General features: G+C 34.0%; 21 protein-coding genes and 1 non-coding gene across 23 annotated transcripts; 12 read left to right on the top strand and 10 right to left on the bottom strand.

The window, feature by feature from the left end:
* Positions 1 to 33,211: 33,211 nt before the first annotated feature.
* Ost48 (dolichyl-diphosphooligosaccharide--protein glycosyltransferase non-catalytic subunit Ost48) lies at positions 33,212 to 38,004 on the bottom strand. Its single transcript, XM_068773450.1, has 7 exons — positions 37,823 to 38,004; positions 37,448 to 37,686; positions 36,207 to 36,449; positions 35,661 to 35,804; positions 34,702 to 34,863; positions 33,844 to 34,074; positions 33,212 to 33,491 (listed from the first exon to the last, which is right to left on the bottom strand). Exons 1-7 carry the CDS (start codon positions 37,950 to 37,952, stop codon positions 33,333 to 33,335), a joined length of 1,308 nt encoding a protein of 435 aa, XP_068629551.1. The 5' UTR covers positions 37,953 to 38,004; the 3' UTR covers positions 33,212 to 33,332.
* Positions 38,005 to 38,576: 572 nt separating this feature from the next.
* Positions 38,577 to 52,373, top strand: Git (ARF GTPase-activating protein GIT1). Its single transcript, XM_068773622.1, has 12 exons — positions 38,577 to 38,720; positions 38,813 to 38,946; positions 39,041 to 39,153; positions 41,002 to 41,182; positions 42,843 to 42,973; positions 44,757 to 44,946; positions 45,823 to 45,895; positions 46,269 to 46,463; positions 47,769 to 47,905; positions 48,584 to 49,081; positions 50,652 to 50,900; positions 51,845 to 52,373. The coding sequence occupies exons 1-12, from the start codon at positions 38,660 to 38,662 to the stop codon at positions 52,010 to 52,012; spliced, it is 2,130 nt and encodes a 709-aa protein (XP_068629723.1). The 5' UTR covers positions 38,577 to 38,659; the 3' UTR covers positions 52,013 to 52,373.
* A 10,579-nt stretch (positions 52,374 to 62,952) lies between these two features.
* On the bottom strand, positions 62,953 to 66,898 carry LOC137930621 (dynein axonemal light chain 4). The gene is made up of 2 exons (XM_068773919.1): positions 66,784 to 66,898; positions 62,953 to 63,337 (listed from the first exon to the last, which is right to left on the bottom strand). Exons 1-2 carry the CDS (start codon positions 66,856 to 66,858, stop codon positions 63,089 to 63,091), a joined length of 324 nt encoding a protein of 107 aa, XP_068630020.1. The 5' UTR covers positions 66,859 to 66,898; the 3' UTR covers positions 62,953 to 63,088.
* A 1,112-nt stretch (positions 66,899 to 68,010) lies between these two features.
* On the top strand, positions 68,011 to 78,424 carry LOC137930524 (probable cytosolic Fe-S cluster assembly factor GL21135). Its single transcript, XM_068773801.1, has 8 exons — positions 68,011 to 68,172; positions 68,409 to 68,623; positions 71,355 to 71,500; positions 72,629 to 72,787; positions 73,370 to 73,618; positions 74,252 to 74,459; positions 75,541 to 75,698; positions 76,642 to 78,424. The coding sequence occupies exons 1-8, from the start codon at positions 68,107 to 68,109 to the stop codon at positions 76,881 to 76,883; spliced, it is 1,443 nt and encodes a 480-aa protein (XP_068629902.1). The 5' UTR covers positions 68,011 to 68,106; the 3' UTR covers positions 76,884 to 78,424.
* A 2,539-nt stretch (positions 78,425 to 80,963) lies between these two features.
* Positions 80,964 to 87,988, top strand: LOC137930578 (apolipoprotein D-like). The gene is made up of 4 exons (XM_068773870.1): positions 80,964 to 81,148; positions 84,593 to 84,723; positions 86,535 to 86,737; positions 87,834 to 87,988. Exons 1-4 carry the CDS (start codon positions 81,026 to 81,028, stop codon positions 87,986 to 87,988), a joined length of 612 nt encoding a protein of 203 aa, XP_068629971.1. The 5' UTR covers positions 80,964 to 81,025.
* A 4,890-nt stretch (positions 87,989 to 92,878) lies between these two features.
* Josd (Josephin domain containing) lies at positions 92,879 to 96,657 on the bottom strand. Its single transcript, XM_068773852.1, has 4 exons — positions 96,433 to 96,657; positions 95,683 to 95,855; positions 94,509 to 94,689; positions 92,879 to 93,365 (listed from the first exon to the last, which is right to left on the bottom strand). Exons 1-4 carry the CDS (start codon positions 96,520 to 96,522, stop codon positions 93,069 to 93,071), a joined length of 741 nt encoding a protein of 246 aa, XP_068629953.1. The 5' UTR covers positions 96,523 to 96,657; the 3' UTR covers positions 92,879 to 93,068.
* Positions 96,658 to 97,142: 485 nt separating this feature from the next.
* Positions 97,143 to 104,636, top strand: Fign (Fidgetin). The gene is made up of 10 exons (XM_068773699.1): positions 97,143 to 97,296; positions 97,369 to 97,527; positions 97,995 to 98,558; positions 99,310 to 99,425; positions 99,802 to 99,957; positions 100,608 to 100,741; positions 101,834 to 101,948; positions 103,561 to 103,673; positions 104,120 to 104,311; positions 104,517 to 104,636. Exons 1-10 carry the CDS (start codon positions 97,211 to 97,213, stop codon positions 104,634 to 104,636), a joined length of 1,755 nt encoding a protein of 584 aa, XP_068629800.1. The 5' UTR covers positions 97,143 to 97,210.
* Positions 104,637 to 104,845: 209 nt separating this feature from the next.
* On the top strand, positions 104,846 to 113,504 carry PolH (DNA polymerase eta). Its single transcript, XM_068773659.1, has 8 exons — positions 104,846 to 105,028; positions 105,624 to 105,758; positions 106,645 to 106,747; positions 107,660 to 107,876; positions 108,597 to 108,714; positions 109,626 to 109,766; positions 110,237 to 110,601; positions 112,326 to 113,504. The coding sequence occupies exons 1-8, from the start codon at positions 104,895 to 104,897 to the stop codon at positions 113,453 to 113,455; spliced, it is 2,343 nt and encodes a 780-aa protein (XP_068629760.1). The 5' UTR covers positions 104,846 to 104,894; the 3' UTR covers positions 113,456 to 113,504.
* Positions 113,505 to 114,519: 1,015 nt separating this feature from the next.
* Positions 114,520 to 117,856, bottom strand: RpL10 (ribosomal protein L10). The gene is made up of 5 exons (XM_068774030.1): positions 117,801 to 117,856; positions 117,652 to 117,680; positions 117,263 to 117,568; positions 115,253 to 115,415; positions 114,520 to 114,725 (listed from the first exon to the last, which is right to left on the bottom strand). Exons 2-5 carry the CDS (start codon positions 117,672 to 117,674, stop codon positions 114,558 to 114,560), a joined length of 660 nt encoding a protein of 219 aa, XP_068630131.1. The 5' UTR covers positions 117,675 to 117,680; positions 117,801 to 117,856; the 3' UTR covers positions 114,520 to 114,557.
* Positions 117,857 to 118,395: 539 nt separating this feature from the next.
* Positions 118,396 to 131,836, top strand: Mrgn1 (Mahogunin ring finger 1). Of its 2 annotated transcripts, XM_068773489.1 has the most exons (14): positions 118,396 to 118,598; positions 119,463 to 119,581; positions 120,404 to 120,675; positions 121,844 to 122,031; positions 122,683 to 122,837; positions 123,222 to 123,467; positions 124,526 to 124,663; positions 125,455 to 125,583; positions 125,924 to 126,046; positions 127,192 to 127,380; positions 128,154 to 128,250; positions 129,977 to 130,100; positions 130,441 to 130,499; positions 131,381 to 131,836. In XM_068773489.1, exons 1-14 carry the CDS (start codon positions 118,511 to 118,513, stop codon positions 131,488 to 131,490), a joined length of 2,037 nt encoding a protein of 678 aa, XP_068629590.1. In that variant the 5' UTR covers positions 118,396 to 118,510; the 3' UTR covers positions 131,491 to 131,836. The 2 variants fall into 2 exon arrangements, with proteins under 2 accessions (XP_068629590.1, XP_068629589.1); XM_068773488.1 differs by lacking the exons at positions 129,977 to 130,100; positions 131,381 to 131,836 and having other exon boundaries at positions 118,397 to 118,598; positions 130,430 to 130,502.
* A 5,111-nt stretch (positions 131,837 to 136,947) lies between these two features.
* On the bottom strand, positions 136,948 to 138,115 carry LOC137930544 (zinc finger protein 821-like). Its single transcript, XM_068773836.1, has 2 exons — positions 137,970 to 138,115; positions 136,948 to 137,876 (listed from the first exon to the last, which is right to left on the bottom strand). The coding sequence occupies exon 2, from the start codon at positions 137,820 to 137,822 to the stop codon at positions 137,214 to 137,216; it is 609 nt and encodes a 202-aa protein (XP_068629937.1). The 5' UTR covers positions 137,823 to 137,876; positions 137,970 to 138,115; the 3' UTR covers positions 136,948 to 137,213.
* A 375-nt stretch (positions 138,116 to 138,490) lies between these two features.
* On the top strand, positions 138,491 to 153,194 carry GTPBP1 (GTP-binding protein 1). The gene is made up of 14 exons (XM_068773500.1): positions 138,491 to 138,596; positions 138,738 to 138,929; positions 140,933 to 141,044; positions 141,604 to 141,778; positions 142,794 to 142,972; positions 143,436 to 143,599; positions 145,084 to 145,206; positions 145,697 to 145,812; positions 147,965 to 148,109; positions 148,222 to 148,404; positions 148,643 to 148,778; positions 149,710 to 149,843; positions 150,612 to 150,764; positions 151,729 to 153,194. Exons 2-14 carry the CDS (start codon positions 138,843 to 138,845, stop codon positions 151,873 to 151,875), a joined length of 1,854 nt encoding a protein of 617 aa, XP_068629601.1. The 5' UTR covers positions 138,491 to 138,596; positions 138,738 to 138,842; the 3' UTR covers positions 151,876 to 153,194.
* A 338-nt stretch (positions 153,195 to 153,532) lies between these two features.
* MED9 (mediator complex subunit 9) lies at positions 153,533 to 154,780 on the bottom strand. The gene is made up of 3 exons (XM_068773501.1): positions 154,632 to 154,780; positions 154,445 to 154,550; positions 153,533 to 153,773 (listed from the first exon to the last, which is right to left on the bottom strand). Exons 1-3 carry the CDS (start codon positions 154,733 to 154,735, stop codon positions 153,633 to 153,635), a joined length of 351 nt encoding a protein of 116 aa, XP_068629602.1. The 5' UTR covers positions 154,736 to 154,780; the 3' UTR covers positions 153,533 to 153,632.
* A 531-nt stretch (positions 154,781 to 155,311) lies between these two features.
* Positions 155,312 to 167,048, top strand: pea (ATP-dependent RNA helicase pea). Its single transcript, XM_068773464.1, has 13 exons — positions 155,312 to 155,444; positions 157,019 to 157,848; positions 158,252 to 158,413; positions 159,372 to 159,476; positions 160,172 to 160,318; positions 160,677 to 161,189; positions 161,513 to 161,760; positions 162,429 to 163,095; positions 163,917 to 164,057; positions 164,821 to 164,973; positions 165,560 to 165,885; positions 166,256 to 166,435; positions 166,764 to 167,048. The coding sequence occupies exons 1-13, from the start codon at positions 155,351 to 155,353 to the stop codon at positions 166,984 to 166,986; spliced, it is 3,789 nt and encodes a 1,262-aa protein (XP_068629565.1). The 5' UTR covers positions 155,312 to 155,350; the 3' UTR covers positions 166,987 to 167,048.
* A 1,637-nt stretch (positions 167,049 to 168,685) lies between these two features.
* Mul1 (Mitochondrial E3 ubiquitin protein ligase 1) lies at positions 168,686 to 175,592 on the top strand. The gene is made up of 6 exons (XM_068773763.1): positions 168,686 to 168,918; positions 169,527 to 169,684; positions 170,462 to 170,619; positions 171,898 to 172,171; positions 174,041 to 174,248; positions 175,243 to 175,592. The coding sequence occupies exons 1-6, from the start codon at positions 168,802 to 168,804 to the stop codon at positions 175,360 to 175,362; spliced, it is 1,035 nt and encodes a 344-aa protein (XP_068629864.1). The 5' UTR covers positions 168,686 to 168,801; the 3' UTR covers positions 175,363 to 175,592.
* A 517-nt stretch (positions 175,593 to 176,109) lies between these two features.
* On the bottom strand, positions 176,110 to 179,224 carry Ctu1 (Cytosolic thiouridylase subunit 1). The gene is made up of 4 exons (XM_068773728.1): positions 179,087 to 179,224; positions 178,473 to 179,012; positions 177,612 to 177,816; positions 176,110 to 176,874 (listed from the first exon to the last, which is right to left on the bottom strand). Exons 1-4 carry the CDS (start codon positions 179,132 to 179,134, stop codon positions 176,261 to 176,263), a joined length of 1,407 nt encoding a protein of 468 aa, XP_068629829.1. The 5' UTR covers positions 179,135 to 179,224; the 3' UTR covers positions 176,110 to 176,260.
* A 499-nt stretch (positions 179,225 to 179,723) lies between these two features.
* melt (melted) lies at positions 179,724 to 193,777 on the top strand. The gene is made up of 13 exons (XM_068773370.1): positions 179,724 to 180,057; positions 180,954 to 181,208; positions 183,169 to 183,373; positions 183,908 to 184,014; positions 184,751 to 184,903; positions 186,120 to 186,266; positions 187,126 to 187,283; positions 187,902 to 188,203; positions 188,994 to 189,083; positions 190,010 to 190,140; positions 190,769 to 191,228; positions 192,291 to 192,805; positions 193,410 to 193,777. The coding sequence occupies exons 1-13, from the start codon at positions 179,953 to 179,955 to the stop codon at positions 193,656 to 193,658; spliced, it is 2,877 nt and encodes a 958-aa protein (XP_068629471.1). The 5' UTR covers positions 179,724 to 179,952; the 3' UTR covers positions 193,659 to 193,777.
* A 7,786-nt stretch (positions 193,778 to 201,563) lies between these two features.
* On the bottom strand, positions 201,564 to 202,208 carry Mkp (MAP kinase-specific phosphatase). Its single transcript, XM_068773758.1, has one exon. The coding sequence runs from the start codon at positions 202,206 to 202,208 to the stop codon at positions 201,636 to 201,638; it is 573 nt and encodes a 190-aa protein (XP_068629859.1). The 3' UTR covers positions 201,564 to 201,635.
* Positions 202,209 to 202,225: 17 nt separating this feature from the next.
* LOC137930494 (tRNA pseudouridine synthase-like 1) lies at positions 202,226 to 205,823 on the bottom strand. Its single transcript, XM_068773759.1, has 6 exons — positions 205,716 to 205,823; positions 205,515 to 205,643; positions 204,367 to 204,576; positions 203,347 to 203,442; positions 202,614 to 202,854; positions 202,226 to 202,447 (listed from the first exon to the last, which is right to left on the bottom strand). The coding sequence occupies exons 1-6, from the start codon at positions 205,763 to 205,765 to the stop codon at positions 202,226 to 202,228; spliced, it is 948 nt and encodes a 315-aa protein (XP_068629860.1). The 5' UTR covers positions 205,766 to 205,823.
* A 578-nt stretch (positions 205,824 to 206,401) lies between these two features.
* On the top strand, positions 206,402 to 209,544 carry loj (logjam). The gene is made up of 4 exons (XM_068773752.1): positions 206,402 to 206,651; positions 206,769 to 207,032; positions 207,573 to 207,691; positions 208,982 to 209,544. Exons 1-4 carry the CDS (start codon positions 206,439 to 206,441, stop codon positions 209,088 to 209,090), a joined length of 705 nt encoding a protein of 234 aa, XP_068629853.1. The 5' UTR covers positions 206,402 to 206,438; the 3' UTR covers positions 209,091 to 209,544.
* Positions 209,545 to 212,154: 2,610 nt separating this feature from the next.
* Positions 212,155 to 254,122, bottom strand: LOC137930386 (rho guanine nucleotide exchange factor 15-like). Its single transcript, XM_068773627.1, has 17 exons — positions 253,593 to 254,122; positions 252,800 to 253,021; positions 244,311 to 244,552; positions 242,903 to 243,053; positions 241,885 to 242,371; positions 240,786 to 241,018; positions 235,378 to 235,498; positions 224,441 to 224,585; positions 219,667 to 219,820; positions 218,654 to 218,836; positions 217,842 to 218,046; positions 216,679 to 216,847; positions 215,977 to 216,116; positions 215,174 to 215,323; positions 214,794 to 214,932; positions 213,639 to 213,840; positions 212,155 to 212,805 (listed from the first exon to the last, which is right to left on the bottom strand). The coding sequence occupies exons 1-17, from the start codon at positions 253,672 to 253,674 to the stop codon at positions 212,639 to 212,641; spliced, it is 3,192 nt and encodes a 1,063-aa protein (XP_068629728.1). The 5' UTR covers positions 253,675 to 254,122; the 3' UTR covers positions 212,155 to 212,638.
* TRNAE-CUC (transfer RNA glutamic acid (anticodon CUC)) lies at positions 242,773 to 242,844 on the top strand. Its single transcript has one exon. It is a non-coding gene; the product is annotated as a tRNA-Glu (tRNA).
* Positions 254,123 to 270,234: the final 16,112 nt, after the last annotated feature.

The raw sequence follows: 270,234 nt of genomic DNA, 5'->3' as shown, positions 1-270,234 counted from the left end.
GAAAAGTAATAATGAATACATAATGATGGAACTATGGACACAAACAAAATGTTGAGCTCTAACTTATAGATGAACGCTACTTAATAATGATGTCTTCATAATATTTGTTCAACACTTACCCCTTGGGGTGCGAGACGATGTAAAGGTTGTGGCGTGAACTAAATGATGCCCGGAGAATGAATAGGACCAAGGCGTGAATTCATAACGTAAATTCTAATTGGCCCCGGCGCGTATGAAGACACATAGCTGGTGAACGCAACCGACACAAAGAGTGTGCGTCGGTGCGTGAGACGACACCTAGCTAGTGAACGCGACCGAGGCCTGGATCCTTCTCCCGAGCACTGGTGTAAACTCTGTGTGCTGGTGCGCGGGCGCCTTGGAATTTTTGTTATAAAAACAAAGATCCGTTAAACCAATAGCATGCTCCCACGACCCCACGCCACTTGAGACGTACCGTTACCCGCTAAGGGTTGAACAATTTTTTGCTGTATTGCGATTTATGAGACGTTTCTCGTGATAATATTTTTTTGGTTAAAATTTTAACTAAGATTTATGGGACGTTACCTTGCAACGTTACAGAAGATGGGCGGCAGCGTCCTATGCGTACCATATGCGATCGCTCATTCACTTGCCAAGCGTGGCGATTATGGTATATCCCCTCAAAAATATCTTGGGGGATCTATATTGAGCGTCTTTAAGCTGAAACGACGCAGGGAGGCCTATCGCAGAAAATATCCAACGGCAGGAATGATATTTTCGGAATAAAAATTCCAAAAATTTGGTGAATTATAACTGTACACGTTTAACCTTATTAAAGTAATTAACATTAAAGTAGCTAATGGCACTTGAAAGCGGCTAACGAGGCGCCATTATCAGGGGGTCCCCCGCGACCCGCGCGCTGTGACGTCATTCTTAACGATTGATAAGTTCAATGTCGACCTCTTCGTTCGTGGTGTTGATTTGATAATTATATTATTTATTAATATTACTACCTTATTCTTTTTAAAAGCAAATAAATACTACCGGAAAGAGTCGCCTGCAGGCACTAAAAATCTTAAAAAAAATTAACTATTCATTCAATTTTATTGACATTTTTTTACTGAAACCCAAAATACGTAAAATCCTATTTACAAACATGATCGGTAGGGCTATGTTAGGATTCAAAAATTAAGGCTACCGGAAAGTAAAATCGCTCTCTTAAGTTAAATTCACACGACTACATTTTTAATAAGTTTTTATTTCTAATGAACAATATATTCACCTTCGTTATCAACAACCTTTTGCCATCTAGTACACAACGTCTACCAAGTACGTAATGACCTACCAAATGACAATCAAATATCAACGTGTGCAGAAACATTACTTTCCGATCCCCCTATTATTTGTGGCGAGGTATATACCATGTTTTGCTTTTAAAACCTTTTTGACATACTTTCCGACCCGCGTGTCATTGACCTCGCGTCGTGTGCAACAACAAAGGTGCAAGGCCGTCACGGCCAGCGGGGTGGGCACAATGGTGACCGCTGGACCCGCACCAGACAGTTACACCACGCGGTACTGTTATTTACAACTGACGCTTTTCTTCGCAAATGAAAATTGCAAATTGGACGATAATACAGAGAACTTTAACACTAATATCTCCGTAAAAAAAGGACCAATATTTAGCCACTTCCGCACATGCAGTGGTAGTCGTGCAACAAAGTGCACCGCCCGCCAGCCCGCTGACAAATGCGCATGCGGCAAACAATGCGAATTACACAACTGCCACCGTTAAATCACTCAACACGTGTTTCAACCCTCTCTCCCTCTCGCCCCGTGGAGGGGTGAAACACGTGTTGAGTGATTAGTTAGAGAGTGATAACTTAGAATGGACTTCCGCAAGGTAACGCCTGATTCCATTAAATACTAATATCTCCATTCTCCAGGAACTCAAACTCAAGCAACGCTGTTCCGCAATTGATCACTTTAAAATTCTAAAACACTTTGGCCACTATTTATTATCTGTTGATGTTGTCGCTGTTAAACGAAGGCTTTTACAGCTTCATCTGAGTTGAGTTCACGGAGTGGAAGGGTCCGTGAACTTCAAAATAAACCAAGCTGGTTGCACGCGTACCAGTCGCATGAAGACTTTGCATGTAGTAAAGCGCTCTACCCGAGTGGAGCATGGTTCCACAGACTTATTAAGACTAGGGGCCACTCGGGCAAATCATGAACTGATGGCGGGCCGGCCGCCAGAAGTATAGTTAATTAAAGACAGTAAAGAATTGATACTAATTAGAATTCAATATTTTTCGAATGTACGAGAGTATTATTTTTGCTGTCGGCGGGCCATCAGTATTCGACCGGCGGGCCACGGTCTGTGCATCCATGGTGTAGAGTGTATGCGGCTTGGGACGGCAGCGTGGATCATAGACGATCCAAGAAGAGATCCGGATCCAACCTCGGTTCGCCCACGCAGTTAGGGCGGCTTTGGCAACATGAGAAAGAAAGACGCTATGCAGAGAAATAATTTTTATTTTATATAGCTTACTAGTTTGCCTTTGACCACCAACCAGCCTATTGGAAAGCGACGATTCAAAATATCTTTACCTAAGTAAGCATTTGCATGTAGTAGTAAGAGAAGAGCTGGAAAGTCAACAGTTTCTTTTTTTATGTGCACAATATAATATTAACCATATAAATGATTTATCAAACCATGTTCCACGCATTTAATTAACACTTGGATACTGTAATAACATTTACTTAATAATATACTTTTAATTTTATATTTAAAACTAAAAAACGGAAGGTCTAAGTAAGACAACTCATGAAACTATTACATATTCCATACCCATACTCTTGAGGGATTTGTTACCTTTTTGAAGACATAAGGCGTTACGTTCTTATTTTTAATTCTTGTGTTGTATGCTGTCTGTTACAATTTATATATAAGATTTTAAATTCAAATAACTTTAGAATTTATTTTAAATATTTTGAAACCCTAATCAGCAAAAAACGCAGTTTAGTAAACAGATAAAAAAACAGTTCAGTAGGACAATAATCGAAAACCATTAAAAAAAAAAAACAACCGGCGTAAACTGCGAATTATAGCAGCGGTCGGTAACACAAAACAATCTTTTTTTTTATGGCACCACAATTAGTTGGGATCAGGGTCTTTGTTTTCACTCACTGTCATTCTTCTCAATTTCTTTTATTCTTATCTTATTTCCATCACATTATCATCTTTCATTCCTTCTTGCTTTCATCGCCTTCCTTCCATCATCTTATTACTCTTAGGTGGCTAGATACATTTTTTTAAATTCTTTATTTTATTATTTACTAATTCTTTTTTTATCACAGTTTTCTTACACAAAACAATCTTGCGGGTCATATCTCTAGTCGATATGTTTTTTTATTATCTACTCACAGTGAAGTATTAGTGCAGAACGCACCGACACTGGCTGTCAACGAGGTGATGAAAAAAAAATCACGGTCGCGGCGACGAGAGCGCGGGAAAAAAGCCGCGGCCGCCCGCTGCCGCCGCGCGTAAGGCAATCGCGGACGATTAACTGTCCACCGTCGAACGGGATCGAGATGCGCACGCGACTTGTACGTAAATATCGTGACATTTGCACCGCAGCTGGCGCCCGCGCCGCACGCACACACGTGACGCTCGGGTAGCCATTTTATTTAAAAAAAAAACACACCAGCACTCAATACTGCAATTAATAATATATTGTACGAGATAGATCATATTGAGATCCTAATAATATAAATTTCGGCAAACGGTCGTTAAGACCTTTCAGCTTTTCTTCCAGGCGCATCCTCAGAATCTTTCCATTGCTTTCTGTCTACATATATACTTATATGTTAATAAATTATGGAGGCGGATTCTATATAAGTCATTGTACACTTTTATTCTTAAGAAGGGAGAAAGACATGTCAAGCCGTTCTTTTCGTCTCGTGTGCGTTTTGTTAATGGCACCTTCCCTATTTCCCCCCTCAAAAACTTAAGGTAGCGACCAGCTCTTCCACCAACAGTATAGTTAACTTATATGTCCAATTAAGACATTATGGAGGTGGCTTCAATGAGTTACTAATAATCAAAATAATAAAAGGAACAACTTTCAGAGTTCGTCATCTCACTCGTAAAAGGAGGTAATATTTATCATACCCAGATATTTTCAACACAAAGTGGTTTCCATAACTTGAAGTTTAGATAAATGTACACCACATATTTAATCTCTTATTGTCTTCAGTGGTCGAAATATATAAGGTTGTTGACTAAAAACAACAATAAAGTTGTTTATTAACATGTCATCAGGATTACGGATTTTAAAATAGTTTTCCGGAAACTCAAATTTATTTAGCGGTGATCGTATTTCAGAGAGCATATTAACTTACTGTCTTCTCAGGCGAGTAAGTGTTTTGATTGATCTTAAACACTTTGTGACTCTGGAATTCCAAAATAGAATTGACAGGTAATTCCTTGTTTATTTTTAAAATCGAATATGAGACACCTACAGGAGCTTGATATAATTCGAAATTTGCAAATAATAGCTAAAATATTAACAAATAAAAAACATTTTCAAACAGTACTGGTTTACTAACTTGAACATCACGGTTACAATATTTTTTTATATAAAACCTCTTGAAATCCTCTTTCATCACTCCGAAGGGACTTTAAAACTTTTACAATTATGGTTCGAAATTTTCATTATAATATTTACTAGATTCAATACTACTTTAATTATATGTAAATCTAAAACTATACTGATAAAAAATTTAAAATTATAATTAAATTATCTTGAGATTACTCTTGTAGATCTGGTGTAGTTTATTCCCTTGTATACAGTCATAGATGTAATACAATACCCGGCGATAAATATTGCACATCGACCTTTGGATAGAGACAATCGGCTAATTTCGGCTTAGTATAGCACTATCTCTGTCCCACACTACCTATGTGACGTTTTGTCAGTCTTCCGACAGAGATAACGCTTTACGGAGCCGAAATTAGCCGATTGTCTCTTTCCAAATATCCATGTGCAATATTTATCGCCAGATATTGTAGTGTTTATGGTATTATTCAAGTACTGTGTTGAGCAGACATCATGAAAGTTGGCAATACATTTTTTCCTTTTGGTAAAACCAAATGGATTCTAACAATTTGAATCTAAGCCGAATAACAGAGAAGGATGTATTTAATTAAAAATAATGGCAGACGGGGTATGCGAGCGTAATGGCGAACCTACGCGGAGATACGCTTTCGTAATTAGCGAGGTGAACACAACGTATGAACTAGATACGCCTGGCGCGCATCATAATCGCACGCGTAACCATTACACGTACGATTATGAGAATAATTAAACCAATTGTAAATCGATAACATGAAAACAAGTCCATACGTTTGAAAAAAAAAACTTCTTTTGTTCACTATTTAATGGAATCAGGCGTTACCTTGCGGAAGTCCATCCTAAGTAAGAAAAGGACCAATATTTAGCCACCTCCGCACATGTAGTAGTAGTCGTGCAACAAAGTGCACTGCCCGCCAGCCCGCTGATAAATGCGTATGCGGCAAACAATGCGAGTGAACGATGGAGTTATGTTACACCGATTAGTGCCAAACACAGAGTCAACTTTGGCACTAATCGGTGTAACATAACTCCTGAAGATGCCCCGTGGTGGGGTGAAACACATGTTGAGTAATTTAGCGGTGGCGGTGCACTTTGTTGCACGACTACTACTGCATGTGCGGGAGTGGCTAAATATTGGTCCTTTTCTTACTTCTTTTGTTTACACCTCAAAAGGTACTGTAAGGACATGTTTGCTCACAAATTATTCTCTTCGTTACTGGGATTAAAAGTTTCTTTAATTAGATATGACAGGGCGCTGAAACTGTTTATATACAACAGATGGGGAGGTAGCCCGCACTCCGAATGCTCTACGGAATGGGCACGGATACGTTGTGTGATTTGAGCGTACCCCAAAGGTCCAAACCTCGGCTCAATAGAACTAACGTTACCGCCATTTCGAAAAATTCTAGCGCTGGAGAAAACTGGGGAATACTATTAGGGAAATTACCAACCAAGATCCTTTATAATGGTGAGAGATTGTATTTATCAGGCTTATGACACCATTTTATGTTTAGGAAGTAAAATGGTGTATACATGGAGTTTTACAAAATAAAATGCTCCAAAAACAGATTTTGTCTGTCACTTCTGACATAGATATAGGGTCTGAAGTTGTAACAAAGCATTACATTATTAAACCGTTTAGAGTAACATTTCTATATGTTTATTTTAGGGTGATAATCATAAGATTGATACGTCGTCAGGAATGTTAGAGTACCTTTGTCTCAAGACGATGCAGGGTTTAAACATTCCAGGTGTGATTGTTTTTTTAGATAGCATCATATAAAACCAGTCAAAACGATGGTATTGAACAACATACATGATTTATGTATTATTTTTGCATATATCACAGCTATAATGAACATAAACAGATACGGACATAATTAGTTAAAATTTCCCTTTAAATACGACTTAGTAATAGCATATCTTGTTTACCGTTAGGTAGATTTGAAATTCTACAATTAAAGTTATAGATATACTTTTCGTTTACTATAAATTCAATATAATTCATTTATACTACACGGTTACTAAAACTGATTATTAAATATTACAAATATTCCAGACATAAAATATTTTTTTTTAAAAAATCTTTCTTATTGAAAAAATAAATACAAATACTCCGAAACTAGCGAGCCTTTGGTGACGAAAGATATTTAAGTAGCTACCACGAGCTGGTAGACGCGGCGTGGGTAGACCCCCCCCCCCCCATTACATCGTTTACGCATACACAATACTGGTCGCAAATAATAAATAATTAATAAAATTACAATCCCTATTTTGGCACTTACGACGTTTCACTATCCTGAGATATTAAGATCCATTTATTAGCACAGTTAAGTTCAAGTTATGAAAGCAAACAAAAATACACAAGACTATATGTATTTTCTGTAAATCATCTTCTATATTCTGATCTGCATCTAATGCATCACGCTTACTAAAGCATATTCTAACGTTATAGTATGTTTTCAAATGCCAACGTTCAGGTGGTATTCAGAGATATAGGTTAACAGCCTGACGGGTTGCATTGCAGATGCGACTTGTCGTTTGCATATTTAATTGAATATTTTAAAAAACATTAGCTGTGTTGTCAGCAATAATAAAAATAGGTAAAACAAATTACGAGAAATAATGTGAAAAATAATGTCATATACAGATTGACTGTTTAGGTGTAATAAAGTTCACTTGTTAGCCAAAAAAATTAAGATTTTCACATCTATATATATACCAAACATCCTATGTAAAGTGATCACAGTGAAATATGTTACATTAATTTATTTTTTCACTTGGGATAAAAACTTTTAAAATTACAAATTCAGCAGAGACAGGTAGTATCATACAGTAATACCCCGCTTTACGCGAGGGATACGTTCCAAAAAAAATCGCGTTAACTGAAATTCGCGTATAACGAGGTTTATGATTAAACATAGTCAAAAATTATTACAAAAAAATACAAATCATTTTAATCAATCACTTTAATTCTAGGAACACTTTATGCAATACATACTCTTATTTTTTTACCGAAAAATACATCTATTGTCTTTTGGGTAACGTTTTATTTACGATCTTGTAAAATACGTTCATAACACCCAACACTGTTGGGGATTGGGATCCCGCGACCTTAGAGAAGTTGATGACTACATTATATTTATACGCACTCTTTCGCGTAATTCGAGGCATTTGGGCGCAAAATTTGCAATTCGCGTTATAGTGAAACCGCGTATAACGGGGTATTACTGTACTATATTATCATTAATTTATTTATTCTGAAATCAAATATTTTTTGTAAAGTGTTAAGTCATCACATGTGTAATGAAGGCTACGATATATTTAAGTCAGTTTTCATCAGTTACTTCAACAAATTAATGCATGAGATGCACTCGAAGTAAAAACTTTAAGTGTCTCAGCAGGATTCTTTATGGCAATCCGCGTAACGGGAGCTGGGTGCTCCGGCGGGCCCACTTGAGCCATCCGTTGAAAATTTAACGCGCGCATGACTCACTGCTAGGGCGACTATAATCACCGATAATATTTTAGGACAAATTTTATTTTAGTTTTAGGTTATCTTCGTTATTCAACTTTTGCAGTCGTCGTCATATTTTCAGTCGTTTACTGCTAGACTTCTTTACGTGCAGTATCATAAACTTTAACAATTTCTGCATTATAATAATGGCGCTTTTTTGGGGGCCTCTCGCTCTCCCCAGCCATGGTAAACCAGGGACTTTTTATACAATTATCTTTTCTCGTCCTTCTTAATATTTTCCATTAATTTCTTTTTTTTTCTTTACAGTATCTTGCATTCCTAATATAACCGTTTCTTTCTTACATCGCCTCACTCCCACGGCTTCTTCTTTGCAAGATCTTACATTTACATTTTTATATTACTTGGTTTTTCTATTTCCTTATCGCACATCACATTCAATCGACTTTTAAAATTATCACAGTTAATAATCACTTATTTTTCAATTATTTCAAATATAACCTTTACTTGGTCTTATTGTAGGTCATATGACCTTCCTACAGAAGTCTTGAAAGTTCTGGCGACTTTCCTTATTGCTTTCTAGTAAGGCACGGGTAACCTCCTCTAGTTTAACTATTCACTTAGAAAGGGACTAATATATAGCTACTTCCGCTATGCAGCAGTAGTCGTGCAATGAAGTGCACCACCGATAATCTATAATCTATTCCATACGTGTTTCACCCCTCCACAGGGCAACAGCAGATATAGGTCTAACATCGGCGGTGCATTTCATTGCACGACTACTGCTGCATAGCGGAAGTAACTATACATTAGTCCCTTTCTTCGTTAGGATGGACTTCCGCAAGGTAACGCCTGATCCTATTAGATACTTAACTATTCCAACAACTTTAGCCTAATATATGCGTTCGCTATTTAATACACTGCATTACATATTAACATTACATGACTCGACACTATTAGAACAGGAGTATTTTCTAAGACATAAGGCACGATGACGTCATAGGCGACATAGGTGTCATGGCTGAATGGTGCATGCTTCACAGCTTTCATTTGCGGAAATTCATAAGATTGTTTTAAGGAAACAGCTCGGCCATTACTGATAACTGCTACTGCCGGCTGACACATGTTTCAAGTGTGAAATGTTTTTCGTAACCATGGAGGAAAATCCTTAAACTATAAAACTCGTGGAGTTCCTACACCCAAATAGAGTCTTGTGCCCTCCAACAAAGCAACACGACGGCCATTATAGACGGCATTTATGCGACACACGGGAACTGGTTCCGTGTGATCGCGACAGCGAGAGAAATCTGCAGCTTTCCATTCGAGACTTCCCCGTATTGAGACGGCTTGATTTCGACATGAGCGGCCGAGCCTTGATATCGAAAATTGTGTATTGGTTACATTGTAACTTTGATAATGTACTATGCTTCAGGCCAGTATTTTTCAACGTTTTATGTGCCATGCCGCGCCAAAGCCTTATTAAATTCCCTCCCAAAGGGGGCCTTGTAACATATATATTTTTTATATTAAAGCGAAAGGACACATCTACACGAGCAGAACTGTTCCCTACGTGACATCATGCTACTAGAATGAGAGTGCCCAGTATAATTTATATTAATTACTTCACGGACCCTTCTGTTTCGTGAACTCAGTACAGATGAAGCTATAAAAGCCCCCGGGCCAGCTATAAAAGCCCACAGCATCTTCTTCAACAGAAACAAAGTTAGTATATAAACACATCGAACTTCGTTTTCATATTACCTCCAAAACCTATCAGCCCCAAGAAGTTCCACAATCCTTAATGTGTTGATTACCCCGAGGTCCATCTCGAAGACTCTTGCAACCAGTAGGATTCTCTACAACACTGCTCTTTTAGGCAGGCAATTCACGGAATGTAACGTGTAAAGCAGTTCTTCCTAACGTGGGCCCCCACGCCCCACTGGGAGACAATTCGATTGTTAAGGGTAGCAATTTGAAAGTGGATTCGACTCGAGTATAACCATTTCGCTTTAATATAAAAAATATAAATCTTACATAGAAGGACATAAGAATTTTAGAAAGGCCAAAATGGGGCATGGCATACTGAAAAATACTGATGTAAAAGGTTTAAAACTTTTACAACTATAGGGTTTATAACTTATACAACCTGTAGGGGAGTCCAAAATTGTAAATCAAGATACCTAGAATGTAGTAATTGAGGATGGATGTATGACGAATAGAACTGAAGAAACGGACTGAGAAAATTATGGAATGAAAGAAGAGAAAGATAATAAAACAAAGAGCGTGAACAATAAAGCAAGTGAATGACCCTGTCTTTTCCAAAGATAGAGGTACGAAAGATCCCCAATAGCGGGGACTATAAAATAGAAAAAAATAGGGAGATTTCAATGCTACTCAGCAAGCCAATAGTGGCGAAGAGTCGCACTAAGTCTCCGTCATATGAATACCTCGCCGTCAAGTTATTATATATGGGTCATAATGAAATTGAACCACAATTTTTAGTAATTACGTCACCGGGGTGATATTCACTATATACCCGCAGAAAGACCGGTAGCTGTCCATGCTTCGCGGAAGTGAGAGTGGACCAAAACAACTTGATCCACTTGATTGTACGAGGCGCTCGAAAATCGAGTGGATACTTGAAACGATAATGACGGCCAAGGCACACGCAGGCAAGGCGCGAACAAAGAAAACGAAATCATCTTGTGTAAGATTTTCGATTATTGCGTAACCCGTGCGCAAACTTCCGGCACGCGCTCGCTCAACAGCAAATTGTAGCACAAATTATGTGCAAAACTAATGACAGCAAATTATATTTCTTTCGCATTCGAAATAACGTTAAAATCAATGCTTAAAAAAACCATACTATCTCGCACAGACCACCTCGTAGAGTGAATTAAATTTGAAATCATACTGAACATTGGCATATCGACTAATAAAAGTTTAGAGATAAAAATAAATTTTAATTTTGGAAATAAGACCAATTTAACACTTCTTCTTTGATGGTATTTTTAGTGACGTAATAGTTAACTGGTTGAATTTGTTTAATTTTTTCTTACTTGTTACATAAATAGGGTTTCATAAAGAGATCGAAGCGTCGATATATAAACTAAATTGCGTTCATTATATTTCATCGACAATTTGTATTATCATTTCATCTGTAAGTCTTCTGCTGCCTTTCACAGCGTGCTGTCTTATAGACCTCCAAAAAGACCAGATGAAAGGCCTGTTCACAGAAAACCTTAAGGCACAGGTGATCATTTGTTCTACACGCTTACCTGCCCAGTGTCGCTCCGACTTGCCAGTCTGCTAAGCTATATTAGTTACTTTCATTCGTCTATGGATGTTCTTGTTTCTAACTCAATCTCGTAAAGGAATCTCTAGCATAGCTTTCGTGTCACCCGTGCCATGCCATGTGTCCGTTTCGCTCAGAGACTTTTCTTCTGTACTTTAGCATTTGTTTCAAGACGACCAACAATATGAGTTATACATCTACTCATACTGTTGTTCAATTTGTATCATCTATACCATGGTTGCACAGACTTATTAAGACTAGGGGCCACTCGGACAAATCATGAACTGATGGCGGGCCGGCCACCAGAAGTATAGGTAATTAAATTTTTTTTGTTTTATTCTGGGATAGAATTCAATATTTTTCGAATGTACGAGAGTATTATTTTTCAGCGGGCCACTAGTATTCAACCGGCGGGCCGCGGTCTGTGCATCCATGATCTATACTGATCACCTGTGTATGTCAATAGAAGAAAGTCATATGAGTCAAATTTGATGGAACTAGTATGTTGTACTCTTCAATTAGCATTCAGCGCTAGGTCGGTCAGGGTCGGACCGCGTCGCAAACTTACACTACTTTCACAACACTATACACCTACATTGATATAGTCCTATGTGCTTGGTTTCGGTTGTAGTTGATGCCGTTAGCCCGGAAGCTTTTAAAGCTTCATCGGATCTGAGTTCACTTAAAACTTAAGTAAGAAAAGGACCAGAGGAGCAGTGGTAGTCATGCAACAAAATGCACCGCCCGCCAGCCCGCTGATAAATGCGTATGCGGCAAACAATGGGAATTACACAACTACCACCGCTAAATCACTTAACACGTGTTTCACCCCTCCACAAGGCATCTTCAGGAGTTATGTTACATCGATTAGTGCCAAACACAGAGTGCCTAAAACGTCTTTCGTGCAAAGGTCTTTGATGTAACTGGATTACAATCGCCCAGAGTAACTCATAGCTCGCGGACCTCTTGTTTTCCGCAAACTTAATTTCTATAAAGCTTCACCACAGCCAAAATTGCATCGTAGCTTCAAACATATCACATACTCTTCCACGAACCTAAAATAAATCTTCATAATTTCTATCGTTCGTTTTTTATTTTTACATAAAACGTCTTTAAAAGAGTACAAAATCTAATTTCATATTTAAGCTATATAAATATTGCGTCCAGTTGTACATATCAACTTTCAACAATGGAATTCTTTACTTTTAGCAACTTTGATTGTAAAACAAAACTTATTCATCGTGAACTGTGTTATTCATTAGCTGAGAAAACCGTCAGTTATAAATAACTGCAGCAAGTCATTCCCAAACTATTTTGTCACATAAAAAATACTTCATACCGCAGGTGTAGCGTTCACGCTTAATACAAGAGTATTGTTGTACAGCTGTGGCCACTACAGCTGCAATATTTTTGTATTTAATCATGCGTTTTGCGAATTCAATTTCGAACGCCGCGGTGATGTAGCGGTTGAAATTGCTTTCGGGTCGAAATTGTAAAGTCTATGAATACGTGTAAATATACACAACTTGTCTTTCTCACTATTATGGAGTAAGAAATATTTGGTCTGATGGTAAGTCACAACCCACTGAACCTATATATATATATATATATATATATATATATATATACATTGTTATCATACGTATTTCGATGAACTTACGAGTTTTGGACGTACGTGACAGACGATAGATCTGGCGGAGTCCTCATCGCTGCTGCTGGCAAGGCAATCGGAGATGGAGGGAGACCGACGCGACGGCCACTTCGGAAGCTTCTCCGACGTAGGGGTGACGGTGGGCGTGACGAGCGGCGGCGGCAGCTTAGAACCCGGGCCGCGCCACCACGACACCAACGCCGGCGCCACGCCCACCACCATCGCCAGACCCAAACGCACCATCATGCCACGCTATCCACACTACTGCATACTAACGCATCACAAATGTATAACAATGTCCGCACTTTGACTCGAGCACGTGTCAAGTTGATTAACTATCACGCCGTCGAACCGAACGGTGGTCGGCAGGCAGACGAGACGCAGCTGCACGGCCGCACGGGACTGTCTCCTGCGCTCGTAGACTGGCGAATGGCGGTCGTTGACGCGGCCTCCCCCGGCGGCCGCCCCACCATCCCGCCCGCCCAAACCCACCCCCCTTCATTCCGTACGCGAAATGCACTTTCAGCGCACACACCGAACTATAACTTTATTTTTGTACTCGATCAATTTAACGCATAGTTCCTTTACCGTAAACCATTAACTTCACAATGAACGTTCGCTAACTATTTATTAATACCAACACGTAAGTAACCATTGCAAAGACCGCAAGTGGGATCCTGGATGTCTTTAAATAGCGTCGCCCACGTCACGTATCCTGGAACGTGCTTGATCTATAACTCGTAAACCGTATGTCGTACAAATTCCTTTAACCCTTAAATGCATAATGATGTAAAACTGCAATACACCATTTAAACGTAAAATGAGTACTACACTTAAGAGTAAATGCACAGTGTTGTATATCTGCAACATAGGTTTTTTTTTAAAGTAAATGTAAAAAATATTATATAGATATTTTTTTTCCATTTTCCTTGCGTTTTAGTGTACTTATCTGCAAAATAAATATTTTTTTTTAAAGTATAAATAAAAGTCATGCATTTAAGGGTTAATTATTGTATTTTAAGTTACGTACTTGTCGTTTCTTTACACTTAATTTTTGAAGACAATTCTTATCACTATGAATTTCTATCTAATATTATGTGCTTAACGTTGAGTAATGAGCCTTGTCGTACTGCTGTAGGTCCCAGGTTCGATTCTCGAATGATAGCTTACTTTGCATTACGATACAACAATGATTCTACTCCCAAACAGAAAAAATATAGAATATGCGATGGATTGTTATTAAAAAAAAAAACTAGTCAAAAATGATCACTAAAATTGGAATTGATTTAAGTTAAACAACATACTTTACTACCCAATGATTCAAAGAAATGATATTGTAATATTTACAAACAAACTTGAAAAAAAAAACAAACGGGTTTAAAAATAGTTAATATTATTTCATATATAGTATAATGTCCCATTTTAAATAACTATATATATATTTTATGACAACAAATTCTTTAAAACCAAATCCAACATATAATTTAATAAAGATAATTTATATCAGCCATGAGTATCGAAGTCATATAAGTATATATTTGTAGATTATATATATTTCAGAAAGAATTAACATTTGTGTATTTTAATAATTCAAATCAATATCGTGCAAAGATAAACTTCTGTTTTAACTAAGCATTTTGTATCATAACGAAAAAAAAAAAAACTAGTAACAGATTATAGAAAATATAAAACTTTATACAATAAGCTAAATTGAATCAAATATACTGCAGCGTGCGGCGAGGACACAAGGCTTCATTTTGAACAGTTGTTAGACATTTGGATGACATATTCTATGAATAATAAAACCCGCATATATATTCTATCATTTAATTGTTTTATTAAAACCATGTTTCAAATATTAAATTTTATTTTTAAATTTGAAAATATAAATCTACCACCAGACACCCTGTATATATGTCCCGTACGAAATGATCTTTTTTTTATTATTAAATAAAACGAAACGAATTTATCTTGTGGTTCAGTTAAAAATCAAGACAATAACGCCGTTTAAGGCACCTGAGAGTTTTGTACAACGTAACCAAAACGAAAATATCCATTAAAAGACCGAGAACACCGTGCCGAAAATAGTTCGGATAGTGAGTATGCTTTCCAAGATTAAAACTGGATCATTAGGTTAAGTGGGGTAAGATGTTCATGTTATGAATTTATAGGAAAAAATTGATTTATGTGTAATAAGTCTCGAGTTACGTTATTTACTGTTATAATTAATGGTTTAACTCAGTGATTTCCAAAGTGGTCTATATCGACCCCTTGGGGTCTATGACAACTTGCAAGGGGTCTACGTCAGCGAAAAAAAATTTGGGGGTCCATGAAATGAAAATGGGGGTCCACGATAGCGGATCTTAACACATACACTGATAGTACCTATCTACTTACATCATACTATCTTATAATATCGAAACATTTACATTATTTATAAAAGTACCTATGAAGTAAAAAAAATATTATAAATGTTTATAAAATTGTGTAAGTTGTAGGATGTTGGTATGGTATGTTGGTATTCGCTTTTTGGACGCAATACATTTTGAACTTGTAAAATTAAAAATAAGTTAAATTCAATTAATAAATGTATAAATTAACATGTGTTTTTACTTTAAGTTTTTAACACAAACTTCACTACAGTTAGAAATTTACAGGAAATCAATATCAGATAAGTAGGGGGTCTACCCAACACGGAAAAACATGGCAAGGGGTCTACGACACAAAAAAGTTTGGGGAACTTTTTTTTTTGTTTCGGTGGGGGAAATCTTCCGGTATTCAAGATGCCCTGCCTCTGGGGGGAGGACAGGGGTATGTGGGATTCCTACCCACTAACCCCCCTCCCCCCCGGTGGTCGCCCTCTGCGCTAAACGGGAGACCGCAGTATCTCCCGGTCAGGAATCGCCACGCGGTCTTCCCTCGCGCCGTGCTATTTTTTCGATAGCCCGGTATGCGTGGATACGTTACCCCCGAAACCCTCGTGGTGCTATCACGATGGTTCGAGACCACGTCGAACCATCGTCTGCCTCAGAGTCGCAGTTTGGGGAACTCTGGTTTAACTTGTCATCATTCATTCCTATGTCCATAGGATGGGGTAGAGCGCGTCTACAGTACGTCGCCATCCCGAGCATTCTAGAGCTTCGCGCTTTACTTCACTCCACGTCATTCCAACTGCCTTCACTTCTGCAGTGATCGTCCGCCGCCAAATTTGCTTTGGGCGGCCACTTGAGGATTCCATTCTAAGGCTTGCCTCGGTATATGATCAGGGTCGCTCCGGAGCGTGTGGCCTATCCAGTTCCACTTGCGGCGTTTGATCTGCTGGTCGATCGGCATCTCACCACAGCGTTTCCAGAGATCTACGTTGGAGACTTTCTCAGGCAAGTATATACCGAGAATACGTCGAAGACACTTGTTAACGAAGACTTGGGGCCGAAGCGAGATATCTTTAACCTTCCACGTCTCGCATCCATATAGCAACACAGTTTTCACATTGGACCGGAATATTTTATTTATTTCGCGACCTACCATCGCAAGTTTCAGTCCACTTCCGCTAGGCTACCCACTGCTCATGAAGATTATTATTTAAAGATATTCAAAAATGAAATTTAAAATATCGTAACGATGAAATTATATCAATTAGCAATTTCATTTCAGTCGTATTAGATCCACAGCTGAACAAATGCCTATTCCACAATAGTAATGCCTAAATACATCATTCGTACATGTTCTACATTGTTTATTTATATTGCACAATATTTACATGTATTCTAATACTATACGGAATTTTTTTAAATTAATCAGAGACCTTAAAAATATTCATACAAATTGCATTAAGAGTCACGCGAGAACAGTCTCGGAGGAGGTAGACTACCTCCCTTCCCTTAATAAAAGGGGTGGGGGTGAGAGATCCGACGCCGGGTTGCATCAGCCTGTGGGCGGCGCCAGACCGATCAATGATATTCTGACGTCAAAGCCTAGACCTACGCACGGTGCCTGCCTTACTGAGTATATATTACATTTAACACAATTACATCTACTAAGACAAAAAACAGAAAAAATACAAAAGTTAGTTGTAAAATGATTGTTTAAAGGTGTAAAATTTTAAAAGAGTTATTGTATAGTTCGTTTGTCAACAAGAAGCTTTCCAATCGCCCCGTATAAAATGACCACTGGGCAATTTTTTTTATTATAATGCAACAGACCAAGAATTTCTAACAGTACAAATTTTGTAAGGACAGATAATAAATTTTAGTTAATTTTAATACGTAACAAGTCGAGTTTTGAAAACTATTTCTCCTAATTTATTATCATTTCGTTTTTATTTCTGAATCCATTGTTTTTTAAATAGGGTATACCTTACTTTAATGGACAATAGATGAGATGTGCACTTATAATCTAGCACCAAGAAGTAAATAGTAATAAAAATAAAGAATATAAATGTAGAAATTCGAAAAAAATTAAAAGAAAAGAATCGAAGAAAGGAAAGGAACGAACTCCAACCGATGCGAACGTAAAATATCAATTCATAATACGACAGAATGTTGTATATTCTTTATATATATATATATATATATATATACACATACATATATATATATATATATATATATATATATATATATATATATGTATACATGTATATATATATATATATATACGCACAGGGAAACCATATATACACGAAGATCTGCATTACGTAAACTGCAATAGATTGTCATAATTAAGATATTACGTAATTCTGGATTATTCCTCTCGGGATTCTTTACGGGGTCGAATCAGAAGTACGAAGATCCGTGAATGAAAGTTACCGATAAAACCCAAAGGATTGGCAACTTCGAGTGGCAGTGGGCGAGCTAAAGAGATGGCCGCTGGCTCTAGTGGAAACGTCGTGATTGTAACTATGGTTGTTAAAGCCGCTATGCTCGGGATTTCTTTACAAGGTCGAATCGGGAGTCAGGAGATACGTGACTGACAGTTACCGATATAGCCCAGCGTATTCACAACGTTGCATACATGGCCTCGATCATACTAGATAAAAGCGTTGCTAGAATTTATTGTGACACTTCTTCTCCAAGCGCTAATTCTTTGCAAAATGGTAGTAGTGAGTGGCCAGACAACTGCAATCGATCAAGCCGAGGTTCGGAACTCTCGGGCGCCATTGTCGGAATGCTAAGCGGGAATTATCGACGACAGCCAAAGCCGATGTCCACTCGTGGGGACCCTTCAGACTAGTTACACCATGGAATGTTCAGCGAAGCGATCTTAGAGCACTGCAGTTTTCTAATCTGGTAAAATAAGCTCGATATTTGCTACTTTAAAATAGGTCTTGGTATAGGTGCCCTGCCATCTCATACCAGCAGAATATGCAAATGCCATTTGGACAGCGGTGAGAGTGCAGTCAAATGACGCACGGAAAAAGATGATCGCTGAGTATCGTCGAGACAACGTTGTTGTAATTGTTGGTCATTAGTAAAAGCAGGATACTCGTTTCCTAATGGCGCTATTGGAAATCTATAAGGAAGATCTTTGCCCAGCGGTGGGTGTCTCGTTTCCTAATGGTGCTATTGGAAATCTATAAGGAAGATCTTTGCCCAGCAGTGGGTGTCTCGTTTCCTAATGGTGCTATTGGAAATCTATATGGAAGATATTTGCCCAGCGGTGGGTGTCTCGTTTCCTAATGGTGCTATTGGAAATCTATAAGGAAGATCTTTGCCCAGCGGTGGGTGTCTCGTTTCCTAATGGTGCTAATGGAAATCTATAAGGAAGATCTTTGCCCAGCAGTGGGTGTCTCGTTTCCTAATGGTGCTATTGGAAATCTATAAGGAAGATCTTTGTCCAGCGGTGGGTGTCTCGACTGGAACGATGATCAATGATGACTTATGTACTTACATCATAAATAAATCATTACTTGCAACTCGTCTTCGATGCGGAGTATAAACAAATAGATTATATTTTCTTATAAACATTTAGATAATGACCTTCACTTAGTTTAAGTGAAATATTAGAAATGCATCTTGATTTCTTTAGAAAAACCAGACTCAACAACGCAATTGTCCACACAGAGATAAGAATCTCAAAGTACAGATACATAAAGAGGGAAATCCCCGCGTTATATTTGAAACGGTTGTTATAGAGGGGGGAAATGAAATCGCGTGATTATCGTATACATAAAGTAGAATCGATTTAAAGAAAATTGAGCTGGTACGACTGAAAAGTGAAGAGGAAAAAAGATTTCAGCATACAGCCTTGCATAACGTAAAAAGGCTTTGCGTAAGATTAGTATATACGCATCCATGATATAGTTCAGGACGTTGACTCCGGGCTCGCGGAATTGGGTCACAGGATCGATAGGACGTTGTTCCCGATCCCATTCCGCTTGTTGGTTACATCATTTTTTTTTAAAATACCTTCAATTATTTTTTATTTTAACTATTTATTGTACATATATACAAAATTTTTACAAATAGCCGTATTATCGCAAATGGAAATTTCTTCAAGATAGACAAGGAAATGATTTTTTTTATTATTATTAATTCTAATTTGTATCGCTAGTGTTTTATTTTACAATATTTATTTTTCGCTTAAACTAAACGCAGACAGTTGGGAGAGAGTTGCCGCTATTTGATACGGAATGACAAGGAAATTACTATATTTAAAAAATACAGTCGTCCAAAGTAGAATAAAGAAGTTTGATATTAAACGTTCATAGATATTAAAATAGAGTATTTGTGGTACATATTTCATAAAAATAACAACACACTATATTTAAAATACATGTATATAAATATAAACGAAAGTATAGCTTCATGCTTACAATGTTTATTTTCATGTAGTTTCAAATCTAGCGAAACCATTTCGTTGTTCTAGCATTGGAACGGTAACACATGTAGTATTTCCACACAAGACTAAAGAAACGACCAGTAACAGTCAAAGCCGATGTCCCCTATTTTAGTTTCGTCACTCCATGGAGCGACTAAGCTCAAAAAGATCTGCTGAGCGATCTGCCTCCTGCCACCTCGTACGCGCAGAATCAGAAAATACCATCTTGGCAGCATTGAAGGTTCATTAAAAAAAATTGAGTTCAAACGGAACGCATTGTGTTTTAAAATTTAACAGATGTGGAACTCTAATGTTTAAGGAACAGAAATGGGTGTCGTTAGGGGTGTAAATAAAGAGAGACTTCTACCAGCATTCGTTTGGAAGTCTGACTTGGCGTACCGTGAGCATGAACAAAATATAAAGCGCCAGTTTCTTAGTACAATTGCAGTACATTTTAAAAAGCATTGCGGTACATTATAAGGCTTTTATGATGACGGATGGCCACTATTATCGACAATTAATTCCGTAAGTTTTTTTTTAAATAGCCCCCGCTATTGGAGGCTTTTCGTACCCATATCTTATTTATGGGACAGGGATGTTTTTATCTTTTAATGATTTACTTTATTTTCATGCTCTTCTGTCATACTTCGGATGATCTATCTTTTCTTCTACTCGCATTCTACAATTCCTATCTTTCTTTTACTTACTTTCCACTGTTCATTGATTGCCTCACTTCCTTCGCCTCGTTCCTTACTAGCACAACTTTTAGTTATCTGGTTATTTTTGCTTTATCTTATCTTTTATTTTAGATTTTATAATTTTGTTATTTTACATTTTATCACAGATTACATAGTTTTTGTTTTATTTACTTTATAATTATTTCTAATCGTTTTTAGCTAATACCTGTATTAGTTTTATTTACATTTATTACATGTTTTGCTACTTTTTTGCAATTGTCATGGAACACTGGCCTGTCGGGTTTTTCTTTCTATTAATGAGGTGATGGTGTCCTAACTTATTTTTTTACTTAACATGCTTTCGAAATCGTACCCAAATCCTCCGAACGCGGGACAGTGGGCTACAAGGTGGACCACGATCTGGTCCACACTCGGTTCACAGAAGCACGAGAGGTTCTTCTTGAGCTTGAACCGGTGAAGGTACTCGGAGAACCCCCCGTGCCCCGTGAAGAACTGGACCAAGACCGCGTCCACCTCGATACTGCGGAGCACGCGGTAGGTTGCAACGGCGTCTGAGAAGAATTTGCACCTTGTTCCGTAAGTTTTTTTTTATGGCCCCCGCTATTGGGGGCCTCTCGTTCCCCTAACTTATTGGGATCAGGGACTTTATTATTCAATATTTTTTTCAGTATTTTCTTTATTAATCACTCTCTTTCACGCGTCACAATATCTTCTCTTGCTCTGCTCTTTTATACCGTTCTGTAAGTTTGGGAGCCTCGACTACGGCTGATACAATACAATAAGTGATTTAAATTATATTTAGAACATTTATTGTAAACTTTTGAAGGTGATATCGTTATACATTGTATATTGTTAAATAAATAAAATAGAATTGTGCACTTGAGGGAAGATCTACCTTGGCGGCGGTCGTTCCGAGTCAATTGAGACCGTCACGGGTATAGATTACAAAGTATATTGCACGTATCCTATTCATATAAACATCTACACATATAAATAAATATAGATATTCTACCGAAGGACATTTGGTCGACAGACAGTTGGCCCACAAAAAAAGACCAAGTAACAAGTGATTACAAAGTATATCGTACGTATCCTATTCATATAAACATCTACACATATAAATTAATATAGATATTCTACCGAAGGACATTTGGTCGACAAACATTTGGCCTACAAAAAAAACCAAGCCACAAGCTATCGACTTTACAAGTGTTTATCTTTCTAACATTACCGAAAATCGCGAATATAAATACGCAATCTGACCACAAATACAATCTATTTATACATCATTAGCTACACTTACCCCCAGTATCTAAATCTATAAACAGGCAACACAGGAATTTTTAATCACATTATATTTCAACTAACACTGTACCTGTCTCACTGTCTTACTACAGCCGTTTGTAGTAAGGTAGATAAAGGTATCAAAGTAATTAAAAATAAACGTTACAATAATTAATTAAACGATCACATCAACAGTTAACCCTCACGCTGCTGGCTGTGAATAAATAATGTTGCTGTGTGTTAATTACTACTCCATAGCAGTACTTTACATACATTTCATTCATTCATTTACATCAGAGTTTCCCAAATTTTTTTGTGTCGTAGACCCCTTGCCATGTTATTCCGTGTTGGGTAGACCCCCTACTTACCTGATATTGATTTCCTGTAAATTTCTAACTGTAGTGAAGTTAAGTGTTAAAAACTTGAAGTAAAAACACATGTTAATTTAATAATCCTACAACTTACACAATTTTATAAACATATACAATAGATTTTTTACTTCATAAGTACTTTTATAAATAATGTTTTGATATTATAAGAGAGTATGATGTAAGTAAATAGGTACTATCAGTGTATGTGTTGAGATCCACTATCGTGGACCCCTATTTTCATTTCATAGACCCCCATTTTTTTTTGCTGACGTAGACCCCTTGCGGGTTGTCAACGACCCCTAGGGGTCGATATAGACCACTTTGGGAGTCACTGATTTACATCAAACGATAAACGCCCATACAACGTACACAAGCCTCCCCCAAAAATTGCCCCTGTGACCTCCTGCGACCTTGATTATATTGCAGGTCAGTCTATTCTACCCACGCAACGTCAACTGGCTCATCACTCTAGACCCTTTCAAGCTTAACAGCCGCCGGATGTATCTGCGATATGACCAACCATCTGACACTGACAGACTACCATTTTTTCGCAACATTTTTCCAATATGGAAGCCAAATTATCTGGCATCCCTAGCGAGGGTTGAATCTTTAATGCGTTCTAAATGACGTACGGGAAGCGAGTGTGTCTTACAACTCCATGACCTGTCTGGAGAATCGGATAGTGCGTTCACGCATTGGATACTCACCTCAAAGAGTACTGCTGTTAGAGACGGTGGAGACACGACTTATTCTAAATAGATCAGGACAGGTGTACTGTACCTATTGGTATAACCTGACGGTTGGGTAACGATGTGGCGAATTCGGCAACCGACATTCAAATCCTGATACACGTGTTTTAATTACTCCGTTAGACCTTTGTATCCCGTGAATTGTACCCTGGACCGAAGCGACAGGAATTGTGACGCATGTACCTGATTGAAACTTAGTTCTTGCAAATATTTCTTACAGTATTTACATAAGTTTTTTGTTGTTCATTATGAAAATATAAAATGCAACTCTTCATTTTCCGCTACAAATATTCATCACTATATATAGGTGATTGATTATAGGTATGAAAGCTTCTAAGAGACGAATAAACAGCTCGTTTGTACTTAAAAAGCTATAAAACTTTTACACCTTTTTTCAATTAGCCTATACAAATTGATCACTCTGAAATATGTTACATTAATATTTTTTTTCTTTTGGAATGCGAAACTGTACAAAGTCTACAAGGACAGATGGTGAACAATAAATAATTTTTATATGTAATAATTCGAATTATAAAAACGCTTTTTCTAATTGTATTATCATTACGCTATTTATTATCTCTGAAACTATTGACTTTTTGATTACGAATCATGCTGTATATAGACAAAGCAACAGATTTTACCCGTCAGCAAACTCAAAGGGACCTGCGGCACTGATCTGAGTACACTGTTTCCAAATTTCTCAACGGTTAGATTTTTTTAAAATTATTACGAGGATCTATGTTCCACAGAAATTAGTAGTAAATTAGTCCCAGCCTTTGTTTTACATTTACGTTTATTTGCCGATTTTTTTTGCTCACGTTTTAGCATGTTTCAGTGTTTGAGTAAATAATTACGTATTTTAATCTATTTCAAACGACACCCAAACACTTCCAACTACACCATATTGCCATCGTCAGGTTGTATGCCAGGATTTGTGCGACGGTTGCCTTATTTTGCATATTTCGTATTTTTGCTGCGTTTGCAGCGAAAGGGTTAATGTTAGATAATAAACCGGTCCGCTGCTTAAATGGGCACAAAAGTTTAATTACAAATAAATTGCTGACGAAAATCATCGAAAGGATACTAAGTCAACATCAAAAATAACCCACTTACAAAACTCTTACAACTTGATGTTACTACATTCAGTTCGTAAGGCGCTTTATTCACGACAAGTTTTACTATTATTGCAAACTTGTACATATCACAAACAGGTTAATTTGACCATTTTTTTATTGTTAATGTGTTTTTAAGTGTCAATAAAAAATTATGGATCATCGTCTTAGTGCAGTCACATTATCTCATCGCAGATGATGTGACTGCACTAAGACAGACAGACCTTTGATGAATGTGCTTCGAGAATCCCTTCCTCCCAAAAACTGATCAGTCACTTTGGGGATATTCCGTGACCATCGACATCACAAAAAGAGAATTTACAATAGTAATTCCCGAACTCTTGTGAATTTAAATGAAAATATACGTCGAGAAATCACCTCAATTAACGTTTAATAGAACCTATGGCGCATATATAAGGCTCCGTTTTAAACAGTGTGTACAACTCGACGGAAGACAAAAGCCATATACTTTTAATATCCGAATCTGTAATCTATCTTTGAATGCTTTTATTAAAACTGTATCAATTATAAGATTTTCAGTTTAAAAACAGAAAACGTAAAGATATCTGAAAAAGGCGCGGCGTTCGATCTTATACGGATTTTCTCGTCTCTGATTCAATCTCGTGGAGAAATATTGAGCCTTCTTCATGGCCTGTTGATTCAAGGTAAAATTCTGGCTACTGTTATTCATGAGTAAGAATCATAAGTAGTTTTTCGCTGGTATTTATACATCTGCTGATGACGCCATTTCTTGTATTTATTCTCGTGATTTTTTATCTATCCCGTGCTATCTCTCCAAAATTCCTCAACGTACACGGTATTACTAAAAATCTCGTCACGAAGACACCGTTTCGTTGTTGTTGTCTATTTCGGAAACACCAATTACGAGGGAGTTTAAATTTTCATCTGTCAACTTTACTCGTAACGGCGGGGAAGAGAGCGATCGACAAGACGCACACGAGATATTCGAGACAGACAGCTTGTCGAATGGCTACTTTCCGTCCTGCCGTTCTTCTATTTTTATTTTTACATCTATCTCGTCTTCCTAAACGCATAATTCCTGACTAGTGGAGGGTTTCTATTGAGAGGTGAAATTTAACAATTACGACGTGAATAGTAGAAAAACATTTTCTTGAAGCTTAAATCGCGCATCTATGTTTATTTTTTTATTTACCGAAATAAAAAGATAAATATAATTGTATTCCAGGAATCGAAGGCGCTACAGGTGCGTTACCGCTGCTCTCTACGTATACTAGTAATCAATATAAACTATTTAAAAGGAATAATAATATGAATAAATAAGGTCTACATTATTCGCCTACATCGCTCTACCAAATAAAACACGATGATGCATTTACACGAAAGCTTTTTAATCGTCAATTATTTTATCATTTCAAAAATTTGTATAGCTAATCCGTGAGTTAGCTACTTTTTGAAATATAATATGCTGAGAATAATCGGCCAGTAACACAACAGTTGCTATTTTTAAATTAAATTTAACAGTGTTTAAATGCTAAAAGCCGAATAGCATCTGTCAGTGACAAAAAGTAGCATTCTAAAAAAAAATTCGAATTTCAATTTAGAGTCGAATTTATAACCTTAAATAATAATTAAAGAGCGCTTCGAACGTGACATTCCAATTTTAAAAAAACACACAACGATCTATGTGTATTAAATACGGATAAGAGTGAAGTCTCCGCCTGAATTGTATTGGAATAGTTAAATGTTTTGAATTGAGTATATTAATTGTGATAAGGAATATATGAGAATTTCTACCACTTCTGAAAGTTTTACCTCTCAAAAATAAACAGTACAGTTGTTTCAGCCCATAGAACGCACACTACATGGCATAAACGACCTTAAAAAAATATCCTATGGCGGAATACACCATACTCGTCAGGCCTGGCAGGCGGGTTCGCGATCACAGTCTGGTATCATGTTACGCAGAGGACGCGTACGATTTTAATTTTATTTATTTTTTGAAACATTAATTCCTACTGTTTATTTTAATTATTGGATGGGGGCAAACAAAAAGGATTTTTTTATATTTAATAATCTAAATATTATAATTATATATTTTTAAATTTTTTTTAAGAATGGATTATTTTTATTATATTTATCTATGATTTTAGCTTTTTTAGTAAAAATGCCTGTATTTTTTCAGAGGATGGGCAGTATCAGAAAACTTGTTTGTGGGCAGTGGCAATCCTTTATAATTAATACATACGTGTGAATTATATGTAATTGTATCCACAAATTCGAACCCGTGACCTAAGATCGAAAGTCTCAGTCCTCTACTGCTCGCACCACTACTTGTAGTATAATAATCCGCCAATAAGAAGGTCCTTTTATACCTCCTCTTCATATTTCTTGATCATCATTTTAGCAGATCCACTACTGGTCATGGACTTCCTCAGAGATTTCTAATGGGGTCAGTTAGAACCAGTCGCTATTAAGCATCTGAATTTACTAACATTAATTTTATATTCTGAGTTATATAATAATTTGTATAACCTCCATATAATATTAATTTTTTTTCATAACAAACTTTACACAATTTCAAACCCCCGTTTAATGAGAAAAGTTAAACATGTATCTTTTATACATAGCGCGTTATACGGGAGTACTCGTACAACGCGTTTTCCACCCGAACCTAATCAACCATGACACATTACTGTAATATATTTGAAATGTTAAAGTAAAATAAAAAAATCTATGTAATTTAAGTGCAGAAACTTCTCAGCCAACCATAGTGGCCTCTTAAATGTAACAAATAAATATCTTATCACTCAGATAAGACATACAGACATTATCAGTACAAAGAATAAATTAACACAAATGCACACCATTTGTTAAAAAGACGATTGTCATACAGCACTAATGAGTGCTGAATGGCAAGTACACACTTAGTTTTCATTGCTGTGTTTAAAGGAGGCATACAGGTAATATGATCTTTCAGTATATGTTTACAGTATATTCCTCATAATAATACACATAATAGTGCCTCACAAACATTTTTAAATGATTTCTACATAAGATAAATATTTCATTTACTCCTGCATTTTAAAAATAAAACACTTTAATATTAACTACAGTACCTATCTTCAAAAATCATAATTATTTATTAGGGGGACCGGAAAGTAATGTCGTTTCTGTCGGCATATTTTACAGAAAATTTGTATACTAGATGGCAAAAGGTTGTTGATAACGAAAGTGAATATATAGTTGATTAGAAAAAAAACTTGTTAAAAATGTAGTCTTGTGAATTTAACTTAAGAAAGCGACATTACTTTCCGTTTCCCTAATATTTACTTCAATAAGGAATAATACTATAAACTGACCATAGAAAAAATTTATTCTATTATAGTATTGCAAAAATAACATTTATCTTTAAATTTAATTCATAAATCTCATTTTTCTTTACTATATGTTTTAATAGAACCTTAAAAATGCAGTAAAATTTATTTAGACCAGTATTTCCCCTTTTATGCCATGCCCCACTTTAGCCTTTCTAAAATTCTTACACCCCCTATATAATTAAAATATTTTTTTCTACATTAAAGCGAAATGCTTAAACTTATGTAGAGTCCACTTTCTAATTATTCCCCTTAACAGTCAAATTGCCACCCTATGGGGTGTGCGCCCCACGTTGGAAGACCCTGATCTGACAGTCACAATACTGTATGATTCTACAACCTAAGGTTATGTATAGAAAAAATTCTTTATTGCTGCACATTTTGAAAAAATCTGCCAAAAATCAATTTACCGATCAAAGAAGGTGTTACCAACCCCTAGTTCAATATACTATAATGTATTATGAAACATCTCATCACTATAATGAAACATCTCTATTATCATACAAAAAAAAATGTATCAGTTTTAACTATGTATTGTAACATAAATAAACATTAGTAATTAAATATTAGATTTCCATAAATAACTATTCCAATAAGATTTGAATATTCTTTCTTCATAAGAGTGAGGTAGTCGATAAAAAGTTGAGACAGTATGTCATATAAGAATATAACACACAGTTATTTGAAAAAATAGGTTTGTACTCACCTCTCTCGCAATCTGGTCCAGGGCCTGCTCCTCTGCCGTCGCCTTAGTCTGGGTGCGCTGCCGCCGCGACGGATCCATCTTGACTGTCACTGCGCTGCCTGGTAGTAAAAAATAATCAATATCAGACTCTAACAACTTAACAGCTGGACATAGCCCTCTGCCGTGAATTTCCTATAGGACTGCTTGCATGCAGTCTGCATATAGTGTGTTCCGATGACCCTAACAATTACCATAAGCACATAATTATTGTGATAATCAATTTCATCTGTCAGTAAAACTAAAATTAAATCAAATTATTATTAAATTAATTATTTGTACTTCCCCTACATTCCTCCTCTAAACCGCCTATTATTACTTCGGTCTCACACATCACCATATCAATACACTCGGAAACTATTTGTTGATATAACAACTCTTATATAAGATGTATCAGCTTAATTAAAATCAAATACCACTAATTACATTACAACATTTGTTATAAAAACATTCTATTGTTTTTCTACAAATACATTCCAGACATCTGCTTTACAAATTAATCCATAAATACCACATCCATTACATTCTCATTGAAATAGTTTACAAAACAAATGAAAGGCCAAGGAATTCAAGTGTTACTATCATCTCATTACATTTAAATGACATTTACAACAAAATATGCAAGAATTAAAACCCTTGCTACATGCGTAATCAGACCTATGCACTGTACATAGGCTATCTCTCTACAACATTGATCCAGAATTGATCCAGTACCTCGCTCTGTATATTCTATAGTTTAAATTCTTTTATCAATTTTTTTAATATACAATTCAATGTGCCTTCAAGGTGGTAGATTGCTGAAGTCTCATGGCAAAACTTCTTTGAAGAAACTAAATATGGAGGCCCCATTTAGGTGCCACAATTTACAGAAGTTATATTAATTAATTCCACCAGATTGTGGTAAATTACTCTGACACTAATTATTTCATGTTGTAATAACATTTAATTCCATTTCATTAAATTACGTTCATTGTGTAATAACTGGTTTAATGAGATTTCATATTGGAGCAAAAATAAGCATAGCGGAACATTAACATAAAATTTTGTTTTTTAAGAGCCTGTGTAACATTGCATTTTTAAATGTAGCTTATATCACTTACAGCTTGGTAAATGTCTTGAATCATGTCACTATATATCATAATATACTTATTAATATTTTTTTCTTTTGCAATAAACTATACTAAATAAATTTCAATGTCTTTTAGTATTTAGGTAAAACCAAACGCAATTTTTTTTAATGTAACACAACCTCATCACAATGTTGTCTTACTGATTAAAATATGGCTTCATTTACTCAAGGCAAAGACTGAGTAGGGCCTCTTGAACAGGAAGTAAAGTATTGACTGCAAAAAAGGCATAAACCACATGTTGCAATTGCATACATATAAGTTAAGACTGCACTCGTAAAGTGAACAGGCCTTAAAGAAAATAGTAATGTGCTAAATTTAATTTATAACTCTACACATTTGTCTTTGCATTGTGTATAATTTAAAAATATATGGCTATGTTAAATCTACACAAGTAATTCACAAACTATGTTGTTTAATTGACCCTTTTTCATAGTTAATATTTGCACAAAAACCTCAGTTAAAATCTTAATTACATTGTAAAGAAATTACACACAAGAACAAAAACTGTTAGAGAAGTATTTATTGTATCGCCTATTGATGGCATTCTTGAAAATCATTATCAGATATCCCCGGAATCCCTCAACAATGCTGAGTAGTACCCTTGGTAACCATTTTGGAGACCATTAGAGGAAAGACTTCTTAGATAATAAGGGTAACACTATGCATCTAACAAAGTTTAATTTAGTATGAACTTTAATCTCTTCAAAACACAAAACATTTGTCTTAATTATCACAATTATAAAAGCACAGCTTAGTTTGTTTAATTGATTTGTTCTTGCTAGACATATCAAATGTCAATGGTTATTAATTAGAGGACGTCACATACATAAATAGCACCGATAGCAATTAGCTAATGTTGAGGAAATATTTAGATATTTGTTCACAGAGTTATTTATTATTTATAATGTAATATAGCAACATATACATTATTGAAAAGTATTACATATAAAAAACATATCAGCTATACAAGGTTGTAGATGTAAAAGTTTTAAATGGGATAAATGTTGATGTTAATATAGAACAGCTATGAGGAAGTGGTCAACTGAAGCATAGTTTTAAAAATTGTACATTATTAAGGTATAATTAAAATAGATTAATATTAATAGACTTATTAAACATTAACATGGAAAAATGTGAGCAAAAATTTTTTTTTCAAAAATATTTCACATAAATGTAAAAAACCTTTAGGACCCTTATATCTGTGTATTATCGTAATAATAAAAAATGGGTTAAATTTATAGCTTTAAATACCAATTACTGAATAAATTAACAAAATATTGTACAATTTTTTTTTAAAAAAACAAAAATCTTTCACCATGCATTAAAAATTCCTGGATTAATATGTCCTCTAGCTTATGGTCCTTCTATTTTTATCATATTATCCACTAAGGACCATTAAAGGAGATCATGTCATGAGAATGCCACATCACACCCAATTTATTAAAAACCAGAATCAAATTGAGGTCCCCTATAATCACATACTTCAACTTAAAGCTATAAGAATTTCAAGAATGCCTAAGTCATCTGTCAAGCATTATCAAATATACAGGGTGAATAAAAAAGTATGTAAGTGTAAAAGGTAAAAAGTGGGGCATGTAACTTATTTATCAACATAAAGATTTTTTTATGGCCCCATTTTTGAGGACTCTCATACCTCCCCTGCCATGGGTGGACAGGGACAATATTGTCTTTATAATTTATTTATGCAATAATATTAATTTCTCACTATTTTATCTGTCTCAATATCTTTCACAAGGTTTTCTTTTTTTCCATTACATTCTCTTTTATTCCTTTCTCTATGTTGTTACTTTTCATACTTAACCTCCTTACTCTCATCCATTCCTGCTGGACACTGCTATTTTACAATTTTTATTTTGTTTTGCTGTGCATTAACAATTTGGTAATACCAATTTTCCTACATTATAATGGTTTGTTTTATGCTTTTCTAATATCATTTTAAAATCAGTGACCTATTGGAAATATATTGCATTAATTATTTTTCTCTATTGCTGTAGTCTAATATTTACTGACAGGATAAATTCTGCAGAAATAAATAGTAAACAATTTATTTAAATGTGTAGTTAATTATTTTTGATTTACATATATTATCATTATATTGTTGTGTCCGAAAACATTTATTTTTTATACAGTATGTCATATGCATATATACATATATATATAAATATATATATATATATATATATATATATATATATATATATATATATATATATATATATATATATAAATAAACTTAAACATTATACCCTTTTATAGCTTTTAAACCCATAACCAACATCACCTTGTATTTAATACGGGCTGTAATTACAAACCTATGTTGTAATTTCACATAATGTACAAAGAAATAAAACTTATTCACTTAGTGTAATATTCTTTAATGGATTATTTTTGTTTGGGTTAATATGGGTTTAAGTGTTTTTACTGTGGAGTCTTGTTTCATTAAATAAAAAAGAATCCTATTAGAACCAACTGTTATTTTCTTATTAGTGTGTTATGGATATACAAACTATTTTAAAATGTATAAAATTGTGTGACTCACGAAAATTATCTGGAGCTAATTGTGTAATTCATTATTATTACATTAATGGGATATAATAAGAATTAAAAGAATTATTCGTTATCATTACACAGCTGAGTTTTGTTTGTAATGATAACAAATATTTACTATGGCATATCTATAGCAACTATAATTTTTGTTAGTTTATAAAGGCTTTATAATATTGTTACTATACAAGCATTACCTTACCTGATTTATAATTGTATTTTAAAATATCAGTACATCCTATTTGGAAATTATGAATATATTCCATTAATTTTCATGACGTAAATAGTAGCAAAAATTATAAACTATAACCTAGATTGTTAATTTCACTAATTCCGCGTGTTTCTACAAAACAATATTCGAAAAATAACATTAGTAGGTAAACGGGTGGGCACAAAGCCAACATATTTTTAATGGCAGTCATACTAAATGACATCATACTCACGGGGACAGTTTAGAGATGTAAACACATCACTATGACATTCACCACCTCAATCTTATAACCACCGGCACAGTCAAGAGTTTTCTTTTTATCTATCTAGCTTTATCACTGAACGAAAAACATTAGAATTTAGCAAATATTAAATGATAGAGAACACTAAATCACAGTCTCGGCATATCACTTAAATTTTATCATAAATTTACAACCATAACAACTCCTGACATTCAGTTGGCACTATAAACAATTTTTTATATTATCAATAACAATACTTTTATCAAAAACCAACTATTAAAGCGTTTAATCTAAAAATTACAGTAAATGACATGCATGCCATTTTTTTCTTGCGAGTCAAAACCGTTGCGTTCAAGTGTGCACATTGAATTGTCAACTACGTTTCAGATGGATGCGTTCAATAAAAAAATTCAACAAGTTGTTTCGGTAAATTAAATTGTCGTTTTTACGGTATTAAGAGTAGTCCGATATTTTTGAAGAAAAATTTTAGAACTAAATTGTGACTATTAAGGATTATAAAAAAAGCTTTGCGTAAAATTTCTTCAATATTTGCGTTTGCATAATCAATACATTCATCTCTATTTTAAGAAAACGAAATAAATTAGACGAGAAAATTAGAAATTAAGAAAACGAATTTAACTATCACTACTTTATAGAATTTTGAGCATATGGATTTCCCTTATTGATTGGATGCTAGTATTAAGATTTTTTACCTACAATTCTGATGGGATATTTCGTTACAACCGATAATATCGACAACACAAAGGACACAAAATATTTTAAATATAATATATTCAAGCTTCATCACTGCCAATTCATTAAATAGCAATATCAATATACGAAAATAGTAGTTCGAAAAGGAATGCATTAAAATAAACAGAAAAAATTAATGTAATTCAATTAATTTATTCACATTCATACAGGAAATGATTAAAAAAACTTCACACAGATGTGTTTACAAAAATTTGAGGCATTTTATAACTATTAATAATTACAATAAACAAATAATCAACTTCTTTATTCACTCTTGCTCTTTGGAGGATCTTCCTTGTAGTATAGGAACACAAATGAGAATAGAAACACTCCAATCATCATGGAGAATGCACTGACATAATATGGATAAGCACTAGGAATGAAGCGCTCATATTGTGTGTGTTGTAATGGTCGTACTGACACCTGGAATAAAAAAATAGTTTTAGCAATATTTAACATGGCATTATTTCCAAATTTATTTAGCATGTCATTGTGGGATACACAAACAACTAAACCATAGATTGTATTATTTGACATTGATCTTATAGGAAATCAAATTGGGAGGCCTCCAGCGCCCCATGTTGCGTCTACAGTCGCCAGACCGAGACCTTTCGGCCGCAACAGTGGTCGGCTGCACAAGCTTTGTCTGTGACTTTGGTTCATCAGGGGATTCCCACATTTCTGAATTGATCTTGCAGCGAAGCTCTTAGTATAGCACTCTCCATTGCCCTTATTTACCATATTTGTTATAAAAATATTCTTTAATACAACTAACCTGTGTTGTATGGTAAAGTCTAGTATAGCCGATTCTGTCATAATCCACCTTGAACTGATACACGCCCCACACATCAGGCACTTTGAAAACAGCTTCATATACTCCATTAGGTTTCTTTTGCAGGGTTGTACGAATGAAAGGATCAATGCGGACAAACTCAAGCTGTACATCATTAGCTTCAAATGGCTGCCATTTCCCATTCTTGAGCTCTTCTATTTCAATTCTGTAAACCTGCAACATAACAAAAACATTAAGCTTATTTACACTTTTTTTTGCTTACTAGAATAAAGAATGTTTTGCTTACTAATGCAATTACACATATTACAATTTTAAATTATCTTTGAATGAAAATTTTGTATTAACTATAAATAAACTTGGTAACTTGCTCTAAACATATTTACTCTCAGCTGTTTCATAATTTGCAACAGTGAAATGATTAGAAAATAAATGAGAAATAAGTATACATATGTTTGACTATCAGTGTAAAAACTTTGAGAAGGAATAGCTCATTTGATGCAAATTAACATATGATACACATTAAAAAAAAAAACTAACATAATGATAATATAGTAAAAAAGGCATTATCAAACTTGGGATTACTATATATTAAAATTCCTTATTATTAACTGCAATCTATAGTCTTAGTACCGCCAAAGTAACTGGCTTGGCACATTTCAACACAAAAAATAAATATTATTTATATTACACAAAGTAATTGGAAATAGATATGAAATCTTTAAAGCAATTTGCTGACAAATGAGCTTTTAATGCTTTTACATCTATAAGTAATCAGTGTATACACAACTTAGTGGGGTTATATCCACCTCATGCATGTTTTGTTCGCAACAAGATACTTACAACTGTGTCAGTGATGGTATATGTGTTAGACGACATACTTTCTCCCTGTCTGTGGTGGTGCACACGTCTAACGCGAAGACGGCCGCGTTCACCAAAGGCCCATTCGCTCAAGTGCGCTGCAAGGGCTTTATTGCCAGAAAGATCAGACTTCACCTTATCACCCTAAAATAAACATATAGAAATGTTACTCTAACCGGTTTAATAATGTAACACTCGTACAACTTCAGACCCTATTTTTATGTCAGAAGTGACAGACAAAATCTTTTTAGGATCATTTTATTTTGCAAAACTCCATGTATACACCATTTTACTTCCTAAACATAAAATGGTGTCATAAGACTGATAAATACAATCTCTCACCATTATTAAGGATCATGGTACATTTACAGCTACATTTACAAGTGTAATAACACAGTAGGGCCTTAAAGTCCCCCAGCATATGACAGTGTGTTCCAGTGCAATATGGAGGCTATTGAAAACATTAACTAAAATAATGATATAGTCCAATTGATGTATAATAAAATGTATATAGCTTTCAAATTGCACATATATTTACGACATTTAATCACACATGCAAACAGTAAAAATGTTTTTGTGGTAAAAAATTTTAAATGTGTTTATTTTGCAATGGCATTGTACACTCCCAAAACATGAAATGGTTTTATTAGCCTGATAATTACATTGTGGCACAATTATAAGGAACATGACAATGTTTACACTGTACAGGTATAAAAATAGTGACAAAATAATGATTTAAAGTCCTAAAGTTATGTAAGCTGCAGTTCTAAATGCAATATGATGGCAAACATGATGATACCACACAATTTTGATTATCTTTTCTTTTGGTGACATAGTGAATATAACATGTAGTATATATTAGGGGGACTGGAAAGTAATGTCCTTTTCAATAACTTCTATTATATTATAAAGAAAATATGTCATGTTAATAAAAACCTTACATGCACTTTAGCCACAGGCGAGTTGAAGGCTTCATCGGAGAAGAAGAACAGAGATCCACTGAAGACAATCCTGGCGTTGTTCCTTGATTGCAGTGCAGCAATCAAAACAGTTTTACGACCAACCGCATGAGGATACTCCTTAACCTAATATAAATAATCTTAGTGTTAATTAAATTGAAATTGATATAACATTAGTTGGAATAAAATCATTAAAACAGGTTTTCAAAGAATTATTTGATATTCCTTATTTTGTTTTGTTAATATCACATCTTAATTCCATCCTAGCCACTTCTACAATATGAATTGTAATTTTGTAAAAAAATAAAATTTCATTGCCTTATCACACATATACACTCCTGTATATATATGTGTGTATATATTCGTTCAATTTTGGATAATCCTAATATAATAACAAAATCATTGACATTCACATTAACATGTTTTTGTGACAGCACATCCAACATGGTACCTTCTTTAAATTCACTATGTAGCTAGACATTGAGGTCACATTAAGACGTAAATTGTTATAAAATTACATTCAATTACCTGACTCTTTGGGTTATAGCTGTAAGCTGTACTATCAGCAGTCAGTATTGGTAGCACCAAACTGTTATCCTTGTCTAAAATAAGCCCTGTGCCCTCAAACAATAGCGGTTGATTGTTCTGAGTGCCAACAATGGTTGGTGCACTAATTAGGTTCTTTGGCGAGACAACAATCCGAGTGTGGTCACCATCATCTAACATGTCGTAATTGAAGTGATCTATCACAGATGCTGATTCCTCGTCCATCTAAAAGTAAATACGAAAATGTTGATTTTTGTTTAACAAAACTAAAATCGGTAAAGAATAAACACACCAAATAAAATCAAAATTTAAGTAAAAAACAAACTTTAAATGTTCGTTAACATAGGGTTCAGTGAAGAGAGACTCGCAAACCACAATTGTTGCATGGAAAAATTGAGTGATATATACACAAAATATTCAGTACAAGTAAAAAATTCTACCATTTTGAAATTAATAGCTACAAACTTTGCATTTTGTATTGTTTACATTAGGCTCTTTTGGGTAAAGACAGTGGCGTAGCTAGGGGGTGGCGAGCGGGGCGGCCGCACCAGGCACCACAAGCAGGGGGGGCACCAAAGTTGAAAATAATTTTTTTGGATTTTTTTTTGAATGATGAATAATGAAATGTTAAAAGAAAAATGAAAACCTAAAATTTAAAGTAAATAACATAAAAAGAATATCGAATTTTACTATTTTTGTGCTAAAAAAGTTGTTAAATAATATAAACATTAAAAAAAAGTAAACGGTTACAAATTATAATATACAGTGTTTAAGCCTTTCATTCGCAAAACACAAAGTGTTTTTTAAAAGGGCCCTAAATCACAAAACACATATCTGTGTTCATGAGATGTACAAGAAGATATATATGTGTTCAACATTTAAGGACATGAATATATAAACCAGAAAGATGGGTTCATAAAGGGTTAAAAAATTCTGGAAACACATTTTTGTTTTATACATAAAGGGTGAGGATCATGTCCCTTTAAGAAAAAAAATATATTATGATTTCTTTAATATTTTAAAGAAAAAAACAAAATTGAGCTTCGGATTTTTCACTATTTTATGGGCAAAAAATAAAAAACCGTACCAAATTGTGAAAAATAAATAAATATAGAATTTACTCTTTTCACCAAGCCCCAATCTGCCCCAGGCCCCAAATACCATAGCTACGCCACTGGGTAAAGACCTTGATTAGTACTACATAAAGATTCTTTCTCACTCACCTCAAATCCACATTCAGTAGCAATTTCTCTATAAACGTCTCCTGCAGCCGCATTACCGGCGACCAAGACATTGCCTCCATCATCGATGAACTTAGTGATGGCCTCCGTATCGATTTGCCCACCAAACTCGACCACAGATGGGGAGAAAATTATAAGATTTTTGTACAAATATTCGCCATACTTCGACAGAAGTAGATTAGAGTCGTCTGCTAACTTAAAGGTAAGGGTATAGCCACGATCTGCAAAACAAAATAAATAACTGATTTATAAAACAGATATTATTTTGACAAAACAGTACTTCAATATTCATTAATACATTATTTGTAGAATATTGTACCAGAATGCCGGCGTGTAGCCGAAATCTAGAAATTTTACCTTGCAAAGATTTGAAGAATTGTGAATGTGTCTCCCTAATATTTAAATTATCAACTAAAACTAATGTTTCTTGATCAGCAAATGCTATGGAAAAGCAAGCTGTTATTCCTAATATTAATAAAAACTTCATTTTGTCTACTAGATATTATACTAATTCGTAAGACGTGTCCTTTCCTACTCTGTTTATGTATTGCCGTTACGAAATATAATAATTAAATTTTTACTTTAGTCAGTAACCTATTTTTAATATACCCAAATATTTACTATTTAGTTTTATTTAAATATAAAAATTACAAAAACAAATAAATAAATGATTATGCTAATTAGATTTTCATAAATTTCATCAGTTATAAAATATAGAAAAAAAATATTTAATACATATTTGAGAAGTGGTTTGCGCTATTTTAATTTCTGTACCAATAATTTTAAATCATTTATTGCACCAGTAATAATTTTTTACACTTTAAATAATTTTGAGGGGACAAAATAATAATGAACAAACGCAAATGGTCAATACAAACGAGCGATTGTACTGACCGTTTAACATTTCCGTCAGTAAATAATAATTATTTTAAAATACATTTATTGGACTTTGTTCATTGAATAAAACCTTTAAATAACTTAGTTAATGTAAAATATTTGAAAATGGGCAATATACGTTTTGTAAATATATTGCAGGTTGTTTCATATTATTCTGATGTTATCTGCTCAAAGCATTTTGATTGACGTTTAGTTAAAATGTTTTATTTTTGTATCGAAGCTAGTGCTCTAAGAACTAATTTATTTAAATAAACAATTTTAGTCTTCTTGTCGTCTTCCAATTATTTTAAAATAAAAATGATACCGCGGTCTAAACACCGCTCGACAGTTGAGGTTTGCTCGGATTGCGGCGCATCAGGTCAGCAATTGATCTAGTTTCCTTAAGTGTTGTAAATTAATTTTATGTTAATAGTTTAATGAGTTTGGTAACCCGTCTCCTTGGGACTTCAGATCCTACGTGGGCGTCGATCAACCGCGGCTTGTTGCTTTGTGCCGAATGCTGTAGTGTTCACCGGAGTATGGGAAGACACATTTCTCACGTGAAATCATTACGACAGGGCTCTTGGCCGCCTTCACTCTTGGCGGTAGGTACTTTAAAACTATATGATATTAGAAAATAGTTTCTTTCAAACAAGCAGGGTCATTATTATTGGATTATAAACATCAAATTAATTGTAGATGGTGCAGTCACTCACAGCACAAAATGTAAATAGTATATGGGAACATTCCTTACTGGATACATCGGCACCAAAACACTTGCGTAAGAAACCGCAACCTAAGGATCCATTACAGTGAGTTGGTATTATATTACAATATTTATAAATGAAATGATTTATGAAGAGATTTTTATAAACCTCATATTCCTTGGTTTAAATAAATTACTTAGACAAAGAAAATTAATTTAAACAGGGTTCTATGTGCATGAGGGTACTGATGTTTTTAATACATGTACCTGCCATATGCAAAGTAAATGTTATTGATAGTGAAGTCTAAATAATTCATATTAGAGTTACATACAGTTAGACAAGAGCTATTATTTTTGTGATAAGAATATAGAGTAAATAAACACTGCTGATAATATAAGCTATGTAATGGCTTAAGAGATCTTTTGATTGCCAACCATTATGCTTTAAACTATGCAGAATTGTTTTCAAATTCCTTTGATGTTTTAGTTCATGTACAGAAAATTATGAGCTTTGAATTAGGAAAAGCATTGAAGTTTTTTTTGCTCTGTTAGGGGGGTTCTGTAGGTAGACACAGATATTTTCAATCACAATAATTTTTTCACATTACAATTTTAAACACACTTCTTTTGTGTGTCTGTCTCTTGCCAATAATGTTTTGAAAAATTAACAATTATCAAATATGCTTTTAAATATACTTTTAATATACTTATATATTTGAATTATTAATATATGAATTAATATCTATGAATGTTTGTATATGTCTTTGTAGTCTTGTATATAATTTGTTTATTATATTCTAAAACTATATTTTATAATGCCAATTACCTACAATTTGCCCTTCTTCTGTCTCCAAATGATGGTGTATGTCAGAATCTGCCTCAAGTGATAATAGTATGTTATTGTTTTTTTTGTTTTTCCATGTCTACATTTTTCAAACTGATGCTCTGTGTACACACCTTATATATATAAAAATGAATTTGTCTATCTGTCATCTTTTTTCGATAAATTCAAAAGCCATGCATTCTATTGCCACGAAAATTTGGTAAATTGTTAGGTATATTCCTGGGAAGGTATTAGTTTTTTTTTATCAGTTTATATTTGAGGTATCAAAACTTCCAGTTCATATTTTTTCACAGCAACATGTGAATGGGTAGGGTATAAGTGGTATTAAAAAATAAAAGCTAAATAACTTCAGAAATATTTATTAATCAATATTGTTAAAAAAAAAATATTTTAGCAGAGGTGGTCTAGTAATTAACGTAGCCACAACTTTGCAGGTACATATTTTTAACCAAACAAAAAGGATCTTTCTGGAGGGTTGTGCCTATTTGATATGTCCCTCAAAAGAGGGACTGTATATCTTATTTTGTTAATGTTAATTTTGACTAGGCTTTTTTTTTAAATACATGCTCACCCTATAAAGACATAAAATTTTCTTCTCTGAAATTACAACCTACACGGTTATACCGTCAAAAAAATTACCATCATTACTGGTTGTAACTTCTAATAACTGCAAGAAATAATTTCTTTTAACAAATTTGGGTTCTTAATTTAACTATTAATTATAATTATTGAAATGGATGTACTCTAGCTAAATATCATATGATATGTAATTTTATTTATTTTGTACATTTAATAATTTATTCTTACCACTTAAAAATAGAAACATGTGTATGGAATAACACAGTTTTATAATTATTTTAATTAAATTATGAGAAATTTCTTCTTATTTACAAATATTAATAATATAAATTTGTTTAGTATTTATTAATGGGAAGTCCAGGATATAGGCAGCAAAAGACCGTTATTGTTTCAATGTTTGGGGGAGGCCTATATTTCACAATGGGTGTCAACCAGTTCTTGTAATGTCAATAAGGAAAGAGTGCCAAGTAATCTTCCTACTATATTTTCCAATAAAATACTCGTAAAACTAAATGTATATATAATTTCCAGCCCAATAAAATCTGAATTCATCCTCGCAAAGCACCTGCGCTTGGCATATGTATTACGAGCACGCCGTGACGAACCACCGAGTGAGCTGGGGAGGCAGCTGCACAGTGCCGTCAGGAGTTCCTCGCTGGACACCGCCATGAGATTGCTGGCACAAGGAGCTGATCCTAATTATTACAATCAGGTATGTCAGTTGATAGGCACTAATTTAACCAACAACATAGTTAAGTTCGCGGGGAGTAGCTGGATGTGGGGCAGTGCTTGACTGGTATTCAAAGCGATCTCTGATGATGTTGGTTAGTGACAAAATGATCATCTAAATATTTTAATAGACATATGATTTACACTTATTGACTTGATTAGTCCCTTCAAGCTAAATAAACTGAAATGGAGTATTTCTAAAATTAATTAAATTTACGATAATGAAGATGGTGCAATAATTCCTTCTTTTTCTGCTAGACGGAAAGAATCTTGTGCATAATTTTTAAAGTTGGAAAAGAAGAGAGATATACTATTAAGTATATAGCTTAACCATATCATAGAATAACCTTAAGGGTAATGTAGGTTTTTCATAGTTAAAGAAAGACACCCACTGCAAGGCATAGGGCTCCTGCAAAGATCTCAACAATGACTTGTCTTGTGGTGCTCGCATCCAGCAACTTCCCGCAATATTGACGATCTTGTGGGTTCACTTAGTTGTGGGCTCGCCCAGGATTATTTTAGAGGGTAATAAAAATTTATGTGTAAATTATAATTGCACAGATCAATTTTTAGTCGAGTATCAATTTCACTTTCACAATGTTTGTTCTTAAACTCTCTGATTTGTTCAAACTAAAAAGACGAGATCAGCGGTGGCCAATAACCTGCCTGCTAAACTTGGCGATTATGGTATCTCCATAGATATCTTTGGGGGAGGCCAATGCCGTATAGAGGCTGTTGATAGGATAGTGTTGCCTGTTTGACATTATTTTCTCCATTGAACATTTATGATGCCACAAGGTTGATTTTGAAATAAGAACCTAAGATTTTACAACCATATGCATGAAACTCAATAAGCATATTAATTATTTACAATTTGGACTGAACAATTACATACACAAATAATACAACATACACAAATACCTCGCTTTGCGTCGTTTCGCTTTGCGTTTTTTTCGAAGTTGCGTCGCTGCTTAGTTAGTACAAATTTTCACTCTGCGTAGTTAGATTTTCGAGTTTGCGTTGTTTTGGGTTCGAGTCTTTAATTTTTTTTTCTTAAAGATGACAACTCTTTTGTTTCTAATTGCGCCATGCTATTAAAACTTGGGGATTCCCTTTCTAACTAAAAATCAGCGCAATTTGAATATAGTTTTATTTTCATTTTGTTTTGCTAATTTTAGAGTTCAGTTTCAATTATGTAGTGTGTTGTAATGTAGTGTGTTGTGCCTTTTTTTAAAAGAAAATAATAAATCTAGATTATTTTTTTTTTTTGTGTTGTTTCTGGTTACAAAAAAGGTAAATATTTTTCCTATTCATTTATTAACAGAGTTAAATTATTTTTGTTTTATAAATGTTTATTTTGTTTAATAAACGTTTATTTTGTTCTATTTTCTTTTTAATAAGTAGTATTTTCGTAACCCTGGAACCTATCTTCGATCTTTACATGGTTTGCTATAGAAAATCTTAATTCACTTTGCGGCGTTTCAATTTGCGTCGTGTTTTTTTGGTACGTAACCACGACGCAAAGTGAGGTATTGGTGTATATCGCTTTTTATTATTGGATCACTATGAATAACCCAATTTTGTCAAAAACAAAGACTACAATGAGTTAGAGAATTTCTAGTGTATATTTATTCAATTTGCAGGAAAAGGGTACAGCTTGTCTTCACGTAGCATGCCGTGCAGGACAGCCTGCTCAAGCTGAGCTGCTAGTGGCATGGGGCGCAGACCCAAACACGAGGGACAGCACTGGCAACACTCCCGCTGATTGTGCCAGGTGCGTGGGTAATGTATTACTCTGCCATATGTCAGATAACTGAGAAATTATGCCTTTATACAAGAGTCATCAGTACACCAATACCTCTCTTTGCGTCGTGGTTACGTTCCACAAAAAAACGACGCTTATTGAAATGCCGCATAGTTAGCCGATAATAAAAAAAGAGAGATCGAGAACGCGTTTTCGCTGCAGGGATCCGAAAGTTTACCTCGGACAACAGTTCCGAACAGTTAACATTTTTTTTTTTATGGCCCCCGCTATTGGGGTCCTCTCGTACCCCTATCTAGTTGTGGGACAGGGACTTTATCTTTAATTTATTTTTTTCACATTATTTTTTATTTCCATTATCTTCTTTCATTCTTCTTATTATCTTTTATTCTTTTCTGTCTTTCATGTTATAATTCTTTTCTTTTATGCCCTTTTATTCTACTCTTCTTTCTTTCATCCTCTTATTTTGTTTTATAAATCTTATTTACTAGGTATATCACATTTATTTGCTTATATTTATTATTTATTTTGCTTCAGTCTTTTGTTTTCTTATGCCTAGGTTTGGTTTTTTTGTATTGCTTTTTTTACTATTATTTTGCAATACCCTATGAAATCTTTCCTAATTGTATTATCGCTTATCAGGGAGGCTATTGTCTCCTCCCTGATTTGAACCCCAGACCGGCACTCGAAGCCGAACCGGAGTCCCCCGAATGCGGGACACCGGGCCACAAGGTGGATCACGGTCTGGTCCACGCCCGGTTCACAGAAGCACGAGGGGTCCTCCTTGAGCTTAAACCTATGAAGGTACTCAGAGAACCCCCCGTGCCCCGTGAAGAGCTGGGCCGAGACCGCGTCCACCTCGATGCTGCGGAGCACGCGGTAGGCTGAGACGGCGTCCGGGAAAAACATCCTCGTTACCGAAGCCGTCGTTCCTTCCACATACCTCCTGTTCCATTCGTCGAGCGACTCCAGTCTCAGTTGCCGCTTGACGAATGAAACAGGGCATCTCTCGTACTCTGGTCGTCTTTTACTCTTCAGGGCCGCCTCCTTGGCCAGCTGGTCCGCCCTCTCGTTCCCCTCCATCCCCGCGTGCGCTTTCACCCAGAACAACCTTACATCCTTCCCTTTTTCTCTTGCTTTCATTACATTCTCCTTCACTCTTAACGCTAAGGGATGGAGGGTGTCCTTATCTTGCGGACAGTTTCGAGAGCGGACCGCGAGTCGCTCAGTACGATGCAGACTTGCGCCGACTCGCCGGCGAACAGTTAACATTGCCACCACAAATATTTTTAAATGAATAATAAGAAGAAACCCACCACTAGATAGCATATTACATACAACATATTTAGGATTGCAGGAAATAGTATACAAAGTTATTGTGCTTTAGAGTGGGGTTTTATACCTATACTAGATGATCCCGCAAACGTTGTTTTGCAAAAAAAGTTTTTAATTAACAAATAAAAAATAAGGGTTGATCGTAGAGGGGTGAAAATTTAGGGTTGTATGTATTTTTGTATGCTGTATCATAATAAAATGAAAACCAAAAAAATTGTCTAAAAAATAAGTAAAAAAAATTTAGGGGTGGACCACGTTTATCACTTAGGGGTATGGAAAATAGATAGTAACCGATTCTCAGACATACTGAATACGCATGTAAAATTTGGTAAAAATCGGTCGAGCCGTTTCAGAGAAGTTCAAGTTCGAACACCGTGACACGAGAATTTTATATATTAGATAATATCTGTTTAGTGTTGATGTGATATGTATTATATTTGTGTGTGTGTATGACCCACAGGCAAGGTGGTCACGCGGAGCTAGCGGAGCGAGTGACGGAGCTGGTGTACGAGGCTACGGACCGCATGATCGTGTTCCTGACGGGCGAGCGTCCCCCGCACGCCGCCGGCCGACACTACCTGGTGCCGCGAGCGCACGACACGCACGAGATGACCGACGTCGCAAAGGCGGCGCGCGGCAAACTGCAACTCGTACGTGACTCACCGCGCCTTATATACCACGCCAGCACACTCACACGCATACGTACATGTAGCGTACGCACACACACACACACACACATATGTACACACACGCCTACTCATCAAAACTTAAATACATATGGGATGGTTGATTATAAGTGTAAAAGTTAAGGATGAATTTATAGCTCATTTGATGTCAATATATATTGTACACTCTTTACAAAAATCTATAGCATAAGAAATAATAAACAACATAATGATAATATGTTAAGAAAAACAATTTCAAAATTTAGGTTACAACGTACTAAAATTAATAATTGAGTATTTACTACATGTCCCTGTAGAATTTGTACTGCCAGAAGTTATTGGTCTGCCGCATTCCAATTCCAGAATAAATTAATGTAACATATTTCAGAGTGATCGCTTTATACAGGATGTTGAGAAATAGGTGTAAAAAAATTATTTTCTTTTTGCTAACAAGTAAACCATATTACATTTAAACATCCCCTGTATATAAAACACAATCATTCCACATTACTTCTCGTACTTTGTTCTACCTATTTCGATCATTGCTGACAACACTACTAACAATTTTAAGGATATTCAATAAAATTGCATATGTCCATGACTATGTATATAATATATTATTATATGCAGGGTGATTGGGAAAACAGATAATAAATAGTATTTTTATTCTTTGAAATAGAAATATGTTAAGAAGTAGGATGTGTGATCTGATACATAGTATATTTCTTTTGGTGCTGTTAAAATCACAACATTTAAAATCTTTAACAAAATATTAATAATCTTTCAATTCAAAAACATTTGTATATATATCCAATTTTTCTATTGTACTGAAATAAATATCAATTTAATTGTTCTTTCCAGTTACCAAATCATCTGTTCGAGGAGCTGGTGATGGATATATATGATGAAATTGACCGCAGGGAGACAGAAGCCAGTAAGTGTAGTGTGGACTTGACTTAATATATTCTTAAGTCGTTATCGTTTCATAGCCTCCCTCTGCAAGGGATAAGCCTCCCCTAAAGATATCTATGGGGGAATATTCCATAATCACCACAATTGGTAGCCAGGTTAGTGATCGCAGTGTTGTATTATAGTATAAAGAGAACGCTGCTGTCCATCCCTTGGAAACTTGTTTGGGAGCAGTGACAATCCTATATAATTATTGCACAAATTGTGAATTACCTACTCAGTCTCAGTCCTCTACCAATGGGCTACCACTAACCAAACTTTAATTAGTTAATTATAATTGTTATAATAGCTGGATACGATTATAATTGGTATGTGGGTTGAGCGTGTGGTGTTGTCAGTTTGGCAGACGCAGGCGTCGGGGCTGGAGCGCTGTGGTGTGGCGTTCCTACCGGTGAACCCCGCGCTGTCGGCTCCTCGCAACCAGGGCCGCCAGAAGCTGGCGCGTCTATCCGCACCTGAACTGGCTGCGCTGCTGCGAGACGTGCTGCTCGATGCCACGCGTCGACAGCGCCTCGCCTCCCTCCAGCCCAGGGGTACAGCTACCGCACTTTCTATATCACTCTAGAATACGATATCATAGATGATGGAAGGTGCATCACCTTTTTAGCCGCAAATAGTGTAATACCGTATAACGAGGTAAGGATGTGTTTACACGGGCGTCTTGGATATCTTACGAATAGTCGTGAGTTAACTATATACGTGATAAATCTATAGGAAAAAAAAACTTATTCACTCATTCATGTCAGCTGGTGGATGCCCACTGCAAAGCGTGGCCCCCACCAGCGACTTCCCGAGACTTTGATTACGTCGTCAATCTACCTATTGGGGTTCTACCCTCGCGTCTACCGGCACCGTGGTAGACATTCAATAACAGCCGTCGTCTGCACGAGCGATGTGATCGTCCACTGCCACTTCAGACTATAATGTTATGACATATATAAAAATGATGATTTTATTTATTTATGTATCGTCTCAAAAATGTATAGTGATTTCTATAGAAAACAATTCAATTTTCTAATCCTAATATTTTTTATTCTCCTCAACCATTGATAACTAGTTTCAATTGTTTTAATTTACTCTATGGTTTGTATGACAAATATTTTTTTTTTCTTTTTTCTCTGCCATTTTTTTTAGTTTTCTCCATAAGAACCTTAGTTGAACACATTCAAAGCGATTATTTTATTTTTTTATTTTATATTACATAAATAGGTATGAGAATATTATATATGTAAAAAAGTTATATTTTGAACCTGTAGTCACACCATATTTGAGAATATCCTTTGTAAGTCGGCCTTTAAATGTATGTTCATTGGTTATCGATGTGAAAACACGGAGCTTAAAGCTGTTAAATGAGATAATTAACAGCTTTAAGCCTTATTTAATTCCAATGAGCTTGTATAAAGTGATTACTTTAAATATTTTATATTAATATATTTTTTTCTATTGAAATGAGACTGGCCAGTAAATAATAATCAATTTTAATGTATAGTACAGTACCCGACTAAAAATATTGCATATCGGCCTTTGGATAGAGACAATCGGCTAATTTTGGCTTCGTAGAGCACTATCCTTGTTTCACACTTCCTTTGTGACATTTTGTCAGTCATTTTATTTCGTGCGACAGAGATAACGCTCTACGAATTCGAAATTAGCCGATTGTCTCTTTCCTAATGTCGATGTGCAATATTTATCGCCGAGTACTATATAGTAATCTTGATTTTGAAAACTATTTTTTTACTATACTATCATTACATTATTTATTATTTATGAAACCATTGCTTTTTGACACTAATCGACTTAAATCTTTCACACCTGTAACCAATCGTCCTGTACAACAGCACTAGGAGGTGCCTTCAACCCGCTGCTGTCTGCAAGCCATCTGAAGCACATGTCGCAGATGTCCGACGACGAGCCGCTGTATGACTCCGTGGCCTCCGACGATGACTACGCGGCCCTCGCACCCGTAGACCTCGAAGTAAGTGACCTCAGTTTCACCTCCAGTATTCACTGATGATTTATTTATTATTATTTAGGTACACCAGTAGTAAAACTTAATTAGGTAACAAAACATTTAAAATTTACTATCTATATAAATTAATAAAATTGAAGTGTATGTTTGACATATATAACCGCATACTATACACATATATATCGTGCATATACGAAAATTACATTTTTTTAAATTTCTGTCCGTTCGCTCCGGGTAATTTCGTAAATGGCTGGATCAATTTTGACAGTACTTATACTGGCAGGTAGCTGATTTTATAAGGAATAACTTATGCTACTTTTATTTTAGAAAATTTTTAAAAAGCAATTTTTTTCTTAAATTTCACGTGGCTGAAGTCGCGGGTACATCTAATGTACAATATTTAAAAAAAAAACATCAAATGAAGAATAAATGCGATGGCGCGTAAGAGGAAACATCTGGCCTTCCCGTGACTTTGAATATATCGTCGGTCCAGCTCGTGGTTTGTCACTTGAGAACCTATCGTCCTCTTCGCCGTTTGCTGCACGAGCGGAGTTAAAATTTTTTTTGGCAAGATCTATTTTTGTGATTTCTTTAATTAAAGCAAGTCTGTGATCTGGAGAACTCTTTGCTCCGTTTTATTGTCTTTGAATATATGGCTGGTATTAATAATACCATTGGTTACAGATGACAAGCGTAGTCCCACGGACGGCCGAAGCCGTCTCCTCCGCCTACAACCCCTCACTACCCGCCGACCATTCACTCTCAGATACAAAGCGAAACCAATCACCCACTACGTCCGGCCACAACGCACCGGAACAGCACAACGAAATCGAAACTCTGCGGAAGGAGCTTGATAACAGAGACTCGACCATCACCGAACTCAAAAACCAGCTGAGGAACCTTCAAACAATTGTCGAACAGCTCACGAAAGAGAACAGCGTTCTCAAGACCACGAGCAGCATCGACGACGACCAGAGCATCACGTCGCAGACCTCCATGAGCGACAGCACCAACGTACTTGACGGCAAGTTCCCGGAGAGGGGCCGGAGCCTCGAGACGGATCAGCTGACGCTGGCCGAGGACGTGGACGTGAGACAGTCGCTGAAGAGCGCGCAGAGACCGGTCAGTATGTATGAGACTAGAGAGGGCCCAAAGAATAACTGGCAGGTTACTAAACACCAGGTACTAATCTTCATTAATTATACTAATTTCTTTAGACTAGTTTAACTCGCTGTTTGCTGAAAGAAGTAAACAAAATATTTATTAATAAATACATCTTCTTTCTTCAAACAAGTGGTATTTAGAGGAATTAGTGTTATATATATAATACCGTGATAAAAAGTATGGTAAATTTGTTTATAAAATGTAAATTCTTTATTTATTCTTCCAAATTTATTTCATCCCCTTCAAAATAATACCCATCTGATAAAACGCAATTTTGCCAAAGCTTTCTCCAGCTTTCGAAACAGTCTGGATTGTCTTTTTCCTGTACAGTCTTCAAGACCTACCATTCGGTTTTTATCTCCACAATCATGTCAAATGACATCCCTAAATTTTCCTTTTGAGTTTACTGAAAAGTAAAAAATATTGTGGTTGTGGAATGTTGTCAGTAGAGTTTTGTTAAAAAAAAGTCCCAAAGAACCGATGCAGTATGACATTGTCCAATCTAGACCTGATGCATTTGAGATGCAAAACATCAAATTGATTTAGGTTGAGCCAAATGATATTCCAACACTATCAGCGAGGTTTGCAATTATGCATCAATGATTTTCAAGCACCAAATTTTCGATTTTTTGAACATGGTCTTTGTCAGTTTTAAATCAAAATTTCACCATACTTTTTGATCACAGTTGTAGTATATAGTTTTTACCTTTAATTACTTACATTGGATTAACTTGTAGAAGTAGAAAGGTTTTGAAGGTATAATAATATTGAATTAAATATATAATCAAACCTTGGTGCCGTACCATTACTGTGTACCACTAGAGTTATTCGTAACTATTACTGGGTTAATGAAACCATCATAAATATTGATTCGACCAGTGAGCTCAAGCGTTGTTAAATATGTATTCTTAGGCATTGAACTAAATGCCAAAAAATTACAAATAGTATAGATAATGTATTTAAAAAAGTTAATACCACAGTGAAATTACTGTGAAATGTATATAAAATCTAGTAATATGCTATTAAAATTACTCTGTTACTGTAGTTTATTTAACAGGACAGTCATGGTCCTTTATCATAGAGAGCAAGTGAATGTAACATTTGATTGTAGTGAACGCCAACAGTTGTAAAAAAAATAAGGATGTGTTTACACGTGGCTAGTTAAAAAGTATCAAATGTTTCTATATATCCATTCAAAAATTCTTGTTTTTGCATGCATCGATTTCACTTAATTGATAAAATTTTTAAGGCATTATTTCCATTTTACTGTTCGCGACCATTTTTTTTCTACAACTAGTGTATGTATACGTAGTAAGTAGTGGATAAATTGGAAAGATTTACATGAAAAGCAGATTCATGTAAATGCATCCTAATCTCGTTGATTCAGATTTAATCTACAGTCGTTGTGTGTTCTCCAGAAGACACAGTTGTAAATGATTGCTATAGTAAAACCCGTGTGAGTGGCATTCGGACTATATATTTCAAGTTGTGATTTCTACAAGATTTATAGCGAACTCTACTGCAACTGTAGCCATATGAAAGATGTCAATTCCAGTTTAATTCTTAATAAGTTATTACTATTGCACAGTTGACCACCCTGCCGGGATTAGAGCGTTCGCTGACGCAGAGTGCACTGGACGGTGAGGAAGCGAGCGGTGTTGCAGCGACGGCGACGGGTGAGGGGGGTGGGGACGAAGTCCTGCAACGCCGTGCCGAGGCCGTCACGCGCGCTATACAGGAGCTGTGGGCGGCCGCCCGCCTGCAGCAGCCCCACCTCACCGAGCGCGCCCAGCACATCCGACGAGCAGTACGCGCACTGCTCGGCCTCTTCCCACAGGTGAAAACATAACCTGAATATACGGGGTGATACACACACACGCACACACATACATACACGCGCGCGCACGCACACACGCACACACACACGCACGCACACACTTACGCACACGCACACACTTTAGTATGGGATGGACCAATTTTTATGAGTTAAAACTCACGATCTGCCTACATTTATGGATTTTTTTATAGATACTCCTTATATGCCTTTCTCTAGTGTAAAGAAATGCGATAGTACAGATTAATCTACGAATATATATATAATACGAAACTCGACGAATACACGACGGAATATAGCTGCCTAAAAGAGATATTTGTAACCACTAAATTTTACCAAAGATAGTCGCATCACTAATTAATTATAAGGTGAGATTGCAGCCATGCAAAATCGTATAATCTAAAAAATATTTTTTTTACCTGCCAAAATTTGTAATTTAAGGAAATATTATTGAGAAATAAAATACTGGCGACACAGTGTCCAGAACTGATAACTGCAGGGGCTTCTAAAGTGGAGACCACGAACCAGCAACAATACAATGTCCACCTATAAGGTGGAAAGACGAGGCCTTATTAATGTCGTCGGAAGACAGTATGCTAGCCGTCTTCAATAGATCCTAGCGGTTGTCTTTTGGGAGAGGACTATATCCAGAAATGGTAGTTCTATGGCTTAAATGAGGATAATAAGGTGCACCATCTCATTTCTGTTGATAGGGATTCATGCATTATAAATTTTTACCTACCAGAAGTTGAAACAGCTTCAACTTTTACATCATATTTCTAGCAAAAAACTAAATTCTCTCTAGAACTTAATAACTAAGTCGTAGATTCTACTCTTTGGGGCCGATGTCCAGCAGTGGGCATCTTACTTCTTATATAAAGAAAAAAAAATCTAATAGTTATTTATAAATTTAGTTTGTTAATAGATCTTTTTTTGTCTATGTAAAGAATTGTCCGGACCCAACATTGCAAGAACTTGTGTACACTCTTCGCGCTGCAAGCGATGAGGTCCAGATGGCGTGCACTCCGCCCGCGTCTGTGGACCGAGTCAGAGCCGCTGCGTATGAGCTGGCACGGGCCACCAAGCTGCTCGTGACCCGCGCACACCCATCCTAGCGCTCGCCAACAGCGCGCCTGCACGCTACCTTCTAGTGCTTGCGGAGCGCCTGCGCAACCTATTTGGACGTACAATGTTCGCTCTACAGTGTTGTGTCAACAAATACACAGACTTGCGAATAATGTTTGTGAAGTGATTTTTAGTTTATTATAAGTGTCCAGTGTGGGAAGGGGGAGGCCTAGATGCCTGTCAATTGTGAGGCGGCTCCTTGTGATGGACAATACAACCTTTATAGTAAGTGTCTAGTGTTTTTAAATACAACTGCAATGCCTGTCACCAATAATGATTTGTAAATGAAACCTGAAGTCGGAGTCATATTCAACAGGTATATAATAAATTTCGATATTCCTCAAAGATCAAATATAAGGATTTATTAGTGACTATACAAAGCAGTGCATAATTATCAAATCATTTATTTTGCATGATACTGTTAATATTGGTTGAAGAATTAAAATTCTCACATAAATCTTTCCAAAGTTGCTATAAATTCCTAAGGTTGACGTTTATTGATTTGCCAACAAGCACTAAACTACTACAATTGGAATACAAATCTCTAGACACTGCCCGAGGTATGAAAGCCTTCTATTGTTGACTTGATGTTTGTCTGCTCATTAATGTACATGTCGTCAATCACATTCTATTTTCAAACATACCACGAATGGTGAATAGCGCTTTTGTTTACCTTATAATTGATCTTTAATATAACAGAAGATTGACAACAAATTTTAACTTAGCAGTCAAAATTAAATGAATTTTTAGAACTATAAAGCCATGTGCCATATGAAACGACAAATTCACACAGAGAATATTCTAGAAATAAGCACAATAACTATAAAATATCAAAACAAAATTAACCACGGTTATTATTGCAGAATTTAAATTGTACAGTATATTATTTCAATCTTACAGTTTCTGCTTCATAAATTAAATTTTCTCCAGTATTCTATACATTAGTTAGGTTATAAATTGCTTGCATAAGTATTGGGGGTTGGTGTATAAAGTGATCGAACATGAAAGCATAGGATAAAGCAACTAAGTATTGATTAGGATTTCAAGGTATATGTGTTCATTAAGTGCTATTTGATGTTATTTGCTAATACAGAGATGAATATATATATGTTGTTAAGTATTAGTTGTAAGTATCACCCACTGTGACTTTGATTTAAATGAGATATTGTGCTACTGGACAAATTCACAATGACTATTTAAAATATTAAACCGAAAATTCTTAGGTATGCTATGACATTGTCTAGTAGTTTTTTTGTTTAAAATTACAAATGAATAATTTTCTTTATGGAAAAATGTTTTGGAATATAAATTATTTTTGTGGTATGGAATATTAAATTTAATTAAACTACAATATCGAACTTTAAGCGAATTTCAAAATAATAACACATGTTTACTTTATTGGCAGAGTCAATGTAGAAATATAAAGATGCTATTACACATTCCTACTTTATTAAAAATGTATGTAACTAATTATATATTAAAATTTTGGTTTATGATGTGATGGAATAAAATAGAAGAGTTAAATAGTAGTTATTTAAATAATACATTCAAAATTCTACATTTAACTCATTGTAATTTTATTTTAATTTTTTATTGTTCAAAAAGCCGAGAAAGTCGGATTAAACAGGAATTTAATAAGAAAAAAGTAAAATAATGCACTTGCATCATGCAAACAACATAAGGATGTAAACGCGTCCTTACCTTTTTCTGACTAATGCCAATATTTGTGTATTTCTAGTCTGTCTCATGAATACAGTATAATATAATAACAGATGGTGGATTGACGAATTTGACCATTAGCATAATACATTTAATGTATAGTAATATAATTGCTTTAAATGTCAGGTTGTTTATTGAATATTGTATAAGCTTGTAGTTGTGGGTGCTTCATGGTGGTGTTCAATTTATCATTCTGTAAATATGACGAACAAGCAAACTTGTGATGAAAACATTGATATACCTTGCACCTAATAAGATTTGTCATATTGAAAATAATGCTACCCAGTTATGGAAGACCAGAAGTTGGTACTTGACATTCTAAATATAATAAATAAACATAAACAATTCAAAATTGCAGTTTGCTCAACGAGATTATTGTTATGGCAACACTATAATTAATTTTCCTTGCATGCAATAAATTTGAAATGGTCACAGACAAAAATCCACATGTGGATCACATAACATATGTTGATCAGACTCTGGGCTAATTTTACTACTATTATTAATATTAGCCGTGTAACAATATCTATTGATACACACAGGCATTAAAAAAAACTAAGTTATATATATCAAAAAGATATCTCATTAGCCTGAGAAAAACACCCAATGTCCAGTAGTTAGGTTATCTGTCTAAAAGTGAAAATTTGTAATAGTGACATGCGAACATTTTTTGCAGTTGAAACTTAGGCATCTGATTTTTTACACAAAGTCCTAAACCAATGCATGAATTTATGTATTATATAAATATATTTATATAATATATTTTAGTAAAATAATTTGAACTACAAAACCAGATATGAAAATAGATGGATCTATGGTTTTTTTAGGGCTAAGAAATATGGAGGCAGTTTCAATGAAAACGGTACCTATATTTAAAGTCACTTATTTGCATATGAGCCTGTCGAAGTTGAAGTTTTTTTTCTATACAAAAGCTCTTTTCATGTTAAGCTAACATGTCAACTAATATTTATTTACTAAAAAAATGTTTTATGATACCTGATTAATTAAACCAAAAAACAATAAATTCTGAAATTTTTATTAATAGTTTAATAAATTTTATCAGGACATAGTGGGATATTATTTATATTTACTGTTCCACTACTGTAAAATAATTGCTATGTACATGTAATTAAAGTACCCGGCGATAAATGTTGCATATCAACCTTTAGAAAGAGACAATCGGCTAATTACAGCTTCGTAGAGCGTTATCTCTGTCGCACAAAATACAACGAATGACTAAAAGTCAAATAGGTAGTGTGGGACAGAGATAGTGCTCTATGAAGCTGAAATTAGTCGATTGTCTCTTTTCAAAGGTTGATGTACAATAGTTATCACCGGCTACTGTTATCTGAATGTCAGAATTTTAATTGTACATATGAATTTTTTTGAACTCAAAAAAAATATGTGTTTAATGATACAGTTTTGATAAATTTATAAAGCACTCATTGAAATTATGTCATATATTTCTTAGATAATAAATGTTTCTAAAATTTTACAATTAATATTGGTTCAATAGAATCCTGGACTTCCTGAAATTAGTAATAACTGTAAAGGATATTTTACCTTCAAATCTCCTTTTAGATGGTAAATGTTAAATTTTAAAATACTTTTTCTATTATATTACATTTTTATGGGATTTCATAGGAAAATAATGTGACTATGTAAAGTATTTTGATTGTCTTGCATTTAATTTGCCTTGTTCAAATTTTTTAAAATCAAATCATTTGAAAAATTATCAAAAAGTTCCTGCAATGTTTCAGTGCACTTAGTTTCATATTTTGAGTGTCTTTAACACTTTATATCAAAAGTAAATAATGATTCAATTAAAAATAATTTTAGTATGAATTGAAATTGTACACTGTGTACATTGAAAACCATCACCATTATTATGCAGAATTTTTTTTTATGTGTGCGTTGGTATTGGTTCCATTTTGTGTTCTTATGTCCAAAGAGTAATATGTTTATAAATTTACAACATCCTTAAAAAAAGTAACACTTAAAAGCAATTCTTTTGTAATTATTTGTTTCTGTACTTTTACAATAGATATTTTTGACCAGAATTTTAATATATATTAGTAATGTTTATTTTGACCTTCTAAACTGAGGTACTATATAATTATTCCAATGGATTTATCACGGACAGACATTTCATGATCACCACATCACATTTTTGTGATGGACAATAGGTTGACTAGCTTCTTTACCGAAAATATTTATACTAAATGATTCACTTGTTCTTACGTGAATGAAACTAATGATTTTTTTTTAAAGTAGCAACATAATTAAAAATTTATTCGGTAAAAAGGTTATCGGACTTTTGTTTCAAAATGTAACTCCTATAATCTGTCTGACCATAAATTTCTATGGATATTGTGTCCAGACATGAAATATATTGGGCATATGAGATGTTAAGTTTTTTATATAACTTGCATTTTTAGGAATTGGTCATTTTTCAGATTATCTGCGAAACATTATCTGCGATTCAATAAAATCTTAATGTAGTGTACCTGAGGTTGTTAATAATTTAGGTATTTATTTTCAATGGTGTATTTACTATTCAGATGTAAATGGGAGTGTGTACAAAGAATAATTATCTAATTCAAATATTCTTAATACACATATTAATTTTACTGTTCATATACAAATAAATTGCACTGGTTGAAGTATAGGTCTTTTTTAACGTATTTATACAAGTTTTATTATCTGTGCTTGTATACATGTGTAAATATTTGTAATTATTTTTAAATTGTTTACATACTTCTTTTTATATTTCATCTCTTTAAATAAAATATCTTCTCAGGTTTAATATTTAAAAATAGTTAGTGTTCCATTGAATTGTCTAATTGAAAAGTAACTGGTAAATGTGTTCCATAAGAAAAAACAATTGTTATTATGATAATTGAACGTGTAAAGCAGGGCTGTCAAACTCAAAAGCTAACTTGAGTTATATTAACAATTCTTAACAATAGGCGGGCTACTGAAAAATCAATGTTCATGGAAATAAATATTTTCATTATGACAAGTACACTATAATAAATATATGTAAAGTTATATTATTATTCACGTTTTTATACCTCTCTTTGTTTTAGAAGAAATTTCTTATTTGGATAGATTGGACTGGGTTGAAAAAATGTGTATCTTGAGCCGAGAGTTTGACACCGCTGGTGTAGAGAATTGGCAATTTGTTGATTGTAGGTGCTTATGAAGTTCCCTAGTAGCAGCGCACGTCGAATTTGATATAAAACGTGCCTCAAACTAATAGTATATTCATACATTTGTTAGACGCGTAGCTAGGACCGACGTATTTACAATATTATGTCACATTAGATTTTTATATGAGCGTTCCTCAATGTTCTGTACGTTGATAAATGTATATACATACGGAGTTGATACGATGTGAATTTTAATATAGTTATCCATTACGTATTCATATAATCCGCAAAGGAAATTCGCTCTAATCGTTTGAAAATAGAATTTGTGATTTTTTTTTTTCTAAATTTATACTAACCACCTTGCTGAACAGAGATATAGAGCTCTTTCAACAGAATTTAGTAAATGAACGGAACAGATGGTCATTGTATTTCACAAATTGTTAAAATTAAGATGCGTTTACATTCAGCTACATTTTATATGCCCATAATTTCGTATATTTTTAATGTTTTTTATCTTAATTCACGCCTGGGCACAGATAGCACGAACCAAAACACGGACACGCGTTATCAAAGTATAAATCAGGATTATTAAATAAGAACAATTCATATAAGATCAAGTGTGTCTGCACCGTGCAACAAAAGATTTCGACTGATATTTTGGCTGCATGTAAACGCATCACTGCGTCATTATGAGTAATAGAAAAAGTTTTGTTTTCTGGTATTAAAAATATAGTTCCTCTGTCCGGCGAATAGTGTTGGGTGGTTGGAAGTAAAAATTATTAATATTTCTTGTGTACTGTAAAACAACTTTTGAATAGAGCGAATTTAATTTGCATAATTAAGTATTTCGAACGCTTTTATAAGGAATGTATTAGTAAATAATTTATGTTAATTATATTTAAAAAATGAGTATTAAATGATCACTTTAATGTGCCAATGTTTTTGTAGAAGATGTATGAGAGGCTGGTATGGTGCTTTGACGCCAAGGGTCAGGTCAAACTCATCGATTGCACCGCCAGCATTATTCCATATTTATAAACATTTTACGAATACCACATAAAGACCATAGACAATTAAAAATGCCTGGTGAAAAATGAAATATATAAAATTGAGTTTATTTTCAAAGTAGTATTAGGCCATTTTAATAAATGTGATATCACGTAATTTGTGATTGATTTAGTGTTAACATTTAGATTATAAAGTATTTTCTATGAACAGCAGAATGGTTTTACACTGTTTTTAAAATAGACTCATTTTTTCAAGATCTGTGTGACTTCGTAAAATGTTACAGTATGATTTATGAAAGCAATACAATAATTTATAGTTCATTGATATAATTATAATAACCTTGAAGACATTTGACAGGATTTAATACGGGATTGAATAAAATTTATAAAATTTCAAAACATTAAATTTATTATTAATTTTGACATTGACAGTTGTTTTATTTTTTTAAATGTTGCATTAGAACATTTTCAGCGTCGGGAGGTGGCAAGTCGAAGCAATTTTTGCGAATGTGTGCAACTTATTGACACAATAATTTAGGAACCTTAAATAGCAGTACATTATTTCAATCGCTTAGAAGTAACCTAATTAACGTTTTAAAATAATTTAGGTACTGTGTCTTAATATAGACGGTCATTTGCCGGGAGAAAAGGCCGATTTAAAGTTGGAACAGCGTTTTAAAACCTTTTTTGCAGCATGCCCATCTAAGCCTTTTTAAAATCCTTACGAAAGGTTAAACACATGTGTCAATATTCGAATTGATCGCCTTAACTATCAAGTTAACCCTCAGTGGGGCATAAGTCCACGTTGGGAAACACTGCTTAAGAACGAAGTTATATTTATTCGTTTTATAAATAATGATTTTCTCACATTAATCATGTTCGCGTCAAGAACGATAATACTAAATAAAAGCCTTTGATTTTTACGACTCCAAAAATTGTGGGGCGCCTTCCTAGATGGCAGCACCATATATTTAATTTATATACCGTTAGCTTTACTATGAGTAACATTCAAAATGCGAAATTTTATGTCCAATCCGATGTATGTACAGAATATGATGTCAAATTTCCGCCCATTTTTAATAACAACTACGAAAAAGCGCGTACATACGATAAGCGGGCGGAGGTAAGTTACCCCAGCACGTTGGCGAGAAAGATGGGAGTCAGGAGGGGTCGTAGAAGGTACTATTTAAATATGTACAAAGAAAATTTATAATTTACACTACCATCCAACCGCAGCGACTACATAACTGATGGCGTCCGAATTCAAATTCGAACGCGCACGAATGGTTTTACAAGTACGTTACGTTACGAAAGGTGGACGCTACAAGCGTGTTTTAGACTGATAACTATATTTATTGATTTAATGTATTGATAACAAATGATTTCTTGCAAAAGTATAACAAAATGTATTTCGTATATTACAAGGCTTTTATTACATTTATTTTAATTGTATTGCTTTGTTTTATTTTTAATTCTTTACATTCAAAACAAAGATTGATAGACGTCAACTGTTTGACAGCTAATGATTGAATAGATTTTTTATATATTCTGTGGTTTTATGTAGGATGTTTATCTGTTTTTACTAATTTCTTCCCAAATTTTCAATAAGAGCCTTGTTCATGCCTTACGGAAATAAAAAGAATTATTTAACACATTTGGTGATTAGTTTTAATTTATCCAATTTTGCAACGTCAGGCTTCTTCGTCCTTTAAGCCAATAGACGCATGCTGTAAGGTATAGGTCTCCCCAAAGATCGCCAGGGCGACCAGTTTTGTTCATCCAGTCGCCATTCGAGAATCTTTTAGCCTCACGGCCATCAGTTGCACCGGTGATGTACCCCACTGCCAATTTAGACGAGCAATTCTTCAAGCTATGTCGGTGGCTTGATTTTCCTGCGGGTCTCTTCATTTCTGATTCGACCTTCATTACTCTCTGGGTGACCTTGAACGTTCTTATAAAGTCATATATTTATCATTGTTTATCTTCCTCGCATCGATTTACTTATTTAGGGTAATTTCACGCGTTCGATCTTTAATGTGACTTCTATAATATCACTACTACGCGCAAACGATGAAGGAAAACAATTAAACCATCCAACCATTACATTCTAGAATGAAAAATATATACTTGGCTCCTTTTATGAAATACCCCGATTATCTTATCTCCACAGTGGGAACAAACAAGACTACTAAGTATAATTACTTTGAATTTCAATATAGTGATACATTATTACACAAATAATGTGAATACGTAGAAGTTAGTTTACGAACGATAATGTATTGAATAAGATCCAACCTTGACGACTTCGTGGTTAATTACCACAAAACGTGTTGAAACAACGAAATATACCAACAAAATAACCTCGTTAAACAATAACGTGTTATATTTTGCAGTTAAGGTTGAACGACATGCGACAATAATAATTTGGCTCATTGAATATTGACATTTGCACATAGCGTTCATAATTATGATAGGTTTTTTTTTTTGAACACGTAGCTGTTTGTTTGTATAATGACTTCAAAGATTTAGGCCAGTGGTCTGCAACGTTATTAGCTAAAAATCCAAATATTAATATTACAATAATTAAAAAAAAAGTTAAGCGTCAAATCCGTTTGTTTTTTTTTTTTAATTCTAATTTGTGTGCCTAGGGTGTTTTGTTTACAATTTTTTCCCGTTTACCGAACGCAGAGAATTGAGAGAGGATTTGCCGCTATTTGATCCGGATCTTTCTTCTCCCAGCTGCAAGTCACGACAGCGTTTTATTATTATTTAAAATTTTTCCTATAGGTAAATACAGCTAAAACTTATATTTATAAACAATACAATCTAGAAGTTGTACTCTATTATACATTAATTGATGCATTATTTGATTTCAAGTCGCTGCCCAAGCGCTACAGACCGTTAAAAATTACGTTTATTTAATAAACTTTTATTAAACTTAATATGTATTATACTAATTAATACTAAATTTTATATTTATTAAAGCGAACAATGTGTTGTATCTCTTTGGAAAGTTTGAGTTAGTCAGGTTTGTATGTTGTTTATAATTTTAGGCACGTTTCCAAGTTTTCATCAATAAGACAACTTTCTCAGTTTAGTCTTGATGATGTTCTCGAAAAAGATTGTTCGCATATGTAGAATCGAAAAGGAAAAAAACAGCAAACGCGAACTTTTTCGGCTGATCGTAAATTTTTAACTTTTTTTAGCAAGTTTTTTTAATGAAAATAATTTCGCGCCATGGATTATTGCGCCAGAGCCGCACTTAAGGAGCCAAAGAGCCACATGCGCCTCTGGAGCTGTACTATGCTGGCCACAGATTTGGCGAATATTATTCAAGAAAATAATCAGTATCATTTAAAAAAAAATACTTTGCCCAACCGTAAATGTTTTATGTATGGAATGATGGTGACGAATATAGTAAGACTAATATTTCTTAGATATTTGAGATGTAACTTGGATCCACTTGAAAATGATTCAACCCGAGACACCCAGACGTAAATTTGATTTTACGGTATTGTTATATACATTAAAAGGTGCATAGCTTGTGAACGGGCTGAATGCGAATTTGACGACCCTACATACAGGTTGCGAAAGGGGACGTAATAAAATCAATAAGTAGTCTGTAGCAATCTTTATTTGTTAAAACTATATTCCATAAATAATTCGAGTGTGAAAACTAAATTCTAACAAACTCACTCCAAAATCATCGTTTTTATGTTAAAAAAATATTACGCATAAAACAAATTAAACATAGAACTTAGAATAGATGATTTACACAAATTGTATAAGTATACAATTTATATAAAAACAAATTTCAAATAAATTATAAACACTGACAATACCTAATTTAAGACGTAATTATCAACATGGAGGGTCACAGAATATATAATAAATGAAACGGCATGTTGTAGTAAACTGTGTTAAATATTAGCACCGTGCTAAATTTTGTATAAACGTTGTTTATTTAAATTGCTTATTTATTTTCGAATAAATTATGAAATTTTAACATTGTTGAGCTATGAATTTTTACCCGCAAAATGTACAAAAAATAAATTTACACATTGCACAATGCATTTAAATGATATCAATTCTTCTCGAAAGTAATATTATTTGAAAAAAAAAATAACTTAATCACGTTATTATATTAATATACAATAGTATGCAAAATATATTACGAATATTTTATATTTATCTTTCTATTATTAATAATCTCTGATAACCTCTTGATTATTTTACATTATTAATACGAAATAAATATTAAAAAATCATGGGTACATTAGACTAATAAATGAAGCATTATAAGAGTTTAGAAATCTTACAGATTCGCAGCTGCGGCCATCTTTAAAACATGAATTACGGAAGTAAAACTTTATACAAAATAAATCTAAAAGACACCCAGGTTGTTTTTTTAAATATTTTTAGATAGATGAAGTTGTGCAAATGATCTGAAGATGGCGTTGTTTTGTTTTTAAGGTAAAAATTACTAAAAATCTATTAAGTAGGTATTTCTGTTTTTATTATTGATTGTACAATAATATTTTTAAAATCAATATCTATACTCATATAATGTCGTTCTTTAAGAAGCATTAAACAATCAAAACCGTGAAAGTAAGCAACAACAAATATTGTAATGGTTATTGCTACGTAGTATTGCTTTATAACCCTACCTGCCGGGAAGTCACACAGTTGACGGAAGTCACAACTGCCACTCAAATATACCGCGAAATTAATGTATGTCGCGTGAACGAAATATTTCTTGGAATTGATAGCAACGTTCATTTTTAACACATATTTCAAGTATAATTTAGGAAGCACTTCATGTTTTAAAATCTATCATTAATTATCAATAACCTTAACATCTGTCATTTATTTCATAACTTTAGAAAGCGTTCTGATTTTTTAAAACGTCTAAAATATAAAGAAAAAAAAGCTCTGTCAAAATCTTTTCGAATTAACCTATTAGTTTTTATTATATTTTCACCAAAATTATCTTACATACAAAAATAAATTAATATGGAATTTGTTTCGTTATGAGCTCATTAATAGATTAAATTTGTTAATCTGTATTTTATATTATATATAGGTGTTTCGTACACATGAATATTTGTGTATGTCACAAAGCATTTATTAAACGCACCTTAGTTACTATTATTTTCATATCACACACACTATATTAATAAAACATATTTTAAGAGCACTTCCAGATGCAGATGGCCTGGTTTCCGCCGAAGTACATGTAGCAGATGGTCGTGCACTCGTATGTGATCTCGAAGCCGTAGCTCTCCCCTACCACGACGTGGAAGGCTGGTCCGAATTTCTTGTCCATGGATTCCTTGACCATGCGAGCCGCCAGTTCGTTGTTTTGGGCGAACTTCTCACAAGCGGTTACTGACAGCTCCACCGCCTCTATACGCATCTCCTCCGACATATCCGTGTGCTGGAAACAAATTTAGCGTTATCATCTAGATCTTTCTAGATTAATCTAGCATGATCGCTTTATTAAGTAACCGTTCAGTTCAGAAATAGATGATCAAAGTTAAACTTGTAAAAATAATCTAAGACTTATTGGTCATAGCACCTACCGCAGTAAGTGCAGCGGTAATAGGTGCTTTCCTTAATAAAGTAAAGCATCTATTACCGCGGTTAGTAATATCGGCATTAAATATCGATGTAATAGATGTTTTGTGAACAAAAATGTCTGTATCCTTAGTTATTGTAGAAATCTAGGCCCTGTATCATTGTTTTCCAGCCTTTTTGTGGCATGCCTCATCTAAACATTTCTAAAATACTTACGCGCCCTATGTAATATAGATAAAATTTTACATATAAGCGAAAGGGTTAAAACGTGTCGAGTCTATTTTCGAATTACCCTCGTTAACAATTAAATTGCACCTCTGCGGGGCATGAGCCCCAGGTTAGTTAACACTGCCCTAGAATTAACGCCTTTAGCGCTTTTCCACTTTAAACTCCGTGAGACTTTAAATGTTAACATTTACGGGCTTCCAATATTTGTAAATGACAAACAGTATTTTTATTTTTACTTCAGATGTATATAGATTCACTAAAAAAAGTTCCATCTTGCGCCGTCTTATATTGAACCAACAAGATGTAATAAATATAGCAAATATTAAAATCTAAACGGATCCGCTGTAACGTTCGTATAACGTGGGTACAGCGGACAATAGTGAAATAGTTACAATATATAAATAAAGAATGTATAAATTGTAACGGTAAAAAACGGTAATTTTAATCAAGATAAGCTTTGGCTTTAAATAGTTTAGAAAGTCCCGGCAGCATGTCACCGCACTAGTGAGATGCTGCACGATCTGACAGTAACACTGTTTGAAGAAAAAACTAATATTCGATTTCCGTAATGTTGACGTTTATGCTCATTCATAAAATATGGCTACCAAAATCTAATTTTCAATATCTTTATTCAAATAGATATTTACTGGGACGTACAAATGGTCAAAATTTCTGTAAAGACAATAATAAAACCGCCAAAACGGCTTTTCGTTCAGATTGAGCAACGCAGTTAACCGTCTATTCGTATTTTTTCGGGCTAAAATATATATTTATAGCCAATTAGTATTTTTGTTTATCCAAAGCTCTGGATATCGAAAGATCTCACTAACGCTCGCCGAGTGACGGCTGACGTATAGGTCGACGTCCATCTTTTAGGAACACCTGTAAAAACATAACGCACGGACTAAACAGCGCGCGCTTAAAACTTTTTTGTTTTGGTTCATCTGTATACAGGATCGGACATAAGTGGAAAAATAATAAAGGGTCAATGTGTAACCCTTTACTTTCAATAATGTACACATCCTATCCATGGTATTATAATGGTTTCATAAATAATAAACAACATAATGATAATATAATAAAAAAAACCGTTTTCAAAATCCTGATTACTAAATTTTAAAATTAATTATTGTATATTATCTATATTTGTAGATTTTGTAGTATAAGAAGTTATTGTCCCGCCGCATTTCAATAAAAAAGTAAATTAATGTTTCGGAAATGAATGCATGAAATGAATGAATGATCGGTTTATTATTTTGCGCGTTTGAATATTTACGTACATATATATGTCTAAAAGCTTTAAAGCCTTTTACTCGTAAATGATATACACTTTCATTTCTTTAAAGTCAATCTGTAGTCAAGTCCCTGTCGATTTTTTAATGTAAAATCTCGAAATGGATTAGTATACGTAATTGTTTATTGTAGTATTTATTAAATTCGTCATTACTTTTATATATATTATTTTCCATTTAGGATTATGCATCTTAATCACACGTGTAAATCAAGAATATCATAAAAGCCTATAATGATTAAAGCGAAAAACAAATTGAGTTGTTCTATAATGATATTGTTCAATTTGAAATAAAGCTACTGACGGTTTGAAACGCTTCCTGACTTAAAAACCATAAAAAAATCATAGAATAAGGCGAAGATTGTCACAGTTTGGTAATTATTGCACGAGAGGTAACTATGATTTAAAAAAAAACGAAAATCACACTATACAAGACCATTACTATTAAAGTTTTTAAACTTTATTACATAAATACAGTTATATCAAAAATATTTCTCCATTTTTTTCTCGTTATTTATGTAGCGAATGGTAATAAATATAATAATGTAAATTTTAATTTTGAATCTATATTACCCTATTTTGGCACGTGTGACATTTAGGACAGCGCCTAAGATAACTAGGTCTACAAATGAGGCTCAAGGTTAAATACGAGAGATGTTATCCAATTTTGTTCTTCTGCCAATAAGTAGCAATTCTTTACATTTTTAATTCTGTATATCTGCAGCATTGCTGGTACAATCCCGAAGAAAATAAAGAATTATTTTTGGTAAACGAAATATCCAAATACAACAAACAAATATAATGGCCTGAATATAAACAAACTCTGTTGTGTTAAAATAAAAAATATTGCTTAAGAATTGGTATCTGGAAAGAAAAATATTGTAAATTAAGGAGGGTCAAGATTAAAAGAGAATGAAACCAAGTGTCACAAAGAGTTGTAGCACCTTCGGAAAACGAAGAAGACGATACATAGTTTGTTTATTTATTTCATATTTCACGTCTTCAAAACTTTAAGATACGTACACTGCGTGTATATCATCGGGCGTTACGCATTATTTTGTAAAAAAAATATTAAATTTATTAACGACTATTAATCATCTGAAAAAGGAAACAATTTTCGTCAAAACCAAGGTTGAGTTTGTTATTTATACTCAAATTTATTTGCTACAGTTGGTTTCGTTATTATAAAGCCGTGAACGAAACTATATGCAGAATTTGTATGAAACATAAATAAGCTGAAAAGAAATAATCATTAAAACTTATAACCGAAATAAAAAGTAAAACTATAATTTCTCTGATTTTATGAAAACAAAATAAATTTTAAATGTTTTAAAATTAATTTTAGAATTTAAAATTTGCTTTCCTCCACCACTGTTAAACGTCTTATATATTTTTTTATATAAAACCTTTTTGAACAGCTATCTAAGTTTCTACTTTTTAACGAGGAAATTCCAACGCGGGCAAAGGTAACCGAAGACGTCACGGTGACCGGTGGTCGTTGATGCGCAAGAGTGGAGCTTCGCTCGGGGCCTCTACACCTTGATTTGGCCTAAATACTTTATAACAAATTTGTCTTCAATTCTAAAAGTAACAATTACGAATATCAGTTATTAACAATGATTACTTTTTAAAATATTAATATAGCGATATTTAGACAAAAAAAACTTTTGTCGTGGTTAAAATATTGTTGTATTTTCTTTTAGAAAAACAATTTAGAATTATTTATGTTTAACAGTTGTCTTATCAATTTTACAAATTTTTATTTTAAATGAAACGTTTAAATTTACCCTAATAAGTGGATATGTGTGAATAACTTTCTCTTCAGCTGCCGTCGTCACAGCACCAGCTGCTTCCTCGGCCATCGTCCATCAATATTCGACAAAACAGTAATAATTATTTTAATAAAACGTTCACAACAAATCGGAATCAAAGCGACAAAGAGCGACACTTGACGCGACGTCTCCCCACTGTTTACTGGTCGCCTTGGAAACCGGCAGAGGCGACTCGACGGATGCGATTGATTTTTCTCATGTGAGCATGAATCTAGTATGTACGCTAGGCATAGATTATTAGTGTATAGCATACCTAATAATAACAAAAAAAAATCCAATCTTCAAAATTATATTAGTAGTTTTATCATGTAAAAAATAATTATATGCATGTATATGTAACTAACCGATTAAATTTTCATTATATTTTAGTAGAAATGGTCGATAAGCGAACGTGTTTTTCACTACCGTTCACAAAACAACCAAAACATTTAATAACAACATTCCCAGCTTATTCAATAAGTATAATTTCTTATATCTAAAAAACGTAAGTCGTATCCGTACTCCAGGTAACATTTGATTCTACAAAAGGATTTTACATAATTTGGAGTACGTTTATTCCTAAAAAATGATTTTATTCATTCTTTTATTTAATTGGTTACATACATTTTAATCAAGTTATTAATTGCAAGAAATGGCATTGTGCTGTTTTATCTGAAGTTAATATCAGACAATGCATACATCTTATTTATAATAACGTGTAAAATAATAAGGTTGTGTTTACATGGCAGGAGCGAATGCGTTTTTGGTTCCTTGTTTGGTTGTCTTACAAATTACTTGTTTTTATACTAATTTATATTAAACTAGGAATAGAAACTTGTTGTTGTGTTTTCGGAACCGTAAATAAATACCATATTACATTAAAGTTATGAATAACAAATTTGTTATAAAAAAATGTATTATTAATGATAGAAACCAAGAATTTAGCATTTAATCAGAGAATGTCAAATTTTCAAAAGTGTTTATGTAAACGTATCTTTGACAAAGCATACTCCCTCTGTGTCAAGAAAGTAAATATTTTGAAGGATACATAAAACAAATCATAAATTATGAGTATCTTAATATGCTTTATATTAAAACTAAGAAGTTTAAACACACAAAAATTGTGTTTAGTTGAAATAACAATGTTATGAAAACACAAAAGGAACGTCAAACTTATTGTCATTTGTCAATGTCAGCTGAGTTTGTTTGTAAAAGTGTAGATATAAATTTTAACTTTAAAAAAGCATTTTTTATGTAATTTATTATATTTACTGCTTTATAGATTATTAAGGACAAATAATGGCTTCTCGGTTTAGCGGAGCTTTGCAGTTAACAGACCTCGACGACTTCATAACACCGTCACAGGTTATTAAAATAACCTTGTTTTTTACGCATCATAGTTTTATGAATTAGATACATGACAAATATATATTTATAAACGTTTAAGATTTAATTAAAAAAAATGACAAGAATTTATATTATCGTATTTGCTATTTACTATTTTAAAGTAATGTTAATGAAAAAGTAATGTAAATTTTCTATTAAATGTTTCTTATTTACTTGCCTAAGTAGACGAAAGCAATAAAATTATTTCATAACAGGAATGTATAAAGCCGGTGAAGATAGAGAAGACAAAGAGTAAAACTGGCGCGAAAATAAAAATAGGCGATGACGGTTATTTCGACGTCTCCAACGGTCAAGAACAAAAACTTCAAAAAGTGGAGATTACCTTAGCTGATTGCCTTGCGTGTAGTGGTTGCATCACATCTGCGGAGAGTGTGCTGGTCACTCGGCAGAGTCAGGAGGAATTACTAAGGTAACAAATCACAATACTGAATTATTTATTTAGCTAATTTTATAATCAATTAATTAGATCAACATCATTTGTTATTTACCACTATATGCAGTTTGGTCTTTGGTATTTACAGTCCTACTGAGATTGATATAGCAAATTGCTGAAGGCACTTATCTGATTTTTTTTATGGAAATTAAGCTTGGGAGTTCTGGCCCAGATTGAAGGCTATTGAGGCTAACCATAATTATAAAGTTATTTAAATGAACTCTATGAAGAGGTAGGGTGCTCTGGTCTTGTGCTAGCTGGTTCGAACAATCAATTAATCATATTTAGAAACTATTTATAACAAATATGATAAGGATTATATATCTAATTTAAAGATTAATACATAACACACAATAAGACCCAGATTTCACTTAACAAATCATTACTATGCTGTGATCTAATCTCTCAGATATTCTAAAGTAACAATAGAATAAAAAAAAAGATTCATTGATATGCAAAACTGGCAACCGCCCCAGAGATATGGGCATACAACCTGAAGATGGCCATATGGAATGGGGACAATAAAGTGATCACATAAACTGTAATGTTAAAAACTGGATATTAATATCCAAACAATATAAAAATAAAAATCCGACGACGTCTTGCTCATTACACACCACATTCGCGCTGAAGACCTCCAAGATTTAACCAACTCTGCGCTTGGTAAAATTAGTGAGTGGGGTGAAAGTGTTAAACTGACCTTCGGCCCCGAAAAAACACAAGTTATTGCATTCACACACACAGCCAAAAAATGCTCAATAAGAATGGGCCAATACTGCCTTCCGTTTATACACGAGTTCAAACTTCTGGGAGTCATCATTGACGAGAAATTACTCTTTAATAAACATGTTCAGCACACTATCAAAAAAGCCTCGCGCATATTTAATAGACTTAGTCTTTTCTGTAGACCAACATGGGGGGCACATCCCGAGAACATCCGGACAATCTACATCAGTATCATTGAGCCAATTATGACATATGCTGCTGGTATATGGGGGCAAGCGGCTCTAAAAAAAGGGATAATAAGGCGGTTGTTAAGTATGCAACGAGGCTTTGCCATCAGGATCACACGGGCGTTCAAGACCATATCCACCACAGCCGCTCTAGCACTTGCAGAACTCACCCCACTCGACCTCAAAGTTCGGGAGGTACAGGCACTGGAACTCACAAAACTCACCGGCGCCTCTCATCTTTTACCTTCTGATACAGCTCTAGAACGCCCTACACCACCACACAAATTATTGCACCCCGCTACCAGAGTATCCATTTCTGTCCTTTCCCCCTCTAGAGGTCGTAATTACACAGCACCCTATCCCCATGCTTTGAATATTTACACTGATGGGAGCAAGCTGGAGGACTCCTCCGTAGGAGCGGCATTCGTTGCTTTCATGGAAGGCCGCCAGACTGCTTCCAAAAAATACAAACTTCACTCGTTTTGCTCGGTCTTTCAAGCTGAGCTTCTCGCCATTTCGAAAGCCTGCTCGTGGGCCTGTTCAACATACCCGAACACATACACAATTATTCACACGGACTCACAATCTTCCATCGCCGCGCTGCAGAATAGAAGCAACACCCACCCCATCGTCACACAAATTCACAATCAGATACACGCACGCGCGCCAGCTACATTACACTTTACATGGGTCAAAAGCCACACAGGCGTCGTCGGTAACGAGGAAGCCGACTTGGCAGCAAAGAGTGCTGCCGCAATGCACTCTCCACCGGCTTATGTCTACTTCCCAATGAATTTCGTGAAGAGCGCAATCCGTGCGGAACACAACCGCATTTGGCAGGCTAGATACGAGAGCTCGGCACAGGGTCGACATACCATAGGACTCCTTTCGAAACTCACCGACATAAACAAACTGCGAAAACTCATCAAGACATCCTTCTATCTGACACAACTACTAAGCGGGCACGGGTACTGCAAGCAGTACCTGCACCGTTTTAAAATAATCGATAATGAGACTTGCCCATGTGACGACTCCACAGTACAGACTTTTGATCACTTACTCAGACACTGCTCCCGATTCGCATCCAAAAGACATATCCACGTGACCTTATGTGAAAACCTTAATATATCTCCGTTCAGCTTACCGGACCTTCTCAAGAAAAAATCTACAGCAGAATCTTTTGATGAGTTGGCCCGGCACATTGTCCTAAATCTCAAGGCATTTAACGGTCTGTAGCGCTTGGGCAGCGACTTAAATAAAATAATGTAGCAACTAATATATAATTGTGTATTCCAAATTGTATTGTTAATATGTATAAATTTTAGCTGTATTTACCCATAAGTGAAAATTGTGTAAAAAAAAAAAATTGTAATAATAATATAAAACGCTGTCGTGCCTCGCAGCTGGGAGAAGAAAGATCCGTATCAAATAGCGGCAACCCTCTCCCAACTGTCTGCGTTTAGTTAAAGCGAAAGATAAATACTGTAAAAAAAAAACACCAGCGATACAAATTAGAATTAATAAAAAAAAAAAAAAATCAAGACTGCTAAATGTATTGATAAATGCTAATATTTGCAGGATATAGATTGAATAATAATAGTAGGAAATGTCTGAAGTACATAGTTTATGATGCTATCAACCGCAGTTAATTATATAATACTAAGAGTTCTTCATAAACTGTATGTTGGTTGGCAATTACTTGTTTTTTTGTAGTGTTAAGTATGTGTCTACTAGTAATAATAAATTTTATACAGGGTGCTTTCTGAGCGCAAGTATACAGATTCCAGAGGAACAACACATGATGTTAATCTTGTGGTGGTGTCAATGTCTCCACAACCTGTGCTGTCACTTGCTGTGAGATACAAGCTGCATCCCGATGAAGCTACAAAGAGATTAGCAGGTACATTGTTCTCTATTTGCTCAGGAATATGTTCTGGATTTTTCTACAAGAGTCAGAAGTAATGAGATTCATAGATGAAAGAAAGTAACAGATGTAATCCAAAAGATTGGTGAAAGTGGCCATGTGTGACTAGTAGAGTGTAAACGGAATTATATCCAAAGAGAGAGGGCTTGGAGGCTTTAGGATGTCTATGCTCAAAGTTAGTTTGTTTCTAACCATATTATCACAATCCTCCACTGAGACTGCCAGGCTGGCCTATATAGCCATAGTCTCCCAGCAGTGAACTTTGAAATTTCTGAGAAGGGAAGTTTATGATCCTATGGAGTAGGCATGTCTTTAAACATAAAAATCGTATCAAAATTAAAAAGTTAATGAGACAGGGAGGAGACCACATAACACACCGAACAGAAAGCTGGTGGGGATTTTAGGTGGGGATGAAGACGAAGACAACCTTGTTAAAGTTGTTGAATGATGTAGGATGCAGGCTCCTTCCCACTGGTCTCTATGGAAATGAATGGGGGACCTATGTCCAGCTGAGGACATTCAATGGCTGAAATGATGACAAAGATTGTATTTCATACTTCATTTTTCATATTCTTCATAGTCTTTCTCTCCTAGTATATTTGGTGAATGATCCTAGGTATTGAGATCACACTTTCTTACATTTGTACATGGCCAAAACACTTATAAATAATCTTATATATTATTTTCTTACCAGATGTTTGCTCCTGGTAGAGGAGTTGTGGTTATGGAATTGGTTCCTTAGCATTTCTCACAGCTCCTAACCATCCTTCCCTCACCAAGGCACTCCAGCAAGTCTAGGCGTGATTCTGTGAGAGCTCTCACTTAATCAATTGCTCAACCTTGGATGAATAGTCTCCATATCATTTCTGTTTTGCGTAATGTGGCCGTATTTTAAAATTAGAGACTATTGTTGCCAGTAGCATTAATTATTAAAAAATAAAACAATTAAAGATTACATACAGAAATTTCTATTTAAGAAGAGAGAGAGAGAGAGATAATTCTGCTCTCTTACACAATTCTCTCTTTTCAAATAGTCTCTTAATCTTTAAATGTTTATATTAAAAAAATGGCTTTTGTCAATATTTCTTGGAAACTCGATTGCAGGTTACTTCAAGAGTATTGGTGTAGACCTAGTGCTGGACATGACGGTGGCGCAAGACTTATGCCTGCTGGAGGCTCAACAGGAGTTTCTGCAGCGGTATCGGGAGCAGCAGACTGATCCTGCATCTAAACACCTGCCCATGCTGTCCAGTTCTTGTCCTGGTAAATATTTTCGTAATATAAATATAATGACATACAAAACCTAAATGATCAATGCACAAAGTGTGAATTATATAAGTTTGTATCCTGGGAATCAAATCTGCGACCTACAATCATCAGTCTTAGTCCTTTACTACTGGGTTATTAATAAAGATAAATACACAATAATTTGAGAAAATATTCCTTCTCTTTTTGAAAATCTGTCTAATAGTAATGTCTCATTTCCAATGACAGTGTCTGTTAATATTTGTCTCACCTTTTGTCTCTATCACTCTTTTTACAAACATAGCAAGAAAATTTTCCAGTAGAGTCTGGAAAAAGATTTAAATTTAGATAGCGTCAATCCTTTGTAAACTTGTTACAATAAATATCAGTTGCAATTCTATACTGTCATGTAAGTTGTAGCCAGAACCTGCCAAATTCTTTAAATTCACCAGTGGATATAACTTAGCAAAGATTCTTCCAAGAGTGCTAGATCACGACTTGATTTTAGGTCATTATTTATTTATGGAACTAATTTATTCACAAGCGTGTTTACAAGCCGCTTACTTAAAAACAATGAATTTATTATCCCCATCTCTACAGGCTGGGTATGTTACGCGGAGAAAACTCATGGTAATTTCATTCTACCATACATCTCGAGTACGAAGTCTCCTCAGCAAATAATGGGGGCGCTGGTGAAGCGTGAGGTGGCAAGGCGCAAGCAGGTGGCGGCTGCGTCGCTGTACCACGTGACGTTGATGCCCTGCTACGACAAAAAGCTGGAGGCGTCCAGGGAGGACTTCTACAGCGACCTGCTCTCGTGTCATGACGTCGACTGTGTCGTTACTGCCAGTCAGTATGCCGATAGTTTCTTTTTGTTATAAATTTAAAATAAAATGTAATTTATTCACAGTTTGCTACGTAGAACGTAGTACGCTTGGACAATATTGAATGGAGAACCTTTTTTAAAAATTTTACGCCTTCCTATAAAATACATAATTTTTATATTAATGCGTGAGGATTAGACATTTGTCAAGGCCATTTTCTAATTGCCCGCTTTCGCAATCAAATTGCCCCTTGTAGGGAGTGGGCCCCACGTAGGGAAACACTGATGTAGAAGGTAAGAAGATTGGAGTATGGTCACCAAGACGCCGGACTGAAACAGTTAAAGCGTGCAACACCACAGTATGGCTCCATAAAGGTTTCAGAAAAGAATATTCTGGAAAAAAATGGTAGCGGTGAGGAGACAATCTAGAAACATAGTATTATTGATTTGATCTTTAATTCTGCCATGATCTCTTATCACTAGCTTCTACCGTGTCATACTACAAAAGTGCGTATATATATTTACATATTATTTTCATAACATTATTTTCATTACAATGTGAAAGATCTCCCAAAGTATCTTTATTATTCAAATCTTTCTTTAATTTATTATTCCCTCTTACATTCTTCTCATGAAGAATTTATAATTCCTATTGATAGTCGAGTTGGAACAAATGCTGGAGAATAGCGGCAAGTCGCTGGGTGAGGTGGACAGCTCGGAACTGGACGTGGTGTGGGAAGATACTGGGGAGCAACTGCGCGGGCACGCTGGCTCGGGCTCCGGAGGCTACGCTCATCATATCTTCCTCCACGCCGCTGAAGAACTCTTCGGTCAGAGCGACCCGCCATTGATTTACAAGGAGTTAAGGTAAGATAATGTCCTCCATGTCTTTCTATCAAGGGAATGCTCTTAGAACATTTCACAATAGTTTTGTATTTTTCAGGTTCTTGTTATAAGTGACAATTGCAACTGACCAAGATACGATATGTCTCTCTCGGGCACTCTCGAATCCTAATGCTAAACTCAAGAGACTGAGTGACTAAAGGTTCTGTTTTGAAGACTCTATCTCTAAGTCACAATTTGGAAGCCTCCCAATCCGATGAAGAAGTAAATTCGCATATTATTAGACTATGAAGTTAGTATTACACTTTTTGATGCGGTCCCTTTCCACCGAACAGAAACATGTTTGAGTGTATTCAATTAAATCGATATGTAAATAATGAGGGAGGCGGAACATTCCCGTAACCGATGAATATTCAAGAAGAGTGACCGCGATTTAAAACAATCGTTGCCTCCGACACGCCCGCGACCCGCTGCCTCTTCCCCTCCCCCTCACCCCTACCACATCGCCGCGTCACCGCCCGACTATGTCGCAAACTTGCGCGTGCGCATTCCACGCGTTACATTGAAATACACTGAAAAATCATTATCATTAATTAGATGTGAGGTTTTGTTACATGCTCCCTTATTTAAATGTTCCGATATTTATATTGAATCTTTAAAAAAATACTAAATTGCTATTTTTTTAAACAAAAAGTCCGCAAATCGCTTAGAGAAGCTTGGAATTACTTTCTACTAAATGTTTTTCCTAAGACTATATGAAAGTAGTTTCGCTCACAAGCTGGACAGGCGAATTTAAAAGGTCGTTGAAAAACGCTGGTCCAATTGGGAAACCATGGGCCTACGTCCAGCCGTGGACTTCTTATGGCTGTAATAATGAAACTAATGACTCTGATCACCTTTCATTCTTTTCCAATATATCTTACCCTTTAACAAAAAAGACTGCATCTGTTTCAATTCCAATCCTAATTCTGTAGGCGTTTAATTCATAATGTAATTTGAATTATAATTCTTCATGTGAAAAGTTTACATATAAATCACTTGTCCCAAATATTCCAAAACGTTCCATTTGCGAGACATTTGAATGACTTCTTCACCGGCTTCGTAGAAACCCGGACTTCAAGGAGCTGACGCTGGAGAAGGACGGTCAGGTCGTGCTGAGGTTCGCAATCGCCAACGGCTTCCGTAACATCCAGAACTTGGTGACGAAACTCAAACGCGGCAAGTCGCCCTATCACTACGTGGAGGTGATGGCCTGCCCTTCCGGTAAGTGATTAACAAAGAGATATGAAATTTTTTATTTCATAAATTGAAAATCATGTATATAATTTTACTTTTTTCTTAATTCAAATCTCTGTTTTCGTGACTGATGACTATTGTTCAATGGCGCTAAGAAAATAGTGACCCACGCCACGCCCCTTGGCCAATGACGTCTTAGTAAATTAGAGAGACGTCTTCACATTGACCAGTAGAACTAAACCATTTAAAAAATTCATACATATTTTTTCTCAATTTTAAGAATAATTCCTTCATACTATTGATGGTCCTGTCTAATAGATTTAATATTTAGATCTATTTATTTGCAAGTGCCTTATGTATGATTTTTAAAGACACCATATAAATTCGTAATTCAAAGAGTTGGCATATAGCAGATATTTTTTTTGGCCCCCGCTATTGGGGACCTTTCGTTCCAACCCCTATTTTGTTGGAAACGGGGATTTACTTTCTTTATTAATTTGTCACTTCCTTTTTTATTATTTTCATATTATTCTTACATTCTTCACAGTCTCTATCATTCTATTCTTTCATTCCATAATTCTGTCTATTTTTCTCCTTCGCTCTAATATGTTATCATCCATCTTCAATTACTGCAGTTTAGTTTATTTATACAATTTATATATGTGATATATATAGTATAGTTTTTTTAGTTGATTTTACGTCTTATACCTATATACCATAGTTCTCATATTGCCAATATTGGTTTTTACATATTTGATAGCAAATATTGTTATTGAATGGTCCTAACGTTCTCCTTCCATTCCGAGCAGTTTCACTACCTTTGGGGGAGGGGGGGTAAGAGCCATGATGCCATGATGCCAATATGGATCCAGGCCGCTTCCACCCGGTCCATTATTATCAGATATTGGCTTAATTAGGACGATAACTAAATCAAATGTTTGGTGATGCCGAGGCGTGGGTTTGTGTGCAGGGTGCCTGAACGGCGGGGCGCAGGCTCGACCTACGCTTGGCGGCAATGCTCGAGAGCTTGTCTCGCAGCTGGAGGCGCTGTACGGCCAGCTGCCACGCTCTCAGCCCGCTCGCAGCGCCGCCGCGCGCGCCCTCTACGCGGACTGGCTCAACGGCCGGCACTCGGACGAAGCTAGCGCCCTCTTGCACACAGCCTACCACGCCGTCGAGAAGTCCGACATCGCGTTGAACATTAAATGGTGATGATCACGTGTCTCTTTACTAAACAATCGATCCTTAATGTTTATGTTCAACGGATCGTAATTTTTATTAAAAAGTGATCGATTCAAAATTAATCGATATTTAGTGATTTTATTATCTATGTTTTGACAGATTATATCTTAATCTTGCTCGCCATCTGTCACCTTCGTGAAGTCCGTCATCACTTAGTTAGTGACGCTTACGTCTATCTCTTTACTAAAAAAGTTGAAACGAAACTGACAGACAATATATTTTTTTTAAATGGCACCTAATTTCGTATTGAACAAAAGGCTCCCCCATTGAATATTAATACTTGTTTACCAATATGAGGTGATCACAAACTTTATTCCACTGTAAATATTTTTTGATATACATATAGATTTTACAACTCAGTAATGCTTATAAATATTGATGTGCACATAATATTAAAATAAGATATAGATAGTAAATTTGTTTTGATATATTATAACTATGTATATGTTCATTTAAACTGTGTCTGGAATGTAGCAAAATTTATATATTATGTATGTAGAACCGGTGTTTTTTTTATAAACAATGATTAGTAAAGAGAGCAGTGGTAACTTAGCGGTAGATGGGTTTGATTCCCGTGATTATATTATATTGCATTGCTAGTACTCACAAACAAGTTTTAAGAGGATGGGGGTAGTATAGTCCTCTGTGTACCATAATACCACACTGCGACCGCGAAACGTGGCGGTTAAGGTATATTCCCCCGTAAATATCTTTATTGTCAAATAGTATGTGTAGTGCTACCGAAACTGCTACACAACGTTTTAGTAAAGAGGGGGAAAGTGGGGGCCGAGAAAAAGGAGTTTAAATGCCGCTACATCTTCTTCCATAGATATCTTTGGAGCAGGCCTATGCATGGCAATGGTCCGCATTCGCCAACTTCAAAGCAATGTTTATTATTATTTACTATATTTTGTATATGAATCTTATGGTATTTTCGTTAAAAGAACTATTAAAATTTATTGCATGGTTACTAAATTACAATTGTTTACATTCCAGACACGTCCTTTTTTTTTAAGCTTATTTAAGATGTAAGATTAATATATTTTGTATATAACTAATCAATTTTTTTTTATTAATATAAAATTGTTGTACTTATGTTAATAATTGATAGTGAATGGTCGAGGTAAACCTTAAGTATACAGTTGGCGGAACATTAAAGGGTTTAGAACAATAACGTTTGTATATTAATGTCACTCCTTTAATAAAATTAATAATTATATATTTTGTCTCATTACCGTCAATAACAGTTTTTGAATAAACCTGAATCTATGGACTACATTTAAAATACTTTAAATTCAAACCTATATAAAATTTATCACAAGAATCGCTATTTAATGATAAAAGGAATTTCATTGCGGCAAGGTTGCTATTAAAAGTTCAAAACATTTACAATTATATGAACAAACACAGTACACACAGTACAGTACAGTAGTAAATTATAGGAAAACACTGAACTATATGCACCTGTAAACTTGTTGGTTGAACTAAAATATTTATCTATTTACATTAGTTTGAGGAAAAAAGTTTTTTTTACTAATAGTTCGTATAAACTTATAATAAAATCTTTTTGGATGTAGTGTACATTAAAAAAATAACTAAAATTTTGTATCGATGTGTTTCATTTGTTTATTATGTCAAAATTAATGAATCGAAGAAATACTACCAATAGCTACATCAAACAAATCTTTAGCCACAAAACATTAAGTGCTTGGAAGAGCGCTAGGCATCCCTTGAAGGTATGTAGCCCTGGCCTTGTATAGGTGATCACCTGCGTAAGTCAGTAGATGGACCTTTCATCTCGTCGCTGCATCCAGGCCTCGAAGACTGGCAGGATCGATCCGACAACGCGTCCTTACATAAAATTATAAGAATATTTGACAATAAAAAAAAACATTGTTCATAGACAATCACATGAATAAATTAGCTAATAAATTTACTGTTGTAAGACATTAAACTATTATGAAGGTTGAGGTGTTATTGTTATTAAAAAATAGTTTTGTGTATCTTAAAAATTGTTTATTTCAGTTGAAAAAAATGTTGTAAATATTTGACGATGTAAATTAAACTTTAAGACCACATGTTTAGTTTCATTTTCGCCTGTGCGAATGACTGGTTAATATTTAACGCTTTCTTGTTGGTAGTGAGGTGGCGTTGTGATGACTTGCGCAACGTCACACCGCTTCGGGTGTATTTTAAATAAAATTTTATGTAGATTTATATACAATACATTGGTGACTTTTATACGTAACGTTGTGCTCACGGATACGAGACGGCGACGGGTGCTATGATACCGCCACGTACTAAACGGAATTTTACCGGTTGTGTTTTTGAATAAAAACAAGTAAAAATCTAACTACAATGTTAAGCACTTCTTATGTAATATAAAAACTTGAGAACGATACTCTCTAACTACGAAGTTGTAGTCCAGCGGTAAAAAAACTGAGACTTGACATCGTAGGTCGCGGGTTCCAATCCCGTGGTACAATTTTATGTAATTCATACTTTATGCAATAATTATTTAAGACTCGCCGCCCTTGTTTATAAGTTTTCAAAGGATGGGCAGCAGCGTCACGATCGCTAACCTGCATTCCAAGCGTGGCGATTATGGTGTATTCTACTATAGATATCTTTGGGGTAGGCCTGTGACATTTCATTAATATTTAATGGAATCAGGCGTTACCTTGCGGAAGTCCATCCTAAGTAAGAAAAAGACCGATATTTAACCATTTCCGCACATGCAGTGGTAGTCGTGCAACAAAATGCACCACTATGAAGGAGTGAACCCTTTCTTAGGAAAGACAGGGACTCCATTTTTCATTTTAATATATTTTTAGTTATTTCTTTTGTTCAATTCTCCTCTTCCATGAATCACATTTTCTTCCGCTCTTTTCTCTGTCTTAAATCACAATTTCTTTTGTACTTTTTTAATTTTTTACATCCATCCATACCTCACCTCGCTCTCTTATCCACAGTATCGCAGTTAAAATTTTTCTGAAAAATTTATTTGGTCTACTTTGTATTTTAGACATATATACATACATTTTACATTTTTTTCTATAATTTATTTTTGGTTTACTGTGTTATACTATTATATTCTTTTGGATTATTTTCTGACTAGTTTTAGTTCTTACCCAACCTAGCTTTTTCCTATTCAAAAATATCACTGCAAAATCTGAGAAATGAGGGGCGGCGTTTCTCTTCGTTCATGAGGCGATGTTGCTTTCTATCTTTCTCTCTCTTTCGATTTAGAGATCTTTCCCGAGTCTTTCAAATGCAAGACCAGGTGACCAGGTGCACCTCAGTCTGGTCCATCCCCAGATCACAGAAGCACGAGGGACTTTCCTTCAGCTAGAACCGATGAAGGTACTCCGAGATAACCCGTTCCCCGTGAATATCTGGACAAGGACCGTGTCGAACTGCACTTGGCTATGCGTGTGATTGTCCTGCATGACGCTTTTTACAATTTCCGAAGGTAGATATGCGTCGTGAAGAAACGACAACAACTCGACACTTGCTATTTTCAAAAAGCCTAGAGCTTTACAATATGTATTATAAATCGTAAGCAGATGGAGGCGGTGCCTTTAATCTCAAAGAATCTCTGTCATTCAAATACATTTACACTATTTACGAAAATATCCATATTAGTTAAGAACTGTTTTGATATTAACGCCCAATTCTATAGACACTACAGTTTCATCACGAAAGACAATACAGTGTAATCTAATTGTCGGAAAACTTTTCTGGTTTTGGGTTAAATGTATGTGGTAGAGTTGAATAGAGAATCATTTTATTGTTTGTGTTATAGTCTTACACGAAATTACCACTGAAAAACCTGCTCTATCTGCTCTTATCTCAGGCGGTGGACTATCCTCTTGCTAAAAGATTTGTGTTCCAACAATAGGAACATTATAAGGAAAATTGTATGTACTAGTGTATCAAAAACATAGGTAGCAGTTTCTGACGTATTAATCGTTGAGTATAAAACAATCGGAATGTAAATGAGTCCGCGAGTGACGCCCCGTGACCAGGGCCAGTGCTTAGTGAGCCGGGCCGCCGCACTGTTTGCGTCGCGACTGTTTACAAAATACGCGGTCCTTATCGAAGGAACTGCAATGGGCGACTTCCGCCTTTGGGGCTCCATCCTATACTCACTCCTCGCCTTGAGACATGTGTTCGCCACCGGACTCGGGAAATGTCCCGTGTACCCACGATTGCCCGACTTTGATATTCAAAAGGTGAGTTTACTGGAATGTTCTTTATCGTATACCAGTAATATAAACATCATCATGTCACCCGATTCACGTCCACTGCAAGGCATAATACATATTATGATACAAAAGATGATTGCTCCGATAGTCCAATTTGACAGTAACTATTTCTATAAAATTTATTTGCTCAGCGATACATTGATTCAGCATAAATAAATTAAATTTAAAGTGTATTGTTCTAGATTGCACTTTTGTTTTTAATATTTATATTAAATTTATTCTATCTTTCTAATAATAAAACATCGCATTACACTATTTTTCTTTCAAATTCAAATTTCTTATTTACAATGGACATTTGTCATCATTACACAGATTAAATAAATAAATAATATTCTAAAAGTAAAATATGCATAGATAATTAATGAAAGTAAATTACTGGTGACATTCAACAAAAAAAATGTTAAACAATATAGGAAATAACTGTGATTTCTTCTAAACAACCCAACTGTTATATACCTACGTACATGTATTAATTAATCTGTAATTTATTTGTAAGTTAAAAGTTCCCTTATGTTTTCCATGTCACTTTGTTGATAACAAAGTCTGAATGTGTATGAATTCTTCGCAAGTCATACGCTATAACAAACTTCTGTCAATAACAAAAAACATAAATATTTTAGTACAATAGAATAATTTACATTTTAAACTTTAATTATTAGCTTTAATTACGATTATTAAATCGATATTTCTTTTGAAATAACATAATTATAATGCTTAAATTCAAATATTATGAATTTCATTTGTTTTGTGTTTACCTTATGACACTTCTGTTGGCGGACTTGTGAAAACTTTGATGTGATAACAAAAAAGGCATTCTGAGTTTTAAGCAAAAACATTCGCCGTTCAATTAGTTGTTGGTTAAATTGAATGTTAAAATTGTATTTGTTATTTTAATGAATTTATTCATTTGTTCACATTATTTTACATTTTGAATCGATTATATTGAACTGTAGTGTTGTGTGTTGTATACATTAAGAGAAGAGAGAGTATCAGTAGAGCCATTTTTGATAGAAACTAGTAATAATTTGAGCTCCTCCATCCACCTCCAGGAACATCAACTGGAAAGGAAGCAACTAAGGTTCCAAAAGCAATCTAATCCGTTAAAAAAATTACTTTTACAAACTTTCTCAACATACATCTCAATCATACTAGACAGAAACGTCATTGAAGTATCTTCTGTCATTTTTTTAATTCCATCCGACCAAATTAAGGTTCAACCTTTTCAGGCGCCCTTTTGTCGCAATGCTAAACATGTGGGTATTGTCAACAAGTAACATCCTAAGGGGAGATTCCCCCATGGGGTCTGTAGGCCTGGTCATGCCACGTCCGCCGAAGATCTAAGAGATCAGCGACCTTCCAATCCAGTGAAACAGTAAAGAAAAAATAAATCATTTATTGAACATTGGAACTTTTAACAGAACTCATATTGATTGTCAACTTATTATTTATTGTTAGAAGATAGAAAAGTGTTGTCTTTACAATTGTTACGGGTTCGAGATTGGAGGGAGATCTAGTCGTATATTAATATTTCAGAAAATATGAATTTAAAAAAAAATAAAAAGGAAAAATTCATTTATCATTGGAACTTCTAACAGAACTCTTATTGATCGACGACTTATTTCTTAATTCTCTGCTTCGCAAGGTATTATAATTGTGGAGAAGAAGCAGGAAGAAACTTCACAGCAACATAAAGTTTAACTATACAGAGACATAGATATACACACTTTCAGACATAGCCTAAATGAAATATCACTGCCAAGGATTCTTGTCATTTAAATATTCGTTTATTGAAATATAAGCCTATTCCGTCAATTTACTTTTAAAATGCGTTTTTAATTTATTTGTAGTATGTCGCGCGGACCCAGTCTTGGTTCTCCCGGGACTCGTCTGGCTTCGTTACCTTAAAGGTCTTAGGGTAGGCAGCCTGTGCGGTCTGTCGCCTCAAGCTCATGGAAGCCACAAATGCTATTTATGTAGTAAAAAGTGTCCGGTCTAAACGGAATACAATAGATAAAATCATTACTGTGCTTTATAATCTCTTAAAAATTGTTTATATGGGGGCGGGGAATAATGTCGTTTCTGAGCATGTCGATATTTGATTATCATTTGGTAGGTCATTACGTACTTGGAAGACGTTGTATACTAGATGGCAAAAGGTTGTTCATAACGAAAGTGAATATATTGTTGATTAGATATAAAAACTTGTATAAAATGTAGTCGTATGACTTAACCCTTTCCACTGTTATGTAGCATCGATAAAATTTAATTGAATTATAGTATCTTGCGATTCTAGAATATCTTTCATTCATTCGTGATTCAAACATATTAGTAACAAAAATCTTTCCTGTTTTAAAATTTTCCGCAAAAAGAAGTATTACACCATGTCGAGCATCACTCGACAGTTGAGCTTGTGGAACAAAATCAGTGTCGAGTGACACTCGACATTGGAGTGGAAAGGGTTAAGAAAGCTATACTACTTTCCGGTCCCCCTAATATATTGGTTATGCACTAGTTTCAACGTTTATTGTATTATAAGTCAAAGCCATTGTTAGCGAGTTTGTTGTTTAAATATTACTTATTTTTATAGTGTATTTATAAATTTAAATCGTAAGGGAACATCGCGGACGATTAACAAACAAAATACAATTCACCTTCACCTTGATTGCAGCTGGACTGGGTGAACTATGCATCTAATTAACATCTGTTATGTGTATTAAACTTGTGCGTGGCGGCTCAGTGGTTGGTTAGGCTTGCGATCATAGGCCGCGAATTCTATTCTCAAACGGTCCATCTCATATGCACTTATCTCAGTGATGTCCACTAGATAATATAACAATGGAAATAGTATGTAATAAAACGGAATAAGAAGAACCGTGAAATGTTACATAAAAAACTAGAAAAATAGAAAAACTATATATATAAAAAAATATTGAAGAAAAGTACATAAAAATGTCAATTATAATAATTATTGGAAATATGAATAATAAAAATCTCTAAGAGATGTGGCGAAGGATGGAAGGATGGATGGGGATGTGTAAATGAATGCTGTGAGAATGAAACAAAATATTAAGGATGAAAGAGAGAGCGTAAAAATAAAAATAGTTAATAAAAAAAATTATTGTTATTAATAGCTTTGTACCTATAATAAACCTTTCAGCTCCAGCGGCAATCGGTTGCATGAGCAATGTGCCCCGCCTGCTATCACTTATGATAAGCAATTCTTCGATCTACTTCATGATCTTGATTCTTCTGAGGATCTCCTCAACACCTTAATGCCCCTACCGACACACATATATATATATACATATTCCTTAAACCATAGAGTTCCTATAGCACCCCTCATCTGGTAGCCTAAATATGACTATGCCTCCTACACCTTGGAGTATTAATATTCAATATCCATGACGTCAGATGCTGGGCACGTGGTACGAGGTGGAGCGGTCTTTTTATCTGATGGAGATGGCCGCGAGCTGCACGCAGCTGAATGTGGAGCTCAATGAGCGAGGACACCTCCTCATCACAATCGACACCACCAACAGATGGTACGTAACTTTCTCTCCAATATACTCTAAACGAATACAATGTTGAATATTTACTAACTTCGCTTAAAAAATAATGATACATAATTGTAATTACGCATATATAAATTGGAAAGCCGTGTTCACATTGATTGATATAAGCCCTTCATAACATACGGACGCGTTGCTGCCAGCTGCCATTTGAATATTCTTATTTTATCGGCAGCTCCAGTTCCAAAGGTCGCAAAAATAATTGTGTTATTGAAAGACAAATATCGAGAATCGGTTGAAATCCAACATGAAGATGTCATATGCGCCGCGCGGCTGGAAGAACGTTCCATGACATTTTGTCGCAGGTGTATAAATAATCATTTAACTTTGAAAAATACAATCATTCCGTCATGGCGTTCCATGTGGAATTGTCATGAGGTTCACTTCTGATGGAGCTACATTACGTCATCGTCGCATCGAAAAGGGGAATTCCACAGAAATATAATTCTTTACAATAATTCTCGACTTGTGATTGGCTGACGATTCTTTCTGGTCGACCATTGTTTGTTATGGTATTAAATCGGTATAAATAAGGGCTTATTTTACACACACAAATGTGAAGAAAAACTTTGGACTTCGTGTTGTTATTACTTCCAAGGCCTACCGGTCCTAGAAATAATTCTATATATAAAACACACCTGTCTTTCATTTCATTTAGGATAGGATACCTCTATTCACGCCTAAGATTCTCTATTATTAAAGTATCTAAGCTAAGTGTATGCGATGTTTCCTGAAGGCGCTCCTTCAACAGAAAAAAAACAGTGTCTTATCAAGGAACCTTGTTAATGTCGTCTCTGTTGGGACACAGATCGCATATCAGCGTAATTCAAAAACGAAATCCAATCTGAAAACCTGATGCAAATTGATAACATATTTTTGCTGTTTTTAATCTATACGTCATTCTTTCAACCTGAAGTTCTCTGTAAGACAAGGACCAATATTTAGCCACTTCCGTACATGCAGTGGTAGTAGTGCAACAAAGTGCACCGCCCGCCAGCCCGCTGATAAATGTGCATGCGGCAAACAATTCGAATTACACAACTGCCACCGTTAAATCACTCAACACGTGTTTCACTCCTCCACGGGGCATCTTCAGGAGTTATATTACACCGATTAGTGCCGAACACAGAGTCTGTGTTATTAATCAGCGGGCTGGCAGGCGGTGCACTTTATTGCACGACTACCACTGCATGTGCGGAAGTGGCTAAACATTGGTCCTTTTCTTACTTAGGATAGACTTCTGCAAAATAACGCCTGATTCCATTAAATACTGAAGTTCTCTGCTGGACGTGGTTCTCCCAAATAGATGTATAAGCCCGCCTCCAGCGTCTTCCAACTACCTTTATTTTTTTATTTATTTCTCGTACCCCTATTTATGGTGAGACAGGGACTTTATTTGCAATTTAATTTTTCACATGATTTTTTATATTCTCTCTCTTCTTTCATATTTTACTCTCTTTTTCGGTCTATTATCTATCTTTCATGCTACATTTCTACTTTCTTACTCTTTTGCTCTTTTCATCTATCATTCTTTCCTCTTTTCTTATTACATTTTTATTTTACATTTTTAATTATTTTCTATAATACATTATATATCACATTTGAGTTTTATTTTATCACATTTCTTAACTACTACTACCTTTATAAGGTCGTCTAAGCGTGGTTCTCTTAAGACATCAGCGGCCATGATATGGCCACTGCCACTATAACTTACCAATCTGCTAGGCTATGTCAGTTACATGTTCAATGTATGTTTTAAATTGTAAATAAACTTGTGAGCACAGGACGGGGAGTGCGACGCGGACGCGTGGCGTGGGCGTGCTGAGCCACGCGGGTGCATCGACTTTCCGATACCGCGTGAACAGCCGCGTGCCTTACATGATCGGGAGACTGTTGCCGGGCGCCGGCCAGTACGTCGTGCTCGACACCGACTACGACCAGTTCGCGCTGCTGTGGTCTTGCACCAGCCTTACCGTGGCCCACTCCGGTCAGTACATCATATTTTCTTAGTTATACGTATATCAGTGTTTTTCAACGTGGAGCCTACGCCCCATAGGTGAACAATTCGAATGTTGACTCAACACGAGTTCAAACCTTTTGCTTTAATATAAAAAATACATATTTTAAATATGGAAGCATGACAGTTTCAGAACGACTACGAAGGCATGGCACATAAAAAATTGAAAAATACTATTCTTTATGTTGTGTAAGTGCTAAAATGCGTCTTCGTTCGTCAACGGCGCATCGAACGGGGGAATCCCACGCCAGAACGCTCTACAATACTACTCGCCTTGTGATTAGCTGACGGTTTTTATTGGTTGATTATTGTTTTCATAGTCTTTATAATCGGTATAAATATGGGCCAAGTTTTATCTATATACATCCACCGTCCGTTACGTAAACGGCTTCGGCCTCCCGACGCCGCCGAACAGCGATCCGAGGTAGGATCAGTATCCTTCCTTAGATCGCCGAGTGGTCCACTCTACCTTCCATACTTTCACTCCACACTCAGTACACGAACAACAACACTGACTCGCCCAGGAAAACCTCGCCTCTACTGCCTCAGCCTCCCAGTGTCTAATGCAGGTTCGGAAACCCGAATGCTTCAGTTTAGTATAGATCACGGACCCTTCCGTTCCGTGAACTCTTTACCGATGAAGCTGTAAAAGCCTGAAGGCTAACTGCAAAAACTTTACAGATACAATACAATATTATAAATATACACGCTTCTACTTTGGACTTGTTATTGTCATTACCTGCAAAATAGTAGGTTATTACTGTGTAAGAAAAGGACCAATATTTTGCCACTTCCGCACATGCAGTGGTAGTCGTGCAACAAAGTGCACCGCCTGCCAGCCCGCTGATAAATGCGTATGCGGCAAACAATGCGAATCACACAACCGCCACCGCCAAACCACTCAACACGTGTTTCACCCCTCCACGGGGCATCTTCAGGAGTTATGTTACAGCGATTTTGTTTGTTTTGCACTACATGGTTATTACTATGCTCACGTATACCTCTTAATATCTAGTGGGATTACAAGCCTTAATATATATTGATTAAAATAAATGCGTGTTGGCAGACCGCATGTGGGTGCTGGGGCGAAGGCGCGAGCTCGGCGTGCGTCTGCGAGCCCGCGTGTACGGCGCGCTGCTGGACCGCGGCCTGGACCCCGACCGCCTCATCCTCTCCAAGAACAACCACTGCATCGATTACAACACCACCTCTTTTAACTAGACTGACACGTTGCCTTTTATTTTAATCACCCCTACGTAATTTCATCACCATCAGCCGCTTATTTATTAACGTACACTATTTATTTATTTACTTTATTGGAGATAGACAGTAACAAAAGGCAGTAAGAAAGTACAAACTTAGAAGCTTAGAAATATAAAATTAGTTACAGTTGTTACCTTATAACTATCCTTATAACTACACTAGCAGTACATATAACCTAAAAAAATTGGTTAGGCATGAAGATCTGCGAGGAGTTAATGACCTCGCTAATACGAAAAGAAACCAATATTTCCTCGAACTTTGCAGAAAAATTGCACAAAAAGCAATTACTAGAAATAAAAGTCAAAAATAATAAATCAAATAAAGCAAAATGAAATGTATATAGAACAGAACGTATAAAATAAAATAAATAAAGGTAAAACTTAGGAATGAGGCGAGGAATGAATGATATCGAATGAAAGAGAACGGCAGAAGAAATGTGAAAAGAAAGATAGAGATAATAAGAAGAATGCAAGAATAGCGCGCAAATACAAAGTACTGTAAAAAAATTATTAATGTAAATAAAACGACACACACAGCGAGGGCCATAAAAAACCCTGATTTAATGCCATGTAAATAATGGTTCTTGTCGCCGCTTTACATATTACACTGTATAATACACAACACTAAAACTCTACTGTCATAAATAGTGTAATCTACAATCAATCTGCTTCGCATTTCAACTTAAAAAAGTAAAATAACATAGGGACAATACATTGTCAGGGTGCCAAAAGAGTTTTAATACATTTAATTGCACTAACCACGCGTCCGAAAAAATCGCGTATTTCGCGACAGTTGTTATGTGTTCCTTTATAAGTTACACAATAAAAAAATACTATATACAACATCGTAGAAAGAAAGATCAGACCGCATCAAATATAAAAAAAACTAAAGAGAAATTAATCGCAATTAAGAGGAAACATCTGACTTACGACTTTAGACACCTAAAGTGCTCGCGATTTAAAAGTTTCTTCCCCTGCGCGCAATCTTATAAAAGGCTGTATGCTTAAAAAAACTCATCTCTCAATCTCATACAGAGATAGTGCTCTACGAAGCCGAAATTAGCCGCCTGTCTCTTTCCAAAGGTCGATATGCAATATTTATCGCTGGGTATTGTACGTATGTACAACATTGATTCAAAAACTATACCAGTCTATTTTTTTAAGTATTTTTTGCATATCAATATATTTTGAAGACTTATTCCAATCTGTTTAGTTAATTATGATAAATACGGACGCATATGTATTAATAAGGTGATAATTGAATAAATAAAAAACATAATCGAGCACACTTTGTATTTTTTGAAAAAATAGTGTCGTCTATTTACAACAAAAAAAATATACACCGACAGGTTTAGTAAACGATACAGAGAAATATATTAGTTCGAAAATACAATAAAGTCAGATTTAAATCTATACACACAAGTCTTACACTTTAAATTTTTATACATTGAATCGTTTTATACAGTGATACAAGTTAACTAGACGTTTTTAAACATTGTTTATGGTACAACTTTCTAATATACCATAGATTATAATAATATAGTTTTTATCTGGGATATGCATGTTCTTAGTGGTCCAAGTGGAACCCAGAAGGTCTACGGGAGACTCGAAGAACAACAAAACGTCACCAAAAAATGAGGTTAAAAAATTCGTAAGAGGAGCTCCATCTAAATTCATCTGCTTTCAATAATCAAGAACTAATATGATAGCTTGACTTCAACTTTCAATGTTTGTATAAACTTGCACAATATATATACTATATGTATCAAGATTAATTAAAAAAATAAAAACTTTCATACAATATCCGGCGATAAATATTGCACATCGACCTTTGGAAAGAGACAACACTACTTATGTGACGTTTTGTAGTCGTGCGACAGAGATAATGCTCTACGAAGTCGAAATTAGCCGATTGCCTCTTTCCAAAGATCGATAAGCAATATTTATCGTATACCAATATACCAGAGTTATGACTGCAAAAAAATTCATTTGTAATAAATGGAATCAGATTGTTTAATAAAATTTATAATAAAAATTGACTACCATTTATAAAATTAAAACGCATATTAAAAGTAAATTGAGAGAAAAAGCTCATTTAATGAACGTATATTTAAATGACAAGAATCCTTGTCAATGATTTTGCCAAGTTTGTTTTCAGATTAGCTATATCTGATAGTGTATATGCACAAATCTGTATTGTTAAACTTTAAAAAAAAAATTGTTGTGAAATTTCTTCCTGCTTTTTCTCCACAACAAGTTTAATGTTCCAATATTACATAAATAAATTTTATCTTTAATTAATTACGCAGTCTGTACATTTTTGGCCGTGTTTTAGAAATACGGGAGTAATGTATCTACACGGATCCACCGGAACCAGCTAAATATTGAAAGAGATCTATGAGAAAAAGGTACAGGAATCTCTGACATAGATTCAAATGTAATATCAATATATATTTGAATATCATACAACGATCTCCAATTATTGATTACAAAGCTTACCAATGCCATCTATCATCAGAACTGTAAACTTTATCCAAAGTTATTGCACCCATAAGTTATATTCATTATGCGTAATGCCTCTTTAAAATAAATTACAAATTACATTTTTTTATAAAAAGTTCAAAATGAGCAAGTCATTCAACTGGTAAGCTGATAGCTGCCATTTATAATTAACAAATATACTAATATAGAAAACACTTTTGAATAGAAAAAACCATGCGATTTAAACAAAAAATAAACTCTGAAAATAAAAAGACACTTCTGCAATGAAGCCAACTCTATAATTTCTTAGATATAATTGCTTGTAAAATAATTCACAATTATATCCAATCTCTGATAATAACCCAGGGTTTTTAAAATAATTTTATTTCAAATAAAATTGCGCCTAACATATTGATATCACCGAATCACCTTAAAATTTCACAAGCATGCATTCTCATAAATAAATTTTACATATATAATGGTTTTAATGTTTAAATACCTCCATTTTCATAAAATCAACACCGAAAAAAGTATGAAAGATCTAAATAAATTAAATCCAACAGATTTATTAAATTTACCAATTTAAAAACTAATAAAATATTTAAACACAACCTTTACTGAAATTGTGTTAACAAATTAATATAAAATTGCAAATTCTATATGTAACAAAAAAAAAACATGCATTTATACTTATTCTTTTATGGCATAAAAAGTATATACTGACCGATATAACTTTAAATTACAATTAATCTAACTATGGAAGGCTTTAAATAAAAATATATTGTTTCATAAAATTATTTCTATCTATGGCTCATTTTAATCTATCTGAAGTTTGGTGTTTGTATTTGGCATTACATATACCCATGTAAAAACAAGCACCTTTAAGATAATACTGAAACCAAATTCTATATTAATTGAGGCATACTGCTTTTTGTTATGGCAACACTGTTTATTCAGTTGGCATAATGATAAAATAGATTCTAGACCGAATTTATTTTTCATTTACTTATACATACCTGTATAGTAATCTCTAGAAAAATAAAATTATGTCCTCAGTTTAAAACCTAAATTTTGTAAAAATAATTTATAAACTAATTAAATAAATAAATGCAATTGCAAGTTTTTCTTAATGTATCAATACAACAGAATATTAATGAACGGAGATTGGAAATTCGGGTGTAAATTTAGGGATGTGTTAATATAGAAAAGGCTTTTATAAAAAAAATCCAGAAACTGTTAACTGTAGCTTGTGCGAGTGAGACAATAAACAACACCTGCAAATGTGCAGATACTCAGAAATTATTTCTATGTTATATATTGCTGCCATCTCCATTCTCTGCATCCTAATATCCAATCTGTTATATGTTTATTTTTAAAATATTTGTAAATAAAACATTTGCGATAAATTATATGGTCAAATTATTGTCTCTACATACAAGAGATCAAGATCTAATAGAATTCTAACAGTCTTATCACTTATAGTCATAGCGATCCAGTTAAATAGGGTACAATCCACTACACTAATTTTAGGCCAACGAGCACACACAATTAAATATACTCCCCACGAATAACTCCCGTAAGATAAAGAATCGAATGATTACAAGATACATTTACAATTATATATAAATGGATTCTTTATAGGATATATCACAAATATAATTCACATTAATTTGTGACAAGAACCAATACATATGTTTCACATTACAAATATTTCTTTATAAACCGATATTATGAAAAAACATGTGTATAGATTCAATAATACAAACAAACGAAACTATAAAAAAAAAAACGAAAATAAATTTGTGATAAATATGTGATGAAAATTACTTAAGTACTCGATATTGTATGAATTTCTCAAGTTAATAACTGTTATTCCACTGTATGGATTTTAAATGTTATATCATCATCTTTTCAGCTGTTGAATGTCCACTGATAGACAATGTCCTTCCCCATAGATTTTTAACTAGATAAGTTGTAAGCGGTTAGAATCCAGCGTCTTCAGATGACTTTAAAAAGGTCATCTTCTTACACGAGACTTGATGATCTGTAGTCTCCACTCTAGAATCTTAAGCACCCAGGGGACATACCATCTGCGCGCTGTGATCTCCCTTCTGCCTCTTCAACTTTTCATTGTTTGCTTTTTAAAATAATTTTGGAAGTGTAATTATTTATTATAAAATCTTTTATATCAATTATATAATTCATAACAATAAAACATTGTTAAAGAATGATTTATTTCTAAAAAGGTTTGTTATAGCAAACTATAAAAAATACCCAAATTAAAATATATTAGTTATCTGTGCAAATAATTAATGGCCATTTGAATATATATTTAATCAACTGTATAGTTTCAACTTGAGAAAGTTCATGCAGTTAATAAAAATATTTATGTACACAATAATTACCTTACATTTGTGTAAAAATAAATAACACTTTACAGAATTTGACATTACAACTTAAATTAATATATAAAGATTATGTAAATATCTCTTCAGATAACGGAAAAAAATGTAAAAAAAAAAAAATATATGTATTGAAAGTTCATTACAAGATTGCACTTACGATAAATCAATTACATTGTTTTCTTTACTGGCAACATAGTTAGTCACTTCATTAAGTTTTACACTCTCTCCGTCACGGCTTCTACAATCATTGGAGGATATACTGTCCGGTGTAATGTCACAGTGGTTTTGATGAACAGTATTAGTGTGTCCATAATCCTGTAGACGGTGGTTTTGCAGAGCGTACTGATGCATCCAAAGCTGCTTCTCCTCAACTTCCTTACTCACAACCACAAACAGTTCCTTCTCCTTACATTCCAACTGTTCTTTAAGATAACTTATTAAATCCGAGCTCTGAAACAAATTTATGAAGTCTACATAAAATAACTGACATATCACTAAGTCAATGGAAAGAGACTCAGCGTTATAATCAGTTATATGGATGCATATATTTTTCTTAAGTTTTTTGGGACATCTTATTTACTCTTTCAAGTGGAATAGGGACTAGTAAGGCTTAATAATTTTTACATATATAATATTTGCTTTATGTTCTTCTTTCATAGTTCACAATTTTTTTATTTATCGTTTTCCTTTCGTCTCGGTATCTGTTAGGTTTATGGATACATAGGTATGCCAGATTTTGACCACTTCAAATCAGTTCTACACCAAAACCTCATTTTGCGTCGTGGTTACGTTCCAAAAAAACACGACGCAAATTGAAACGCCAAAAAGTGAATTAAGACTTTCTATAGCAAACCATGTAAAGATCGAAGATAGGTTCCAAAGTAAACATTTAAAAAACCAAAATAATGTAACTCTGCCAATAAATAAATTAAAAAAATATTTACCTTTTCGTAGCCAGAAACAACACGAAAAAAATTATTATTCTCTTTTAAAAAAAAGCACAACACACTACGTAACTGAAACTGAACTAACTCTAAATTTAGCAAAACAAAGTGAAAATAAAACTATTCAAATTGCGTTGATTTTTAGAAAGGGAATTCCCGAGTTTTGAAGGCAATTAGAAACAAGTGTTGCCATCTTTTAGAAAAAGAAAATTTAAAAAAAATTAGACTCAAACCCAAAACAAGGCAACCTCGAAAATCTAACGAAATCTACTGAAAATTAGTACTAATTAAGCAGCGACGCAACTTCGAAAAAAACGCAAAACGAAACGACGCAAAGCGAGTTATTGGTGTATTTGAAATACAAGAGAAGCCTATGTCCAGCAGTGGACACTAGCTGAAATGATGGCGAAATATTCTTACATCTGTGTAAAAATATTATATTTTTCATTGTTGCATACAGTAAGATTTTATAAAACTAAAATTAACTATTAATATAATAAGTTAACACATTGTAGCCATTTCCATAATTTCCGAGCTAATATATGTAATCTATGTTTGATGTAAAAAGTATGTTATTACTAAAAAAAAAACTTACATAACACAAACTATATTTAACTTATCTAAAACGGGATTATTACCAAATACATACCCTTCCTATCAAAGTTGGGGAATCGAGTTTTGAATCCAGGTTATAGAAGTTGCCCTGTATTTGTCTGATGGTGATCCAGTGCCGACGGCGTAAGGGCAGCATCACAAATCCCAATTTGTAATCAGACGGTACATTCAATATGAAACCACAAATATTAGACAAGTCTAAGCATCCAGGATCTCTGCAAACAAATTATAAATTAAGGTATTATATTGTAAATTATTAGTTAATTTTGCATTGGTAGCCACATATTTATGCTTCATATGTTACATTTATTTATTTAGGTACACCAGCAGTACACATAAGTTAAAATCACTTTCAAAGTTACCATATAAATAATAGTTCCGTTATGTGTTCCTTTATAGATGAGAACATAATAAATTTACTTTGTACAACACTGTAGAAAGAAAGATCAGATCACGTCAAATAAAAAAAAATTGATAGTAAGATCACAGGAAGATCACATTCTTCTCTTTTCAAATTAATCAAAACTTTTCAATAACACACTAAAAAGAAATTTCCTTTTCCAATCCATTCAAAGGTTGTTTGTAAGAAATCGCCAAAGTGATAAGACAGCCAATTGTACTTTGGCATTCTTACTGTAATGTTTCAATGTTATGTTGATAAGATTCAAAAATAAATTATTTATTTTTATACACTTGATAGTATTATTAATAAACGACTTTAGCAATACATTAGAGATGAGTAACTTGCAAGCTGAGGACAAGAAAGATATATGTCTTTCCAAAAGATATAATTACTCTCTAGCTCGCATGTGTTTATCTTTATACTTATAAGTCAATTTCGTGATGAGTTATGCCTCGTTCAGGGTTAGAGAGAAAGAGATGGGCCTATATAACAATTTACACATAAAAGAGAGAGGGATAGGTATTGCATATTTGTATTAAAAATGTAAACTACGGATTCTCAGAACGACATCAGGCAGGTTGATGATCGCAGTATGGTATTATGGCATGCAGAGGATGCTGCTGCCCATCCTCTCGGCACTTGTTTGTGAGCAATGGTAATCTTATATAAGAAATGTACAAAGTGTTAAATATACAAGATTGTATCTCTGAGATCAAACCTGTAACCTATAATTGTAAGTCTCAGTCCTTACCACTGCTCAGGTTACTTAGAATAATAATTTTATAAATTTTAAACATTAACTCACTTTCTCTTGTCAAACCATACTGCCTCACAGCCTTTCTTCTGCAGTGCTGCCATTATTACATTGATATCATAATTCCCAAGCCCCAGCATTGATCTGTGAGGATTTATCCATACATTTGGAGATAAACGACTACATATTGTGTCCAATTCTGACTTTGAAAATGTATTACGCATCTGAAATATATTTATACAGAGTGTTTAAGGAGGCAAGTTAAATAAAACAAAGTCATACATTCTTTATCACTAGGTTCAACCAAACTACTAGGTATCATAAGGTACCTTATAAAGTATTACAAAGACTCTGTATGAACTGGGTTTGAATTATCTAAATAAATGAACACCTTATAAATTCTGATTTGATGGTGCTTTGAAAAAATAATGTAAATTGTAGTGCATTAAGCTATGCAATTAAATAACATTTATGTTCTGTACTATTATATATGAAACAAGGTCAATGGTAATAATACAATAAATTTTGCAACCATTTTTTTTATTTTACAGACTATGTAGTTTATGCATAATACTAATAAATTAATAAACCAATGAGAAGGTAAAATAAGTCGAGCCAAAGCAATAAATAATTTCAAGGTAAAAGGGAGGTTCTGAAGGCCAGACATTGTACGATTCGTGAAATATATACTAATGATATCAATAAACACACATTATAGGTAAACACTTTAACATTAGGTATATTCAAAATATTTATAATTTAAAGATAAAAATTCATGAAAATAAATAACACAAAACTCACTTGAAATAAATTATTAAGTGCGTGCAAAGCGCACAATTCTTTAACTTGTTTTTCGTGATAAATCGGCGTTTTGGAATTCATATCGATCATGTTATGTTAACACTCAACATATTATTCTGACACAAAGTACATTTTATATGTCTTTTTAGTAAACTATAATATCGAGTTCTGTAAGAATATATATACGGCTACGATTAGTTTTAGTGAGAAAAAAGCAATTTTGTTATTCACGAAGTAAGCACTTGACAATTTTATGTGTTTGACAAATTGACTTCATGTGACAGCTTGACCATAGCTCACCGGATACTTGCCATCCAATACAATTTAATAACAAAAATGCAATAAATACAATTCATTAAATAAAAAATCTAAAACAAGCTTATAAAAAAGGCTATCAAATTTACTGGTCGTAGTGCATTGATGCTACGAAGTACCATATTGTAATACATTTTTTTTCTAGTAAATCAATAATTTTAAAAAACTGTTAAAATATGTTGTAAATACCGAATGTAATATATATTTATAAACATATTATGGTGTGATAAATATTGCAAATAAAATTTTTATTTTATTAATGTATTATTTATCAAATGTCATAATGTTTGCTTATAAAATTATAATCTATGTTGGAAATTACCTGCCAGTTGTATTAAAGATTGAAAAGTGCTGGAAACGCGGGGAATTTTAAGTTATTTACTCTGTTTTAAATTTTCTATAATCATTAAGAACTTTCATAGCTTTCAAAAATATTTAGATATATTTGTGCATATTTATCATAATGTCCGGTTCCCAGGATATTGAAAACAAAGAAAATAAGAGCTCTGTATATTTTAATAAACCACTTTCTAAGGAATCGTACGAAGGGTAAGTTAAGCCTTTATATGATGTAAAATAAATAACTTTGAAATTGTGTATATAATGTACTGTATTTTTCAGAGTTTCGAACTTATCCTCTATAACAATCCTTAGAGACATATGGAAAACTGAAAAAGAGTCCTTTAATAATGAAAGAATGAACAAAATTTTAGATTCCGCTCAGGCACTTATGAACAATTCTGCACAACAAAATGTAAAAACATGGAAATGCTCGCTGAGGTACTTACAATTTTTTTTTCTAATAATTTTAACCTATTTTTACCGATTGGTTAATGATAAATGATTTATGCAATAGTTTTAAATTTTGCTGTATGTTTGGGATCGTCTTTCTCTAACATTTTACATTGTCTCTTATCTTCTGTGACCCTTCCAGTTTGAATTTACAGAGATTTCACTTCCCAATCCTTGGATACAACTTCTTCACTGCTTGGCTTCATTTTTGTTTCATGTCCTGCTTCACGTGGTTTTCCACTTCTATTTCTATAGATTTAATTTTACCCAGATGCCTTTCAGTTAAGTTCTAGTACAGAGGTAGGCATTTTGATTATATTTATTTATGTATATTTCTTACATGCTCTCTAGTGTTGCTAAATACTCTTCATCACCAATGTCTTATATTCACAGATTAAGCCTAAATTATATAGTAAATGTTTATATTTTCAATTAGTGATTGAATGAATTTACAGCAAGTTTACAGATCCCATCACATTATTTGAGAAATCAGTGCCACCATGTAAGAAATGCAGTTCAGCTGAAACACATGTAGGTTTTAAACAATTCATCAATAATAAATGTAACTGTGACACATGTCAATCTAAAACAAGTAGCAACAAGACAGAAGTAAATAATGGAGCCTCATCAACTAGTGGAATTGCCCATACCAGCCATTCAACATCTGAGGAAAACCCATGTTATGATCGAAAAATTCCAAAGTTCACTTTAAAACCCGCTTTTAAAAAGTCTGCAAGCAACTTTACAACATCCACCAACAATACTGAGGTCGTGAAAAATGAAATAAATACAAACTTGAAATGGGAATATGGCACAAATGTTGATAATGAGAAACTATATCCACAAAGCAGCATTGATAAGGAAGAAGAAGAAATTAAGGTGCATAAAAGCAATGTCGCTAAAATAACATTTAAGACAGCAAGAGAAACATTACTCGCATCTAACCCAGCTGCAAAGAGAACTTTGGGGGCTAGTAGGAAGGCTCAGGGAAGATTTGTTTCACCTATGATAGGTGCACAGTGAGTATATAAAACATCCAATAATTTACCTTACAAAACTTAAAAAGATTTTTTTGATTCACCTGTAAAAAGGCCATATTTAAAACTAGGTATGCCCATGATTTCGTCCATGCATAACAAAAAATATTTAATTTTTTTTCATGTAATAATTTTTCTGAAATACAAGTAATAGATTTACTTGTATTTCAGAAACCCCTTATTACATCAGCTAACTATAGGTATCCAGTATAGGTTTCCTAAAAATCGGTTCAGCGGTTTCAGATTAGTCGGAAAAAAACAGACAATAACAAAAATAAAAAAAATGCAACCTTGCATATATACCATACATATATATTCATAAGCATGTGATAAAAAGCTGTTATTTTAAAATTACAGACATTCTAATTTTATTTAATTGTATTGATGAAGGTCTATTAATAGTACAAAAAAATTTTTAGATATGATTATTTAAAAAAAAAATTATTTTACACAGTTACTAATAAAAATTTTACTTGCATTCTTGGCTGATTTTGAATAGTTGAGAAATTTACCCTTTGTAACCATATGCTTTTTGTTATCTACTATTTAAAAAAAAACATTTAAAAATTATATAAGTATTTATGCTATAATTTCAAGATTAAATGAAGTGTAGTTAATTTTGGAACATCACTCTACAAACATCAATATCTTGTGGGAATGTCATCAAAGTTGCCAAAAAAGTTTCTTATATATCTAAGATTTAACTAATCAAACCCTGTGTAAATTTTTCTAGGGAAAAGCAAGAAGAAAAGTGTGAACCCATAATAACAGATGAGCGACTCAAGCACATTGATCCAAAGATGGTTGAGCTAATTGAAAGTGAAATCATTGATAAAGGAACTCCAGTTGGTGAGCATTTATTTGGCTTGAATAACGTCATAATCATTTGCAAAGTAATCAGTTTTAGGAAGCAATAACATGTCTTTAAACTTCAATGATAGCGATAAGGTGTTAGACAATTGGAAGACCATGCACTTACCAACATGACTGTAATTGCCCTGTCCAGAGCACTCAAATGAAACAGAAAATTAATTTATTTGCCTAATATCGGGAAATTAGTATAGTCTATATATTTTAATGTATAGTAGAACATAGTACATAGAGAGAATAGATAGAGTTCTACAATTTTTACATTTATTATTTTTATCATTCCTTTACCCATTAATTTATTTTTAATTCTTGTTATCTCCTTTTTGATGTTTAAAGTGATATAATTATGTTAAAGGATGGGATGATATCGCCGGTCTGCAGATGGCTAAGTCGGTGATTCAGGAAGCAGTGGTGTGGCCCTTGCTGCGTCCAGACATATTTACAGGCCTGCGGCGTCCGCCAAAAGGAATTCTTCTGTTTGGACCTCCCGGCACTGGAAAAACACTTATAGGTAACATTTGATTGACAGAATACAAAATTGTATGTAAATTTTCTCTAGTCAATCGATTGACGCTCACGGCGAGACATATGCATTGCCCTCATTCAGCTACTTCTCTTGACCTTAACAATATCTACGTCACGTCTACCGGCTTGTGATTGCCATTCGAGAATCTTCCATCCTCAGTGGCCATGGATTGCACGAGCTCTATGCCCCGCCCACTGCTAATTCAGACGAGAAATTCTTGGAGCTATGGCGGTGACGGTGATTTTTCTGCGGTTTCTTTATCTTTGATTGGATTTCGCAGTGAAACTCCGAGCATAGCCCTTTCCATTGCACTCAGGGTGACCTTGAGCCTCCTCATCATGCCCATCGTGAAACTACCATTTCTCGGATCCATATATCACTGGCAACACTCGTTATTGTTTTATGGAAAAATATTAAAATACAGATAATAAATCAGTTTGTAACAATTGTTTAAATTTTAAAAATTTTATTCAATCTTTTTTCATTACAATCTTCAAGACTTTATTCATAGGAACTGATTGCCCTTTTAAAAAAATTGAGTACCACTGATCTACCGCCAATGTTATATTAAAACCTCTCCATAAGATATATTTAATGTATTCATGTGATTATAATTTATGACTGCGCGTACGCAGGAAAGTGTGTGGCGGCGCAGTGTCGAGCTACATTCTTCAGCATATCCGCATCATCACTCACATCCAAGTGGCTTGGCGACGGCGAGAAGATGGTACGAGCGCTCTTCGCTGTCGCATCCTGCCACCAGCCAGCGGTAAATATTATTATTTTAGCTTTAATAATAATAGAGTGTCTATTGTAAATTATTTATGTTTTTTTTTAAATCCATAATTCTAAATTTTATACAGTTTCTCCAAAAGTGACATTATAAGAAATAAGGGTAGATCGTAGAGGAGTGAAAATTTAGTGTTGTATGTATTTTTGTATGCTGTATCATAAAAAAAATAAAAACAATTATTTTTGTCTAATAAACAAAAAAAAGTTTAGAGGTGGACCACCCTTAACATTTAGGGGGATGAAAAATAGATGTTGCCCGATTCTCTGCGCTGGCCGATATGCACGCTGAGATTCACGAAAATCGGTCGAGCCTATTCGGAGGAGTTGAATCACGCACACCGTGACACAAGAGTTTTATTTATTAGATTTTTTTATTTTGTCAACTAGGAACGTATTCCCTGTGTGATTCTTTCTAGGACCTCCTTTGGTCTTGAAGTAATAATAAGACGAAGTCCGAAGTAGAAGTGTGTATATTCGTTCGAGCTTCACACTTGTTTATATCGAAGTAAATAAACAATTTTATTTCTGTGGTATTCCTCTTTTCGTTGCGCCGCTAACGATGACTTAATTAATGTTGCTGGCATAACACCTATGTAAATAAAGAATTTTATTTCTGTGGAATTCTTCTTTTACATGCGCCGCTCGCGATGACGTAATGTTGCTGCCATAATACCGAAGTAAATAAAGAATTACATTTCTGTGGGATTCCCCTTTTCGATGCGTCGCTGACGATGACGTAACGTTGCTGCCATTACACCGAATTAAATAAAGAATTTTATTTCTGTGGAATTCCCCTTTTCGATGCGCTGCTGACTAGGACGTAATGTTGCTGCCTAAAACCGAGATAACTAAAGAGTTGTATTTCTGTGCTATTCCCCTCTTCAATGCGCCGTTGACGATGACGTACTGTTGCCCCTATAATCCCATATAAATTAGCATATCGTATTCACAGTTTCTATATCCACGGCATATTTATGGAACGTATACCTCACAAATAAAGAGCGTTTACTGTGTATCACAGTGTGAAATTGAACAATTTGATGTAATATAGGTATTTAATTTTACACAGGTAATATTTATAGACGAGATAGACTCCTTACTGACACAGCGAAGTGACAGCGAGCACGAGGCGACGAGACGAATTAAAACAGAGTTCCTGGTACAATTTGATGGAGCCGCTACAGGTAATATCCACATATATATATATAGTACAGTTTAGTTCGTACGCAAACTTTATCTAGACAGACAGGAATTTATTGCAATTTTCCTCAGTGAAACTTAACTACAAAAAATATTTTACTGATCTCTATCTTTGTCAATAAAATAAACTATAACTAACCTAATATTAACAAATTCTTCATATGTCTAGGTGTATGTATATATAAGTTCACAAGATGTCCTTGATCTTAGTTTCTTTTTTTTAAATCTAAAATCAAAAGTATATTATAAGATAAATTCTATTATAGCATTCAACAATTCTTATTTTAATCTGTGGAACTTGTTTTGTTGTGTGTAAAATAGCAACTGTTGTTTCCGGCCGGCTTTTCTCAACAGATCAGCGTAAAGAGCTGTTGATAGCTTACTACTTATAATGTTAAAATAATCGACGGTTTAAAAACTGCATATAAATGCGAACTCGAATGATGGTTTTCTAATTTTAACTTTTATGTAGCAGTTTTCTTTTATTTGGTGGTATGTCTAAAATCCATTTAACCCTTAAATGGACGACTTTTTTTTCACGTTTCGAAAAAAATTATTTGTTAATAGACATGTGTTACTGCCTAGGAAAAATGATTAAAAAAATATAGACATGAATTTACTATACTTTTTTTGCAATAATGTGAATGTTGTTTATAAACTACATTGCTCATTCATTGAGATTTTGCAAGTATGGATAAAATAAGAGTGGATATTGTTTTTGAAAGTATTTATTTATGCTTCATTATGATATTTATAAAAACAATTGCTTTTTTTCGTATCACATAAAGATACTCGACATTTTTGGGACATTTTGAATGTAAAGCCTGAACATTTTGGGAATTTGCACCTGCTGCTGCTTATCCAGCTAAACTACCCAATGACATGTCTGATCCAATCTGACGTCGTGTTTGGAAATTTTATAACTGAGGTGTAAATCAGAACGCCTAGGAATTTGTTTAAGATATTTTCATTTATAATTTTAGAATCGGAGATTTGTTTCTGGGCTGCGTATAAGTGACTTTGTTCTACAATTTACTTTTTTAGATTTGATGTAAAAAAAACATACGGCATGTTACAAGACATCAATGTTTCTGTTATCTGAGTTTCTCCCCTAAAAATAAGGCTGTCTTCAGCAGTAACAGCAGGTTTCGTTTTCGCAAAACCAGAGGTCGTCTAGGAATCCCTTGTGATTTACTCTGGGTGCTGCTTCTTCGGGTTCCAAAATAGGAGGGTCTGACATATTTTCATCGTTGTCGATTACGAGAAGAGGATCAGCATCCACTTCATCAGGCTGGGCATTCTCACCGTCATCACTATTTTCAAGGACTAGAAGATCATCTCGAGCGATTTGATAATAGTGACCTTCATCCTCTTCTTCGGAATCTGACCCGTCTAAGCCATCTTCTGAATCTAAACATCTCATATTAGGTATGAAATGTAACTAGGAATCTACCATTTGTACGTTCACATTTTACAACAACCATTAAATATCATTACCATGTATGTAACTTACAATACAAGGATTACGTGATAGCGTTCCGTATGGAACAATCATTCGGTTTACTCCATATCAGTCTCTTTTAAAACTATATGCAGGTGAAGATGATCGCCTTTTGGTCGTGGGTGCCACCAACCGACCCCAAGAGCTTGACGAGGCGGCACGTCGCCGTCTGGTCAAGCGTCTGTATATACCACTACCAGATATCAACGTAAGTATTTATTTATTTATTACATAAAGGACTGTCATTGAAAAAACAAAAAATCTTATCTTTTAGGCCACACAATAGATACAAACAGATATAAACATGTAAATAGAAGACAATTCCCTAGAATCTTAATTAGCTACTATGAAGACATTGGTCTCCGCCATAGATTTCCTATAGAACTGGTTGTAGAAGACTTGCAATCAGCGTCTTTCCGTGACCTTAACAAGGTCGAGGGTCCATCTTTTGGGGAATGTCCTTAGCTTCATTTAATAAAAATTGGCAACACTGGTCATAGTATATAATAACAAAAATCACTTGAATCATTATTGTTCTCCTTTTCACTAACGTGGTATATATTATGCTTATAAAATAACACTGCCATCTGTGTAAACTTAGTAAATATATATATAAATGTTAATTTAAAAAAAATGACAATATTTTTCTTCTAGGCCCGTGAACAGATAATAACTAATCTACTAAAGAACGAAAACAACGATCTCTCGCGACAAAACACAGCAGAAATAGCGGCGCTCACGGAAGGATATTCGGGAGCAGATATGAAGTCGCTGTGCTCCGAGGCTGCTATGGGGCCCGTACGCTCTGTGCCTTTGTCGCAGATTATCAGCATAGATAGAGAAAAGGTAACCGATACTTAATACAGCTTTCATTTTAAGAAAATAAAAATTACATAGTTGTAGTAAAAATTGTACAATATATCCCATATGAAAACCACCAGCCACCATATGAAAACATAAGCCTCACGCAATGTCACGGTCGTCACGGTCTTGCGCTATACGCACCCCTCGACTGTTTTTATATACTAAATATAATTTATATTTTTTGCAGGTCCGTCCGGTAAATGTTCAAGATTTCATTAATGCTTTACAGAGGGTCCGACCAAGTGTATCGCAAGACGACTTGGGGCAATACGTGAAATGGAATAATACTTATGGACAGGGTTTTTAATTATGCAAATAAAAGTTTTCTATGTTTGTAGTTTTTGTTTTATTATATCATTTGTAGCATAGCCAAAAACCTTATTTCCTAACTTTATCTTTACAAAAAAACAGTTAAATCATTTTGACACTGACAGATGTCAATAAAGTAAATATTGTATTGCGCGGGAATGTCATAAATGTAGTGACGATTATATGAAATCATAAAATGAAGTAAAATTGAGTTTTTTATTATAAAACCTTTTAGTTAATATTGTTCTACTTAAACATGGATAAAGAAAATCGAGTAGTGGCATTAATTGATATGGACTGTTTTTATTGCCAAATAGAAGAAAAATATAATCCCGAATTAAAGGGAAAACCTGTTGCGGTTGTCCAGTATAACCCGTGGAAAGGTGGAGGGTAAATATTCATACGTACGAAAGCTTGACAAAAACTCTTCTCAAAAAAATCATTCTCCAAGAATATATGTATGAAAGGCCAACTGTTCCAATTACTTTTAATTTAATTAACACTATATGTCATTGAGTGACATTAATATCTTTAATTATATAGAAGTTTCTTAAAGATTAATGCTCTACCATTTTTAAAATGGCATATAAAATTGAATGGTATGTCAATACAAGGTTAACTTTACATATATAGGTATGAATTCTTATAGCAAATAATAATTTTTATTTCAAACTCTAAATATCTTCATTTAAGCAATAATAAGGCAAGGCATAAGTATTAGTTACCACTGGCTCAAAATACTGATCTGCTGAGAAGAATTGGCCAAAATCTCAATGTTTGCTTTTTTAAAATGGAATTCAATAATATTTGACAAATACATATTATATCAACCATGTAAATGAGTCATTAAACCAAGTTTTACACAATGAAATTAACTAAAAAGTCTTGAATGAAGATATTTTTGATAATATTCCCTTAGTTTTAAATTTAAAACTAAAAATGGGAAGGTCCAAGATATCTTGTGGAAAATACTTTTTTTTTATAGAGTGCTTGCAGTGAATTATATAGCCAAGGCAATGGGTGTGGGCCGATACATCAGAGGGGATGAAGCTAGGAAGCAATGTCCAGAGATACAGCTAGCCGCAATACCATCTGTAAGGGGCAAAGCTGATATGACTAGGCAGGTTATTATTGTTTTTTTAAATATAAACCCTAGGAAAGATTCAATCAGTATTGGAACCTAGCCAAGAACAAGAACATGCACATTCTTATATAAATATTGGACTTTGTCAACTAAGATAGAAAATGCTTAAACTTGCATTTGCTCAAACACACACACAATGCTTGGAAGTATAAATAAATAATTAAGTATAAATCATTTAAACAAAGATGTTAAACATAAATGCTATGATAAAAATACAAGCCCTGGTAAATACCATAATCCACCAGGTAGGCATTTTGATTTTTAGATTGAGGCCAATGGGGGTATTTCAGCAAATTAATAGTGATTTCCTTGACTGTTTATGAATATTGGCAATTTAAAATATTTCACATAAAATGGAATTTTGCTAAGAATTTCACTTACAATCTATAATTTTATGTCAGTCTTATCCCATTGTCTGTTTTACATGGTTATTAAGCATCAAGGTTATGGGTATGATTGTTTTATTCAGTCACGAATGTTTCACACATTGTGTATTAGTTATAAAGGATTGTCGCTACTGGCATACAAATTTCTGGATGATGGGCGGCAGTGTTCTCTAACTTACCATAATACCACACTGGGATTGTTTTCTTGCCTGCCAAGCATGGTGATTATGGTATGTTCCATCATAGATATCTCTAGGGCAGGCCTATGCTTGTTGTGGGCATCTATGGGACATGAGGATGATGATATAAATTATCACAATCAATGATCCAATTGACAAATAACATGAATTATTAAAAATGTTCCAATGTTTAATTTTCTCTTTTACTTATTTTTTCCTAACATATTATGAATATGTTATGGTATATTCTTACTTATACAGATTCTTCTCTGATTTTTATGTAATAACTTTCTATAGGTACAGAGAGGCAGGCAAGGAAGTGGCAAAAGTTCTACAAAGACATACCCCACTGTTTGAAAGGGCATCAATAGATGAAGCATACTTAGATATCACAATACCTGTAAGTGTTCATAAATATCTATAAAAAAATTAGCATAGTTTTTTCTATCTGGTTATGGAGGAGGGATGATCTTGTTACAACCATTGGAGAATGCTGAATGCAGGCTAAGGGCAGCCAATGTTCAGCAGTAAAATTCCTGCAGATGAAATGATGGTGATATATTAGCTGAGCTATTCCCAATACTCTATATGGAAGTGTATGTTTTATGGACGGGCAGAAATTACTAGTAGCACAAAAATATCGCTTCTCACCCCCATAAGAGATCTTGAATTTTGAAAGTGCTTATACTTCTATGAATATTTATGTTCAACCTTATATATATATATATATATATATATAAATATATATTCATATATATATATATATATATATAAATATATAAATATGTGTATATATATATATATATATATATATATATATATATATATATATATATATATATATATGGTGTTGTTCAATACAATTCTTACTTGGGGTTTTTTAAGTGGACCACTTTTTTGGTTATGTTTTTTTCGATTTAAAAAATAGCATCGCCAACCTGGATACTTTAATGACCCTGGCAATACATCCAAAACTAAGTTTTTATATACTAAAGTAATAAAACTCTTTAGATGGTTTCTAAAGATGCAGGGCTGAATTTAAAGCTTGGATGGCCTAACTGTTTGTTACATTGCAATAGCATATTTCAGTGTTGTAGATCATCACTGGCACTGAACGCACTAATGGATTTCAGAAGAGAAGATATTTTGTATTCTAGCCCAGTTGAGTTAGATTCAATTATTGACTTTACTAAATTATAATACAAATCATGCAATGATGTAACACAACAACTTTATTATATTTTAATGTTGTATAGGATTCTTATTAAAACAGTAAATAGGTAATTTCATTATATTTAAAATATTATTTCAGGTGAAACAGAGATTGGATACATTAGATGTGAACACAATTACTAAAGCAATGCTACCGAACACATTTGCATTGGGTTATGAAACTCTGGATGATTTTATAAGCGACGTTTGGAACTGCAACAGTGACAGTTTGGATTTTGACTACGTGCACACCAAACAACTGCTTGTCGGAGCTGTTATTGTTAGTGAGATTCGAGCAGCAGTGTTCAACGAGACAGGTGATTGGATTTAATCTGTTTAATATTGATGAAGTAATAATTTTTACTGCATTTAAGTTGTAAAATTAGCTTTAGTAGTGTTTTCTAAATGAGCTACAGTACCCGGCAATAAATATTGCACATCGACCGTTGGAAAAAGACAATCGGCTAATTTCGGCTTATATGTACATATATGTATACATTTATTATCAATACACCTTTTCTTTATATAATGTTACTACCTATTTATATGTACTAATAACTACATAATTTTTCTATTTATTATGTTATATATGCATCTATATAAATATATAATAATAAATGTTTGTCTGTATGTCCTTTATAGATTTCTAAACTGTGCATTTGATCATGTGATGATCTTTGGCAAGGTTGTTGCGCATGAGTACACAAAGGTTTCGACGCTGGTACGACCAATTATCGACAGATGGCGCCCCCGTCATTCTAGTGAACTTTAATCTGTGGCGTTGCCACGCGCGCAGGATACAGCTAGTTTTATATAAATATATTCACAAATAGCCCCTCGCCCGTTGATAGCAGCCTTTGTTCTGACCCTGGGAACAACATGCTGCCGTTCCTGGACAAAACCAGACAACAATAAACATACTTTGATGTATCCAGACGTACAGACATATATAATACTGCCACTATTGTTTATATACCCAGGGTTCTGGGAAGTAAATCTAAAACCTAAACAATACTGGAATGTAACAATAATTTCAGGTTACGAGTGTTCAGCTGGCATTGCTCACAACAAGATAATGGCGAAGCTTGTCTGCGGCATGAACAAACCAAACAAACAAACAATCTTGCCCAAACACTGCGTCGACGTGCTTTTTGAGTAAGTTTGAATGATTATAATCATTTCAATGGGATGCCCACTGTTGGACATAGACATCTCTCATAAATTTCCTGTAAGATGGTTTTTGTTATCTTTTTAGGACGGACGCAGCCTTAACTCCGTTTTTGGACTTCTCGTTACACTGTCATATTTTTGTGACAGTGACATATTGTTTCTTTATTTTCAATTCTTTTTGTGGGATTCTCTCCAGGGCTGGAAGGTCTTAGAGGCTATGTCAATACGAAGTCCAAAGTAGAACAGTGTATATTAATCAAACTTAGCCCATATTTATACCAATACTTAAGATTATGAAAACAATATTCCACCAATAAAATCAGTCAGCCAGCCATAAGGCGACAAATATTGTAGAGCGCTCTCTTTCACTCGACGTAAATATAGAGCGCTCTAGCATGGGATTCCCCTGTTAGATGCGCTGCCGACGATGACATGTTGTAGCTCTTACATCTACTTTCATCTTTTACATTTGCATTTCTTCTTCTTTCATTTTTCACACTATCACTCTAGACTTACATTTACATAATATTCTTACATCGTCTCCCATCCTCAGTTCCATTTCTCATGATATACTCCATCTCTTGACATACCTGTTGGAAGCGGTTTGCATCAAGTGTTTACTTCAGAACCAGAACTAGAATGATGAAACCCCAGCGGCCATTTTGTCTTCACGCCACGTGGTCTGCACACTGCCACTGTTAATTTGTAATATATATGTAATTATTTTTTTGGCAGAAATTTAAAAAAAATTGGCAATAGAAGCAAAATTCAAAAACATTACCATGTGCTATAAATACTGTGTGTTTGTATGTGTACACACAAAATTAGTCAAGTATTATATAAAAAATTTCTTGTTTATTAAATAGTACACTCAAAGTATTTGAATTCTTTATCAGATCACTACCGATTAAGAAAGTGAAGCACATGGGCAGAAAGTTCGGTGACATCGTCTGCGAAACATTGAACGTCACAAAAATGGGAGAGTTGCAGAGGTTTACCAAGCAGGAGCTGCAGGCCAAGTTCGATGAGAAGAATGGGTGAGCATATGATGCCTGTCAAAAATGCAAGCATGTATGATTAACATCACTTCAGTAGGATGTTCACTGCTGCACATAGCCCTCCCCTAAAGATTTCAAATAGGACCTTCTATCGGCTTTAACAATGTATTTTTAGGACATATCTGGATACACAGAGTTACATAAATTATTTATAATTTTTTTCTATATGATCAAAGTCTGATAGATATCATTTTGTTATAATTTCTTGAGGAGTTGATCTAGTCTCTTCACGGATCATCCGTCTTAAAATCCTCATATATTCAGAGGGTGGAGGTAAACTTAATAAGATAACGACCAGTGATTTATATCTCTAGAGAGCCCTGGTTACAGTATATAGGTTATGGTAGTGGGACTGTCAGTGTCTTAAAAAAGCAAACGGTGATGATACATTGATGATACAAAAATGTGGTGTGTCTCAAGGTTGTACTTTTAATATTTTTTTCTTTCAGAGCCTGGTTATACAACATCGCACGGGGGATAGATTTGGAACCGGTGCAAGTGAGACTGAACCCGAAGAGCATCGGCTGCTGCAAGCAGTTCCGCGGCAAGTTGGCACTCACGGATCTGGACAGCGTGAGGACATGGCTGAGGAACCTCGCTGACGAGATTGAGGAGAGGCTGGAGCAGGACTCGCTGGAGTGCAATCGTACACCCAAGCAAATGGTGCTAAGCTTCTCTCAATACGTCCAAGACCGCGACATCAGCAGCTCCCGCTCATACAACTTCACCCCGGATGATGAGCTCACCGGAGAACTGTTTGCGAGAAAGGCTCTTGATTTGTTCTTGGATAGTACTGAAGGAGTCAAAGCTAAAGGTAGGTTTCAAATATTTGTGAAATTGTGGATTAGGCAGATAGGTGGCTGTACCCGAGCAGTAGCAGGTAGGGTACTTCAAATGACATAGTTTTCTGAATGACGACACAGGATTTAGACTTGTGACTATAATATGTTGATGGTAAAGTAAATTGGTCTATAATATGGTGAAATAACTAATTTAACACCCCGATCTTGAGTACTCAAACCAATCTGGGAGATTATTGTAAAGATATATAAGCTAAGCACTTTGGATGCAAGTGGTTGTAACAAGCCCTGTGTGTAGTTCAAATTAAAATATCTTTTTCGGATGCTATTGGCTGAACAGTTGTGACATAAAGATTGCACAGCCATTATAACAGTCCAACAAATTTTCCTAAAGCAAGGCATACATGGACTTATAAACAAAGCTGAAGGCTCTCACTTAATCCTACAGGCTTAGAATGACTTCAAAGTATTTTTACTTTAAGAAACTATGTCATTGCAAGCCTGTAAAAGCCTGCAGTCGTCGGTAACACCAGTGGGGTCCTACTCGCGCCGCATCTACCGGTTTTATCACTCAAGAATCTTTCAGCTCCAACAGCTATGCGTAGCATGAACGATGTGCCTTGCACACTGTCATTTTAAACGAGTAATTCTTCAAAATAAATTGATAACCTTGGTTCTGCGGATCACCTAATTTCTGATTCGATCCCACAGTCTAGCTCTCTCCGTTGCTCTTTGGCTGATCTTAATATTCACACTCATAGTTTTTAGTTTCCTAGCCTCTCCCAAACCAACTTCAGCAGGTCATATCTCCTTCCATCCTCCGCACTAAACGGTTGAGCTTTAATTTTAATATTCCTTTATATATTCAAAGCCTTTTCCTAAAATTAATATCATATTATTGTTAAAGCTTTTTTAAGGCTTAACATATTTACTGCTGCATGCAGTCATATTTACCTATACATACCTTGCATCATGTGTGTAGAGAAAATTAGTTTCTTCTCCCTCACTGCGGCAGCAATTTCTAAGTGATTACTTTGAACTAGAAAGAGATGAGTATTCCATTTATTTATCATTATATATTAAATACAATGATATTTCAAAGCGTTATCTCTGTCGGACGAAATACAACGACTGACAAAACGCCACATAGATAGTGTGGGACAGAGATAGTGCTCTACGAAGCCAAAAATAGCCGATTGTCTCTTTCCAAAGGTCGATGTGCATTTATCGCCGGGTACTGTACTTTGATATATTAAGTTTTAATACATATATTTACTCTTGGTGTAATATTGGAATAACTGCTATTCATTGTTTGCTTAGTGAACTATGTTACAAGTAAAAGGTCTTTATTTGAGGAGTAATTTATATGAGATTATAGAGGATATGTTTGTTAAAAAAAAAAAACATCATCTTATTCATAAGAAAATGAATTAAGTTAAAATTTTTGAACGTTTCGATTAATTATCTTATGGCTTAAACTTCTAAAATTCTCAAAAACAGCGGTCGCGGCGAAAGCGGCTTATGTCAAAGTGAAAAAAACATAATTTAGGCTGTTGTAATAAGATCTACTTTATTTTTTTCACTAGTCCATTTCAAGGCAATATATACGAATCGATACGCATTTTTTTAATCCGCGAATATGAAAGAGGCGCAAATAAAGAGCTTTTACTGTAACCTTCTAATATTTTATCCCTATATTGATTACTCAATTAATTTTTATCTATAATTTTTTTTGTAGAAAGAGAGCCAAATAGAAGAGTAAGAGCGCCTGTGAAGCTACTGGGCATCAGCGTAGGAAAATTTGAAGAGCATTCTGATAAGAAAACGAAGAAGATCAAAGATTATTTCTCCTCCGCGTCCACTTCCAATGAAATTTCAAATGTAAATAGTGAAATTAAACTAACTAAAAGTAAGACCGAAGAAAAAAATGTTAATAAAGTGGAAAAGAAAGATTTTATATTAAAAAAATTCTTTCAGAATAATATTACCGATTCCAATATATGTAAAAATGAAATTATAGATCAGAAACAGGCAGATAATGAAGTTTTAGAATCATCTTTAGATAAGCAAGAATCGTTTTTTGCTAAATTTCTTAAAACTGAACAAAATAAAAATACATCAGACAAGAACACTGATGGAATCGCCCCTGGCACAGATGACAACCGACAAATACCACCGGACGGTGATGATGAGGAAGCCAGTAACGATACCGATTATTCAGGCTCCACTATAGACAATGAAATCAACAAAAGCATTTCTCTATTCGAAGATGAACCGTCAGATGCCGACCGCGTCAGTAGCATGAGGCAACTGCTTAACAAGTCCAAACTTCTCGAAGCCATCGATGACAACTCTACAACACCTCGCATGGTACGTCCAAATAGTAACCAAAAAGAACAAACTCAAAGTATGTTCAAATGCTCTGATTGTGGTAAAATGATTGACATTAAAATGTCAGGCACCCATGCCGACTACCATCTCGCTCTAAAGTTAAGAGAAGAAGAGAGACAACTTGTACGAAAAGAGGTTTTAGATAAGAATAAAGAGAGAGAAAATATTCGCAATCAAGTGAAACAAAAAGAAGAGACAGCAAACAAAAACGAAGGTACATCCATAACCAGCTACTTTGAAAAAATCGATGGAAACATCCCAATGGAGACATGTTCAGAATGTAGCAAAAGAGTGCCTCTTGCTAAATTCCCAGAACATCTGGATTTTCATGAAGCACAAAGGTTAAGTAGGGAGATTAATAAGAAAATAACTCCTACAAATATATCCGAGAACAATGTAAAAAGAAAAAGAAAATCAAATTCTCCAATCAAAAAGCCTAAAGTACCGTGTAAATCATTGGACTTATTCTTTCGATAGCATTTTTTTCGAGTAAGAAGACTGGCTCTTAGCTTTATTAATGAATTCATCACATTTAAAGGCATCATGTATAAACTGCAAATATATTTATTTAATTCATGTTTAATTATTTATTCCTTTCTTATATGTCCTTTATAACACATTAAAGGGGAGGGGAGTCGTAGTACTACGATTTATCTCATAAATCGCTTTCACAGTTCACCAGAAACTGCACGATTTAAAACTGATCCTCCTCGACGTCTTTCCTTAGACATCAAAAGCCACAGCTCAATTCGAATAGATAATAAAGGCGAAAAGCTATATGTCCAACGCATAGTTTGTGCAGCACATAAAAAAATTGACTTGCTTCCAATGCGAGTTTTGCAATCCACCGTGGCGTGTGGTAACAATATTGTTGCGCCCATAAAATATATTAGATTTTTTGTAATTAGTGTTTAGTTAATTTTTAATATTTCTTGAATTATTTTTAAGTTTAAAGAAACCTTTTCAAGTCTCAATTTTTTATGATTATTCAAAATATCGCCTCTCTAGGATGAAAGACGAGGCGGTGCGGTCGCCGCGTTACCTAGCACACTTTCGTCAACTCCCCTTAATGTGTTAGAAACTCTGATATAATCCAATTCTATTCAGAAAATCTGATATGCAGTCGGAGTTGCTTATACCGCTTTGATAAGTCCAGAATACTGGCTTAAATCAGGGGTTAAACTCATTGGCCACTTGCTGCCCAAATATCTAAATTTTAAAATATTTACATCTTGGTAGACTACAAGTTAGCTCATAATATGCTACCACTTATTATCTATATAGGCATATATCCTCATAAATAAAAGATAATCAAAATTTAATGATAAGGATAACAGACAATGGAATATATTAAACCAATTAAAATTTATGTCTCCTTGGGACACCTATATAATAGTCCTTATAGTTCAATCATTATATACCTCAAGCCATTAGTACTGAATAAATATGTATAAATGACTTGAAGCCATGCATTGGCTTACACTACTTAACATGAAAGCATTGCATCTATAGTTGGTTGGAATTGACGTAAAGAAAACTCCTTTAAAAAATTTACACTTTATTGATGATCAAAATAGGATTAAACAGAGTAGATCTCTGTTTGCACCTTCCTCCACGAGTCGAGGGGTCCGTGCTCAGGGCGGTACTTGACGTTGCAGCCGTCGTTGGCCAGGCGTCCGTCATCGCGCAGCTTCTCAAACTCCTCGCGTTCGTACTTCGTGAAGCCCCATTTCTTAGACACATAGATCTACAAAGAATATTTTTAAGTTAATTCACTTACATTTTAAATTCATTCTAGCAGATAGCATGGTGCTGGTTATGATTTTGCTTAAGATAAATATATAAATCAGTCACATTTGTGAATTACATATTATGGAAGCTATATATAGCATAAATTTTCAGATTCTATGTCAAAGATTTATTTTCATAAATTATGTAACTATAACAAAATCTTTTGAAATATGAGGGAAATCTCAAACAAATTGAAAAATCAGTGTGCTGACCTCATCACATTCATTAAAACCATTAGGATTAAAGGAAATTTGTAGAGGTGAGCTTAGTGGATTTTACAAAATCCTACTTAATACTGTGCGTTGAGGGCACTCTCCCCATTCATTGAGAAAAAAATGTACATTTTCAAACCATACCATGAACACTGGATTTTTTTTAAATTAAAGCAATAAAAAGCAGTCAGCATGCAACTACGAAAAGACAGCTAGATTTAACATAAAACATTTAAACCAATAGAAAAGGAAACGAATCTGTCATATATACCTTCTGGCGACCAGGGAACTTGAACTTGGCACGACGAAGAGCTTCAATAACCTGCGCCTTCCAGCGGTCACTGGAGCGCACGGACATGATTGGCTGTCCGATGCGTACACGCGCCACTGTGCCTTGCGGTTTGCCGAAAGCACCACGCATCCCAGTCTGGAGCCTGGAAAACACAAAATTATTTACTTTTCCTATTCCTATAACAATATAAATACTCAATGCAAAAAAGTACTATTTTTAAAAATTTGTAGAAGAAATGGTTATGAAAGATTATCATAAAAAACTGTGGACAAAATATAGAAATTTTGCCACATAGAGACAACCAAAATTCAAAACTATAGTAAAATTCTGTTATGCACAGAGCACATTTTCAAAATAAATTTCTCGTTTTATTTCATATGCTCCTATATGACATTCAAGTTCTGGTTTGTCAATACAATTGGATGAAAGAATAACAATAAATAGACATGAAAACCAAGAATCAATCAATTAATTTTAATATTTTCTTTGTTATTTTAGTTAAAATTTTAACAGGTAATTAATTAATAAAAATATAAAAGTTCCTACAGTGGAGATAATGTGTAGTTTGTGATAAGATTTAAGACAGTACATGTATTCAAAGTAAAATTTTAGTGTGCCGTAAATGAGAAAAGGTTGGGGAGCAGTGTTATACATACAACTAATAACTATATTTTTGACATATTTTGATGAAATGCCTTGGTAATCTTATAGGACCATCTAATATTATATTCACAACTTATAGCTTTTTTAAAAAACATATATTATGCTGTAGACCATTGTTTCCCAACTTTTATACCATGATCTATCTTAAAATTCTAATGACCCTCTATATAACAAATACATTTTTTATATTAAAGTGAAAGAGTTAAACTCATGTTGAGTCCATTTTCAAATTGCCTCCTTGTGTGTCATGGGCCCAACATTGGGATAAACTACTCTAGACTGAGTTAATCTAGCACTCTTTTAACCACACTTGTATGAAGTGAAATTAATAGATGATAATAGTGGATCTACAAGTTACAATATTTCAGAGTGCATATCACATTATGGGTACTCTTGTTAAAAAAATCAATATTATAATTAATTGTTACTCAATTCACTGTTAGTTGCTGGTTTTATTACAAATACAAGTCAATATTTTAGAGTTACTATCCATACCAATCCTTTCTAGTTTTAAGTTAAATGCATAAATTATTCATAAAATTACAAGTTAAGGAAAAACCAACAAAAAATGTAAATGTGTTTGCTTTGCCCAAAAAAATAAATGTATAAACATATGTGTATTAAACCTAGTCACAAAGAATATATAATAAATAGTTACACAATTAACTTTTTTGATTTCAATGTTACATTTTTAGTTGTTTAAGCAACTCACTGTATTAACCATCTTAGTACAGTCACTCATATACCATGAGAACTTTCTTATAGGTTGCAGATAATAAATAGGGTGCCATCCTCAAGGAGAGGGTAGCACTTCCATGGAATAAATGTACATATGTAATCCTGGTACAATATAAAGTAACATTAAGTATACACATGAACATCAACTTAAATTATGCTGTGTACTTTCAACTGTGGCCAGCAACTAACATCAACAGTCATCTAGTTTAAATAAGAGCACATATATTTCAGACTTTACTCCATCATTACATTCAAGTTTAAAATTTATCATGAGACATCATGAACACATTGAATCGGCATTGTTCCATTTAAATCCCAGAGACCCATCGCCAACAGCCGTCACTTAGGCTGTTACATATTCTTAGCTAGTTATGACTAACCTAAGAAACAAGTTGTGTATTTCCTGGTGGTTTTATCCACCCAATGCTGTATAGCAAGACTACTCAATTTGAAATATTTGTATAAGGAAAAATTTGTATATTTGTATAAGGGCTAAATAAAATTAACAACCTTATATATTATAATTGCACAACATTAATGAAATCCATTAAAACTAAAGATATTCTGTTTAATAAGATTCCAACATACCTATCAGCCCCAGCGCACGATAACATCTTGTTGATGCGGATAACGTGGAATGGATGCAGCCTTATGCGGATGTGGAACTGATCCTTGCCGCAATTCTTCACGAGGTACTTGTTGCAGCAAATGCGTCCTGCCTCCAGCGCCTCAGAGCTCAATTGCTCGTATTCGTCGGAAACCAGGTGCACGCATAGCGGGAAGTCGTCTACGGCAGCCTTCTTTTTGCCCAAATCGAAGATACGGATCTTGGGATCTGGCACACCACGACAGAACCGCGATTTAGGATAAGGTTTGTTTTTACAATACCGATAGCTGAAAATGACAATAAAAAACGTGAAAATATCTCTTGTTAATTCACAAACACAACACCATAAGAAATCATAATCTGAAATTACCATCTCGCTGGTCGGCGCCCCATTGTGAACTGAAATACACCAAAAATAATATTCAGTAACAGTCAAGAGTAATCAACTTAAATAAACACAAAAAAACAAGTAATAATTTCTACGATTACATTGGATTTTAAGGAAATATAAATTTGTACCTTCACAAAGTGACACCGTTTGCTCGCAAAAGAAAGATGACAAGAATGACAGTTCGAGTTACGGCTTGCAGCAAAAAATATACGGTTTTTAAAAACCGTAAATTTTATTATACCATAAGAATAACTATTGTTTAGAACTTAATTATTTTGTTTATTATTGACTCAAAAATAAGTAATTGGTAATTTAAGTTAGAATCAGCTCGATTTTATTAAACATATACTTTTAAGAACCCTATTCTGGTATTATACAGACTTAAAAAATAAGTCTACCGACTAATATAGTACCCGAGTTAATAAGAGAATTGTTCTCTTATTTACACTGGTTGGGGCGATATCATGACCAAAGGCTAAAAGGTACTACTAGCTGTTAGTATACTACTAAGTCTTATCAACGGAGGTTACTTTACTAAGTGCTTACATTTGAAGTAATAGCAATCAACTGCATGTTAAAAAAATATGTTTCAACATTTCACGTATTTTAAGATAATAAAATAGAAAATGAAATTGTATGTTGTTTTAAATTCGTAGCTAAAATTACATTAATATTACAATATGAACGTTTGAAACGAATTAATATATTGTTTAACTTTATAGCATTCATTCCTAATGTCATTGTCAATGAATTGTCATTGATTAGATGGAATAAATTAAACGTCGTTTAATTTGTTCATCTTGGACATTTTTCATAAACAAGAACATAACAACAAAATATGGGTGCCTTGGCGAGCAGGCAAAATGCTGGAGTTGAAGAAGCCGACGTAGTGTCTAATCATGCATACAAATATCCACCTCGATCTGGTAAGTCTGACCTTTACTTACTATTTCTTTTATTGAACACAATTGTTATTGACGATATCTAATTCTATTACACCCACAAAGCAACATAAACCATTAAGTTTTCATAAATCATTATAAATGACTAATCTCACCATTTTGCATTCACCATAATACCCTTTGAAATGTTTTACATGTTTATTTCAATTTTTTTTAAATTAAATACGTATGAAATTGTGTTTTTCGAATTCATGATGAATTGGTGTTTTATTGAAGTTAATATGGATAATATACATTTAATCACAATTGAAATATATAGTTAATTATTAAACTACATTAGTGCAAAACTCTTATAACAAAAAACTTTTGTATGTAATAATTCAGAATTTGTACTTATAATGCTTATTTAAATGTTTTTATGTTTATTTACAACATAGTGATGAGATAAACATTTTTGGATAGTCCAAAATAATTACTTTTCACACATTAAAGGTATTTCATAGTGACCATCAATTTGGACCACATATTACTTCCATTAAAACTATTACTGAGTGAATCCATTTCTGTTGGGAGGTAATGATTTAAAAAGAGCTTTGTATGCATTTTATTAACTTCTTTGACATTAAACATTGTTAGATTTGTTTTGTGACAATGGTAGGTATAGTTGATTTTTTTTGACTTGTAATGTAAATATTGTAAGTAAATTATTATAACTAAATACAGACATCATTCCCAAAAAAAAAAACTTAAGTTTTTGCAAAGTAATGAAGAATATTATTACATTTAAAATTATTGTTAACTATTATGTTAATGTCATGGACATTTGTTTATTTCCTTTAAAAGTAAACATGCTTCCAAAATTTTGAACAGAGCAGTCTGGTATTTTAGGTAATTATTTTGGAAGTCATTTTATTATGGGCGGGGAAAGATTTGACACTCCTCAACCCGAAGCTTACTTGTTTGGAGAGAATGCAGATCTAAATTTTCTTGGGAGCAGACCAACTCCAGTAAGTGACTTTATTGAATTTTTAATTTGCATTAACTTCTCCACCTTACATTGTATCATATTTTGAATAATATATGTATAATAATATTCATTATTGAAGCATTTTGAAACATTTGTCAAGTTCTATATTGTACCTTTTGTGCTGGTGGTGAATTGTTTTGGCTACTGTGGAACTGTGCCCGTGGGCTATTGCTTTATGGTCTTAGTCCATCCACTATTTTGTCGATCAAAAGTTTAAAGATATAATTGTTGCTGTCTCTGTGTTATGATATTATTTAAAACATATCAATTCTAAAAACATCACATTCAAGTAATGTAGACAACCAAAATAAAAGTAAGATAAAGTAGAAAAAATAAGATTACTAATTCTTTAGCTATGGTGTTGCAATATTAATACAAGCTGTGTTGCTCTAATGAAAGAACAGGTCATGAGCCTAAATTCGGGCCTATTGATCCTACAATGTGTTTCTACAAAAAAATTGATTATTGGCATTTGCTTACTAAGAAACCAAGGTGTAATCTGAAAAATGTTGCAATTTTCAACTTACTTAATTAGTTGTCATAGCTCAACTATTTGATATAATAATATGAAATGTACTGAAAACCTAAGTTCTAATCACTTGAGGTATGTGAGCAGCAGAATGGGGAGGTACACAAACATTATGCCATCTGTTCCTAAATGATCTCATGTGTGTCTTGTCAATCATGAAAATACATTATATACCTCAGGTAATTTGCACTTCTGCTTACAGTATAGTAAATAATTAACCATTACTAGTAAAATAGTTTTTTTAAAAACATTTTTCTGCAATTTTTTTTACAGTTCCCATATCCACCTCCTCAGTCTAATGAGCCCACAAAAACATTAAAAAGTTTGGTCAACATCAGAAAGGAGTCTTTGAGATTTGTCCGATGCCCAGAACCGATGGGAAAACTGGCAGACAATCAGAAAATTGGTGATGGAATGCTTAAAACAATTGATTGTAATGTAAAAGGAACATATTACAACATAGAGTTTACATTTGATTGTGACGCTAGATGTGCCATTACAATCTTTTATTTCTGCACTGAAGAAGTCACTCCCGCTGGTGTTGTGTGAGTATTATTAATATATTATTAAACATTGTATAGTACAGTTACATTCAATTTATATTACAAAAAGGTAGAATTATTGTTTCTTGGTCGACATTTTATCTCATTGACGCCCACCACAAGGCATAGGCCTTTTCCAAAGATATCTAAAGGGGGATTTACCATAATTGTTATGCATGGCAGGCGGACTGTCAATTGTTGTGATATTATGATACGGAGAGGATGTTGCTGCCCATCCTTTTAAAAATTGTTTGTGAACAGTGCCAACCCTATATAAATAATGCACAGTGTGAAATATGTTAAATTATATTCTCAGTCATCTACTGCTGGGCTACCATGCTCAGGAACTACAGATTTTTTGTATTTAATTTCATGGCATTTATATCTATACATGTATAAAGGATTTTCACCTATGTATTGAGTTTTTATGATATCTTTGAAAGCAAAGGGATAAGAGACTAGAAAATTGGTTGAAATATTCCTATGCCAAATAGAGGTCAGTTAAGAATCAATTTTATGTAATTCTACCCGCAATGGTGTTGAGGCATTCATTAAAAATGCTTATTTTTAAGCTATAGCTTTTATAGGTATAAAACTTGACCAGAATTTTTTTTGGCATGTTAAAAAATCCCAGGAATAGATTTTATAAATTTTTACCAATTTTAAGAAATTGTGGAGGCAGCTTCAACCAGTTATGATAAATTAACTAACGAATTATAAAAGTATATATGTCTGTGTATGTATATGTATATACACACAGACACACATATGTATATATAAAAATGAATAGTTTGTCTCACTTGTACAAGCAGATGTAATTATCTATCTCTATAATAAGATATTTCTGAATAGCAGAGCAAGGTAGTGAGGTGTTTTTGTTTAAAAAATAAAGTACTGGATAGACAATACACTATAAAATTGTAACTATTATTACAATATGCCATACACTCTAACTTTATACCTTTGACAAAACAGAAATGTAACCAAGCATCTAAGTGATTTTATTTTCAAACTAAGGGATTTAAATTGATGTTACAATGACAATTTCTTCAAATTTATATATGTCTAAACATCCAATGTTTTGTTAAAGTAACAAAAAACTTTTCTTGTCTGTGATTTGAAATATCTGATTTTAATTTTATTTATTTGAAATTGTTACATTAAATTACAGGTACTATCCTAGAGATCCCACATTGTCTTCGCAAACATACCATTACAAGAAGGGTGCAAATCAGCAATTTTGTCAGATTGCACATGTTTTTGACCCTTCAAAGTATCCTGAAGAGGATTTGATATACAATGCGGATCGTGAAATAATACCTATTGCCATTTATTGTGTTGTGGACGAGGGGCAGGAAGGTAAGATTAGAATATATAAAATAAGTTGGGTACAAACATTTTACCTTTTGCATAATTTAAAGTAGAAATTATGAGTACTCCTTCTTCTTCTTTTCAGGCGAAATACGCCTACTGCAAGGCACAGACCTCCACAAATATCGTCATGATGACCAGCCTTGTGCTGCCTGCATCCATCGACTTCCTGTAACCTTAACTATGTAGTCAACCTTAATTATGAATTACTTAACTTCAGTATATCAAATATTCATGTAAAAAACATTATTTTTTATCTTAATGTTTAATGCTAATTAACTTAATGTTAGTAGATATGTAAATTAATTTTCTAATCATTTCAATGATAAAATGTTAATGGCTGGGAATAGGCCTCCTGAATAGATTTGTAATAAGATTAGTTGGAAGAGACCTTCACATATCTTCTTCCGATGATCTTAACAAGATTGTCTGTCTACCTTGTTGGTGGATATCCTACACTGTGTTTGCTGGTCTGTGGCTTCCACCTTACTACTTCAGCAGCCATCTATTTGAAATTTGTCACTTTATTTTGCTAATCAGCAGGACTATGTTAGATATTTTCATTTGACTATGGATCTCTTTTTCCTAGTGTTATTTGTTTGAAGATCCCAAATGTTTCAATTGTTTTATTATTAACAGAAATACGTCAGTCGCATACAACTATAGCTGTGATAGAGAAGCACTCTGATGGGACCTATGTGTTGAAGGCGCTGAAACAGAAATTGTTTGTTGACGGTCTCTGTTATTTGCTGCAAGAAATATATGGCATTGAGAACAAGAACTTGGACACAAAGGTATGCACACTTTAGTTACGTATAGATTATAGAAACAAAGTTATCTTTTTATTAGAAAATACTTTGGAACTTTTATTTTTTAGCAGTAACATTGGAGGGGTAAATGATTGTTACTTATGATGTTACCTATGTTTTATTTATGCAACCGTTAGTAGGGACCTTTCGTATACCCTATCTTATTTTTTTGTCTTTAATAACTTTTTCACATTTCTAGTAAATGTCTTTCTCTGCACAACTCGATATGCAGTAAGTATATTGAAGTTGTGCAGAGTTATTTTTGGTCTTATATTACTTAAGATTCTGCAATATAATACCTAAACTTCATATTATATTAACTATTATCTGTATTTTTTTGCAAAGTTACAATGTATGCATTGTCAACAGCCAAGTTCTGATGAGGAGACGGAGGATGGTGGTTCAGAATGTGTGATCTGCATGTGCGACGTCCGCGACACGCTGATCCTGCCCTGCAGGCATCTGTGCTTATGCAACTCCTGTGCGGATTCACTGCGGTACCAGGCCAACAATTGCCCCATCTGTAGAGCACCCTTCCGCGCCTTGCTGCAGATCAGGGCACTGCAGCGTCTCACTACTCCTGGATTGATGCCACCTTCCACTAACCCACCTGATGTATGTTTGTTTTTAAAACATATTTATCTTTAATTCATTTCAATTAAATAAAAACAATGAGTCATACATATTAAGCATAATTAAAGAGCCTTTATTACTATTGAGTCAATAACATAAAATCAAACTTAAATTAAGTAAATCCTATTGTTAAAGTAACAAAAGCACCAGGAAAAAGATTACTTAAACTATGCAATTAACTCTTTGAAAATGTTATGAGGTTATTTTAACTTCTTGTATTTTTTATGTGTGTATGACTATTTTTAATACAGGATTTTAAATTTCGCACTTAAATAATATTATTAAAAACGTATTATAAAGAAATTCGTTAGAATTCCAATTTTTAAAAAAAATCTCTTAGGGAATCTCTAGTTTTTAAGTTATATGTAGCCCGCACAGCTTTTCTTTTGTAGATTAAAAAAAGAATTAATGTCACTGTCCCATAGTAAAATATCGTTGGAGAGAACGCTATAAAAATAACTAAAATTTACAAGTCGAGACATATTAACGTCTGTGTACTGTTTTTGTCCATGTTTCTATGCCATCAGGTCCTCTGGTTTTCTCAAGGTAGTAAGAATAGTAATTATTATAGCCTTAATTTGATCAGACTAAGAGGTAGATGATCCTTCATGTGGCTTTTTTATGTTGATGTTACTTGATAGGTCTGCAAGTGATATTACCAAAATAACTAAAACCTATTTAAATATATATTTTAAATATAGAAGAAATTCTTTAAATAAAGAAAAAAGAAGTTGAATTTGACAGTGCAAACATGTATTATTTATGTCAGTTAATATAATTATAAACATAATTAATTATATACATATATATATAATCGGCTAATTTCGGCTTCGTAGAGAGTTATCTCTGTCGCACGACTTACAAAACGTCACATAGGTAGTGTGGGACAGAGATAATGCTCTACAAAGCCGAAATTAGCCGATTGTCTCTTTGCAAAGGTCGATGTGCAATATTTATCGCCGGGTACTGTCACAGTAATAAAAATAGCATATATAATATCATAAATATATAAAGTAATTTATATATCATATCTTAACCAGGGAAGCATGGAGAACATTCCAGCTGGTTACGAACCTGTGTCTCTCCTGGAGGCCCTGAACGGACCGACAGCGCGCGCCCGGCCGCTGCCACCACCAGCACCAGCCATCGCCAGCCCAGACACCGACACCGCTTCACAGGTACACGGAGCATCTCCACACATGTACCACTAGTGGCTCCTAGCTCACATTTAATGTTCCATCAAACGACGTGTTTGATAACACACTTAACTCTTTCCTTACCGCAGTCTGTTCCGCTGAAGTAACGGTACTGAACCGGGCATGTGCGCCGCGAAGTGTACATTGCATGGCGTTAAGCTGATATTCGAATTTCCTCATTTGTGTTACAAATTTAAAGATTTTATCGGTATATTTATTAAAAATAGAAGTTAGGATAATTCTTAGTAATTTATTTGGCTGTGATAATTCTTAAAACGGGCAAGGTTCTCAAAACACATAAACCCACATTACAAGTTGGACGCCGGTTAAATCCGTTGCTGGTACACACGGGTCGTCCAGTGGACGCCGGCTAACTCCGGCGCTAGTAACGAAAGGGTTAAATGGTCATAGAACATAGTTCAAAAAGTAAATGTAAATTAAAAAAAAATCTGATATATTCTTTTCATAATTAACCCTTAAATGCATAATGATGCAAAACTGCAAAATACTACTTAAATGTAAAATGAGTACTACACTTAAAAGTAAATGCACAGTGTTGTATATCTACAACTTAAGGTTTTTAAAAAATAAGTATAATAAATATTATATACATATTTTTTTCTATTTTTCCCTGCATTTTAGTGTACTTATCTGCCAGGTAAATATATATTTTTTTAATTTATACATATAAGCCATGCATTTAAGGGTTAAGTGGGAGGTTAGAAAACAGTTTGTTACCTGGACATCTCGTCAGTAAGAGTGGAACTATACAGGCCGCTGAGATCCTGAACCGCTGCAACGTGGAGCGCAGCTCATCCACGAGCCTGGGCAGCGGTGGCAGCCGGAAGGCGCGCCGCGGCTCGAAGGACGCGCGACCGCCGCAGCAGCCTCTCACGCCGGAGGTACCCACATTTACACGCGACGTACAGACATATTATATACTAGCTGTGCTGTGACCCGCGACTTCGTTCGCATGAAATTTAAAATCAAAAATATTTAGAATTTTTTTCGCATATTTCATTTATTGCAAACGTGAAAATCGTATATTCCTTGAAATGATACATGTATAAACTCGCACGCAACATATTAATGATACATGTTTGCGTGCGTGTAAGAGTGTGTGTGTGTGCGTGTGTGCGCGTGCATGTGTGCGCGTGCGTGTGTGCGCGTGCGTGTGTGCGTGTGTAGTATATTTGTAATGTTTTTGAAGTGAAATGATCTGGTTATGGTCTGTCTTCGCAGTTCCGCATGTCGGTGCTGCTGGCGCGTGAGGAGGAGTCGAAACGCGCCGAGGAGAAGGTGGTGGCGAGCAGCCCCCTGCTCTACAACCACAACGGGATCAGCTCCAGTGACAAACTCTCAAAGGTATCACATTCTTTTTAACAATTATCGTTAATCTCGTGTTATTGTGAATTTAAAGTAGTAGTAGGCAGGACACATGCAAAACAGATGCCAATTGATCCTTAGGATAGTGGATTGGAGACCACAAATCAGCTAGTGCAAAGTGAAACTTTCACCCACAGGTGGTTGATAGACTTGAAAGCCGTTTTCAACCGGTCTTATTGCAAATATATGAGGCCCATGGGTGAGGCCCATGTCCAACAGTGGGCGTCGACATTATTAACCGGTTCTGACATTGCCAGTTAGAATAATTTTTATTTTTATGTTAGGGTTATATTAGGTTATGGTTAAGTTTTGGGCCTTTCGTATACATCACTATATAATGATGATGAAAGAGAGCCTCTAGACGGCAGATGGCGCGACTGACATGAGGCACACGTGGTATTTCAAAACAGATTAATCTCCAGATAACCATGCTAGAAATTTCTTTCACTGATATATGGTGACCAGCAATTACATGTAATAAGTTGTCTAGGATAAAATGACATATTTAAAAATTTTTAAAAAGATTTTTTCTTTATTTACTGTGCCCGCGACTTCGTCCGCGTGAAATTTTACAAATAATAACTATTTATTTTATTAAGTTTTATTTTCGTTTAATAATTTTTTTGAAATAGAAGCAGCCTAAGTTACTCCTTGATAGCTACCTAGCTCCTCAGCTACCTTCCAGTTTAAGTCCTGTCAAAATCGGAACACCTAATTAAGAGATTAGCCGGAACTAAAAGACTGACAGCGAAAACATGTGATTTTGGTATATCTACCGTATAAATATACTTGTGCATAAAAAGCGGTTATTTGTAAAGGTAATAAATGTCTTTGAGCAGTGGTAGCTCAACGGTAAACAGAGACTTGCAATCTTATGTTGCGGGTTCCATCCGGGTACAGTATATAATTCACACTTTGTACGCTATTTATATAGAATTTTCGAACGGTGGGCAGCAGCGTCCTCTGCGTACCAAAATACCATACTTTGATCTCACCCGTCAAGAGTGGGGATTATGGTATATTCTCCTGAAGATATCTTTGGGGGTGGGTTTATGAGCTAAAACGACGATGATGTAAAAAATAATTTTATAATACATTAATTTAAATCTTCGAATTGTTAACAGAGTTCTTTGAACTCCCACGCGGCGACGGAAGGCGGATCGCGTGCAGCTTCGCGCGCCGGTTCCGTGGCGTCAGTCTGCCCGTCTGATGACGAGGCGGCTCCGGCGCCGGGGGCGGAGCCCGACAGCGACGCGGAACGCCGCTCACCGCTGTTGGCACCGCAGGCCACGCCCACTCTCCCAGTCAACGGAGTACGTATGCGAATACGCACTCATATTGCAATTACGCATACTAAACCTGTTTATCTATTACACACATATGTATATATTAACGTGAGCTTCGCTATAAAATCGAAACAGAAACGGGGAGATCCACAGAAGAACGAAGATCACTGACGTTGCTCAAAAGCATGTCTGTAGTCGCAGTGGGCGGACACATTGTTCGTGCAATCGATATCTATTGGGGTTGAAAGGTTCTCGAATTCCGACTACGAGCCGGTAGATGTGGCGCGAGGAGGCTCCCATTAGGTAAACCAATGACATTCAAGCAGAGCGCTAGACCGGAAATGGTACCGATCTTTGGGGGTGGCTTATGCGTTGCAGGAAAGCTATGGGGGAGAACTATATAACACCACTAGTAAACATCCTACAACTGCAATGAAGGTGATGATATTATATTCCACTACAGGTGCTACACCTGATATCAAGATTTATTTGAACCAATTGGTTCACATTGCTGAAAGCGTTATAAGTGACCCTAGAGTTTGGAGGCTTTCAAGTATCGTGAAATATCTGAAGTCCACTATAGCATGTCAGAAGATGCTTTATGCAGTCCGCTTCCAACGAGCATATTGTAAATCTGTGAGAGAAGCAATCTATGAAATGATAATTATACATGTATTATATAATTCTTTGTATCCAGTATGAAAATTTCCTTTATTTAATCTTGTAAAACAAAGTTCTTGTTGAAAAATCCTATAAGAAACATGTGTTGTACGTAGTGAACAGTGGTTGAGTTCTCGTAGGTGCTGAAGAACAACGGCGCTGCGCTTCGTCTGGCGGCACCGGCGCTCGCGCACATTGACGACACCGACACCGAGGAGCCGGACCCCGCGCACAACTGTCAGTAGCTAGCTTTACCTACCTACACTATCATACCTCTACCGCTGATCGGAGGACTGAACGACGAATGTCTTGATTTGCATTGGCGGCGGAATACAAACACATACTGAGTTAATATAAAAAAGCACAAGTTTATGGTTAGTGATTACGAAATAAAGATGCGTTTACATCAATGGCAAAAAAAATTTAAATTTATTTATGATACTAAGTGAATAGTTTTGAACTATATTAAAAATTTTTGAACTATATTAAAAAAGGTGTACTTGCATTTTTATTAAGGGAGGCGTGAGGATTTTTAGATTTATTTACAATTGAGTCCACTACAATTATGTGTGATGTTAACTTTGTCGACATCACTAACACGTTTTTGGTGATAACTTCTTTATTATTTGTACTGCTTTTTTTGTTCACTTTACAATTAATTGTTGAGGAACAAGTGATATTGTCAATTTATTATTCTTCTTTATCTATCTCGTAGATTATTGGAAATTTTAAAAATAAAACCTCATTTGTATATAATAGGGTTACCGGAAAGTAATGTCTTTTCTCTCGGCTTTTTTCAGAAAACTTTTGATTTATGTCGCTTCGGCATTGAACATTTTTATACTAGATGGCAAAATTTATTAGAAATGAAAACTTGATAAAAATGTAGTCGTGTGAATTTAACTTAAGAAAGCGACATTGCTTTCCGGTCCGCCCATACAAAATACTTTAATAAATATATAATTAAGGCCTCAAAGTATTCCGCCGCCAGCATATATATAGCATACATTGTCGAACTAGGCTTTTGTAAGCAGGTTACAGTAATGCGACTCCATTTAAAAATATCTACATCTGCCAATACGTGATTATTGTCATGGCCGCATCCATTCCGAAACTGCTTGTTCGAACTTTATTGGCATATTTGATTATTTTTAACATAACAACTAATGATCTTTATAATCTGTGGCAGAGATAATAATAGACAAAAACGAATTTATATCTAAATATATTTTCGTACAGATAATTAAAATATTGTTCATATATCGTGTACAGATAAAAAATGCATGATGACATTGTTATTGATAAAAATTTAACAATTTAACTAATCTAAAAGTGTTTTGAATTTAAAATAATTTGGAAGGATTCTATTTGCATGTATTACATATTGGGACAGCAATTAACATGTTTCATGTTTGCTCTAAAAATATTTAAAGCTTTTATATGTAAGATAATTAAATAATCAAGGTCAGTAGAAGAGATTCGACAATTTTTCTGAGTCCTGAGTCCTTGCAGTGGGTGTCTAGCTGACAAATGAATTTTTGAAATTTAAAATTATTACAAAACAAAATCCAATATAGTGAGAAAAATATGCACCGATTTTCAATATAAACAAAAATTAATGGGTTTAGTTTATTATGAGTAGAGTTTTTGTAACCATTTTTTCCTAAAAAATTAAACTATTTTTGGCACCAAAGCCTAGACGCGGGCAGGGCCAAATGATATTCTAACTTTTGGTAAATGTTATAGACGGTCCAACTAACTTCCTGATGCCCGGGAGTTTTAAATGATAATTTGACCTTACTTCTTGATCACAATAATATATCTTGAACCTAAGGCGCGAAGGTCATCAGACATGGCTTTATTGAATGAGTTTCGTCATTGCTTTGTGAGCCTGGTTCACGTTGAACTGGTGTTCGGGGGCTTGTTGGTTATATCTGGTGTCCGCTGGTCGGTTGGCACGCAGCGCTGGGCCGGACGCCGGGCGGGAGCTCCCCGGCGGGTGAGGAGTCGGATTATTTCACGCCGGAGGAGCCCGCCACCACCATCCTCACCGGGCCGCGCCTCTCCAGGCCCGTAAGTGAGCCATCGCATCGTATCGCATCGCATCGCCTCGTTTCGCTTACCTACGCCATCTTTGTTTTGCGCATCGTGCATTATGATTTTATATTCTTTGCATCCATTTTTATTTCTCATTGTGCTCGTCCAGTTTTTTTATTTAATAATAGTACGTAGCCGGGGTATTTTATGTCTGAATTTAACAAAATCATTAACGTTTTATACTGTTTTAATGCATTTAATGTGTGACATTCTTAACGTGTGAACATTTGGGTGTAATATACCTCTGCAAGTTCCTAGTTATGACTGTAGACCCGATATCGTACTGTCGCCCCCCCTGTACCCTCCTGGTTCCTTGCAGGAGGTCACCAGTGCAGTGGAGACCGCGCCGCAGCGCTGGGCCTTGCCGCACCACGTCACATCTTTACCAGGTATCTGTGCTATCTGTAAATCTTTTATTTTGGGAGGGATGATATCCTGCCTTCTTGGAGGAGACCAAAGTCGTGTGGTAGTGCCAGCTAGACCTCTCGCAGCATCCTCGCTGTGCCGAAGCTTAAAGAGACCACTTTGTGTTACTGCCTTTCCCGGCATCATCGCCTTATAAATTTTTATTTTAACAGTTTTTATAAATATTTACGTGGATGTACACTCTGCATGTTTTCCTTAAATGTCATTTATAATAAAGTTAAAATGTTCTCACCGTTAGGTGAAATTACGTATGATGCAAAAAAAAATATTATTATTTTTTTAATTTCACAAACTAAACTTTGATTTCCTGAAAAAAAAAAAACCTTTTCATATATACAGGACTATTGGTTGTGTGTGTAAAAACTTTAAAAGGGACAATAAATAGCTCATTTGTCATCAAAAATCCATATAGATATTATTCACACTTATTTATTTTCAACCTGCCTGTATGAAGTAGCACTTCAGGCAGTACAAAGTCAGCAGGAACAGATAGTAATCAATAATTCATTTTATTGTGTAGTAATCGGAATTTTAAAAATGCTTTTTCTTACTACAACGTTATTACGTTGTTTGTTATTTCTAATTCTTAAACTAAACCATTATTATTTGAGTACAATGTACCATACAATAATTGACAACGAATGAGCCATACATTGACCCCTAACTTTTTAATTATATGCAATCACTCTTTTAATATAAAGAAATAGTCAAAGTTGCGGCCAGCTCAAGACCGGTAAGGTTTCAAAGGAATACACCGATGATTGACTGAAACACACACACACACGAGTTGCGTTATAAATATGTTTATTGATATTATGTATTGCAAAATGTGTTTATTACGTAGGTACTCCACTAAGCCAGTGGAGCGCCCGTTCGTCAGGAGAGTCCTATAGTTCGACGTCATCGTCGCGTCAACTACTGGCGGCTCCGGTTCCAGCGGACGCGACCTGCTAGCGGTTCGCCCCCTTGCGATTTCCTCGCAAGTCGCAGCGCTCCTCGCGCCACGCCCCCTGCCTGAGTTGTCACACTCCCGATACACCGCTGCCTCCTTTCTAACTCTCCCCTTTGCGGTAATATATTAAATTTAAACGGGGATTTGTGAATTTGGACACTGGCAACTTTGACATCTTCCTTATTTTTAGTCTGTGGTATTAACAATCTATTTTGTTCTCTTATAGACATAGATAATATATATTTAAAAGACTTGAAGAACTTGGATCTGATTGACAAATACACAAAAAGTGGTTTAAAACTAAATATTTTACAGGTGAATTAAAAATGTTATTCGTATTTTAAGTTTACTTGTAAAATTGAATTTATTAGATGGTATAAGAAATTCAAATTGACGTATAAATTAGTATTTAAAAGCATTATTATATATTTAAGTATTGAAACATATAGTGGTGCGCTTGTTGCTATGTGTAAGTTGAATCGTGACGTAAATATCTGGTAACAAATTACATGTAGGTAATTTTGTAGTTAGATTAAGTGTTCCATGCGACATTGACATTTGCATTGCACTGTTACGGAAGAGCTATTTCACTCTCAATTAGATGTATGCTCGCTCTTTTATAAAATATATATTAAATAGAATAATTAATTGTTAATGACATTTTAGTATACTTAGTGTTGCCATAAATATTGCTATAATATTTTTTTAATTTTATAAACATTAAATATTAAACATAAAATTAATATAAACCGTGAAAAGTTTTTGCAGCCTATTTGAAGTGATCTCCATTGGCTACATTGAGGTGTTTCACTTCACGCAATATTTCTATAACAAATTTCTTCACTTCCAATCGCATAGATTGTTTTAAGAACTCAAAATTAAAATGGCGTTTAGAGTACTGCGTGGTGGCATTACTCTTTAAAGTTGACCATAAATCTTAATCCAGTGGATTAATATCAGGACTAAATGACGATCAGTCTTCAGCACCGAAGAAGTCTGGAACATTTAATTCTAACTAAGATTGGTTGGATCGATTCATTCGTGGTTTTTGAACATTGTTTTATTAGGAGCCTTAACTACCTTCTCAAGATTGGTTTCATAACATCGGATACACTTGTGTGTATATTCTTCACAAAAACATGGTTCGGTCACTCCATAGATAATAACTATACCATCACTAAAGTCAAATAATGCCTACATTGTACTCTGTTGGCTAATTGGGAAACTTTACAGTTTTCAGCATGAATACGGTCTATTATGTTAAAATATTGCATAATTTTTAAAATTTATTCATAGGTAAACAAAATCTCTTAAGTTTTTTTTTTTTTATTTTACCACTATATTCTTTTATTTGTCATTAAAGAAATGACCAATGGATCTCTTATAGGCTGCAAGTTTTAAATTATCTATTAAAATACTTGACATGGTTTTAGTTTTTAACTTTATCTCCTCAGATAAAATCTTTTACTTTCGGATAGTATTTCTTGGAATTCTCACCCTGACTGCTTACTATTTATTGTATCTACTAACAGCTCGATACACAAACATTTGATTTATACCAAACATATAGAGGGTTCTAAAAATTGTATTTAGGACCATACCTACTTCATGTAATGCAATCACAGCGATTCGGTTCACTTTGTCACCACCCTTCATTAAAACATCACAAAATATTTTACAATATATTGGCGCGAAAGTAAGAAAACACAATGAATAATCATATAAAAATGACAGATTCCAAATTCAAATGTAGTATATTGCATATTTTTAACTATGACATTATTTATGGCCAGACTAAGTATTCCTATTGCAGCTATATACGCATTTATGAATTTCGATGATAGAAATTAAGTAAAAACAAGAATAAGTGTAAACACCAAATTGTATTAGTTTGATTAGAGATTCGAAATTCGAATAAGTATTTATGTAATTTGAAGGTATCTTTTTTTAGAAGTAGTGAAGGTGGTTTCAGTCGGTAACTAATAGAGTTAACTGGAGGAACTATTTTTTCAAAGTACCTGCGTATTATTCAAATTTATTATTGTGTACAAAAGTTCTTTCCATATAAAGTCGACACATAAATTTGTCAAAAAAAAATTCATTTCAATATCCTATAATGTATTATATATAAAATTTACAAAATCATAACACTGATCTTTTTTCACAAAATTAGTTTAAAATAGTTGTTCTAATGCGTATTTATAAATTGTTTTGGAATTATGGCAGGATATGTATCTCACAGCTAAATATAGAAATAAGTTACTCTATGATCATGTATTTAAACAATATTAAAAATTAAACTCTACTTATATATTTCTTGTTATTATAATAAAAAAATATATTATGACAGTTAAAAAATATTACAATGATTGTACTGTTTATAGGACATGATTTATTTACACTTTTAATTAAGTGTGAAGTAAATTTATGTATAGGAAATTGATTATTGTAATCTATTTTATATATGTATATAGAGATGATAGATAATTAATGTTAGGGATATAGATTCTGGACTGATGACGAGAGGCAATCAAAGTAGTGACGTCACATTCTTAATGGGTGGGTAGATCGACTAGCCATTGCGTGCAGCAAGTTACGGGAATTCCCCGCGCCGCAATTGATCGAGCGAACGTTATGCAATCGTAAATTTAAATTATGAAATAATATCTAATTAAGAACACTAAAACGTATTATTGTAACCTACAAAAATGTAATTGTTTTTAGATTTAAAAAAAATCTGATTTTACTAGGAGTAAGAATGTCATAATCATAATAATTTCTTTTTTGAACTGTCTCTGACTGCTGCCCAAATGGCATTTGATTTTGCGTGTTTGAAGTGGCAGTGTGCAGAAGGAAGCTTAAGGCGTCTTTTAAGGTAGTGAAACTCGATGTTTGTTTGATGAAACTACTATTTTGCATTGAGAGGACACCAAGGTCTCGCAGGAGTTAGCGCTGGAAGTAGCGAAAAGAATAATTATAAAAAACATGTTTTACATAACCCTTGTAAGAAAATTGTAATGAATTTACTGGCATACGTTTGATTAATTTAAAAATAACGAAAAGTAATTTATTATTCGTTATTTATAGCACTTTATAGTTATAAATGTAACATTTAACGTTACCTGAAAAAATGTTATAATGTTTGTTGATCATAGTGTTATGAAACATTATTAAAAACATAAAAAATACTTAATTTTGTAAGGGTGATTATATTAATTTACACAGTACATTTAATTGCTGCAACAAACGCGTTTTATAGTAGTCAGTAGTAGTAAATAGATAATTATATCTACAGATATTAATTCAGTTTTACATATTGCCTAATTCTTGCTGATATGAAAGAAATTATATCTAGAATCTTAACCTAAGTTCAAACTTGCCCCTTGAATAATAATATTGAGTTTGGAAATCAACTTACAGCTTTGCCAGACTGAATTCATCTGAGACACAAATTCTTATTTATTTATATGGCAACTTTTACATATACACAGATTAAAAATGACTTATTGATTAACATTTTGACAGCTCAAGAATCTCTTATTACTAACATTCCAAATTTAAATTTATACCTGTATATGTTAATTTTTGTGGTTGTTTTACAATTTTTTGAAACTTTTTTTTTAATATAAAACATATAAGTAAAAATTCGGAACTGCAGTGTTAATTTATCATCACGATACCTTATATATTAGTGATTAGTTAACTAATTAGATTTTAAGTGAACATGTAAATAAATATATTGACAATATATCTCCATTCCTAAAATGTGTTTATCTACAATATATTAAAAATGAAAAAGTGAATTACTATTCTTATTTTATTTTATTTTTAATTTATCTTAACACGTCCACCTATAAAGTGGTCTGTTGACCTTGCAAATATCGTCGAAAAATGCTGGATACAGGTCGCTTCCAACCTGTATACTTGAATATATTTATAGATGCAGTATCTCATCAAACTTGTAAGCAAGTGAATTAATTTTAAATAGTGTACAGTATCCAGCGATAAATATTGCACATCGATCTTCAGAAAGAGATAATCTCCTAATTTCGACTTCTTAGCGCACTATTTCTATCCCACACTGCCTATGGAACGTTTTGTCAGACGTTGTATTTCCTGCGACAGAGATAACGCTCTACAAAGCCGAAATTAGCCGATTGTCTCTTTCCAAAGGTCGATGAGCAATATTTATCGCCGGGTTCTGTATAATATTTGGTAGGGAACGGGCGATGCAGTGTTATGCAGACCATGTTTAGTCGACGTTTACTTACCACAGTTAAATTTAGAAATAACCTAGACGTTTCTAAGTTAATTTGGCGGGAAAATTAAGAAATTATCGAAAAAATATACCTTCCCTCTGATGCTTGAATAGTCCGTTTCCTTTTCCACGAAGCTCTAGGCCTCAGATAGAGGACTTCCATCATCTAGTGCAGTGCTCCCCGCAACAGGTGTGCTGTAGGTTGGATACAAGTGTGCCACGGTAAAAATTAGTAAAATATTTCATAATAAATATTGTGTATTTGAAATACAATGGCACGTTACATATGTGCTACAGGCGTAAAAAGGTTGCGGAACACTAATTTAGTGTATCCATTATTTTCATTATGTAAGCCAAGAAAAGCCCAAAAAATAAAAACTGTATCAAATATTGGTCCATCTGTTGGGATTAGTTGCAAGCTCGACTTTATATTGTAGACTCATAGTTATAACTGGGGCAAATAATCAAGCTAGGGAAATCCAACTTCGAGTGTGCCTCACGAGTGATGACATGGTCTGCTATTCTGGGCTTCATTCACTATATTCGGGATTTTTCTTCATGATCGAATCAGATTCATAGAAGAACGGAAGTAAGTAGTGGGCAGGTCATATAGCGCGGAATATATAATAGCTGGTGCTTTAAAAGTCCTGGATTAAGGATCACGGATAGGGAAACTCAGCACAGGATATCTATTTAGACAGATATCTTTTTCAATTGACAGATGCTAGATTCAGGCCACTTCAAACCAATCCAAATTGAAATACTCTGGCAAAGGCCAATATTCAAGAGAGAATGTCTGATAGCTGAAATAATGATGAACAAAGCCAAGAATAATGTCAAAATAGATATATATAACAGAATTCCACTTACATGTGTTGAGTCAGCGACACATCTTCAGACTCATAGGACTAAGAGATTTGAAATTTGGGTGGAATATTCCTTTCACCAAGTAAGAGTCAGCTAAGGATGGATTTTACTAAATTTCACATGTAAGTGGGGTTGGTGGAGGTTTTCATTATATTATATAAGCGGAATGAGGACTAGATTTAAATAAAAACAAATACTCTTTGTTATTAAACATTTTTACTAAATTTTGCAATTCAAATACTTAAATCGTTGCACATGCATCTTAAAATATGCAAAATTATAATAATTTTCACATAAAACACTTACTTAAGAAACTTATCTTAAGAACTAAAAGATGTATTATCATTCTATCTCTGATAAAAAGCCAGGTTAATAATACAAACATTGCAGGAAACAATGAAATAATTGTTTACATAGAAATAAATGTAATAATGGCCAAATAAAATTTATGTAGTATGTTATTTGTAAAATTGTTAAAATACAAAAATATAGTCAATTTATAATATACATTATGCATTCATTTGCAGTAAGTAAAATATAATTTTAGAATTTCTCTAGACCAAATTGGCGTTAAAAAGAATCGTAAGTAATAAGAGCAACTCATTGTGCCATTTTTAAGTCATCTCCACTGCCAGCATTAGTGACCTTCTTCATAGCTTGCCTTCTAGCTGCATATGAAGACATTCTAGATAAACGGGCTTGTCTTTGATCAGCCGTTTCATTAGCAAGCCTTTTAGCTGCATATGCTGACATACGAGCCAAGCGCCTAGCTCGCTGCTCGTTGGTTTCCGTCGCTAACCGTTTCGTTGCATAGTCAGACATACGTTTCAGCCGTGCAGCACGGCGTTCCGGGGTCTCATTAGCAAGCCTTTGTGCTGAATAGGCAGACATCTTCGCAAGGCGTAACGCTCTCTCCTCATAAGTTTCATGTTTCGGCCCCGCACCTTTTCGGCGTCTTTTCTTTTTTACCGTATGTAATAATGGATCTTCCATTTCAAAACATATCTCCGTTTCTTCAACGGTGGTTTGCTCGTCTTCTTTTTCTATTTTTATGTTAACCAACGCATGTCTTTGTTCATCGCTTAAAATATTTGTTGAAGTCTGTTCACTTTGCTTCACAGGTTTTACGGTGGAGGTCCATTCGTCGTTCGACTTGGATATTACAATTTTCTTCCACGAACTACTATTTGATTCATTAAAATCACCCATACTGATTGTTTACAGATAAAGATATCCAAAGAATCATAGTATATAGTTAAGTATCTAAAATAAAAAGTTTTTAAAAATCAAGCGACGCGAGACATAAAAATGCATGTATACAGACGCTTTAGTGACAACAATTCAAATAACTCTTACATGTTATGTAGATATAACTTTTACTTATTGTTAGACATTAATCCATAATATTAGTTGTTAGCCCATTTCCAAGGTCTGTTTTCTCTTTAATAATTTTAATTTTGAAACAAAAGGTAGATGTAAAAGAATATAATAACATGCGAACCATAAACCTTAAACTTTTGACATTTGTTTAGTAATTTCAAATGAGTATAAATGAACTTTATTTCCCATTCACTTCCAACTATTTAGAAGATTAATCAATCTATCTTTTATTGATCCTTTTGAGAAATCAACGTTATTATGGGTTTGTTTTAAAGTTTCTAGTATTTTAATACCTTAATTTTTTTACTTATTACTATAATGCATTTAATAGAAGTTAAAAGTAAAATAAATATGTCGAAAATAATAACGCGTTAAAAAAAAGAAATATATATTTTTTGTTATGTTTTCTTCCCAAAATACTGGAATCTAAAAAAGTCTAAAATTTTAAAAATAGCAATGTGAACGCTCAAGCTGAGTTGTCAAAAAGTTGGCATTTAATCCATCTGTTTTATTTTGCTGATAACTATTTTCGTTTAGCAGCTGGAGAATTTGATAACAATATAGCAATTATAAAATTGTAAATCAACTTAAAAAATACTAGTTGTAAGTTTCAAATACGTGATTTTTATTTAACTTTAATAAAATAATAATATAAATAAAATAATTAAACAATAGCCAATTATTTTTTCACTAAATTTCTTTGTAATATTCTTCTTTGTTAGTATATATATATATTATTTTTAGCGAGTTTTTCATGTGGGTGAGTTTTGGAAACAAGTGATTAGTGACATAATGGTGTAAACCTCCATCGGCATATTGAAAGTTATTGATAAATATAAAGATAAAATAATGGATACACTGAATGATGGAAGTCCTCTATCTGAGGCCGAGGGCTTCGTGGAAAACGAAACGGACTACTCAAGCATCAGAGGGAAGGTATATTTTTTTCGATAATTTCTTAATTTTCCCGCTATTTTTTTCCGCCAAATTAACAAAACACCTAAGTCATTTCTAAATTTAATTGTGGTAAACTAAACGTCGAGAAAACATGGTCTGTGTAACACTGCATGGCTCTTCTCCTACAAAACACAAATGGTATACAAATATTTTGTTCTTAGATGAAGGTGCTATTGCTGACGAAATTACTGATCTTCTATCGTAATTTTCTAGTCTTAATTTTATTAGAGTAGATATGGTTTTAATCAAGATGTTATGTTCAAAATAATGTTTTTATTGCACTTTGATGATGGCTTTGTCATTTAGCATAGTATGAATGTCCCAACTGTTTTGTTAGTTACAGGGATAATAGAATAATGATAAAATAAGGATATCAATGAAAAAAAATAGTAATGTTTGAAATATTTCACAATAGTGTTAATGTTGCACAAGATGGTTTATTCATGTTTAATATTTCATACATATTGTAACAATAATTGCATCATCCATTGTATTGTGAAATACCTATCGGATAATTGAATTTATTATTTCTTTATTAGTTATCAATATATTATGTGAACATGATTTAAAATTATGCTTAGATATAACCCATTAGGATCATTTCCGTTATCCAGCATTTTTCTGTTGTGTGCTGTGATCTGCAACTAAAAGAAACTGTGCTCATTATGCATTAAGGTTGGCTCTAATATAGCAAACCTAACTCCTCAATAAATCTACTTGACCCTTGATGTCACTGGAGATTTCAGATGGCACATGCAATATTTGAATAAATTATAGAAATGCATACCTCATATGTTTAGGTAATTAACTAAATATAAAGAAATCAAATCTAAAATATGATGTATTATGAACAATCCAATTCCCACAGTACTGTAAACCTTTTATAAAATAGAGAATGCTATGTTACAAAATTAAGTTCCGTGAAAGTATAGAAGAGAATTCATGACAGCAACTGTTTTTTAACCAACCAACAGGTTATTTAAATTACAAATCATTGTACATTGTGTATAAATTTTTGTTTTCGTGAATTTAATTTAGATTTTTTTTACAATTGTATTTAAACCATTTTAATATTTGAAAATGGGTGATTCTGAACTAGGTAAAACAGTGCCTGTTTCTTGCCTTTTTTTCCATCTCAAAAGGAAATACCTTCATATTGGTTGTAATATTTCACTTTCCTTCTTACATTAAAACATAAATCTAAACTTAGACCAACTGTCTTGTACCAAAAACTAGATATAGAGATAAAGTATTCTGCGTATTATAATTTGATCATCGAGTGAAATATCTCCTACCGTTTATATACCCAGTTTTGCATTTGAATCATGTTTACATCTAGTTAATTGCCTAACCTATGAAGTATGATAATTGTATATAAAATTCATTTGTTAAATAAAAAATTAAAAAGATAACATAGCCTTACTGAATGATTAGGGTAAATTGTGGGTGCTGCTAGTTCCTGTATTCTTAATAACTTTATATGAATTAAGAAACAACATCATTGCTCAGACATAGTCTAGAAAAATATTTTGAACAAACCAGCATTTCCTTAAGCCAACAATGCTGAAATTATTTACCAAATTCACTAATCCGGTCCCACTAAATTATGTCTATGGCTTCGGTTTCAGTGGTGTGTACATTACTAGGCCAATGATACATACACAAACATAATAATAGTAACAAATGTATTTTTTATTAAAATTAATATTGAAAAAACATTAATGGCCACTCAGGTGATTGGAAATAGGCCAAACATTTTTTAAAATATTTGAAAAAAAAAGCCTTCTCAAAGATACAATATCTGGCCTTGCATTGCCTGCAAGCGACTTTGAATATGTTATTGATCTACCCAGGGTGGTCGCTGACGCCGCCTCTACTAGACTTTTCAGTTCCAATGATAGTTAGCTTTCACAAACCTAAGACTATTTATTTCAGAGTTGCATTACCTAGAACAATACACAAGTTTTATTTTTTATTTTTAGATGATATTGGTAAGTCCTACTGCTGATGAATATGATTTGCTAAGAAAGCAGCTTTTGGAGCGGATGGAGGCTGGTAATGGAGAGATCATATATGATATTGGACAGGGAGAAGGTAGGAGAGTTAAACAATGTCAAATATATAAAAGTTTTTAATTTAAAAATTTTTAAATCTACTTATAGAACAATAGGACGAATGAGAATTGTATGTAAATGTTTTTGCTTCCTAATTTAGGCAGTCTGTACTTTTCTGATAAATATTTGTCATAATTCATTAATATTTGATAGTCACTTTTGGAAGAGGCCATTGTATAGTGTGTGAACAGCTTAAATAATTTTTCATACTTCACTTAGGGGGAAATTCACTGTATTTATTTTATACTTATAAACTTATCTAAGTTTTAAATAACAAATACACTACGTCCAGTAAATTATTTAAATTTAAACATTTTAAGTAACAAAATAATTTAATAATTATTTAAAAAGTATAGCCATTCAATTTAAAATAAAATTATATTTTATTTTATAATACATACAACTATATAAATAATACAGACAACTTTAGTATGGAAATAGAAAAGAACAAGTATATATATGTAATCTTGTCTTTTCATTGGCTAGTGATTTGGCAAGTTACTGCTTGAATTAAGATGATATTTTTAATGCATGGATAGATGGCAAAGGATTGACGGAGGATGAGTACAGTGCGTCGGTGGCCACCCTGCAGTCGTTGGTGAGCGGCGAGCGCGTGTCATGCGTTGAGCTCCGCCGCTGGGACTGCGGCGCGGGACTGGTCGGCCAGTACCTGCTGCGTACCGAACTAGACCACACCGACTTCATGGAGATTCGGTGAGCTTGTTTTCTAAACACACACACAAATGCGCGCGCGCAAACACACACGCACACACGCACGCACACACGCACGCACACACGCACGCACGCACGCACACACACACGCATTCACATTGAATTCTTTTTCCCCCATCTTATTTTCGACACAGGGATATAGACCCACTTTCACCAGCCCTCTTTCTTCCTTCATAATTTATATTATTCAACATACAGCATTCACCCGCATCACATTCACCCGCATCACATTCACGCTCACCCCCACAGATGTCTATGGTAGGATATCATAATCGCCATGCTTGGCAGGTGCGTTGACGATCGCAGAGGGGCATAACCTGTGCAGGGTGTGCAATGCACACGAGCGCCCCCGTCTCACGGGGCGCCGCGGCATTCCCTTCACAACAGAGATGTGCTACAGGCATAAAACAATGAGTGTTATTCTGCCATCATAAGAAAAAAGGCCGTAATTAATACCATACTGTAAGCTATACTTATAAAATAGCTCGTTGGAATATGAAAAAAACCTTGTTACGTCGACAAAGTTAATAGTTACAGCCGGGGGGTAGGGGGTCAGGCCTAGGGGGCGCCAGGGTTTTATTGCACGCGGGCGCTACACGAGCTAGAGCCACCCCTGCTACTGCCCTTCCCCTGGACACTTACTTGTGAGCAATGGCAAACCTATATGATTAATGCACAAGGCGTTAAATATTTAATACTGTACCGGGATTTGAACCTGCTAGGCTACTATTGCTTCATGTTGTAAATTGGTTCAAAATCGCTTTTATTCCTTGAAAACAAGCGTCCTCACAAGCGTTCGAAGTTGATTTTTTTTTCATGAACCATGTAAAGACCCTTGTATATCTCCGTGGGAAGCACAAAACACTACCTACTATTTTTTTATTCATAAATTCGTCGATTATGTTTCAATTTTCATATATCGCATAAGAACAGGTTTCACGTTGTCATACCAAAAAAAAAAACAAATTAAAAGCGACTTATGATTTGATATATCTAGGGTGGCAGTGGTCGGCAACGTGGACGCTGGTAAGTCAACGCTGCTGGGTGTGTTGACCCACGGCGAGCTGGACAATGGGCGTGGGCATGCACGCCAGCGTCTCTTCCGCCACAAGCACGAGCTGGAGAGCGGCCGGACCAGCTCCGTGGGCAACGACATCCTGGGCTTCGACAGCATGGGTAACAAGCTCATCTCTTTTTAAGCCTATTTCTTTCTAAGCAAAACCCAATTAAATTGTTGGATACAACTTGTCTTTTCTCTGCGAGCAGGATTCTTCCTTAAAATCTAATAAAGTTATAAATATCTAATGGATTCAGGCGTTATTTTGCGGAAGCCCATCCTAAGTAAGAAAAGGACCAATATATAGCTGCTTCCGCCAATGCAGTAGTAGTCGTGCAATAAAGTGCACCGCCCGCCAGCCCGCTGATAAATGCGAATGCAGTAAACAATACGAATTACCCAATTATCACAGTTAAGTCACACAACACGTGTTTCACCTCTCCACGGGGCATCTTCAGGAGTTATGTTACATCGATTAGTGCCAAACACAGAGTCTTGTTAAGTAAAAGTTATAAATGCTGAGCGAACAATAAAACATTCTATATTTAAGTATAAAACCTTTATTTGAATTACTTGGTTTAGGTAACGTGGTGAATAAACCTGACCACGGCACCCTGGACTGGGTGAAGATCTGCGAAAAGTCCTCCAAGGTGATCACTTTTATTGACCTTGCTGGCCACGAGCGCTACCTCAAGACCACCGTGTTTGGCATGACTGGCCACGCACCTGACTTCGGCATGCTTATGGTGAGAGTTTTTTTTTTATTTACATAACGAGGTTTAGACTATAGCATTCCACACTCTGATCCTCCAAAGCTGTGGAACATGTAATGCCAATGCCCCAGTGTAGGATCCAATCCCATAAAATAAAATTAACATTCCAATTTTTGATGTGATTTTTGGTGTGTTTATGTAAAACTAGTCAAGTTATATTATTGTTACAAAGCACGAGTTACAGAACTCTCTAAACAATAAACACGGAACCCTAGGATCAAGAAGTGATGTGAACACGTGAGACCTTGTAGTTATATATAGATTTTTGTGTACGGTTCTCGGAAATTCAAACTGAGTACTATCTCAAACTTACTAGAACCTTCTCCGTAGCATAATTAGGTATACTCCTCATGTCGACAGTTAAGTGTTTTTTTCGAGTTATAAGATTGAGATCTATAATCAGTGGTACAAAGTGACTATTTGTTAAGTTATTTGGACAGTGATTTATTAAGCGACTTGGAAGCGAAGTTTGGACTAAGCCAAAGTATATTTTGTGTTAGAGGAGGGTGACCATCTGATTTGTGAATAAAATACTCCTTGTGAACCAGCGGTGTTTCATTCCGTGTCAGTAGTCAGAAACACTACGTAACAATATGCAATAAGCCGGCTGCTGTATTTATAATAATGGTCATATATGTTATTTTTTTATTTAAAGATACCTAGATGATTATTATCGTAATAAATGGTATCACCACTAAAGTAAGATTTTAAAAAAGTAATGAATTTAAATATATACAAAATTTCATTGCAAATGATGTATGTTTACGAAATATTTTTTTCTTGTTTTGGGACAGAGTTTTTATTCCTCTTTTATTTTTTTTTAATCCTTTTTTGTGGCCTTCTGTTATTCCTCTAAAATCTATCTTTCCACTTCTTTCATTCTTTTCCACGCTTAATTCCGTTCATTCATCGCCTCGTTCCTCAAATATCACAGAATTGTCATATTTAAATATTTATTTATGATATTTTATATTTTTATCCTTCTTATAATATGCTATTATTACTATTTATCACAGATCACCATTTTTTTTATTTAATTCTAATTTTACCTCCTGTTTACTTGTTGGCTTACCCGATCTGTATTTGTTTTATTAATTTTTTTGACATTCTTCACTATCCCCCTGCAGAACTCCAGAAACACTGGCCTATCGTTGCTATCTCCCATTAGTAATTATGAAATATCGTAAAGATATTCATACATTGTGAAGGCTTTATAAATTTGATCATTATTCTCTTAAAGGGATCATAAGAAGTAGAGAAGAGGGACTCACTAGGCTATCCTCTTTGACCAAGGAAGTCTGTATTACTACTCAGGGATAACAAAACATTAATTGTATATTACAATAAAAATAAGTTAAGGAGATTTCCTTTGCGGTGTTTGTGGACAATAATGAATTAGTCTAGCATCTTCAACGCGTATTGGATGTGATTATACATGAAATTGACGATGTTGATAGATCGGTGCGAATGCTGGTATAGTGGGCATGACGAAGGAGCACCTGGGCCTGGCGCTGGCGCTGTCCGTGCCCGTGTTCGTGGTCGTCACCAAGATCGACATGTGCCCGCCCAACGTCCTCCAGGTGATCATATCATACTTGAAATTCATTCGACTTTACCTACAATTTAGAAGCCTTTGAACATTGCTCTGATCATAAGATTAAGCTTGGACATTTATTTACAGGATTAATAAAAAAGTAAGGATACGTTTACACGATGGCATATGTCTTGTTTTTTTAGTCACTGTTCTTTTTGTGGTCGACGCGTCTTTACGTTTTCTTAATAATACGCAAAAATAAATAAAAATCTTATGGTTTAATCGCCTGAAACATTATTCGCTTGAATAAAAAGTGCTTGAATGTTACGGTGAAAAAAATAATTACAAATTAATTGATAAAATAAATTGGTTTCAATAGTTTTTAAAAGATAGCCAAGTAAAATATCGCTAAGTTTGTTAACAATAATCGTCACCCACTAGATTCATCCGTCCCTTTCATTTGCATACAAAAGTGCGAGTGAAAGAGCGCTAGTAAATAAAAAAATAGATACTGAAATAATTCTGTTGTTATCCAGGACAACTTGAAGCTGCTAATCAGGATTCTGAAGTCGTCCGGATGTAGAAAGGTGCCAGTCATGGTGAAAACTCGTGATGACGTCATCGTCAGTGCTACCAACTTTGTTTCACAGAGGTAATGCCTTTACAACTGTCTCTTTCTAATGGTCGACAATTATTGAGACAAATTGTATCTTCGAAAATACCATACCGTGCTATTATTAATCCAAATGTTTTATTTTTTATTTACATTAATTTATTCAGATCGTACCATGGCTTGATATATATATATATATATATATATATATATATATATATATATATATATATATATATATATATATATATATTGTTAGCAGTCGTTAAAATGAAGTGGTTATGTGAGGGGGTACTCTTGCAATTGGTATTAATGTAGGGTAGTTTTGGAAATTTTGTCGATTATATATAATTGAGACAAACCCACTAGCTTGGACAGTTCCAAATTCGAGAACAAGATCTTTTCTCTGAATCCAACTAGGATTAGCAGCATTCGGGAAACTTCGAAATATTTTCTTGTCGAAAATATCGCAATGTTTGAAGACAAATGTCTGATCAATGCGTTGTTATTGATGACATACGAATTTGAGACGTGGTCGCTTAAAGTAAGCCTAATAAAAAGCCACAAGGTCACCCAGAGGGCAACAGAGAAAGTTATGCTACGGGTTTCGTTGAGAGATTGAAATAAAGAGATCCACAGAAGAACCTGTAAGCAACGTAGCTTAAAAAATTACTTGTCTGGAGTGGCAGTGGTCGAGGTATATCACTCGTGCAGTGAAATTAGAAATGAAAAGAACTAGTTACCGATATAAATAAAAAAATTTTCGTCTGAAGTGGCATTGGGCGGAGAACATCGCATTTGTAGCCAAAATTAGAGATCCGCAGACGAACGCACGTCACGGTGGTAGTTGAAAAATTGGTCGTCTGAAGTGGCATTGGGCGGAGAACATCGCATTTGTAGCCAAAATTAGAGATCCGCAGACGAACGCACGTCACGGTGGTAGTTGAAAAATTGGTCGTCTGAAGTGGCATTGGGCGGAGAACATCGCATTTGTAGCCAAAATTAGAGATCCGCAGAAGAGCGAAGGTCACCATGGTAGCTTGAAAAATTGGTCGTCTGAAGTGGCATTGGGCGGAAGACATTGCATTTGTAGCCAAAATTAGAGATCCGCAGAAGAACGAAGGTCATCATGGTAGCTCGAAAAATCATTTGTCTAAAGTGGCAGTGGTCGGAAATAACCCCTGTGTAGCCTTAATCAGAATTGCGAAGACAAGGAGAACAACCAAAGTTACTGATATGAATGAAGAATTGTTCGTCTGAAGTGGCAGCGGGGCACATCGCTAGAGTGGACCGACGATATAATTAACGATGCGGGCAGCGCAAGACCGATCGTCGTTGCAAACTTGAGGGGAATCCTATGCCTTGCAGTGAGCGTCTAACATCTGACATGAATGAATGAATGAATGAATTTTGGAAAAATTAGTTGTGTAGATTATGGCTTATGAAAGCGGACGCTAGTATCGAAGAATACGCTAGTATCACTGCTATAGTGTAATACAGCGTGATGTAATAACTAAGAATTTAGTATCAATAGTTTGTTTATTACAATTCCAAATACATTCCCCTATGTTGTCTTACTGTTTTTGGGTCACAAGTGATACTGCGATAAAAAAATAAGCTATTATTTATTTTATTTTATTTAAATTGTGTTTAAAATCTGGTAATTTATAATTTTTTTTTAGTAAATATACTTGGAACAATCCGCAACACACATACAAGCACACATTCCACAAGCAATGATATTAAAAAATGTCTTTCTATTGTATTTGGAGATGTTTTCGCTGTAAGGAGGGCAATTACAGCTTCATCGAAACAGAAGGGTCTGTGAACTTTAAAAAAAAAACTTGATATACGTATTACAGTTGCACCATGACACTCACACGAAGGCATCAGCTCGGCACGTGTAAGTGTAATAGTGTGGGCGTAGACCGCTCGGAAATTTAAGGAAGAATAAGGATTCTACCTCGGATCTATCACGCTCGGCTTGCAGGGCCGCCCCAAACGGATCAGATAGTGTGATGTGTGGTGCCTGTTGTTGTTGTTTCGTACGCGATATTGTGTGTGATGTGTCGCTGGTGGTGTTGATGATGCTTTAGTGGGAGCGGCTCTTGTAGTACCGCTACCCCCACTTTATCTACCATTATCCCTTACTTCCATACAATATATTCAGTGAACGGTACTTCCGTCGCAGGCTATGTCCAATCTTCCAAGTTTCAAACGTGACCGGCGAGAACCTGGAGCTGCTGACAATGTTCCTCAACCTCCTGAAGACCCGCATGCCCTCCCAAGACGACAAACCCGCGGAGTTCCAGATCGACGACACATACTCTGTACCTGTAAGTCCACACTTCTCATCTATTCTCAATAAACTGATCACCCTTACTTTGGCGTGGTAGTACAAGGACAAATAGTACAGGAAACTAAAATATTTGGCTTTGTGTCTTGCAGGGCGTAGGTACGGTAGTATCGGGGACGACACTGGCTGGTACTATCCGACTCAACGACACGCTGCTGCTGGGACCGGACGCGCTGGGGCGCTTCGCCCCCGTAGCAGTGCGCGGGATCCATCGTAAGCGTATGCCCGTGCCCGAGGTGCGAGGCGGGCAGACGGCCAGCTTTGCGCTCAAAAAGGTTTTATTTTTGTCATGTATAAACTCTTTTACAGCTTAACCGTGTTGGAAGTGCATAATCAGTATTTGCAGGATAGGAATAACAAAACGCAATAATTAGATGCACGTGTTGCTGTCTCGCTCAATTTGATTATCGCTTTCATTTTGGTGTACGTCTGAATGCAATAACTTCAGACAGATGTCGTTAGTAGACTACCAACTACAGTTACAAATAAACTACAATTTCATATTCCTTTCAGATAAAAAGGTCCCAGATCCGTAAGGGTATGGTGATGGTGTCTCCGGCGCTCAACCCGCAAGCCTGCTGGCAGTTCGAGGGCGAGATTCTCGTGCTGCACCACCCTACCACCATATCGTCTCGATACCAAGCCATGGGTAAAGAATCTTGGATTCCTCTTATAATATTCTGACAGGTTGCACATTAGCCTCCTCAGACAATGTAGATTGATGAATATCAAAGTTTACTACCACCATTGTCGACAGTGCCCATGTTAACTGATATATATACAAATGTCCGCTTTCATAAGGTTTATCACTTTCAATTTAAGATTATTAATTTTGTTAATCATTGTTTATCATGTAACGGAATGCTAAAACAATTGCTCGAACACAATGTTGATATCGATTTGAAATTAATCACCAGTTAACAAACAATAAAGAGAGAATCGAGTTTCCCGAACCTTCCTTTGACGACTTGACAAAATGAAAATTAACTTATCGACTAAGTAAACGCTTAACATTTTTTATCTCTAAAGTTATTTCTAAAAATTAACTTTTTTTTCTTTGTACTATTTCACATTATAGTATTACTAGCTGTTCCCGCAAACGTTGCTTTGCAAAAAAAAATAAAGTTTTTAATTAACAAATAAAAAATAAGGGTTTGATCGTAGAGGGGTGAAAATTTAGGGTTGTATGTATATTTGTATGCTGTATCATAAAAAAATAAAAACAAAAAATTTTGTATAAAAAATAGAATAAAAAATTTAGGGGTGGACCACCCTTATCACTTAGGGGTATGAAAAATAGATAGTAGCCTTCTGAATACGCATATAAAATTTGGTAAAAATCGGTCAAGCCGTTTGTGATTAGCTTCTCCTTTTAAATGTATTTTTATTTTGATTTTACCGGATTACTGCTTGGATTACATTTTTAGAATCGAATATATGTCTTTCTTCACTTCTTCACCACAAGATTGATACCAGTCTGAAATCTATCTGCTTTACTGTATATACAAGTGTTGTCACAGATTTTGTTTACAAAACTTGTCTAAGAAAGTAGAGTGGTTATCGAGCTGATTGTATGACAGTGCACTGCGGGAGCGTCAGGCAGACTGCGTCGATCCTGTCGATGTCGCGCGACTGCCTGCGCACCGGTGACAAGGCGCTGGTGCGGTTCCGCTTCATCAAGCACCCGGAGTACCTCAAGCACGGTCAGCGCATGGTTAGTACACCTTTTCCTCTCAAAGCTGAAATGCCTAGAATGGATTTGATGAAAAAACGGAAGCCAGCAGCAGGGCTTTTTGATTCAGGGGGAGGGGGCCTTGTTTAGCGGACAGCGAGGGAGTTTAAAATATAGAGTTATGCTTTGTTATGTGCATAATAAAGAGTATTACATAACCTTGATTAGGTATGGTTATAATGTAACATTGTTAAAAGGTTATTGGGTCCAAAAGGTTTTAAACTTGCTATCACAAGCCAGTAGACGCAGCCTACCTACTTTACTATAGTGTGTATTACTTTATGGTGGCGATCTTTGGGGGAGGCCTATCTTGCTTTTAAAATTATGGTGCCAGCGAAGAACACCTACCATGGACTTCCAAGAGAACCAACAGATATCTTGATTAACTTCGCAACCAGTAGATTATGGACTACTTCGACAACATACCTGAGGTAACCAGAGTCTCGATAAGCTGGTCTCTTTAGGAAAAATAGAGAAAAAGAGACCATAAAGACAAATAACGAGCCGATGGATGGATGTTGTGCGGGTGGTGACCAACCTCTCAGTAACAATAGCACTCAGAAAAGCAGGTCTCTAACCTGTGGTCCTCCATGAAGGGCATGACCATCGGCAATACTGATAAACGACCAAGAAAGTGGGCGTCTGATCTCGGCTGATATGATGGTCATGATAACGTACCGAAATGACTTGACTTGTTTCCCAATTTAAGACACAGTGTGACTTCGGGTATGTAGTCAAATAAACTTGCAGGTGTTCCGCGAAGGCCGCACGAAGGCGGTGGGTAACGTACTGCGACCGGAGCCGGTGTCGGCGAGCAGGCCGCAGGCACCGCGCCACAAGCACGAGCAGCAGCAGCAACAGCATCCGCAGCACAACCAGCAGCGGCGGCAGCCCGACCATGACGTCAGTACACACACCATACAAACCTTCTCAAATCTTTCACTTGAACATTGTCACATGAATTCTACCCTTTAAAAATCATTGTCTCCATTAGTAATACAACCAAGCCCCCTACCATATTGATACTGAACTAAATAAGATAGTAATAGTTCTCAAGGGTGTGTATATATATATATATATATATATATACCCTTGAGAACTATTACTATTTATATTATATATATATATATATATATATATATATATATATATCCATAACATCACGTCACTTTATCTAATATACATATAACCAATTTCATTATCTTGGTGGGTGGACAACCCAATCTTCACTCCAAAACCTTAAGGTCCCAGTGTCTACTTTTCTGCTGGCTATTTAGTCTGTTGACTGCAACTTTAATGTGTCAAATAGGGCTTTTTCAGTAAATATACATTTTTTACTATCTACATGCAAGTCATAAACAATTCCATTCACACTTTCTTAAGATTGACAGCACTATCAATCCTTCACTTTACATTTAATAAATGAAGCAAATAACCTAAATTTTCAGTATACAATGAAATTACCGAATTCATAGTAATTGTTTCCACTTACAAATGGTTAGGCCTCACTTTTAAGTTCATGCCGTGGACAGTTTTTTTAACATTAGCTACAGAATTATCACTTCTCAGCATTCTGTTTTCCCATTGCAAGTGCCTGGTCTATTGTATCATAGTGTAGTGTTCGGGACAGATAACTTGCATAGCTAGTTTAATGAGACCTGCTTGTAATGCATCCCAGTTGACATTTACAGACCAGACCACTTACAGACTTCCTACCACCGAACACTCTAGACTAGATCATTAGACGATCTAGTATGTGCAACACCACTGCTCTTGTACCACTAAAAATAATTATGGGCATACAACTCTTACTTTCTTTAAGTATTCACCTTGGTATCCTTCTTACGTTCTCTTTCAATTCCTGTAGCAACAAGAGAAAGATGCAGATGTAACCGCTGCAGACTCTCCGTTCGAGGTGCAGGCCGACAAACGCAGCGCAGGCGGGGGGCGACGACCGCGCAAGAGACACGACAAGCCAGGGCAACCCTCGCAGTCGGCTGTGCCCGCAAACTAAATAACATTTTACATTTTCTTCTACTACAATAGTATTCAATGCTGGTAAAGCTAACTAGACAATTTTCCCAAATAATTTTTTTTTACTAATTTATTTAACCAAAGCTTCCATCTAGTAGACCAGAAAGGGAACCTACAATGTTAATTGATATCATACAGCATACAAATATATTTATACAAAATATTCAAAAAATACAAATACTTTGTCGAAGAGGTCAACGAGAAACAATTTGTTTGCACAAAAGAAACTGAAATGTCCATTTACTTACAAAGTCTAGTTAGACATGCAGCAGGCTTTGAATTACAAAATCTCTCCTGGTGAGCAGATTTGTTAAGGTAATAAATAGTACAAGAACACTATAAAACTTCTCAATATGTCTACTTAATATACATCTTAAGATATGCACATAATATTTTTGTAATCTAAAATTTTTCTTCTTTTTATTCAGAATGCACCATATTTTAGGTACAGCTAGTATACTGGTATATTTTCTAATTAGTATTTTTGTGAAGTACATTATTATAAAATATCTAGAAGAGAATGTAAACATTTTTATTCTAATTGAATAGGTGCGAGTTTCAAATTTGGAACAATTTTTAGATGTCATGGTTCTTTGGGATAAGATTTTTGAAAATAAGCATTCATTTGTCTATTTCAGCAATACATGTTTAGTAAATATCATATATATGTAGCATATCAGTGTGTTGTGATGCGGTGGAAGATATTTTGTTAATTTTTCTTTCATTTGACATTAAAATTTCATACCATAGTCTATAAGGTTTTTTTTGGAAGTTAATTATTTGTGTTGATAGAAATGTATATTGATTTTATAAAAAAAATATTATTGCAAAAAAGCACTTATATATTATAATTTTTTACCAAAATTGGGGCAATATTTATTTGATTAGGTAAATTTGGTGTCTGTCCAATATAACACATTGCAGTACAATATATAAGCATAGTTTTGTAATACAACTGTACTTTTACCACTGGTAGGTATGTTTCTCTTTTACATTCTCCTCGGAGGATATGTCATTATAACTCTGATCAAACTTTATGGATGTATGACAAGGATTTGACTCAGAAATAGTATGAGCAAGTCATTATATTAGATCTATACATATGTAGATGTTTTTAATGCTTCAAAGTGTTTTGTCAGGGGAAAGCTATCCCCGTTTAGTATTTGTTTTGATACTATTGTAATGTGATTGTCTAGTTTAAGCCAGAAGATATTTTAAATGACTTACTTCAAGATTTGAGAAATTAAATTACCTCAAAATGTTCAATTGTTATTATTTGCCATGTTCTAAATAAAAATATATCTATGCACTATCACTACAGCAGTATCCATTCAGTCAATTTCACATCAGTATCAAATTTGTCTCAATATTTCATCAATAGTATATTCACATGTGAAGTATCTTTTCGGATGAGGTTAAAAAGCTAATATTTAATGTGAAGATGACATATTTATACTGATGTGAAATAAAATTAAAAGTACAAAGTGACTATTTCTTTATCTGTTTCTTAGCATCTTCAATTCCTTCCCTCAAGTTTTGACTAAATCTTCTTAAAAATGACATAAGCGAATCAACTTTCCTTGGATCCATTTCAGATGCTTTCTCTTTTCCTCGATAAAATACAGATATGGCTAATTGTGCTGCCCTTCTTACTGGATATGAATCTGCAATTTTTTGCACAAGACGCTCATTGTTTGCCAAATATCTGAGTAGGGTTCGAAGAGGCATTGTAACTTTTCACTTAAATGATGTTTCAAAAGAGCACATGTTCCGATACTTCTGCAGCAGTTCTCGCTTTAACCGTAATTGTGTTCTTAGTATTTCAAACTGCTTTAATTGATCCTGCTTGTTGTAGTCGATACCAGGTAATCGTTTAATCTGAAAGTTTCAAAAATTACAAAATGTTAAAAAATATGCAAATATTACAACAAACTCAATTTAAGACTATTTTATGTTTATAATGATAAACGTGTCTTAAATTATGATCAATATCTATGAATATATCTATTGAAACAAGTACACAATACTTATTTATAGTCATTTTCATGACAGTGTATATAAAAATAGATTAAACTAGGTCTTTAAACCACATTACACAGATCAAAAAGACACAAGAATAAGCATAAAAAAATATACACTCTTTATAATTATATATTTGCAATTATTTAATACATAATTCTGTTGACAGTATAACAATAACTAAATTAAACATTAAGAAAATTGCAAATATTATCTAGATTGAAAACATAAAAGCCAGTAAGTTTTCTCAGATAACTTGCTGCTTATGGAGAAAATGGAACAAAATAAAATGTAGTTGCCAGCCTCGCCTGATGTTAACTCCTGGCATGGTCATAATGCTACATGCTTAAATAGGACAAACCAATTTACTCTCTACTTGAAAACTCCCAAATTATAGTTAGCTAGAAAAAATGAAGCTAGTAGGTTTCTCCATACCTTAGCTGTTTGAAGTGCTACCAATAAATATTTATTCCAATACACATCAATTGTTGTCGATATATGATGTACAATAAAAAAAAAAAAGTATATACCTGAGATCGGGCAACGTCAAATTTTTTCTGCAATTCCAAGACCTTCTGACTGCAATCTTGAGACTCACGAGCTTTTGCCGAATTATCGTGGAAATCACGTTCAACGCTAAAAAATTACACGTTGACAATTATTATATATATGAAGAATACAACGAAATTATCTAAAAATATATCTTGATAAAAATACCTTCGTATGATTTCGTAAACAATCGGTAAAAAGTCTACGTCTACATCTTGAACTGTTAAGGGACTGAAGTTGTTTGGATCGGAAAGATCGGCGTTGTTCTCCATTTAAAGATAATTATGTTATGACAAATTTAAATAAAAATATATGAGGACTTGCCTAAATGTAAGCGTTTGTACAGAATAGGTACAGCATACCAAAAAAAATTGATCACAATTCATCGACAACTTGACAAACGACAATTTTTTTTTAAAGTTTTGGCTTAAGTAGAGAAGATTTTACCAGTCGTCCAATTTTTTATCGTCATATTTTAAAATCCTTTGATCGACTTAAGTATTTTTTTCTAAATCCGACGAATAACAATAATTTATAAATGTTTTATAAATAATTATGCTTCTATAGTAGATACACTTTGATCTGAAAATTTTAAATTACCTTTTAGAGAGTAATATTGTCATAACCGTAAAGATATATTTCTATATATTATATTTTTAGGTAACATACGTAATCAAAAATATTTACGATTAAAATAAATATTTCAGGATATGATTTCACAACAATTAAAAAATATAACAAAAAAAATAACAAAATGTTAGACAAATATGACATATTAGTGATTTTGACAATTTGGTTTGTGTCAAGCTGTCAAATGCAAAGCAATGCATGAACATTGCTTGTTTTTGTGTATAGCGATTATTTAATGTTTATTATAAAATTTAAAAATGGATGAAGTCGCGAAATTAGAACATTTATCTTTAGTATCTAAAGTGTGTACAGAATTGGACAATCATTTAGGCTTGAACGACAAAGATCTAGGTGAGTTGACTCGTGAGACCATCATGCTTTTAATAATTAGTTCATGTAATAGCCATAAGTATTTATTACTTAAGTTTCTTAACTCAAAATACTGCTATTATATTCACTGTTTTGTATCATCATCCTATCCTATCAGGCGGTAGACGTCCACTACAATGCATAAGCCTTCCCCAAAGATTCCCACTATGACCTGTTTAACGCTTCGTCCATCCAGCGATTTCCCGCGATCTTAACTATGACTTAGGCTCGTAGTCACTATTCGAGAAACTTTCCGCCCCAACATTCATTGATTGCTCTGGCTTCGAGCATTGCAGTATTTTAGACAGGAAAATGTTTTGGAGCTCCCATAATGTTGCCCATTCAAATTGAATTCGGCGTTGATCGGAAGTTGGACTTAACTAAGATTTTTTTTGTATAATAAATATACTAATCCACTGATATATATTATGGATGATATGTACTATGTTGGCAACTAAGTGATTATTGATTTAGTCTATAGTTGGGCACACTTTTTTTACCAAAATAAATGTTTTACATTTAATTTAAGAAAAAAAATGTAGATTATTGCTTTAGTTTTCTTTATATTCCAATTCAAAACAGAATAAAAGGATTGTTAAATCAGGCCTCTTTTATTGTATTACATCTTAAAAGGCAAGAATGCAATACAAGTACAAAAGAAGTTATGTGTAGTATCTGGAAATGAAGCCTTGAAAGAAAGACTGTATCAAAATTGGCTTCACTGATTTTGTTCTGTTGATTTTTCACTTGGAAATGCTCAACCATGCAAATATCCAGTTGAATTTGATGAGATCTATATTGAGGACAGTTGCACTTGCATTTTTTTCCCATGCATGGTAAAATTTTCAATAATGCTGATGATGTTAGTATACAATTAATTCAGTTTTTTGATAGCAAACATCAGAAATTTAACAATTGTGGATTTTTAACACTGCCAGAATGATGGAAAACATTTTGAATTTCCATTCTTATTCAAAATTGCTGATTGCTTAGTTTGCAACACTATATAAGGTTCTGTTATCAAGTGTTATAAATATTGTTATAAGTGATATTTATATTATGCCCTTATGTATATTATTTATATATAAGGTTTTGTTTTGTTATATATTTTGGGACACTGTTCTTTTTGTTAGAAGATGGAGATTATTAATATAACCTACCTCCCTTCTTTTGTTACAGTCACTTACCTAATTACATTTATTCTGTAAAGATTCAGTGGAACCTAACTAGTTAACATATGCAAGAATATCTATGTGTTACAGATTTATTTTTAGGTTCATTAGCATATCTATTTGTGACTTACAAAAAAATATGTTGTATTTTTTACAACATATACACTTCTGTAGATTTTTTTTTCAGGTCAGTCAATAAATTAAAGATGAATAGGTTAAAAAAAGTTGATATTTATTAAACTATACACAATATATTATTTTAGAACTGGCAGTACTTACCTTCTGTTGAACATTGAAATATGATAAAGAGCCCATTGAATATATAAATAACCTTTAAGAAAGTATATAAATTTAATTTTTAATTAAATATGCTTTTCTTTTTAGCTGAATTTATAATCGACTTAGCTGACAAGAATCCTACTTTTGATGCATTTAAAAAGTCTCTCATTGAGAATGGGGCAGAGTTTTCTGACTCTTTTATGACAAATTTGCTCCGTATCATACAGCATATGAAACCTGTTGGCGCTTCTGTAGATAAAAATGAAAAAGTTAGTACAGGTTCTAATCCACTGGCATCAAAATTCCCTGGATTAGCCATACCTAATGATAAGCCACCCGTTTTTTCATCTGATGAAAGCAGTGATGAAGGTGAGGAAAATAAAAATAAAAGGATAACCACAAAAGATTTATTTAAGGAGGAAACAAAAGCGAAAGTATCCGGAGGTGATGTTATTGAACAAGCAATGGCTGAGTTAGAAGCTCTAGCTCCTTCTAATGTCCAGCATAAAAAGGAAGACAAAAAGGATATCTCTATCAAAGAAGATAGTGACACTAAAATAAAAAGGGACAGGTCTCATGAAAGGCATAGAAAACGTAGCAGAAGTAGAGACAGAAAGAAAACTCCTGAACGCAGGAGTCGAAGCAGAGACCGTGATAGAGATAAAAGAAGACGTTCCAGAAGTAGGCATCGCCATAGGTCACGTTCGAGAGACAGATATAGGAGGTCAAGGTCTAGAGGTAGAAGATCTAGATCTAGAGACAGAAGATCCAGATCTAGAGGTAGAAGATCTAAGTCCAGAGGTAGAAGATCAAAATCCAGGTCTCATTCACGTGAAAGACATAAGGAAGATTTTCATAGATATAGAGACTTTGAGAAGAAACCAAGAAAGAAAAGTCCTGAAGTAGAAATGAGTGATGATCCAGAGCCAGGAAAGGTAAATAATTGCTGTTATTATATTTTTTTTCAAATTGTCTTTGTATCTCTATATCTGACTATATCTATATATATAATCTGACTTAGTCTACAGTTTAGTTTGTCTGTTGATTGATTTTAAAAAAAAATTGAATTGTAGTCTTATATTAAAGATATGTACAGATATTTTATAATTAGTATGAATGTTTTCATAATTAAATTAATACTGCTTGATTTGACCATTATAATATGATGATATGAGGCATTATAATGAAAGGAAATGAAGTATATTATTGAAACTAAAGTCATACTTACACTATTCTTACTTCCTGTGATACTACTAACTTTTGTGAGTCACTAAAGTTATATTATATAATCAAATTTTCTTATATCTATATAAAAAGTTATAAGACCCTTTGTTTCAGATATATGCTGGAAGAGTAGCAAACATTGTTCCCTTTGGTTGTTTTGTACAAATGGAGGGTTTGAGAAAGAGATGGGAAGGCTTAGTTCATATTTCACAACTCCGTTCCGAGGCAAGAGTTACTAATGTGTCTGATGTTGTCTCCAGAGGTGATAAAGTTAAGGTAAGACGAAAGATATGTTAATTTATTAATTTTATTATTCATAAAGAATTATTTGCTTATCTGACGATACAGTGACCACTTGTATATGTCATGTAAAAAATAACAGAAATACTTAATTCAATAGGTTTTTAATCAGTTTGAGGTCTACTATAATAACATCCTACATCTTAAAGCTATGTGGGTCCTAAACTCACCCTGATCAGAGAAGTTCTTTAGGAGTTTCTTGCCGATTCGTCTCCACAATTATAACACCTTGCAAAGCAGATTAGAGTCAAAACATATAGTAAAAATGTTATAGATTTACAAAAAAATGTGTTGATTTGATCAATAAGAGTTCTGTTAAAAGTTCTGTAGCAAATAGGTTGTTGCGAAGTTCATTGTACATATAAGAAACACTATTCAATATTGCTAGTCGATTGTTGCTAATCGATTTGGGTCTTAATTTTCTTTTGAATTGTTCCTACGCTTCTTTGTTCTTCACTTCTCTTGCTTCATTCGGTTTATTTATTATATTATTATTTGCCACTGTATCTATAAATTTTGCATAGTACAACTTGTGGGTGAGTGAGCCAGCACAGGTCTGCGAGTAGGCACTATGCGAGCGAGACAACATCAGGGATTAATGTTTGACCTATTATTAGTCCATAGCTCCGATGTTAAATAAAATTTATTTTATCTTTATCTTTGTATATCTCACAAAAATAACAGACGGTTTTTTTGTGGACACTTATACAATATTCTTGATACAATTGTAAACAATTCATTTTCAACCTTTTTTCGATGTAGAAAGTTTAAAATCATACGATAATTTAGAGACGACATGTTAACCAAGGGGCGCTGCGCTCATTTTGCGTCAACAGTTTCAAAAAAAATTACTAATTTTATGAAGTTATGATTTCTTTTGTATCATTCTTTGTATGTTTAGGTATTACAATATTATGTTTAAATTTATTTTCAGGTAAAAGTGTTATCCATAACAGGTCAAAAAGTATCTCTCACCTTAAAGGATGTATGCCAAGAAACAGGAAAAGATCTCAATCCAACGTCCCATGCACATTTAGAGGTAAAGTAAAAATATATTTCTATAATTATCTATACCAGTGTTTCCTAACATGGCGCCCACGCTCCATAGGTGGGTAATTTGATGAAAGCGGGAAATTCGAAAATCTACTCAAAATTATTTTAACTCTTCTTTTTTCTGGGGCATTAAATGCATCACAAATTCTTTATTAAAATTATTTCTTATTTTAATTTCGGTTTGTTATTTTAAGTTTTTGTTAAAACACCGATCTATACAAATAAATTAAATATTATTTAAATATATATATATATATATATATATATATATATATATATATAAACACATCATCATCAGTACATACATCAGTTACGTTTTTTAAAATTATTATTATTGTCTTTCTATCCATCTGTTTCGGTTGTAATCTCTGAAATGACTGAACTTGTACTAGTAGATAGCTGTTGTAATCAACTTTTGTTACTTATATTTTAGAAATATTGTAAAAATAACGAAAAAATAAACTTAATACATTTTATGTTAAATTCCACGCGGACGAAGTCGTGGGTACAGCTAGTATAACATAAATTTGATTAGCGTTAACAAACCTAAATATTTCAATTTTATTGTGTTCCAATAAAATAACAGACACTGATAAGGAATATTCCTTCAATGGGTTTTTGTGAATTTTGTCTAAAGTTGAAGACTGATTAAGAACAGTATTAACAGTATACCATTTGCAGGCGGAACGTGAGGGTCGTAACCCTGACCGTCCAGCTCCAGCTGCAACCGTGCTAGCAGGATTACAAGGGAATCTTGATCCTGATGAAGACTCCAGCCGTAAACGTGTCACTAGGATCTCTAGCCCTGAACGGTGGGAGATCAAACAGGTAAGATTTGCTAAATCATCATCATACCAGTCACAGGATGTCCACTGCTGAACAGGGAGCCTCCCACATGTATATCCAACAGGACCAGTGGAAAGCAGTCAACAGCGTGACTTTTACAACGACCTTACCAGGTGGTCTATCCATCTTATAGACAGATGTTATATGCTGCACCCTCAGGTCCGTGTTCTTCAAACTAGAGCCTTCATGCCCCTGTGCTCATCTGTTCTGCATGCTGTGTAGGCTGCCCGCTGTTATCTAAGATGAATATGATAATATTAGCAATATATAAACGAAACACTTTTAAAAATAATTTTATATTATTTAAAGAATATGTAATACATTTTTAAAAATTTCACAGATGATTTCCTCGGGTGTTATTGATAAAAGTGAATTGCCAGACTTTGATGAAGAGACTGGTCTTCTGCCAAAAGATGAAGATGGTGAAGCCGATATAGAAATCGAGTTGGTAGAAGAAGAACCACCGTTTTTACAAGGTCACGGCCGTGCGCTTCATGACCTTTCTCCAGTAAGAATAGTCAAGAATCCAGACGGTTCACTTGCACAGGCGGCAATGATGCAGTCAGCTCTAGCAAAGGAAAGAAGGGAACAGAAGATGTTGCAAAGAGAACAGGAAATGGAAAGCCTTCCAACTGGATTAAACAAGAACTGGATAGATCCACTCCCCGAATCTGATGGTCGAACTTTGGCAGCCAATATGAGAGGATCTGGTGTAACTCCGCAGGATCTTCCAGAATGGAAGAAGCACGTAATTGGGGGGAAGAAATCTTCTTTTGGTAAAAAGACTAATTTGTCTCTGTTAGAGCAAAGGCAATCATTACCTATTTATAAACTGAAAGATGAGTTGATAAAGGTAAACTTTTTGTTCTGTAATTTTAAACTATTTTTTTTCTATTTCACACTATACACTGTAATGTACTGTGGTTGACTTTACAGTTTCTTCTGTTAATAGAAAAAAAGTAAAAAAAAATCGTTCCCTCCATTAACAATATACGAATTATCTTATGATATGTGTATATATTATCCTAATAGATTTATTATTTTGGTGTAAAAAATAATATGTACAATTATGATATATATAAAATACAACCTTTTTTTGAGTATATTCTGTCAGTCATATCTTTAAATGCAGTAAGCCTTAATTATTTTGATAATTTATATCCATGTTTGTTACAGGCAGTGGCTGACAACCAGATTTTGATAGTGATTGGAGAGACTGGGTCAGGGAAGACAACCCAGATGACTCAGTATGTGGCAGCATGTGGATTGGCTGCTCGCGGCAAGGTTGCCTGCACCCAGCCTCGCAGAGTGGCTGCCATGTCCGTGGCCAAGCGCGTTGCTGAAGAATTTGGCTGTCGGCTCGGCCAGGAGGTCGGGTACACTATACGTTTTGAAGACTGCACCAGTCCAGAGACCATTATTAAGTGAGTTTTATACCGCACTGTTGCTACTGCTATAATATTGATACTAATAATGTTAGTTAATGTCATTGAATAAAGGCTATTTTTATTATGGAATGGTAGTGCCTATTCTGGGGTCCTAGCGTCCCGAGCTAAGTCAATTCAGCCAAACTGATCTAAGTTGGTTGTGGTAAAAATAATGAGAGAATTTTATCATTAATTCCATTTTCATAAACTATCTTCATTGAATGCATCATTAAGCCTCGATCATCAGTAAAATCAGATGCCGAAGACGGCATCATGATTGTGTCGCTCCTTATTAGTTTTAAATAAAGAATGATTCTTCTTTTCAAATGATTGACTCCCACTCCAAGGCACATGTCTCTCTCAAAGATCACCACGATGTCCGGTCTTGTTTTGCCCACATTCAGTGACTTCCCATGACCTTGACTATGTCGGTCCACCTATTGGGGGGCCTTCACATGCATCTACCTGCTCGTGGTCGCAACTCGAGATCCTTTCGAAAATAATTGAATTTGGCTAAATATAACATAATTTTAATGATAAAAAATTGATTTTAAAATTTCTACTAAATATTTATAATTATATTTGTTGGAGTTGATTGAATAGGTTTTGTTTCCCTATAATTTTGTTCAGGGTCATAATACAGCTTACCTAAATGTTGATTGCAGGTACATGACAGACGGTATGTTACTCAGAGAGTGTCTGATGGATTTAGACCTCAAAAGCTACTCAGTGATCATGCTGGACGAAGCCCACGAGAGAACCATTCACACCGACGTACTCTTCGGACTCTTAAAGCAAGCGGTACAGAAGAGACCAGAGTTGAAGCTAATTGTCACATCAGCTACATTAGACGCTGTAAAGTTCTCACAATACTTCTTTGAAGCTCCAATCTTCACGATACCAGGGAGAACCTTCCCTGTAGAAGTTTTATATACAAAAGAACCGGAGACTGATTACTTGGATGCATCACTTATTACAGTAATGCAAATACATCTAAGAGAACCACCAGGAGATATACTTCTATTCTTGACGGGTCAAGAGGAGATTGACACAGCGTGTGAGATTCTTTATGAGAGAATGAAGTCACTGGGTCCAGATGTACCCGAGCTGATAATCTTGCCTGTTTACTCAGCGTTGCCTTCAGAGATGCAAACAAGGATATTTGAACCTGCACCGCCAGGCTCGAGGAAAGTTGTGATAGCCACTAACATAGCGGAGACTTCCCTAACTATTGACGGAATATACTATGTGGTGGATCCAGGGTTTGTGAAGCAAAAAGTTTACAATTCGAAGACCGGAATGGATTCGTTGGTTGTAACTCCGATTTCTCAGGTATGGTTATTTTAAGTCATGTCTAAAGTAAAATTAATCTTCCAGCGAGCGCAGCTCAAACTTAAATATGACTGGCCCTTACATGACAAGTATAGGCAAGAAATTGACTGTGTAAAAGCTAAAAAGAGGTAAATGTGTAGCTTGTCAGCAAAAAGCTTTTCCACCTATTTCTAACCACCTGTATAAAGGGATCACTTTAAAAAATGTTACATTAATTTACTTCCTTAATTTCTTTTTTGGATAGGATCTATCAATAATTAGATCAGCAAATGAACTTTGCATTCACTTCTGTACAGCTTTTACTCCCTATATTCAATTATATCAATATAATCTCATCACAAAAAATTGTAAATTATCATTTTCAATAGAAGTATTATAAGTAAGAAAAAGACTAATATATAGCTACTTCTGCTATGTAGCAGTAGTCGTGCAATAAAGTGCACCGCCCGCCAGCCCGCTGATACATGTGCTTGCGGCAAACAATGCTAATTACACAACTACCACCGTTAAATCACGTGTTTCACCCCTCCACGGGGCATCCTCAGGAGTAATTTTAATTTATTTCACGACTACTGCTACATTGCCGAAGTAGCTACATATTAGTCTTTTTCTCACTTAGGATGGACTTCCGCAAAGTAACGCCTAAATCGATTAGAAGTATTATAATTATGTTTATTCAAGACATGTTCTTTTTGGAACAACAGATTAAATAAACCCATTTTTGCAGGTATTGTAAATGTGTCTGGGTAAACTAAACTAATTGGGTAACCTTTTTAAAATTTAAAATTTGACTTACGAAAAAAATAAACTTTTATGTCTAGGCGGCCGCAAAGCAACGCGCTGGGAGAGCTGGACGCACGGGACCAGGCAAATGCTACCGCTTGTACACTGAACGAGCTTACCGCGACGAGATGCTGCCCACACCTGTCCCCGAGATACAGCGCACCAATCTCGCCACCACCGTGCGTACCACACTCATCTCAATTACCAATCATCACCATGTCAGCCAATAGACCCACACTTCAAGACATAGAGACTAAATAGTCAAAGTCACTGGAAGTCGCTGAATGCGGGCATGGTGATCTATGGACCACCATGCCCGCATTCAGCGACTTCCAGTGACTTTGACTATTTAGTCGGTCTACCAAATGGGGAGCTTGCCCATGCTGGGTCTGCCGGCTTGTGGTCGCCACTTGAGAAGGTTTCAGCAGATGATCAATTCTATAACTTACGCTGGTCACCTTGGTTCTTCCTCTAATATTCTCATTTCTGATTCGATATTTTACAAACTCTAACTCTGTAATTTACAGCATTTCATTAAGAATCGTAATCAATCATTATCATTTAAGCTGTAGGAAGTTCACTGCTGGAACAGGCTTCGCTCATGAATAAAAACTGATTAGAAGCAGCCTGCATCCAAATACTGAAGGCGGCATATATTGTTGAATTTCCATGCTGATGTCTTTTCTTATTAAAAAGTTACAATATCACAATTCATATCGATTCAAATGTTATTCACTACAATTTTAAACGCAAATGGATTGAAATATTTCTATCATAATTTTAGGTTAATTCCGTTTTAATATTTTACCCTTTGTTTTCCTTTGCCTCCTTATACTGATAAGAAACCAGAAAATTGGTGATGTAATTTTGTCATGAAAATGAAGGATTCCACTGTACCTTTAGGAAGGAGAAGCAAATTGTAACCAGTAATATAATTTATAGGTACTGCAGTTGAAGACCATGGGCATCAACGACCTCCTACACTTTGACTTCATGGACGCGCCTCCTGTGGAGTCACTCATCATGGCCCTGGAGCAGCTGCACTCGCTGTCGGCGCTCGACTCCGAGGGCCTGCTCACTAGACTTGGTCGAAGGGTAGGAAATAAAAAACTTGGTATACCCTTTTAGAAAAATAAGTGTTCATTTGAATTTAACATCAAATTTAGAACTTATGTTTTAAAATGAAATATCTAGTTTCGTATTAAAGTTATATTATTTTAAACTATTAAATATTATATACATTGTCAAATATAATGCAGAAATAGTAATTGTTAAACATATTTCTTATTCTTATTAAAAAGAAAAAAGGGTACATTCTTGGTTTTATATTGACACCTGCAATTAATATGAGAATGGATAAAATTTAGAATTTAAAATCGTGAATTTTAAACGGTGGTGTTAAATTGAGCTTATGTAAAGTGTGTTTTTTAATCTTGTAATTTTAATGTAATAATTCATCCTTTACATTATATATTATTACATTACCAAAGTAATACCAAAATTGATAAACAGTTCATCTCTCAGCGGCAACTTGTGAACTCTTTTTATGTGGATGTTGTGCAGGTTTGTGAATGTCGCACAAAGTATAAATTCTTGGTTCTAGATTGTTCAAGTTCCGATAATGTTTTTTTAATATAGTTTGGGGACAGTCATGATATTACATATACCATATAATTTTCAGATGGCCGAATTTCCACTGGAACCAAACTTATCGAAGATATTGATCATGTCAGTGGCACTGCAGTGCTCGGACGAGATTCTGACCATTGTCTCCATGCTGAGCGTCCAAAACGTATTCTACCGTCCCAAGGACAAGCAGGCGCTGGCTGACCAGAAGAAAGCTAAATTCAACCAGCCGGAGGGTGACCATCTTACACTCCTGGCCGTTTATAACAGCTGGCGAAACAACAAGTTCTCCAACGCCTGGTGCTATGAGAACTTTGTGCAGATCCGCACTCTCAAGAGGGCACAGGACGTGCGAAAACAGCTATTGGGTATTATGGACAGGTATGTTTCATATACAGGATGATTGGTATAGGTATAAAAGTTTTAAAGGTATGAATGAGTGCATCTATCAAAGGCTTCAATTTAAAGCTTTTACACCTATTTCCTATCACCCTGTATAAAGTAATCACTCTAAAAAAATTCTATTGCAATGCCACAGGCCAACAATTTGTGGCAATACACAGCCTGTTAGGACATGTAGTGATCCTAATTTTGAAAACACTTTTTTTCTAACCATATTACAGTTGTGATATTTATTATTTCTGAAGCCGTTAATTTTTTTTTAGATATTTTATATTCTCAGTTGATATTGCAACCGTATTAAGTTAAATGGTTACTTATTTCAGAGTTATTCACGGTATTTTTTTTTCAGACACAAATTGGATGTGGTCTCTGCGGGCAAAAACACAGTTCGGATTCAAAAGACCGTCTGCTCAGGTTTCTTCAGGAATGCCGCTAAGAAGGATCCACAGGAAGGATACAGGACCTTGGTAGACAGCCAGGTTGTCTACATTCATCCATCTAGTGCACTGTTCAACAGGCAACCGGAATGGTTAGTCATATAAAAAAATATTTATAATATTACCCACATTATAGTTCCTTCTACATTAGTATAGTAATCATGTGGGTAATTTTAATTTAGAAAATTTAAAACTACATTTCAAAAACAGAAACATAATATGTATTAAATAAAAAACAGTATTTTATGTTGTTGTATGTTAATTTGTACATCTACAATTTATAATAATATTTATTAAGAAAGAGAACTTTAGATACTTTCCACGTAATGATTACATTTTGTGTTTTTTTTTAAATATGGCACTATCAATGCCAGATTAAAATAAAATAGATTTTAAATGTTGTCTCTTTTTGTTTAACAGGGTTATCTATCACGAACTGGTTCAAACAACCAAAGAATATATGCGCGAAGTGACCACAATAGACCCGAAGTGGCTCGTCGAGTTTGCCCCAGCCTTCTTCAAATTCTCCGACCCAACCAAACTGTCCAAGTTCAAGAAGAACCAGAGATTAGAACCTCTTTACAATAAATACGAGGAGCCGAATGCTTGGAGAATATCGAGAGTCAGGAGAAGAAGAAACTAATCATAACATAGTTAAAGGACAATGTGTTGTTATATTTAAGTATAGAAATAAATTTGATCTTACAAAAGCAAAACTCTCTTTTACATATAGAGCGAGTAAGCATATATTCATCATCATTAGTCAAAGCCATAGAGAGTGCTATGCTTGGGATTTCTCTATGAGATAGAATTAAAAGTGTAACTGACAATGCCCAGCAAATTGGCAAGTTGGATTTGCTACATAAATACACCTAATTACACCTAAAAATAAAATTCGTGACTTATTTTTTTGTCTATATTTTTTATTGATGATGTTATGCTTTTATGTGGGTATGTGTAAGAAGCCTCTTACAAATTGTAAAGGTCATAATCCACCAATACAAAATATTGGAGGTCGCAAATGTAAGTTTTTCCCTAACAATTTCATACTTCCAATCTTGAAAAACTTTAAATGCCACTAAATGGAACAGTCAGCGACTGGGGCCTTAAGGTTCTGGGTTGAAGAACACGGACCGTCAAGTGCAGAATAGGATGTCTGACCATGAAGTGGACAAACGATCTTTTTAAGGTCTTTGCAGGAATAAGTATATAGTTAAAATAAAACAATTTTTTTACCACAAATTGTAAGTATTTATATATTTTTCAGTGAGAACATACACTTAGGGGCACATTTGATGTTCATCATTACTACATTATCTTCCTAAAAACTACTAAATGGACTAAATTGCATGTTTTAGTATGATAACATCACTATCCAAAACCTATTTACTTTTTTACTTTTAGCGGTCTATTTTTGTTAACTATGAAATTTAAAATATAAACGTAGTGGGCCTAGAAACTGGTAGGTGGCACACATTGTTTAAGAGGTAAGAGTAACATTTTATGAGCGGGAAATTCGCATTTTTATATGACGATCATGTTAACGGTTTAACGCCACCGCAGCGTACGTATTAAATTACATTTCTAAAACAATGGGTACATTTTCGTTTTTTTGGTACAATATTTCATTCCTGAAAAAAATTAAACAAGACCATGTTCTGTTGCTAGGCTAATCCAAAATACACATTATCGTAGCACTAAAACATGGCGTCAAAAATCAGCAAACAAACAATGAATCCAAAATATAGCTGCGTCCGCGTCCCAATAATTAGATTACTCTTTATTAGCACATTAGCGCTGCTTGTCATACGGTGACTTCGCACAGCATTTCTGGCAACCGTGCGTTAATACGTAAGTACTGATGGACGTTTTTACTTACCCTTCCGCACCGTTAACTCAGCTCAAGCAGCAAGAAAATCAACAGAAAGTAAGTTTTGCGAGAAAAGGCAATGTTATTTTTCACATAAATTGTGCGTCATTTGGTAATCTAACTGGGATTTTAATTTATTCGCTACACTTATTTACTACATTATCACTGCATACATGTTTGTATTATAAAATATCGTTTGCTGTTACATTTAGTAAAGGTAGTAAAACTTTTGTACCTAGTGTAATGAGTTATTAAATAAATTGTAAACGAAAGCTATAAACAGTACAGAAAAATTCCGTAAGAATACAAATTTCTGGTTATTCTTATAAATTATACTGTCAAAGAATAAGTGATATCTTTAACCTTAGTATTTTGAAAAGTTACTATTTAAAATTAAACACTACTTTCCGAACGAAATATTTCTGTTGTCATGTCACTGTGACGGACAATATGCTAACTGTCAAGGTTTCACAGTCAGTTTTGTAACACTCGTATCTATTTTTAGAAAGGATGTCTTGAAACAATTGGGACTGAATGAATTCTAAAGAAAAGTTTATAATTAAAATAGTTTTTGACTAAAACCTCAACATGGATTTTTTTTCGGAAGTAATAGGCGAGACTGTTATCCTCGGGATCGACTCCCTCATTTTAGGTTTTTGCGTTAAACAGCTGAGCAAATGTAAACACATCTTAAATGCCTTGCAGGTTATTTCTCAATATTTACTAGTTTATCCTAGACCAGATAGTTGTCTTCATGTGTATACTACTATTAATTTTTTTGACATTTTCATTATTTTATAGCATCCAATTCTTATTTTACCTAGCCGTGATTACCTCTTTATACTGAATCCATTTAAAAAAATGATTTCTAATCATATTTGCACCTTGGCGTAAAGATTTATAAAAGTAAAATTTTTAAATATAAAAAATAATAAAGAATATATTTTTTAATACCCATCTTTAACAATCAATATCAAACATCTTTAAAATCGTTCGTTATTGTTAAAAAATCAAAAAAAAATTCGTTAGTAAAAATTTAAACATATTAAAAGCACAATAACAAATGCTTTTCAATTATTTTTTTTATCCAATATATATGTCAGAAATTATATAGTTATTGATATTATATGGTTGAACACAAATTGTAATTTACTTGCTAATAACTATAAATATAATAAATAAATAAATATAATAATTTGTTTGAGAAATCTAAATTACATTTTAATGTATATAAACTTTCTGTTTTTTTTTGGTATTTACATGTTTTTTAACCATTTTTTTTTGTATTTTTATTAACAATTATATCATTGCAGACTGCTCCAATTCTTGATATTGACTCAACATTGAATAAAGAGATCAACAAGTATCCAAACAACACAGTACCTTATGTTGTGATAAGGGGTCTTGTGAAGCCATTGGGAAACCCAATTGTCAGTAGTTACAATAGCACAGTAACTGGAGTTATACAGAGGTGTGTATTACAGAATAAAACTATGCTGCACATTAGTCTTAGCTGCTCAAAAAACATAATCTCTACTTGGGTAGATTATTCAAATTAACAAAGTTCCCGGAGATGTTATAATATCTCATCCCACCAAAAGCGCAACAATGCTTTTTTCATAGTGCATCCTCTCCCCTCTGCCCAATCCAATCACAGTCATTAACAGTATGTGCCATGGTATGGTAACTTAAACCCATAGTCAATGTATTTGTGTGTAAAGGCAGCTTTGTTCTAGGCCTCCTCTGTCCATTGTTAAAAAGCAGCAGTTAAATGTTTCTATCAAATAAAGTGACCCTCTATAAACCTGTAATCAGACACATCCGCGCATGTGCAAATCCATGCTATGCATGCATGCTAATCCATGTGTTAATCAAATATTCCATGTTTTACAGAACAAGTTTATAAAAAGAGAATATGAATTTAAACTTTATATATTATGTCTATTATGTCTTAATTTGTTTATAAATACTTCTATTAATAATATACTTAATTAAGAATACAAACAGAAATATTGTATTTCCCAGACATGATATGAATACAAACTTTAAAAACGTAAACAGCATCATAGACACCAGAATATACCGTGATGAAATGTTGCAAATTGTATAACACTATTCGTTTTATTTATTGCACTAATGTTGTTTAAAGTGTTAAAAGTCATTTTGAATATGACAACACTAAAATTTTTACATAAAAGTATGAAGACATTACTAAATATTACCAGTAAATATGATAATAAATTTACAGATTAACAATAAAAGAACATGTTATTGCAAGAACTTCAGCTGGGTTCTGGTCTGATCAGACCCGTACCATCCATGAAGTGTGTAATTCAACACCTTTTGTGCTCAACAATGGAAAGTACAGTATTGAAGTGATGGATGCCTTGGCTGCAGAGTTATTAGGTATTTCTTAATAAAATATTATAATAATTTTTATTTATGTATCATCAGAAATTACAATTAAACATACAGCTTAACAAAACACTATACACCAATACCTCGCTTTGCGTCGTTTCATTTTGCGTTTTCAGGAAGTTACGTCGCTGCTTAATCAGTACTAATTTTCAGTGTGTGTCCTTAGATTTTTGAAGTTGCATTGTTTTGGGTTTGAGTCTTATAATTTTTTTTTAAATGGCATCACTTTTCTAATTGAGTCATGCCATCCAAACTCGGGGATTCCCTTTCTAACTAAAAATCAACGCAATTTTAATGGTTTTATTTTCACTTTGTTTTGCTAATTTTAGAATTCAGTCTCATTTATGTAGTTTTTTGTAATGTTTGTGTTGCGTTTTTTTTTTCCAAACCTCCACCAATTGCCAAAGCCACTGTGGACATGATTAATTTTAATTCTATTTTTCATAAATTATTTGAACAGTTTATTAAGTTTTAATTGAATATGATTACGTTTTTGTTTGTATGTAAAAAAATTAAATATTATTTTGGTTTTTTAAGTGTTTGCTTTATTCAATTTTCTTTTTAAAAAGTAGTATTTTCGCATTTATTATCCTGGAAAATGTTAAATCATTTCGCGACGGGTTTTTTTGGAACACAACTATGACTCAAAGTGAGGTATTGGTGTACGGGGCATAGCCTGTCTTATAAAGTTCCAGAGCTACAATGTCACATAATTCATATTTTGTGCATTAATTATATAGGACTGCCACTGCTCACAGACAAGTTTCCAGAGGTTTGGTAGCAACGTCCTCTGTAGCATGGTATATGCTGCGATCGCCAACTCGCGTACCAAGCGTGGCGTTCGTAATATATCCTTTCCTAGGCATCTTTGAAGGCGTCCTTTTGCCTTGTAGTGGGTTGAAATGACGATGACTATGTATATTAAAAGTTTTGCGTATAGCATTAAATATTGAAACTGTAACAAGATTAGGTTAAAAAAAATTAAGGAGCTATGATTCTAGTCATTTGAAGGTTTTAAAATTTCAGTTTGTAATTTTTAATCACTCTCTTTATTTAATATATGTATATATTATGCTACATATACCTTGTAGAGAAAATTTTTTTTGAGTCAAGACAAATGTATTTCCTTTTTCATAGGAAGATATTGAGAATACTCCACAAATGATAGAATATGTTATATCCAAAACAACAATATTTATTTCATCTTGTCAACTTAACTCAAGTTAGTGTTTATACAATAGAAGAATTCTAATGTGGTACTTTCAGACCTGGATGTTATATCTGATAAATTTGAACCAATGTCTCCGGGTGTCATCGACCATGTGTGGGGATTCTTCTCTGGCGTGCGACAGCGGGGCCTTCAAACAATGGAGGAGATGCTGAGGGATGGTTCCTACATCACGGCGATCGGAGAACTAAGTAGAACCCAAACTGGTGCCCTTAAAATACAACCGCCCAAAGATGGATTACCCCTATACCTGACAACTGCTACAAAGTCTAGCCTGTTAAAGAGGCTCGCGAGTTCCAGGGATTTCTTACGGTGAGTTTATCTCATGGAATCAAATTTTACCTAGTGTTGCCATATATGTAAGTATGTTATAATCATAATTTTCTACTGTTGCCCATTACCAACATCTTTAGACATTTGCATAAAATTTATGTGCATTTATATATATATACACACATAAATTTATATATATATATATATATATATATTTATATATATATATATATATGCCTAATTAGGCTTATTGTCAATTTATATTAATAGTCTTAGTGGCTTGGTTCTTCCCTGACCCAAACCTTCAAGTGGGTTAATATACAGGTTATTGGTGTAGAAGATACTGTAGCGATCACATGCAAAAGGTATGTGTGTAATAGACGCAAAGGATGTTTTAAAAAAAAAAATTTTGCGCTAGAATTATATTGGAAATAACACTTATATTTAAGTAAACGCCTTGTTCAACTCGTCATTTTATATTATAAATCATTTATGTTCTCATCTGTGCTGTCTAAATTTTTGATGTGTCAAAAAATATTTTGATTAAATTGTAATGATTACCACAGGGAATATAAACATTTCAAAATGTATACGACATTCGTTTCCGATAGATCACATTGCGATTTTTATTTCGTAACCTCGTTATGGAAATGACCTGAGCTCGATCGATTAAATGAGTCCTATTAATTGATTCGAGTGCGGGTTTCGCGCCATGTTCGTGACGACTGTGTGAGTTGTCAATTTGTTTTTTTTTTTTTTGTTTATTGGTGTATAAAACTATTTCAAATATAGTATAATATATATACTATATTTGAAATAGTTTTAACAGTGATTTAATATTGAATAAAATGTTAATATATTAGGCAGCTGTAACTTGGTTGTTAAGGTTTGTGGTATATGTGCGTATATATATAAACCAGGTGTAAGTTTTGTGTGATTTTTATAACAAAGGTTAACAAGCCGATATTGATGCGGTTTGAAAAGGCGCTACTGTTTGGACCGACGAAATAGTCATGATCGCTGAATGCGAGGTTCTATGGGGGACGCTTATGCTACGCAGTATGCACTTATCAGCTGACACGATGAAGGGTTTACAATGATAAAACACGCATTTAGTAGTTAAGAACGGTAGATATGTATTAAAAACTCTCTCTACCTTTAGGCCACTAATGTTAATATCAAATAATATTTATACAGCTTTCAATAATAAGTCTGTGAGGATTCTAGAGAAATATTTTCTTTCGTTATCAGACGCCTCTCCCATTAAAGTTTCGAACTATTTTTTTTTGTATTACGCATTGATGAAGCTAAATAATGGTATAGCATTATCCAATACAGTCATTAATAAAGTGTTTTGCTAATTTTCCCGTCATAAGTGTCAAAAATGTACATTAATTTTTTTTTTATTGTTACCAAAACATTCAGATTTCAGATATATAGATTATATAAATAAGGTTTGATGACGAAATTTAAGTGTGAATTATTTTAAATAATCTGTGAAAACGTAGATTGTAACCATATTTAATAATAATATAATTCTATATGTAATTTTTATGTACATTTTTTTAAAAATAATAATAACATTAAAGGTTATTGAGGAATAGAGAGGCATACGCTGCGGGAGAGGTTAGCTATTCTAAATAAATTACGGATTGCATCCATTATGGAATGTTTAAATTTGTCAGTTACATGACAATTTATTCACACGCGGGAGTAATATCTTGGAAAGTTCTTACAGCCGCGCGGCACATTAGTTGTCATCCTATGTCGCAAGCGGCTGATAAAATATGAAGGTTCAAGTGGCAGCTACAATCACGTATACATCTTCATTGACAAATTTAATGATTACCTTATGTGTCTACAATAATTATATCCGACATTATATCTTCAGTCACATGATGTTTATAGAGTCCTGCTCGTGGTGTTTGGCGCGGTAGCGGTGCTCGCGTCTGGTAGGATAGCGTATAAGTTCCTGCGGCGACGCAAGCGCAGGCAGATGGAGGATTCCGTGAAGCGTCAGCTCGCGGCCGGAAGAAAGGAACGACGTGCGCATGCGCGGGAGAAAAATCTCACAGAAGTGCAGCTTTGCGTTGTCTGCTCGGAGAATCCTAAGGAGGTAACATAAACCTATTTACAATTGACGTGAAATCAACTGTTTATGTCATGTGTCGGTAACCTTTTGAATCGTAAGACTTTAAAATTATAATTTACAAAATTTTGAAAAAGCTACAAATAAAATTGAAGGGATTTAATTTTTTAAGAATCCATTGTTTTCAATGAGAATTGCAAATAGCCTGAAAAGTCAGTACAGGGGGTCGAAAACGCCCCACATGGCATGGAATATGTTAATAACAAATAAATTTTATGAAAACAATGGGTATTCATAAAGAAAACTTTATCTTTATAATAATGTGAGTAGTGGTAGTGATAGCCCAGCGGGAGAGAACTGAGACATGCGGTCGTAGGTAGCAGGTTCGATTGCCGGGATAGTCTTATATAATTCGCACTTTGTACTTTAATTATATACGATTGCCACTGTTCGTAAATGTCCTGAGGATGGTTGGCAACGTCCTTTGCGGGTATGTACTACCACACAGCGTTGGTCAACCAGCTTGCTATGCGTGGCGATTATATCCCCCAAAGATATAACATGTAACTTATATTGCAATTATGAACGATTTTATTTTATAAAATGTTGGTTGCCAACTCCTGATCGAGGTTGAAATTTTTTCTCAATTACGCGTATATTTTAGCGCGTGCTTTTTTAGACTACAACAGTCACTTATGTAGGAATAAGTATTTTTAATCCGTAACACTGTAATATAATGCATTAAGAGGTAGATTTTTTTCTGTTCTGCATTAAGAGGTTATTTTATATTCTGATTGAAAATAAATAATACTGCATTAGTGTGAAGCTGGTTTTCTGTGTTATTTATTACTTGATCGTGAATTTTTTTTTGTATTTTTTTTTTCAAAATTCATATCTGTCTTATTATTTAACGGTTTCGCTTAAGAAATTATTTTAGGTTGGTTAGAAATTTCATTGCCTGCTTAATTTATAAATAATCTGAATTACCTATATTTTTTAAAAAGTTATTTTATTTCCACAGATAATATTACTACCGTGCGGACATGTTTGTCTCTGTGAAGACTGCTCTGACAATATCAGAGACAACTGTCCCATTTGCCGCGAACAAATAGAATCCCGGGCGCCCGCATTTATAACCTAATTCAACATAACCTATAACAATCTAAATAAATCCTGTAATAGACATAGCTTTGTTATTGTTAAAATAGCTGAAATTTATAGCATTCAAGAGGAAACGGGTCATTGTAACGAGTTGATAGCTGCTATTTATTACGCAGAGACAGTAAGAAAAAGATCGATCCAACATACGTTGTTAAGACGATAAAAAAAATTGTTACTTTATTTATAACCATAGTGCTAGAATCAATGAAATAAAACGACTATTTTGGTAAAAATATGTTCTTTTATTTACAATATAATTATAAAAAAAATATAATATCTGCAACAAATAGTTCTGAAAATGAAAATTCAACGAAACAATTCTTGTTTACTGAATGTGTTTTTAGAAACGGAAGATGAGGCGTGCGTGGGCCCCTTCCTATTTGACAGACAGACGACATTGTCAAAGTCGCGAGAAATCCCTGGATGCAGGAAGCTCAAGACCGGTCATTGCAACAACCTAAGCTTGGAGTGAATTGGCTGATATGATAATGGAAGGTGCTTTTATAAAATATTATGGACTCTTCCAATACAGTATGGCAATTGTAAAATTTAATTTTTCACACTTTCTTGCGTAACAAGTCATTTTTTTTATTGTTCTTCAGTTAACATTTGCGTAGTCATATAAAAAAAAATAAGAAAAGTCGATATAACTATTCCGGTTTTGACATGGATTTAAATATTTATGCGAAAACAATCTTGATACAGTTCCATTTTTTATAACACAATATTAACATCAGGCTAATAAAAAATTTGGAGGGAAATTTGAATATGGTACAAACATTCTAATTATAACTTGCTAGCATTGCATAAATGTTTTTAATCACAAAACTTTCTGAACTGCCTGATAAATTACTAGTATAAACTTTACAACATTATTATCAAAATCCTATATGTAAAGAACCCATTTTACCACAAGACGCTGAACAGGTTTCATCTTCCTGTTCCAAGTTAGATGGTTCCTCATCATCAGAACTGTCATGGATGGCTTCGTCAGGATTTGTAGGGGTTACTGACGCATCATTACCATTTATGGTAGTTGAATTATTTTCATTAATACTATACTCTTTGAGTAAAATATTAACTTTAGGATTGTCAGTACACACTATAGTCCTATCACTTTTGTTTGAACATTTATTATTACATTTATTTTTTTTAGATTCACCATCACTGTTATTATCAACCCTTTTACAATTTCTCTTACATAATTTAGAATTACAGTTTTCTGTAGTTGTGTTAGCAACAATCTGACTATCATTTTCTAATTCCTTCACAGCTTCACTGAGTACATCCTGGTTTGATTTCTTTGCATTATACTCTTCAAGCATCTTCTTTGCTTTTGAGCTTTTGCCAATTCCTAGTTTCGGTAGGCCTTTATTCAAGCCTTCTAATAAAACGCAAGCTTTGCAAACCTCTTGTGAGGAAACAAATTTACATCTAGTACATATCCGCTGTGATGGTAGAGTCACTTCTTCCTTTATAGCCATTGTCTCTCCTGGAAAAATATCATCAATTGCATTAATCTATATACAGAGTGATTGCTCATAGGTGCTAAAGCTTTAAAGGAATAATTGGATTGAATTGAATTTTCTACCACATATGGTACACTCTATCCAAAAATCAATGGTTACAGAAATAATAAATAATGTTATTATAACATTAGTATAAATATATATACATATTACCAAAATGTGTTTTTAAAATATAGATAACATATTAAAATTAAATACCATTTAATATCTATGCAGGAATAGAGCTTTTTTACTGCAAAAAATTATTGGTCTTTCCCAATAGAAAAAAATAAATTAATGTAACATATTTTAGAGCAATCAATTTATACAGGTAGGTGGTAAAAGCACTAAGTCTCTTTGCTTGACAAATGAGTTATACATTTAATTCTTTAAAGCTTTTTCTCCTATTACCGATAATCCTATACATACAAGAGATTTCCTATACTAACTGATCATAATATTTCCAGAACTAGTTAAGAAACATGAAATTTTGTAGGAATTTTCCTTTTGTGAAGTAAAGGTCAGTTATGAATGTGTTTTAAGAAATCTACTTGCAAAGGAGGTTGAAGTGGCATTTGCTTAAAAAAATAAACTAAAGACTGTTATAAATATGAAACTTTATGAAGCTAGATAACAAAATATAGTATTCTTCTCAATATTTGAACCACACAAAGCATGCAGGTGAGAGCAAGTTAAAAAAAAGGTATAAATTTAAATTTACCAGAATATATTATATCCATAATACAAGTAGGTCTTATCTTCTCCATGTCTTTGAGCAGTGCCCGTGCATGTCCCCTGTAAGCATTTGGTGCAAACACACACTCGGTAGAAAAATACACCAACTTTTTGTAATGTGCATACATCACTATCTCTTTTTCATAAGTGTACTTAAGTGGTTTTACTCTTGGTATTGTGCCTTCACTGCCCTGAATTAAAAATAAAAAAAATATCAATAAAACAGTTTGTTTTAAAAGATAATATTAACAATTATCTCAATGTAAGCTTATGTGCAAACTTGAAAAGATTTATTATTTAATTTATTCATTTATTTTCACTTTTTTGTGTACCATAACAATTACTAAAAAAAAAAAATTCATAAAGAAACAGGTCTAAAATGGTAGTAGTTATATTAGCAAAAGCAACCAACCAAACCAAGGTTCTGCCTTCTCAGGTACAATAAGCTGTTTTATCAATGAGTGACTGCCCAAAAACACCTTGAGACCCCTGTGGGAAGTCACTCCATGGACATAGGCTTGGCAGCCTCTCTATTGGATAAAATGGTAATATCTAGTGGCTCTAAACATGGCATCTTCAAGTACCCTCAAACTACCTCTACTCAAGCTACCTTAAAGAGGATGAAGGCTAGGCGTCATCTGTCTACCACCCTACAGGCTCAAACCCATGGAATCTGAGTTGACATCAAACACTAATCTTACAATTATGACTTTTGCAGTCCAATGGTAAACAGCTGCTACATAAAAAGTAATGCTGTGGTTTTTATAATAACATAGTTATTGTGTTTAAGATTTACTTAAATGTATTATTCATATACATAAATTTGTGTTAAAATTGAGATACTCACTGTACTTATAGCAGTGCACCGTTTCAGACGGGCAATGTCCCCTCTTAAAACATTCATAAGAACTGTCTCGGCAATGTCATCGGCGTTATGTCCAGTAGCAATACACTTCACTCCTAATAGAGCTGCTCCTCTATCTAAAGCTTGCCTTCTAAACACGCCACAGAAGGTGCAGTTGTTTTTCCTACCTATCTGTGCGACAATTTCGTCCATGGTCCAACCATAGAGATCTTTGTAAGACAAAATTTTTAAAGGCATTCCATAGTCATCACGATTTCTCTTCACAGTTTCTAGACTATCATCTCTGTAACCTGTGATGCCTTCATCAATAGATAATAACATAAGATTCAACCCATAGTCGTAGCGTTCGTTCAGAGTTTTCAAAACGTGCGCGAGAACAGTGGAATCCTTCCCTCCTGACGCAGCCACCGCCACTGAGTCACCACGATTAAACAATTCAGCTTTTGTTATTGTGAAGTGAATCTCACTTTCGAATGCCCAGAAGAAACATTCTTTGCACAACGCATCACCTGTTTTAGGTCGCTAAAATTTATACCACAATCAGTATTAATTGTTTATTATACAATTTATATGTACCAAAATAATAAATTTTATACCTTGAGCATTGCATTTTTCCCACATCCTGTTTTGCAAGGTATAGGCATATTCAATTCAGTCACAATTTAGAGTATATATAAAAGTTATCACAATTAATTAGGATAAAACACTTATTAAAACTTAACCTTCAAATATAAGAAAACATGGGTAAGTCCGTATTATACTGATAAAAGATAAAAGCTTTATGTCGTGACAGTAAGGTTTATATTTGTTTAATAATCTTTGACAGCTGCTTTCTTGAGTTTTTAACGTTTCTTATTTAATCAAAGGGTATCAAGATAACAAAGCCACTTACTTAACCTAAGCAACCAATATTAAACATACAGAAGAAAACTTTAAGTATTTCTTTGATAAAAAAAGTATAATTTCTATTTATACTCAAGTCAAATTTTAGTTATACTAAGAAAACAGTTTTCTGGGTATTATAAGTAAATAAAGTAGCTGGGGTTATTTAATCTAACAAATAAAGTAATTATATCTAATACATTAATATTCGGTAAAATAAATATTTTTGGAATTTTAAATTCTGTTATACGTAAAAAAATTTTGAATGAGTGAGTAAGAGTTCAATGACTGATTGACATTTCCTACTAGTCAACCAAATCCTATCAACCCAATTTCGGAACGAAACTTCTTTTGCTTTTACATACACACAACGCTTTTTTATATTTTATTTTGTAATGCACAAAATAGAAAGCTCTTTTAGTAACTAATTGGGGAAATGTGTCGCGCTGGGCTTTTGATAATGGGTTAAAATGAATTATCCGTAGGTGGGAATGTTGTGTTGATGTGTCCATTACAAGTGTTTGTTTCTTGAAAGCTGTTTTGATTTTTTTGAGCTTTCTTGTCAATAGAAAGTAATAAAATGCACGAACTGCTAAAGCACGTGTTAAACGCTCGCGACTTGACTCGGGCTGGTGATTTATTCGGTATTCCGGATTCCGAAATCGTGGATGACTTAAATGAAGTTGTAAGTAATTTATTTAGTTTCATGTTATCTTGATGTAACTAATTTTGAGTAATTTCGTTACACACACAGTTTTATATTTGCCTTTTTTATAAATATTGAAATGATTTAAAGTTATATTTATTAACATGTTATGATAGGAATACAGTTATAAGCTGTAACTACTGCAAAGTAGATACAAATAACTACAATATTGGTGAAATGTTTTTCTTTTACAAATATTACTTACTTTTACAGTAGGGTATACAGAATATATATCTATATATAAAAATATATATATTGATAAATATATATTTATATGTGTACATAAATATTTTTATATATATATAAATATATATATATAATTTAGGTTTTTGTTGGTTTTTTGTGAGAGTTTTAAAAAATTTTAATTACTTCACTACTTACTGAAAATTTAAGTGTTGGCTTAGTAAAAGAAATTCACAATTAAAAATCTTGGTTGTAAATGAGGTCCCATAATAAACTAGTTGCTTGTGTCATTAATATTATCTTTTGTTAATTTACCTTTAAGAAACTCAAGTAGTATAGAATTAGAGGAAGTGGTGATATCCACGTTAGGCGGTATTTTTATGTGCCATGCCCCTTCTTAGCTTTTCACAAATTCTCTTGCATTTCCATGTAACTTATTTTTTACATCAAAGTGAAAGGATAAAACTTGTGCTGTGTCCACTTTCAAATTACCCCCCTTAACAATCAAATTGCTCCCCTGTGGAGCATGGGCGTGTTCGGAAACACTGACCTAAGGTATGTCAGTGGAGAGGTGAGAGAGATTGTGGTGACTGGTGGCAAATATATAAATGCAAATATATACTTGAATAGCCAGTCTCTGATCATGATTAAGTATCACTAAACTAATTAAATATTTTTACTTATCCTTCCAGTTGAAACAAATTACCGAGATATCATCCCGTACAGATTACTGTCGCAATGATAGAGACCAGGCATTGATAGAAATATGTGTGACCCGTACGACATCTTGTATAAAAGAAACAGGCACACTGCCAAAGTATTGCGGAGCATTAGTGTCACTTTTGGAGTCTTGCTTGCACCATAACTTGATGCCTGTTGGTCACCTTAGAGATGATGATCCACCACATGCTAAAATTGCTTCCGACATTATAGCTTGTATAGTACTGGTAAGCATAATAATAACTTGATTTATATTACAATAAGTAGATATATAGATATCATTAAATAGATTTCTGAACATTATAAGAACTGTGTTATCATATTATTACTATCATAAGTTGTAATATAAATAGTTTGTGATACTTTTTTTATTTCTTTGTAATAAGTAAATAAGTAAGGCCAGTCTGAATACTGAATCCTAATGACTAGATAATCATGCCTGCAATGTGCAATGCTGGTTATTGTAGTGATCTTGATGATGAGGACAAAGAACTGAACATGAGTTGGAATGTCAGTTGTAATCACATTAGGTATTTCACAAAATTGTACGGCTGCCAAACTTTTGAGTGCCAGGGTGAGGACTTTGTAATTTTATTTCTTTGGTTCTAATCTTGAAATATACAATTATCTTATACACATATCTTACCAACTTGTCTAAATTACAATAGAAAAAAGTGTGATTCTAAAAAATAGTGAACACAGAGTGCCTAAGGTAATGGCATCTATGATTCCTTTCAAATGTTATATACATTAATTTAGACCCAACAACCACAATGACTATATATACAAAATCTGTGAAGTAGAAAATGTTGGCCCGCTTTTGTTTGGTAAAAAAGCACCAAAAACATTTTCTTGTCATAATCTAACTGGCAACCAGGTTCAAGAATTGCCGGTTTAACTTGTGTGGGGGAAAAAAAACTTGTGTGGGGAGTTTAGGATTGATGCAAAGTGAAGTGCTAAATTGTAAAAGAAAATGTAAAGAAAGATAGAAAATAAAATGTGGAAAAACATGTACTATTGTAATATGCACAAGGATGAAAAGCGATGCATAGAAGGCATGTAAATAAAAGCATTAAGAATGAAAGAGAGTGTGAAGGATGGAAGAAGATAAAATGCCAGATAATGTGACGAATGAAAAAAGAAAATTAATTAAAACTATTCTGAAAAACTTGTTCAGGAAAATTGTAGGGATATAAAGGTCCCTAAAGCGGGAGCCATAAAAATCAGCCCAAAATAAGATGAGGGGAGCTTAGGGAAATCCAGTGAAGAGTGACTAGTTGCAAAGATTCCAGTGAGGACTAAATGTTCTATTGGTTGACTATAATAGTTGGACTTAATAGAGTGGATCATAGAGCTATGTGACCTCTTTCTTAGATGTTTGTGTGTATCAGTGACAACCATTACAAGGCTAATACAAAGCTGCTTTGTGATCCATATTAACCTTGTTATTGCTAATTATCTTTATTAAACAAATAACTACATTCTTTACATATTAAAAAAACATGTTATGACATTACTTACAACAATGTTTTAATTGAATAGCATTTAGATCCAGTTTTAAAAGAGTTTTTCAATATTTCTTATTTAGTCAAAATAAAGCAGAGGTAGGAGTAGTGGTGGAGAACTGTGATGTGCATTTGTAGATCATGGGTTCAATTCCTGGAATACATTCTTAAATAAATCAAATTTTCATTAATTATATAGGATTGCCACAGCTCAAAAACAATTTTCCAAGTCAGTGTCCTCTGCATACCATTACACTGGCAATAATGGTGTATCCTTAGATATCATTGGGGGAGGCCCATACCTTGTGGTAGGTGTCTATGGGCTGAAACAATGATGATTTGTTCCTTTGTAACAATAATTATAATTTATTGCATAAAACATTTGATTTTAAAATAAATTAGTTATTGTGAATATATGTATGTGTATTCAAACATTGGCAATTGAAATTCTATGATAGATACATATTAAAAATAGATTTGTATGTTTTATGTAAATGTGAATAAGAAGTAGAGGTAAAAGAAGACAATAAACACATAAATATATTTTGAATTTTTATTTGTTGTGTCTTGAATTATCTATTTCTTAATTATTTTTTTTGGTATGTTATAACAAATATATACATGTAACTTTAGGCATTGTAAGAACAGACTATGATGATTTAAAAAAAAACATGTTTTCTAGGTATCATTTCCATTACAATGTGACAAAGAGACAAGTGCCAACAAAGAAGTGATGGAACTGTTTCTACCTGTAGCTGTACAATTCCTGCACAAAGGTAACAGGGAGATATCACGGCATATGGCCCGGTATTTATCCCTGGCTGCAGTGCACCATGCCCCGTTACTCAAGCCTCATGTTCAAACTATTATGGACTCCATCATGTCTGGTAGGTATACAATGCAAATCAATCATAATATTTTATTAATGCCATTGTTACTGTAGTCACCATAATTATAAGTTTTTAAATAATAAGTTCCTCAAGTGGCATCCCTAAAATATAGTCAAGATCACAGGAAGTCGAAGGATATGGGCAGCGCAAAACCGGTCATTGTGATGATCTTTAAGGGAGACTTGTGCATTATAGTGAGTGTCTATCAACTGCCATGATGATGATGTTAAAGCTTAATGCATTGTAATTACTGTGGACAGAAAAACTAGTAATTCCCCATGCCCACGGTAAGAATTAAACCGTATTATGGGCACCAGAGGTACTTCATGTAATACCATCATCAAGAATGTTAGGCTACCATAGAGTATGTGATAAATATAAAATATTTTAAAGAAATGAAATAAGATGTTTGTATAGTGTTAATATTAAGGAAGCAAAAAAAGGCTTAATTTTTATTAAACCGAATGTGTAAATTTTAATTTTGTATGCTAAATTGTTTGCAGTGAATCATATAATAATTATTTTTTTCAGGTAACTACCCACTGTGTCGGATTTTAACTAATTTGTATGAAGTATGCCCTGAACCTCTGGAAGGTCATGTGACTGCTCTTGTTTCACTCTTGCCTCACGCTGAACAGGTTAGATATACCTTTAAAATATTTTGTTTACCTGTATTTTCGCTATTTACAATATTAGACAGCAGTGGTTTTAAATTTGGAAATTCTGTGCAATGTGCAATGAATTTAGGCCCCGAGATGAGTATATCGGTGATATCATGATAAATTATCAATATTGAGTATTGGCACTTGTAAGATTATCATAAGATAAGTATTGATTTCAAAAGAATGACATCATAGCATGGAATGCAACTTAAATAAAAACTTTATTCTTAAGTTATATTGTTTGAAAATAACAATGACTAACATTTAATTAATATTTACCCAAATAATAATTTTATTTAAGATATTATTGTTTTATTATCTGGAAAAATATGCTATTTGCATTTGAGTTGATAATAAAAGCAATTATTTGGCTTCTCAATTTTTGAGATTTTATTAGAAGATTTAATTGTTCATTTAAAGGTATCAAATATTTATTTATACTTTTTTATAAACCATAGAAAATAACTAAAATAATTAACAATTCATATAGAAGTATAAGAGACGTATATACATATATACACATATATGTACTATTTCTTAGTTTTTGAAAAGGCTTCATGAAATCTTCGTTTACTTTCCAATTGATTCAAATATATTTACACTAATGAAAATAATTTCAATTTTTTCAAATTTCTCACGACATATCTGAAAATCTTGAAAACAATATTAAAGGATTTATATAATTGTATATAATTTATATCCATTATAACAGGTGGAGAAGAATTCCCTGTTTTCGCTTTTCGAGCAAATAGCAGTACGGAGGCCGGAAGCACTTAAAACCTGTGTACCTCAGCTGCTCTCATACCTGTGCCCCAACACTGCCAGCCAGACCGACCCTGGCTGCATGTGCGTGGATTTGCTGCAGGTAAGCTGAACTCCACACTTTTTCGAATAATACCTGTAGTTGCAGACCGTATAATGCAGGTTTCCAACCTTATGAATCTATAGGACTATCGGGTAGGAAAAGTTTATAAAAGGGTGCTATTGCATAACACCCCTTTCAGCTTTGGTCTAGCTACTGTTCTGTCAAAAGCTCCATCGTCCTTTACGGGGCGGTACCGCCCTCTGAAGTTAATCTATATCTCTAATTAAAAATATTGAGACATTGTATTTAATACTTTTATAATTTTATTTTTGATAAGAAAAACATTGAAGTAGTGTTATTTTATTTTGATGGTAACAAAGGATCGGGTGATAAGACTAGGTGTGGCCGCGATTTCTTTCGCCTCGAATTAACAAAAAAAAATAATTAAATATATCTCCTTTATTTTCTAAGAATTTTCCTCAAATAAAAGCAGTCTAAGTTACTTCTTACTACATCAACTACCTGTCAATATAATGCCATTTCAGAGATTAGCCAGAACAGACAGACAAAAATAAAAAAATGTAATTTTGGTATATACACCATATATGTTGTAATAAAAGCGGTTGTTTTAATATTACAAACAGGCACTCCAGTTTTATTTATTTGTATAGATATTAAATTAATAATAATAGTATAGAAACTTAATAATTACGCAACCGGCACCATTTTATAAATAATATTAAAAAGAAAAGTCAGTAGAATGTAAGAAAAATTATTGAAATTACAGAGAAATGTTATAAATATTTGAAGGCAGAATAAATATTACTCAGAAGATTACATATTCTCATGCAAAACAATTTTTTTAAAATTAGTTTAGGACACAACAAATAGGTCTGTAATGTTTAATAGGTTTACTAGGCAATTTTAGACAATATAACGAGCTGGAGCACTTGTGGAGAAGTTATAAAAAAACAGCAGTTTTAGTTTATACAATTAAATATTTAGAGTAGTGTGACTTGGTTTTGACAACAGGTTGAATATCGCTCTCGCTTACGTACCGACCAATCACCGCGCGTCCTGAGATTTTGCGCATGCGCAGACCGGTGGATTGACCGACAACAATGGCGGTGAGGTTCGTTCGGTGCATAAGCGAAAGCGTTTTCACCTCTGCGATTATTTCGTTACAGGTCTATATTAGATAGGTCTAGATTCGTTCTCCAGCAATTGTTTTTGCATTCTTTGAGTTTTATGTTTAAAAGAAACGTTATGTTCGCAGCTAATGGTATGCCTGAGTCAGAGTCGAGCCTCTCTGTTGATGGAGCATAGCGCTGCGATTCGCAGAGCGGCCCGGCCTCCGCACGCGACGCCTCGGGCCTCCGCCCTCGTGGCCACTGTGCTCGCGCAACTTGGACATACCAGCAGAGTTAGTATAACACAAAAGTTCTAAGATAAGAAGTAGAATTCTAAGTAAGAGAGACATTAAAGATTATTAACAGGCAGCATATAGGCACCCACTGCAAGTCATAGGCCTGGTCCAAATATATCTATGTATATCTATGGGAGGATACACTCTAATCGCTAATGTGGTATTATGGTACCTAGAGGACGCTGTTGCCCATCCTATGGAAACTTGTTTGTGAGCAGTGTCAATCCTATTCTTTTTACCTTTATTATCCTATTATAAATAATGCACAAATTGTGAATTAAATAAGATTGTGTCCAGGGAATAAAACCCGTGACCTAGTAGTGGCAAGTGTCAGTCAGTCCTTTACTGCTAGGCTGCAACTGCCCATTAAGTGTTAAAATTTCTATTTTTTTTAATTTAACATCTTGAAGTATTTCTAGCTTTAAGAAATATTAATTGATTATTGTAGTCATTTTTAAAAAAGGTTTGACAAAATATGTTACGAGATTTTTTTTAAATTTAGAATTCGAATATCCAAAGATATTGTGCGTAACAGTCCCTTAAAATTAATGACAATATTTAAATACGTAAAAAAATATTAATATTAATGTATTTTCAAATGTTATCTAACATTCAGCCTAACTGTGGCAAAAATTTACGAGCGTAAACCTATTAATTACATTGTATTATTAAGTTCTCTAAATAGGATATTTAAAAAAAAAACATATTTAAAATGTCACCCGAATTATTGAAAATTGCTGAACATAATGGGGGTAAATCGGTAAAATATTGAGGTCCTCTACCCTGAGTTACGTTTGATATATCATGTATATTATTAACAGCAGTGGTAAAATGATATGTATGATCGATTTGACAGGAGCGTGCACAAGAGGCGCTTAACTTCGTGGTGGAGCGGCTCTGCGGCGCGGACCGCGCTGAGCAGGCTGCGCTGCTACGGTCTGCCACTGCTCTCTGCTCCGCCTACCCTGCACTCTTCACCGACCGCCTACTCGCCGCCCTGCGTGCCAACAACAGGTGAACCTCCACACTCTGAACCAGCTAACAGTCGCTTAAAAAGCATTTCATCATTATCATCAAATCAGCCGATAGACGCCAAAAGAGCATTTCATCGTCAAATCAGCCGATAGACGCCAAAAGTAAAGCATTGATTTTACTTGACGATTTGACACCTTCAACCTGCGGAACCTGTTAATGCTCATATTTTATGACGAAAGAAAATGCGAGCACGTTCTGGCGTACACAAACATGTACCCAAAAATGTACACGAACATGCGTACACACGCATTATATAGTGATACGTAACTACACGTTACCCCACTCGTACATGATTTCACGTGCATGTAACATAAAAGTACTTACACGCACATTAACGCACACATGTGCACTTATAAACATATACACAAACATGCAAAGGAAGGCATCTTTATATATGAATATATATATACATTATCATTTACGATATGTATACTTATTATATTTATCTGTATTTATATCTTTAATTTTTGGAAGCTTATTTAAAAATTTAATACCAAAATATATAATTTCGTGTAGTTTTATATCATTGGGCATGTACCTCCTTATTGCCTTGTGTAATAAACGATAGAATAAAAAAAACATTTCTTTTATTTACAGTAGCCGACCGAAATCGACAATATCGCATAGCGAAGTGAACAGGACGTCGGGGGGCGTGACGATCGTTAAACTAGGGGGCGCTGCGAACACAAATTCTGGGACCGTTGTGCCGAATACAACGAACAGTTCTATCCCCACCAACTCGACGTCTGTCATTACGAACGCAACGCCGTCAGCCAGTTCGAACCCGCCGGTCACAACGGGGTACACGAGGCGAGCCAAGCTCGGGGATTCCCGGAGTACGGGACGGCTGCATCCTGGACCCAACTCGCATAGAAGTATGACAAGATTAAATGTTGCTGGTAGGTTTTATTTTACATTTACATTAGTATAATAAATGAATTTTTGACAAATTAGTCCTTAAATGTATATGTTGATAATTTTCTTCATCTGATACCACTTAATTTCTCACTTTAATAATTACAGACAATTATAAATACTGAGTATATAGTAGGTTAGTTTATTTACTTCTTTCATAACCTAAAAATATTTTAGTCTAACTCTGAGAAATAAATCACTCGGTTAATCCAACTCGGATGGGTAGTATTCGGGAAGCTCAAAAACATTCACGTCCAAAATTCCACAATATTTGTAGTCGAAGCTCTTGCTTACCAATGTGTGTTGCTAGTAATTGACACATGGATCCAAGACGTTGTCGTATATGATGGCCCAGATAAGAAAGCTCGTCGCCCAGACAGCAATGGCAGTGGGTGGGGCACATCGCTGTTATAAAAGATGGCCGATAGAGCTGAAAGTTTCTCGAGAGGCGACCACGAGCTGTTAGATGAGGTGTAGATAGAATCCCCATTAAATGGACCAGCGATATGACTACAGTCACGGGAGGTAGCTTGTTGCGAACAGCATAGGACCGGTTATAGTGGTCTTTTGATCTTTTGAAGCGGGGGGGGGGGGAGGATATGTCTTGCAGACGCCCACGACTATCAGCTAAAAAGAAGGACAAGACTTTTTATTTACCATTTTATAAATTAAAATATGTTTTCATGTATTAAAGTGAGGTTTGTAATTGAATGTTAATATATAATAATCTATTATATATTAACAGTCTAAGATACATAAGTGTCCGTTTTGCAGGAGGATCCGTGGGAGGTTTACATAAAAGCATGACGCGGTTGTCGTCCTCGCAACAGATAAATCAACAGAACGCGATTCAATCGGGTGCTGGTAAGTATATTTTTTAATACCACAAAACGATAAAGCGGAATAGACAGATGGTAAGAGTGGTACGGATCCTGGTATGTGACGGTATAACACTGTAATACGAAGTCTGAGACAGCACGAATCTGTCCTCATCACCTCGATTCGGAAAATAATCACCGACATTTCACTATGACTTAACTAGTCCAGTTTTGGCAATTATTGACGTGCCAAAAAAAGAATTAGTTTTATACGAATAATTTGGAAAAGTACATTTTTTTATGAACGCGATCTCAACTCCTCTCTCTCCCCTTTTTGCGGGTAAAATTCTGTGAATTTTTTCTTAGCTGTTCTCTACTCAGGGTTAGGAAAATTGCAGGACACTATCTGCAGATATCCTTGGGGGAGGCTTGTGCCTTACAGCTAGCGTTATGCTTATAGAGATTTTGAGTTTGTTGAGATTGTTGAGTTTCTTAAAACGATTTTCGCTCAGTCAAGTAAAATTAGTTGCATTTTCAATATACAGGGTGATTGGTTACAGGTGTGAAAGTTTTAAAGGGGTGAATGTATTTGCTGTCAATTAATGTATGGTACCCCATATCCCAAAATCAATAGTTTCAGAAATATTAAACAACGTAATGATAATATAATGAGATGTAGGGTTTTTTAATTCAATGTTCTGGTTTAAAATAACTTATTGTTTACTGTCAGTTCCTGCAAAGTTTGTACTGCCAGAGTTTATAGAGTTGTCGCATTACAATAGAAAACATAATTTAATGAAACAAATTTCAAAATGATCACTTTATACTTGGTGATTGGGAATAGGTGTCGAAGATTTTTGCTGACAAATGAGCTGTACATTCAATAATAAGTTTGCGGTTTGTGAGGGACATGGTGGGCCTGTGGAATTAAAATTGACATTTCCTTACAAATTGAAATTGTTTGTTTGCTAGTGGGTGTGGCGAAAGGTGGCAGTGGGGGCACGGCTCCTAGCGGCGTGACGGTAGTGGGAGCTTCGCCTCCGCGAGCTCCTCGACACAACGCCAGGCATCACCACCACAACATACTCATCGGACCATCAACGGTAACCCATATATATAAATACATATAGATTGGCTTACATTATTCATTTTGTACTATATAATGTGAAAATCAAAATTATGGAATGTTATTTCGTTGTGTTAACCCTCATTAGTGTAAGAAGTGTTAGTAAAGAAATTAATAAATAAAATTTAAATGATTCTTTAGTTGGATGACACATCAAAAACAATTATTATTACTAAATATCATTGCTAACAAGATTCTAATGTTGTCTCTATGTATATGTACAATAATTTAGTTATTTCTACATTTACATCTGATATGTTGACAATTAAAAAAAACACTGTATTAAACCATTATTTAGTCGAAAAGGGTTTTATATAAATAATTTTGTGATACAGTGAATTATCATACCAGCCGATAGGCGTCCACTGTTGGGGGCGAAAGGTTCTATAGTGGCGACTACCAGCTATAAGCTTCTCACTAGGTAGACTGAAGATAGTTAAGGTCGCCAGGAAGTCACCGAAGCGGTGATTGAGGGAGGTCTATACCTTGCAGTGTACGTCTATACAGTGATTATCAGCTCAGAAGTCTTGACCATAACTTCAGTATCGACTTTTACAATAATAAAGATTATAATTGTTATCAATTAAAATTAATTGTTATTACAGAGCACAGGCGCCACGATAAGTTCAGGACCACCGCTCCAAACGCAGTCCATATCCGTCAACCCACTGACGGGCAAGTCGAGTGACGCCCTCACGCCCATCACGTCGTCTGTCTCCATACAGCACTCCAATTCTGCCTTGGGCCAGATCTCCGTCATACCAGCGACCCTGCCCCCGCCTACCAACGGCCTGACCCACACGCCCGTCACCAACCCCGTCTCCATATCAGGCCCGCTGACTGTGACGTCACGGCGAGCAAACAATACCAGTGTTACCATGATCAACGCGGGCGCAGGAGGTGCGACAGCTAACACGAATGCCAACCACCGCATCAGCGTGTTCGAGCCGTACCCGATGAGGGACACGGTGCAGCACTTCTGCGAGAAGCACCTGGATAAGATAAAGGCGTATATGGACAACGTATCGCTTAGGTTACCGCCGCCGGCCAAGTGCACAATAGAAGGTAGCTTTTATGTTCATTTTGGTAGAATTGGTAACTTTGGTAATTATTATTTTAATGTATTTATTTCATTTTGGTTTTGGTATTTAAATTTACGTGTTCAATCAAAAGCCGTAAATTACATTTTATTGCAATAAATTTAAGACTCCGTCACATAAAAAACAATAAAAAATCCTTACTCTGTGGTATCGTCTTTTTACAGTATTAAGCTGATATATTAGCATGGAAATTAATTTCAGTAACTTCTGCATTAAAGATATTTTTGAAAGTGTATACAAAAAAAAATTCGATTGACATTATTGTAACCTTTCACTCGTAGCCATGTTATTTAAATTGAAGCATGTCGTTACAGGGGAGTGTCTATTCTCATCTTATATGTTAGGGTGAACGAAAAGTAATGTCGCTTTCTTAAGTTAGATTCACACAACTACATTTTTAACAAGTTTTTATTTCTAATCAACAATATAATAACCTTCATTATCAACAACCTTTTGCCATCTATTATACAAATTTTCAATGCCGGAGCGGTAAAAATCAATCGATTTTGCTATAAAATATGTCGACAGAAACGACATTACTTTCCGGTCCCTCTAATATATATCTGTATGACTGTAATTTTATACCATCGAATTTGTTTCTTAAGTAGATATAATTATGTCTCAGTACACTAGATGGCGTTAGTAGTTGGTTGAACGGCGAATATGAAGTGTTCTGTCTTATGGCATATAAGGTGAGGATTTTTTTGCTACAAATTCATCTAGTTCACGGACCCTTCTGCTCCGTGAACTCAGTACCGATGAAGCTGTAAAAGCCTTAGGGCTAAAAGCATTAACATCTTCAGAAACAATAGAATAGACAATAGATGCTACAAATACGAGATCGACAGCTGGTTTGGTTTACATGACCGCAAAGACAAGGATCTTAATCTGATGCTAATTTGTATGTAATTGGGCTCCTTTAGGCATTATTCTCATGACTTACATATACCATAATGGAGCCAAATCCGTGAATAATATGAATAAATAAAGTTTAGTTATTAACAGATTTGTTTTAAAATGTCCACAGAGCGTCGGTCTAAAAAGCAGGCGCGGCTGCAGTTCGCGTGCGGGCGTCGCGGTCCGCACTGCTTATACGCGCGCGCCGCGTTCTCCATGAGGACAAGAGCACCGCGCGTGTGGATTCACCTCATGTTCCTGGCGCTGCAGGCGCGCCACGCAGCGGCACTCTCCTCCCGCGACCCCACCGTCGCCAGCCTCAAGCACTGCTGGGACATCCTCAAGTGCGACAACAATACCTTCCTCACGCTCGTCACGGGAGCCTTCCCGCCCGCCAAGGACCAAGAAATGTTACTCAGTGAGCTGCGCGCCGCCGGCTTCTTCGACGTCTTCGAGCTGAGCACTCACGCCACCTGGGGATGCTTCCTCTGCACTCGCCCCGAGCGCGCCGTCGGCTTCCTCGCTGCGGAGACGCCCGTCATCGAGGGTCAGCTGAAGGAGAAGAAGGGCCGCTGGAGACTGTTCCGCCGCTGGCGCACGCGATACTTCACGCTCTCCGGTGCGCATCTCTCCTGCAAGGGCGCCGTGAGTATATCTTTTTATTATTAAACTACCTGCCCCACCAGATTATACTGGCAAAATTAAAAACTTAAAGCATTTTTTTTTATTTGAATACAATAACAAATAGAAAAAAATCTGTTTCATGGTAATAACTTTACTTAATAATCAATTTTCATAACCACGATCACACAAGAATTATTTTCTTTATTTTGCACACTGCTAGACTTCAATAATATGATGACATTTTCATTGTAATACTTTAGGGTACACAATATTTTTTATTAGTATACATCATAAGCTATTTTTGGTCTCGAATAAGGTTATTAGTTCATTAGGTGTGTTTTAATTTTTCTGTCCTATAGAACTTTTCTCTATCGATATAAAAGAGAAAGTTGTAATAATGGAGTCGGTCTCGATTTATGCTCTTAGCAACTCATTTGGCAGTTAAAATTTAGTTAGCAAGATATAAAGAAAATACTTTTTACTGCATGGTTCATACGTGTCAAATGCTTGAATCGCTTTACTACTAAAGCCAAGGAGCGGAAAGCCCATTGTATTATTAGTATCATTTATGTTTTAACAATATCTCAGTGAATTATCTATTAAGTTATACTAATGACCATTTTAGAGCGGTGGCGAAAGCATTGACATCAACCAAATACGTTCGGTGAAAGTGTCGAGAGGCGCTCGCAACATTCCCAAAGCCTTCGAGATATTCACGGGTGACCAGACCCTGATACTGAAGCCGAAGGACGGCAAGAACGCGGAGGAATGGGCGCAGTGTCTCAGCATCGCTGTCGCCCACTCCCAGGCGCGGGACGCGCCCGCCAAGGCCAACAGCCTGCCCGCCAGGGGACTAACACTAAAGAGTTTCTAAGTCTTACATTTATATGCTCAATATTTATATCCAATCACCTTATTATATCACTGTATGATATATATAAGAAAACGTTAAACAAATCAAACAAAAATAGTTTTTAATACTGACATGAAACAGTTTACACTTACATATTATGCTTTTTAATAATTCAGAATATGTATATAGTTAAATACTTAATACCTGTATGCATTATATAAGGCGACTGTTTTATGTTTAAAAGGGTAAATGTATAGCTCAAGTAATTTATGGTACACCCAGAAATCAATTATTTCAGAAACAATAAGTAAGGTTTTTATAATATAGCAAGAAAAATCGTAGTTTACAATCTGTATATAAATCAGTGTATCATATATCAGAGTGCTCACTTTATACAAAGTGATTGGAAATAGGAGTTAAAGTTTTTATGCTTTTTATGTACAAATGAGCTATATTCATTTTTTAAGCTTTTACACCTATAACCAATCAACCTGTTTAGATAGCTTAGTTTTCTTCTTGTCAGTACAGAATCTAGCTTTTCAAGAAATTAAAAATCCTGACGATGAAAAAATCCTTCTGATATCTATTTATTTTGACAGTTGGTAGAATTGGTATGAACTTTTTTTAGCGCGCGAAAATTATTTACACAATTTTGTTATCTGTACTCCCGTGTCAAAAATGATATTCATTTTTTGATAAACGAAGCATTATATATTTGTTGTATATTTATGGAGGGTTTTATTATAAGGTGCACATTCTTAAATTTGTTAAAAAAAATGTACATAATTTTATCCGCATTCCGTCCCATATCACAAATAAATGTAAATAATTAAAAGTATATCTGTCAGATTATAACGATAGTGTATACAAATCTTTTATATATAACCTCCTTGCCAACAGATTATTGACATTTAAAAACTTAAAATGTATAAGGTTTTAACATTTTTTTAAATGAAATTTTATTGTACTTATGAAATAAATGTACTTAAGACTTTTATGAATATAATAGACTTAATTAGGTTGAGTAGCGAAATGGTGTACAGGTTACATTTTAAGTCTATATAAGGTTTGTACTTACAAAAAGTCAAGAATTAAATGCTCATGTGTTGAAGTGATAGACTACCGAATACATTCCTTTAAGCTAAGTCACTTTGCTGATTTTTAATGTAAACAAAATGGCTGATTTAATGTCCTTTATTAGCTTCGTACCGCCGTATTCGCCTGCAGAGTTCAAATAATGCTCAACCTTTACTTATAGGTAACTTACAGATTGTAATGGCCGTCAACAGTTGTAAAGAAATTTAAAGATGCATTTACATAAGGTGCGGAAGAGACAATTTATTTATAAATTTTTATGGTCGATAAAAATGACGCATGTGAACGCATCCTTAACTCATTACCATTTTTTTTTCTCTATACGGTGAATACAATGTAAAGGGCAATTATTTAAATTTTTTTTATGTTCTTTTTATGAAGTTTTCCCGCCAAATTTCTTGTCACTGCTTCAAACGTTGTAGACTATATTATTTTAAAAATGAACTGTGTAAATGCGGCACTTAATTGTTGTGTCGATAATTATAATTTATTTTAGTCAATTTACTTGTTACTTACCAGTAAAACTATAATTATGTTTTTAAAGTATCAGCTTCGTAAGTTCATTTTTCAAAGACATAATTTTTAAATGAATTTAAGAATTCTTTTGATATATGCGTATTTGTATATATTGTTACAGTACAGATGGTTGTTTGGAAAAGTACAATTAATAAGGATTAATGATAAGCATTGATTGATTTTCATATTGAAATCGTAAAGATGCAGTTGGTGAAAATATATTAAATGTAATTGAAAATTATAGTTTATGTATAGATACTTGAAGTCACGGAAAAGTTTAAATAATCCGAATATTATGGAATATTTAGTTATTAATTAGTTTATTCGGTATTATATATTGACAAAAAGGTTTCAATGAAGGTTACATGATTTGACAAGTTTTTTTTTTATTGACGTTATATTACGTTAAATAGACATATAGACAACTCTGCAGAAATAAGACTCAAAATATTACATTCTACCAAATAATTTGTAGTGTCATTATATTTAATAATATTTATAATTCATAGATGAACTTAAAATATATGTAACTTAATGCGTAATCCTAAATTTGGTATTTATATTATGGCCCATTCTGAAATGATTCTTGATACCAGTGTTTCCCAACCTTTTTTGTGTTATGCCCCTCCATTTCTAAAATTCATACGCCCTTCTATGTAACATTGAACATTTCAATATTAAAGCGATGGGAATAGGCTAGTGTCGAGTCCCTGTTTGAATTTAACAATCAGATTGCTCCTCTGTGTGGCGTGGGTCCCACGTTGGGAAACACTGATTTATACGATACCCTTGCATTTAAAAATTCTATCGATATTTATAAAATAAACGGCGTTTAATGAAATATTCGCGTATACCAATGAAGAGAATCGATTGAATGAAAGTGGATCGATTTTTGAAATAAAATCATAGCATGAATACGTTTTTCTAGATTTTCTACATTTGATTAAAATATCTTTGAATGTTTTAGTATAATAAATTGTGTTGTATTTTTGTCAATATGACACGATTTTAATGTAATTTAAGTTTGATATTATTTTCCGTCATTCGCGCCGATATACCTACCGATCACAAATATTTAATGTTGGTAATGCCGATTAAAAACAATAAATCGATTGTAATTTGCACTGGCATTTGCTTAATTTTGTGGTCACCACTCAACAAATAGAGAAAACACGTGCTTATGTTTTGATTAATGTTTGTAAAAAAAGTCATTAAATTAAGGTAAAGGAAGTAATAGTGTTCAGATTTTTTAGGGTTTTAAAATCAACATTCCCGTCCCTGTACTGTTTCTGCGGTTGTACTTTGGTCTCATATTTTCATTGAAAATTTCGGTTGTTTAATATAAATGACAATAGATGTAAGATTAACATAGTTTTATATGACAAATAGATACAAATTTATTAGCTGTAGTTATGTTGTGTTCATGATCACATTTGTTGACATTGCTTGTAGCTCGATTGAATATATTTGTCTATCGACATTGGCTATTTATCATTAACAACTGTTTGCTTGCAGATTTAAAATTTTGTCATTGATGTAAAATTCATATACCAGTCTTTTATTTAAATATCTAGTCTTTTTTAAACTTAAATACTGCCTTAACCAATTTTTAACAAGCGCATAACTAGAATTTGAACTGTTTTTTTAGTTTCTTCATACCTTTTAATTTATTTCCATCTAACATAGACTTAAATCTTGAGATTCTATTAGGTTTTTAATATGTCCTTAACTACTAAGCTTGATATGGCCAAATCCTTCTGTTCTTGGCAAGTCTTTATGATTTTTAAAAATATTAACGTATTTAATTCGATTTCGGTGTTTTGGATCGAGAGACAACTTTTATAATCAACATATTATAATAGCATAATATATGTATTTTATTTAGATATTTAAGTTAGTGTTAAGATATACTTAACAGTGCCAATTAACTTACATATGGTAAGAATAATATTTGTTAGATATATCGGGATATTTTTTTTAAGTTTTAGGAACACAAGTTGGTTTGGTGTTTCAGTTTATTTAATATAAAAGTATTAATAATAGAGTACGTATTCGAATACTTTATAAGAAGGAATTGTAATAATTTCAAATTTTTAATTGGCAAATTTAGATTTTTACCCAATACTGTTTTAAAAAGTTGCGTTAGATTGAAACATTTTTTAAGACTCAACCAATAAAATTCGCATCGGTGGATATTTCAATGTATAAGTTCAAATAGAAACGTTCAGCTGATGACTTATGAATCGGTGCTATATTCTAATACATATTGTACCTAATTAACTCGTAGTGCTTCCAGATGTATAAAATAGTGTATAAGAACAGTTTACGACCTGTTATTGCTGCCGCAAAGTATAGTTTCAACGTAATGGCGCCCGTATTTAACGTGGATTATTATTTATTAGAAAATAAACTTGTTTAAAATAATAACTTTGTTTTATTTAAAACAAAAATTAAGTGTGTAATCCTCATCATATGAAATACCACATGGTGATGAGTGTGAAAGCTTTAAAAGATAAATATATAAATGATTTGCTATAAATTGAAACACATTTTGAAAATTAGGAATACTGCAAATTTAAATCAATTATTGTTAACGGTCTGTTCCTGTAGACTGTACTTCCAAATGTCATTGGCCTGTAGCTTTTAAAAAAAACATTTTATTTCACCAGACTGGTTTCTGTGACTAAGTGACTGCGCTCTTTTTTGTCACATATCAGTGATCATTTAAGACAGTATTTTTATGCCCCCTATATTGGAGCCCTCTCATAGTCCCCCATCGTGGACCAGGCTATTTCTAATGATAATTTTTTAACATTTCTATTATTTTCTTTCTCTTTTATCCATCTCAATTTCTTCCATTAATTCCTTTATTATCCGTCAAATTCTTTTGCGTACCTTTTCAACGTACCGTCCCTTTTTTGTTTACCTTTCATACATTACTTCTTTCCTCTCTCTTTTCACTAGAATACTGCATTTTACAATTTTTTTTGTCTATACTTATGTTAGGTCCTTGAACTTTACATAGGTTGTTTGGAAATAGTACACCTATTAGCTATAAATAGACTTACCATAATTACGAAGAGCCAAACCGGGACGCAGAAGAGAAAGAGGCTCATTTTCATTTTGCTTCTCGCTTAATTTGTGTTTTTCATATTTGAAATGGAATCAAAATTATTATGAATTGAAAACATAATAGTTAATGTGAATATATTTTTTATCAAAAAGAAAAAGAGACGAAGTACAATTAATACAAACAACACTAAAAATTTTCCCGGTTTTATTATTCACCCACGCTTGCTTTATATTTTTCACTAGAGTGCACTTTCTTCAGAATCGTTTTGTCGTGCTTAATTTTGTCATAAAATTCACTGCATGACATGTTCAAGTTGAGTTTGCACGTAAGCGAGGCTTCCACATCGCATTCTTCCATCCTCCCCCGATCGTCAGACCTCATTTTTTTATCTGTGAAAAAATTCCACTGGCGCTGAAGTACCCGGGTAGACACATAGCAAACTCCACAATTTTTTTTAATTCGGCACCTCAATACGCTTACGCATCCAGTCGGCATCACTCGTTCACGTTCGCTTTTGTTTCGTCTTTGGCGCGGGTGGCACGGGGGAACGATTGGTTGGGGTGTCGGTGCTTTTCAAGTTTGACCGGGACGCTAATGCAGACCGGCCGGAACGCCGGGGCAGGGATCTCAAACCGGGACTATCCCGGTCAAACCGGGATGTATGGTAAGCCTAGCTATAAAGCTTTAAAACTGCTCACAAATGATCTATACATTCACTCACCATTAAAGCTTATAGCTATATGTATGTCTGAATGAATAAAACAAAGTTATTCAAACTTCACCAACAATTAATATTTTATTAAATAAATTTCGCATTAATATTTGCCTGACATCCTGTCTTCAAATAAAAGTGGGTACAGTGTCATTATATTAATTTTGGGAGCATAGTTATGCAATAGGTAGTATAAATATTAGTCAGGTTATTTATTGTTACGGATTGATCCTTAAACTTTATTGTTTATTCTATATCTTATTCAATTTTTTAATGCATTAAATTAAATCTTTAGGAGAACTTTGGTATTTTTAGCGTGCAAGAGAGGCGCTTCGTCGTAGATCGATGGTTATTTACCTTTAGGGCTACTTCCCTCGCCAACATGTCAGCCTGCTTGTTCCCCTCCAAACCCGCATGCGCCTTCATCCATCAGAATCTAATGTTTTGTCAACACAGGCCAAATTAGCTCTTATTTCGGATGACATGGTGGCGGTTCCTCAGTCGCTGAGGCCGTCGGCAGCACCGTCATTCATTAGAAACATCAACAACCTTCAAAATAGCGCAGATATAGGACTAGTAGACAGGGCTATAATTGTGATGTTTCAGCTTTTGACCTCCAGGGCACTGTGCACCGTTTTTTGTAAGCTTTGCATGTCGAATACAACAAGGCAACAATCCCTTAGCATAATAGTAAAGGCATTCTGTCCTGATATGAGGTCCGCCGCAATTATTACAAGCTTGTGGTCTCTATAAAACAGCGGACTGGAGTAGTGGAGTAAAGGTGAGAAGTCGCCCACCCATTTTTTGGGTCGCTCAATATAAAGTTTGATGTGGACGAGGTGTGGATTGCAGCAGTGCCGTTGGAACTACACCACGAAGCTTTAGTCAGCAGTGGACAGGTCTATGAAGAAATACTTTTTCCAGGCCTTTATGGCGACCACGACTTTTTCATCAGCGCCGACAAGACATCAAGAACTATCATCATCAAACGCCTTATCTTTACTTCTTTGACCTTAGGACCGCGGTCCGCCTTCATCCTTCTGACTACAGCCTTGACCTGTACCTGATGGTGCACGTAAGCAACACTTTTTGGTTTCTGATCTCCGGGAAACTGTCGACCCTGGCGCCCGTTGAACATGGGACACCAGCCTCTTTGACCTTTGTGTGTAGACCTATTACTTGTGTCCTCTGGTTTCTTGCTCCGTATTACTAGTGAGTGGCTGTAGATATTTATGAGCGTCTGAGAGCTATGTTGAACTTCACGATGAATGACCTTCGCAAAACGTTTTCTGTTAATCTGAAGCAGGGCCCTGATACAGATCCTTGGCAACCCCATGAGCGCTTGAACAATTTTGTTCGCCATTGGACTGGTCGGCGAAGGTTCATCGCTATCGCTCGGAGATGCGCCTTGCCGAGGGTATCCGCACTCGGACTTTTTCGAGACTGCCGCAGATGGTCTGAATTCCACAAATGCATCAGAGCCGGCGCTAGGGATGTTGCCCCTTCTTTTACTGAGGCAATCCTGGTCGCGGTTCTCGGTTACAGCTCGCGAAAATGGTTCAGCAAGTTCCACACTTGAACATTGAAGATTATAAGTTCTTTTTTACTGCTTTTTACCATTACTACAAAGGCAGATTAATTCCTGTCCCATCACTACAGTCTACAAGTTATCGGCGATAACTCTCCCAGGACTTACTCTTTTTTTATTTAATTATTTCTCTAAGAAAGCGCCAGAGAACTTCGGCTTATGGGAACCAATAACGGCCCTTCGAGGTAATTTAAATATCGAGTATATTCTGATACATTTCTCGTGCTACCGTCACGTTTGCGTATTAATAATTCCGATTTGTCCTTTTCGGAGATCCACTTAAGGCTGATTCTCATTACATAGGTCTTTTCGAAGGCTCCAAAAAATGTTCTCCAGAAAGATGTACCGTGATCGGCCACTCAGGTCTGCAGGCTTGGTCAAACTTAAATTTATCAACAGTGTATCTTGGTAGGCTATCCGATTTATATACCCGTCGTAATGCTCCCGGGGGCTTCGCTCTTCGTTCCCTGTTGTCTTTGATCACTAGGTACTTCACTGGTAACCACGCTAGCCACGTGGTTTCTAGATTCTTCAGTCCTGCTCTGGACTTGCAGCTAGGGTCAGCTATGAACCTAGCCAAGTTGAGCCTTTTAATGCTGAGACGCACCATCTGGCTTCAACAGTGCACTTTTTGTAGCTCTTATACTAGACAAATCTTTGCACATAACCTCAAAATTTAAAGGTTTTTTTATATTTCCACCAATTCTGTTGAAAAAATCTGAGACTGGTACCAAAATGTTCTGGTGCCTACTCCGCACAATAATGCAGTTCAACGAGAGTGTCCTCGCGACAAATCGCGCGGCAATCACACTGTTTCACTTTTGCTACTTTATATTTCCTTTTAAAAATTATAGTTTTTTTCACATCTCTATCGACTTATCTGTGGCTCGTGCTCACCTGCTTTTTCACGGTTGTTTTATTGGGCATTTTATCGCTGAGAGATATACTGTCTTAACACATAGAGAATAACAGAGACGTGCGTTCGGCACGAAATCTGGCGCATAACTGGGGTATTTACGCCATACGAGCAAAGTTTAATAATTTCAATTGTCTTATGAAGCCAATGTTAGGTTGTATTGAGGGCCTTTTACTTTTAAGCAAGCTATAGGCATCTTCATAGTTCATTCCCTTGGATATCAAATATGCTATTGCTACCATTGAAGTGCGAGAAACACCAGCATTACAATGTACTAAAACATTTTCTTTTTTATCCACAGCCGACTGAATGAAAGGCAGGCATTCAACAAGCACCAATTCTATATCAGTTTCAGGTAAATCTAAACACTGAACATATTTATAATTAGCTTCAACTATCACTTGTATACCTAAGCTAAGTACATTAGTTATATTATAGTCCTTCAAGATTTTATTTTCAGCACAGTCCTGCGAACCAATGTACAAATGATCAACAATCATGACTGGCACATTGTCTGGTTTCGTATCTACCACAAATCCGTAATCACTTGGTAGTAATGTAACACTTTTATTTTTACCCTCAACATATCTTTTACCGTTTGCACATGTCACTACTGTCTCTGTCCTTTTCAATTTCATTTTATTTTTCACTAATTCTTCTAGAAAACTCATTTTTAGTAACTAATATTTTATTCTTTCACTGTAGATGTCAGTTCAGAGCATGTTTCTTCTTCATACACTAAATCTTCAGGGTCATATTCGACATTGCATAGATATAATCCATCAGGTGGACAGGTTTGAATGAAACTATGCCATGAATGCTTTGATGGAATTTGAAGCATCACTTTAACATCCTCCGGAGATAATTTTCCTACTGCTACAGATGATAAAGTCCCCACCATTCGCCTAATCTGCAAGAAATATTAAAAATGTTATTTAGTATTACCTATCACATGAGTTTTGAGTAATTTAATATAGTACATCTCTCAATAGATACAGCACCAATCTAATATAGGTTAAACTTAGCCACATGTAGTGTGTTCGCATATATTATGAAGAATAAGTTTATGACTTTACCTGATTATGAACAAAAGAACTCCCTTTAATCTCCACTTCCCAATAGTCAAACTTGTTATCCTGTCTGGTAGTGTAGCTAGTGACCATGGGTTGCCCAGGCCTGACATCAATGGAGTGTATCACTCTACGGTTGTGCTTAATTTCAGACAACTTGTCGAATTTCTTGAATGTGGTGAAGTCGTGGTAGCCGACTAAATACTTTGCAGCCTCTTTGAACCTCTCAATGTCAAAATTTTTACTCCTGAATATTAAATATGTACTTGAAAATTATATACATACAAGCAAACACAAATACAATATGGTAAGCACACAAGTGGTAGATGCCTCATGGGACTGTGTTACAATTTAATTCCAGGGTAGCAGCAATTGTGTTCATCACATCATTTATCACTTCAGCCACAGGAAGTTCACAGCTGGACATAGGCCCCCCAAATAGCTTTCCAGTGTGCGTGATTAAAAGATGTTTGCATTTAACTTAAAATTCAACCAAAAATACAACCATGCCAAGTAAATAATTATTAAAAGCTTATAATTATCAGGAAAAACTTAATTTTAAAAATTACGCGTTAATTATTAAAAAAATTTTTTTAAAGTCTGGATAAGCGTATTGGCTGTTTAGAAAAAAATTGAAACATGGACAGTGACACATTTGCATCGCACAACTCTTAATAATTCATGCATTTGCTTACCTACCTACTCGTGTAATATAGTATACTATATATGTATAAGATACCTTAGAAACTGGCACCGTCTCCATTCTTCTATGGGCATATAAGAAGCAATTATTTGCTTCTCTGGCAGTATAACATCTGGTTTTAGAACTGCTAATCTGTAAACAAATAAATGAGTAAAACACATTTGTTTGTATGTCACACTATATCCACAATGTCGCAGCATGATGTTTAGTATGTGGTTGGGATCTGTTCCAGCCCTGTAGCTCCCTTCAAAGCAAACAAATTTCCGATAGATTATCAATAACATATACAGGGTTATTCATTTCAGGTGTCAATTTTTTTTAGAGGAGATTGGATAGCTCATCAATTGTATGTTCAGTACCTCCCATAAAACAAGAATTGTCTAAAATCAGATTACTACATATTAAAATGAATTGTTGTTTAGTGTATGTCCCTGCAGACTTTTTACTGAAGACATTGGCCCATCACTTTCCAATTGAAAAATTAAATATTGTAACATGTGAAGTCATAACTTTATAAAGAGTAATTGTAAATAGGGTTAAAGGATTTTAAGTTTTTTTCACCATATTGAAGCTTTTACACCTATAAGCAATTACTCTGTACGTAGTGCTGGTGCTTTGGAATGGATATTTAAATTGTTGGTTAGTTATAACAGCACTTTAACAGAACTTTTGTACCAAACCAAAAAAGGCTGAGTAAGACAGAAATTTATATCTACCTGAGCATGAGAGAAAATAGTAAAAACAACATTTTCCTTTTCCTATAGTAACAGAGTAAATTAAAATGAGTCTGTCACTTTCAAATATTGACAACAATAAAAATTAAAAAAATGTATCAAAACAACCAAATATTATTATACCATCATCATTATGTTCACTGTTGAACTAAGGCATATAGCAATACAATGATAATATCAACATATTATTACAAAAGTCATGTACGAGTATTATAAAAAAAATAAGTTTCTAATTTTTATTTAAAATGAAGGAATTAAATCAATATTATTGAAGTAGGAAGTATATATCATGTACATAAATCAATATTTATTTATATCATACCTGTATAAATATGTCCTTGATTTAGCATTAAACCTGGCACTGAATCCATCAGACACCCTCATGCATTTCTTCACATGTATACTAGCATCATGTTTGTAGAAGAATTTGTTTAGTTCAACAGTTATCCACTCCGGGTCATAGATCCCGGACCCTTGTCTATCCAAATCAATGTGTGCGCTGCTATTAATTGCATGGACCCCTCCATCTGTACTATAATAAATTAATATTTTAATATTAATTAAACAAATATGCTTAGTGATATGTTTTTTGAATATCTTTAGAATAAGACCAAAGTTACCTTTTATCTATTAATAACAGTAAAAAGATTTTAAGGTAACATGTTATGGCATATATAAAATGAATACTGATTTAATGGTTTCATTATAGTTGACGGTCCTGATGGGTCCGTGGACCCTTGTTTAATGAAGCTGTAAAAGCCTTAGGGCTAAAACCGCACTAACTTGTCACAAAACAATACAACACAATGGTTTTATTTTATTAATAGCTCACAATAACTGTAATCAAGTTCAGTTTTCATTTTTGTGTAATTATATTTTACAAAATTGATACTGCTCCTATATCTTTCAAAACTTCTTTTAAATTATCGTAACTATTTAATTTGAATGTATATTTAGTAATTTTAAAAAAATACCTTTTTGCAATTCATTTTACTATATATTTATTTAAAGCTAGTAAAAAAATTCAAATTTTGAAAATTGGCTAGAACTATCATGGTGCTTGGTTATTCCTGTTATACCTCCAATTCAAAATATTATACGAAATTATTAATCAGTATTATTCAATGGGGGTAGAACTAAAAAACGAACATTACTTTTTATTGAACTTTGAGTTCAATGCTATATAGTAAAACTGTGAACTTAATATTATTATCTAAGATTAGATTAATGGTTACAATATGTTATAAAATACAAGTATAAATTTAATTACAATGGGTTTTCTGTATCTAAACTAGGCCTAGCTAAGGTCTTAGATGTTCACTGTTCCGTGCATTTTTACATCATATTGTTTACCACAGGTGATATTCGACTTGTGTCGGAAACTATTAGCCTTTTTAGTTTTTACTGCTTCCTCGCATTCAGACCTCTAGGATCCGGAATTTGTAAGTTAATAAAAAAAATCTTACTTACCGGCTAGATAGCGTGACGTTCGGATAATTTATGGACCTAAATTTCAGAAGCCCGATTTCCATCAATCCCTGTATACTTTCTGGATCAGGGTAATTCCTCCCACCCTTTAACCATAGTTTCTCTGCCGATCTACAAATAGGTATAGCTTAAAATTTATTATAGTAAACAAATTTTTATAATATTTTTCAATGTGTACAGCACCTAAACTTCGTTCCGATATATGAAAAAAATGTGAGATATCTAGCTTTCATTTTGCTTAAATGTTAGTACTGTTAAATGTATTGTAACATATTAAATTTCACATAAGAAATAAATATTCTTAACCTATAAATTAACCATAAACAATTGAGGTAGACAATATCAATAACATGTTTATTTTTATTGTTAAAAGAAAACGAGTCTATATCTTGCACTGCTATTTTGCTTTTGAACACTAAAACAGTGTACGGAAAAAAGGCTATATATTAGTAACCAATTAATGAATAAAATAATATATAAAAATAAAAAACTTGGAAATACGGTAATAAATAAAGATGATAAAATTCAATTTGTCTAACCATTAGATTTTTTGTGTTTTAATTTCACAAATAATAACATTATTCTTGACAAATCCTGATTACAATCAATAAATTCCATCATTTCTGATTCGTACAATAGATAAATCCGGTATTACGGTAACCGTGTTATTACCTAACTTATACTTTTGTTAATTTAAAAGAAGAATATAATAATCCTTAACAATATTTTTTATATTTTGTGTAAATTTATTATTAAGAAAATTGTATTGGTTTTTATACACACTTTCTAAAAGTTTCAAGTACTTTGATGTGGAGCATGTAACACTTTCTATTGTTATATAAAAATACTAACAACAATGTTTTGTAATTTTGTTGTTGACGTTGACGTTTTGCTGTCATATTAAAAATGGCCCGACGGACGTGGCAAGAGTTTATCTTATTAGTGTTAATATTTACGATTTTATCAATCGGCGGCAATGCACAGTCTACATCTTCAGGACCATGGTACGAAAACCTTCCCGCCGTGACCATGGACTACAAGGTTCACATCGATGCAGGCAAAGAAGACTGTTACTTTCAATACGTGCAACCGGGCGCCACATTCTACGCCAGCTACCAGGTAATTAACATCTCGTTCTGTATTGGACCACGTCACAATACAATAAATATTTAAAGGGCTTTAATTGTACGAAGTTATTAAATAGGCTTTATTTAATATTTAAGTTTAAATTTGTAGGTTTTAAAAGGCGGTGATGGAATGTGCGGCTTCGCTGTTCGTCATCCGAATGGACAGATTGTACATCCTTACGAGTGGCGGCAGAGTGCTGAATACGCGGACCAGACTAGCTCCGGTGGCTACTATGCTGTGTGCATTGATAACCAGTTCTCCAGGTTTGCTGGCAAGCTGGTCAATTTGTACTTGTCAGTGATCAGATATGACATGTGGGAGAAGTACGCCAAGGAGGTTGAGGAGCTTGACATGAATATTAAGAACTTTACAGTAAGTTTTTATTTCTACATATTTTTTAGTATAATATCTGAGGACAGGTTTTTTGTATTTGCTTATTTATTATTGATGACTGATAATTTAAATTATTTATGCTTTAAGAAAGTGAATTTCTGTGTGTAGTTCTCGGCTATAATTATATGAAGTCTTGATTTGAATTTATTTCATTCAAATCAAAATTCTTGATTTGGGTTCTAGCTACAATTGGTAAATACCATAAGGTGAGCCTGTCTATAAAGACAAGTGGTGTATTAATATATATTTGTTTTAGAACTTTCAAATTTCACTATTTACTTATACATTTTATGTATTTTTTTACTACATTCACTTTTTATTCTATTCATCTTCTCAGGTGAATTAAAAAAATATAAAAGACACATAAGAAGTGCACATTTTTATTAATGGTATTGGTAATCTTAACATATCATTCTGAAAATTAATGAGATGAGTTTACCAGTGGCTTATTTGAGTATGTCACAGTGTTCCTCTTATTAACATCAGAAATGGGTGATAACATAAATGTTTTCTGTGCAGCATTCCATTCAGTTTGTGGAGCGCAACATCAATGACATCTTGCAGTACCAGTACCATTCCAGGGCAAGGGAGTCCCGTGATTACAACTTACTGCAGGACAATAATGCTTATGTACTTAGGTAAGTCACTTTTGACTATTATTTTTAAGTAGAAACATTATTCTATTTTCTATATAAGAATCCACTTTTTATATAGAGTTAGGATATTCAGAATATCCCTGTTTAATTTTATAGGATCCATAAAATTTATAGATTATTTGTGGACAACCGCTTATGGTATAAATTCCTCTGCTGTGTTTTTTAATCATCGTGTAATAAATGTTAAAAGTTTAATAAAAAAAATAATGAGCACCCTATTGCAGTATAAAGGCTTTTTTATAGTGATACAGCTTGCAAATGAATAGTTTTAACTGCGGTAATAAGGTTATTGAAAGTCTTAGAAAAACCATCTAAAATTCTTGTGGACTCTTAGATCAGAGTGTGTTTGAATATCATAGCTATGAATTTAATATTGACATTATAAATGAGATCCATTTGATTTTAGTATCTATCATATTAGGTTCTTTTGGCATTCTTCCCATGCCATACACAAGCGATTACTAAATAATCTAAGTGGACAAGAACATAAATAGATAAATAAATATATCTAAAGTTCAAGAGCTCTGGATAGGGTCTACTTGGGATTTCTCTGCTAGATGGAATTAATTATCAGAGGATTTATTGAGAAATGAAAGTAACCAACTTATATATGTGGATTAGCAAGTTAAAGTAGGCAGGCCATATCAGTCACAAAACAAGTCATTGCGGCCTTTAGGTTCTAGAGCATGGGACATCTATCCAAAAAGAAAGACAGCCTTTTTATAAGAAAATACAGAATGCAAGCTGCTCCCAAGTGGTTCTTTTGGAAATCTATAGGAGAGGTCTATAGTAGTAGATATCCTATGCCCAAAATGATGATGATTATATAGAATTTTTGTGTTACTATGTAAAGAACTTTTTAATCAAAGAATATCAAGGATGCAATGAGTAAAGGAGTTAGATAACTATACCTGCTTGTGTAGGTTGACAACATTGTAATTTGATTAATAATACAGGCAGACTCCTAAAATAGTTTCTCTTGGTAATTTATCAATTAGTGTAATACATTTTAGCTGCTTTTATCATTTCTTTAGATACATGTGATTTCAATTATCTTCCAGTCTTTGATTATAAAAAGTTGAATGTGTGTTTGAAACTTGAAATTACCATTTAGGTATTATTTCCTATCTATATTCTTATATGAACCAATAGACTCTTACTGCTAGGTATAGGCCAGCCCACAGAGGTAGCCAAGATAGGTCTTGCCATGACCCCATCCAACCATCACCCGCTAACCTATATTACTGACAATGACTGATTGTTTCATTTCAGATGGTCATTCATTCAAATCCTGGCCATTGCAGCTACGGGAACTCTCCAAGTTTATTTCGTAAGAAAACTTTTTGAGGTTAAGGATAATTCATCTAAAACTAGGATTTAATTAACTTCATGTTTAATCTTATGAAAACTTTTATTGTTATACTTTACTCTGACTGAAACTTTGTCAATCAAATTGTTCTAATCTCGCCGTGTCAATCTTTTTTAATGATCTCTCATTTTTATTTTGTTATTTTGTAAGTGTTTACAGTTGGGAGTAAATGCATAATCAAAATACTCTCAATGCTTCACAAGGTGTTGTAATGAATTATTTTTTTTTATTTTTAATCTACATCAATTTGCTTAGTGTAGATACTAATTGTATTTTAAATGTTACATGAGATTCAACCCTATTTTTAAATAACAAAAACATAGTTCATATTTTTATATACCTATTATACATATCTCACTGTAAGAGAATAAATGTATATTTTAAATATTCTACTTATGGAATCGATTGGGTGCCAATTGTATAAGCTGTTAATTATATGTACAAATGTCGAACTCATTTGTGATAATTGGCATATAAAATGATTAAATTAATGTTGAGTACTTAAAAATGGTTTTATTTGATTAGACTTCCTAAATTACCAACTATGTATCCTGTCATATTGTTGTATTGTTATAATTGTGTATAAATCAAGAATAGTAAGCAGCATTTGATATAACACGTTAAATAGTAATGTTTAGTCTATATGTAGATAATGGTTAAAATTGATTTTGATATTGAACACTAATCCATATTTTCGACGAAAGATATTTCTAGTGCCAAATTAAATATGAAGTATTGAAATGTAAGAAAGTATAGGTTTGTCAAGTCAAATAATTTTCTATGCAATATCTTAGTCATTAATTTTTTGCCGCTTTGTGACTTAAAAATATCCCATTTTAGTTTTTTGTATCTATCTATTAATCAAGTGTTTGTTCTAGAGTACGAAATTTACATAAGCTATTATAGTAGATTTGTTTCTATGTGATTAGTTTGTGATGTCTTTTTGGAAATTTGGAGGTAATTTTTTTGTTTTTTAATTTTATCATACAATTGTTGCCTTCTAAATAACTACTCTCTATTATTTTTGTTATTGCAAAAATTCACATTTATATCCCACAAAATTACATTTTCTCTCATTGGTAAATATTTGTTGACAGAGGACAGATTAAAAAGTCAAAAGAATTAAAAGTAAATCTTTATTTCGTATTAACACCATAAGGATAAGTCTCAGCATATTAAATTAAAAGTAAATGTAATTATATACAATTAAAATAATTTACTTAATTCGTTAAAAATAAAGATACATTAACATAATATTATTTCACATTTAAACATCTGAAAATGGAGCCATTTTGTGCATAGTAACGCTAACTGCTATATTAAAAGCAATAATTACAAATAATTGATATAAAATCCTTAATGAAGTAAAATTTCTACATTAATGAAAGGTAACTGAAGAGAATGGTAATTGATTAAGAATATATAATTTGTACAATCAAACAAAACTATAGAAACAATTAACAACTTTGTTCAGGTGTTTGAAAGAGTTGTAAAATTCAAATTCAGATAATGGGTGATAATTAACGAAAAAAGAACAAATATTCTGTTCAAACACAACATCAAGGAATGTTTAATGAGTAAACACATATTGCTTATGATTATATAAACACGTCCGTCAACTCAACCGCTAATTGACTAGTGAATTTTTGTAGCGGCCAAGCGAAGCTTAGATTAAATGTATCCAAATGTCATATGCTCTAATAACTATGTCATACATATAAAGATGTATATATATAAAAATATAATCATACTGTACAATAATTCGCGAATCTCAAATGTAACTGTACAATACAGAATAACTAAAGTTACAACTTAAAGTGATATAGTTATTTATGGAATACATAGTACAGACCGATGTTTCCTGACAGTTTACCAAAAGTCATATTTATAGGTTAGGTTTATTTTACTATTAAAATCATCTTTAATTTGACTAATTAACATTTTAGCTTCTATTATTAAAATAGTAAATAATTATAAATAAAATATCCGATATTCATCGGCCAAATGACACTTTGGTAATATGTCTGTCGGTATAATGTCAGGTTACCCATACCAACAAGGTTCCAGAATTTAAAATTAATACAAATAATAGCCGTGTATATACTATTTCGTTTTAAAGCGTGTATATACATGTGATGAGTAAATGTCATATCTAAAAGTGAATAAAGGTCCTTGAAAATAAGTACCTATACAAGTAAAACACAATGTAACTTACATTTCTATACATTCTTATAAGGCAGTGTTAGGACGGACTTCTGTATAATAAGCCGCGTAATAAAGGTAAGCGGAGAAATGTCACAAGAATAAAACATTTTTCAGCTGCGTTTGAGCAGCTAACGTCATGATATAGATACACGCGTGTGACATTTGAAATGTCATTTTTCCCGCGAAATATTTAAATCTTGTAATATTTAATACACAGTGTTTTTATTAAAATAATTTATGATTCATTATGATTTTTTTTAAAAATTTGTTAATTATAATTGATATATTCTATAAAAGGAGTTTAGAAGATTTTTTAAAGTCAGATATTTAACGCGCGAAAATATGTGCGGTGAATATCATTTTGTACCAGTAATTTATATTTAATCTGCCGTTAGTTTTAGTTTTGTTACGTACTAAATTAAATGTAAAATAAGAAATTAGAGAATGGTCCCAGATTTTTTAAATAATACTGTAAAGACATTGTTCTTAATATTTTTGCATTTGTTTCTGAACCGTTAAATATGTCTATAACTATTGTGATGTAAGTAAAGTTTGAATTCATACGATATACGTAATTGTTTATTAATTATAAGGACAATAGTCACCACGTGTTCATTGTGGGTGACATCATCTAGAGCGTCCATAGCGCCTTTGCAAATATGTTATAAAGTTTTACAATTGTTCCTCTTAACCAGTGCCTATATAATAAATTGAAGTTTTGTTGACATAATGTCTGTCTTGCCATGCTTCATGTGGGGCCGTTCTTAAAATACGTCACCTGAAGTTTCACTTTTCTTTTGTGAACCCTTCTGAAAATATTACGTCACAAAAGCGACACACCTCTCATGATATTATTCATACAAACATGATAACTAAAATTAAATAAATCTATCAATAACTGAAATAAAATACCAAATGAATAAGTTATTTGTTGTTCAAATATGTTATGTCTCTTTATTATCTTGCAATAAATTTTAAAATTCTATTAAACAAAAAATTCTAAATCATATCATAGTGTGAAGGATTTGTAACTTAATATAAAGTAAAGCCTGAGAACAGATTGATAAAGTCTAAGAATAGAATAATAAAGTCTGAGAATAGATTAATAAAGCCTGAGAATAGAATAATAAAGCCTGAAAATGAATTGTTCAACAATTGTATAACCGATGTTGTGAAAGTAACAAAAAAAGAACCGTCCGAGTTTGTTGTGGGCTCTTCTTAGTTCATGCTGCGTTTGTAATCCTCGGAGAGCTCGGAGGAAGACACGATTACTACAGCTGAAACCATCATAGCGAACGTATTTTATGAATGGTCCCCCCCGTCTGTGGTACAGCTGGTGGGCGGTAGGCGGGGCATTAGGGCGCCCTCTTGCGGTGTCCGAGGTAGGTGCCGGAGAGAGCGAGCAGGCGGTAGCGCTGTCGCAGGTTGCGCGCGCGAACGTGAGCGGACGCTATCTCTGCGGTATAGGATCCAGGAAACCAGCCCGCCTCGCCGTCACGCGTCCTTTCCCCGTAGTACCAGCCTGTGGACACCCACACTTCAGTTACACATATTATTACAGTTATATATACATGTACATATGGCCGTGTTCCTCCGTAAGATATCTGAACATTTTTTACGGATATTTTTTTTGGAATCTGGCTAGGTACAGAAGGCGCCTAACCTAAGACCTTTTTTTAAGGTAGCAAAGCTAGGGTCTTTTGAGAGAGCTTCAACTTGAGCCGCTACTATTTCATCGGATTCAGAAGCGGATATGCTCTAAGATTACTTCACCGCACGTTTCATGGAGTAAAAAGAATTGAGAGCTCCCATAAGGGGACCTAGCCTTTGGGGATCCAGTTTTTTTTTCTTATTTGGCATCTCACTCGTCGGTAATTTATGGCGCAGACGCACAATCATGAACATTATATTAACGTAATTGGATCTCCAGTGTGCGCTAGTATATATATGATTTGTAAATATGATAAAAGTTCCAAATATAAATTTTATGTCATCATTTCAGTTTTATTTGAAATAATGTTGATCCCAGTCGCATGTATAAGTAAACAATCGCTTCTGAAATAAAAGTATCATGAGGCAATCTTCCAGTTCCGATATAGATCTTGGTCAAGCCATTGAACATGTTAACTTATTTAAATCAACTTAATTCACTAATGATCTTACCACGAGACATTAGGACCTCTATGTATCTTGTATACGAATTTTCTAAGTATTCTTAATTAATTGCTGTACTGTATTAAGTTTAACAGTGAGATTGACTATACATAAACATGTTACTTTGCTATTTAGATCAGGACATGTTTGGAACCTTCGTAATTGAAGTTGAAGTATGCCAGATGTGTATGAGTGTATTACCTTCGCTAGTCTTCCGCGTAACGTTGACGACGTCGCCCTCGGCGAGCGGCAGCTCGTCTGGCTGCGCGGGCGCATAAGCGTAGAGCGCTGCCACCTGCGGGCAGTCCCAGCCCGCGTACACCGCTTCCCCAGCACCTCCTTGCAGCGGCGCTAGCGCTTCGCCCCACCGCGATGCGTCCGTCTCGCTCGGACACGACATCACCTGTGCACAAACATTATTCGGTGATCTTTGGTTATAGAAGGGGTCTTGAAAAGAGTGACCTAAATAATTCGTAGCAAGCGTGGCGTAAGACTTTACTATAGTTTGGAAGTGAATAGGAAATCCGTAGACGAACGAAAGTATAGAACGAAATAGGCCAGCAGATTGGAAAGTTTAAGACGTGTTTGAAAAGTGAGAGAGTCAGAATGTGAGAGGGTTATGCTCGGTATTTCCCTACGAGATAGAAACAGGGATGAAAAGATCAATAGATAAATGAAAGCTCCGGCATAGGCCAGTGAATTAGTAAATATAAGTAGCAGTGGGCCCGCCGCATAGCGCCGGGGAAAGAACAAGAGTATAAACGCTGCCGTCGCATGCGTTAAGGACGGACTAATAGAACAGAGCTAATACTCCCCCCGTCTCGCGCATACCTAAGGCGTAGTACAGCGGTTTCGGTTAAACTATAATCAACCAGTATTTGTTTTTTTTTTGGTATTTTGTTGTACTACCCACAATATTACCCGGAACGCAGTGAAAAAGGTTTGAAAAACAAAAAGATAACAAAGAAAATTAATGATAATACTATGATATAGTCATATGTTGAACCAATATAAATAAGTATTTAGAATGTAACACAATGCCAAATAAATAAATACATGAATTGAAAACTTTGAAGTAGCAATTAAGAAGGAACGGTGAAGGATAAGAGGCAAGGAATGAAAGGTAAAGGACTGGATAAGAATGGAAGATATTGTGACGGATAAAAGAAGAACGAGTAAGAGATACTAAGAAGGCTATAAGTAGAGTAAGACAATGTACAATAGCGGGGGCCATTAAAGAAAAAAAAGACTCGGAGACAGTCTCGGGCTTAACATGTTGTTAATACTCTTTTAGAACAAGTTTGATCTACCGCAATAGTACTATTGGTTTAATTAGGACAATGGGTGGTAGCTCACCATCTCGATGGTGCGCGCGTCTCTGTTCTCGAGTAGGGTGAGGAGCAGAGCGTGTTTGGCAGCGAGCGGTGCAGTTTCTCCAGAGCACACCTCCAGCAGCGATCTCGCGCACCAGTCCACCGCCAAGAACGACTCCTCACTGTCAACACAACCCAAACACATCAGTTTACAACAGTTCACTTCTAAACACAGCTAATTTAATCGAAAAACTGAGGTCTTGAGTGGCGACCAGGAGCTGGTAGACATGGAGGGCAGGTCTACCACTAGGTAGACCAATGACACAGTCACATCCACGGGAAGTCGATAGATGCGGGCAGCGCAATATCGACCATTGCGGCTCATCGTATGACATTAATGAATGGATAAAAAGTTTTAATTACCCTTTCTTCTTGGTAATGACTAGAAGATCGTTGAAGAGGAACAGATGCAGCGGCACCTTGTGGAACTTCTTCCCGAAGGTCAACTTCAGCTCCTCCGCCTTCCATATCAGCTGAGTCATCTCGCCGGACCGCACTAGCCACCGCACCGGTCTGTGGTACATAGTGAAATGTTAATAGGGATAGAATTTCAGGTTGCATTATAAGGAAATTAAAAATTGACTAAACAGTAAGGTGATAAATTATGCGAAAACACTTTGGCCAGCAATGGGCCTCGATGATACAATGTTGTGTTAAACTGTCATACAAATATTGCCATTTTATACAGACCGAAGATTATTCTCGAACAATATATTTCCTTTGTAATTTTTTAATTTATTTTTTGTTATTTGCTTGGACGTTATAGGAGAGAATCGTTGGATTATATTAAGGCATGATTGTATTAGCTCTAGTTTAATAGTCTATTGTTTCAGTGAAAACTAAGAGTGATTTCAAATGTTGTATCATTTGCAGCAGTATGCATTTTTCCTAGCGATGTTATACAATCTTTATATCAAGTAATTTTAGAGTGTAGAATTAAATTGCGAGTGGGGATCGTGTGTACATGTAAGTGCCCCCCTCTCTCTCTCTCTCTCTGTCTCTCTCGGTACAGAGAGAAATGAAAATTATTTATTTTTCCATCTTTCCTTGTATTATATTATTTCTGTCTGCGTGTGTCTCTCGCTATTTATTTCTGTCTCTCTCTCTACATACGTGCGCATGTTTGTGAATGTGTTTGTGTGTGTGTGCGAAGTGTGGGTACTGACTTGCGATCGCGGCGCGAGCATGCGGGCCCGAGTAGCGGCGCGTCTTGCACGTGCGCCGGGAACTCTATAGCTCGCGCCAGCCGGAACATCTCCTCCACGCGCTCCGTGTTGCGCGCGCCCTCGTTGCACTGGGACACGAACTGTAAACCGACCATTGAGGGTTAACAGGGCTTCCTAACTCACAGCCCGTAAGAGAACATCCGAATAATTCATATACGCAGAATTTAATAAGAATTATTAAGTAAAATAAAAATTAATGTACAGATGTGTTGTTTAGCACAAAACTAAACTGTGTATCTTGTGTGTCGGAGAAGCAAGTAATTTTTATTAAAATCATAATAAAGCCGCGGAAACATTCATATTATAGAGATTTTAAAATTGCATTGTATATGCTAGTTTGACGTGTAGTAAGAGGGAGTGTCGTGTAGTAAGAGGGAATGATGTGTAGTAAGAGGGTGTGACGTGTAAGATGATGTAACTTGTAGTAGGAGGGTATGATGAGTAGTAAGAGGATGTGACGTGTAGTAAGAGGGTGTGACGTGAAGTAGGAGGGTATGACGTGTAATAAGATGGTGTGACGTGTAATAAGAGGGTGTGACGTGAAGTAGGAGGGTATGACGTGTAATAAGATGGTGTGACGTGTAGTAAGAGGGTGTGAGGTGTAGTAAGATGGTGTAAGGTGTAGTAAGAGGGTGTACTGACGTCATTGAGCGTGGCGAGCGCGAGCATGCAGCCGTCGTACTCCCGGTCCTGTGGCTGCAGGTTGCGCAGCACGGCGTCCAGCAGCAGCGGCAGCCGCGTCACGCGCTGCATGGGCAGCATCAGGAACGAGTGAAGGGACAGGCTTTGGCACGCTGGATGACTCTCCAGCCTGCACCAATTTCACAAAGTTTTTTACATACACACATTTCTTAGGAGATTCAATAAGACGAACTCTTGTCGATACTGAGCAACAATTTATTTAATTATTACTTAACGGGATATGCACTATATATCTTTTTATAAAATATAAACAATATTTACTTCCATACTATGGTTGTCTGTAAGAAATTACCACGTGTGATAAGACCGCCCATTGTTCTTTTCTGTATATTATTGTGAAACTATTTAAATGTATCCTAGTGTTTACAATAAAGAATATTTATTTTATTAATTTATAAAGAAACACAATACGCGTTCTCTAACATTTATAGTATAAAGGCGATGAATTGTTCCAAGATATATAATAATAATAATGAAGCCTTTAATTTCTTGTAGAAAGAAAAGTTACATAGTTATGATTTTTTTGTTTTACTGGCTTGTTTCTTTAATCTACAAGAACCCCTTCGTAGGTAAAAGCGTCCTGGAAAGATGCTCAGATTTCTCTGTCTTATGCTGTTTGTCTTGAGCTTGGACTTGCCGTTGTGCTAACATCGTCTGCTCATTCCTTTGACGTTTTCCTCCTCTGTCAGCCTTGCTATATGTTCGACTTACCTTCATTTCAGTTTTAGTGAGATAAGTCCAAGATATATACGGAAGTTTATTTATTTCATTTTTTCTACGAAGAAATCTATTTTAAATTATTACTACAGTAATAAAATTATTTATATTAAGCGATAGTTAAAAAAATATATTGCGGTAAAGTATTAATATAATTATGTTCTAGGAATAAACATGAATAAGCTCGGTTGTGGCAATCTTTCGCTTATGCATTTTTATTATTATTATTTACGTTCCCCTACCGTGATTGTGGTTCAAAATTTATTTATCATTTTCGAATTCTTCTATACTTTTCTTCTGTCCTTCACAATCTCTTTTTTCCTCGTTTATGCATTACAATGTTTATCGGCAGATATGATGATGATAATAAAAGAGGAGGAGGGTACCTCTTGAGGGCTGCAGCGAAGGCGGGTCGGTCTCTAAGCCGCTGCAGAGCTCGCACCATGAGCGCCTGGTTCTCGCAGTACTTGACGTACGTGTGGAAGCGAGCCTCAGCGTGCCGCCGCACGATGTCGCAGATGTCTTGCAGCAGTATGTTCTCCTGCCAGCACTTCTCCAGGTCAGTCATCAGTAGCTGCGAGCATTTGCGAACTGGAATAATGATAATGAGTTTTTATTTAGTTGCAGACGAATTGCCAAAGGAAACGTTCAGAAATCGTATGTCCGGTAGTTTTTTAAGTTCTAAGTAACACATTATTATATTGTACATTTCGGTATAAGTGCCCACAGAATCGGTACAACAATTTCAGAAGTAAGAAAAGGACCAATATTACTGCCAAACACAGAGTGTCAAACTAATCGGTGTATAACATAACTCCTGAAGATGCCCCGTGGAGGGGTGAAACACGTGTTGAGTGAATTAACGGTGGCAGTTATGTAATTCGCATTGTTTGTCGCATGCGCATTTATCAGCGGGCTGGCGGGCGGTGCACTTTGTTGCACGACTACCACTGCATGTGCGGAAGTGGCTAAATATTGGTTCTTTTTTACTTAGGATGGACTTCCGCAAGGTTTGACAAATATATAAAAAAATGATATATGTATATTAAGATTATTCTAGTAAAATGAGGTTATTTTAATATTACAAACAGACATTCCAATTCTCTTTATGATTAACTATATTAGTTCAGTAGATATATTGCATTGTATTTTAGCTTAACTGGAAAGTTATTTTTATTACAAAGGTTACGTTTCTTACCTGGCAATATTGTAGCGAAGAGGGTATCCCAGTCGTGTGGCGGCAGTATATGCGGATCACGGAAAGCCGGGTGCGAAATAAAATGTGCTTCCAGTACGTTCAAGGAGTTCAGGTAAGACGCCTCCGACGTCAGCACCTCGAACTTCGCCTCCTGGAGTCTCTTTTGCGCTGGCGCCAGTGAACCTGGATCAAGTTATGTTAAAATATAATATAAAAATCACACATGTGGAATCCCCTTAATGTTTTATAATCTATCACAATAAACAGAAAATAGGGGACGTAAGAGAACGCAGCCTAAAGAGAAAAGATGAATGTTATCACAAAATTTTTTAACATAACTTTTTTTTAACATAGCGCTACTCTTTTATAATTAGTAGTGTTTATTTGACTATTTGGTACATGTATGTATTAAAAAAAAATATGTGACGTCTGTGGTGTGTTTGCAAGACACCGTGAAAAACAGTTTCGACTGCAAAACGTATTTATTAAATTCTGTTGTAATAAGCGGATTCGACGGAAAAGAATATTTAATAAAATGACGCCAAACATTATTGGACTCTCGTTTGCAAAATTCAATACGCATATTAGAAATAAATGGACGGAAAAACCTTATTATTCAATAAACGAATTTTTAAATGAAAATCCGTGGCAGTGATGTCGCCTGATTATTTTCATTTCATTAAGGCTATATCTGATCACTCTATTATAAATGTATAAACCTGTGTCGTTCGACTACTAAAAGATGTTTTGTGGTGGAGCTTCTTTTCCACAACTATAACACCTTGCGAAGCAGAGTCAAAAATAAAATAGATTTAAAAGAATAATAATAAGTTGCAGATATAGATCGAAGAATATTACAACGAAAAAAAAAACATGAAATGCTACAAGTTATTTCTTGTATGAAATCTATGGGGGAGGCCTGTGTCCAGTAGTGGACGTCATCTGGCTTATGATAAGGCACTGTAGTGCATTTTACAGATTTAACAGTTTTTAAGAGTTGATGGAGTACTTACTGAGGACTGCAGAGTTGAGGACCTCGGGGACTTCGCACCAGAGAGTGCGCGCGGGTCCTCGAGGCGCCACCAGCGCCATTGCGGAGGGGCGGGCCTGCGCGGCGCTCGCTTCGTACCCGTCAGAGTCTGAATCTCCGCTCTCTCGGCACGCCGACTGTAAAGTAAACACCTGTTACTACCAGAACATGAAAATATCATCGTGTTAGTGACGCCCATTGCATCGCAACCCCCCTCCCCCACTCCAAAGATTGCCACGATGACGAGTATCCAGTGAGTTTTAGCCTCAATATCTTGACTCCACCTTGTGGCATCCCAATTGACAGTATTATACATATTCAATTCATATTTTCCTTTACTTCTTACCATCTGCTCTAGACCGTAGGGTGGATTATGACTGTCTTTTCTCGAAGGAAACAATATACCAACAATGACAACATTACAACGTTAGCCCCAACATAATTAACAGACGATCATAAAAAGTACTGTCATGTGAATTTTATCTTTAGAGAGCATTACAACGGAAAAAAAAATAAAACGTTACAATACAATTTATGACTCGTCTGTACCTACATCCGCGCCGCGAGTAATTAACAAATTTACACGCAATTGTACACCGACGCTTTGTTGTGTTTATTGTTTTTATTATTCTAATTAACCGCTAAAATTAATATGACCTTCATTTGCCCTTGATATTGATCTCAACCGAGGGTACACGTGAAATAGATATACACGCATACCCTGCTGTTATTTCGAAAATGTTTATTATTGCTTATTTCAGTTTTAATTTCTCTGACAAATATTTATCTTTAAATGCTTTTATTAATTGTGTATATAAAGTATATTTTTGAAGTTTCATATAGAGTATCCGGAGACAGAATTTAGATTTCAAATACATATAAAAAAGGGCTGATTTTTTAAAGAAAAATATATCGTCTAAATCAGTGATTCCCAAAGTAGTCTATATCGACTCCTAGGGGTCTATGACAACCTGCAAGGGGTTTTTACGTCAGCGAAAAAAAATTTGGAGGTCCATGAAATGAAAATGGGGGTCCACGATGGTGGATCTCAACACATACACTGATAGTACCTATTTGCAGCCCATGGTCGTTGGGGCCGGAATGTTCTCGACTGACGACTACGAGCCGGTAGACGAAATGTGGGAAGGCTTCCCACTGGGTGGACCAACGGCATAGTTAAAATCGTGGGATGTTACTGGATGCAAACAACACAGTACCAGTCATCGTGATGAACTTTGGGGAAGGTCTATGCCTTGCAGGGGGCGTCTGAAAAGCAGAAGTAGCCAGCCAGCACCAGTTCAGTTGGATATAACAACCAAATAAGCACGTATAGAATTGTAATTTTGACAGATAAGATTTGATATCTCAATGTTTTTTTTTATTTAATTCGCGACTTGAAAGCCTTCTTTCAACATTGATTTAGTCATTTAAATGTTCGTTATATTTTTTTTTAAATGACGCGCAATTGACAGTGAATTCCCGCCATTTCTGACGCAATAAAAGCTATTGCGGTTTGTTTGTCGCGTTCAAGTTAAAGCGAATTTACGATAACGATTCCTTGAACAGCGAGTAACGTGACGCTAAAGAAATGATGAATAAAGCGGTTTTCAATGATCGCTAGTGGAATAAAAAGAGATATAAATGAATTATTGTGTCCGGCTTGTGAATTGGCCCATGGGATAAAAGTTTGGTTTTATACTAAGACATCTCGGTTGTTCAGTACCCGGCGATAAATATTGCACATCGACCTTTGGAAAGAGACAATTGTCTGTCGCACGAACGACAACGACTGACAAAACGTCACATAGGTTGTGTGGAACAGAGAAAGTGCTCTAAGACGCCGAAATTAGCCGATTTTCTGTTTTCAAAGGTCGATGTGTCGATGTCGAAGTTACATGCATATACACTTTATCAGATATAGCCTAAATGAAGTCAAAATAATCAAAGGATATCACTGCAAAGGATTATTGTCATTTAATAAATATTCGTTTATTTATTAATAAGTCTTTTCCGTCAATATATTTTTAACATGCTTTTTAATTTTGTAAATGGTATTCCAATAATATTTTGCAGCATTTCATTAAAAATCTGATTCCGTTTATTACAATTGACTTAAAGATTACGGACTACGGATTTTATATAAACAATAAATTATTTTATTGATACCAAAACATATAAGAATTGCGTGTATTTTAAAATGTAAACCAAAAATAGTATATAAACGGGTAATTGAACGGCTTTATTGATGTTGTTAAGATAATAATCATTGTGTGGACGCACGGAGATGATATAATCGAGTATGTCAAGGTTATAACAAATCGTGTCTACGTAACGTGGGCGCGGCCCAGAAGTGGGCACGAGTGAGGACGCGCAGAATTCTACTGTACGATGTATTATTAATGCTACATTTTTTTTACTAAAACGTATATTATATAATATAACTTTATTTGTTTATTTATGTTTAATAAATACTTCTCGTACAATTAATGTGTAACGGCGAAAAAAAGAAAAAAAGTAATATAAAAATAATCAATACAATAAAAAACATCTTATATCTATCTTAATGGCTACTATTAACTTTAATTATATGTAAATATACCAATAAATATATGTATATTTAAATATCTTCATATACTATTAATATACATAATAAATAATAAAATCTAATTATCGTGATGATTGTGTGAGCTTGTCAAGCAACAGCTTTCGAATCTTCACTTTAAAGGCGCAAATTCCAGATCATCCTAATATCGGTGGTGGTGGGGAGGAGCGCGTTCCAGAGAAGAATAGGTTGTATTGCGAAAGAGGAGTGAGTAAAGTCGGTACTATAGGAGGACATCAATCAATATGAATTGATTTTTTTCTATTGTCTATGGTGCGCAAAAAATTTGAATTAAAAACTAAATAATCGTAAAGGCATATCCATATTATAACATCGCACCATTTAATTCCTATCATAAATTTAGTCTTCACTGACCAAAATGTTACTTTTATTCGCTAAAAACTCAAATAACATATCAGTGATAAGCTATAAAGGATGTCCGCAGTCGTGAAAATATATTTAATCAACATGGCGTATGAATAATCTATAATTGTAAATGGATTTTTAGAATTTATGATAAGCGTATATGATTCGTTTGAATTATTACTTGCAAATTGATTTGTATAACTTGGGTTAAAAATATTGAAGTCATAATCAAAGGTAGAAAGGTTGCGTAGGAAAAGTCTACCTAATAGATCTTTTGGGTGGATCTTAGTAACAAAATAAAAGGAGATCCGTAAATATGATTTTGCCAATGTATTATGTCACGCTGTTTCTTACAAGTGCGCGCCTATCAGAGATCAAATCCATGTCTCTCAAGTTCACAATCTTATGTTGTACATAAAAGTACCCTCTCTATACAGTATTTCCGTGTAATAGTGTGAAATACTTTGTGATATCTATGTGTGTATACGTATGTACTAACAAATTTATTTTTTAACTAGTTACCTAATCTTTCTACCCTTATTTATATATCTGTGGCAGTCCAAAAGAAAACATATTAGGGGGATCGGAAAATAATGTTACTTAAGTTGAATTCACACGATTACATTTTTAACAAGTTTTTATTTTTGATGAACAATATATTCTCCTACGTTAGCAGCAACCTTTTGCCATCTAGTATACACATTTTCAATGCCGAGGCGGTAAAATCAATCGGTTTTTCTGTAAAACATGTCGACAGAAACGACATTAGTTTCCGGTCCGCCTAATAAAACCTTTGTTAGGCCGATCACTTTATTTCTAACTGTGCTCGCGGCTTAGTTCGCGTGGAATTTTACAAAAAAATTATTCATTTTTTTTTCGTTTCATCAGCTACCTGCCAGTATAAGTCTTGTCAAAATCGGTCAACCTACTTTACAGAATAGCCGGAACAAACACAGACAAAACTTTAAAAAAATCTTATTTTGATGTATGTACCGTATATTCTTACCGTATATTATAATTCTTAAGCATGTAGTAAAAAGCGAATGTTGTAATATAACAAATAGATATTCAATTTTATTTATTTGTATAGATTAACAAAAATAAGTTATCTATTTCGCAAGCTGCAAGATTTTTGTAATAATGTATTATATATATACATATGTATGTATTATATTTATATACAATTGACATGTTTAACGTCAAGGTCACGTGTGGACCACACAATTATTATGGTTTCTATGGAAAAAGAATAGCACCATTATGGCTCTTTTTGGAAAGTCGTAATAGGCGGTTAATACGACAATATCCTCTACAGTTTCTTAACGTGGGGCCCGCGCACCGTAGGGGGTCAATTTTATTGTTAAGGGAAGAAATTCGAAAATGGACATGACACGAATTTAACTCTTTCGCTTTATAAAAATCTCTATGTTACATAGGGGTGCGTGAGATTCTTAAAAAACCTAAGGAGGAGCATGGCACATAAAAGGTGGAAAAATACTGCTCTTCTGTCTGATATCGCGTAAGAGGCGAAACTGATAATAGGACAGCGGGCAAGTAATTCGACAATTCAATCGCTATTTATAGCATGAAGCGACTAAATAAGCCCTAGAAGTGTGAGAGTGGATGGACGATACGAACCTTCTCCATGATTTAGTAAAAATATTAAAAAAAATTACATTGGAAGAATTATACTAGTAGTTCTCGATTTTTGCGGTTTGCAGCAATTTTGACGATTTTTTATTATTTATACGTTCGTATATGTGCTTGTTCTGTATGTGTTCGTACGTACCTCAACTTTAGCCGCGTTGTAAAACTGGTAGAGGGGCTCGTGCGTGAACAGCGAGTGTGGCAGCGGCGACGCCGGGTGGGACCCGGACGACGCTCCCGACGACGACGAGATGTTACCAGCCTGGTACAGACCTGCTTCCGCGTACCTATACACACGCAAGCTTTATATATTGATATCCCATGTAAATATGCTATATTACCTATAACTAGGGGTACGGAAATTTCGTATTTACGAAATAGATGCGAATAAATGCGAAAATTACTCATAAATGCGAATAAATGCGAAATGTATGGTATTTTTCTTTTTTCCAAGGTCTTCCTCAAAATGAGCTAATTGATGAATATGCACACTGTCATAGGCTAATTATTTGGTCCATTAAAATAAATAAAAACCCCAATGTGCAGGACATATTGTTGGCCGTCAAATGCAACTTTTCGTTTTTTTGCTAAAGCAGCATTACATAGTGCAATTAACAGCGTGGACGCTTAACGCTTCTTCTGCATATAAAATCTCGTCGTACAGACCAAAAAACGACGTTTAAAAAGTCGAATCTTTATTTTTTACAATGTTATCTTTTAATTAATTAAAACTGTTCGATGTTAAGACTTGTACTTTAAAATTTTGTTAAATTTTACTTTCATATTTAGCAATAAAATTACTAAACAAAAATTTTTGTTTAATAAATGCCTAATTTACCCAAATTTAATAATTTTAAAGTATAAATGCGAAATTTATGCGAAATTTGCAAATTTTGAAAAATATAAATGCGAAATTGGTGATTTTTTTTTGCGAAAATTCCGTACCTCTACCTATAACATATCGCAAAGAATCATTAAGAAATATGCGAGATAAATATTGCTAGTGTTGTACACATCTTTAAACAGTTAACTGTGATAGACGAGTATACTCGTCACGACAAGTGGTACGATTTCGTGTATTGATGAGTATACTCGTCATGCGTATAAAATACTGATTATTGGCTATTTAAAATGCAATTTTGGAGCTAGAATTTTTAATCGTTATAATGCTTAATTGTACCATTTTATTGCAAATGTATCTGGTGTGCTTATAAACATATAAACAAACTGTTGCGTTTACTTGCTCTTTGTGACCCGAAGACGTACAGATGGACATCAAAATCAATTTTAAAATAACTATATTATATAAGAAAATTACAATCATCTACAATCAGCAGTTTAAAATGAAGTTTGCGCTTGTTCGTAAAGCGCCACCTACCCAGAAGAAGTGACAAGAAATAACAAACATCTTTAATCACAGGTTGACAAGAACTTTACGACCTTTAGATATTTGCATACATCCCCGATAAGGAAATTAAATGTAAATGAGTTGATACCTTGAGAGCTTGAAAGGAAAACTAGGGGACAATCGCAAAGTATGTTTATAATGTTTTTTTAAATCCTTGCTTTGTTTGTCATATGTCTTTAATAAAGGTCAATTGTCTAAGAAATCAAATTTTTAGTTTTAACAATTTCTTTCGCATAAAGCTAAATGATCGTGCAAAATATTTTTAATTTGTCTTCCAATGTCACAGCGTGTTCAAACTTGTTAGTAAGTAAGTTTTAGAAGTCGATGTTGAAAGATGTCCTTGATACGGATTAGTATGACCACGTTTGAGATCATTAAACCAGTCGTAACTAGCCTGAGGAGCTGCATCATTTCTAACCCAAGGTTATCAAAATATGTTGTCGATTTAAACCACAAACAAAATCTTAAAAAAAATACAAAGAAAATTTTTACGGGTAAAATCCATAATGACCCTGAAACAATTTTTATGTTTCCGCCATTTTGTAAAATTAAAAACTTTAAACCAAATTTAAACCACATTCAATACAAAAAAAATTTAACACAAAAAAAATTTAAACCACAAACAAAATCTTAAAAAATATACAAAGAAAATTTTTACGGGTAACATCCATAATGACGCTAAAAAATCTTTAAGTTTCCGCCATTTTGTGAAATTAAATGGCAATGATTAGCAAAGAGTTCTATTTTCAAATTTACAAATTACTTTTTTAATTATATTTTTAAAATGGCCAGTTATAAAATTTTTAGTATCAATCATAATTTTAAGTAATTTTTATAGTTCGAAATAAATTTATATGTACTTCAAGCGACAATAAAGAGATGAACATCGATAGAGTGTTAGTAGATCTTACATAACCTACTCTTCCCAGAGGAGCTTATATCCTTAGTAATAACTTCCCTTCGAAATCCAAAACAGCCTTAAAAAAATACAGAGGCATCTTAATTTACTATGATCTAACTAGACAAATGGATTGAAAATCGTGAGTCACTGTTTCCTTAACGCATATAGATAAACCTAAGTTGTATGATATGTTAACTGTAATTTTAAATTTAACTGTTGAACGAGTAAAGAGAATTGACCAATCTGCAACCATTTTCATAGTCCAATTTAAAATGTAAAATATTCTGCCTAGATACCATTGCCAACCTTCAAAATCTGTAAAAAAATTCAAACGTGGGTAATGTTTGACTTGAGTTTTTAGGGTATCAAGCGATTGTAGTTGATTTAAGCGATTGTCGGATCATTGTCACGATTTAAAGTTAATTTGCTTTAACGTAAGTACTGTGGACTTAAAAGTCGAAGTTTTATTTCACATAATTAAAAAAAAAACGTTTGCTGAGGTGTGACGTTTGCAATTGTGCTTGTAAAAGCCACTACTGTATTTAAATACAAGTAATACAGTACCCGGCGATAAATATTGCACATCGACCTTTGGAAAGAGACAATCGGCTAATTTCGTAGAGCATTATCTCTGTCCTACACTACCTATGTGACGTTTTGTCAGTCGTGCGACAGAGATAACGCTCTACGAAACCGAAATTAGCCGATTGTCTCTTTCCAAAGGTCGATATGTGCAATATTTATCATCGGGTATTGTACGTCTCTTCATTCATTCCCTTACAATTTTAAAAAGCTTTTGAAAACATTATACAAAAGAAAGACTATACTATTTGCCTAAGGTAGAATGAATGGCGCAAGATCTTTTTTTTAATAGCCTTTGTTATCGGGGTCCATTAAATAATCGATGTTTTTTGGGACAGGAACTTTATTTAACAATATTTTTTTTGTTGTCACTATTAATTTTCTTTTTCCTGTCTAAACCTACACAATTTCTATTGCTACATTCTCTTTCATTCATCACATTCTCTTTTGTTCTCTTCATTTAAAGGTAAAAGATTTAGAGGTCGAACAGTTTTGCGATGGTCGGATCAATTGAAAAATTTCACCGCTACAACCTTGAATCTTCGCTTTGTGCTTAAGTAAGATATGATTAAGTAATCAATGAAAGCCATCTAATGATCCTCAATTTAAGTGTTCTGTCAAGAGCACTCGACGAAGATAAAATTTTTTTAATGTTTTTACACTACAATGCAATGAAAACGTGACGTTTGTAACCATGAAAAATGTATTAAATATGACAAATTAATAATTAGTTGCGGCATTTAAAAGGTTGTTACACTCAAGGTAGTTTTTTAAACTTTGTCAGTTTAACAGAAAAGCGTGTATTTGAAAAGTAATATTTTAATATAAATAAAATATTTTTATAATTAATAATAATAGTTTATAGTGTGAATCGAGATCGAAAAAGAATGAGGAAACGAAAGACATTGGTAAGACATTGGTCTTGCGGATTGATAAGTTGAAGTGGCAAATCTGGTGTCTGAACCAGCAAGCGTAGTGGGTAGAACACAAAGTGATCAGATGACCTTATTAAAATCCAATATTTAGCCACTTCCGCACATGCAGTGGTAGTCGTGCAACCCCTCTGTCAACTCTGTGTTTGGCACTAATCGGTGTAACATAACTCCTGAAGATGCCCCGTGGAGGGGTGAAACACGTGTTGAGTGATTTGACGGTGGCGGTTGTGTTATTCGCGTTGTTTGCCGCATGCGCATTTATCAGCGGGCTGGCGGGCGGTGCGCTTTGTTGCACGACTACCACTGCATGTGCGGACGTGGCTAAATATTGGTCCTTTTCTTACTTAGGATGGACTCCCGCAAGGTAACGCCTGATTCCATTAAATACTTATTAAAGTCTTCATAAAGATGCAAACCACTTCTTTCCAGTCCTGTTGAATATCCATGGGGGAAGCCTATCCCTAGAAGTAGACATTTTATGGCTTAAATGACGACAATGATGATGATAGCGTCTAATCATCAATCAACCGGCAAACGAATGTCACTATAACCTTGGTCTTGGTCTAGTGTTGATTTTCCACAACCTATATTGTCTATGTCGTCGGTCGATTTAGTCTTCCCACGCCGTGTGTGTCTTCTCATTACTTCAGGTCCAGTGCTTATAGTAAAATAAGATTAATACATTTAAACCTCTAGTCTAGGCCAATGTATTCGCGTACAGATTAAAATATAATCTTGATTGCCTTGAGAGCGATTTATTATTTGTCTGTTAATGGTACTCATTTGTTATTTAATATTTCTATCGATTTTTTTATTTCATTTTACAATTATTTAAGGTACATTAACTTCCTAATTATAAACATATTTTTATTTAAATTAGATACGACGAAAACAGTTCTTTTGTTAAAAAATTAAAGTCATAAGAAAACAAAGACGATAATGAAATTATTGCATAATAACGATAACATATCGATTATAACCAAAAATCGATTATTCTGATAAAGAACAGAAGAAGAATATTGTTATTCACTTACAATCATTTAAAGTGATCAATTGTGAAGGTTATAAGAATGCTAAGCTCAATTTGATACAAATTAAAATCAGATTGAGGTCCTATATAAAGGCATCCTACAATTCTAAGAGAGTTCCAATTGCGTCAACTTAAGAGTTCACAGTCAACTTCTTTGGATTTATTATTGGCATCACTTCCACACACCTTCTTACGATAAACTGTCTAAATTATTTGAAATAAAAAAGAAACTAAAACAGATAACGACAAAATTATTGATTGCACAAACAAGGAACCATTTAGGGTACGCTAGAAGTCGTTGAAATATTACTGTAAAAGCCTTTATTTACAGCGGTTCGTAATAAAAACATAAATATAAATAAGGCACACTTATTAAAGATATATTCATTTAATCTTGTTTGGGTCAGAATGATACTGGCCGTCAGTTACAAATGTAACCGTGGTCAACTTAGTTTTATTGGCTATAGTACACGTGATTTGACCATTTTGAATTTTGATAAATTTTAATTTGCCGGACAATTTACAATCCGAAGCGACAAACGAGGACTGCAATGAGGCTGATACTATCGGTCAATGCCCCTACGCTTAGATACAGAGTTGGAGTAGTGATTTTGAAAGGTTAAGTCAATTCATTAGGCTGCTTTTTTCATTTTTGTAAATTAAAAACACTTTTCCCTATATTAAACAACTGTTTTATACGTACATTAAAATACTTTGAAAATGATATTAATTATTTATTTATAAACAATTCGAAGAAAAAAACCCGAGATAAAAGATTTGGAATTAATAGCCATGATTATCGCATTGCTTTCTATATACGTAATAGGTTAATATACTCTTATATAAAAATAAGTTGATTTTGACAGTTCATATTTATGACTAAAAACGAAGGACTTTTGACTTTATGAATATTCATGTTAAATCTTTAAATTGCAAAAAACTACATTTAAAAATATAGCGATAAAGCATAAAATAATAGTTAAGTAGAGTTACTTGATAGTTTTCATCCGCGATTTTATTGATTATCGTCTGTAATAACGAATAATTGCTATTTAAAAAATAGCGTTTTCAGAAGCAAGCTATTAATAAATATCCATCAACTAGTCTTATAATTTTTCTATGCCTAAATCAGTATTAATAAATGGTTTTATTTATTTTTAATATTTAAAAAATAAACATATTTCACATGTACTTGTGCTTGTACAATACGCGTGTTGTAAAATTGAAATTGGAACAAACAATTTGTCATGTCGAATAAAACTAAAACAAAATACATTATAAAATAACAGTATGTTTGTAGTTAGACTAATATTTATAACATTTTTTTTTAAATTTGTTATTGTTAAAGGAAAAAATATAATCATAGATATTAATAATTAATTATTATATGAATGACATTGACACATAAACTACGGTATATATAATCTACGTATATAGTAACAGACGTACATTTAAAGTTTTATTCAAATAAAATTCAAAACATACCGTTTAAAATGGCATCCGATAAAAAAACTTTATGCACTTTATGGTCCGAACCGAACTCGAATGATTTAAAATTCTCTTGTAACGAACTTCTACCGCCGCACACGCGTTCGAGACGCAAAAACTTTACCACATCAATGCGAAACGAAACGACGGAGGTTCGGCATACAATGCGCTCCGCCGCGACTTCGGCGGAACCGTAAGTTACAGGCGGAAGCGATTTACAAGGCGGAGCAGGCTTGTTACCCATGTACGCGATAAAGCTCAAGCCTTTTTGTATATTTCAGATTGTTTGTTGTTGTGTTCTGTTATAAAATCCTTATGTTTAATTTAGTCTGATATAAAAAATTTGTTGTATTGTTGTTGAAATAAGGAATGATATTTATAAATAGATTTTTATGAAATAGAATGTAAATATGTTAAAGAAATATATTTGTTACGTCAGCACGTAAAAATTATCGCTGTGTATAACATATTCTTCCAAAATCGAATCAAATATTTAAGCCATGTGCTTTTTTGTTCGAGACATATGTCCAGTAGTAAACGTTCTATAATTGAAATAATGATGAAAATGATAATCATCAAGACATTTGGTATATTACTAATGGTTTTCTATACATTGTGCAATTTTAGATAGTTTTGTTTTGCTAAGATTTAGATATATGTCCAAAATATATGCTGAATTAAATTGAGTCCGAGTCTAAAATTTGTTTTTTATTAATTTTAGGTAATTTACTGTATAATTCTGTTTCATACACTACATTTTGTTGTCTGCTCTTTAATTGAGGAAAATAATATGAATAAATAGAGTATTGTAAAATTTGAGAAATAAACAAATAAATGAAATCTCTCGTCGCTTTTTAATTAGGCCAGATTTAACGGTGATACGGAAAACAGGATTATGAGTCAGTCCAGTGGCTGGGTAATGGGCGACGCCATGCCTCGCTCCTGACTAACACGAGGTGGTAGCAGTCTGTTGTACACATCTCGACTATCCACACCTGATGGCTGGGTGCCCGAAGTCTCGGACGCGCTTTATTATTAATAATTGTAACGGAATAGGCCTTAGTCTTCCTTCTCACCTGATGGAAAGTGTAGATGAAGACGAAAGTGGTACACGCCCATCCGAAAGAAACAACACACTCTACTCTTAAAGGCTCCAGAGTTCAACTTATCAGGAAATATAGAACCAGGCAGGTCGTTCTAAATCTTGTCGACTCTCACCAATAACGAGCTGTCAAACCGTTTAGTTCGACTCTTGGGTATGTCAACAACGTATGGATGAAACTTTTGCCTGCGCCTAGTATGATAAAGGAATAGAGATGGCTCAATCAGTTTGAAAAGAGCCTTCGAGTATTCTCCAAAGTGTATCCTACAAAAAATTTCGAGTTGAGTTCGAGTGAGTGTCGATAGTGGACCGGTTACACTGGAGTCGTGCCCAGTTCAGTTAAACCGGCCCCGATCGGCCTTTCAAAGAGTCCGCAATACGCGTTCAAAAGGTCCAACTTTTTGTACCACGAAAAAGGGGCCATCGCGACACCATTTCAATATCGATTCAACTCGAACGATTACATATTGAATATTTAATTCTATTAAATACCCTTTGTTATGCACAATAGAAAATATAAACATAGTTGCGTAATAGTTAACAAAAAGTACAATAGGTGGTCATAACACTCGAAGCAATTTCTTCCAAACAACCATAGTATATAAACAGCACTGTATTTAGCGGGTACTTAACATGTATAAAGAATACATTTATACTTGTAATAAATACAGTATAATACATAATATAAGTAAAGATATTTTTCATTTCGATTTTTAAAATATATTAATTTCGCGTGAGAAAATCTTACAAGACAAGATGACTTAAGTGTGTTGCATTATATCTTACTTATCGAGCTTTAATTGCTCTGCGATCAGGTAAATATTCTTTTATTGTCACATTATTACATCTCTATGCACTACAAGGTTAACGGTGTTTTAAACTACCGTACTAATGTTTACAATAGGCCAGATATTAGAATACATATAATATCTTACGTATATTTTTCGAAACTGTTGCTGTAGACATTTTTTGTATAATAAGGCTTTTATAGTTTGATTTATTCCACTTCTCCCAGTGATGTCACTTTTCGAAGTGGTACTAAAAGTTCTCTGGATATTCTGATTATAGCAACCAATGAAGTCGCTTAACCATCTGGACTTTTTTTTTAAAAAAAATATACAGTCTCGCTGAGTTTCTTCGGCCTGTTCTTATCAGGTCAGAGGCATTTATCATCAGAACAGATGGTAGATGTATCTTGTTCTCATAAGTGTTTTATTAATCCACTCTACATCGAATAAAGAATTTTTGTTTGAATGTTTACTCTTAATAAAACAACGTGACAGCTTTTGTCGAGGTTGTCTGTGTGGCCTTCCAATACTGTGAGGTAAATAATATTAAGACCCGAGCTGACGTTAGGAACTAAGTTACTGTAAAAAGTTTGGGCGAAGTGCCTTCAATGCTCTGCTATTTTAAACCAAGTGAAGCTATAAACAACAGCAGCCCGCGAGAATAAAAAGCTATTTTAAGAATTCCTCCATTTGTAAAATATAGCTTATCTAACGAAACCGTGCGATATCTGATCATGGTTCTACTAGACGCCAACTAATCAATCCACTTACAGTATCACAGTGACATTTGGAAATGTACCCATAACAAATAAAAAAAAAACAATATTAATACCCCATCAGTGTATGATCATCAAAGTCTGAGTGAATATAAAATAGTACGACTTCCAATTAGACATGTTAGGAAAATTTAGAATAATATTGGATACATTAATAGGTTTAATTTCAAAGGAGTTACTGTTGAATTTCTGGTCGGCTCTTATCAGCAGATCGTTCCGAGTCTAACCTATAGTGTTAAAATAATTTTCGATTCAAAAGTGGTTGTAAATGTCTAATTAAATGAAGATATTTTGAATTTGAATTAATTTCCACGGGAAATAATAGCAGATTGAGCCGATGTTGATCCTTCATCTATTTTACAATAATTTATTTGACAACAGATGGTGGAGAGAATTCTCAGTTGGCCAGTGTTACATTGAACATAATTACGGTTCAGGCTTTACCGCGTTGTGAAAGTGAATTGGCGCGAACGCGGCCTCGATGGTCGCTTGTTGCACCATAAGGCTTTAAATTGACTTGTTCCATCAACCATTTGTACAATTAATGTCAGTATTGTACTCATGTACATAGAAACTTCTTAACATCAATTATGTCGCCTTTTTAAAAACGAATAATTTCATATGTAAAATAACACATTGTTTTTCCTCCGTCACACCGTGCACATATTTTTAAGGATCCATCTTAGATTCATCACTAATTTATATTTAAAAAAAAAACTAGACGATGTTGTATTTTATCTGTGTACACAATACATAAATAAATATATAAAATATTAAAATATAAAGTGTACATCATAATAAAGTAAACGCTGACTTATACCACACAAATATTGAAATAGGCATTAATAATATGAAATAAAGATTTTCTTCGTTTAAAGCGATGAAACATATTTAACATAAAATCGCAGTAACCTTACGTAGTTAAAAAAATGTAAGTCATGTTACCTCTAATTTTATAATAAATAGTATGTAAAAGGTTTATAAATATGTTATAAAAATTCACAAGCAAATATTTTATCTTATTAGTATTACAGATATTAATAGATAACGCGCGGTTTTTGTTTTAATTTAAAACAACATCCACAGACATTGTGCGCGTTTTGTTACGTTTTTTTATTCATTTTAAAATAGTCTTCAAAAAAACAAGGAGTTAATACACGTTACATTTTACGTCATTATGACTTATATTACTAATTCTACGATCTCTAAGTCCTAAGTCTACTGGCTGATAGTTATATATATATATATATATACACATATATATATATATACATATATATATATATATACATATATATATTTATATTAATATTTTGGGTGAATGGGTATAGGTAAACTTTAAAGGGACGAATGTACACGAAAGATTCAGGAGTTGAGACCAAGAACCAATAACCACAGCGTAGGACAGATAACCTTGTTAATATCCTCGGAAGTAGCTGGCCGCTACCAACTGGTCTTATTGCAAAACTATAGGGGAGGCCTTTATTCAACAGTGGACTTTTTACGGCTACGGATCATTGTATAGTCCAATTAGATTAATTTATTTCAATCTCTAGTATAGGTCAATGTATTTATCCTTATAAATATTCACTTTACAAACATCTTATGGCTGAAATAATGTTTATTGATTGATATTTTATGATATGTTATTCACACGCTTGAAATTGTAATGTACACGTCAATAATTATAAAATTTTATTAAAAACAGCTGTAAATAGCAGCAGTCCATGAGAATAAAATGTTTGTTATGTTGCCATAACAAAACACATATCTACATTTATAACCAATCTGATTTTAATTTCATCAATGAGAGAATTTAAAACAGTAAGATTTTCATTAAGATATGTTTATATTTAAAACTACAATTAAAATTTAAATTTTGCATGGTTTATATCATAATGTGTACAACAAACATTGTTAGATTTCATTTAATAGAGCTACTTTTTAATTTTTAAGCTTACTTATTGTAATATTAAAATTATTGTCGATTCAAAAGTGCGTGTAAATTCATACTTATGTAGAGATATATAGAATTTGAATTTGGAATTTAAATTGCGATAATTACTCACCACGAGCCAGTAGAGGTGGTGGTCACAGGAGTAGAGTCAGCCCCACATTCAGCGTACCATGATGTTCGTGCTCTCGGCCCCTTGTCCTTACGCGACAGCGTCGGCAGGAGCCGCTTCAACTCTGTACCACAACCAGGATCTTTGTAATTTATTAAAAAAATATATATAGGATTGCCAGTTGTAAATTTTATCATTCATGACAATATTACAAACAACGTCAAAAGAAATAATAACTAAAAAAATAAGACTTATATTTAAAATTAAAAAAAAAAAAACATCCGTGTATTAATATCAACTGGCAACCCTAATGTCGGTTCGAATTTGTACACTGAATGACATATTTAAGTTAACCGTGCAATAATTTATTCTCGTTTCTTATTATTGTAATTTTTTTTTGTAATCTGATCATAAATAAACATAACGATCATTTATATTTAATTAATTCTGAATGATATTCTTAGAAATATTTTAAAGCAGGGATTCCTTAAGTGGTGAATTCAAATTCGATTCGTTGATGTCAAAATCGATTTTGAAGGTGTCGATTTTCATGAAAAATTTTTTTTGGCCGGATGACTTTTAAATATCGAACATAATTGGGTACAAAAGTCCTTATTAAAATTTCCAGAGATACTGTAAGAATTGTGTTATGTGTACTAATTCTTATAGAAATGACTAATATATTAGTATGAAGTAATATCAATGTTGGACTTAAAAACACATATCAATAATCGTTGACTAGTTTGGATTTGTGCGTATATTTTCAGCTACCCTTTGACTTGCTAAGTATTTTGTATTAATATGAGGATCTGAAATTTCAGTGCATGTTAGCGATGTCCTCCTCTCCGAGTCCTTGCTGTCACCTCCCAACATATACTCATATTCATTACAGAATGCACTCACACATGCGTGTAGTCTACCTTCGTGGAAACGTCTTCGTTCAACTGACAAAATCGGGCTAGTTTCATTTTAAGTTTATGGAAACTTTAGATCTGCTAACTCAGTTCCGATGAATCTCCAATATATAATCTTGCACGAAATAATATGGGAATCCCTGTTATGTGACTTTTTTTTATTAATAGTGATATAAAAATCTTATTTACATTTATATATACTGTCAATGTCGTTCAGTGTACAATAAGGTGACGCAAGTATATTGCATTGAACATATATTTGTATTAACTACAGAGATGCGCTCGAAGCGCTAACATCAAATGCATGCAAATACACTATTAATAACTATGAGCGGTTGAAATGATTTGCTAACACGTCATGCGAGATTCAACACTAAAAGAAACGACACTTGCACATATACAGAACGGTAAAGATAACACAAATCTTAATTAAATAAATATAAAAAAAAATCTAGTAAATTCAGTAAATTTACTAAGCACAGGTTCTAATAAAAGTCAAAATTACTCTATTTCAGAAAAAGAATATTAAAAATGTTTAAAATCGGTTAAATTTAAAAAAAAAAAATAGTTGTTAGTACTTCTCAATAGATGGCGCGTTACGAACTAACGTAAACAATTTTAAACTGAGGATTATAGATAATTGTAATGATCTTATACAATAAAGCTATTTCAACGGACTAACCAGTGATTTAAAATTATGACTTTCAGTTTCCAAGAATTTGATATTAATTAATAAAACTTCACCTAACAATACAAATGTGTAAACAGACATAAAAACAATATTTTTCCACGTAGCAATTACATTTATTTATTAGACACTTTAAATAAAAGTACGTCATCTCACTACAGATTATAATAAATTAAGTAAAATAATTAATAGCTTAAATGTAATTCATATTTTTAATTAGTGATATATTAAAAAAACAAAAATGTCAAGTAGTCTTTATCAAATCAATGCATTTTGTGCATTATTGAATATTTCCACATCAGTTGATTAATATACTTAAATATGTTTGTATAAAACAGTGTTTCCCAACGTGGGGTCCAAGCCCCACAGAAAATTGGACGCAATACTTGTTTAACCCTTTCGCTTTAATTTGAAAAAAAAAATGTTTGTTATATGTAACAAACATTCCCCATGTTGGGACGAAAAAGGCTGAGAAACACTTCTACACTATAAAAAGCGAACGAATTATTTAAAAAAAAAAAACCATCCGAGTTCGTCATAGGCTCTTTCAATCAGTATGCATTTAAAACCTTCGTAAATATACGATAAAGAATGCTATCATAGGAAAATAAAATATAATTCTAGCATTATATATTCACAAGTAGTCACCATAAATAATTCTATTTTGGTTATAATATGCATAGTCCAATATAAAATCTTTATTATGTAACCGATATTAGTTTAAATGACAATAATCGTTTGACATTAGCGTCACTTTTTGACAGGTTAAACACGCACGTCATTTCCGGTCGCCATTTTACATGATTTAACACAACATGCACACTCACGTCCTATGTTAAACATGCAGGTAGAATTGCTGGCACTTGACATTCGCGAATTTGCAATTTAGTATCGGCTGCGGAATGACCGTCGCATGACGCCGCGCGAATACGAACTAACAATGGCATCTTTAATTACCACCCACTCGCGGCCGCATCATTCAATGTTGTTTTTATAACGCATCTCGTCTCATAAAATCGAGACATCGGACATATTGCCTATTCGTTTAGGAATATGCGATTATTTATGGCGTAATTTCTTACTCTATTAGTTTTTTAATTACCGTTGCATAATTAATATCTTGTTTTAAAAATGTACATGTGGATATCGATGCAGTTTATCATGCAATTGCACTAATTCATTTACTATTTTCAAAAAATATAATAAAATGTATTATATTAATGTATTATACAGGGTGATTGGAAATATTAATTAAAAGCTTTAAGGGTTAAATGTATAGCTCATTTCTCAGGAACTGAGCTATACATTTACCCTTTTAAATCTTTTACACGTGTTTCTAATCATCTTGTATAAAGTAATTACTCTGAAGTATGTTACATTGTTTAATTGTCTCTATTGTAATGTGACAGGCCAATAACTTCTGGCAGTATTGTACAGTTGCAGATAGCAAACAATAATTATTTTACAATTTAATTTGTAGCAATTCCAATTTTGGAAACGCTTTTTATTACTATTTTATCATAACCTATTATTTATTATATCTGAAACCAAGATTTTAGATAGGAAGTACCATTAAATAATTGAACAAATGAGCTACATATTCACCTTTTTAAACCTATTACACCTATTTCTAGTCACCCTGTACACGATCACGTATTAAGAGCTATAGTAGCGTAATTCTGTTTAATTTGTTGGAGACAATCGTAGCAAAATTAATATATATACGAAAAGAGCGTCTTAGGAAGATACTAAACGCTTTTTTGCTCACAGTAGTGTAAGCTATATACCACAAGATGGCGGTATTTTAAATTTATTCACAATGACAATGGACACAATATTTTGTGAAAAATAATATTTTTTTTTAGTTTATCTAATTATACCCGTGCTTAAAAATCGAAATATCAATAAATATGATAAATTAATAATTTTAATATCTTTATGCGACAAAATAACATGCTTTAAGCATTCTAACAAACGAAATTTTATATTAAACAGATACACAATCACATAGACATGTTAACACCACAACCATAGGTGGGTAAAGAGGAATAACGTATTGCGTACATCGAACGGTGGGGAAAAAGAAGAATAGTGAAGATAAAAATAGCAACAGAAAGATAGAGAAGGAATTTGGTTCACATTCACGAAGCGTAGCAGCCGCAACCAGCGACTTCCGTCGGCTGCAAATAACTAATGTGTGTCTGTTTGAAAATAAATCCGCGGTTAAAAATGTTCACAATGAAATACTATTTCTGTTTGTATAGAGTATTCGAATAATAACAATAATAAAATTGAATATAGGTGTGTTAATTTATAAAGTATTTATAAATACATATATTAACGATGCAAATATTAAATTACAATATTAAAAATATATTGTGTTCTTATTTCAAAAAAAAATAAATTTATTTATTTTTCAACATTACAAGATAATAATAATAAATTAATATTAATTTGTGTTTAAAAATGGAAATATTTTTGTGCTTTGGGGTTATATTATTCTAACCTCCCATGTGGAATATTTTTAAGTCATTTTCATTCCAAAATTGAAAATGTTTGGCGCTCATATTTAATGCAAATCAGTAATGAAGGACACATTACTATGTTTTGATTTTCAAGCATTTCATCCTTTTGTATGCAACGTTTTTAATGGCATTTGGAAGCTTGCCAATTCATGTTATTTTTTTTTTCATATACCTCATGTAGGAGGTATACAAAAATATTTTATTTCTTGTGACTTTTCATAACATTGTGGGTTGATAGAGAATGCCTATAGCATTAAGTGACATTGTTATTGTTTTTAATTTTTAGGTTAGAAATTAAATTTTAACCAATATATACGTAATTTATCATATATAATAAATGATTTAAATATAGGTATGACAAATATACTGAGCGTTATAGCTTAAGTAATATAGGAAAGAGGCTACCGGTTGTAATAGTTTATAAATGGTACAGCTGCCAACGGTGAACTAAAAATATAACTAAATGAATAAATAAATATCTATACAGTTGTATGTATGTGTAGTTGTTCCTATATTGGTTATTTACAGCATACGGAGCCTGACCTTCGTTTAGCGCTCGTGTTCGGTTTTAAACCTGAACCGTTACGGACAGACGTCAACTGAAACCTTAACTCACTGATCGCAAGCTAGCCGCCGCCATCGGGCGACGCTTGTACCCCCTCAAACCTGGGACAAAACCCACTGATGACAAGTGAATACATATATATGTTTTACCTATTACGTCATAGGCCATGTTTATTAAACTTGATTTATGTATAAATCAATAGACAGGGGCATATATTGAATATCAATTTAACTAATTACAATAAAAAAGGATTAAATATATAAAATATTTATTTTGATTTTAATAAAAGTGTAAAATACATCGATGCATTGTGCCATAACTTTCTTTGTTTGATATTTTTTATCTCCTATCTCAATGTGCTTGAATACATAATAAAGTTATAATGTACATTATACACTAAGTGTATATAAAATGTTTCTAATTTATAGTGCCTTATCAATTTAGTGATATTTAGGGTGGTTAAAACCACGTAAACGTAACATTTTAATATTGAATTAAAAATGTCAAAGATCATCCTGACCATACAGCCAAGTTAAATAATTTAAAATCATTTAAAAAAGTACATAGTTTCCCTGAATTTCCATGGCGTACACTCAACTTGACCTCAAAAAGAGATGTAATCCATCATATGTTAAATAAATCGCTGGCCAGTATTTAAAAATGAAAAGGTTATTTTTTTTTAATTTTCGAATTGTGTCCAGTTGACGCCTGCGCGTTACCTTCATGCACAGCGCTAAGGTCAGTGTGTGCGTGCGGTGGAGGCGGCGGGGGCGGTGCAGGGGCGAGGGGCGCGCGTGGGGCGTGCGGCGCAGCTGGGGGCGGTGGAGGGGGCTGCGCGGGCCGCTCCACCGGAGGCGCCAGGCACGGCGTGGACTCGGCCCATGCACGCGTACCGTCTCGGCGACGCGACGAAGCAGAGAGCGTGTCAGCGCCCGCTACGCCATTGTCGCTGCTGCACAAAAAAATCTTTTATACACGGTGTCTATAATACATGACGTCTAATCGACATAGTATCTAACATAATATCTATCAGACATAACGTTGACATGACATAACTACTATATAAGGCTTGGCGTTAAACAATGATCTTTAGATGTGGCGTTCATTAGACATATTGTCTATTATACATCGTGTATATTAGACACGAAGTCTATTAGACCTGGTTTCCATTATACATAACGTCTATTACACATGGCATCTATTAATCATCTTGTCTTTTAAAAAGAGCACTATCACTCCTTGCGTCCATTATAAAATAAATAGCAAATAGATAGCATGTAAATAGCATCTATAAAACATGATGTCTATTAGATATGGCTTCTATTGTATATAACTGTCAATACAACCAGCGTCTATTAGACGTAGTGTCTATTAGGTATTGCATCTATTTTACATTCCGTCTAAATCGAAAGGCATCTATATCCCACGAAGTCATTAGACATGGCGTCTATCATACGTAGTGTATATTTAATACGAAGTCTAGATACGGTGTCTATAAAGTAAATAGCATTAGAATATCACAGGTTAGAGAAGAGAGAGCCTAATTTATTCAGACAGAAGTAGGCCCTCTTAAGACCACACCTAACAGCTAAAACACGGACATGGAAAAGTTTTCTATACATAAGTTATCTATATATATATATCTATTTATATATATATATATATGTATATAAATACATACATACATACGTAAATAAATATTTGTATGTATATATATAGCGTAGCGGTGGTTTCTTATATCAGTTCAGGGTCGATAAAATACTTTAACCGTCATTAGTGTAAAATTATTAAAAGTTATATGCTAAGGACATGTCTCACCAATTGCTGAAGCCGGAGTCGCCGTCCATGGAGTCAGTCAAGTAGAAGGTTGAGTTGGTGATCTTTAGCGCGCTAGGCACGTCTGAATTTATGTCCACTGCCATCGAGGAAGCCCTCCTGAACCTAGACTTGAAGGAGAAGTACGTTTTCCGCGAGAGAGTCCCTGAGTCTTTTTTGTTATCATTCGTAGGAGTTGTTGGTTTTTCCGGCGGTAGTTTATCTGGTAGAGGTGGGACATCCCCGTTGCTGTGTCTCTTATCACTTATGATGGTTTTTAATTCGTCTTTAAAATTCGATGGTTTTGCTACGGGATTCTCGCCTTTAGATAGTACGCTCCTGGAGTCGTTGAAGGTGACATTCGTGTACAGGTGTGGGCTTTCGATTTTGTCGCAGTTGGCGTAAATTGGTGACTTCGTTTTGGACTTGGGAGTGTCATAGGTGCCGTTCGTCTGTGAAGATTTCGTGAACGGCTTGCCGTCCATCGCGACTGGAAGAGAAATAAAATTTAAGATGAGTTTGGTGATATACATTTGCGGAAGTCCATCCTAAGTAAGAAAAGGACCAATATTAGCGGAAGTGGCTAAATATTGGTCCTTTTCTTATTTATACATCTTTCCCTATAGACTTTGTACTGCCAGTAATAGTTGCTCTGTCGTATTTCAATAGAAAAATAAATTAAATTAATGAGGCGTATTTTAAAATGATCACTTCATATGTTATATAATGAGCTATATTTACCTCTTTAAAGATTTTATTTCTATAAATGATATTTTAGTAAAGTAGGTTATAAATATTTGTTTCATTATAAATTTTAAATTAAATTTTAAACAATAAATAAAATAAATTCGAAAAAACATACAATAACAACTTTGCAACGACTTTGTAATATCCGATATGGTCTAGTGGCTAGGATACCTGGCTCTCACCCAGGAGGCTCGGGTTCGATTCCCGGTATCGGAATAAACTTTTTGTACATTTTTATTTACTTTACAATTTTTACACATTTAAATCAACTCACCAGTATATCGTTTAGTTAGGTTGCGTTTAATTTGTCTCATTTTCTTCTGAGCGGCGCTGGCTATTTTGGTGAGGGTGTATGGCCCTCCGGCTTGAGGAGGGGAGGGCAGTCGTGTGGACGGAACAGGCGGTGCAGCGTGTGTGCTGGCCGACTGAAACGTGGATAAACATTTTAATAATTATATTAGAAACAATTAAAAAAAATTAAAAAGAGGTTTTTTATTTTATTTAAAAGATTTCAGTATTGTTTATTAATGTCAGAGTTTCGTGATACTATATTGATCTTTAAACCTAAACTTTAAAAATATAGGCCACGCCTAATTTTAATTTTAAATGAGAATAATTTCGTTTTGAATAGTAACGAAATTATTGTAAAATTCCAATATTTTCTGTTCCTAATTTAAGCATTTAAATTTAGTGTAAATTTAAAAAAATGTTGAATTTTCAAAACAAGAAAATAAATGTAATGGATAGAAAATGGACTGTCATGGCGGATTTAATACATTAAGAGCTTTTATATCAGTAAATATGAAGATTTAAACAAGAAGGAATATCGAATGTATTGTTAACATATCAAATATTATATACAATAAATAAATAATAAACACTATACGTAAAATATATTTCATAAATACATATTTAATAGGGGGATATAATATACATGAATTAATATTATAACATGAAGTAAAATTAAGATAAACGAAATTTTCCCAAGAATATGTCTAGAACCTTCTATTTGAATGTATAACGATTTGCAATTTCGAGGGGAAGTTTATTCTAAATTACATTTTGGAGATAAAAATAAATGTTCGAAGCATGATTTCAGAGCACGACAAAATAGGAAAGGACTATTAGATATGTATCCATAGAAAACTCATAATTGAAAATGATTTTTATTTAATATACTCCTTAAACAAAAAAAAAATTAATTCTGATTATTGTTACAAAGGCATATAGGCGATTTTTTAGTTAGAATAAAAAAAAATCGTACGTGTCGATGGTTTAAATTGTAATGCATTGTAGTTGAATAAAACAAATTAAACTCAAACTTGTTTTTGTGCGACCTTTTTTGTGCTATTTTTTACTCGTTTGATCTTTTTTGTGCGGAATAGTAAGACGGTAGTTTAGATAATAGCAGAAGACGAAGTTATCTGGCTCCCGAAACATATACAAACATTAAGTGAAACAACAGCTACATGCTAACTGAAAATACAGTCAATTCTAAAAGAGTTAGAGAAGCATTTTCAAGCGAGAAAAGACGATTTTGAAGCTGTTTAAGATAAGAAAGTTATTTGGTAAGGTTTTGAGTTACTTTTTACGTGAGAAATTTTTAATACCTATATATATAGTTACTACAAAGAAAATACTTTTTTAATTGTGTGACAATTATTAAAGAAAGAAAAACTAACCTGATCATGATTTTCCGAATCACTGTCACTGTCGAAGGAATCGAAGTCTTCTTCTAGCGGTAAAGGTCGCACCGGGAGAGTGGCGTGGACGGCATGGGCCACTTGCGCTGCGAGGGCTTCATGCGGAGACAGCGTAGCGTGCGCGACGTGTGGTGCGTGTGCGCCGTGCGTGGCTTGCACAGGTGGCGATGGAGCGGGCTCCAGAGACTCGTAAAAGTGACCTGAATCGCTGCTGTCACCGTCTGAAAAAACATAAATAGATTTTATTATTAGTTTTAAATAATTGGACTAAGATATTCCGAGAAGTATGTTGGCATTACAATAAACGGCATCTGTGTATTACGTTGGTCTCGGGGAATCTCGAGGAGCATTGGTAACCCTGTGATACAGGATGATTTGCGATCGCATGTCGCAGGTTCAATTCTCGGAATACAATATTATGTAATTCACATTTTGTGCATTGATTATATATCAGGGGTGGCCAAACTGCGGCTCGCGAACCACGTGCACCTCTATAAACGATTATTTTTGGCTCCGATTGATTGTCCAATTATTTTAATATTTAAATTTATATTACCTTTGCCAGCTTCCATGACATCGAAATATATTACTGGTGTGAATTATTATTATTATTATTCCGTCATAAAATTAGCGAAATTCAAACACCGATCATAATTAACTAACCGGCATCTTGAGTATTATTAGGAGTGCTGTCATATACGTGTGCCATTATATCTAACTACAATACACATATTTGTACTTTTGTTGTGTAGTTTCAATAAATGTAATTTTTGTAAAAAAAATGTTCGTTTGCGTGTTTTAATTGCGTATTAAATTGCAGCTCGCAATAAATTTCAAAATTTGAACAATGGTTCGATCTATCAAGGAGCTTGGTCATCCTTGTTACATATATATATAACCTTGAGGCCCAACGACCGTCTGTTCTTTGTATTATGTCGGTAACTTAAAAATAAAAATAACAAATTCAATTAATGGTTGAGGAAATATATACTCATAAATAATCCTTCAGGATGCGTAAAATCATTTACGTCTACGGAGTGTTTATTGCATCAGACTTCTGTTCTTCCATTGTAATACGTAGATAGTGAAACGATTGACCTCACTGAACGTGTCACCATGTGACTCAGTGTATAACCATATGTGGTGTACCGGATTTCGAGGCACGCAATCTGACATAATATCGGTTAGTATATCTTTACGTAAATAAAACTCAGTCGAAATACTGACAAATAGCCAGACCAATTAAGCTCTCTGTTTTTTTAATTATGTTTAGATAAGGCCGCTAAGAAAAAAAAAACATAAAAAATTCGAAAATCAAAATATAGACTGCAGAGTTATCTGTCATTAGTTATCAAACATTTGACGTCAATTAAAACAAAAAAGTTGTGTAGTTGTGACAGAAAGTACGGTGCACCATAAAGCATTGCGATCAAAATTTTTGATTAAAAAAATAAAAGATAAAATTATTTTATTCAACATTGGAACTTTTAACAGAACTCTTATTGATTTTCAACTGCTTATTAATTTATTTTATTAATGTATTTCATTTTTTAATCTACTCTACTTTGCAAGGTGTTACAGTTGTGGAGAGGAAGCAGGAACAAACTTTGCACAATTCCTAAAAATTGTCGTAAAAAAGAAATAATAATTTTGTAAACTATTGTTATAAATTTTTCATTAATCAATTAAATAAAGAACTCCGATATCTCTACTATTTAGTTTTTTTATTAATGATGTGTACACAACACAACAAGGTATATAAATATAATTATCATCAATTAGATGTTTATTTTTGATTGATTGTTTATCGGTATAAAAGTTTTAAAGCGGTGAATATAGCTCATTTGACAGCAGAGTTTTTTTATACCTGTTTCAAATCACCTTGTATTAAGTGATCTGCGAATGACACACAAGGGAATGCGACAGGCGAGTACTTCTGGCAGTACAGGCAGCAGAGAAAGATAGTAAACAATAATTTTAATATGCAGCAATTCAAATTTAGAAATCGCTTACTTTACTATATTATCAATACGTCATTTATTATTTAGTGTAATATAAATTAATTTACAACAAACTAGCTATACATGTGCCACTTTAATACTTTTATACCTTTAACCAAACATCCTGTAGATTTACACAATTACAAGAGTATCCTACACACGTTTACAAACTTAATTACTTTTTTTTTTAAATAAAGCTTGATGACCTATCAATAATATAGTGCGATAAAAAATTGCCTATTGTATTTTAAAAATTATTTAAAGCAATCGAGTAGTAATAATGAAAATGGTAATCGATTTATAATAATATATATCGATTATCACAAATAAAATCGTTATTTCCTGAAATATTTGGAGATTAATAAATATACACAGACATGCGACCCACGTTAATAACATTCCGTTCTCGTTTTATGCAAGCGTACTGTATAGTTGAATTATATCGTATAACTTGTTATGTATGACATTGAGAAGACATTTAATATATGCTGTGTATATTTCTTTAGGTTTGATAAAAAATTACTTCGCAAGCTAACAGGTTGAATCTGTTCGTCGTTGGTCACTGCAAGACATAGTCCTCCCCTAAATATATCTACGGGGGGATATACCATCGCTACTCCTGGCAGGTGGGTTGTCGATAGCAGTATGGTATGGCACCCAGAGGACGCTGGTGCCCATCCTCTGGGAACTTTTTTATGAGCATTTGAAATCTTGTACAATTAATGCAAAAAGTTTGAATTATGAAAAACTGTGTCCTAGGAATCAAACCCGCGACTTAAGATCGCAAGTCTCAGTTCTTACCAATGAGCTACTTCTGCTTCACAAACATTCCCACTTAACTAAACCCGTCCACGAAATAACTAGGAATAAATTCATAGTGAATTTACATGTGGTGGAAGTTGGAGCGGTATATTAGTGAAGTCTCTCTACGATCTAATGAAGGATTTAGGTCTGTCAAGAGTGAACATCAGATTATTCCTGGAACAAGCATTAGGATCATTTCAAATTTGATTGGCTATAGAGAAGGGTCAGCGAAAGCGATCGCTAATATTTTGCAAGGAGGCCTACTGAAACCTGCTATTATAGTGTTATCCACCTACTGAAACCTGCTATTATAGTGTTATCTTCCTACAACGCGACCGTTCCGCTGATAGTTTGCGCGCTATTTGGACATCTTTATTCAAACATGCAACATCTAATGTTTATCTAGTTATTATAATATATAATAGAATTTTGTAAGGAAATTATTATTGTTATAATATCTCTGTATACCCAAGATATAGAAAATTAAAAAAAAAAGAGAAATTAAAATCTGGTCATCACTGGTATTCGTCTTAAAGAAGTTACATCAAATCTATAAGCATAAAGAGATGCTTATATATTAGGGGGACCGGAAAGTAATGTCGCTTTCTTAAGTTAAATTCACATGACTACGTTTTTAACAAGTTTTTATTTCTAATCAATAATATATTCACCTTCGTTATCAACAACCTTTTGCCGTCTAGTATACAAATTTTCAAAGCCGGAGCGGTAAAAATCAATCGGTTTTTCTGTAAAACATGTCGACAGTAACGACATTACTTTCCGGTCCCCTTATACATTATTATAACTTTCTAGTGACATTTTTAATGTTTTATACATCGAAAACGTCTGTACATTTAAAACAGACGTGCGTAGCGTATTAGAATGTTCAGAAACATTTTTTTTAATGCAATTTAATGGCGTCCAATTGAAAAAGTTCTGATTACTTCTTATCGCTTTGAATTAATTATACAGAAAAATATTAACAAGCGGTTGATAATCAATGTTAAATAATTTTAAAACATGTATCGAAAGTGTGCAATAGACAAAATGTCAAGGGTTTGCGGACAGTTACATAAACGGAACGCGTCGACGGCAGGTGGGGATACTTACACAAGTGCAAAGTGTGGCTGTTCTGTTGAAAATGTATTGCGAATTATGTGATTTTTTTTTAAATATTTTTTTGTTGATCACCATCTATTTTCATCTCCTTCAAGTATTAAACGTAATAGAGAATATGGCATGGTTAAAAAGCATTACGTCAGCTTTCCCGATCCACTATGGATTAGTGCTATCTTCGGATTAAAAGTATCTTGTTATCGTATAAGTACCACGGTACTTCCTCTTAGTAAAAACAAAAAGAAAGCCTAGGTATGTACATATAGTAGATATATATGTACAAGTTATGTATGAAAATAACTTTAAGATGAAAACAATAGGTAAGGCATTTTCTCCATTCTATCGTCGTGGTTGTTATTGTAAATATTAAAAACAACTACTTTTGTGTACAATATCAGAAATATTCTGCTTTATGAAAAGATTTTAATTATTTTATAAATAGTAAAACTCATAATAAATTCTATAGCACAATTTTAATTTAATAGAATTTTTGGTGACGTATATCGTCCTATTGACATTTTCAAATTCTAGCTGTTTTGAGGGTGCAGAAGGCTTCATTACGTTTTTGGCATCAAAGCTTCTAGGATCCTTCAGCAGCATTAAGGTTCTGGTCGTGACTTGGGTTATTAGAACGCGTTTAGTATTCCAACTTATGAGCGTCCAGAAGGATCGAAGTCAGACTTGGAAGGGGCGGAAAAACTCCAGAAACGTTGCTACCTCGTGTTAAGATTACGTCGCGATGTTCGGAGGTCCCTGGAGGGATTCTGTCGTACCACAGTAATTGAAGAATTCTAGTATGTGACGGCAGAGACTCGTAATTTAGTTTCTATCTTAAAGATTTAGGCGCGATCTTATTTACTGATTTATTCAAGTTAAGTAAATATAATAAATATAATAAATATATGTTAAAATATATATGAAAATAAAAAATAGTATTTTAGAATTCATTTCACCCTTGTATTGTCGTCTGATTAATTCTCGCCATATATTGTTTTTGCTCAATCTATTTTTTTCAAGGACATGGATGTTTGAATTCCCGCTTTTGTTTTTTAACATGGACTTTATTAAAAATCATTCAAGAAATTTGAAATTATTTCCACAAAAGACAATAAATATTAGTGATATTTTCTTTATCTTACTTATGTAGACAGTATCTTCTACATAAACGTGTAACAAAGTATTCTCTACCATTGAAGCTGGGAGACGAGTTGGGCTACCACTGCCAAGCATTGGTAGTGCAGCGGTAGAGGACTGAGTTTTCCGAACGCAGGTCGCAGTTCTCCCTGAATATAGCAAGATATATTATTTACACTTTCTGTATTTATTTAATAGGATTGCCACTGCTTACATACAAGATGGAGATCCAGAGGATGAGGAGCAGCGTTATCTGAGTACCATAATACTACACTATGATACTCGCCTACCAAGCGTGGCGATTATGATATATCCCCCATAGATATCTTTGGGGGAGCCATTTTGCGGTGGGAATCTATAGGTCGAAACGATATTCTAAATGTAAATATAATTTAATATGTGGATTTAGTAATACCCACATATTTTCAATAGGCACCTTCAGAAGCGGTCGGCGAGTCGTTTGTCCGGTTTGTGGGTGGACGTCTTATACAACATATGTTAGAACAGTACAACGTTCTGCGCGTGTGGCCTATCCCCTGCATCTTCAATTCACTACGACTATGTCGGTTATTTTAGTTTGTCTACGAATCATCTTATTCCTAATTAGATATCATAGAGAAATATCGAGAAGCACTCTACTTGGAGAGGTTTAGTTTAAATAAATTAAACCTTTCGGGACGGTATACAAATTAAAAAAAAACAGTTAGTGCAATAATTATATTGTTCGGTATATGTTAAGATAAAAATCATAAATTAAATAATTTAATAAAAGAGAGGACAGCTGGGGAGAATGGTAAGCCATTGTACCATCCGTATTTTTTGTTGGTACATACTTGTACCAACAGTCCTATAAAACCATACAACTCATCAAATTATGAACTTGTTTTATTTTACACTTCAACAGATATACACACAATTTATGATACAATATGATAAACTTTAAAACAATTTATGCATAAATGTATATCGCATTGTTGGCAGTGTTTTTGTTCTATTTGATGTTTTTTTTTACTGCATCCTGAACACCTTATTGTTTGACCTTCAATTGGCAAATGCAATGATACTTCGCCATACAATTTTCGTTTCTTAGAAGTTACGCCCTTTTTATGTAATGAACGCTTGTATTTTTACTCCCTTCAGCAAGTAGTTCTTCAGACACAGTTACTAAGAATGATAAAAACGGTGTTTTTTTCTTTCTTCTTCTAATTCTTTATTCTTCTATTTGATTATACATAATGCACAAATTAACCGCGCCCACATTTAGAAGAATATAAAATACTTTTTTTCACTACTAGCAAGAATTTCTGCCATGATAATACATACCAGTGAGCCGATGAAACACTTAAAATACGACGTGGTACATATTGCATTGCTTTTATACATAAAGATAACTGTTCAGATATATTTAAACTTATGTGGTATCTATATGTACCAACCGTACTAAAAAGGTTAAATATAAAATTTTCGAAATAGGCTTACACGATATGGTCCGAAATGGAAGACTAGAATATGATACTGTTGCGTATATCCGCGACTCGCTGTTGAAGCTGTTCAGCAAACACCACTCCGTTATAGAATCCTGGCCTTGGGCGGTGTAAATTATTTTCATTTTTTTTATAAACAAATTCACTTTTTAATCAGAAACCCGTTATGCAATGTATATTGACAATTATAAATTCACATAACACGATGCGATCACACCACTCCGACACGAGTACTGTAGTACAATGAGAGAATTTTACTCGGCGAAGGGAATTATTGACAAACATCGGGTCACCAACGCCGCGCACAAAGGATCGCTACCAAAACACACACATTCAATTACTATCAATGGTTAAAGAATTTTTATAACAACGGAAAAATGATCTAAACCCGCTGTCTCCATCTACATCTTTTGTCTCTTTTGTGTTTTAATGCATTTTATTATTAAAGATATGAAAAGGACTATACCAGGGAGGAGGGAAGAGGGAATCTGTTCGCGAGCTACATACGGCTCTGAAAGATTATTCGTGGCTTGCAATAAATTTAACTTAGTATGCTTTACAATTGTTTAATTATATTTAAATAATTATATAGTTACGTATGTTTCAATTTTTTTTAAATTACTTTACTATTTAATTAGAATAACTTTTGCATTAATTTTGAATAGAAATTTAAAAAAATGTCTCTATTTCAAGGTGCTTGACCACCCCTGGACTATACTTTCGTGTTTTTGCTTGCTGTTTGGTTTCGGTTGAAGTTGATGCTGTTAGCCCTAAGGCTTTTACAGCTTCATCGGAACTGAGTTCACGGAGCGGAAGGGTCCGTGAACTTAAAAATAAAACAGAAGCTGGACAAATGCATTCCACTTGTACGAAAAAGTTCGCACGTAGTAAACCGCTCTACCCGAGTAGAGCTGTGTAGTGTTTTTTTGTAGCCCTCGCTGTTGGAGGCCTCTTGTAACCCTAACTTATTTATGGGTTAGAGACTTTTACTCCTTTTTAATATTTTTATGACTTATATTTTTATTTTTGCGCTCTTCTTCCATGCATCTGAAGATCCTCCATTCTTTCCTTACATTCTACATTTCATTTGTCTTGCCCTTTCATTCCATTTCTTCTCTTATCCGATGCCTTCCATCCATCACCACGTTTCTCATCTCATCTTTTTTTTTTGCATAATTTATCTATATTAGATTATTGACTCTTGTTTCTTTTTATTACATTTATCACAATTTTTCTACATAGCCTAAGAAATTCTGGTCAATCTCATCATTCTCGATAAGTGAGGCTATAGCGTCCTCGCAGATCTGTGTAGTGTTGATGGCAGCGTGGACCCTAGGCGAGCCAAGGATGGATCCGGATCCAACTTCGGTTCGCCCACGCTGTTCGCGATCAGGGAGCGGGCCTCTAAGAACGGGTATTGAGTTTTGTAGATTCACGTATTGTTTGGTCGTAAATACAGTTTGCTTTTATTCAACGAGTCCATAAAATATATAGGAGGTATTCATTTCTATACATAATATAATAATTTCATAATTCAATATATATATACAGGATAATTGAACACTCATTTAATATCAATCAATATAAGGCGATCCTATCTAAAAATCAATGGTTTCATTAATTATAAATACGTAATTTATCAAGAAAAAGTGTTTTCAGATTTCGAATCATATTTTAAAATTAATTATTGCTTACTATATGTACTTGCAAATTTAAATCTGCCATAAGTTACTGGCCTGTCACACACCTATAGAAAAAATAAATTATCACAAAATATTTAAGAATAGATAAATCATTTTATAAAGGTATAAAAGCTTTAAATGTTTTTGCTTACAAATGAGCTATACATTGACCGCCTTTAGGTTTTTAAGCGATAACTAATCATCCTGTATATATAATAATTTGTGTATAAAGAGTAAGAAGTAATTACCAAGAAACACGACGAGATCCTGGACCTCGATTTCTCCATCTTGCAGCACTGTTCTAATATAAAGCCAGCAGGATTGCTCTAGCTGTCTGATCAGTCTCACTTTGTCATTCAGTTCGTCGTTAATATCGATTTGTAAAACCTCTGTCTGCTCATCGTTGGCGCTGTAGTGCTGCGACTTGACGCTGGTCTCGATGTAGACCTTCGTCGGCGAGGTAACGGAAACTAAGAAATTGCGACAAATGAAGTTTTGTTTGCTGTTTCAGCATTATTTGATCAAAAACCCGTCCGACTACACTAGACTTTGTTTATTTATCACCAGTAATCATACCTTTTATAGTTACATAGAGATTTGCTTTTAAAATGCAATGATAAAATAACTAGCTTTTACAAAAACAAAGCGTAAAATATATTCAAGGCCTTTTTAAATTTATTTCTATATTTATTACGTTCTATTTTAAATTTACCTTACTATAAATGAATTAGTTAGTTAGTCATTAAATTTAGTTATGCTTTATTTTACACATACAATATAAAAACAATCTAAAATAAATGCCAAAACTCTTCATAATAATTAATATAGCAGTTGCTGGATTGATAAAAGCTATAGCATGAAGTTAAATTATAATAGCAGTTGCTAAATAGCAGTATGTATGCGGCTATAATTAGCGATCAATTGGCAGGGGGCGCTAAAAAGGGAAAACTGGTCGGACGAGTTTAAAGTCAATAATGCTTTAACACTACAATAACATTGAGTCACAGTTTGCGACATTATTTTCAAAATCAGCAAATGCACCTCTGTCGCCGCAGTTTCTTCGGAATGTCCTCGGCCTCGCGGGCAGGGGCGGAGCCCCACTCGGGGACCTCTCCGGTACCATTTTTCAACATTTTTTCACTTCACTTCATCACTTGCACTTTCACAGAGGCGTACACAGAGAAAGTAGTATGCGGAAACAGGCGCGATCTGAGATGGAAGTCGTCAGTTGTTTAGCCATTTGCGTAAGAGGGAACTAAGCGATCATTATGGGCTTCCTGATCGATTTTATATCAAAATCGATAGGAAACTGTATCGATCGCGAGTTTTACATCGATTCTAATTACGAATTAACATTTTAAAAATGGAACACAGCCTCGAATGTTGTCCGAATGGCTCGCCGATATCGAGGCGACTATACGACTTGTGCCGCGTACGTAAGGCCCGGGCAGCTGCGGCTCAGGGTCGCCCGGTGCCGGCGGCCGTCTCGTGAGAGCTAAGTTTTTTATCGGTTCTCTAAATTGCCAGTATTACGCTATAACAAACCTATTTACTGACATTGAAATATAGCGTTGCTCTTGAAAATCATTTAGGTTGTTCTACTGGGTGATTGGCTATAGACATAATAGCTTTAAAGTCGTGAATGTATCCAAAAGTCAATGGTCACATAAATAATAAATATCGTAAAAATTCGTTATCAGAATTCGGATCACTATATATTAAAATTAATGATGATTTATTATCCGTGTCTACAGTTTTTATGCTGCCAGAATATTTAAGATTATTGGTCTGTCGTATTCCAATAAAAAATACAAATTATCATAACATTTTTCAGAGTGATCGATTTGGTATCTATGTGGTAACAAATTGGCTATACTTTCACTCCTTTAGAGCTTTTATTTCTATAACCAATCACTCTGTATATATATCTATCTATATAAATAAAAAATACTTATATGTTAATGAGTGCGAAATTCGAGAATGGATTTAATTCGATTAATTATTTTTTTTTATTTAAATTTAGGCACGAAAAAGGTTCTCATATAAAAAAAGATAATAAAATGTGAAACACACTTAAACACCACAGATTAAATTATAATATGACAGTTGTTTTAAATTTATTGTATTTGTTCTATCTGTCAAATATAAGGTGTAAATGACAAAAACAAAAATCAAAATTTTAGGATACAATCAAACAAATTCGTGTATAAAAAGTATCACTATAAAAATGCTTTATTACGAAAGTATCGCAGCGTAAGCGAAATATAAAACTTATTTGTTATGCAATCTTTAATTAAAATTAAGTTATCTAATTAATAAATGCAGTGATCATATTATATTTTTTAATTATTTATGTTTTTTTTTTATTGAGGAAGATAGTCGCAATCTTGATATAAGCAGCCAGTATTTTAATATTTTCCCTTCCTCGTGTATTACGTACACACATATAAAAGCGAACAAAACCAGTGTTGCTATGGTACAGTTGCGACAAAATGTACTGCAATTTGTTCCACTAAAGTACTAGAAACAAGATCGCATGATGTTACTTATTTAAGTCGAAGAACAAACTTTAATTATTTAAGATGATTAAACACACGCCACAAAAACGTTAAGCGTTGTACATTAAGTCTTATGTTTAGCCTTGATGAGTTTCTATGTTTCTACGCTTATAATACAGGGGTTAACAATATTCAAGAATTACATATTTTAACAAATGTATATGAAAATTATAATCTTAGTTACGTCCGGCGAAAAAAATATATAAACAGAAACATAAAAAATATGTAGATGTTACAATATGCACAGTCGCATGATTGACAAAACGTTACATAGGTAGTGTGGGAAAGAGATACTCTACGAAGCCGAAATTAGCCGGTTGTCTTTTTCCAAAGGACGGTGTGCAACATTTATTGCCGGGTACTGTACATCTATTTTTATTCCGTTTTATGTATAGATTATGTAAAATAGGATGCGCTCTGTTTATCAGTTTAAAAGTCGATTTGATACAAAAAACTTTCTGTGTACAAAGTGTCCCATATATCAACGTCATCTCAAAATGATCAGGCCTTACCTACCTAAGAAAATTTATTAAGAACACTATGTCATGTATGTTATTGTAACTTATTAGTTAACATAAATATGATCTAACTATTAAGTTGAAATACCTAACTGTGCTGCAGTTACGCACCATCCGGATAGAAACATAATTGTAAAACGTATATGGGCATAGATAAAAAAATTATGACAAAAAACTAAATACATTTAAGAGTTTGTTCATGAGTGTGAATAAGAAGACAGATTAAATTAGAAAATGTTAAGGAGTTTTTATATAAATGCACGAACTTTAAAGTGATATAGATATATACTTTTGAATAAGTTCCGTCGCTGTCTTGGGATATGATAATCTGTATCCATTGTAATTCGGATCGAGTAGCGAAGTGAAACCAGAAATGTCTGTGGACTGCGACAATGAGACCAATTAATGTAACATTGTATCGAGACTAAATCGGAATGCTGTAGTTGAGTCATTGACTACCAGTTCAGAATAGGACCCGATTTTGGAATATTACCTTCATTGCTGCATTTATTAATTCCGTATTAATAAATTTATTACGCAGACAATAACAAGAATAACGATGGAGACTGCAACGTATTTTGTTTTTTTCTTTTAATTAATTAAAATTAATCGTCATATGTTTTGCTAACAGTAAAACCTTACTGTGCAACACCACGACTGTCAATTTTATTTTAATATTTTATTTAATACATTATAGTTAGATTTTATTATTATAACATTAGATGACTCAACAGATGTGTCGGCTAAGCAATGAATAATCAAATTTAAGTTAATATATACGAAAAACAATTCTTACAAAATCATCTGTTATATTTGAGTTTATTGCTATGCTTTTTAGTTCTAGTTTATATTGCGTGTAAGTAAAAATTCTAATACGAGAACAGACAAATTATTCTATCTATTTTCAGCTGATAGTCCCTCGCTAGGCATAGATCTCTCCTACAAAGATCGCCACGATGATCGATCTTGCACTACCCGCATCTTCTATTGTTAACCTTCTCTGTTAACCTGAACCTTCCTCTGTTAACCTGAAGGTTAGAAAATGAACTCGACACAAGAAAAATTAGAAAATGAACTCGACACGAGTATAATCCTTTTGCTAATATATATTTACATTAAAATTATGTCCTATATATTACATAGGGGGCGCAAGAATTTTAGAAAGGCTTAAGTGGGTTGTGATACAGAAAGGTTTGGGAAACACTGGTATAGTGTGGACTACTCGGCAATCTAAAAGGTTACGGATTCCTAGGATAGCTTACGCTGTTCGCGTTTTATGGAGCGTGAGACCGCCACTAGAAACGTACCAGATTGATGGTTTATATCTGAATTTGTTGTATTTTTTATTATCATTAGGATCTATATTTAACATACATTAGCGACCGTGACTTTGTTTTTATAATTTCGTATAATATTTTCAAATTTTTTTTGTTCACGTTTTTGCATGTTAGTCTATATTAAACTATTTACCAAATTAAATCAAATTACATTACCAAAGTAAATTGTTTAAAAGTTGAAGTCAACTAGTTATTATAATTTTTACTTTGTTGTTTTGGACGCGAATTTATATATATGCTATGTGTTGCAGGTAGTGTGTGTGGCATGGCGTTTGGATTTTGGAATCGCTGCCCGCATAAAGCGATTTCTCGCGGCCTTGACTATGCCATTAGTTCACCTAATGCTGCAACCATGAGAAAAGTTATCGACATTTCAAATATAAGCACTGGAAACTATATTTCATCATAAGAACCTCCATGGTAAAAAATTAAAATTAAAAAAAAAAACATGAATGAAATCGTTAAAATTGTATTAAAGTTATGACATAAGCAAAGAACAAATAACGTATGTAGTACAAATATTTATAAACCATTTCATTCCACGTAAACATCTCGAATAGCATCGAACAATGATTTAATATATAAATTTGAAAGTATAATAAAGTCTATAACAACGTGAAAGCCTGTAAACGATATCGCTGTCATTGTTTGCTGTCGTGATTTCTATTATAATGTCCCTTTAGACTAGCAGCTAAATTGCTTTGCAGCACGCCTATAATACAGTAACATTTTGTTTTAGCTTTCTATTCCCAAAGATAAAAAAACAAAGACGAGATGCTTTGTTTTATAGCCCTCATATATAGCGTGATTAGCTAGAGATATAAAAGCTTTAAAGTTGTGAATATATAACTCATTTTTTAGCAAAAAGCGAAAAAATACCTTTTTCGGAATTTGATTGGTTTTACTTATAAGCGATTTTTCCAAGATGTGGCATGCGGCATACATTTTGTAAGGTAAATCTTATGTTTCTCTTACTTTAAAGTCCTTATCGTTTCAGCCATGCACACCCATTGTAAGGCATATATAAGGTCAACTATATATAAATATATATATATATATATATATATATATATATATATATATATATATATATATATATATATATATAATACGCAGAGGACGCTGCAGCTCATTCTCATAAAACTTGTTTATGTTGTGGCAATCCTATATAGTTAATGCACAAATCGTGAATTGTATAAGATTGTATTCCGGGAATCGAATCCGCGACCTACGTTCGCAAGTCTCAGCTATTTCGCAAGTCTTCTATATCTAGGCTGCCAGGGATCATAGACAGGATGTTCCATATATTTGTTGACAGTAAATGAGCTATACATTCGTACTTTTAAACCTTTTATATCTATAAGCAATTCCCCTGTATTTTGACGTCATTGTCTATAGATTGTGTGACTAATAAAAAAATTACCATTACATAACTTCGATGAATCAATAAAGCAATTCGAATGGCTGTCATTGATCACAGTTTTCTATAAAATATTTTGCGGCTTTGGAAAGTAGGTTGTTGTGAAGCATAGATCGATTTACTGTACATTTTTGTGTATTTTTTGGTTTACATATAAAAAGATATCGTCAAATGTATTGTCAAGCGGAAAATTCTAGAACATTCGGCAATTCGGTTCATAAGCAAATAAAAAATTGATATGAAAATAAATGATAAAGTGAATGCATCTAATATATAAAATTCTCGTGTCACGGTGTTCGAACTTGAACTCCTCCGAAACGGCTTGACCGATTTTTACCAAATTTTACATGCGTATTCAGTATGTCTGAGAATCGGCTACTATCTATTTTCCATACCCCTAAGTGATAAGGGTGGTCCACCCCTAAATTTTATTTTTAATTTTTTAGACAATTTTTTGGTGGTTTATTTTATTATGATACAGCATACAAAAATACATACAACTCTAAATTTTCACCCCTCTACGATCAACCCTTATCTTACATTTGTTAATTAAAAACTTTAATTTTTTTTGCAAAACGTTTGCGGGATCAGCTAGTTTTCTTATAAAAATGACCAAGTGAAACACATGTCGTGCTATAAAACATTTGATGTCAGTAAAAAAAAAACTTTAAAGCAGTAGACTAATAAAAAATACGTACAAGGATTGCGTTTATATAAAAATATTTTATTACCAGTCTTGAAGTGTAGGAAACAAAAATATATTTGTACGTAATCGGCGGCATTTAGCGAACAATTATTTAACACCTTGAATAGATTATGAGATGCTTATAGAAACAGTACACGCTGTTGAGAAACTATATATGTGTATAACAGTTCATATGGTAGTGATATAGTATACTAAAAACAGTGCAGTATTAACCCTTAAATGCATAATGATGTAAAACTGCAAAATACTTCTAAAACGTAAAATGAGTACTAAACTTCAAAGTAAATGCACAGTGTTGTATATCTACAACTTAAGTTTTTTTTTTAAAATAAGCATTATAAAAATAATATACATTTTTTTTTCTATTTTCCCTGCATTTTAGTGTACTTATCTGCAAGGTAAATATTTTTTTAAAGTATAAATATAGGCCATCCATTAAATGGTTAAATTTACAAACACTCTAGGAAAACACTCCACACAATACGAACGTATATACACAATACATCCAGAATTTTTTTTCTACCAATGAAACTTAGATATAGTTCTACTAGTACAACGTTATCAAATAATTATCTTGATTATAATAATGCTAATCATTATCTAAGTCCACATAGTGGGCAGGATTCCCACTAGGTGAACATAGTTAAGGTTGCGGGAATTCGCTAGACGTGGGTAGCGCAGAACAGATTATCGTGGCGATGTTTAGAGGCTTATGCCTTGCAGTGGTGGTCCATCTGCTGAAAAGAAGAAGTACGAAGGTTTCATCACGTCATTTGGCTTTGTACCAAAAAAAATTTCCTACAAGATATTTGCCCATTTATATATACCGACTAGAAGATAATACAATACGCATATCAATTAATTATAACTTATTGAAATATCTTATAACAACGTTGTTTTTAAATGTCTCTCATTTATGTCCAGCATTTCGAAGAATTTCATTTACATTTTTGCATACGTATTCACATTGTATACATATCATACTTGATATATCAAAACCATGTGATTTGTTCGATACGGCTATATCTGGCCAGTGGTTGTTCAAAACAAATAACCTTATATATGTAACAGCAATTAATATGTTTGTACTTTGGGAATATATATGACGATACTTCTTTTTAGAAGTATATAACATATGTCCGCCATCTTGACAAACAGAAATTCATCAAGATGGCGGCCAATGACAAGCTATTTAATGCAATCAGAAGGGCTCTTTTTTATTAATTATAATTTATATCTCAAGGATGTATAACCTATAATGTATTTAGACAGTTGCTAGATAGTTCGCAGCTATTTGATACGAATCTTTATTTTCCTAGCTGCGACACACGCTACAGTCTTTATTATATACAACTTTTTTTGGGTGAGTTAAAATTTATTGATACCAATATAAATAATTTATGATTATTACTAAATTCGATATTCATTTTTACATTACGTTTTTTATATTTTATTTAAAGTCGCTACCCAATCCATAAAGACCGTAAAATGCCTTAAGGTTTAAAACAATGTTCTGGACCAGCTCATCAAAAGGCTGCTGTAGATTCTTTCTTATAAAGGTCCAACAAATTGAAATGTGACACAGGGACGCTCGTACGTTGTTAAGGATCTTCGCGGTAGAGCTTTGACGGGGTGTGTTGCTGGAGTGTGCTTGCGGGTCAAGACTACAGCGTGGATCACAGGCGAGCCGAAGAGGGATCCGGATCCAACCACGGTCCGCCCACGCTGTTCGCGGTTAGGGAGCGAGCGGCCGCTCATTAAAAACGAGTGTTGTGGCGTGGTGGGTGATGTTTTGTTTTGTTATGTAGAACGCGACGACCTGTGTAAAGTGTTGCAGGTGCAGTAGTCGATGACTCCTTAAGTTGGGAACTTTATACCACAAATATTTTCCTTTGCCAAAAAAGTAAGCATACCAGCATAAAATATTGTAAACAAATGCAATAATTTATTAAGAACATGGACATTTGAGTAAAATTTCTTCACTGAGTAAACATTTTTTACAAGAATCCTATGAATATTGATCGAAGCAAATAACGCGTATCGTGAATTCCGGTCAAATGTTACGATCGGTTCCGCGTTCGGAGTTCGTTGATCGAAACGGTTCCGTGTAAAACCAGTATTTTCCTACTGCAGCACTATATGTTGAACGTTTCAGCTGTTTTTATTACAATACACGATTTATTATGACACGGTGTATGGATAGAGACATTCACGAAGGCTATCATCATCTTTTTCACGTACAGTATATTTCCTTACTTGTGGAATTCTGTGAAAAAATTATATGTACACAGGATGTTTGGTTATAGATGTGAAAGACTTAAAAGAGTGAATATATAACTCATTTGCTAACAAGTAATACATGGCTCACCCTATCTAAAGATCAATGGTTTCAGAAATAATAAATGGCGATAATAATATACCGGTAAGAAAGAGTGTTTTCAAAATTCTGAATATTACATATTAAAATTAATTATTTATTATCTATCCTTGCAATCTTTACTGCTAGAGGTAATCAATGTGTGGTATTTTAATAGAATTTCTAAGTAATCACTATATACAGGGTGTGCGCATATTTACACCTGTAACTATTCACGTAGTGAACATATATATAATATATACATGCGAGGTAAAGCTTGCCACACATACACCTGGTGCAAAAAATGCTGACAAAACAAAATATACTGACATGTGACAGTACTAAAAGATTTATTCTAAGATGTGTTAATAATTATTTCGTTTTTATTAGTCATTATCTATAGTGTATAATAAAGTGTAAATAAATAAATAAAATAATTATATATATCACCATCAATTTTAATAAATTTCAGCGTAATATCGTAAATAATAATAAAGTTGCTGAACCGCAAAAATGGTTAGTTTAAAAATAGATTCAACAAACAATTACGGCAGAGAAATCACTTGACTAAAATGGCAGGTGATTCACTAAAGTTCAAACTATATTGTTCACGATTGTTAACTAAGATTTAAATTGTACATACTGTACATTTTAAATTGTTCATTTTTAAATATATATGTTTATTTGAATTTAGAACGCTATTCACTATTGTGTTTGACAAATAAATGGCGTTTATTTTATTTACGAAAGTGATAAAAAAATCTGGCTTTATTGTTGGCTATTTTCAAGCTAGAACGCACTTGAAAAATCTTAGCTTTACTTCAAGTTTATCATATATGTAGTTCAATTTCAGATTCTAGTTTCAAATTGGATTTTTCCGGCATTTTGTTCGTTCGACGAATGATTTCTTTGAATGACTCAAATGAAAAATTAAAAATGAATTAGTAGTTGAAGTATTTTTATGACGTCAACAAGGCATACTACCTGCCCGAAAGATATCTATGGGGAGATATAACATGATCGCCACACTTGGCAGGTGAATTGGCGATCGCAGAGTTGTATTATGATACGCAGAAGACGCTGCTGTCCATACTCTTAAAACTTGTTTGAGTAATGGCAATCATATATATTTAATGCACAAAGTGTGATTTATATAAGATTGTATATCTATAATTGAACCCTCGACCTACGATCGTATGTCTCACTAACAACTAGACTACCACTGCTCAATTATTATAATACAATTTTAATACGAATTTAATATTTCATGAAGCATTCTATTTTTTGCTGTATATCATAATGTTTGTTATTAAAATGTAAAACAAAGAATGCAGATATATTTAAAATGCTCTTTGTTAAATTCTCAGTTAAATATCGAAGGCAAAGTTAATTTGTTTTAAATGTTTATAGTTTCTAACAACAGATAATGTAACAAGCAAACATTGTATCTCAGATGAAGCGTGGTGGAGCGTGACTTTAGATAAAGTGCAATTAGTTGATGAATACTGAACTGTACTAAAGAAACGGTGTAGAACGCTTAGAATTATTTCGCAACTGAATTTTTTTTATATGTAACTAGCTGATCCCGCAAACGTTGTTTTGCAAAAAAAATATTTTTATTTTTCAATTTAAAAATAAGGGTTGATCGTAGAGGGGTGAAAATTTAGGGTTGTATGTATTTTTGTATGTTGTATCATAAAAAAATAAAAACAAAAAATTTTGTCAAAAAAATAAAAAAAAAATTTTTAAGGGTGAACAACCCTTATCACTTAGGGGTATGAAAAATAGATAGTAGCCGATTCTCAGACCTACTAAATATGCATATAAAATTTGGTAAAAATCGGTCAAGCCGTTTCAGAGGAGTTCAAGTTCGAACACCGTGACACGAGAATTTTATATATTAGATTAAATAAATCTTATTATAGCATTCCAGAGTTTTTTGTCAATCGAAATGTGTTGAACTTTGTTTGTTGACTCATTTACACGGTAAATATTATAATGTAGACATCAACAGATGTTAAATTTTATAAAAAAAAAACAACAACAGTTGAGTTTCTAGTTGAATCTTCGCAGCATATGAGCGTTCCGAGCCGGTGGTAGCTTACTACAAATATAATGTAAAAATAATCGAACATTTAAAACTGCATATAAATGCGCACTCAAACAAAGGTATTTTGAATCGAATTGAATAGGCATCAAACACAGACAATTTCCATTTCTGAACGCACAAACACACGAGATAATTGTTCACCGTTCCATTGTTGGTGTAAACGGCTGGTGACTTTCACTGTCGCGTGACGCGGCGCACGTCCGTTGGGCTGCGCGGGCGCAGGGCTAACTCGCGAGCGCTTCGCCCCCTCCCACGAGCCGCGGACAAGTCGTGGGCGCACCAGAAGCGCCATATTTGTCTCACCCCTTTAGATCTTGTTTTATTTGGTTCGATGTACGCGTTTTACTTTGTTCATAATGTACTCATACATAACCTTTCAATGATTCTATATATATTTTTTATGAAAGTATAAAAACATTCATTTTAATGAAACAAACATTTATTCTTTCGACTAGGCTTTGCTAAATATCTTCGAAAAGTCAAAACCTTGATAGAATGTTAATTAAAATATGTGTTTATACATATTATTTGGTAGCTATTTTGTCCAGGTTTCGTATTGTTGATTCTTTCAAGAACCTGCCATTGAATTCAAACTCTGAACGTAAATTTTTCATTTTTTTCACGCCTTAAACCTCCAATTTGAATTCCGAAGATTGGGTTGAAATCTGTATGATACTTATCCCATGTTTGTCTCCTATATAACATTTAATACAATATATGGCTCAATCTTTCTTAGAGATTAATACGAGCACTTCTTCCACTCAGAAGTACACTCTTGTGATAGTGGCCGTGGTCACATGACAGTGACATCACTGTTCCTCTCGCGATGTGTCTCAATGCAAGTCAATGTTTGACTGACTTAGAGCATTTATTAATTCAGTTAAGTGTGTGTTTTGACGAGATCTTTCCGTCTTGTTGTAGAATGCACCTATTCCTTACACCACCAAACTTTCCATTAAATATTTATTACGGGTTACATATCCAAAGAATTTATGACAATTATATCATAGTGAATTATGGACATCTTCATTAAGATTAAGCCCGATAGAAATATTCAAAATAGCTCTTTAGAAATCCGGACAAACCAGTAAGGTAAGAATGCCGTTGATAAATCTAGCATAGCGGACTATTAATCAACATGCGTGTGTATTCAAACCGGAATGTTTTAGATTAACTGTATCAAAATGTATCAGTAGTTAAAGAATTTTTCATACTAAGCTTTCGTAATACCCCGCAAATCTGTTATTATTGTAGGATTGTTAAATATTACATATATATATATATATTACAAGAAAGTGGCTTGTTGTTGTTGGCTTGACAAAAACATAATTAAAACAAAATTATCGATATAGATATTTTTAAATGCAGTTATGGTGACTTTAAAAACAAGTTAAATTTAGTTCTAATTTTATAACCTCATAAATACAATACTCATAAGTACAATGTACTTCGAGTACAGTATAATTACGATTTTCTTTTTTTCTATAGTTATGAACAAAACTCAGATACTACAGCATGTTTGCGGATGCCAGGGTTCCTGAGGTTCCAGGTTTCCTGCGCAATCTTAAAATGTCGAGCAGCTAGTGCATGGAACAGGCTATGTAATAGTAACAATGATATTTTAACTGTGGTCGCGCGTGATGTGTACTAAAGTGGTTTCTGTCACCACTGAATACACCTACATAAGAGTGTGAATAGCAAAATAAACACTACTATTAAAAAAATTATGTTAAGTAAGTTTTTATATTAAGCGACTTTTTAAAATTAGTGTTATAGTAAAAAAGTATGACATACTAATCCATATCTAATATAGCCTTTAAGTAAATTTTGTTACTAACTTACATACATATTTACATATATTCTATGGACTCACTAGATTCTGAAATAAAATTTATTATTGTTATTAATATAAAATAGGATACTATACAAAATAACACGTATTGTAAACATAAGAATGAATTGTAGATAATTCACTTTGGGTGTAGTGTGTATACACATTAACTCCTTAAGGTCTTTCACATCAATATAAGCTTACCTTGGAGTTTGTTATATATAAAAATCAATAATTTTTACTGATCAACATAATATAAAGTTAATTAAAATAAAAGTAAATCTGGTTCCTGAACGTGTGCTCTATTTCTTTTCAAAAGACGGCCATTGCAAAGTTATTCAAAGATCGCCATGATGATCAGTCTTGAGCTTCAAGCGATTAATATAAAGGCGTAGTAAAAATAACTTTAACCACCATAAAAATCATTCTTATACTTCTGTATTTTCTTAAGTCGTTGAAGCGAATAAATGTAAAAAAACCGTAATCGTGTAAAGATATCTGTTTCAACAGAATTCCGACTAAAAGACGCAAAACGAGCCGAGCATTCAATGTAGGACTGTGACGTAATAAGCATTCTTCAACTGGAGCGACTAAATAATTAATCCCACGTTCGACTGCTGCATTTTCGTCTCTTTTAGGGTTGTCACATTGTCTAAAATATTTGCATATGCAACTTCTAATTTTCTATACTTAATAAAAAGCGCTTTTAAGTAATAGACACTTTTCTATATCTACATAGGTTTAACTTAGATAATTTTATATCTGTACAAGGTAATAATATTATTAAAATTCAAAATATGTATGACAGCGGTTTTGCTGGCATTTTTGAAGGCTGTTCCGTCAACATAATCTTTATAACCATATTATATACGACATTCACAGCTGGACATAGGCCTCCACTATATATCCTCCAATAACGTTCATCGCTGCGCTTATCGGTCTGTAGTCTCTCCTACAGAACCTAAAGGTCCTAGAGGACATATATTCGCGATGGGTGGCCTGGTCATTGCTGGTTCAATTTGCCAATCCATTAAGCGATGGTGTGTACGATGGATCTTCGCATTTTAATTTTGATCTGTAGAGAAATCTGGAGCATAACCAAAAACCAAAATATCGTAAAATTTCTAGAAAACAATAGAAGAATTAAGACTAATTTATGTCAGTAATATCGCAGTCGACAGTTATTGGATTTGAAAGGTTATCGAGCGGCTATCATCAGTCGGTAGACGGCAGTTGGACCGACACCGTAATCAAGATAAAAATAAAGTTTATTAATTCACTTTAACAGAACTCTTATTATTGGTAATTTTTAAATCTATTTTATATCTGACTCTACTCTGCTTTGCAAGGTGTTAGTTATGGAGAAAAAGCAGGAAGAAACTCCACAACAACACATCTTTCAACAAAGTTTAACAACACAGATTTATACATATACACTTTGTCAGATATATCCTGAATGAATCAGGCGACATCATTGCCAAGAATTTGTCATTTAAATATTAGCTTTTTAAACAATTGGCTTTTCTCAAGCCTTTTGTAAGGGTCTCGGGAAGTAGTTTGATGCAGGTAGCGAAAGACCTGTTGATCTTTGGGGAAGTCAATCTATGTCTTGCGATGCGTAATGATAATAGAAATGTCTGATAAAAGAATTTAAGATATTACGAAAAAAGAAGAATAAACTAAAACAAAGATATGAAATAAGTCAAAAAAAGAATACTCGTAATTTAAGTCCCTGTCTATTATGAATACGGAACCAGACCCTTATTAAAAATCTATAGGTGAAGATGAGTAAACAGAAATAACAGCCAATGATTAACACTTTGTTAAGGCATGAAGGAAAATTTAAATGTAAATAACATAAATAATACTAGCATAGCATTACACCCCTGTGTAAGCATGTAAGAGGCAGTCTACGGCCTCAACATTCAATAAATGCCTCCGATTTTCGTGTCACTCTTTCAAGGATTACGCCGAAAGTCAGTTTCATTTCCTGATTAAAGATTTGCATTATTATCTTCCGTTACTATTACGTTTTATTTATGGTTCCATTTTTGGAGCCTCTTGTTCAAAACCTAATCTATATAAAACCTAACATGAGTGGACAGGGTCTTGATTTACGTTATAATTTTAATTATTTTCCATACTCGTCATTCATTATTTTCAATGTCTTACATTCTTTCCCTTTCATTCTTTAAGTTCACGGACCCTTCCCTCAGAACTCAACTCAGATGAAGCTGCAAAAGCCTTTGAACTAACAGCACGCACTTCAAAAGAGAATAAGTATTTTTTCCTTAAAATTTTCTTCACAGTATCTTTAATTTCTTTCCATACTCTCCTACCATCCATCATTTCACTTCCTTATCACAGAGTTCTACAATTTTACGTTCATCATTTGTTTAACAATTTATTTATTCCTAATTGTTATTTATTTTCTTGGAAACTATTTTATCAGTCTTGTTTATTATTTTCATTATTCTTGTTTATTTTTCATTACTACATTATTAAACTGTTATAATTTACTATATATCTCGCCTGCTTCTAATGCACTGCCTTTATTGGGTGGCAGAAAATATTCTGATCAAACTATTAGGCCTTAACTATAGTTAGAAAAGAAATATGTTTTAATGAACGATTCTTTAGACTTTCCTGTGAGTGAAATTTAGTAAAATTTTATTTTTGCCTTTACTTTGCTAAAGAAATATTCCTACCAAATATCAAGTTCCTAAGCCTTATGGTTTTGTGGTGTCACACTCTGAGCCATTTCCTTTGTTTTTTTTATTGTGACCTCCGCTATTAAGGGCCTTTCGTTTCCCTATCCTGTGGAAGGACAGGGTCATTTATTTTTATTTAGTAAATTTTTTTTCACATCTTATTTTATTTTCGCACTCTACATCCATTCATATTAAGTTCTTTCTTTCTTTTTCTTACTCTCGTCTGTCTCACCCCATTGGCTTTGTTCGGGATTTCTGTACGAGATCGAATTAAAACTGAAGTGACTTATAGATGAACGAAAGTAGCCGACATAACTCTGCAGATTAGTAAATTGAAATGGCAGCTGGCAGGCCCCCCCGCTATATGTTCTACGCGCTTCGACCTGTTTACTGCCATTTCAACTTGTTAAAGTTGAATTGTGATTGCATGCTTTTAATAAGTCCTATTTGAAACATGTGACGGAGGCGTAAGTACAGCAGTGGAAGTTCTATGATTAAAATTATGATGAAGCCTTATTCATTGATTCTAGAGATATTGTGATGTGTCAGTATAGTATAAGCTATGTCTTGACATATCTAATAACAACTTTGCAGGTTGCCTGAATAAGCGGTGCTCTGTATACTCCATATAATCGTGCGCTGTGAATCGTGATTGCGGTTCGAGAAGCGCATATTCAGTGCAGCGCTCTCGGCATTTTAACAAAATGGCCGTCACAGCGTACGTAACCACGAGAGGAGGCGCGGTAACAATCGTTTCGCACTTGCGACATGCACTCGCAAACGACCACCACGCCCGACTGACCTACTATGTACATTGACCGCGTATTTTGTATAATTACGTCATAATTTTTTTTTAATTTTTAATGGTTTTATCGTTAAACGGAATTCTTCAGATAAAATCCTAATTTAAATATTATATGATAATAATTTCTGGCTTTGAATACCAACTAAGTTATTGTTTCTTTCTTTAGTGTATAAAAGTGGAGTGAATTATAATTTTTTTTTTAAAATAAGAGTCAATTAAAAAATCGTAATTTTAAAAAGAAATCCCATGTTGTTACCTACTTGAATAAGCGGAACGACATAACTCAAGAATTTCGGAATTTAAAACTAAATTCCGATGTCGTGAAGTTACCGACTGTTTTGGAAATCAATGTAAGGAATCTTGCGAGTAAATGTCATGAAAAATATTGACAAGATGGCCGCCAACGTCAATCAACAAAAGATAAAAAAATACTTTAACATTTTTTAATTAAATTCCGAATATTTTTCTTTATACAACTAAAATAAACAATATAATAATAACGCAAAATGCATTTCAATGTTATTTAAAAGTTGAAGTAGTATAACATATTTTTCAACCTTCGACAGTTACTAATGCGATTGGATCAATAATAAAGAACTTTAAATGTAATTTGTAAATGTATTTTACAAGTAACATGTGTTAACAGGCATCTCACGTTACGAGAGTAGAGTATACCGACTTGATTTAAAAATTACGTCATGTTTTTTTTTTATTTTTAGACCGGACTGTCACTGCTTCCCTAATGGATCCAACCAGATTCCGAAGATTCGAGGTGGATGGGTACAGAGTGTGCGTAAAACCTCTTTTAAAGTGGCGAACCTCGAGTTCCCGAGGAAGCCTTGGCTTCGATCGCTACATACTATTTTACGGAATTGCGTCGCCATGTTTAATTTTAAATTGACGTGTCTGTACTTAAAAAAAATTCAAGATCTGTCATCATGGATTTTTGTACGCTTTTGCCTTATAGTGGGCGTCTATCGGTGGATATGATCTTAGATAAATCATGATGATTTTTCACGTTTGTTATATATATATCAAGTTTAATTTTTCAAAGGAATTTAAAATTAGCTTAAAATTTGATCGACTTTTTTTAGTAATAACAATAATATTTACTATCAACTATATATATACATATATATAAAATTGGTTACTGGAAAATGTTATATTTTTTTACAGGGTTTAACTAGTTTTGTTAGCAAAGGATTTAGATTTATGAACATATTGATAAAATAAGATCTACATTATTTTAATAATTAGTAAAACATCAGAATTATTTGCCTCACTAATATACATTTCTACTTTTGAATTTAAAACTTTGTAAATAATATGAT

This window comes from Battus philenor, unplaced genomic scaffold (assembly GCF_028537555.1).
Source record: "Battus philenor isolate CCGP_79_NKW_IND1 unplaced genomic scaffold, ilBatPhil1.0.hap1 SCAF_6, whole genome shotgun sequence".
Taxonomy (NCBI): domain Eukaryota; kingdom Metazoa; phylum Arthropoda; class Insecta; order Lepidoptera; family Papilionidae; genus Battus; species Battus philenor.
The sequence above is the reverse complement of the archived record's forward strand: the minus strand, read 5'-3'. Positions and strand labels throughout refer to the sequence as shown.

Coding starts and splice junctions, on each gene's coding strand:
- LOC137930524 (XM_068773801.1), top strand. CDS start 68,107: ATGGCTTCTCGGTTTAGCGGAGCTTTGCAGTTAACAGACCTCGACGAC. Junction 68,624..71,354: donor AGTCAGGAGGAATTACTAAG/GTAACAAATCAC, acceptor AATTTTATACAG/GGTGCTTTCTGAGCGCAAGT. Junction 75,699..76,641: donor GGTGATGGCCTGCCCTTCCG/GTAAGTGATTAA, acceptor GTTTGTGTGCAG/GGTGCCTGAACGGCGGGGCG.
- LOC137930494 (XM_068773759.1), bottom strand. CDS start 205,765: ATGAAAGCTAGATATCTCACATTTTTTTCATATATCGGAACGAAGTTT. Junction 205,644..205,715: donor TATATCGGAACGAAGTTTAG/GTGCTGTACACA, acceptor ACCTATTTGTAG/ATCGGCAGAGAAACTATGGT. Junction 202,855..203,346: donor AGACGGTGCCAGTTTCTAAG/GTATCTTATACA, acceptor TTTAATATTCAG/GAGTAAAAATTTTGACATTG.
- PolH (XM_068773659.1), top strand. CDS start 104,895: ATGGATAAAGAAAATCGAGTAGTGGCATTAATTGATATGGACTGTTTT. Junction 105,759..106,644: donor GGCAAAGCTGATATGACTAG/GCAGGTTATTAT, acceptor AACTTTCTATAG/GTACAGAGAGGCAGGCAAGG. Junction 106,748..107,659: donor ACTTAGATATCACAATACCT/GTAAGTGTTCAT, acceptor ATATTATTTCAG/GTGAAACAGAGATTGGATAC.
- Fign (XM_068773699.1), top strand. CDS start 97,211: ATGTCCGGTTCCCAGGATATTGAAAACAAAGAAAATAAGAGCTCTGTA. Junction 97,528..97,994: donor ACATGGAAATGCTCGCTGAG/GTACTTACAATT, acceptor ATGAATTTACAG/CAAGTTTACAGATCCCATCA. Junction 99,426..99,801: donor TGATAAAGGAACTCCAGTTG/GTGAGCATTTAT, acceptor ATTATGTTAAAG/GATGGGATGATATCGCCGGT.
- Mkp (XM_068773758.1), bottom strand. CDS start 202,208: ATGAGTTTTCTAGAAGAATTAGTGAAAAATAAAATGAAATTGAAAAGG.
- LOC137930386 (XM_068773627.1), bottom strand. CDS start 253,674: ATGGTACCGGAGAGGTCCCCGAGTGGGGCTCCGCCCCTGCCCGCGAGG. Junction 235,499..240,785: donor CCTTAGCGCTGTGCATGAAG/GTAACGCGCAGG, acceptor GTTGTGGTACAG/AGTTGAAGCGGCTCCTGCCG. Junction 215,324..215,976: donor TGCTCGCGCCGCGATCGCAA/GTCAGTACCCAC, acceptor TATGTACCACAG/ACCGGTGCGGTGGCTAGTGC.
- Mrgn1 (XM_068773489.1), top strand. CDS start 118,511: ATGGGTGCCTTGGCGAGCAGGCAAAATGCTGGAGTTGAAGAAGCCGAC. Junction 122,032..122,682: donor TGTGGACGAGGGGCAGGAAG/GTAAGATTAGAA, acceptor TATTATTAACAG/AAATACGTCAGTCGCATACA. Junction 127,381..128,153: donor CCACTCTCCCAGTCAACGGA/GTACGTATGCGA, acceptor GAGTTCTCGTAG/GTGCTGAAGAACAACGGCGC.
- Ost48 (XM_068773450.1), bottom strand. CDS start 37,952: ATGAAGTTTTTATTAATATTAGGAATAACAGCTTGCTTTTCCATAGCA. Junction 37,687..37,822: donor ATTCTTCAAATCTTTGCAAG/GTAAAATTTCTA, acceptor TTTGTTTTGCAG/ATCGTGGCTATACCCTTACC. Junction 34,864..35,660: donor CGCCTGTGGCTAAAGTGCAT/GTAAGGTTTTTA, acceptor TGTTTATTTTAG/GGTGATAAGGTGAAGTCTGA.
- Ctu1 (XM_068773728.1), bottom strand. CDS start 179,134: ATGCCTATACCTTGCAAAACAGGATGTGGGAAAAATGCAATGCTCAAG. Junction 177,817..178,472: donor GGTGCACTGCTATAAGTACA/GTGAGTATCTCA, acceptor TTTTTAATTCAG/GGCAGTGAAGGCACAATACC. Junction 176,875..177,611: donor TATGGATATAATATATTCTG/GTAAATTTAAAT, acceptor ATATTTTTCCAG/GAGAGACAATGGCTATAAAG.
- RpL10 (XM_068774030.1), bottom strand. CDS start 117,674: ATGGGGCGCCGACCAGCGAGATG. Junction 117,569..117,651: donor GGGCGCCGACCAGCGAGATG/GTAATTTCAGAT, acceptor TGTCATTTTCAG/CTATCGGTATTGTAAAAACA. Junction 115,416..117,262: donor TCGTGCGCTGGGGCTGATAG/GTATGTTGGAAT, acceptor TGTGTTTTCCAG/GCTCCAGACTGGGATGCGTG.
- melt (XM_068773370.1), top strand. CDS start 179,953: ATGCACGAACTGCTAAAGCACGTGTTAAACGCTCGCGACTTGACTCGG. Junction 180,058..180,953: donor TGGATGACTTAAATGAAGTT/GTAAGTAATTTA, acceptor TTATCCTTCCAG/TTGAAACAAATTACCGAGAT. Junction 181,209..183,168: donor TTATAGCTTGTATAGTACTG/GTAAGCATAATA, acceptor CATGTTTTCTAG/GTATCATTTCCATTACAATG.
- LOC137930578 (XM_068773870.1), top strand. CDS start 81,026: ATGGGCGACTTCCGCCTTTGGGGCTCCATCCTATACTCACTCCTCGCC. Junction 84,724..86,534: donor ATCGACACCACCAACAGATG/GTACGTAACTTT, acceptor TTGTGAGCACAG/GACGGGGAGTGCGACGCGGA. Junction 86,738..87,833: donor CCTTACCGTGGCCCACTCCG/GTCAGTACATCA, acceptor GCGTGTTGGCAG/ACCGCATGTGGGTGCTGGGG.
- MED9 (XM_068773501.1), bottom strand. CDS start 154,735: ATGGAGAACAACGCCGATCTTTCCGATCCAAACAACTTCAGTCCCTTA. Junction 154,551..154,631: donor GTTTACGAAATCATACGAAG/GTATTTTTATCA, acceptor GTAATTTTTTAG/CGTTGAACGTGATTTCCACG. Junction 153,774..154,444: donor TTGACGTTGCCCGATCTCAG/GTATATACTTTT, acceptor TGAAACTTTCAG/ATTAAACGATTACCTGGTAT.
- loj (XM_068773752.1), top strand. CDS start 206,439: ATGGCCCGACGGACGTGGCAAGAGTTTATCTTATTAGTGTTAATATTT. Junction 206,652..206,768: donor CATTCTACGCCAGCTACCAG/GTAATTAACATC, acceptor TTAAATTTGTAG/GTTTTAAAAGGCGGTGATGG. Junction 207,692..208,981: donor AATAATGCTTATGTACTTAG/GTAAGTCACTTT, acceptor GTTTCATTTCAG/ATGGTCATTCATTCAAATCC.
- Josd (XM_068773852.1), bottom strand. CDS start 96,522: ATGATCGATATGAATTCCAAAACGCCGATTTATCACGAAAAACAAGTT. Junction 95,856..96,432: donor CACTTAATAATTTATTTCAA/GTGAGTTTTGTG, acceptor AATATATTTCAG/ATGCGTAATACATTTTCAAA. Junction 93,366..94,508: donor CCCCAACTTTGATAGGAAGG/GTATGTATTTGG, acceptor AATTTGTTTCAG/AGCTCGGATTTAATAAGTTA.
- LOC137930621 (XM_068773919.1), bottom strand. CDS start 66,858: ATGGCCGAGGAAGCAGCTGGTGCTGTGACGACGGCAGCTGAAGAGAAA. Junction 63,338..66,783: donor ACACATATCCACTTATTAGG/GTAAATTTAAAC, acceptor ATTTGTTTCCAG/CACACGGATATGTCGGAGGA.
- Git (XM_068773622.1), top strand. CDS start 38,660: ATGATACCGCGGTCTAAACACCGCTCGACAGTTGAGGTTTGCTCGGAT. Junction 38,947..39,040: donor GGCCGCCTTCACTCTTGGCG/GTAGGTACTTTA, acceptor AATTAATTGTAG/ATGGTGCAGTCACTCACAGC. Junction 45,896..46,268: donor CCGCAGGGAGACAGAAGCCA/GTAAGTGTAGTG, acceptor TGGTGTTGTCAG/TTTGGCAGACGCAGGCGTCG.
- Mul1 (XM_068773763.1), top strand. CDS start 168,802: ATGGATTTTTTTTCGGAAGTAATAGGCGAGACTGTTATCCTCGGGATC. Junction 168,919..169,526: donor ACATCTTAAATGCCTTGCAG/GTTATTTCTCAA, acceptor ATATCATTGCAG/ACTGCTCCAATTCTTGATAT. Junction 169,685..170,461: donor GTAACTGGAGTTATACAGAG/GTGTGTATTACA, acceptor ATAAATTTACAG/ATTAACAATAAAAGAACATG.
- GTPBP1 (XM_068773500.1), top strand. CDS start 138,843: ATGGATACACTGAATGATGGAAGTCCTCTATCTGAGGCCGAGGGCTTC. Junction 142,973..143,435: donor CCTGGGCTTCGACAGCATGG/GTAACAAGCTCA, acceptor TACTTGGTTTAG/GTAACGTGGTGAATAAACCT. Junction 143,600..145,083: donor CTGACTTCGGCATGCTTATG/GTGAGAGTTTTT, acceptor CGATGTTGATAG/ATCGGTGCGAATGCTGGTAT.
- LOC137930544 (XM_068773836.1), bottom strand. CDS start 137,822: ATGGGTGATTTTAATGAATCAAATAGTAGTTCGTGGAAGAAAATTGTA.
- pea (XM_068773464.1), top strand. CDS start 155,351: ATGGATGAAGTCGCGAAATTAGAACATTTATCTTTAGTATCTAAAGTG. Junction 164,058..164,820: donor GCACCAATCTCGCCACCACC/GTGCGTACCACA, acceptor TATAATTTATAG/GTACTGCAGTTGAAGACCAT. Junction 166,436..166,763: donor TTCAACAGGCAACCGGAATG/GTTAGTCATATA, acceptor TTTGTTTAACAG/GGTTATCTATCACGAACTGG.